General features: G+C 38.8%; 11 protein-coding genes and 1 long non-coding RNA gene across 31 annotated transcripts in view; 4 read left to right on the top strand and 8 right to left on the bottom strand.

Annotated features, from left to right (window-relative positions):
* Window positions 1–6,160: 6,160 nt before the first annotated feature.
* On the bottom strand, window positions 6,161–98,633 carry GRV2 (DNAJ heat shock N-terminal domain-containing protein). 3 transcript variants are annotated; one of them, XM_088957197.1, is made up of 22 exons: window positions 97,322–98,633; window positions 91,681–91,914; window positions 91,388–91,475; window positions 91,044–91,252; window positions 70,132–70,233; window positions 70,000–70,062; window positions 67,583–69,826; window positions 43,867–44,229; window positions 43,592–43,732; window positions 42,589–42,981; window positions 41,985–42,479; window positions 36,383–36,606; window positions 35,933–36,277; window positions 29,107–29,401; window positions 28,292–28,738; window positions 27,875–28,214; window positions 27,457–27,800; window positions 26,908–27,375; window positions 26,674–26,798; window positions 22,532–22,655; window positions 8,284–8,352; window positions 6,161–6,680 (listed from the first exon to the last, which is right to left on the bottom strand). In XM_088957197.1, exons 1-22 carry the CDS (start codon window positions 97,778–97,780, stop codon window positions 6,471–6,473), a joined length of 7,782 nt encoding a protein of 2,593 aa, XP_088813323.1. In that variant the 5' UTR covers window positions 97,781–98,633; the 3' UTR covers window positions 6,161–6,470. The 3 variants fall into 3 exon arrangements, with proteins under 3 accessions (XP_088813323.1, XP_088813324.1, XP_088813325.1); XM_088957198.1 differs by having other exon boundaries at window positions 27,457–27,797; XM_088957199.1 differs by having other exon boundaries at window positions 97,335–97,542.
* A 7,213-nt stretch (window positions 98,634–105,846) lies between these two features.
* Window positions 105,847–118,282, bottom strand: ATXRCC1 (BRCT domain-containing DNA repair protein). Of its 7 annotated transcripts, none has more exons than XM_088957838.1 (9): window positions 118,157–118,282; window positions 115,356–115,422; window positions 115,036–115,241; window positions 114,715–114,903; window positions 110,964–111,075; window positions 108,965–109,050; window positions 108,563–108,676; window positions 108,303–108,389; window positions 105,847–106,295 (listed from the first exon to the last, which is right to left on the bottom strand). In XM_088957838.1, the coding sequence occupies exons 3-9, from the start codon at window positions 115,228–115,230 to the stop codon at window positions 105,957–105,959; spliced, it is 1,122 nt and encodes a 373-aa protein (XP_088813964.1). In that variant the 5' UTR covers window positions 115,231–115,241; window positions 115,356–115,422; window positions 118,157–118,282; the 3' UTR covers window positions 105,847–105,956. The 7 variants fall into 7 exon arrangements, with proteins under 7 accessions (XP_088813964.1, XP_088813962.1, XP_088813963.1 ...); XM_088957836.1 differs by having other exon boundaries at window positions 115,036–115,223; window positions 118,157–118,281; XM_088957837.1 differs by having other exon boundaries at window positions 108,563–108,673; window positions 115,036–115,223; window positions 118,157–118,281.
* On the top strand, window positions 106,174–106,876 carry LOC148842768 (uncharacterized). Its single transcript, XR_016103275.1, has 2 exons — window positions 106,174–106,346; window positions 106,436–106,876. It is a non-coding gene; the product is annotated as an uncharacterized LOC148842768 (long non-coding RNA).
* A 253-nt stretch (window positions 118,283–118,535) lies between the features above and the next one.
* Window positions 118,536–131,212, top strand: CENP-C (centromere protein C). Its single transcript, XM_088957841.1, is given in 12 exon segments — window positions 118,536–118,835; window positions 119,592–119,797; window positions 119,890–119,978; window positions 120,077–120,179; window positions 120,275–120,477; window positions 120,587–121,008; window positions 121,010–121,321; window positions 121,440–121,539; window positions 122,835–122,917; window positions 128,821–129,046; window positions 129,139–129,246; window positions 130,864–131,212. Coding segments are annotated over 12 exon segments (2,133 nt in total). The 5' UTR covers window positions 118,536–118,682; the 3' UTR covers window positions 130,992–131,212.
* Window positions 131,213–132,775: 1,563 nt separating this feature from the next.
* Window positions 132,776–136,182, bottom strand: LOC148842765 (uncharacterized). Its single transcript, XM_088957833.1, has 3 exons — window positions 134,992–136,182; window positions 134,324–134,742; window positions 132,776–133,326 (listed from the first exon to the last, which is right to left on the bottom strand). Exons 1-3 carry the CDS (start codon window positions 135,154–135,156, stop codon window positions 132,888–132,890), a joined length of 1,023 nt encoding a protein of 340 aa, XP_088813959.1. The 5' UTR covers window positions 135,157–136,182; the 3' UTR covers window positions 132,776–132,887.
* A 3,666-nt stretch (window positions 136,183–139,848) lies between these two features.
* LOC148842764 (polyadenylate-binding protein-interacting protein 6-like) lies at window positions 139,849–143,428 on the bottom strand. Of its 2 annotated transcripts, XM_088959346.1 has the most exons (4): window positions 143,073–143,355; window positions 141,584–141,658; window positions 140,990–141,471; window positions 139,849–140,239 (listed from the first exon to the last, which is right to left on the bottom strand). In XM_088959346.1, exons 3-4 carry the CDS (start codon window positions 141,431–141,433, stop codon window positions 140,081–140,083), a joined length of 603 nt encoding a protein of 200 aa, XP_088815472.1. In that variant the 5' UTR covers window positions 141,434–141,471; window positions 141,584–141,658; window positions 143,073–143,355; the 3' UTR covers window positions 139,849–140,080. The 2 variants fall into 2 exon arrangements, with proteins under 2 accessions (XP_088815472.1, XP_088815471.1); XM_088959345.1 differs by lacking the exon at window positions 141,584–141,658 and having other exon boundaries at window positions 143,073–143,428.
* A 235-nt stretch (window positions 143,429–143,663) lies between these two features.
* LOC148842763 (HXXXD-type acyl-transferase family protein) lies at window positions 143,664–145,167 on the bottom strand. Its single transcript, XM_088959344.1, has one exon. It carries the CDS (start codon window positions 145,151–145,153, stop codon window positions 143,750–143,752), a length of 1,404 nt encoding a protein of 467 aa, XP_088815470.1. The 5' UTR covers window positions 145,154–145,167; the 3' UTR covers window positions 143,664–143,749.
* A 2,998-nt stretch (window positions 145,168–148,165) lies between these two features.
* PPD5 (PsbP domain protein (Mog1/PsbP/DUF1795-like photosystem II reaction center PsbP family protein)) lies at window positions 148,166–153,035 on the top strand. The gene is made up of 11 exons (XM_088959666.1): window positions 148,166–148,365; window positions 148,433–148,599; window positions 148,789–148,909; window positions 150,337–150,386; window positions 151,167–151,234; window positions 151,321–151,419; window positions 151,752–151,811; window positions 151,987–152,046; window positions 152,131–152,185; window positions 152,547–152,596; window positions 152,686–153,035. Exons 1-11 carry the CDS (start codon window positions 148,283–148,285, stop codon window positions 152,782–152,784), a joined length of 912 nt encoding a protein of 303 aa, XP_088815792.1. The 5' UTR covers window positions 148,166–148,282; the 3' UTR covers window positions 152,785–153,035.
* Window positions 153,036–162,719: 9,684 nt separating this feature from the next.
* Window positions 162,720–164,188, top strand: LOC148842761 (F-box/kelch-repeat protein At1g80440-like). Its single transcript, XM_088958866.1, has one exon. The coding sequence runs from the start codon at window positions 163,024–163,026 to the stop codon at window positions 164,083–164,085; it is 1,062 nt and encodes a 353-aa protein (XP_088814992.1). The 5' UTR covers window positions 162,720–163,023; the 3' UTR covers window positions 164,086–164,188.
* Window positions 164,189–183,978: 19,790 nt separating this feature from the next.
* Window positions 183,979–190,750, bottom strand: LOC148842760 (uncharacterized). The gene is made up of 3 exons (XM_088958115.1): window positions 189,622–190,750; window positions 186,230–186,497; window positions 183,979–184,613 (listed from the first exon to the last, which is right to left on the bottom strand). The coding sequence occupies exons 1-3, from the start codon at window positions 189,931–189,933 to the stop codon at window positions 184,234–184,236; spliced, it is 960 nt and encodes a 319-aa protein (XP_088814241.1). The 5' UTR covers window positions 189,934–190,750; the 3' UTR covers window positions 183,979–184,233.
* Window positions 190,751–202,822: 12,072 nt separating this feature from the next.
* Window positions 202,823–219,173, bottom strand: LOC148842759 (uncharacterized). Of its 6 annotated transcripts, none has more exons than XR_016103323.1 (6): window positions 218,169–219,118; window positions 212,137–212,198; window positions 211,925–211,995; window positions 209,376–209,536; window positions 203,359–203,403; window positions 202,823–203,240 (listed from the first exon to the last, which is right to left on the bottom strand). XR_016103323.1 is itself a non-coding variant. In XM_088958121.1 (5 exons), the coding sequence occupies exons 1-4, from the start codon at window positions 218,450–218,452 to the stop codon at window positions 203,398–203,400; spliced, it is 423 nt and encodes a 140-aa protein (XP_088814247.1). In that variant the 5' UTR covers window positions 218,453–219,173; the 3' UTR covers window positions 202,823–203,240; window positions 203,359–203,397. The 6 variants fall into 6 exon arrangements, 4 of the variants coding, with proteins under 4 accessions (XP_088814247.1, XP_088814248.1, XP_088814249.1 ...); XR_016103324.1 differs by having other exon boundaries at window positions 209,376–209,531; XM_088958121.1 differs by lacking the exon at window positions 209,376–209,536 and having other exon boundaries at window positions 218,169–219,173.
* A 13,704-nt stretch (window positions 219,174–232,877) lies between these two features.
* LOC148842758 (syntaxin-32-like) overlaps window positions 232,878–243,175 on the bottom strand; it is a 10,948-nt gene continuing 650 nt past the window's right edge. For 2 of the 6 annotated variants that reach the window (XR_016103320.1, XR_016103321.1), the window contains 6 exons: window positions 242,892–243,175; window positions 236,229–236,479; window positions 235,938–236,113; window positions 235,450–235,647; window positions 233,434–233,585; window positions 232,878–233,325 (listed from right to left, as the gene is read on the bottom strand). The exon at window positions 242,892–243,175 is cut by the window's right edge. Coding sequence is in view for 3 of the 6 variants with exons in the window: in XM_088958116.1 (XP_088814242.1) it covers window positions 233,166–233,325; window positions 235,450–235,647; window positions 235,938–236,113; window positions 236,229–236,479; window positions 242,892–243,123 (1,017 nt within the window). In the remaining 3 variants the exon portion in view is untranslated. The remainder of the gene's footprint in view (window positions 233,326–233,433; window positions 233,586–235,449; window positions 235,648–235,937; window positions 236,114–236,228; window positions 236,480–242,891) is intronic. The other 4 variants (XM_088958116.1, XM_088958117.1, XR_016103322.1 and 1 more) reach the window with 3 other exon arrangements.

Genomic DNA, 243,175 nt, shown 5'->3' with positions numbered 1-243,175 from the left:
ATCCTATCATGCATTTGGAACATCTCCCCTACTTATTAGTTATTATTCACAGGAGATGTTTGATGTACATGTGAGACGCCCATTTGTGAGAAGCAGATCCCATCACCGATCCTGCGACACAAAACTCTGACAATGTCTTAAGGTATCATTTAGGTGTCAACCGTATTTGAAAATTTGATTTCAAATTCGATATTCTACATAATCGAATCAAATGAAATCCGATATCTTATTCATATCGAATAATTAATCATATTCAATTTGGCTATAGTCTTATCCGATTTGATATACATCCGAATTCGACCAGTTATCTAATTATTATACATAATATATAAAATATTTAAATGTCTTATATAATTTAAATATATAATAATTAAAATATATAAATAATTTATACATTTATATACTTTATATAAATAAAATACTTATTTTATATATTTATTAATTACATAAAATAATTAATTAGTTTAATTTGAATCGAATATTCGAATATTTAATCAAATTCGAATTCGAATATTAATTTTTAATATATGTTGGATATCGAATTAAATTTGAATATTAACTTTTTTTAATCGGATTCAAATTCGATCCACTTACACCCCTAGTGTCATGAGCCGTTTCGGGCTTTGCGGTTCTAAGTCTCGGATAATGGCTACAGCTTGGGCCTAGCCCAGGTTCTACGCTCTAAACATAATCCCATACCCATGCACAATATGGCTACAGCTTGGGCCTCTCCCTTCTTCTTCTTCTCCTTCTTTACCTTACACACCCAATCCCCTCCAATTTGACTGATCTGGTTTGCCACTACTATCTTCTGCCCGATGGCAATCGGTCAGACGGTGCCATCCCTCTACTCAACCAGTCCTCCCTCCCATCTTCAATGTTTCCCGGAATAACCTCAACGGCATCATTCCGGTCATACCCGCACTCTCCCGCTTCGGCATCTCCTCCTTTTATTGGAACCGACACCATCATCCCCGGGGGCCGCAATGGCGTTTGGACAGAAAACATCATCCCAAAAGCAGCATAAGCGAACCAACGTGAATCCCATAATGCAAGTGGCGGAGAGTGGGTGTTGTTCTATGCCGGGGAGCTATAGACTTACACTCAGAAGTCTCTCTCTCATGTTCTTTTTCTTCCATTCTCCATTATTTGACCCTCCTTTCACTCCTGCAATACCTATTGGACAGCCAAACTTGTCTCCTCTCTTTTTTTTTTTCCATGTCCCTAGAGCAGTTGATGAAGGCTTCCGTAGACGCAACAGAAACAGAGCAACTGCGGCAGTGCGGTTGGACTTAGGGCTGAGGCCGCTAAGTAGGGGGTGGAGAGAGAACAAGTGATGGAGAGAGAGAGAAAGGGCTTCTGCTTTTTGTCTGGATTTCTGGATTCCGTCTTGATCAAGAAGAAACGAGAGGGAGGGGGGGGGAGAGAGAGAGAACCTACAAAACAAAGAAACCCATACCTGAGAAGAGAGAAAGGGATGGATTTCACAGGCAAGCTACCTTTTTAAGAGGAATCAGCTTCAGCAATATTAAATTCCTGATTCACATAATATTTCATATAGTGATATAGCCATCTTGGGATTCATGGAAAACTGAAGGGTCCAGCAAATAGATCGAGCAGCAGCTTCTCCACCAAGAAGCTACAGTTTTATTGTTTATTATTGCTGGTGAGAGCAAGTGGATTTCAGCATATAAACCTGGCGAATACGGTGAGATCGAGGGTCATCATAGTTGTTTGGGAGACCTAACAAGGAATGCACATCAAGGGTCATCACAGGCAGATTTGCCGGTCTTTCATTCGAATCGTGAAGGCCCATGCTAACGAGAACCCCTATGTGAAGATCTATACGGGAAACCACTTACGGCTCCGGTTGCATAGTAACTGGAGAGGGAGATTCTGTAATAGTAATGATCGGCGGAGGCTCCGCCATCTCTTCAGCTATTTTCTACGTGGAAAGGAGGTGAAGAGTGAGAGATAAAGCGGTAGAGAGGAGAGAGAATTGATTTCAAAGAGATTTAATGAAAGGGCAAAATTGACATTTCAACCCTTTCATTAATATTTAACGATGGCATTTTTTTGAAAAATGGTATTGTTACTATACTTAATCAATTAGTTTAAACATAAGGATAATTTAAGAAATTTATCCTACTTAAAATCATAGGTCAAGACAAAACCTGGCCCAAGGTCCAAAACCAAGCCAGGTCCAAGCACGAGTTATAAGTTATAACTCTTATTATAGGTACTAGGACAACCTAGCCCCAAGCAATTGTGCAAGCAGTATCCTTTATTATTTATCATCAATGTTTTAGAAGCCTACATAGAAATGGAATCACTTTTTGGTGCAAGTTAGTGGATAAAATATAGGAAAAATAAATCCACCCATGATATTATAAATTGAATAATAAAAATATAGAAATAAATACAAAAGATATTTTTTTAAGAAAATTTATAAAAAAGATGGATATGCGTCTAAGTATATATTGATCATAATATTAAGGCTCAATTTGGAAATAGTGCAAATGTCAGTTTAGTGCATATATTCACAATAGTTCAATTTTACAAGTGTTTTGATAATAATGCATTTGTATAAAGAAAATGACAACAAACCAAATTCCAATGCATGTTTGAATTCAAAATGGAGATCGACTTCGGTACTCACACCGTTCGCACAACCTTTTACAACCGTGCATTGAATATATCTCCATATTTGTTTGATTTTTTCATGGATAGATATTCCCAATACAAGGCTGCAAGGGGTATCCTGAGCATGAAGCTGATTAGTGCATCCAAAAAATGGATGCACTTTTTTTTTTTATCAAAAACCCACAACTTTTTAAAAAGAATACAACATTGGATTGGATGGAATCTAATCCAGTCCAATTGACACCCCTACCTGAATACACCTCCAATCCTTGACACGACATGCCAAGACCATCAATAAGAGGGCTTTAGAATCAACAACATGCAACGGTATCTCCTTAAAGCAAAAACTTTTACATTTTCTTATGATTTTTTGCTTTTAGGGGATCTGGGCTCAACCAACATCCCTCCTTGATATAAATACACGCAAACGGTTCTATGACTAAGCTTTTTAAACCTTTTATTAGGGTCATGAAGTTGACACCATTTAGAAGGTGCAAGTGTGCAACATCAATTGTTTTTCTTATTGCCGGTTTCAAGAACACATCAAAACTACCCCGATTTAAAGATAGATTGTTTCTCCAAATAGAATCACAAAAGACATGTTATTGGTTGTGTATGTGCTTTCTTTATTGAATTTATATTCTTCATCTGACTATTTAATATCATATTCTACATATCACATAATTTTCACACTACAGAGTTTGTTTTTGTTCTAAAAAGCATTATTTTAATGGTTCGAAAAACATGTATCGTTTTTTAAACAGAATCAACTTGTTTTTGTCTTTCAAAACAGAGCTCAAGAACATGCCTTTTTTTTCCTGATGTGACAATTTCAAAGATAAATGAAAACAATATCATTCATGTTGTACACTCCCTTAATCTACTTTTTGATGATTGATTTATTCTAAATCAGACATTATAAAACACAAGGAAGCAAAGAAGCACATTGATCTGGCTATCTATTGAACCAGGTCAACTATATGGTTGCAAAGATATACATTAATATTTTTTTTCTCTCTTTCAGTAAAGAAAGATCTACATTGATCAAGACTACCCACACATGCTCATTCTGTTAACTATTCTATTGGTTGGTGGTTCTTCGATCATTTGAAAAAAGCCATTAGTCATGTATTTTGTTTGTTAGTTCAAAACCCATCTGCAGATATTTTTTAGCCTCAAAATTCACTCCTTGTGAAGGGGGAACCACCATATATGGGGAATAAAACCTATGAAAGGGGCATTCGAGTTCGGATCTGCTGATCACCATATGTTGCTGGACATGCACATCCTGCCGCACATCAAGAATATTAGTTGTACTTTGAAACACCAATATCCTGAAGTATAGCTGGATGCGCATGGCCAACAATATGTTATGGTCAGCAGATCCAACTCCATAAAAACCTTATCTCGCTCAGAAATAAAAGGTAAAATACTTAAAACTACCCCTAAGTTCTAAGAAATTGATTAAAACTTATCCTACCGTTTGAAAAATCCCTTAAAGTATTCCCAATTTTCTTGACAATTGGCATTGTCATTAAATATTAACAAAATATTGAAATATCAATTTTACCCTTCCATTAAGTAAAACTCCTATTTATCTTCCTCCACTTTTTTCATCCTCCTTTTACCACTGAACATAAGCTCCTCCCCTCGCTCTCTCTCTTCTTCTTCTTTTTCTTCTTCTTCTTCATCCATATCCTCTTTCTCCCTTTACCGTTTTTATAATATGCCTTTGTTCTTCTCTTCATCGTTACTTTATTCTAGCCTAACCTCCGTTTTTTCAGTTTAGCCTGGCACAACCTCAAAAAATGGGTATGTTTAAGAAAGGCTCCAACAGAAAAACTCTAATTCAAAAGCATATTACAGAAAGATAGAATTAAATCTTAATACCTAACTTTCATACCCAATTGCAAAGAGAGAAAGAGAGAGCAACGCAACTATCAATATCGAAAACTATAAAAGGTTAAACAAGTTAAAACATAAAAAAACAAAGACCTAGAAACAAAATTCCAACCAATATATCATTACGCTACTTGAATGTAGATATATAGCCACGACTATAATTTATAACCCAAATATATAGGACTATTTTGGATTGTACTACCCTATTTTTGTCTTATCCTTATTTCAACCAATTTACCTTTATAACCAACACCCATTAGTGATTTAAATCACGAAACAACTACCGTCAATTCTACAAAGCAATGTCCCCTCATCTTTGGGTCCAAAAGGCATCATATCTGAAATCTGAAGTGCTTTTGACGATGCCAACCAATTAATCAGTTGTACTTCAACAAAACCAAGTGTTTCTACTGTACAAGATGCAGTCTTTTGTGTATAAACCAGGATAGTCGGTGTTATACCTGTACTGTACCTAGACCAGGATTCTTGTCTCATCCAATTAGATTGGTTGCACTCTTGAAATCGACAGCTCTATCATAACTAAAATGAGGGAGCTATCAAAGTCTTTGATTCTTATTATCTATCTATCTATCTATGAACCAGTCTTAGATTCTTAGTAAGTTCCTACATTTTTCTCTTATCTCATCTATACGGCTGTTATTTACAAAGACTAGTAGTAATAATGCATTCTAAATGATCATCATTTCTGTGAATTTATCTCACTTAAATCTCTAAAACCTCTTTATTTAGTGGTGGTAAATGGGAATGGTGGGAGTATGTCAAATATTGGTTATCAGAGACACTCAATATACAGGTAAAGATGTTGAAAATTTTAACCCATTGGGTTTTATTTTGAAAACTTGTAGAACAATGCAGGGCAAAATGGACTACAACAAGAAAGTTTTAATCCAATTTTTAAAACTTATGGGTAGTATTTTACCCCTCAGATAACCTATACGGCTATACAGCAGAGCAGATCACCAACTCATAATAAACAAGTGAACTGCGAAAACATAAGCAAGAAAAACTTATCTAACGCGCAAGGACGGATACCAGTACCGTCTTCCGTAATAAGCAATTGGAGTTGACGAGGAAACTCCTCCCGGTGATAGAAAAAAACCTTTCTCACCTCTACACAGCTTAATTTAGATGGTTTGTTTCTCTAATCAACCTCGATGATATCTTGGATGTCTCAGATACGCTCGTACCAATAACTTTTCGACAAGATTGGAGAGTATATCATGTAAAACCTTGGAGTCTGTCTCTACGACCTTGCTAATACCGAGACACCTTGCCATATCCAAACCGTCGAGGAGAGCAAAAGCTTCTGAGTTCTGCCATTATATTGGTATTCTCCCCATGATGATTATAGAAGGCCCCTTGGAATCCCACCACCACCACCACCAGTGGGACCTGAGTTGCCCCTCTGAAAGCTACATCAACATTTAACTTCATGGAGCATGACTTCACATGTTCGATGTAGAGAATTTGTGAACCACGATAGCAAGCAAGCAAAGGAAAAGCATATACAAGCTAACTAATATATATTTAGAACTAACTTGATTATAGAGGCTTTCACCAGAAAAACTCGATGTGCATAAAATGAAGCCGTTCATGAGGAAAACTTGGCAGTCTCATTACTTCACCCAAAACCACCTCACTTATTTAGAGCAGTCGACGCATATAATACACAAAACCTTCACTTTACAAGAAATAAAAAAAACTCATTCTTTTGCTTTTCAAATTTCCATTCGAGGAGCCTATAAATGCCAAAGGGAAAGGTAAAAGAATATAAAAGATAGGGAAACAAAGAGAGAGCGATGGGCCAAAAAACAAAACCCTATCTGTACAGTATACTATACAAATGGTATAAAATGAGGCCGTGTAGCTACTCAGTTGTGGCAGAAGGCCTTCTTCATGCCCTTTTATTGTGGCAGCGGATCATGCTTGCCATTTGAGTCAGGTGTGATTGATGGAGGGAGTCTCGCAAGAGCTGGTTGAACCGGTGGGGCAGTAAGCGCATAGGTGAGTCTGGATGAGGAACTCTCAATGAAACCTGCAACTCCAGCCGCAGCAGATTGAGCATTGGAAGGAAGGAAAAGGTCATGCTTCTGGTCCTTGTATGCACTCCAAACCTGGGGAAAATAAAGATAGTCAGTGGCTGATATGTAGATTCCAACAGGAGAAACCTTGAAAACATTATGAGTTCCTTTTTCCTCTCCTGTCACAAGCAAAGTTTGCAGTCTACAGAGAGCCCAGTTATTTTGTAGGCTTTCTTGTGATTATGTGCAGAACTAAAGGACAAAAGAAAACATTAACAACTCTGACCCAGAGTGCTTTTTGGAGAAAAACGGAGCTATATCTAGATCTAAGTTTTTATTAATATTCAGATTCAAATTGAAACTTATCTATTAGCTTTATATCAGATTTGTATCAAACTTAGATTTCATCAAGACATTTTATAGCATTAATAAATTAAACTAAATGTGGTCAAAATAATATATACTATTAACAAAATGAACTGAAATGATACTGATATTGTACATTATGGACAGAATGAATTGAAATTAACTTTAATGAAACTTGAATTTATAACTCTGACTCATAGTAAAAAAATACAACATTTGAACCAAATCCACTCATTAGTAAAAAAAAATACAACATTTGAACCAAATTCACACACACACACACACACACACACACACATGCACACACACTGATAATGATCAAATCTGAAGTTGTTTATGATCAGATACGAACTGTCAGCTCTTGTTTAGTTTCATTGGTGTCTTTGATCTCCCTCTAGATAGACTTGTTATAGTTTGATCTCCCTATTCTAAATTTGCTTATAAATAATAAATTTGTAAAATACAATGAATAGTAATTCTCTAGTTTTTCTTTTGTTTTTTCTTCTTGAATCAACTTAGATTTGTTACTCACAAACAAAGATTACTAAAAGATGTATAATTTAAGTATATATAAGCATGTATGTTTAAATTGAATTGAATGAGATCATATAGAATTGGATAGGGATGGATCCATATTCGATCCAATTATAAATGGGATTGAATTTGGACAAATGGATACTAAATGCAGTTTTGCACCCCTAGGAAAACTATCTTTATAAATAATTCTGAATTTAAGAATCATATTTTTTTTTTTGATAAATAGATAAATCAGCCCATTCAAGCATTAACTATAATTCAGCAAAAGACCATAGATGCAAAAATATATAAAAACACAACTTTGATAAAGATGGGTTTAGACAGTATTAATTTCTTGATATTTAAGTACTTCACTTTGAGAGTGCAGCAGGATTTGCCACTTATATAGGTTCATTTCTTATTCAAAAGAAAAGAAATGTTTCCACCAATTAAAAAAATATCCGATTTAAACTACATTGCACAAGAAAGGATGAACATATAGAGCCCATCTGCAAACAAGGCACAAGCAAAAAGAAAAATAACCAAAAAGACCAGAATGTACCAAAGGGAAAGCAGAAGAAACCAGTAGCTGTAAAGGGGGTTTAGTGTGAAAACATTACTGAGTGCCAACAGGACCCAAAATATCATGTCCTAACAACTAACAATATCTTTCAAGTGAGACCATTCAAAATTTCTTATGACACACAGAACCCTTCCTATAAAATGAAATCAAGGACATGAACAGAGAACCCTTCAAATTGGGAAAAAAAGGGAAAATGACATATATAAAGAAATAAATACAGGCCAAACTTACATCAGAAGCATTTAATATATCGCGAACTTTAGTACAATGAGCCCCTTCTGTTGCAAATGCATGCAAGACCTGGAGCATGGATTCAAAAATTAAATAAGAGTTGTGATACAAACTAACAAGTCGAACTTTCAAAAGAAATGTACCTAAAACATGCTTGATCAGCATGGAATGCCATTTTAATGAATTTTACTAATAAGGAAAACCTAATGATGCACAATGTCATGCTGAAAATCATACATGCTACATGGTTTCTTGCAATTCTTTCCTTCATTTACTCCCCTTTTCGATCATTGTTTCTTGGAGAGATAATCATCTTTTCAACATACTGAAAATAGTCACCAAGTCAGGACCCATCTTGACCAAGTACAAGATGGTGTCGCACCACCACAATCGCCATTGCTTCGCATCACTAAAGCACGTATTAAGGCTTCAAAGAAACTTCATTGTTCATCTATAAACCTTGTTTACAAAATATGGGCCCATAAAAAAATTCATGATTCAAAGGGGTCAATACAATTTTTTCATTCCCAACAAAAAATTAGAAAAATTAGTGTTTCATGTGTCCTTTCACGAAGTTTATTTGGGGTTTCTTTTTTTGGATTATTTAGATCTAATTGGGTGGAGCCAAGAACACCAGGAGATATTTTTGCTCGTTGGCCAACTATGAGAGGAAACATCAAGGCAAAGATAGTTTGGAGCTGCATTCCTTTTGTCATATGCTGGGAAGCGTGTAAGGAAAGAGACAGAGGGACCTTGGAAAACAAGACTCATAAAAGGGAACAAACCACTCTTACTATGCGGAAAAAAAGGACAATGGACTGGATTCTTAGTCTTCCAGAATTTGAAGATGTATCAATGGAAGACCTTGGTGCTGGTTTGTTGGACTCTCCTTGAATTGGAGTAAGGCTGATGGTTTTGTGTCTGTTTTTTTATTCTTTGATGTATAATCTTCTTGAGTTATATGTAGAACTTTATATGGTGATTTCTCATCACCCTAGTTGATCTGTTGATGTACTCCTTTTCTTTCTTAATAAAATTTTCTTTTTATTTATTACCAAAAACAAGTTCGATTTTGACTGAAGTATAAATAATGAATTTGTAATATTTAAGTTGATGCAAGATTGAATAATGGTAAAAAACATCTAAATGTCAGGTAAACAATGTAGGAACTACTCAACAACTAAAGGAATACAGAAGGAAATTCGTCTAATGAACTCAAAGCCCCAAGAATAACTTATGGAACCAAAATAGTGATAATAGATAGGGATGGCAATAAGATGAATTAAATGTATAACCTGTCCCACCCTGACCCTACAAACACCTAAACCAGAGATGAGGTAGGATTGGCTTTAGAGTGGCTTCCTAGTTATGCTTGAATAAGTATCAGGTTTCAGTAACTCCAACCTGTCATGTTGTATCCATCATCATCATCAAGCCTTACCTCAACCATGTGGGTTCGGCTACAAGAAACCTGTTTCACCCTAAACATGAGCATGAAAAGACGAATAAGGATCTATGTTTGTGAGTGTGGCAAAAGTTTTAGTGCTGGCTGCCAACCTGGTGCAACCCTCCTTTGTCCAGTCTTGGGACCGGCTGTGTAAGACAATACCTTTAATTTTGAGGAAGGCAATACCATCTAATTCCATCTTTATGGATGTGCTTCTTTCTTATTTCCTATCAAGCCAAACATATCCTTTTTTTTGGTAAAAAAAGTGATTGAGAAAATTCTTAGGTCAAACAAAGAGGATGTGCATGAGCATACAAAACATTTTATGCAGCCTATGGAGGTTCTTTCAGGACAAGGATGATGGGAGGGCATAGAGGATGATAAAACAATATAATGAAGTTTTAACTATGGTGAGCTTACTTCGAGGGAAGCTCAAAACCTCTTACAGAAGAAGAAGAGAAGAATATAATTATCTTGATCAATGCCTGACTTATTCCTCCTCTCAGGGCTTTATCTAGGTAATACATCAGATCAGGGTTCAGTTATAATGGAATATTCCATTTTAACTAACAATCTGATGTGGCTCTTTGGTGTAGATGTGCTTCAGAGGTAGAATAATGTGACGCCTATCAGGCTCAGGTGGGTTGCTAGCTCAAGCATCAATGGGCCTGGTCTGCAGGGCTTGTGTGAGCTTGGTCTGGTTCCTATTGGCTCCTCCCCCCTTGAGATTAACCATGAAGGTTAAGATGAGGAAACTCCAGTGGCAACCCAATCCAAACTACTAAGGCCTCTTCAATCACCACCTTGACCTGTTTCACCCACCTGGAGCCAACGAGCTCGAGAAGTCTGGAGGCTACCATCTGCTGTGAAGTCAGGAAGAGTGGAATGACTGATGTCAGCATGGCCCAATTGCGTCTTCAAAAGTGAAAAATGAAAGATAGGGTGGAGCTTGGAGGAAGCTAGAAGCTATTTCTTCTAGCCGACTGAGTGTATCCTTTCTGTATTTGGAAAGGTCCAAAATATCTAGGGCTGAACTTCTGCAATGCTCATCATGCAACAGAGGCTTGTCTGTAAGTCTGTAAGCATAAGTAGACCAGGTCGCCCACTTGGAATTCAATTGAACAATGCTTCTTATTGTACCCAGCCTTCATTTGTTGTTGAGCCTGGAGCAAGTTAACCTTGAGTTCCTGCAAGATCTGATCTCTGTCAATGAGCAGCTCCTTAATTGAGGCTACAGCAGTGGAACCAGGTTCATAAGGAAGAATAGGTGGTGGTTCTTGCCTGTAGAGAGCCTGAAAGGTGTAATACCCATAGATATGCAAAATGTGGTATTATACCAAATGCTGGTCCAAAGGAGCCATTTCAACCATTAGTGAGGGCAATTAGAAGCAAAGCAACGTAGATAGGTTTCAAGGCACTACTTAAGCACCTTGTTCTAGCCGTTAGTCTGCGGATAGTAGCTGGTAGGATGCTTCAGCTTGGTGTCCTGGAGTCTGAAGTATTCCTGCCAGAAATGGCTCATGAAGATGGGATCCCGATTAGAAATGATAGAGCTAGGGGTCCCATGAAGTTTGGTTGTCTTGTATGAAAATTTCAGCAACTTGAGCAGCATTGAAGGGGTGACAAAGGGCAGAGAAATGGCCATACTTGCTCAAGCGGTCAACTATGACCATAATCACACGCTTATCAGAAAGAGGAGGTCCAGTAATAAAGTCCATAAAGACCTGCTCCCGAACTTGGTCTGAATTTGGAGTGGTTGCTGCAGACCAGATGGTTTTTTAGTAACATATTTATACTGCTGGCAAATGTGACATTGCAGCACAAACTGCCGCACTCCTTTCTTGAGTCCCTTCCAGCAGTAATGGGACGATAGCTGCTTGTAAGTCCACAGAACGCCAAAGTGACCACCGATAGGCATCTCATGATATAGCCAGAACCCAGGCATGAACACTGGTGTGGAAGGAATGACCAAGTGTCTCTTGTAGAATAGTATATCACCAATTACTATATAGCCTGTAGTGAGTGTAGGGTCCCTGCCCCAATTAGATCTAATCTGTTCAAGCTCAACACTTTGTCGGGCCTCAAGCCTGATTTGTTCCAGGAATTAGTAGTTGGGCTTGGACTGGCAATACTAGATAGTTCAGCCTGATTTGTTACCACAGCCTTGTTAAAGGCTCCTGGTTTATATTCAACATTGTAGTCGAAACCCAAGTTGGGCATCTTTCAGGATACACTGCTACAAAAGGAATCTTAGGCTTCGTTGATCCGTAAAGATAGTGAACTTCCGGCGCAACAAAATGGGCGCCACTTGAGAACTGCAAAAACCAGCACCATCAATTCCACTTGCATAGACTTAGCCTAGGCTTGGGGAGACAAGGCCTGGCTGAAAATAAGCTATGGGCCTCCCTTCCTGCATTAAGAATGCTCCTAGGCACATTCCAGAGGTGTTAGGACTCACACCAGGCCCATAGGCCACTCGCCTATCAGTCTATCACGTGCAACTTACCCACCATTAAGCAGGTCTACAATCGCAGGGCACATGCTGCACCTCCCCTGAAATGATTCCAGGCACATGATCCCAGGCATAGGGCAGAATATCCCATGTAATGACCTGAGCAGTGCACACGTAACTAACTGAGCTAACTATGAAAGCTCCCATCAGTTTGTAATAAGGGATATCAGAAAAAACCCTATTCAAACATCTCTCTTTTCAATTTTCTGGAGGTCAGTTCCCCTCGAAGGAACCCTGAGATAGGCAGTAACCTATCTGGTATCAGAGTGAAAGGTTTCATGGCAAACACCCAAGCCTCTGCGATGGAGACGGAGGTGAATCAAGTGGAAGCAGAGCTTCAGAATGTGAACACTAACCTGAAGGACATTAAAGAAGCCTTATCGGTGGTGTTGTCTAAAGGTCGATCAGATGTCCCAAGGCAGGAACAAGGATGGTGAACAGGAGGAATTGAGTGCCAATAACGACCGCCGACCTGAGGTGATAACCGGTAAGTCCATCAAAATTGTCTTCATAACTTTTATCGGCGATGATCCAATCTCTTGGATCTTTCAAGTGGAGCGGTGCTTTGATTACAATGAAGTACCTGGACCTGATAGGGTGCCTTTAGCCTCGATTCACTTTGAAGGGAAGGCAGTTCTGTGGTATCAGTGGTATCACCGCTCCCATCCCCGGGTGACTTGGACTGACTTGACTGATGCAGTCACAACTCAATTTGGTCCATCTGGGTTCATGGACTACAATGATACCTTGTCTACACTCGGGCTAACTGGGTCGGTGAGGAAGTACTAGGTGGAGTTTGAGCGCCTAGCTACTCGTGTCCAGGGGTGGCCGGAGAAGGCCTTAGTTGGCTGTTTTGTTGGGGGGTTGAAAGAGGAGATAAGGTTGGAAGTGAAGGCCATGTTACCAGTTATGGTGATGGCGACAACTGGGTTAGCCCAATTATAGGAAGAGAAGTTGAACCGAGTTAGGAGGCTAGGCCGGTCAGGTGGACCAATTAATAGGGACCCGAGCAGAGTTACTAAGCAGGATGGGATTCTGGAGTTCTGGGGAAGCCCAATATCAGCAACAACTTGGTTGGGCCTAACGTTCCATTTAAGAGATTTACGCGGGCCGAGATGTTGGCTAGAAGGGAGAAGGGGTTATGTTACAACTGTGAAGAAAAGTTTGGGCCTGGGCATCGTTGCAAGGCCCAACAAGCCTTTTTGTTGCAAACTGAAGGGCTTGACTTGGAGGAGGAAGGGGGTGGCCTGGAGATGGACCTAGTGCCTGTGAACAACTCTCCCCCAGAACCATGAGGCTCATGAGACTATTAGGAGGATGACATGTTGCCATTCTGATTGACAGTGGGAGTACCATGAATTTTATAACCCAATCCCTAGTTAAACAGCTAGGCTTGGTAGTGCAGCCCACTCCAGCCTTCATGGTGCACGTGGCTAATGGTAACCAACTGAAGTGTGACACCCAATTGACATTAAAGATTCACTCACCAATTCCTTGTTGACCTTCACTCATTGGAATAATGTGGGGCCGTTATTGTTTTGGGAGTGTAGTGATTGGAACAACTTGGGCAAGTATTGTGTGATTGGGACCGATTGACAATGGACTTTATGAAGGGAGTGTGATCCATATACAGGGCCATGTCGGTAGGGGATCGAGGGAGGAGAGCCTTTGCATCTGTCAGTAGACATATTTAGGATCTAGGAAAGCCCATTTTCATGCACCTAGGGACGGTAACAATCAACCCAACTTTGTCCCAGCCAAATAGACAATGGCCAGTATTGTGTGATTGGACCCTCTTGACAGTGTTGGCCGGCCAGAAATAAGAGGAAGAGAAGAGAAGAGAAGAGAAGAGAAGAAGAAGAGAAAAGAGAGGAGAGAAGAAAGAAGGTTTTGCAATGTAACAATACTCGCGGCACCAGTCTTCATTTTACTATATATAGGGTGGCAGAAATAACGAGGGAAAGGACCCTTGTGCTCTTGAGTACAATAACCAACATAACAGAAATAAAAAACGAAATAAAAAACACTTTAAATAGCCAAACAGGCCCTAACATCTGCAACTAAGTTATTTTAACACTATTCTAACACTCCCCCTCAAGTTGGAGCATAGATGTCAATCATGCCCAAATTGTCACACAAATCTTTGTGCCGCACATGATGGAGACCTTTAGTGAAGATATCTACAAGTTGTTCTTCCGAGCTGACATATGGTGTACACACTTCTCCACTTTCAAGTTTCTCTCTGATAAAATGCTTGTCCACTTCAATGTGTTTCGTCCTGTCATGCAGAACTGGATTAGCAGCAATATTGATGGCAGCTTTATTGTCACAGTAGAGTGACATAGGATTGCTTACTACGAAACCCAATTCACCTAACAGATTTGTTATCCACATGATTTCCGCAACCCCATGAGCCATCGCTCTATACTCTACTTCAGCACTAGATCTAGCCACCACACTTTGTTTTTTGCTTCTCCATGTGACAAGGTTTCCTCCTACAAAGGCACAATACCCACTGGTAGACTTTCGGTCATTGACTGCTCCTGCCCAATCTACATCAGTATATACTTCCACTTTTAAGTGACTGTGTTTTTGGAACAACAAACCAGCTCCAGGAAACTTCTTGAGGTATCTCAAGATCCTCTCTACAGCCTCAAAGTGAGTTGTCCTAGGGTTGTGCATGAATTGACTAAGGACACCCACTGCATAGGCAATATCAGGCATGGTCATAGACAAATACAAAAGTCTCCCCACGAGTCTCTGGAACATCTTTACATCTTTTAAAAACTCTCCATGACTGTCTCCCAGATGGTGATTAGGCTCAATAGGTGAATCAAATGGTTTTACCCCCAACTTGCCTGTATCTTCTAGTAGATCTAGTACATACTTCCGTTGGGAAATAAAGATGCCCTTGTGAGAGCGGGCAATTTCAATTCCAAGAAAGTATCGTAAGGGGCCTAGATCCTTCACCTCAAATTTAGTGGCTATGAATTTTTTTAGTCTCTGGATTTCAGCCTCCCAATCTCCTGTGATCACTATGTCATCCACATACACAATAAGAGCTGCAATTTTACCTTCACCTTTTTTCAAAACAGGGTATGATCTGACTGGCCTTGTTTGAATCCCATCTATTGGACTGCTAAATGGAACTTACTAAACCAAGCCCGAGGTGATTGTTTCAACCCATATAGGGATTTTTTTAACCTGCACACCTTTTGTTCACTGCCTTTGGCACAAAACCCTAGGGGTTGAGTCATGTACACTTCCTCTTCCAAGTCACCATTCAAGAAGGCATTCTTGATGTCCACTTGGTGAAGATCCCAGTCAAGATTTGCTGCCAAGGAAAGGGGAATCTGGATAGAGTTCATCTTGGCTACTAGAGCAAAAGTCTCTGCATAGTCCACTCCATATACCCTTTCACCCCACTGGTTCATCAGCTTTGTGTTTTACTATGAACACACCCTTGCACCCCACTGGTTCCTTCCCTTCAGGAAGATCTACCAACTCCCAAGTACCATTTTTGTGTAAGGCATCAATTTCTTCCTGCATTGCATCTGTCCATTCAGGTTTTGACAAAGCTTCTGCCACGGTCTTAGGAACGGGGACACTATCCACAGAAGAGAGAAAGGCACGGTACGAAGGTGAAACATGCTCATAGGACACAAAATTAGAGATAGGATGATTAGTGGTACAAGATCTAACACCCTTTCTCTTAGCAATAGGAATATTAAGATCATTGGTGACAGGGGAATCAACATTTAAAGGAGCAATGGGAGCAAGTGTACCTGACTGATGAGACTGATTTGCCTCGGGTGAATCCGATGATGTTGGTTGCATAGTGTCCGGCTCCACGGCTCTTGAACTCTGTTGGCTCTTATGGCGACGATGAAAAACCCAGAATGGAGGAGGATTGGGTAAAGGAGGTAGTTGAATTTGAGTCGTCGCCTGTTTCTCCTCATCCCTACTCTCCCCCTGAGGAGAAACCGAGAAAAACGGTTGACTCTCAAAGAATGAGACATCAATGGAAACATAGTACTTGCGGGCAATGGGATCATAGCAATGATACCCCTTTTGAGATGAAGGGTAACCAAGAAAAACACAAGGAATAGCCCGAGGGTCAAGTTTACCCGAGTAGGTGACAGGTTGTGGACAAAGCAACGACACCCAAAAAACGCATCGAAATGGTGGACAGCAGGGCTGTAGGGAACAAGAGCTGATGTGGGGCCTTATACTCTAGTAGCCGAGAGGGCATGCGATTGATGATATATGTTGCACACAATACTGCATCCATCCAAAACTGTTTTGGCACATTCATATGAATCAACAAGCCACGAGCAACTTTGAGAAGGTGGCAGTTTTTCCGTTCAGCCACACCATTTTGTTGGGGTGTCCTGGCACAAGAGCTTCGCTGAAGTGACCTACTCAAAGCAAAGAACTTCGTGAGATCACTATGGAAATATTCCTTTGCATTGTCCAACTCGAAGATATGGATTTCCGTTTGGAACTGAGTGAACACCATACATTGAAAATCTTTCACAATTTGTGGCACTTCATCTCGAGATCGCAGAGGGTAAACCCAAGTGTATCGAGAATAATCATCAATCAAAGTAACAAAATACTTATAGCCAGCCGCAGTAGGTAGAGTAACAGGGCCCCAAATATCAGAATAAACAATATGAAATGGAAATTCAGATCTTTTATTTCGTAAAGGTAAAGAACTTCTACAATGCTTACTCAACTGACAAGTTTGACACTGTAACTGACTCACTGACAATCGTCTTCCCCGAGATCAAATCCTGAAACACACAGGAAAACGGAAAAAAAGTGACTGAGCAGTTCAAAGAGTAAGACTGCTAATGGACAGCAAATTAATAGGTAATTTCGGAACGTCCAGTACATTAGGAAGAGTAAGGCCAAGTGGGAGAGGTATGGTGCCTCGGCCAGCTATGGTAGAGAAAGAACCATCAACCAATCTTACCTTATCTCTCCCAGAGAGAAGGTTATATGTCTGAAACAAATTTGACTTACCGGTCATGTGATTTGAGGCTCCGGAGTCAATAATCCAAGGAGAATCAGTAGTATGAGATGACACATGGAAGGTTGTGGCATTACCTGATGTAGACGCAAATGAGGTAGAAGGAGTAGGCCCAGAATCCATCTGGCGGAGAGTCCTACCATACAATTCCAAATGTTCACGGAAGGAGTTGATAATATCTTCCTTAGGGTCAGAACTGGGATGTCTCTCCTGAGTTACTGAAGGACTAGTCTCTGTCGATGCCATATTAGCTGAGTTATACCTTTTTTTATTCTGCTGGCCTGGTTTCTTGCCCTGATCAAGTGCTGATTTCTTACCCAAATCCTGTGCCCATTTAGGTTTTCCATGGAGATCCCAGCATGTATCTTTCGTGTGTCATGTCTTTTGGCAGTGAGTGCACCAATGCTTGCTTTTATCATCTGATTTTTTCTGAGTGTCACCCCTTTTAAAGCCACCTCCGACATTTGTATCTGAATTTCCCCGGACAGCTAGAGCAACTGACTCCCCTTCTACACCATTCATCACACTTCTTCTGCTTTCTTCTGACTGCACCAAGGCATACACCTCCTGGACTGATGGCAAGTCTTTACTACCCAAGATCTGTACCTTGATGGACTCATATGACGGATTCAGCCCTAGGAGGAAGGCAAACACTCGTTGCTGTGATACAAGTGACTTATAGGCCTTTGCATCTTCATCACACTTCCAATTCACATTCTGATAGTGATCAAGTTCTTTCCAAATTGATGTCAAATCAGAATAGTACATCGAGAGACTCCTCTCCCCTTGCTTGCAAGTAGAAGATTCAGCTAGTAGTTGATATATCTTGGCATAGTGTCTCTGCTCTGAATAGGTGGACTTCGCTTGTTCCCATATCTCACAAGCAGTTTCAGCCCACATAAAAGTCTTCCTTACTTGTGGCAGCATTGAAACCAAGAGCCAAGACATCACCATACTGTTCTCTTGGTTCCACCTATCATGCTCAATACTTCCATACTTCGGATCCTTTACTCTCCCATTGATGTATCCTATTCTCCCCCTAGCAGTGATGTAGAGTTTTATTCCCCTAGACCACTCAAGGTAATTCAGACCATCAAAGGGAATAACAGCCATGGGAAACCACTCCCCCACTCACTCCATTGTGACTCCCTGAGATCTCTGAAGTAGTAGAATTCTCAGTCGACATGGTCAAGCAGTTAATCAGTCCCAAACACCGGACTTAGGACCCCTCCTTAATCCACAAAACAATGCTCCACTCAGTTCACACCCACACACTTGGGTTTAACAACCAGGTTAAACACAAACTATACCAAATTCCGGACAAAACAGAGGTAATATTCGGCAGATTTCAGACCTGTATAGTTTTAACAGTCCCCACCTACCAGATTCCAAAATGTCTAACAACCACTAATCAGCAGGAGAGATCCTTCTTACTTATAGTCAACTCAAACCATTTAGAAGACAAGTCATCCTTGACCTACAGTTGTCTTAACACATGAACAGGATCACACGATCCAAGAAAATTGGGGTTACACAGGTTCGACAGCATTCAGCCGCCCCAAACTCATAGGGTTTTTACTCGGCACATGATCAAGGAGGGTAAATAAGAGAAAAACAGGGAGAACTGTACCAGTTGTAGCTATTTTGTAGTCCAGAATCAGATTTCTGTTCTGCCCAGGTTCTGGTAGTCTGTTCGACCTGTTCTCTGGGTTGATCGATCTGCTCTTGACAATAGGGTTGATCGATCTGCTCTCTTTAATCAGTATTCCAGTTCTGATACCATCTTGACGGTGTTGGCCGGCCAGAAATAAGAGGAAGAGAAGAGAAGAGAAGAGAAGAGAAGAAGAAGAGAAGAGAAGAGAGGAGAGAAGAAAGAAGGTTTTGCAATGTAACAGTACTCGTGGCGCCAGTCTTTATTTTACTATATATAGGGCGGCAGAAATAACAAGGGAAAAGACCCTTGTGCCCCTGAGTACAATAACCGACATAACAGAAATAAAAAACGAAATAAAAAACACTTTAATTAGCCAAACATGCCCTAACATCTGCAACTAAGTTATTTTAACACTATTCTAACAGGCCTGATTGACAATGGACTTTATGAAGGGAGTGTGATCCATATACAGGGCCATGTGGGTAGGGGATCGAGGGAGGAGAGCCTTTGCATCTGTCAGTAGACATATTTAGGATCTAGGACAGCCCATTTTCATGCACCTAGGGATGGTAACAATCAACCCAACTTTGTCCCAGGCAAATGGACAATGGCCAGTATTGTGTGATTGGGCCCGATTGACAATGGACTTTATGAAGGGAGTGTGATCCATATACAGGGCCATGTGGGTAGGGGATCGAGGGAGAAGAGCCTTTGCATTTGTCAGTAGACAGATTTGGGATCTAGGACAGCCCATTTTCATGCACCTAGAGACGGTAACAATCAACCCAACTTTGTCCCAGCCAAATGGACCCATGGAAGACCACCTGTATCACCCCCAACTAAGAGAGATACTCACTGAGTTTGCCTCAATATTCTAGGAGCCACCTGCTTTGCCACCTAGCTGAAACCAAGATCATCAAATTCCCCTCCTGCCAGGGACTTCCCCTACTAATGTGAGGCCATACTGTTATCCCCACTACCAAAAAATGAGATCGAGAAAATGGTCCAAGAATTACTCAACAAAAGGTTAATACAACCCAGTCACAGCCCGTTCTCTTCACCTGTGTTGTTGGTTAAAAAAGACATGGAACTTGGCGGTTCTGCATAGATTACCGGGCCATGAACCTTGTCACTATCAAGGACCGATTTCCCATTCCCGTCATTGACAAACTCTTGGATGAGCTGCGTTCAGCAAAGGTATTCTTCAAACTTGACTTACAGGTTGACTACCATCAAATCCAGGTCCATGAAGATGATGTGCATAAGACAACATTCCACACCCATGATGGGAATTATGAATTTCTAGTCATGCCGTTCAGGATGATGAATGCCCCTTCCACCTTTCAGGCCCTCATGAATGATGTTTTTAGGCCCTACTTATGTAAATTCATCTTGGTTTTCTTTGATGACATTCTTGTGTATAGCCCAGGGTGGGAACAACATTTGGCCCATTTGCAGATTGCCCTTCAAACTCTCAAGGCAAATTAGTTGTATGCCAAGGAAAGAAAATATGCCTTCGGATGAACTTGGATACAGTACTTAGGGCATGTTGTGAGGAACGGAAGTTTAGCAGACTGGCAGCAGACCCAGAAAATAGAGAAGCGATGATTCAATGGCCCTAGCCCAGATCTGTGAGAGACCTTAGGGGGTTCCTTGGGCTCACTGGTTACTACCGACGGTTTATTAGAGACTATGGAAGGATAGCAGGCTCTCTAACTCAATTGCTGAAAAAAGACTCATTCAGTTGGGGCTCGATAGCCCAACAGGCCTTTGAAAATCTCAAATCATCAGTATCCTCACCGCTCACCCTAACTCTACCAGATTTCACTAAGGAACTTGTCATTGAGTCTGACGCTTCCAATTTCAGGGTAGGGGCAGTGCTCATGCAAGAAGACAAGCCTCTAGCCTTCTTCAGCAAGGCCCTTTCGAGCTCCACTATGCCTAAATCAGCCTACAAGGAGTTATCGCTGTGGTGATATCTGTTCAACGGTGGAGGTCCTACCTCCTAGGGTGCCAATTCACTATCCGCACAAACCACCAAAGCCTTAAGTTCCTCTTGGAGCAGAAGATCCTCACAACAACACAACAGAAATGGGTGGCCAAACTTCTTGGGTTTGATTATCAGATCGAGTATAGGAGTGGTACTAGTAACAAGGTCGTAGACACCCTCTCTAGACAGTTTGAATGTGGGCCTATGTTGGTGTATCAGCCCATGTACTCACTAATCAAAGACATTAGGAAGGAAGCCTAGCAAAACTCCTAACTCCAATCCATTAAGGATAAATGGGTTCAAGACCCCAGTTCAGCTCCTAATTATTCGGCAATAGGTGGAGAATTATTCTACAAGGGCAAGTTTGTCCTGCCGACCCATTCCGCCGACAATCCACAACTCCTTGAACTATATTACTCCTCTTCCACAGGAGGCCACTTCGGCATCCTCCGCATATATCAGTGGTTGTATTCTCAGTTCTATTGGACCAGAATGAGAAAAAGTGTCCAGGAATTTGTGACCTCCTGTGATGTGTGTCAACGCCAAAAGTATGAGACTCAGATGCCAGCCGGGATACTACAGCCCCTCCCCATTCCAAACAAAGTGTGGGAGGACATCTCCCTAGACTTCATCTCTAGTTTACAGCCCCCCCCCCCCTGCCTTTCAACCAAACTTCCATGATTGCTAGAAGGTCTGTAAGCACAATCCACTACCTTTGGGGTTAGATTAACTTATTGGAACATAACTTGAATTTGACAAGGGTGACCTAGGTGGGATCCAACAATGAGCACCATTAAGACCTAGATATGGTTGCTCACAACCATTGTCTAGTTCAAGATTCAAGATGTCTTTATATCCTTCCATCTGTATAACCTATGAACTTGGAATAGGAAAAAGTTACATAGTATCAAACCCTATATCATAAATGTCTGGAAGGCATTGAATTTTAGGAGTAGGGGAGTGATAAGGAATAGTGAAGGAACACAATTGCTATATTCTCAGGACCAATTGGTGTGGTAGACTCCACAAGAGAAATAATGACAGTCCCTAACTGGCATAAGAAACACAAAATCATTTAACTCTACAAATGTTATCATTGAAGGAGATTCCATAGCAGTCACAAGATGGTTGGAGAGTAATCAGGAGGAAACATGGTACCATAGGCATATTGCCAGGGAGATAAGAAGCATGATGAGGCAGAAGAACACTAGCATTAATTGGGTACCTCGGGCTGCAAACAGCATAGCTGATGGGCTTGAAAAACAGAGGGCAGCAAGAGAAGATATGTTCTGGGGACTGGTAAATTGAGGGGTTATTGTAATTTTTAAATATTGGAGTGCCTACCGAGGCTATCCACCTATCTAAATTATGTACTCAATCTCAGCATTAATAAAAATTTCTCTTTTCTTGCTGATAAAAAAAAAATGTTCGGAAGATGTCATCTGCCTGAAAGTACTATTAAGTGCAAGGAAGATAATAACAATCAATCTCAGACTAATGACAAAACAACTCCTAGAAACCGAGAGATTTTAAAAGTAATTAATATAAATGTTGACTGTAAGTTGTAAATTGCATGTTAAAGTCAAACAAACAAGATATCAGGAATGTACCTCTATTGCCAACACACGCCCGATAGAAGCTTCAGATTCATTCCACTTCATTTCAGAGCAAAATCCATTCCTTCCTCCAGCCCTCCAATCAAGAAGGCCAAGAAGTACTTCAACAAGACCAACCCTACAACATTAAAATTATGTCATTCCACAACTGTTGACAATGAAAGAAATTTATTAATACTTAGCTTCAAGAGGGCCCATTTTGTTCAAATGGATACAGAGGCTCATCCACTCACCAACTCAATGAAGGATAATCTAGCTAGAGCTGGAGTTGGGTGGATTAAGATGTATTGGCAAATCTACCTCCCAAGGTAGCATTATTTCAACTCTTCGGTTTATGTATTATCTCAGAGAGGCTTCCACCAATCATCATCAGCTTTCACATATTACATTTAAGGCAATTTTTATGATGCTAAGGTAGGATACTGAACAGTCTTTAACCAATCAGAAGTTCATGTGAATTTCAATGAATACCACTTGATTGATTTCTTTTGAGAAGAGGTAAAGTAATAAATCCATTAAAAGGAATGATAATGGTTGATTGGTTATCAGTTTTTAAGATATCATACCTTTTCAGTGTCATAGTCGGACTCTATGTTTAATATAATACAATGAAATATAATATTAAATAATATTGGGAGTTGGCCGTTTAATCATTGAAGGTGATTCAAAGATTGTAGTGGGTTGGCTGAAAAAAGGTGAGGGGGTGATTTGGCAGCTTAGAAATGAGTTTAGGTGCTCCAAATGGTTCTCAAAAGATATGAATGTTCAAGTAAGATGGATAAGAAGATCTGCTAAGAGTTTGGCAGACAGTTTAGCTAAGCAAGGGGTTCAAAGACAACATATGTACTGGGCACAATTGTAATATAGTTGTGGGGCTAATTCTGTAATGGGTTTGCTTTCTTGTTGTACTTAATTCTTGTTAATCTTTAATGAAATTCTGATTTTCATGCTGCTGATAAAAAATAATATATTAAATAAGGCTTTTGTTATAATTTCTTCAGTACAATTGATTGCCTAATAGCAAATGACAATATAGACCCCAAGACCCCAATGAAGTCGGTAGGTGTCTTGACCAGCCAAGTTCATTACCTACCTAAACAAGAGTTCAGATCTGCTAGATCTATGGTGTGTCCATTATGGGTTATCTAATATAGATAAACCACATGTCTCCAATTCGTGTAGCCCAATTCGTGTAGCCTATTGCTTGTGTGCAACTGGTAGCAGGGGTGTTAAGCTCCCATTAACCCTATTATTAAAAAAAACTAAAATAATTTTGTTCTAACCCTAACTGCCTTTCCTTTTCACCTTCCATCTCTCTTCCTCCTCCTTTGAGCCCGGCAAAGAAACCATCACTTCATCTTCTTTTCTCACAATGCAGAGATCTCTCACATTCTCATACCACACAGCAAAACAGAACAACCCAGTCAACCACGTTTCTCTGCTTTGCTCTACTCCTTTATGTCTACTTTCTGCTCTTTCCTTCCACAGCAATGATCCAGTGTATTTCCTATCAGTGTTTAGAATCCCCAAAGCCACAGCTAGGAAGATGGAGAAAGTGATGAGAGACATTCTATAGGGCCAAGGTGAAAGGAGAAAGGACCACCTTGTTAAATGGGAGGTAGTGTGTAGAAGGCAAGACGAAGGGGTTTTGGCAAAGGTAATGTTGACATAAGGAATAAGGCATTGCTAGGGAAGTACTTGTGGAGGCTACCTATTGAGAAGGAGAAACTATGGTACAAAATGGTGGTAATCATTCACAGGCTGATGGACAATGGATTAGATGCTAATTTATCTTTAAGGGCAACTTCAACTTCCCCATGGAAGGCAATCAACGCCATCCTTGGTCCTTCCTAACTTTCTAAGCTATATCAGATGTTAACTCCAGCAATACAATCAAGTTTTGGGAAGATTTATGGGCTGGAGAACCCGTTTAAAAGATTGATTTCCCTCTTTGTTTTCACTGTACTCTTTCAAAAGGGAGCCAGTCTCCAAATTTCTTCTTCCCGCCCCAACTTCAAATGGGACTTGATTTTTTGAAGAGGTCTTTAAGATTCAGATATTCCCATCATAACTAACTTCTTGCAAATTCTTGAAGGGGTGTTCTTAGATCCTTCTAAGTCAGATGGTTATATTTGGACTCTCCATCCTTCTGGATCCTTCTCATGTTCCTCTTCTTTAAAATCTTGTGCTCTTCCCTGTCAGATAATTTGGTGTAAGCTTGTCCCTCCCAAAATAATGTTTTTTTTTGGGAGATTTTTCAGATGCCCTTCAGAATAAGAGATTAAACTAGTGTATATCTCTAAAATTGGTGGATTCTCTGCAAAACTGGAAGTGAGACTTGCTATCATTTACTAATCTCCTCTCCATTTGCTAATTGTATTTGGGTATTGTTCTTTCTTTGTTTGGGTGCAGCCATCCAGGTGAACACTCTCCTCTTAATATGAAGACCTTATTTTCCCTAACAACTTTCTCATGGTCAAAGAAGAGGGAAGGATTATGTGGAGGTGTACTAGAAAAACAATTATTTGGACTTTGTGCAAAGAAAGGAACGCAAGAATTTTCAAGGTATGGGAAAGAATCAAGGAAGCATTAATTGAGTGCATTATAGTTAAGAGTAGTTAATTGGGTAAAATCTTTGGAGGCTTTCTCACCTTTTTAACAGAGGACATAGTAAGGAATGAGGGGATAGTGGCTAGGTCTGCCTTTTAGAAGCCCATGGTCCAAAAGGAACAAATACCACCAAAGGAGGGATTCATAAAACTATTGATTTCTCTATTCTTGGGTTCCATTGGAGTTGGTGACTCCTTAAGAGCAGAGATTATGGCTGTGTTTTACAAACAGAACAATGTGCTAGTTAAATGAATTTGAGCAAGCTGCTCATTTATGCAGGGGATTCACATGTAGTAGTTGGCTGGCTGCTAAATAGTAAGAGAGCTTTGTGATCCTATAGGCATGAACTCGAGAAGAATAAATAGATGACTAGGAATTGTCAAGTGAAAACCAAATGGGTGCAAAGGTTGGCTTATTGCAAGGCTGATGCATTATAGGGATCAATTGTTTTGACCTCAATTGTAAAATGTAACTAAACTAAATTGGAGATAATGCCTCATTTCCCAAGGGTTTCTTGTAAATCTTGTATATTGCTGCTGTCAATAATAAAATTTTATTGTTACCTATAATAAAAAAACAACAATGACTTCTGCCGCATTACCCACTTCAATTTCTTTCCTTCCATCCTCCTCTTCTACTTACAGCATCTATTCAGTCCAAGTTGCAGTTTTTCTCTCTTCTCCATATCTCCAGAGTGCCAGCTTCTGTGCATCACTCTGCTGACTAGATTTCTCTATAGTTGATCCTCTGCTCTCTCTACATGTTACAGCCAAAATTTCAGTTGCTGGGAGCAATGGAAGGGATGTTATAGGTGTTGTGTTGATGGTGAAGAATGTTGGAAATCTGACCACTGCAGATTTGAAGGGGGAAGAAGGTCTTTGTCAGAGCTGATTTGAATGCTCCCTAGGATAATAACCAGAACGGTACCAGGATCCGGGTGGCTGTCCTGATGATCAAACATTTGATTGGAAATGGAGCTAAGGTTATTCTTTCTACCATTAGGTGAGTATGTTTTCTTTAACTGTTGTTTTTTTGGTTCTGTTTTGAGTTTTATGAATGGCTAATGAGTGACTAGTAGAATTTCTTTTCCTCAGTTTTTTGCATGCAATTGACCTTCCTGAAGTGAAAGAGGAAAAGTGGGGCGAGGTTAGAACAAAAATTGTTTAGTTTTTTTTTTTTTTTTTTCAAGGTTAATGGGTTATTGCCCCCACTACTGGTCCAACGTGAGCAATAATAAGTTACATGAGTTGGCAACATGTGCCATGTCCATATTGAGTAACCAGACACACCATAGAGGACCTAGCAGCCTGGGATTCCATAGGCAACAATAAATTGATGCTTTAACTATAAAATCTCACAGTGCTTGTGCATCACAATTTCAACCTTGCAAATGAGAAAAGAATAACTTGTTAGAAGCTAAAATAAATCTCAGCTGCTAAGGTAATTTATAGTTGTCAAAAGCACCTAGTCATTACTTCTGCATTGGTTAGGAAAAGATCTTTATGCATTGGAAAAAAGCTACTCACTTCAGTCCTTGTGCAACAAGTGCATCTCTAGCTCTATTTCCTGCAACAACGACACGTTTTAGTGTCTCAAGAGCTAGTATACTCCCTCCTTGCCACCCTATTGCCTTCATTAGCAATGGAACAACCTGAAAACAAGACCAAGATGTGAGTCAATACATGCACATTACCTGGGGAAAAGTAAAGATGATTGGAAAATTCCAAGGAGACAAATCAAATAACATGAGCCTGACTCACCTGAGGAGTCCCAACACTTGTTGCAGCCATAGCTTCCGCACAAGTTGTACTAGCCGCAAGTTGATGTAGAACACGCAAGCAACTAAGTCGCACACGTTCTTGTGGGGTTTGAGTACTAGGTGAAATTTGTCCATCCTCAGTTTCATAAATCTCATCCACTCTTTCACCATCCTTCGTCTCCCCAGAGGCCATCGTTTCTCGTCTTCCTTCATGGGCCATTGCAGCAACTAGTTTCGGTACATATCCAAGATACCCAACATGATCAGCAAGAGCAGGGTGTACTCGTAACAAAGACACTAATGCAGCTGAGAGAAGCAATGGTAGCTCAGACTCAACAGCTTGTACATCATAATGTGTAGCAGCAATGGACGAAACATATTGATCCAATAGGCCTTCTAGGAATCTCTTTGGATTTCGCAACGGAAACTTAGGATCTTTCAGGAACAGTCTTACATAAATCCCACCAACCTGTGTGACCATGGGTATTTGAATACAAAATAGTACAAAGCCATGTTTGACTATAATAATCACAGTAAATATAGATCAAACCTGTGGTTCATCTCTCATTTCCTGTTGCCCAGATGCTTGCTCAGGCACATCCCAATCAATAAGACGTCCTTTCATCTGCTCACGATAGAGGTCTGATGACATTGTAGAAATTTGTGCAGACAAAGAAGCTGCCATTGCTGGTGTCCAAACAAGTTCCGGTGTTTCAGTGGTTTGCTCAAGGGCAGTGACTACAGACTCACCAGGTCCATCCCTGATAGCAGAGACAAGACCATCTGGAAGAAATCTAGTTAGTGTTATAGCCACTCTAGGACCATGCATTGGTTGTCCAACAAGTTTTCCCAACAAGGATGCAGCTGCTGCTCTTTGTTGTAGAGGAATTTCTTCTGCACAGCACAGCACTTGTCAACAACATAATCATTTCATTTTATTAGTAGTAAAATGAGGTTCGAAATTGTACCTTGCAAAGGCAAAAGAAGCTCAAGAATGTAAACTACACCTCCATGCTTGGCAGCAGCCCAAGCAAGCTCAGCGGTGCCTGCCAATGCATAAAGAACATGTAGAGCCCCTTCCCGACAAGTGGGTGCACAATGCAGCATCTGTAATAAAGTTAGAAGATTTGTCCTATCTGCCACCATAGCCTCCAAGCATGGAGCATGGGCCGTCAAAAGTGAAAGCACACGGAGGCAAAGTTCAGAGATATTGCTTTCTGATGCATGAGAAAAACATTCAAAAAGAGGTACTAGCTGTTCTTTACTAGAAAATATTGAAGCCAGATTTGGGTTGCTTGTCAGTAAATTCTGCAATTAAAAACATAAAATGTCAATGCTCAAAATGAAGGAAGAAGGAAATACAGATGCACAAACCAGCAATATACCTGAAGAGAGGTCAATCCCATTTTAAGATTCTTCACCAGCTCAAGATCACTTTTCCTTGTTACTTCTATATCAGAGATCACTGAAGAACCATCATGAGTATGCTGTTCATTAACTGTATCATTAGGATGTTCAGATGAGACTGGGACTGAATCACTTGGATCAGACTTGTTCTGAACATCAAAATCTGCATCCCACTGATTGTGCACTAGACCTGATATAAATTCCAGGAGTGCAATACAGAAAGCTTCCGGTTCACTTATCTCAAAATCAGGTTGGTCATTGTATACCCTGAGGTAGACATTTCCAACATGAAGTTCCTCTGACAGTGCTTGATATCTAAAGGCATGTGACTCCTTCAAGTCATACGAGCCATCAGAACCTTGACTAGCACGCTGTTGATCCACAAATTTCAGTAGTTCCGCTCGGGTTGAAGAGTTCCAAATAATCTGCATTCAGAAATAATTTATAAATTGACCAACAACATTAGAGACTGCGTTAAGTAACCCATTTTATTATCCTCCGGTGTTAGGTAATGGCTACACAGCTCTATGCTCTACAGTTTGTATTTTATCCTTTTAATGTTTAATAATAATTATTATATTTCTAATATTTATTCATTCTTTCTGCTCAGTTTCTAATGTAAGATACATCTGTAACCAATAAATGAACTTACACCAATATCATTGTCAAAAGAAATGTAAGAAATTTCAAACTTCTATTTTCCTTTATTCCCATTTTATGTTAGGTTAAAGCTTCCATTCACTAGAAGTAATTCAAAAAGACTTGCAAACTTTAAACAAGGATCTGCATTTACCTCTGGGGATTCTATATTTGTGTTCAAACTAGTCAAAAGATCCTTGGGTAACTTGTCTTTCAACATATTGGCCAGCTTAGGAGTTAGCAAAGCTCTAATGGCATCTGCTGCACCCTTGTTATAGGGTGTTAGAATTTCATCATTACACAAACCACTGAGCTTTGACAGTGCTTGAGATGCTCGAACAGCATGCATATTTTTAGCAATTTGCACACTAGCACCAACACCATGTGCCTCTGCCATTTCAGCTTCCTCTGCAGTTGAGTCATATTGAAGCAACAATGGTAAAAGATACCTGGAAAAAAATTCAATCAATATTCCAGATATTACATAATTTAACCACAGTAAAATAAAAAGGATATAAGCTTTCACAATTAACTCCAATACCCGGACCAATAAGTTAAACCTCACTGGATAGAATGACTAGAAGTTCAGGACTGTTATCAGTCTTGAACCCTAATGAATCTCAGGATCGAAGATAAGCAGAAAGAAAGAGGAGAGAAGAGAAAGAGGAGAGAAGAGAAAGAGGGAGAAGAAGCGGTAGAACACAAGGGTTGAAAGGAGGAGCAGAAGCTTCATATTCTGCCTCCGCCACTTTAATTAATATTTATAGGTTATGCTCATTACATGGAAAGGACAGATCTGCCCTTAGTCTTTACATAACAAATAGAGTAAAACAAAGACTGAAATAAATAACAACTGAAACAACTAAATGACCAATAGCTAACCCTAGGCAGACTAGAATATCTTCTACCCTACGAACACAGTGGGACCGTAGCTGTGGAGCCCACTTCAGTGTTCTCTACACTCCCCCTCAAGTTGGGAATAAATGTTTATCATTCCCAACATGGATAGATCTGCCTTCTAGCTTCTTCCGTGATACAGCTTTAGTGAGGATATCTGCCAGTTGCATATTGGAGGTGATGTATGGGAGACATACTTCTTGTGATGAGACCCTCTCTCGTACAAAGTGTCGATCAACTTCAATATGTTTAGTCCTGTCATGCTGCACTGGGTTGTGTGCTATATTAATAGCCGCTTGATTATCACAATACAACATCAGGGGCTTCTCATACTCAACACCCAACTCCTCAAGTAGTGATCTCAGCCAAAGAATTTCAGCCACTCCATTAGCCATTGACCTATACTCAGCTTCAGCACTGGATCGAGAGACAACACTTTGTTTCTTACTCCGCCAAGAAACTAGGTTACCTCCCACAAAAGCACAATATCCAGAGGTAGACCTTCTGTCATCAACACTCCCAGCCCAATCGGCATCTGTATAGACTTCCACCTTCATGTGGTCATTGTTCTTGAACAGTATACCTCTACCCGGGCATCTCTTCAAATATGCTAGTATTCTTTCTGCTGCTAGAAGGTGTGTGGTTCTAGGAGAATGCATGTACTGACTGATAACACTAACGGCATAACTGATGTCTGGTTGGGTAAGGCATAGATATAAGAGCTTTCCCACTAACCGCTGGAACATAACTTTGTCTTCAAGCAGCTCCCCACTCTCTGCATTAATCCTGTGGTTCTGTTCAATAGGTGTATCTGCAGGTTTGACACCTAGCTTTCCAGTTTCAGCCAAGAGATCTAACACATATTTCCTCTGAGAGACAAAGATCCCCTGCTTAGATCTAGCAACCTCAATACCCAAAAAATACCGTAGTGTACCCAGATCTTTCACCTCAAACTCTTGATGAAGAAGCTGTTTGAGGGACTCAATCTCATGGTTGTCGTTTCCTGTGACCACAATATCATCAACATAAACTGCAAGTAGTGTCAGTGACGACTCCACCCTCTTGATGAATAATGTATGATCTGACTGGGCCTGTACATAACCGAACTTCCCAAGGGCTAGTCTGAATCTGTCGAACCAAGCTCTAGGTGACTGCTTCAAACCATACAAAGCCTTATTGAGCCGACAAACTTTCTTACCTACATCTGTATCATAGAATCCAGGAGGCAACTGCATGTAGACCTCTTCCTGCAAGTCCCCGTTCAGGAAAGCATTCTTAACATCCATTTGGTACAAAGGCCAAGTGTAGCTTGCTGCAAGAGATAATAGAACCCGAATGGTGGTCATCTTGGCTACCGGGGCAAATGTCTCCAAGTAATCTATACCATAAGTTTGAGTGAACCCCTTTGCAACTAGCCGAGCTTTGTACCTCTCAATGGAACCATCCGCATTATGCTTCACAGTAAATACCCACCTGCATCCAACTGGTTTCTTTCCTTTGGGCAAGTCAACTAGCTCCCAGGTATTATTTTTCAACAGGGCATCCATTTCAACTTGCATTGCACCTCTCCACTCCGAGACTGATAGGGCTTCTTGCACTGTTCTCGGAATAGGGACATCAGCAACAGAGGTGAGATAGGACCTGTAGGAGGGAGATAGGCGATCATAGGACAAAAACTGGGAGATGCAGTGGGCTGTAGATGTGGTGCAATGCCGTTTTCCTTTATGGAGGGCAATGGGAAGGTCAAGGTCATCTGCAGAGGGTGAGGTAGCAACAATGGAAGGAGTCTCTATGGGCCCTGGGACTGTAATATCTGGACTTGGAGCCGCAGAAGAGATTGTAGCTGGCTGGGACTGCTGATGACTAGGATCAATCTGCCTGCATCGCTAATGATAGACTCTCAACTCCCGATCCCTTTGACCACCCTCGCTACTACAACCCTCATCATCAACTGGAATAGGTAAGGGAACAGCCCCAAAGGTATTAACCCTGTCCTCACTGCACTCCTCCTCCCCCTGAAGAAAAAGACCCAAATCTCCACGCTCACTACTCTCCCCCTGAGGAGAGACCCGAGAATTGTAGGGTGTCTCCTCAAAGAAAGTGACATCCATGGATACAAACTTCTTCCCTGAGATAGGATCATAACAACAATAACCCTTTTGAGTTTGTGCATAACCAAGAAAGATGCATTTGGAGGCCTTGGGTTGAAACTTGGAGTGATTGGGACCAAGAAGCTGAACAAAACAGGTACAACCAAATGTCTTGAGGGGAATAATGAACAACTCCTCATTGGGGTATAGAAGGGAAAAATGAGGTTTCATATCAAGAACCCGAGAAGGAATCCGATTAATAAGATATACCGCCGTAAGGATAGCATCACCCCAGAAGCGAATAGGGACATTGGAGGTAAACATAGTACTTCTAGCCACCTCCAAGATGTGCCTATTCTTCCTCTCTGCAACCCCATTCTGCTGAGGTGTATGAGGACACGTGCTCTGGTGGATAACCCCATTATTAAGGAGGTACGATGCCAATGGCTTAGCAAAGTATTCCTTTGCATTATCAGATCTAAGTACTTTTATCCTGGCATCAAATTGTGTTAGGATCATTTGGTGGAAGTTTTGGGTCAGGACAGGCACCTCATCTCGTGATCGCATAAGATAAACCCATGAAAAACGGGTGTGGTCATCAACAAATAGCAAAAATTACCTGTACCCCCCCATAGAAGGAATGTGATATGGCCCCCAAACATCAGTATGCACAATATCAAAAGAACTATTACTCCTTTTATTACTCAATGAACAAGAGTTTCTACAATGTTTAGCCAACTCACAACTTTCACACTTCAACTGAGATGACTCAACAGACTCAAACAAAGTAGGAAACAGACTCTTCAAGGACCGAAAAGATAAATGACCCAATCGGTTATGCCACAACATAACCGGACTCATAACTTGAGAAACAAGTAACTTCTTATCCACTGACTCTTCCCGACGAGAACTCTCCCCGAGCAGATAGATCGCGTTCGTCTCACAGCCAGTCCCAATCACCTTCTTCGTCTCCATGTCCTAAAAAACACATCGGTCAGGAAAAAAAGTTACTGAGCAGTTCAAATGTTTGGTAATGCTACTGACGGAAAGGAGGTTAGTATCCAGTTTAGGAACATGCAAGACAGAGGACAAGGATATAGTATCTGACAGTTTGATGTCACCTTTGCCAGAAATAGGGACAAGAGAGCCATCAACTATACATACTTTATCCCTACCAGAAGATAAGTGATAAGTAGTAAACAGAGAGGGCAAGCTGGTCATATGGTCAGATGCACCTGAATCTATTACCCAACACGGTTCAGTAGTACCTGGAGCGGAGGCATGGTAGGCTGAGGCTCGAGTACCTGAGTGTGCAAAGGCCGATGTAGCTGGAGCTGATGATGACTGCGGTAACTGAGCTGAACTGCCAACTTCCTTCTCCAATTGTATTAGAGCTGCCCGAACTGCAGCTAAGGTCTCTAATGGTGTGCCTCTCGTGCCAGATGAGGATGCTGAATCAGTAGTCGTAGCCACATGAGCATTACTCCTTTTATTTCTCAACTTTGCCGGGACCAAATGTGGATGCAGCTTCCAACATGTTTCTTTTGTGTGTTTAGGTTTCTTGCAATGCTCACACACCACATCCCTTTTGTCTTCCTTCTTTCTGTCCCTCTCTGAATCACCCTCTGTTTTGGGTTTGACAACTACCAAGGTAGTGTAAGCGGCTGAGGTTGCATCATGACTTTCCTCCTAGTCTCTTCACTGTGCACTAAAGAGTATGCCTGAGAGAGGGTCACACTATCTCAGGTCAAGATCTGCTGCCTCACAATATCATATTCTGAATTCAGTCCTGCCAGAAACTCAAACACTCTGTTTGTCTCAATGTGCTTTCTATGTATCTGAGCATCTTTGGGACTCTCCCACTCAAGAGTCTCTAAGTGATCAATCTCATGCCACAGGGACTGCAAGTTAGAGAAATAGACCGACACCGGTTTCTCTCCTTGTTTAAGGGCATTCACCTCACATTTCAACTCATATGCTCTGGCAACATTAAGGGGTTAGGAGTAGGTCTCTTTCATCACATTCCATATCTCCTTGGCTGTCTTTGCCCATAAGTAATTTCGGATGATATGGGGCTGCATTGAATTACAGAGCCATGTCATAACCAAGTAGTTTTCTTGGACCCACTTGGTATACGTAGGGTCTCCCTTGGAAGGTTCTACTACATCTCCCAAGAGATACCCTACTTTGCCCCTTCCCCCAATAGCCATCATGGCTGATTGGGCCCATTCCAAGTAGTTTGATCCATCAAACTTTACGGTTGTAATCTATCTTTGCCCATAAGTAATTTCGGCTGATATGGGGCTGCATTGAATTACAGAGCCATGTCATAACCAAGTAGTTTTCTTGGACCCATTTGGTATACGTAGGGTCTCCCTTGGAAGGTTCTGCTACATCTCCCAAGAGATACCCTACTTTGCCCATTCCCCCAATAGCCATCATGGCTGATTGGGCCCATTCCAAGTAGTTTGATCCATCAAACTTTACGGTTGTAATCTGAAAACCTGTCTCAGAACCACCACCATAACTGTTGTTCCCAAAACTGCCTTCTGCCTGATTCTTAAGCTCCATTTCAGTCAAGAACCAGAAGTATCAAAGATTATGGTTACTACAGTCAAAACCAGCACTAGAAGTCCCAACAACAGTCACAAAATCAGTGGAGAACCAATCTGTACTCACGATAGATGTGCATGAAATATATATAAGACTGATCTGAAATCAATAACCACACACAACAGCAACAGTCCGAACTGTTTTCACCCCTTCAAAAGTGTTTGAAACCCCAAAAGAAGACTGAAACACAGTTTGAAGGGCAATCTAATATGCTGAAGCCAATTCGAGGTTTTAATCAGTCCTAAGAGCCTTACGGATAAAGTTTGTATTAGGGTTAATATGAAACCCTAAAACTGATCAATGTTGAGGAGAATTCTAGGGTTTGCCGTAGGAATAAGATCACAAGTTTCGGCCTAATACTAGGGTTTGCCGTAGGGATAGGACAAAACCCTAGAGAAACCCTAGAGAATAGAGAGATAAAACCCTAGAGTAGTTCGGCCACCCTTACTGGATAGGTCCAACCTATCTTTTCTGATGTTACTTCTCTCATAAAGTAAAAAACTTACAGTAGAATGCAGTTCGCTGCCTACCAAGGTTACCCGAACCCTAGCCTTCTCTGATTTTTCCTGATCACCAACTTGCTACAACTGTGATACTTCTTCAAACAGCTGCTAATCCTCTGGAGATCTCCAAGAACCAGTCAACGAACTCTGCTTTCTCAGTCTTCCAGCATTAGATGGTTCTCATGTGGTCGGCTGGACTAGACTCACATGAGAGAACCTGGCTCTGATACCAACTAGAAGTTCAGGACTGTTATCAGTCTTGAACCCTAATGAATCTCAGGATCGAAGATAAGCAGAAAGAAAGAGGAGAGAAGAGAAAGAGGGAGAAGAAGCAGTAGAACACAAGGGTTGAAAGGAGGAGCAGAAGCTTCATATTCTGCCGCCGCCACTTTAACTAATATTTATAGGTTATGCTCATTACATGGAAAGGACAGATCTGCCCTTAGTCTTTACATAACAAATAGAGTAAAACAAAGACTGAAATAAATAACAACTGAAACAACTAAATGACCAATAGCTAACCCTAGGCAGACTAGAATATCTTCTACCCTACGAACACAGTGGGACCATAGCTGTGGGGCCCACTTCAGTGTTCTCTACAGAATGGAATGGCAGAATAGGGTTCATGTGACCAACCCCATAAAGTTGGGACAAGTCTTAGATGATGGTGGCTCAGACCAACAATTTAAACTTGTTTACTCGTGTAGCACATAAGAAAGAGGATCTCTTTTTAGGGTAGGTCTCTATGGTGACTTCCCATCTTGACATTGTTATCTTGGCATAATTTTGACACCCTTTTATTGTGCTCCTCTTTCTTGTAATGGTTCTTTTGACCAACCGTAAATTATAATAGAGGAAAGCCAAACCAGAAAGGTACCATAGTACACCAGCTTTTAGTAACGCATCCTGCATTTCAGATGATACAGAAACATGTGCAGCAGTTTGAAGTGCAGCATCAACAGCTGCAGGCACAAGCTCTAGTTCAGTACAATGCACAATATCCTCAACCAATCCACCGAACTTGAGCATCTCAATTCTGGCACTCTCAAATTGACTTAAGACAGAAAATGTTTGCATCACATTTGTAACAATAATGGCAGATGGTTCAGTTGCAGGAGTAGTTGGCTGAACTACACACATGCAACGAGAAAGAAGAGTTGCAAGAAGAGGTACTCCACCATCTCTGACAAGCTCTTCACCATTCAGTGAAGAAGATGCACACCTGAAAAGCAGGGAAAACACAATATTAAGTGTGAGCCATCAAATTATCAGTCAAAAGATAGATTGAAGTTTGACAAACAGGAGGTATTGGTAATGAGCATTTTACGTCAGCCAAATGAGCTCTGAGGCAGCAACAAGAAGGGGTGCTCTATCTGAGGAGAGAAAATTGTTGTCATCCTGATCCACAGTTACAGCATTGAGCAACATTGGATAACCAGCATATTTGAAGGGTTCTAACACATCTCCATATCGCCTATACAATATGCATTGTCCTTTCAGTAAAAGCAATAGCCTCCAAAGTTGTGGACCTTGCAATCCTTGCATGCTAGCCTGAAAATGCAACATATATTATATTGTTATATTGTCAGCAAAACTTAGAAAAGAGAGATGAAGTAGAAAGCCAGATTTCCCTAAGTTGTACTGAAGTGTGTGAGAGAGAGAGAGAGTGTGTGTGTGTGTGTGGGTATCCATCCATTCATTAAGAAGCAAAAACAGGAGAATACAAGATATGGACAACCAGCTCCCACAGCACACACATTCAGTGTGTGTGTATGTCTGTGTATCCATCCATTCAGTAAGTGCAAATACGTACATATGTATGTATGTATGTATGTATGCATGCATGCATGTATGTATAAAAGGCCATTACCAAATGTTCTTGGGAGGGGTGGACTGGATATGGACATAGCCTTTGGCACATATACAAACACACATCTAGGTTAAGCATATGCACTTGCACACAACTAAGCCATGCCCCAACTATATGGGGTCAGCTACATGAATCATGTTCCAATATTTTTTTGAAGAGTAAAAAGAAAAATATTCATTGCTTAATACAACCATCAGCAGATGATGAGGCAGCACCCGGATCAAGAAAACTCAACACATGAAAAATACATCAGCATAAGAGAATGAGAGGTCTAATCTGTAAGTTGGATTCGGAAAAAGCCTATGATATGGTGGACTGGTCCCTCCTCTTATGTCTTTGCAGAAAATTGGCCTAAGAGCTAGATGGAGAAAGTGGATATTTGGCTGTGTGAAATCAGCACACTTCTCAATTCTGCTAAATGAAGTGGCAAAAGACATCTTACCCATTAAAAGAGGATTAAGGCAGGGAGATCCTCTCTCCCCTTTCTTGTTTACCTTGGTGGCTGATCAAGAAGGTCTGTTTAGAGGTTGGAGAATTTGTAGGGATGAGGTTGTAGTGACTCACTTGCAGTTTGCAGATGACATAACTATCTTTTGTGAAGATTGTGAAGAACCCAACTTGAGAAACTTGAAAGCTTTAGTAGATGACTTCCAACGGATCTCAAAGTTGATGGTCAATTAGAGTAAGAGTTATGTGGTAGGAATCAACTTTGAAGAGCATGTTGTCCGGTCCTCGGCAGATATACTAGGTTGTGAGGTGAATTCTTGGCCCCTAGAATATCTTGGTATGCCTTGGGGGAGGGGATCCGAAGTCTGAGAGCTTTTGGAAACCAATTGTAGAAAGATTCACCAAAAAACTACCCATGTGGAAGTTACATATCAATGGAGGGTAGAATCACTTTGATTAGGTCCACCCTAGCAAACTTGCCAACCTACTTCCTTTCCACCTTTAGGATCCCAACAAAGGTAGCTAGGTAGCTAGAGAAGATACTGAGGGGCTTTTTGTGGGAGCCAAGAGAGGAAAGAAAGACCACTTGGTAAAAAGGGAACAGGTTTGTAAACCAAGGAGCAAGGTGGTTAGGCATTGGAATGTATTGAAAAGAAATACAACACTTCTAGGCAAATGGCTGTGGAGATTTCCTCGCGAGGAAGAAAGACTTTGGCACAGGGTCATTGTAAGCATTCATCGTGTATCAGACAATGGTTGGGATGCAAAACTAGCTTCAAATACATCTTCAAGCTCCCCTGGAAAGCAATCACTGAGGTATTGCCTACTTTCCTTGATTTCATTCCTCTTGATGTTGGGAATGGGAATAAAGTTTTATTTTGGGAAGACCTTTTGCTCAGGGATCAGCCCCTTAAGCTACTTTTCCTGAAGGCTGAACCCGTTGCCATGTTAGGTTTGTCCTTAGAAAGTGGGGTAAATTGGGATCTTGGCTTCAAAAGAGGTGTGAGAGATACTGAGTGCAATTCCATCCTTCATCTACTTTCTCTATTGGAAAAGGTCTACTTGGATTGATCTGCCTCAGATAAAAGAATTTGGCATCCAACCCCTGATGGTCTGTTTACTTGTGCATCATTTTTTAACCAACTTACCAATACGGACTCTGTGGGAGTGACTTCTCCTGTGAAAGAAATCTGGTGCAAACCAATCCCTCCTAAAGTTCAAGCTCTTTGTTGGGAAGTATTTTTAAGGAAGGTAAACACCTGTGACGTGCTACAAAAAAGAAGGCCAAATAAGTGCCTCTCTCCCCATGTGTGCATCCTATGCAAGGCTTGTGGTGAAATCCTTCCTCACTTATTTGTATCCTGCTCTTTTATTTCTTATATTTGGGAATACTTCTGCTCTCTCTTTGGTTGCAAATAGGCTCCGCCACAGGGTGTAGTGAACTTGTTAGGCTCAAATTTCCTAAGGCAGCAAAAAAAGAGGGGAAAATGTATGTGGAAGGTGTAAGGGCAGCTAATGGTATGTTCCATATGGGAAGAAAGAAACCAAAGGATATTCAATGAGAAATTTAAGTCAAGGGAGAAAGTGATTGAAGTCACAAAGATCAGAACCACACATTGGGTAAAAACATTGGATCTCTTTAGAAACATATCTATAAACAACATACTAATGAATTGGAGAGAAGTGGCACAATCAGAAATGCATATAGAAAAGGCAAGGATAAATAGGAAACCACCGGGACCAAACATGCTGAAGCTGAACTTCGATGGCAGCTTCTTTGGCAATCCAGGGAGGGCTGGGATAGGGGGAATTATTCGGAATCATCAAGAAGTTGTGGCACTGTTATCTAGACCTTGGCTTTGAAGACTCAAAGCAGGCTGAAAGCAGGAAATTGAAGGGGATTCACTATTAGTTATAAATTAGGCAAAACAAATCGACTTAGCACCTTGGAAGTTTAGGTTCATTTTCAAAAAAATTGGCTCACTAGCAAGAAAATTCAGTTCCGGCTTTGATCGGGTCAAAAGGGAAGCAAATAGCATGGCAGATGCTCTAGCAACGCAGGGAGATGAAAGACCCACTTTATTTTGGGCAATTCTGTAATATGTTGTAAACTGAGTCATGAAAAGATGACTTGCATATTTTATCAAAAAAAAAAAAGATGACTTGCATTGTAGTTTCACTATAACTTTTAATTAATTAAAGGTTTTTATTTACTGATAAAAAAAAGAGTGAATGAGAGGGAAAACACTACATAGGTCTCTATAGAAACAATATTTTTTTTTGATAAATGAAGAATTTATTAGAAGAAGGAATCAAGAGAAACTATTACAGAAGATACTTGGAGAGGCATGAGCTGTGACTCTCCAACCCATCATACACTAAAAAGGATTACAACTGACCCAATTCAAATGTTCCCTCGTTGCCCCTTGCTTGGCTAAGCAATCAGCCATAGCATTGGCAGATCTCCCTACCGATTGTATTCTAACATACAAATTTCTTGTCAAGCATTTGAATCTTTAAGTTCATCTTTGAAGCACCAAACTGCAGTCTCTGGATTCTGTAACCACCCCACAACCACCTTAGAACCACCCTCTATTAGTAGCTGATCCACTCCTAGCTGTACAGTAAACTACCCTTGTAGTTCAGCTAATCATCTTCATCTCTATAGAAACGATTAATCCTCTTCCAAGACTTTTTGGAACCACAAACACACGAACAGATGCACGTAGCCCACATCTCATCAATATCATTAATTGTTTCCTTCAAACACTTCTTCCTGCCCATCTCCCTTCCATTTAGTGTCATATCCTTTGTTTAATTATGAGCCCTCACATAATTTCTCACTACTTCAACCCATGTCGTTTTTAGTCTGCCCCTAGAGCTCTTCTAGCCCCTTCAACTTGTAAAAAATCACTTCTCACCGGTGTTGTAGGTGGTCTTCTATGCATATGGACCAAACCATCTTAGTCTACTTTCCATCATTTTATCACCTATTGGAGCCACTCCTAGTCTCCTAGGTTCCTTTGAATAAGCTCAATTTAGATTCTGCCCTTTCTAGTTTTCCCACACATCCATGTTAACATGTGCAATTTTTACCCTCACTTTTTAGATAATACTGTTTCTTGACTGCCCAATACTCTATACTTCATGCAACATTACTGGCCTTACAATCATTATATATATTTTTAGCCCAAGTGGTATTTCCCTATAACATAAAATTCTGGGTCCATTTTGCCAATCTTGTTCTAACTATATGGGTGACATCCTCCTTGATATCTCCCTTGTTATGGATAACCATACCTGGTAATAAAAGAGGTCACATTGAATTATCCCATGGTCTCCAATCCTTAGTGTACCCTGATTTGTATTCCTAGTATTTCTAAATTTGCATTGCGTATATTCTGTTTTAGTTCTACTTATTTTAAAACCTCTTGTTTCTATGGTATTTATCCATAACCTAATTTTGAATCAGAATCTTTTAGTTTCATCAATTAATACCATATCATCAACAAACAACAAGCACCATGGGACCTCCTTATGAATATGTTCAGTTTTTTTTTTTCATTTTTGGTTTGTTAACAATAGACTTTATTGATTATGAAAAGGAATGTTATGTAAAATAACATATAGATCTTTGTTAGGCTGGAATTCTGGTTGATTCATCCATGCCCATTGAAAATAAATAAATAAATAAATAATGACAAAGTGGGTGTGTGTGTGTGTGTGTGTGTGTGAGAGAGAGAGAGAGAGAGACAATCTTATAAAAGAGACTTTATCAAACATCATCCAGTAAGATGACTTATAAAAATCTGGTATAGATATTACTTTTTGCAGATTTAGTTAATTATATCCAAAGTCCAAACAGACACAGGAGAACACAGTTACAATCATCACCTTTTAATGGCAACTTTTGCCCAAATCAATCTCTTAGGTAGAACAGAACAAGTGATAGACCAATGATAAAAACACAAAAATCTGGTATAGATATTACTTTTTGCAGATTTAGTTAATGATATCCAAAGTCCAAACAGACACAGGAGAACACAGTTACAACTTACAACCATCACCTTTTAATGGCAACTTTTTCCCAAATCAATCTCTTAGGTAGAACAGAACAAGTGATAGGTCAATGATAAAAACACAAAAAAGAATTCAATGATATGTCTGATCTTCTGAAAGAGATCAGACTGTTTTACAGGTCCTGTACCATCAGATATAGGATATTAGCCTCATAAATCAACCATTAACTTCCCAACTTTTCTAAATCTTTTTCACTTTGTTATGATTTTATATAAAAAAGAAAGAAGAATGATCATGAGGTTTAAAATTCATGCTTTAGCTTTTAAAACAATTATGAAAATAAAAACCTAACACCCTCAAAAAGGCATTTCATACATTTGTATTGCTACTTTTGAGGCTAAATGTCTAAAAAAGGGAGGGAACTAGAAGTCCATAATTTAAAGAAATTTGATAACAAAACATTTCTCACTTCAGTCTAGAACCATTAGCAACAATCCTGATTCCAGCTATAGTTTCTTAAAATTTATCACTTCAAAACTAATCCATACCTCACAAAAAAAAAAAATGCTTACAAGCAGGAGTTGACCAATACCTGCAAACGCTCATAAGCCTTCTGTACAGCAAGAAACTTCTCCCTCCCTTCAGGATTTTTGTCAGGATGGTACTTCATTGCAAGTTTCCTGTATTGTCGTTTAAGTTTTTCTTCATCAATGTTCTCAATCTTCTTGGATGCGTTAGAGATCACCTCTTCTGTCCCAGCAGGCTGTCTTCTATATGCATCCCCACCAGACACATCTTCCAGGGATATCTCTAGTATTTTGCAAGCCTCATCTTCAGAAAGATCCATGGGTCGTCGTGTCAACTCTTCACGCCACATTACCAACAAGGACTGTAAAAATTCTACATGTTCAACAATTGGCCAATTTGGAAATCTAATCTCATCACACAAGTTTCTAAGGTAATATCGGTGGCACCACATTTCATCTCTTAACTCTGGATATGTCACCGGTGGCATAGGAGCATAATCATATAAAGAATGGCAGTGCTGTGACAATTTCTGCGGAAAATCACCAAGATGCTGCAAAACCTGCAACAGCAAAAAACAAATGGCAATGTAAGTGCATTCTAGTTCTAGTTATAAAAGAACATGGAAACTAAATCCGCAATAAGTAGCTGGCATGGCTCATGTAAATTACCTGACGAATTAGATGTTCTGCACGCATTTTGTGTGTCCAGATAATCTCTGGAGTATCAGAATCAGAAACCATTGCTGCTGCAAATGCTGCTGGACCACTGCGCTCCAGCACATACAACAATGATTCAGGGAGAAGCCCGCCCAACACACTACGCTTTGCCAAAGGTAGTGAGGAGGAAACTGCTGCCTCTTCACCACCATGGAATGCTTGATGGACATGGGTCACAGAGAAGAGTTGTGCAATTGAAAGGAGATTAGATCCAGGATAGGCCAGAGCAAAATAAAATGCACCTGTGCTATATAGTCGCACCATAGCCTTTGGGTTCCTTGTAACAATGGCCTTCAGCAAAGCAGCAGCACCCTCAACAATACTTGGTTCCCCAGTAAGAATAACCTACATGATTTTGCAGTATGGAAATATGGATGGTCATCAGCAGCTGAAATGTACAAACTCCACCACAAATTGCCATGTAATTTCAATTTTCCCTATAGCTTTTAATCATGAAAACTTAACTAACAATTTTAAATTCAAGATAACCTAAGAAGATGTTGAAATAAACTCCTATACTCTTTATACACAACAAAATAAAATGACAATGGCATAAGTGAAATGCTGTCATCCACTTCACCCCAGTAAATCAAAAGATTTTACATTTTTTAAAAGGTGAAAGAATCTATAGTTATATAGTAAGTCCAATATAAGAATAAAAGAATGGGTAAACACCATATATCACCTAAGGACCTAAACTATTATTTGTGGCAGATTCCCCCCAAACTTTCACCTGTCAAAGAAATGGATGGAATATACATGCCTTGTCATATATTTCTAAAACCCTAAAATGCCCTCTTCTAGATTCAAAGGATGACTTTAATCTTTCCTACTAATATTATTGAAATTTTGGAAGCGAAAAAAATATTGATATTGTTAAAAAAATAATTTTAATCACAATCTTCTAACTAAAGATTTAGAACAAAAAAATGGAGTTGTGTGCAAAGGTTTCTACCTGTGCAACATGTGGAAGGCAACGCAGACTTGACAAAATCCTTTTTACTCTTGGTGTTGGGGTTACAATTTCTCCAGCATCATCTAGATCAGAATGTGCAGATACCATGCTATGTAATATGGACAATGCAGCTTCCCCTACCTGAATGCAAGATCCATCCCTTATAAGTAACTTCTTTACATGCATACATCCTTGCAATAAATATCTTCTAATGCATCTTAATATCAACCATGGGAATAAGTATAATCATTTTTATGAATATAATGAAACAATACCTGATTTGAAGTGAGAACAGGAACACGAATGGCCAGTGCCCAACGGAGTTCACGAATATCACGCAATCTCTTCCACTCAATCATCCCAGAAGCCCAGCACTTGGTTGTCCAGTCAATAGTCTTCTTTGACCAAAACCTTCTGATAGCATCCTTCTCCACTGGGCCAACTTGTTCACCATCCTTGTCAATGAACATCCATTCCTTGAGTGGTTCCATGAAAGCAGTTGCAGCTAGCAAATTCGATTGCAAAGGAATAGAGGTCCTCTCCGAAGCTTCATGAGAAACTGTCAGAAGATCTACAGCTAATACACACCCACCGACTAAGACACAAGCTTCTACATTTGACAAAACCTTCATTAACACCTGCAAGTACAAAAATGGACAGTGAAGATTTGCAAAACTGGAAGTGAGAAAGAAAACAAGATCATAAGCCAGGGTCCTCTGGCCTTTTGAACTTAATAAATAAAGAGACAAGCACCTAAAGAAAGATTCCTTCTATAAGCAAAAGAACATTAAAGTATAGAAACCTGACTGAAGGCTTCTCAAGGTGATGGTAATTGATAGAACAAGATGCAGGTCCACATTGAAGCCATAATGAATTTAAGGTGGACTCAAGAAGTACACAAATAAAGATTCCTTCTATAAGAAAAAGAAAGTCTTAAGTATAGAAATCCAACTGAAGGCTTCTCAAGGTGATGGTAATTGGTATAACAAGTGCAGGTCCACTGCTGTAGAACCATTAAAACCATAATGAACTTAAGGTGGACCCAACAAGCAAATCTAACTCTTCCACTCTTATAAATGGTATGCCAAAAGGATTTTATTTTTCAAAACTTCTAGGGGTTTAAAGAAGGGAGGCCCTCTATTCCCAATGCTATTCTTTCTTGTTATGGAGATATTGAGTAGAGTTTTGAGAAGGACAGATGAGGGAGGCTCTTTGTAAAGGTTTTGAGGTGGAAGACATGAAAGGGTTGTGTGTAGGATAGCTGCCCAACTCAAGCTCCTCTTTGAGGGTGGAGCTGCCTCCTGAAAAATGTGAAAGAGAAAACGAAGAATTGAGTCTCCATTTCCTTATTCTGTAAGTACAACTACTTCTCCTTTTATACTTGTTCATGATAATCGCTAATTACATCTTGTTATTGTTGAGTTTGGGCTGATTTTAAGTTATTGGGCCTTAGGCCCATTAGTTTATGTTATTTTAAATTGTGACTGTTCAGCTACTTAAAGTAGCCGCCCTACTAAGGGTCTTTTTGTAATGTTTAATTCTTTTATTTTAAGTATATAAATCAAGAGGGGTTGGCGGCCAAACCTATTCAATTTTGGCAACATCCCACTCTCTTTTCTTCCTCTCTCTCTTTCTCTCTTTTCATTCTTCTTTTCTTCACAAAGCATTCATCTAAATCAGTTATCAGCAATTTCTACTTGGTATCAGAGCAGGCCGAAGGTTTCTTGAGCTACTCTATCATGGAGCCCTAGATCGATCGACTACATGGTGATATGAGAGGCTGATCGAAGACCTCAAGTAAGCCCAATTTTTGGATTTTTTGGTGGATCTGTTTTGCCCTATAACTAGTCTAGGGTTTCCTATCAAATTCAGGAAGAACTAGAGAAAGGGGGAGAGTCTTGTTTTTGTAGGACTCTTCAATTTTGACCTAGAAAGTGGCACCCTAATTTTTTAGGGTTCCTTGGAGTTCTTTGAAGGGGGCAGTTGAAGTCCCACTTGTTTTGGAGGCCTCTGGAGGGAGCAGCTGCTTCTTCTCTCTCTTCTCCCGTCCCGCAAAAAGGGATTCCTTTGTCGGAGGACCATCTAGGGTTCTAGAAGGTGTGTGTGGTGCCTGACGGGAATTATTTCTTTTTTTTTTTCCTCATCTCAAAGTGATTTTCTAACCCGTTTTGGGGAATAATGGAGCGTCACGAGGTTGAAAATAAACTGGGAAGTGAAACGACACAAGGAGAGGAGGTGTCGGAGACCTTTTCAGGGCTAGGACCATCACTATAGTTAAGTTAGATGGTACAAACTATTTAGAATGGTCACAATCTGCAAAGGTGGCTATTGGTGCTCATGGGAACTTGGGGTATATCACTGGTGAGGAAGTGAAACCCGAGACTAACAACTCCCAGTGGGTACAGGAAAATTAAATGGTAATGACTTGGCTGTGCAAATCTATGCTGCCCCATATAAGTAAAATTTTTTTGTGGGCAAATACAACTAAGGAAATTTGGGATGGGGTTGCAGAAACCTACTCACAGAGTGAAAATGTTGATAGGGCTTATTAGTTGAGGAACCAGGTTATTGCTACTAGATAGGAAGATACACCTATTGCTACTAGAATAGAGTCTTTGAATTTCTTGTGGGTCTTAATCCCGAATATGACATTGCAAGGCAACATATCCTTTCTAGGGATAGTGTTTCTCTCAAGCATATGCCTTTGTATCAGGGGAAGAGAGTAGGAGGAATGTGATGATGTAGAATTCGGGTCTTGACCAATCAGCTATGGTCAGTACTGTGAAACCTAAACAGGGTGGAGACCGAGGTGCAATGAAATCAAGAAGGAAGACAAGAAGGATCTTATCTGTGACTACTGTAAGAAGCCTAAACACACGAGGGATACCTGCTGGAAGCTTCATCCTCACCTTGTGCCGAATAGACTCAAAAGCAAGAAGGGAAATGTTAACATGGCAGTCACTGATGACTTACCTGACCCTCCTACTACAGCTACTTTGGAGTCTGTTGCAGCTACTGCAGTGAGGGCCGAACTTGAGAGATATGGGCAATTACTAAATCAGCGAGATACAGTCAGCCCTAATCCGTTATTAGGTGGACAGCTAGGTACAGGTGGTTCTGGTGGTGGACATTCTACTTCCTTTGCTCATACAGGTAGTTCACATGCCACTGCAAACTATGTTTCTACTACAGGTAAGGAGGGACCTCCTTGGATTATAGATTATGGAGCCTCAGAACAAATGACCCATAGTTTACACTATTTTCTCTTCTTACCAACTCTGTTCTGGCAAAGACAGAGTTTCCATAGCCGATGAATCCCATGTTCCCATTGCTGGGAAGGGATCTGCCAAGATTTCTGATTCTGTTTCCCTCCCCTTTGTCCTTCATGTACCCAGATTGAGTATTAACTTATTATCTGTTAGTAGTTTAACTAAGAACTTGAATTGCTCAGTGATTTTTTCTCCTGGCCATTGTGTTTTGCAGGATCTGGTTTCAAAGAGGATGATTGGGAGTGGTCGTGAGGTGAATGGAATCTACCTTCTGGATGCGCTTCCTCATCATCAGAGTCATCATGTTAGCAGGGAATTTGAGTCAGAGTTTGTGGGTCAGGTTATACTTAGGCATAATTGTTTGGGACATTTGTCTTTTCCTTCTTTTTGTTTCTTGTTTCCGAAGCTATTTGAGTCCGTTAATTTGTCTAGCCTAGAGTGTGAAAGCTGACGGCTTGGAAAACATTGTAGACATTCATTTAAAGATAGTAATAAAAGGTGTTCATTTGCTTTTGATGTTATTCATATTGATGTGTGGGGACCATACCATGTTCCTTCTATGGGTGGCTACCGATACTTTCTTTTATTTGTGGATGATTTTTATCGGTATTCTTGGATTTACTTGATGAGATTCCGTGTTGAGGTACCGTCCTTGGTTCGATAGTTTCATCAGATGGTGCTAACACAGTTTGGGGTACGAGTGAAGGTGTTCATATCAGACAATGCCAAGGAATATTTTGAGAAGAACCTTACTTCGTATCTATTAGAGTATGGAGTAATTCATCAGAGCAGTTGTTCTTACAGTCCACAGCAAAATGGTGTAGCAGAAAGGAAGAATGGACACGTTGTTGAGATTGCAAGGAACATGATGATCACCTCTACTGTTCCAATCCGGTTTTGGGGTGATGCAGTTCTCACAACAGTCTTTTTGATTAATAGGGTGCCTTCTCGTGTTCTTAGATTTAGCACCCCATTCAGCCTTCTTTTTCTTGAGGGGGAGATGTTCCACATCCCTCTCAGGGTTTTTGGCTGTGTTTGCTTTGCTTATGTTCTTAGACCTCACCGCTCGAAGCTTGATCCAAAGGCGAAGAAGTGTGTTTTTCTTGGGTATGCAGAAAATCATAAAGGGTACTGTTGCTATGACCCTGTCTCTGGGAGTTGGTATGTTACTATGAATGTTACCTTTTTTGAGTCCACATCTTTTTTCCCAAAGGGTTCTTCTCAGGGGGAGTGTTTTGGGGAGGGAAGTGTGCAGTCTATTCCTCTTCCAGTTCCAGTCCCTGTGTCCACTCCTATGTCTGATCCTCCTACGTCACCTATCTTACCACCTCCCTTGCGTCTTGTTTCTCAGTGTTATGACAACACCTATGTCTTCACAGGAAGGTTGATTCCACTGTAGAAGAACCCACATCACTTCCTATCGACTCCTTCGAGACTCCAGATTCGGCTTACATGGACTCAGGTATTCCTCTTGATCCCTCTAATGTTTCAGTTCCTATTGATTATACTAATCCCATTACAAATGACCTGGACCTTCCTATTGCACCCAGAAAAGGGAAGAGAAGTGTATTGCTCATTGTATCTCACAAGAGAAGGTTTGGCCCATTCACCCATTGGTAGTTTAGAATTTTCCTACAGTTGCATCCGGGCCCACCCATCTTCTGTAAAGTCTGGTAATGTGTTCACATTAAAAGTCAAACCGACCAAACTAGCCTAACCCAACCCGAGTTGGTTGGTTTTTCAAAATCACTGGTCGGTTCCGATTTGTATGAAAAAAATAACCGACAACTCGGTTCGGTTTCGGTTTTCATGTATGAAAACAAAAGCCAAACCAAAACGAACTGATCCTATATTTTGAAGTAATTATTAATTAGTCCCTACCCTATATGTTAAATGTTGATATATTTTATGTTTTTTGTTTGAAATTTTAAAAAATAGTTATTTATGATAAAAACTAAAAACGTAAAACCAATACAAATATAATACAATGGTACAATATTTAATTCAGTTTTGTATAAATTTAAATATATATTGACAAAAAAAATCAGTTTTGCATAAAAAATTAATTGATTTAAATATATATTTTGGTTTTGCATAAAAACTAAAAAGAAATATACACTTAAATATAAATAGATGTTTAGAAATAGATATTTTAGTTTAAAATATATAAAAACCGATAAACCGACCCTTCATGTTTGGGTTGGTTTTGTTTCAGGGTCAGTCGGTTTCGGTTTAGTCAATGAGTAAACCGACTAGGTCAGGTCGGTTGAAAAAAATGACTCAAACCGACCCAACCCGACCCGTGAACACCCCTAGGTAAAGAGGGGCAAGGCTGGTGTGGAGGACCTACTGCCTTCTTCAACACAGAGATGTGGAAGATAGGGTGGAGTGGCGAAGTAGCTGGAAGATCCAAAGGTATGCCAATGGCCCAATGCAGTAGGATAGTGAAAGGCCCATAGTACTCAAGGGGAAGCTTGTGGCAAGACTAATGGGCAAGTGAAGCCTGCCTGTAGGGTCTTGGTTTCAGATAAATCTTGTCACCCACCTAAAATCCAATAGGCCTGTGTTTTTTTTCATACTTTGTGCTTATGCAAGATGTCTTTAGCTCCTTGAGAATGGTGCCCCTCCTAGGGAGGTATTCATCAACCATAGCATTAGCTAAAGATCCATGTTCATATGGTAAAATAGATGGAGGTTCTCTTCCATAGAGTGCCATGAAGGGTGCCATGCCCACTGAGACATGGAAAGAGAAATTGTACCAGAACTCAGCCCAAAGTAACCACTGCACCCATTGGTGTGGCCTCTCAACCACAAAGCAATGCAGGTAGATCTCAACACAGCAATTGACCACCTCAGTTTGACCATCGGTCTACAGATAGTAGTTAGTAGAGCTATGAAGCTTTGCTCCATGTGGCTTGAAGTACTCCTGCCAAAAATTACTAAAGAACATAGGGCCACGATCTGGAGACAATTGCTTAAGGAATACAATGAAGCCTTGTAACGACCTGTATAAAGGCTTCAGACACCATGGCTGTTGTATACAGGTGTGAAAGAGGAATAAAATGTCTGTACTTGGACAATTGATCAATGATGACCAAAAGAACAGACTTGCCCTTGAATGATGGCAATCCTGTGATGAAGTCCATCGAGACTTCATCCTAGACCTGTTTTGGTATCTTTAAAGGTTGCAATAACCCAGCTAGGGCTTGTGCCTCATACTTCTACTAATGACGCATATGACAAGAAGGGATAAAATCCCAAATAATGTGTTGCATGCCTACCCAGTAATAGTGAGCAGCCAAATGTTTGAAGGTTTTGAAGATACCTGAATGGCCACCCACAGGTGAACTATGAAAAAGAGTGAATAGCTCGTGCAATGAGCTAAAGATGCCGAGATAACCAGTCAATCTTTGTAAAATAGCATGGAATCTAAGACTAAAAATCTTGGAGTTGAACTCGGGCCTGAGCCCAATACTGTCTAATGCTCCTGAGAACTGGACCATTACGGGCCTCTTGCTTAAGCTTGTTGTCTAGGAGTGGTTAGCTAGGCCTGGAAACAGAGTTGGTCAAATTCAGGTATTTGAGATAGTGCATCGACCACCTTATTGGTGGGACCTGGTCTGTACTTAATGATATAGTTGTATCCCAAGAGTTTATAGGCCTATTTTTTGCATTTTGGATATGTGAAATTTTTGCTCCAGCAAATACAGATCATAAATTGGTGGCCAAACAAATAAGCCCACCACTTTTGCACTGCCAATACAACCGCCATTAATTCCTTTTCATAGGTTGATTTAGCTTGGGCTTGAGGTAATAGTGGTTTTCTGAAATAAGCTAGTTGTCATCCATCTTGCATAAGCACAACACCCACGCCACACCCGAACACGTCATACTCAAGAACAAATTGTTTAGAAAAGTTGGGGAGGCTCAGTGTGGGCAGGGTTGCAACCATCTTTTTGAGAGTGTCAAAGGCCAACTTGGCCCATCACCCATATCATCCACTGGAAAGCATCTTTACAGAGTAGTTGTGCAAGTGGTGCTGCCAATGCCAATATGCCCATACTTGGGGATAATGTGCTTGTATTACCTCATTAAACCCTGAAAACCCCGAAGACCTTTGATAGAGCTTGGTGTAGGCTACTTCATGATAAATTCGACCTTAGCGGAGTCAACCCAGACCTGTCCTGCCTCGGCCACATGGCCCAAATACTGAACTATTGTCTGGCCAAAGACACATTTTAATGCCTTAGCAAAAAGTTTGTTTCACCTCAACAAGTCCAAAGTGATAGTAAGATTTTGCATATGGGTATTCCAATTAGCACCATGCACTAATATATCATAAAAAAAATATGAGTATAAAAGGATGTAAGTGAGGGCGAAATACCTCATTCAATCTTAGAAACAACTGTAGCTGCTTGCAAGTCATCTAGCAACTCTGTCAATGAGAGGAATAGGAGACCGCCCCTTGACTATAATCTAATTTAGGGCCTAGTAATCAACATAGAAATGCTAGGTGCCATCTTTTTTCTGACTACTGGGACTGGAGCCAAATAGGGGATTGAGCTAGGTTGTATAACTTTTTCCCAGTAGCACCTTCACAATTTTTTCCATTTCTCCCAACTGATATCTGGGGTAGTGATAAGGCCACACATTTGATGGTGGTGTCTCAGGCATGATCTTTATTTGGTGGTCCATGGGCTTGGATGGAGGTAAGCCCACAACCATTGCTAACAGCGGGTTGGTGGGCTCTGGGCCTAGCCTTAAGAGAGATGGTTGTCACTCACTATGGCAGTCTTTAAGCAATGAGTTTAGCCCCTGGTGTGCAACTATTCCATCCAAGTGGTAATCATGCTCATTTAGTGAAAAATCCATGGTCAGCTGTGACCAATCACAACCAACCAGACCAAGCTGTTATAGCCATTGCATACCTAGTACGATGTCTGCCCAATGAACTCCAAGGGGTATAAATCAACCCTAAATACATGGCCTTGCAATTTGAGTTGAAGATCCTTGCAGATTCAGTCACACCCAATCTGGTTACCATTGGCAACATGCACGGAAAAATAGTGATACCATTGCATTGTGAAGCCCAATTTTTTGGCAATAACTTGGGTGAAGTTCACGGTACTGCTACTATCAATTAGCACAGATAGGGACCCACCCAACAAAGACCCCTTCACCCTCATTGTTTGGGATGAGACCAACCTGGTGAGGGTGTGCAATGAAATTTCCGAGGCCTCTGGTTTGTCCTGCTCTCCCTCATTACCAAGGGTGGTCAAAGGATCAGATAGGTCATTGTCTCGGTCATTCGTTTACAATAAAAGTATCTACTGGTACTTACATTTATGGCTCAGCCCGAACTTGTCTTCACAGTTATAGAAGACACTTCACTCTCTTTGAGCCTACATCTCGACCCAAGAGAGTCTTTTGAGTTCTCTTGACATGCTGCACTCTTTAATAAGGGAGGCAATCGGTTCAAGTTTGAGTTGCGATTGTGTGTTAGGCCCAGTTGGGACAGCCGATCAGACTGAAGGCCCTAGGTTACCTCTAGAACTCCCATCAAAGCTCACCTTTATTCTTTGTTGTGTTGGTGGAGACTATAGTTCCTACACAATAGGTTTTATGGATGTTGTAGCTACCACCACTCCCCAATTCCTAAATATGTCCTTGGCTGAGAAATCTTTAAACAAAGCCAAAGTTTTCAACCAGTGGAGAGTCATAATGGTTATTCTTTCTACAGTTTCCTCCTTGGATTTCCCCACTCCTTCAAAGATCATGTTGTTTCTTTCTTCCCAGACTGACCCGAGTATAGCTACTCTTGTGGCTCTCCAATATAAATCTACCACGCCTCTTTGGCTGCCTGAAAAGGCTTGGGTCAAAAAGGCTTACCACATCCAAGCAAGGTGTCCACCTACAACCAAAGAGAGAAGAGAACTAGGACCAAATAAAGTGCACAAAAGGACAAGATATTAATAAGTGTGTGATCACCTCACTAGAAACCCAAGCAAAGGCTACAAACATGGGGTGAAAGGCAAAAATTTGGCCTTTTTTCTTTGCAACACATCCAAAGTACTGATTTTTTGAAGAACCATCTCCCAACAAAAAGACTGAGGCCCCATTTGGTTCGCAGGAATAGGGGTCTGGAATCGGAATCAGAATGGGCTATTCCGATTCCAACTGTTTAGTTGAGAGGAATCGGAATCCCATTCCCATTCCTGCTGGAAAGGCATTCCCCCATTTGAGGGAATGGCCATTCCCTGCCTCTCCCTTGGGAATGAAATCCCATTCCTGTTGATTCTAATTCCCATCCCCATTCCTGTTTGAACCAAACGGACTATTGGAATGGGCCATTCCGATTCCAATTCCGAAGGATTTGAATTCCGATTCTGACTACGAACCAAACGGACCCTGACTTTTTGGAGATATAGGGATACACCATACCTCCTTTGATGGAAAAGTTCCTTGCAAGGTTATTTGACTAAAGGAGGACATTAAAGAAAGAGGAACAAGTGAAAACACCAGACGGGGAAAGGTTGCCAAATTTTACTATCCACATAAGACTGATCCAAAGGTCGACCCTAAAAGGGTAACTAGGTCATCCACCATTGCCATTTCCAACACCCTTAGTCCTCTCCTCAATCCCAAGTCCCAGGAAGTATTAATAAAAACCGAAAGAGATCACTTTTATTTTATTTTTTGATGATGAATAAAAAGTAGGGAACTTATCAGTAAGGGGATTCTTTTTTTTTTATCAATAACACTTTCATTAACTCATCAAAAGAAGATTTACAATAGGAAGACAAACACGCTTATCTTCCAACAGCAACAAGGAACCTCAAGAAAAGAAAAAAAAATAAAGAAAACACACTATAGTTACAGCTTAGTCCAAAAAAGTGAATCCCTTTCTGCCCCTTGTTTAGCTAAACCGTCCGCTAGGGAATTAGCCGATCTTTTAACCCAAAGTATCTTAACTTCCATCTCCCGCACCAGCCACTTGAATTTCCTCCTCTCAATATTGTACTTCCATAAGCCATTGTGATCTTTAATCAGCCACCCTATCACCACTTCTGAATCCCCTTCAATTAAAAGTTTATTGATGTTCAACTCCTTAGCTTTCTGTACTCCTTCCATAACTGCAAAGATCTCAGCTCTAAGGGAGTCACCCACTCCAATTGGGCCAGAGAACATAGCAGAAATGACCCCATTTTCATCCCTAAAAACACCCCCAATCCCCGATTGCCCTGGATTTCCCCTACTACACCCATCAAAGTTTAGTTTCACGAATCCACTAGGTGGAGGGGTCCAAACCACACTCATTACTGACTTAATCTGTGTGCAATTTGCAATTTCACCCCACTTCCTCAACATGTCATCCACAGTGTAATCTATGAAGAGCTCCAAAGATTTCAGCCACTGTACCGCCCTAATATGAATGATAGCCCTCAGATCTGCTGCTCCTCTCTGATCTTCTGAGAATATCCTGGAGTTTCTTTCTTCCCAAAGTGTCCAACATACTGCAGCCCTTAGTCCTCTCCACATTGTCCTGCACCTTTTTATACGCCACTTGAAAAGAGAAGGGGAAAAAAGGCCTTACAAATCTGATGGGGTATTCCAACTACATCCAAATAGGGACAAAGCCCATTCCCAAATTGACCTAGCAAAATGGCAAGACACCAATAGGTGAAAACCAGTCTCCCCATCTGCTTTACAAAGAACACACCACTGAGGTGACAAACAAGTATTGGGTCTCTTCTTTTGGAGTAGATCACCAGTATTGATTCTTTCCAGATAAGCTTCCCAACAAAAACTACCAACCCTAGGAGGTATTGCTCTGCACCAAACCTCATCAACAGGAAAAGGAGGGAAGGTAGGACCGGTGGACTGACTTAAGACTTTGACGAAAGAAGCAAAATAAAAAGTGTCGTTGGGAGAAGGTGTCCAAATTCTAGAATCCACCCTAGTGGGGTCTAAGACAACGTTATCAAGAATTGCAATAAGGCTCAAAATATTTTCAAAGTCTGAGCCCCTCAAATCCCTTCTTAGACCCAAGTTCCACCCAATCCCAGAAGTGGAAGAGGACAGGGTGGTAAAAGACAAGATTGGCTCATTTTTCATATCAAAAAGAGCAAACAAAGAAGGAAACTGATCCTTTAAAAGGGCACTCCCCACCCAGGTTTGTTCCCAAAATTTTATGGATTTACTGAAATTCAAATCATACCTGATATTAGGAGAGAAAACTGGTAGCAGGTCATGAATGGCTTTTCAAGGAGAATTGCTTGTGGTCCTAGCTCTGATTCCAGCGTCCCATCCATTATGCTCCAGCCCATGAATACTTGCCACTATTCTAACCCATAGCTTCTCCTTCTCCAAGGGGAATCTCCACAACCACTTTCCCAACAGAGTCATATTCCTTCTCCTAATATTCCCAAGCCCCAAACCACCACATGTCTTACTCCTACAAACTATCTCCCAACTAACTCTATGATCCCTCTTTTCCTCTCCCGGTTCCCACAAGAAATCTCTCATTAACTTCTCCAATCTATTAGCAACCTTCACTGGGATTTTAAACACCGACAGGAAAAAGATAGGTAAATTAGCAAGCGTGGCCTTAATAATAGTAATTCTCCCACCAAGAGAGAGGTAATTCTTTTTCCATGACACCAGCCTTTTTTCAAACCTTTCCACCACCGGGTTCCAAAAGCTCTCTCACATAGGATTATCACCTAAAGGCAACCCTAAGTAGTTCAAAGGCCACCCTGAGACTTCACACCCTAGCACTTCAGCACTCTCCCTAATCTCTCCCTCCTCCAAATTCACCCCCACAACACAACTCTTCCCAAGGTTAACCTTCAAGTTGGATATTTGCTCAAACAGTTGTATCACCGACTTCAAATTCCTGATAAAGCTCACATTACCGCCTTCATAAAACAGAATCGTGTCGTCAGCAAATTGCAAGTGAGTAAGGGGGTTTCCAACCTCTAATAAGCCCCCTAGAATCTGCTCTGTGAATTAGTTTCCCCAAAACCTTCGCAATTAGAATGAATAAGAAAGAAGAAAGGGGGTCTCCTTGTCTTATACCCCTATTAGGTGGAAAGAAATCTACCACTGTCCCATTCACTAGCACTAAGTAATGACAATTCCGAACACAACCCATAATCCACTTACACCACCTATCCCCGAACCCAAATTTAGTCAAAACTTTCCTCAAAAATTCCCAGTCCACCAAGTCAAAAGCCTTTTCCAAGTCCAACTTACAGACCACTCCCTTCTTCTTGTCCCTCTTAAAGTTCTCCACACTCTCATTAGAAATTAAAATCTGATCAGTAATTTGTCTTCCATTCACAAAAGCTCCTTGGTAGTGTGCAATGATATTTGGCAAAACCTTCTTCAGCCTCAAAGACAACACTTTTGCAATGATCTTATACAAGCTATTAACCAAGCTAATTGGCCTAAAATCCTTCAAGTGAGAAGTATCTTTCTTTTTTGGAATTAAGGCTATAAATGTAGAGTTCACACCCAGATTGACAATTCCACTCCTGAAAAACTCCTCAAACACCCGCAAAAGATCATCTTTCAAAATATCCCAACAGTCCTGATAAAAGGCCATTGTGAACCCATCCGGCCCTGGGGCTTTTGTTCTATCCATTGAGAATACAGCCTCCTTGATCTCTTCTAAACTAAAGCTTCTCTCCAACCCTTCTCCTATTCTCCACCCCTACATCTAGCCAATCCAATCCTTCTACCCACACCCTTCTACACACAGGCCTTCTTAGAATAGATTTGAAGTGCTCCACACAAGCCCCAGCAATCTCCTCTTGATGTACTATCCCAACTCCATTTACTACCGGTTTGGAGATCAGGTTCTTCCTTCTCCTGCCATCTGCTAGAGAGTGGAAAAACCTAGTGTTTCTGTCCCCCTCTTGCACCCATTTACATCGAGATTTTTGCCTCTAGCTAATTTCCTCCTTGTGCAGGCAGTCCTCTAACTGTCTTCTTAAACCTCTCCTGAGCTCATTGTCTTCCTCTCCAAGTTCTCCCCTTTCTTCTTTAGAGTCAAGGCTTTCAATCTTATCCAACAGATCTCCCTTTCTTTTTTCTATCCTCCCAAACTCCATCAGATTCCACTCCTTGACTTTTGCTTTCAAAAATTGAAGTTTCTTATGGAATTTCATCCCCTCCCGTTCCACCAATGGGTTACACTCATACCACCACTCCCTCACTTTGTTAGTAAACCCTGGGTGGAATAACCACATATTTTCAAATCTAAAGGGGGTAGGGCCTCCACGCCTTCTTTCCTCCTTGCATAACACTATGGGCCAATGATCGGAGGTCACCCTTGGAAGAGCTCTAGAAGCCAAGGTTCCCCAATGCTCTTCCCAATCCAGAGAGAACAGGAATCTATCCAATTTAGAGCAAATGGGTCTAGATTGAAGATTTGACCAAGTAAATGTCTTATGGGCTAGAGGGGTCTCTTTAAGGTCAAAGTCATCCACAAAGCTATTAAACTTCCTCATGCTTTTTGTCACCCTCTGGTTAACCTTATTGGATTCCTCCGAGAATCTAATCACATTGAAGTCCCCACCCATGCCCATGCACTAGGGCCCATCCCACAACCCTCTAACATCCGCCAATTCCTCCCACAACTCCTTTCTCTTTCTGTAGTCATTTGGTCCGCAAAAATTTGTGAGAACCCATGAAAAAACACCCTCATGCTGCTTAAACTTCACGAAAACCGAGTACTTTCCGATCAACTCCTCCAAGCCTTTAACCACATCCCTCTTCCACATTGTTACAATCTCCCCGGATGCACCCCAAGAGGGGGCAGCCACCCAACTAATCCCCCTGGCTTTCCAAACACTCCGTGCCCAATTGTTATTAAACTCCATTCTCTTAGACTCTTGCAACAACACAATGTTTGGGTCAAACCGTTTTATTACCTCTTTTATTGTCGCTCTCTTCCTTGCACTCCCAATTCCCCTTACATTCCATTTCTGAACCTGTATAAGAGCTCCATCCACCACTACTGCTTCACTCCCAGATCCTAACTCCCCTACCACTGTACACAGAACCCTTCTCCAGTTTGTCACTCCTCTATCGGCCACTAACACTCTTCTTTTCTTCCACTCATCCTTCCCTGCTCCTACCGATAATCTTCGAAGACTAGAAGTGCAAGCAACCACCACTTCAGTTAGAATGCCTTGCACTTCTACACTCCTAAGGGAACTAATTGAAACTGCCCCCTCCTGAGCTTTTTTACCCTGGTCTTTGGATTTTTGACCATTTCTCTTCACCCCCTCTTCTCTCTTCACTTCCAAGGCTACAAGAAAAGATTGTAGCACCTTCACAAAGTCCATCCACCCTTTCTGTAGCCTCCCTTCTGGTACACACAGCAATTGCTTTCCACTTGTTCCAAAAAACTCCACCACAGAGATAAATCATCCCTTTCTGTTTATTTTCAACTCTGTTACATATTTCTTACCTGGGACAGCCATTGAATTTGTCCATCCAATCACAAAGTTGATAGCCCCATCTATGAAATCTTTCAACCAGACGATGACCTCCTTTGACACCAACACAGTCGCCCTATTATTCTCTCTGATTTTCAATACGTCCTCACCTTTGATCCTTTCCTCTTCGAACTTGAAAGTCTTGGCTTCGATCAACACCTTTGACCTCCACCTTCCTACTACTCTGAACCTTCCCTCGTCCTCCATTCTCCCTCTTCTCAAGTTTATTCTTTTCCTTGATGAAAGGTCTTAATCATTTCGTCTCATCAGTAAGGGGATTCTCTCCAACCCAAACATCTTCCCAAAACAACACTTTGTTTCCTACACAAGCATCAAGTTTAAAGTAAGGATGGAAGGCAAAATAGCATGAATAGCTTTCCGGGGAGAACATCGAGAAGCCCTAGGGTCAACTCTCGCATCCCAACGATTATTTTCCAATCCATGTATGTTGCCAATCTCTCTGTGCCATAGTTTATCCCGTTCCAATACCCACCTCCATAACCATTTCCCCAATAATGCTATGTCTCTCATCCTGACATTCCATATCCCTAGGCCTCCTTCATCTCTACTTCTAGTAACTACCTCCCACTTCACTAGGTGATCCTAGAGTCTCTTGCTTCCCAAAGGAAGTCCCTCATAATCTTCTCTAACTTGTTTACCTCTTTCGCTAGTATCCTAAAGGTAGATAGGAAGTACACAGGTAAGTTAGCCAATGTTGATTTAATTAGAGTTATTCTACCTCTAAGTAGTTCCTATTCCAGTTTGCAAGTCTCTTTGTAAATCTCTCAATCACTAGATACCAAAAGCTCTTTGTATTTGGATTTCCTCTCAATGGTAGTCCTGGGTATTGTAATGGTCATTCCCCCACCTTACACCCCAAGAGTCTCGCTAGCATATCCACCTCTTCACCCCCTAAATTTCCCCTGCCACATAGCTCTTACCCCAATTTACTTTAAGGTTGGAAAGCCTCTCAAAATTATGCACTATCCTTTTAGGTTCAAAAGCTCTTTTGCTTTCCCCTCACAGAACAAAATAAATTCATCTACAAACTGTTGATGTGTAACCACCACTTCCTCCCTTCCATCTCTCCAGCCTCTAATCATGTTATTAGCAGCTGCCTTTACAATCATTTCACTTAGGACATCAGCTACCAAGGTAAAAAAGGAAGGGGGATAGAGGATCTCCTTGTTTACGACCCCTTTTAGTAGGAAAAAAAATCTCCTAGTTACTCCATTCACCAAAGTTGAGAAATGACATGAAGAAATACATCCCTTTATCCATTTACACAATCTCTATCCAAAACCCCTACGGTTAAGAATATCCATAAAAAAAAAACAATCTACCACGTCATAAGCCTTTTCTATATCCAATTTACAGACTAGCCCCTTTTGCTTCTCCATTCTTCTAAACTCTACACATTCATTAACAATTAGAATTTGATCCATTATTTGTCTCCCAAAAACAAAGGCCCCTTGATTTGGAGATATCATCGAGGGCAGGACATTCTTTATTCTTAGGGCGAACACCTTAGATATGATTTTATACATGCTTCCCACCAGACTTATAGGCCTAAAATCCTTTGGCTGAATTGCATCCACTTTTTTTGGTATCAAAGTATCAAAGCAATGAAAGTTGCATTTTCCCCTGAGTTAAATTTTCCCCCCTCAAACAATTCTTCAAAAACCTCCATCAAATCATCCCCAACCATCTCCAACAATCTTGATAGAATGTCATCATAAAACCATCCAGCCCCAGGGCTTTAGATCTCTCCATTGAAAAGACTGCATTTTTCACTTCCTATACCCCAAACTTCTTTAATGTTGGGTGCCCAACTATGGCTCCTCTTCAAGGGTAGAGCTACCTCCTGAAGAATGCAAAAGAGAAAAAAGGAAGAATTGAGTCTTTATTTCCTTATTCTATAAGTATAGATACTTCTCCTTTTATACTTGTTCATGACAATTGCTATTAAATCTTGTGACAACTTGTCAACATCATTGCCTTGGCCATTCAGTCTGTTAGGTTCAACTTACTTCAGTTGGCCTAACTTGATGGCGTGCCTTCTCCTTCTTCTAAAATATACTTGTTGCATGCATGCCCTTTGCTCATGCCTTCCCTTAATGTCATCCCTAACATTGTGTCACATCTCCAATATGATGATGACATAATTGTCATAGAAGAATATTGAGTACATGATCCGACAATTCAAGGAAATTATGAAGTTGGTGGAAAAGGTGCCAAGTTGAAGATCAACCTCAGTTTTGAAAGCATACATCTAGAATAAGAGTTGGACAAGAATCTTGCACCATAAGATCAAAACTTAACCTATTGAACATCAGGTTCACCTCTAGGTGGGAACCTAAGAGAAATTTGTCTATGGGAGGTGATTGTTGAGAGATTTTCCAAAAAAAAAATTGGCTGCATGGCAGAAGAATTACATCTCTATTGGTGGTAGAATCATCTCATTAAATTTGCTCTACTTGTATCTTCCCATCTATTTCCAGTAGGTGTTTAGGACACTTTGAGGGCCAAAAGCAATGCTCTTCTAGGGAAGGGTTGAGGTTCCCCAGGAAAACAAGGCATCATGGCATTTGATAATTAGAAGTATATATGACCTAAATCCAAATGGGTGGGACTTTTGAATCACTAGAGAGTAGAGATGTCTATCTAATTGCCCTCAAAAGGCAATCATGGTTATACTCAAGGTTCAAAGTATCGATACGATACGAGTTTTGCCAATATCGTATCAGCACTTAGAAACGGACCGTATCATTTTCTAAAGATACAATACAATACGCCCGATACAGGGCATATCGTATCGATACTTTGAACCATGGTTATACTCCACACTTTTTCACAACACATCAGGTATAACCCTTTATTATGGTTAAGTCAATCTCATAGTTGGATAAATTTTGTGTTTCCCGAGACTGGGAGGGACATTGGACTAATCTGGTAGGAAAAAATTTACCCAAAATCACCTCAGATCATTGGACGATATGTATCGGACAAGGAATAGAAGGAGAGGGGCCGAAGCCCTTTAGATTTGAGAACATGAGGCTTGTAGTCCCAAAGTTTGTGCAAAAAATTAAGGAGTGGTGAGAGGAAGGTGACCCTTAGGCTAAGTGGGAAGGGCTTAGATTCCATAGGAAGCTTAGGAACCTAAAAGTGAAAATTAAGGAGTGGAATCTTAATGTTTGGGAGATTAGAAGAGAGGAAGGCAATTTTGATAAGTAGAATTGAAGAGAAAATAAAAAGAAGTTAGGGTCGTTGGAACCAGGGGAAAAGGAAGAGAAATTTAATTTGAGAAAAAAGTTAGAAACTAAACTCCTAAGAGAAGAAATGATGAGGAAGCAGAAATCAAGAGTGTGTTGGATCAAGGAAGGGGACAGGAACACAATATTTTCACATGATGGTGAATGGAAGGAAAAAGAAGAATAAGATCGCAAAGGCCTTGGTGGATCATTTTAAATCAATTTTTAGGAGGCCTTCCTTAGGAAGATGGAAGCTAGAAGGTTTAGATTGGCCGGTTTTAGAAGATAACATGAGCAAGAACTTGGAGAGAGAATTTGAGGTGGATGAGGTGAAAGAAGCAATCTTTTTTTGTGGATTGATATAAAGCATCTACGCCCGATGGTATTTCTATGGCTTTCCACCAAGACCGTTACGAGTGGATAAAGAGTGATGTAACGTGAGTCTTTGAGGAATTCTATAACAGGGGGGTTGTTAGCAGGGGTGTAAATGCTACTTTTATTGTGTTGATCCCAAAGAAGTCTAGTGCTTGCCATCCCAAGGATTTCAGGCCAATTAGCTTGGTGACAAGTCAATACAAAATCCTAGCCAAGGTCCTCTCCTTTTGATTAAAAAAGGCCCACCCATCAATCATCTCTCCATTTCAAGGGGCTTTTATCCAAGATAGATAAATTTCAAACCAAATACTCATTGCCAATGATGTGAGGAAGAGTTCAAGAAATCTGGGAAGAAGAGCATTGTGTGCAAGATAGATCTAGAGAAAGCCTTTGATTTTGTGAATTGGGAGTTCTTGATTGAGGCGTTGAGAAAGTGCGGATTTGAAGTATGACAGCGTAGATGGATTAAAGGTTGTCTAAAATCCTACCACTTCTTAGTTTTAGTAAATGGTGTAGTCAAGGACTTCTTTGGTGCCCTAAGAGGAGTGAGACAAGGGGATCCATTATCCCCCTTCCTTTTCACAATTTTAGCAGAGGTGTTCAATAGATTAATTTCGAAGGCGGATGAAGTGGGTCTTTTAAAGGGGTAGAGAATAGGACAGGAGAGAGTGGTGGTAACTCACCTACAATTTGCGGATGGCATTATTATCTTTTGTGAGAATGGAGGTGAGTTAGATGCAAGAAGCCTAAAGATGCTGGTGAATCTATTTGAAAAAGTGACAAATCTAAAGGTGAACCTCAATAAGAGTGTGGTGGAAGGGATCAACTTAGTTCAAGAGGAGATCAATTTGTGGGCTGGGGGAACTAGGCTGCTTGAGGAGTGACTGGCCGCTAAAGTATCTAAGCCTTCCCCTTGGGGCAAACCCTAGAAATTTAGGGTTCTAAAATCCGGTAGTGGAAAGGTTTGAAAAGAAGTTGGCTAGGTGGAAGAGGAATTGCATTTCCTTGGGAGGTAGGGTTACTCTCATTAAGTCTACCTTAGCAAATCTTCTAGTGTATTACCTTTGGGTGTTCTGTATGCCACAAGCTATTGGAAGGAAACTAGAGAGAATAATGAGGTATTTCTTGTGGGAACCGAGTGATAAGAAGAAAGATCATTTAGTAAGATGGGAACTAGTGACTAAGAGGAAGGAGTTCGGAGGCTTGAGATTAGGAAGATTGAAGAAAGGAATGGGGCTTTACTAGGAAAATGATTATGGAGATTCCCATGCGAGACGGATAGGCTTTGGCACAAAATTGTGACTATCATACACGGGCTCTCAGAGAATGGTTGGGATGTTGGAGTATCTAGTAGGGCGTCTAACGCATCACCATGGAAAGTGATTCATAAATTGCTACCATTGCTGCTCAGTCATGTCAGCTTTGATCTCAATTCAGGTAACAAAATCAATTTTTGGGAAGATGTGTTGGTGGGTGACTCTCCTTTGAAGACATTGTTCCCCTCAATCTATGCCCTCTCCTCCCTTAAGGGCAAACTGGTTGCTGATTTCTTAATCTCTTCTCCCTCCTAGAGTCCTAGTCTGCTTTTACTTATAATTTGGGGCTTCGTAGAAATGTGAGGGATTCCGAGATGGGCTTGGTGTCTTCTCTTCTTCAGCTGCTTGATGGGGTGTTTCTTGATACTTCCAAACAAGACACTAGGCTCTGGACCCCTCACCCTTCCATAGCCTTCAGCTGTGCTTCTTTCTTTAAAACCCTGTCCAATCCTGCTCAACCTGGGGTACTGTTTCCAGTCCAAAATGTTTGGTGTCACCCTGTTCCCCCGAAAGTGGGCCCTTTTTGGTGGGAGGTCTACCATGGTGCAATTAACACCTGTGATCTGATGCAGAGGAAGAGAGGCCCGGCTGGTGCCTTTCACCTAATTGGTGCTGTTTGTGCGAGTCCAGTAGTGAAACTGCCTATCATATTTTTGTCTCCTGTCCTGTTGCTATCTGTATTTGGGACTGGTTTTTTTCTCTCTTTGGATGCAGGTGGGTTACCCCGATGAGCTAGGAAAGGCTGTTTGACTCCACTTTTAGATGGCCAAAGAGAAGAGGTAGAATGCTATGGAGATGCACATGGGCAGCAGTGTTTTGGGTGATATGGGAGGAGAGGAATCTGAGGATTTTTGAAGAAGGTGCAAGGAAGTGCTGATAGAAGGGATCATGATAAAGGTGACCTCGTGGGTAAAATATTTGGGATTATTCTCAGATTTTACTGTTGATGATATCCTCAGGAATTGGAGGACAGTAGCAGCTAAAAAGGTCTTAAGAAAGTGGGACCCCCTGATTCTGGTTTCCTCAAATTAAACTTTGATGGAAGTAGCTTTGGTAACCTGGGATTATCTGGAATTGGAGGGGTGATAAGAAATGACAAGGGGGTTGTGGTGGGGTTGTTCTCAGGCCCTATTGGAAGGGGAGACTCTATTACAGCTGAACAAAAGGCAACGGTTTTTGGGATTCAAAAAGCTATGGAGTTGGGAGTGAGAAAACAGGATGTGGAAGGCAATTCCAAAAGCAGTCTGAAAGGACTCTATGGCTCTTCAGAAATGAAATAAAGAAGTTTAAATGCCTATCCAAGGACATGCAATTATTAATTCAGTTGACTCCAAGAACAGCAGATGGCTTTGCAGATCAGCTGGCAAAACAAGGGGTTAACAGAGAACATTGTTTTTGGGCCCAGTTGTAAGGAAGGCTGGAAAGTTAAAAGTTGATAGTTGGCAAACTCTAAAGTCTAGTGGGGTAGCCAAGGCTACTCAATTTCTGTAATCTTTCTAAATTTTCTTAATGAAATGTCCATTATTGATTAAAAAAAAATTTGGGGTGATTCTCCTTGAGAAAAACTTGCCCCAAAATATATGCTTTCTTAGGCAATAAAAAGAAACATATTTCCAAGACAGTTTCTTTTGACAATAGGAGGTCCTTGGAATTTGAGTCTTAAAAGGAGATTGAGAAACTCTGAAGCTTTTGAAATTTTAAACATCCTAAATGGCCTAAAACATTTGTTTCATTGCTCCTTTGGGGAAAATGATGAGTACGGAAACTCCTAATCCTAGTTGGTATTTTCTCTTTGCCTCTTTTTTAGAACCCTCTACCAAACCAAGATTTCCTTCTTATCATTCCCTATAAAAGCCGTTTGGAAGAGTCCTTTTCCACCAAAGGCTAAAAGTCTTCTGCTCGGGGGCAACTCTTCAAATTATCAGCATGTGTAAGAGGTTGCAGCAAAAGTGGACAACCTGATGCTTATCCCCTCATGTGCCTTGTGTGCATCCTCTCTTAAGAGAGGGGAAAGAACAAACCACCTTTGGTTGATTTGTCTGATTGCTACTTGGGCATGAAACCACCTTTGCCTCCTTTTTGGGGCATCTTGGATACCTTCTGCAGACATACATGATCTTTTTTCTGCAAGTTTCATCTCTTCTAGTATAACACAAACACTTCAAAGCAAGAAAGAACCATTAACTTGATGTAAAGAAATCAGAAATTACTAAAAATGCTAAATCAAAATTTTACTATAAATAGTAAGATGAAAAAGTATAAATAGAACTTATGACACTTACTAGGAAAAGTGAATATCCAAGAGATGGAAATTTAACCCAAAAACCACCTCCATGGTTTTTCTTTGAAGCTCCTACATCAGTCTCCTTGGTTTAAACAAACTCGTTCTCAAGTTTTAAAATGATTTAGAATTATTAATTGGACCAATTCATAGGCTACAAGATTGGTTCAAAAAGTGATAAGGATGATAAATCAGCAAGCGAGTGTAGGTGGTCAGACCTCCAAAAGTCTGAACTGGTGGGGAAAGATGGTAGGAATAGTCGAGAGAGTCAATGAAAAGGGAGGGAGGGAAGGGAGAGAGAGAGAGAGAGAGAGAGAGAGAGAGAGAGACGCCTACAATGAATCCCTGATTGCTTTATATAATTTCTCTTTCTTTTCCAGATAGGAAATTGTTCTAGAATTTTCCATTTGTTAAGTAGTTACGCCATGCTAGCATAGGTGGCCAGCTATCAGCCACTATACCACATACTAAACTCATGAATCATGACTTGTCCTAAATTGCTGTTTCATGACCCCAGTTGGACTGGGCCAGTTCAGCTTTGACTCGGGACAGGTTAGACTGGGTCTATGGCCTTGTGCATGCCTATGCTCCTACAAGGAGAAATTCAGCTCTTTATCTTCAGATATCACCATCTCACTATGCCAAAACTGTTTTTTGATCCATGATGAACACTTCAGACAAATCAATGACTAACTCATCTTTAGTTTTGCTAAATCTTTTCATAGATCACATGGTGAACATCCTAAGAAACTTCCTTGGGAATTTGTTGAACATTTAAATTTGGCTTGGGAGCTTCTAAAATGGAGGCTGAGACGAAGATGGAGAAAAGTACTAATGCAGTAAGAAGATTTAGAAGACAGAAAACCAACCAAACAGTGCAAGCCTCAAAAGTTTTTGCCAGGTTAAAGTTGGGACTTAGGGGTATTTGGAGCAGGATTAAAGAAGAGAAAGAAAATAAGGAAAGTCTCTCAGACGAGAGGTGAGATCTCTGTTTTGGATAGCGGACGGGATGAGGATAAAGCTTGAGTTTAAGTTCGTTTTCAGAGGGTTGGGTGGGCCCAGGGTGTTTTTTCTTACGTGTTTTATGGCAAGGGTTGGTTGGTGTGGGGAGCTGCAGTTTTTTGTAGCTTTTGTTACTAATAGAGATTGGTAGAAAGGGTCTTTGAAATTTGTTTTTAAGGTGTTTTGTAGGGCTGTTTTTCTGTTTAACTGTTTAAGGGTTACTTTTGTTAGGGTGGGCCTGTCATATTTGGGTCTGTTCTTGTTGGGCGATTCCTTATCATGCTGTTGTATTCTATTTTCCCTTCCTTCATCTATAAAGTTTATTTTTATTTATCTTCAAAAAAAAGTGCATAAAAAATTCGCAGTTAACAAGGGGTAGTATTTTTATGAGTAACAGAGAAGATTTGAATGGTAAGATGATTTTCTTGTAATCTTTAAAGTCTGTTAAGAGGTGCTCTTTTCTGTTATTACCTGGTATGAGCTCAAATACGGTTAGACACAAGACGCTTTACGATTTCAGAGACAGTTATTGGACTAGGAAAGTCAGAACTGATAATAATACAAGGGACAAAACTAGTCAAATTTTACAGTTACAAATGCAAAAGAAAACTTCAAACTAGATGCTGGTTCATAAGGTTTATTTTATCATGGTGATTTTGACAAGATTTTTCCATGTTATACTGGTATTATTCAATAAGAGAGAGTTACTTGGATACCAAAGCAGAGTTCCAGTTTCTGTTGCATTTTGTACCCATGAAGGAATTTGAGATTTACTGAACATGGTACCAGAGAGAAGTGGGGAAAGTAGAAGCACTGGAGGATTTCATTTTTATATTCAAACCCATAAATCTGGTTAGTCAGTCCATTTTCCCATCCTTTAGTGGGTTGGCAATGGTTCCAAAGACCTTTTATTGTTCCCTGGCATGCCTCCCACAATAAAGCAAAGCAACGAACAAATTTGCAACCAGAAGATTCTTTTGGCATAAGTACCTTTAGAAGAAGTAACAAACGATGCCTCAAAGCTCGATCATTAGTCCTATCCAATAAAACTGTTATGTGAGCAGTACCATCAAAAGGGCCTATAGTTTTATAATGTTGCTCATATACAATTGTCATTGCCCTTGCACAGAGCTCTCTAACTGAAGAGCCTCCACCTCCTCCAAAACCATCTAATCTTCCCATATCACACCAATCATCAGATGCGCCTAATTCATCAGGAATAGCACCATCAACTGTAAGTCCTGTATCTGCATCACATAAAAAGCGATGATAGAGTGCTCTAAAGAAAGCAACTGGATCACGTAGGGGAAAATCCTGTGCCTTCCCACTACTGCCACTCTCAAGCAGCAGACGCAGATAATACTGACCCACACAAACTTCTTTGGATAAACTAGGATAGCTAACACAAAATTCAGTGTAGTTCCATGATATCTGAGGCACACTTTCTTGGCCTGTTAAAGCTTCAGTTGCTGCAACCCCAGGAACAATATCTTCAGTACGTTCCTTCTCAACATCTAATTTATGAACCTCTGCTTGCAAAGCCTCTCTCAGTTCTTGCCTGGTACGCTCATTCCATATCAAATCAGCACGATTGTGATCTAGACTAAAAGCTCGCCAAAATTCAGGCCAATTACAAAGCAGCCTGCCGGATCCCACTGGCGTATTCTCCACAACAACTTGAGCAGGAGCAGGGAGGCACGCGTTTAGGGAGCCAACCATATTGCCATCAGGGTCAACTGAATCTGAAACACTTGAATCCAGTGCCTGAGAAAAATTAGTTAGTGACGCATCTGTGGAAGCAAGGTTATTTTGTGGAATGCCAATAGCAGAAGATTCACTTGGCAAATTTCCTCCCACAACAGAGAAATGAAATGGTGGAACCTGTCCTGAATTTAAATCTTGAGATGTTTGGTAGTTGTCTTGTGCTCTAAAAGCACCAACACCCATCTGCTTGGGAGAGTCAGCAACTTCAACATTATTAGCATAAGCTACAGCATGCTCCTGAGATGTTACACTACGCACCATCCGACCTTTCCTCTGCTGAAGTATACGCCTCTGTCTTCTTCTAGTCAAAGGTGCTTCTTGATTGAGAAGGCCTTGTGCGTCTTCAGATAAAACCCCATCAATCCGAGTGTGTAAATAAGCAACAAGCCCAGGAGGAAGAACCCTTGATAATAAATCAAGAGCAGGTTGATATGAATCTGCCCAAAGTGCTACAAGCTGACGACTAACTTCACGACGCTCCCCAGGAGGAAGAAAAAAAGCATGCAGCAAGTGCCTCAACAGGGCACCATCACGCAATGCTGCATCACGCATGGACTCTGCTGCAATTGCATCTTCTTCTGCAATTGTACGCATAATCACAGCTACAGTTTCTCTTACACTTTCAGCAGGATGTCCAAATAATGCAAACAAGCGACGCCGCAAACCAGCCACTTGGCGCAATAATTCAACAAAAGTTGTATATTGTGTAGTTTCGCCATGAGGCTCACAAAGCATAGCCTCAAGAACCTCCACAACAGACATTGACAGTAAAGGTGATACTGACATAGGCTTCAATCGGTTGACAAGAATCGTGACATAATTTTGGTGTGCAAACAGTACAGACTTGGTGTGCATGAAAGTAGCATGTGTCTCTCCTTTTGAGTCCAACATATTTGTATCCCCAGGACCACCGCCAATAAGTACAGCCGCAAGTCCTGCAGCTTCAGCTGCAACACCCTCTGAACCATTTCTCAGTAGACCCATTATTCTCCCAACTGCAGCAGGAAATGACATGACATGTGAAGCTGCACTTCTTGATGACAATAATCGGCGTAAACATGCAATGAAGCCTATAATTGTTGCAGCTGCCTTAGGTGAAGGTGCTGGCGGAGGAGGTGACTCTGGAGGGAGATTTGGTGTTGCTGGAAGCATTGTGATTAGGGCCATCAAAGTCACTTCTGGTACTTCTATGTTAGGAGGCACTCCACTATATGGAATACATGCATTGAATTCTCTTATTCTACGCCATAGCTTAGCTCTTGACCCAGGAATAGAACCGCCTTCAGCAACAGCATCTTTGGCTGCAGCAGCTAGATATTTCAGATGCATGGATGCAGTTTCCGTATCAGCAAAAGACCGTTGAAGCCCAATAGAAATTTGTTGAAGCTGCAAATAGACTCTTCCACAAGGAGGATCAATGCGATGACCAGGCATGGTCAATCTTGGCAGCACAGGGACTGGGCATTGACCCTGCAAAAATAAACCCAGTAACAAACCACTTGTCAATGGAATAAAACCCATGACAGAAACTAATACTAGTGATTCAAAAATAGATAATATGACAAATTATCACTTCAAGGATTAAACGCTATCTCATAAGAAATAAGCCCAACCAATATTGAAATGAGATCACATCTACCTACTTCTGTTTGCAAAACATCCCGAACTGCAGCAAGTAAACTATCACGAGAAGTGCTGGCATAAACCTGAAACATAAGGCATAGCCATTAGATAGTTCCTCCTGATACAAATCAAGCTAAGCTACTGATTCTTACATGAATAGGACAGCCATCATTGAATTCAATTGCAAACATCTGTGGCTCCTCAGCAAATCGAACAAGGGAGCTTACTGCCGATAATGGGCGAACAATGACAGCCTGCAATCATAAACAGAGATTCTTAACTGGAATACTCAATAAAACTCCTTTTTATGTATTTCTTCAGCTCTGGTACATCGAATACTAGGAGAATGATGTATTATTAAAAGTAATGCTTTGTATTATAATTTTAAGTTCATATACTTAATTGGATGGCTTATAAATATAAGCTCTTCTGTGGGCAAGCCACAGATGTGGATCTTATGACCATGGACCAAAATGTTGAGAAAGAATAAACATGAGTTTTCGAAAAAAAAAAAAAAACAGAATGATGTAATAAAACCAAACTATAAGTCACCTAGATCACGTTAAGTGCAGAAAAAATAAGTTTGGTGCTCTGGCTATTTTTTTGGATAAGAAAGGTATTTGGGTAGGTTGGGATAATAAAACTGCTTTGGAAAGGGCCAATGAATATGGGCACATTTTTAGAAGATATTTTTTCCTTAAAAGTAATTTTCAATAGAAACTTATTGTTTAGTGAATAATGAATTCATGTCAAATAAATTCACATGCAAAGGGGCTTCAGAAGGAAGGTATACCCCTGATACCCTACACTTCTTTATTTATAACAGTGAAAATTTTATTAATTAAATAATAAAAGAATGACATACAAGCAATGGTGTGCCAAGCACCCCAAAAATGGTCTAGTTCCTACAAGCACCCCTCTGGTTTCTGTTTACCCATTCTCTTGCTAATCCATCCGCCACACTATTGGAAGATCTTGCAACCCAATTTCAAATTGTCCTTAAGTGTGCAGCCAACTAAATAGTCACTCTCATTATGCAACATCATCATCTAAGCCTTGCCCCAACTATATGGAGTTGACTACATAAATCCTGTTTCACCGTTCCATTCTGTTTAGTGACATATTTGTTACCATAGTCGTCAATGCATTGCCTAGGCGACTAGGTGCCCTTGGTTGGGAGCCTCACCAAAACGCCTTGATTTATAGCAACTAGTCACCATCTAGGCGACTAGGCACCTGCCTAGGCGACAAAAAGGACAAGGCAGGCACCTTACATAATATCATTTATATTGCTGCATCTTATTCTAGACATTGTTGATGAAGAGTTAGGGGAACGTTGGAAATGTCACAGGCAAAGGGAGAAGTCTGGTGTCCCTTTGGCAGCCTTGAACTGGTGCTCAGGTCCAATTCAGTTCTCTCAAGAGAATGTTTCCAGATTTGGGTTTTTTCTTCTTTTTGTATTCTGTTTTGGGGTGGTTGGGGTGATAAGTTATTCAGTGGTTTATTGTATTGGGCTTTGTGTGCCTAGCCTCTCCTTAGTTTGGATGGTGGTGCTGCCTTAGCACCCCTTCAGGTTGTATTTGTTTTTTCTTTTTTAATATATTTTCGTTTTTATCTTCAAAAAATTTAATGTGTTAATACATTTTATTATATGCTATATATATTATTTATACTTTGTTTTAATGTTTTACTACTGATATTTAAAAAACCAGAGGGTTTTGAGGAGAGAAAAAAGAAAGAAAGAAAGAATATAAGTATAAAGAGGTTCTTTTTTTTTCTACTCTCTCTCTCTAATTAAATACAACAGAAATTCCATCCTTGTTTTTTCTGTTTTACTTTCCATATTGAATATTTATCATATAAAGTTAATAACCTTCTTTAGCTGCTAATTGATATGAAATTGCTCTATTAAATACTTATTATAGTAGTATTATTTTCAATTGTTAGTGTCGACTATTTAGGGGTATTTCTGTCTTTGTGCTTATGTTTAGGTTGCTGATGTGTAAGATTATGTTAGATCTAATGTCCCTAACTTAAGTAGGGGCACATGTGACTTTTCCACAATATATTAGTAATACAAAACAAATCTGGCCGAATGGGAGAGTGGACTTTTCTCTCATTCGAAGCAGACCTTTTCCTCCATTTATTCTCTTCTCTTCTCCTTTCCCTCTCTTTCTCTCTTTCTCTCTTCTTTCTTTCCTTAGACTGTTATCAGCCTAACAGGCAGGCTGAATCCTAATATGGTATCAGAGCCAAACTAAGCAAATCGGATCTGCCCAGAATTATGTTCTCTACACACCCAGTCTAGGGTTTTCTCTTGCTTTCTTCGCCATCAGTGGGAGATAAGGAAAAGGGCTGAAAAGGAGTGATCACCCTCTTCACTTGAAGGTTTCTATGGCTCCAATTGTGCTGGTTATGGCTGGTTGCTGTGGTTTCTAAGAAGCCCTCCCCTAATCGATGAAGAGAAGAGGGCTGATTCGTATGGTGCAGTGGGTGCCTTGTGTGGTGTGATTCTTGGGTGATTAGGTAAGAGGTTCTATGCAATTTTTTTTTTTTTTGGTGTGAATCGAATGATAAGTCTGTTTCAGACTGTATGGTGGGATTTTAGATTGTAGTGTGCTAGGGTTTGTGCATTTTTCAGTATGATTCGAAGGGGGAGTGGTCCTCAAATAGTGTGGTGAAGTTTCAGGTAGTCGTGAGGTAGGATTTGTGGTGTAAAGAGTGTAGTTTACAGCAATAGTAAGTGTTGAAACCAGTATGTTCAGTGTGTAGTGTGGTCTAGTGTGCAGTGTGCCGAATTCAGCAATGGGAGACAACAGTGATAGAAAGACTAGTGTGATGGTCCCTACTGACTACCTGAATGTTCAAATGACCTCCATTAAACTGAATGGAGAAAATTATACGCATTGGGCTAAATCTGTAGAGGTCTTTCTTAAGGCAAAGAAGAAGGTGAAACACACAAGGGAAGAAAAACCCTCCACCGGTTTCTTGAGTATGATGATTAGGAACAAGAAGATGCACAGATTATCACATGGCTATGGAACAGTATGGAACCCAAGATTAGTGTAAATTTCATGTTTCTTGATACTGCCAAAGAAGTGTGGAACCATGCTAAGAAGTTGTATTCGGGTCAAGACAATACAACCAGGGTATATCAGTTGTATCAGGAATACTTTAATCTACAACAGGGTAATCAGAGTCTTGAGGAGTACTATGAGAAACATTCGTAATGAATTGATGTGACTCGATTTTTGGTGGGGTTGAATTTGAGTATGAACCAGTGCGAGCTCAGATACTAGGAGGGCAAGCTCTCCCTTCCTTAGAAGAGGTGTTTGCTCGACTTAGGAGGATTTCCATTGGATCTATCGAAAACCCCAGTGTTTCCGATAGATCAGCCTTTGCAGTATCGAGAGGTCGTGGTGTTAGAGGTGGAGCTCAGGGAGCTCAGCCTGGCCGTAGTGGTAGCAGTGGACTGGCATATGGCCGAAGTGGTGGTAGTGGACCTACATATAACCGTGGTGGTGGTTGTACTGGAGGTCGAGATTCAGGGGGAGCCCGTGGTAGAGGTCGTAGTTCAGGTCCGAGGAGGTATACACACTGTGGTATGGATGGACATACCATTAATTATTGCTATGACTTGCATGGTCCACCCTCAACTTGGGCCAATCATGACGTGACTAGTGACAGTAGCTTCAGACAAGAAAGTCATTCAACTGATCAGATACCTCCTACATCCACAGATGTTACCGGGAAAGAGATGATGTGTTTCCCGTGATGAGTATGAGAGGTTTGTTCAAGCCACATCTCAACAGAACACGGCCACTCTCGCACACTCAGGTATGGCTTGTTTGGCATCCACACCCAATCCCTAAATTATTGATTCTGGAATCTCCGATCACATGACTAGAACTCCAAGTGTGTTTTCTTCCCTCACTCATTGCCCAACATCACAATCGGGTACCCTTGCTAATGATTCCACATCCTCCATTTGTGGTGTTGGTAATGTTAACATGGACCCTGTACCCTTATCCTCAGTTTTGTATGTCCTTAAATTTCCTTTTAATCTTATGTCAGTTAGTAAGTTGACTAAGTCTCTTAATTGTTCTATTACCTTTTACCCTTCTTCGTGTGTTTTTCAGGATCTCAAGACGGGTATGAAGATTGGTGGAGGGCATGAAGTTGGTGGATTGTATTATCTTGATGGTGATGGAAGTACGTCAACAGCTCTCCAATCATCTCTTTTTCCTCTCCAGTGGCACTGTCGATTTGGTCATCATTCACTGAAAGTTTTGAAGTCTTAGGTTCCTTCGTTGAGTCATCTTTCTGTTTTGGATTGTGATTCGTGCCAGTTGGGGAAACATCATCGTGTTCCCTTTAGTCCTAGAGTTGATAACCATATGTCGAGTCCTTTTTCTTTTGTTCATTTAGATGTTTGGGGTCCTTATAAAGTAATGTCATACAATGGATATAAATATTTTGTCATTTTTGTTTATGATTATTCAATGATGATGTGGCTCTATTTAATGAAAGAAATGAGTGAATTGTTTACCATTTCCCAAAAAATTTCTGCTGAGATTCACAACCAATTTGGTGTTCACATTAAATTTTTTTGTTTCGATAATGGTCATGAATATTTCTCTTCATCATTTCAAGAATACCTAGACCAACGTGGCATTATCCATCAAACTTCATGTACCTACACCCCACAACGAAATGGGGTGGCTGAGAGAAAGAATCGTCATCTTTTAGAAACAGCTCGATCCCTCATGCATCACATGAATGTCCCCAAACCCTTTTGGAGTGATGCAGTGCTTACTCCTTGCTTCTTGATTAACCGGATGCCCATGTCTATCTTTGATGGTCTTCTCCATTCACCACATTTTTCTTAACTTGTCTCTGTTTCCTCTTTCTCCTCGGGTTTTTTGGTGTGTCTGCTCCGTTCATAATCTGGGGCCAGAAAGGGACGAGTTAGATGCACAATCTATTAAGTGCATCTTCCTTGGCTATTCCTGGACTCAAAAAGGGTATAAGTGTTATCATCCTAGCTCTCAACGTTCCTTTGTGTGTGTTGATGTTACCTTCTTTGAGTCTACTCCATTTTTCTTGGGGTCTGGTAATGTTTCTTCCTCTTCATCACCTCCTCCCCTTCCTCTTCCAGTTGTGGATTCTATTCATCTTCTTCCAGCTGTGACCAAGTCCTTGCCTACGGTGCCACCACCTATTGAACGACCACCTATTTATCACATGTATACACATCGCCCACATGTACCGGCTCCTCCTCCAGCTCCATCATCGTTGACAGATCCGGTAGTTGTTCCCACACCAGCCCCAACCCCAGTATCTAATCTTGATCTTCCCATTGCCTTGAGGAAAGGTAAATGCAGTTGTACCTTCATCCTATTTCTAATTATGTCTCTCTCACTCATCTTTCTTCTTCCCATCGCCAGTTTATCTCCTTGTTATCCCCAAGGATGTCCAGGAAGACCTTGCTTCTCCAAGATGGTGTCGTGCGATGGAAGAAGAACTCTCAGCTTTAGCTCATAATCATACATGGGAACTCACAAAAGAGCACCAACCCCTCCTCCAATTCAGCCCTCGTCGACAGATCCTGTGGTTGCATCTTCTCCCTCGGGACCTTGGTCTTCCTATTGCCCTTGGAATGGTAAACGCACTTGTACTTCTCATCCTATTTCACATTATGTTTCAGCTACTCACCTTTCTGGAATGGTAAGCCCTTACCTCCCCAGGGTGGCAGCAAGCAATGGAAGAGAAACTATCTACTTTACAAAACAATCACACATGGGAACTCACTACTCTTCCTCTTGGTAAGCATGTTGTTGGGTGTAAGTGGGTCTACACAGTGAAGTATCTTCCAGATGGCAATGTGGAACGATTGAAGGCCAGGGGCTATTCTCAACTGTATGGTGTGGACTATATGGAGATATTTTCTCCTATGGCTAAAATTGGTTCAGTTTGAGTGTTGATTTCATTAGCTTCTATGTATGATTGGCCTCTTTTGCAACTTGACATAAAAATGCCTTCTTGCATGGTGATCTCATTGAGGAGGTGTATATGGAGCAACCACCAGGGTTTGTTGCTCAGGGGGAGAATGGTAAGGTTTGTAGACTCAAAAAGGCAATTTATGGACTGAAACAATCTCCATGTGCTTGGTTTGGCAGGTTCAGTGAAGTAGTGAAAAACCTTGGGATGAAACAATGTCAAATAGACTATTTTGTGTTTAGCAATGACTCAAAAGATGGGAAAAATTTGCTAGTGGTGTATGTGGATGATATTGTCATAACTAGGATTGACAAGCTGAAGAAATTCCTACAGGACCACTTCAATGCGAAAGATTTGGGTAAGCTGAAGTACTTCCTAGGAATAGAAGTTGCAAGGTCAAGACATAGAATTAACTTATGTCAAAGAAAATATGTTCTTGACCTACTTGAAGAAACAGGATTGTTAGGTGCTAAACCAGTAGAGACTTCTACGGAACTGAATGTCAAGTTGAGTGTTGACGCAGGTGAAGAGTTTGATGATCCTAGAAGATATAGGAGGTTGGTGGGAAAGTTGAATTATCTGACTATTACCCGCCAGATATATCATTTGTTGTGAGTATGATGAGGGCGGATTTGGCCCTCCAATGACATTGTGACACATGGCATCCCAAAACAGTTGGACGACACCCAGACGCCACCTAGGCGATGATTTGGAGACCTAGATTGTAGTTCGTCTTCGCCCCGACCTGGCGACCTGCCTTTACCGCCAACCTAGCAAATTCGACAACAATTTAGGCCGACTAAGAGCACCTCGTCACTAGCCGATGTGACCTCGACGCGAGGAGCTACCTCCCTCGAGGGCTCGTAGACCTGACTGAGGTCCAAGAGGCGACCTACGAGTTGTGCTCGCTGACAAATTTGATATGCATATCCCGACACTCCCAAGTTTCTCGGAAGTTGGCCCACGTACCGAGTATTCCGAAGGATAGCCAATGTGCGTGGCGATTACCTCCAGGGATCTCGGACTGGTTAGCCGACCTCCCGGAAATCTCGGATGCGATGCGTGAAGCCCACGACAAACAAAGCCTATAGAAAGGCACCAACCCCAATGACACGAAAAGGTACGTGCGGTTACTTACATTCAAGCTCTCTAGCATTCAAGCTTTAGCTCGCAACTACAGCAAGAATACTAACTTAAGCATCAGAGCGACCTCACCGGGTCATCTACCCCGGTCTCTCTAAACCTTGTTTTGCAGTTTGATCCTGCTCGCCACGTCAGCAACGTCCAGGCAACCTTCCAACTAGGAGCTTCCAGATCACGCATCATCAATTGGCGCCATCTATGGAAAATGCTACAAGAAGCCAAGTTCTCACCTTCTAAAAGGCTAAGTCCTCATCTTCTAGAAAACTAAAGATCTCACCTTTTAGAAATTAAAGTTTTCACTTTCTAATTTCCATTTTTATCAACTCAAAGGCACTTTTGAGCAGCATCAACACCCAGAACGAATATCGATTAATGGGGAGCAAAAACATCTATGATGAACCTGGAGAACTTCCCTGTGACAATCAGACAAGTTCAGGCCGAACTCAGCATCCCTAGTGCCCTAGATAAATACCCCGCCACCGCATGTAAATGCCCCTATCCCCACGGTAGAGCCATCAGCAATTCCCGTCCGGATCGAAGCGCGGCAGTTCCATGAGATGAAGCATGAATTTCCAGATATGAGCATGGGAGCAGCTCGATGTATTCATGTCAATGCAAAATAGGCAGTAGCAGAATGACCTTAACAACCAGCAGTTTGGCGACAGGCACCTCAGAGTAAGGTTGTCCCCACAGGTCGAGCCAATCATGGTTCCCACAAGAAGTTGATGGCCAACAGACTAAGCAGCTCTACCGACTTTATCTCAGCCTGGATAAGCCTCACCAATCCTCTTCGCGAGGTCTCCCCTATAGATTGAACCCTTCGCGTCTCCCGCAAGAGTTAGAAGCCTACGAACTATGCGAACGCCCTTGCGGGTTGAGCCCCTCAAGGCTCCCGAGCAAGTTGGCGACCTACAGTTAGTAGAGCTGCCCCCGGAGGTCGAGCTCCCTGTGGCTTCTCATAGGAGTGGACGACCAGCGTCATTACGAGGCTGATGCAGCGCAGCCGTGGCCCCGAACTTCCGACTCACACCAACAACATTATGCCCTTGCAAGGGGGGGGAAAACATGTATGTCTTGGTCTCGCAAGCTCTCATCCAGAAAGATAATCCCACGGGATGACGTAGAAGTAGCCATATGAGAAGTTACTATAGAATGACCACCCACTTAGGCGAAAAGCTCAGGCCGCACGTTGGCTAAATAAAAATAAGGAGAGTGGACCGCGAGTCGCTCCCAGAACTTAAGGGTTAAAGTGCGATAAAAGACCTCGACACCACATGAGATCCAGTCGCTTCTTCGGCATGGGCAAGACCAAGGATAAGGAGAGAGGACTATAAGTCACTCCTTAAACCAAAGGGCTATGGTGTCGAGATGACAAAAGACCTTGGCACAATACAAAACCCAGTCGCCTCTTCGACATGTGCAGATAAGTCCTAGTCACCTCTTCGGCAAAGGCGTGCTAAGACCTAGTCGCCTCTTCAGCATGGGCAAAATCAAGGATAAGGACTGTGGACCGCGAGTTGCTCCCAAAGCCTAAGGGCTAAGGTGTCGAGCTAATAAAAGACCTCGACACCACATAAGACCCAGTCGCCTCTTTTGCATGGGAAAAATAAAAAGCAGTTCGCATTCAGCACGAGAAAGAGAACAAAGGAAAGACTAGTTCACTTTCAACACCATGACAGACGCAAACTTAGTTGATCTCTTCACAATAGACCTTCACCTCAGTTTCAGGCTCCGCATCGAACTCGCTAGTTACTCTTTTGAGAACCAGCTCGAAGGACGTTGCGTCAAAGTCTACCTAGGTGGAGCGACCTGATAAAGCAGTCACATAGAACCCCTTCTTGAGGATAGCATGATAAACTTCGCTCTTGAGGTAATGGTCAGATTGCAGAACCCCTTGACGATTCCATTCCTAATAAGGTAGATGTCCTCGGGGTACCTGCTCCACCTCTCCTCGAGCGAATGAATTCGCTCTCGTGCCCTGATAATCAAGACGGCGAGGTCCTGCGTAAGGCTGCAAACACTTGGACTCTTCCGACCTGAGAAGCAAATTGGACCGACGCTTATGACTACGAGCTTATCGAATCAGTCATTCCGAGCCAAAAGGAGCAATCTACTCCCTTCGCCGAGCTATTTTCAACTCGGGAGTGGGGGCAATTGATGGGGGCGGATTTGGCCTTCCAATGACATTGTGACACATGGCATCCCGAAACAGCTGGACGACACCCAGACACCACCTAGGCGATGATTTGGAGTCTCAAATCGTAGTTCGTCTTCGCCCCAACCTGGCGACCTGCCTTTACTGCCAACCTAGCGACTTCAACAACAACTTAGGTCGGCTAGGAGCACCATGTCTAGGGCCGACCTGTAGCACCTCGTCACTGGCCGATGTGACCTCGACGCAAGCAATGACCTCCCTCGAGGGCTTGTCGACCTGACTAAGGTCCAAGAGGTGACCTGCGAGTTGTGCTCGCCAACAAATTCGGTATGCATATCCCGACACTCCCAATTTTCTCAGAAGTTGGCCCACGTACCGAGTATTCCGGAGGATGGCCAACGTGCGTGGCAGTTACCTCCGGGGATCTCAGACCGGTTAGCCAACCTCTCGGAAATCTCGGATGCGGTGCGTGAAGCCCATGCCAAACAAAGCCTATATAAAGGCACCAACCCCAATGACACAAAAAGGTACACGCGATTACTTACATTCAAGCTCTCTACTGTTCAAGCTTTAGCTCGCAACCCAGCAAGAATACTAACTTAAGCATTGGAGCGACCTCACCGAGTCATCCACCCCGGTCTCTTTGGTCCCTGTTTTGCAGTTTGATCCAGCTCACCACGTGAGCAACGTCCAGGCAACCTTCCAGCTAGGAGCTTCCAGATCGCGCATCATCATATGGTGAGTCAGTTTATGCAAGATCCTCGGATTCCTCATTGGAAGGCAGTTCTAAGGATTGGTAGGTACCTGAAGGGTGCTCCAGGTCGTGGTTTGCTATACGAAAGTGGATGGACTCTTGAGGTAGTGGGGTATACAAATGTTGATTGGGTTGGTTCTGTATCAGACAGGAGATCAACTACAGGGTATTGTACCTTCCTTGGTGGCAATCTTGTAACTTGGAAGAGATGGGGTTCTCAGTTGACAAACCCATGAGGCTATACTGTGATAACCAAGCAGTTGTTCACATCTCTTCCAATCCAGTCTTCCATGAGAGAACCAAGCATATTGAGGTCGATTGTCACTTTGTAAGAGAGAAAGTGATCAATGGAGTGATAACCACATCTCATGTGAGCTCAGGAAATCAGTGGGTAGATCTCTTTACAAAGGGATTGTCTCGGGGCAGAGTAGATTATATTTGTGGCAAGTTGGGACTATATGACATATAGTCTCCAGCTTGAGGGGGAGTGTTAGAGTTCACAGGACAGAGGTATTTTGGTCATTTGGGTGTATCTATTTGAGAGTGAAAGGTCTGTTTAATTCAAGTTTAAGTTGTGTGTCCCATCACTTATGAGGGACAATATGGTCTTTCTTGTAACTAAGATTATTGGAGATAAATACAAGTGGGTCGACTAGAGAGGACTGATTTCCTCTACTGGTCGAACCCTTCTTCTTCTTCTTCTTCTTCTTCTTCTTCTTCTTCTTCTTCTTTCTAGGACTGAATAAGGTTTTCACATAAAAGATGAGAAAATACAAAAAAAATAGTGATTTAAAAGGTGCACCTAAGGCGTACCTAAGCGCATAGGCAAGGCACATTTTAGAGTAGGTGCAGCACTTTCAAAAGGTGCACACCTGGTGTGCCTAGGTGTGCGCCTGATACGCCTTGTGCCTTGTAGGCGTGTGCCTTTTGAAAATTGTACGCCTTTTTGTTTTTTTTGAACCTAGCAGCTAGGTTGGGGGCTTTTTGCTAATGTTGTTCATTCATTCATCTTAATAAAATATCTTCTTAAAAGGCAATTAAATTTATAAAAGCATTATTTTTGTGTGAAAAATAAGAATTTAAGACCTTAACATGGACTTGTTTGGGCTTGCCTCAAGGGGCATGGCACAAAGGCGACTCATAGAATTAGGAATGTAATATGTTTTACATCACATTAGCTATTCGAAGTAATGTAATTGAAGAAAAAAAGAGATTGTGAGCTTCATATGCTTGAAAATGTTTTATGTGTTTGATTTTATTTTTAAATTTTCATTTGAATACGCTTTACATGTTATGTTTAAGAATTTAGATAATAGGTTTTTTAAAACATTAATTCTAAAATTTAAATTTATATTTCATAATATTTTTTAGATTTTTTTTTTGTTTTTTTTTATTTTCTGACTTTTTTAGCAATTTTTTGTATTTTTGCACCTTGCTTCAAAAAGGTGTGTGCCTCGCCTTGCGCTTTTAAAACACTAACAAAAAAAGCCCTTGCAACACAAGCTATTATAAAAAACATTGAAAACTCAACAATACTCCCCCTCAAATTGGCTCTATATATCAATCATGCCCAACTTGTCACATAACTCATTGTACCACAAACTTGGAAGACCCTCTTTGAGAATATCAGCAAGTTGTTGCTTCGAACTAACATATGGAACATAGATTTCAACCTTTTCAATCTTCTCCCTTATAAAATGCTTGTCAACTTCAATATGTTTGGTTCGATCATGGAGGACAAGGTTGATAGCGATATTTATGGCTGCCTTTTTATCACAATATAGGGACATGGGGTTCACAACATTAAACATAAGTTCTCCCAGCAAGTTCTTTATCCAAAGTACTTCAGCAAACACCATGGGCCATGGCCCTATACTTGGCCTCAACACCCGATCTTGCCACAACATTTTGCTTTTTACTCCTCCATGTCACCAAGTTTCCTCCCATAAACGTATAATATCCACTAGTGGATTTTCTATCATCCATAGTCATTGCTCAATTAGCATTAGTATAAACCTCTACTTTTAAATGATTATGCTTCCTAAACAACAACCCTGCTCCTAGATACTACTTCAAGTACTTAAAAACCCTTTGTGCAACCTCTAGGTGAGGAACCTTGGGACAATGCATAAAATGACTTCCCACTGCATAAGCAAGGTTAGGTCGTGTCATAGAAAAATAAAGTAGCCTTCCTATTAACCTTTGAAACTGCTTTGCATCCTTCAATTGTTCTCTATCACAATCTCCCAACTTACAATTAACATCAATGGGGGTATCAGTCGGCTTTACCCTTAGTTTACTAGTGTCTTGTGGAAGATCCAGGATGTATTTCCTTTGAGACACAAAGATACCCTTTTATGACCAAACAACTTCAAACCCTAGGAAATACCAAAGGGATCCTAGATCTTTGACTCCAAATTGAGAGGCCAAAAAATCCTTTAAAATATCCAATTACCTATGATAATAATACCATCTAGACATCTACATAAACTATCAATATTGCAACCTTTCCTTGACTCCTCTTAACAAAGAGGGTGTGATTAGATCGGCGCTGCTTAAACGAATAAACCCTACTTGCTGAACTGTCATGTGGCACTGCTCTAGGCCACACAAGACTTCTTCAGTTTACACACCTCTTCACTACTCTTGGCACAAAAACCCGATGGCTAAATCATATACACCTCCTCTTCCACGTCATCATTCACGAATACATTCTTAATGTCAAGTTTATGCAACACCCAATCCAAATTGACCATTAGTGACTAAAAAAACCTAAAATGGAGTTCATCTTTGCTATTGACGCAAATGTTTCAGCATAATACGAGTCATAAAGCAGGATATACCCCTTTTCCACCAGCCTTGCTTTGTACCTTTTCACTATCCCATTTGCCTGGTGTTTAACTAAAAACACCCATTTACAACCCTACTAGGTCTTTCCCTTCTAGAAGATCCATCAACTCCCAAGCGTTGTTCTTATAGAGGGCATTAATATCTTCATAGCATCTATCCACTCAGGATAGTTTAAGGCCTTTGCGACATTTTTGGGTATAGGAATACTATCAACAATGATAAAAAGGCACGGTAAGAGGGAGATGCATGCTCATAGGACAGATAGAGAGTAATGGGATGTTTGGTAGTGCATGACCTAACATTCTTTTTATGGGCAATAGGAATGTCAAGGTCATTTACACCATTATCAATAGAAATAGAAGTTGGATGAACCAATAGGAATAAGTGTAACTAATTGGGGTAGACTTACCTCCTAGGAATCTGATGATACTGATTGCACAATACCCAATAGCTCCACATCCGTGGAACATTGTTGGTCTCTACAGTGCTTATGTAGGAAGACACAAAAAGGAGCAAGATCTAAAATTGAAGGAAGTTGGACATGCTTCTCGTCCACTCTACTACTCTCTCCCCAAGGAGAAGCGAGGTAGAAAGGTTGCAACTCAAAAAATGAGACATCCATGGAGACATAATTTTTCCGAGAAACAAGGTTAAAGCAACAATAGCCTTTTTGAGTAGAGGGATACCACAAGAAAATACATGGAATGGACTTGGGGTTCAACTTACCACGGGAAGGGGACAAATCATGAACAAAACACAACAACCAAAGATCTCAAAGGAATGGAGAACAAAGGCGATTGAGGAAACAAGAGCTGATGAGGGACCTTATAGTCAAGCATCCCAAATGGCATACGACTAATCAAATAAATGACGGTGAGCACAACATCCATCCAAAACCTCTTAGGAATGTTCATATGCAACAGTATCCCACAAGCAACTTCAAGAAGATGTTGACTTTTCTGTTTAGCAACACTATTTTGTACTCTTTTTCGTTATCTGACCGAAATATTTGAATTTCTACATGGAATTGAATGAACACCATTTGCTAAAAATCTTTCACAATTCTGGAACTTCTTCCCTAGTACGCATACGGAAGATCAAATATAGTGAGAATATCATCAATCAAACTGATAAAATATCTAATAGCCACCCTTAGATGGTGTAGTAATAGGCCCCCAAACATTAGAATGCACAATATGGAAAGGAAAATAGTATTTTTTTTATTACTTGAAGAAAACAATGTTCTACAATGCTTGCTTAATTAACACGTTTGACATTGAAAATTTGACACTGAAAGAGACTTAAACAAGCATGAATAAATAATTTAATAACTCAAAAGACATGTGACCTAAACAATTATGCCATAAGAAAACTTGATTCTTATTAGACTGACTCAACTGACTACTCAATTCTGATACTGATGTCTTGAAACCAGCTTCATTCTCAAGAAGATAAAGTCCATCTACCATGCTTCCTCTAGCAACCGTTATCCCGAAGGTGAGATCCTAAAACACGCAAGAATGAGGGAAGGTTACACTGCAATTCAGGGATTGGGTAATAGTACTTATAAGGCCCTGTTCGTTTTTCGGTAAGTTATTTACCCGGGTAAATGCAGTTACTTGGGTAAGTTTTTCCTGGGAAACACTTACCTGGGTAAGTGCATTTACCCATTTTCTTTTATTTCTCATGTAAATAAGACGACGACTATTTTAGCCATAAAAATTCATTAATAAAAAGGGCATTTTTGTCCGATTCAAGTATTAGCAACTTTCCCCTAGGTGGGAACGTTATTTACCCACCTAAGAGATGGGATATCCAGGAAAATAAACTTTCCCAGGCCCCTACATAAATCTGAAAAAAGAAAATGGGATTCTTGGTCAATGGGAACCAAAATCCCATTGACCAACTTTCCCCCCTCTGAAAATCCGAAAAAAGAACGCCCCCTAAATAGCAAATTGAGAGAGGAAGTCATGGAACATGTAGTCCATTGGTGAGAACAATGCCATGGGGAAGGGATATTGCTCCTTGACCAGCAATGGAAGAGAGATCCATTTGCAAGTTTTACCTTACCCCTTCCAGATAGGCCATAGGAATGAAACAAATTGGACTTATTGGTCATGTGATTGGAAGCCCCATAATCAATAACCCATGGGGAGTCAGAAGCTAGTGTGGAAACATGGAAAGAAAAGGCACCAATACCTGATGTAGATGAAAATGAAGTAGAGGGAGTATTGGTTGCACTATCCATCTAACACAAGGCCCTACCATAAGTGTCTAGGTGATCACAAAATAGGTTATGAGCTCTTTGCGGTCTGAACTAGTATGATGCTCTGAGGTGCAGTAGTAGTACTGTTGGGCGAAGAATCATTGGTTGCTACATTTATTGCATCATACTTCGTTTGTCCTTGCACCTTGTTTGACTCCTGATTCTCAGTTGCCCACTTTGACTTCCCAATAAAATCCCAACCGGTCTTACATGTATGCTTGGAACACCCACAATGAGTACACCACAATTTGTCCTTGTCATCACCCTTCCTTATCACATTGTTACTAGCTTTCACAGCCAAAGCAACCTGCTGCTCCCCCCTCAATTGTAATTATCAAACTCCGTTTGCTTTCCTCATATTGTATTATGACATAGACCTCTTGGATTGATAGAAGATCACTACTCCCCAAAATTTGGGCCCTAAGGAATTCATACACTGAGATTCAGCCCTAACAAGAATGCAAAAAAACACTGCTGGGAGCATAGTTGTCAAGGCGTCACCTAGGCGACTAGGCAGCTCACCCAAACGCCTTGACATTTAGCAACTAGGTGCCCTTCTAGTCAACCAAGCGCCTACCTAGGCGACTAAGCACTAGGCGACAAAAATGACAAGGTGGGCACCTTTTATAATGTCATTTATATTGATGCATCTTATTAATGTATGTGTCACTACATTTTATTATATGCTATATATCAATTATACTTTGTTTTAATGTTTTACTATTGAAATTTAAAAGATCAAAGGGTTTTGAGGAGAGAAAAAGAAAAGAAAAGAAAGAGGAAAGAAAGAATAGAATAATAAAGTTCTTTTTTTTCTATTCTCTCTCTCTAATTAAATAAAACAGAAACTTCATCCTTGTTTTTTTCTATTTTACTTTCTATCTTGAATATTTATCATATAAAGTTAATAACCTTCTTTAGCTGCTAATTAATATGAATTTGCTCCATTAAATACGTATTATAGTAGTATTATTTTTTAAAATAATGAAATTAATACATGTAAAAGATTTTTATCTTTTAGATGTGATGATTTGCCACATTTTTAGAGGAAATTTAGTGTTCTTAATAAAGAGAATTGCTATTTTTTCAATTAACATACATGCTGAATGGTATATAAAACTAGGAAACTAGCCAAAAGTGCCGCAGGTAACCATGACATTTTGCAATTGAAACGCAATTTGGTACGAAGGTCAAACAATTCAGGTCAAATAATGCTGCAGAATACTTTGAAAGGTCCTTGAATCTGTTTATGGAGGTTGCTGGAATGGTTCATCAGTCATCTTGTGCTAGTACCCCCCAACAGAATGGGGTTGCTGAGCGCAAGAATAGACACCTATTGGAGACTGCTCGAGCCTTACTAATAATTCAACACAAAGTTCCAAAAAGCTATTGGTCTCAAGCAATCCTTACGGCATCATATTTGATAAATCGAATGCCATCCAAGGTATTGGGGATGAAAACTCCTTTCTCTGTTCTTTGCCCTCATCTTCCTGACTTTCCTCTTCCACCGAGAGTCTTTGGTTGTATATGCTTTATACATGTCAAGGATCCGAAGAAGACCAAATTGGACCCTAGGGCTACAAAGGGAATCTTTTTGGGGTACTCCCCTACTCAGAAGGGATACAAGTGTTATGATCCAATCACCAAGAAAAAATATGTCACAAAGGATGTGGTGTTATTTGAATCTCAATCCTATTTTCACTCTTCCCAGAATCCTTTTCAGGGGGAGACTAGTGGGATGGAAGAGGATTCTTCTGTTCCCCCATTCTTTGTACCTCTCTCGACCTCAGGCCTTCCATCTTCTCCTCCTGATCCACCTAGTTGTGGTATCTCGGGTGAATCTAGTGAGGCTCCCATTGTACCAGCTACTACTAGTGATGTTGCAAATATTACTGAAGACTCCAGCAGGCTGCAAAGAGATATCAGAATCACCTACAACAGAAGGAAGAAGGGTCCTCTAACTCATGACAGCGACCAATTGGATTCGGATCAACCTATCTCAGAAACTCAAGGTAATCCTATCAGTTCCTCTGACTTAGATCTTCCTATTGCCCTTCGTAAGTCTACTCGTTCTTGTACTATCAAATACCCCATTGCTGATTTTGTGTCTCACTCACAGTTGTCTCCTCGTTATTGTTCTTTTGTGTCTGCTCTATCTTCTATGCATGTTCCTACCAGGTATACTGAGGCAGTATCTGACCCAAAATGGAAAGAGGCTATGGATGAAGAAATGAAAGCCTTAATGAAAGCAAGGACTTGGGAATTAATGGATCTACCAGAAGGGAAAGGCACTGTTGGATGCAAGTGGGTGTTCACTGTGAAGCATAGGGAGGACGGGTCCAATAAGAGGTACAAGGCTAGACTGGTAGCAAAAGGGTTTACTCAAAAAGAAGGGAATGACTACAAAGAAACCTTTGCTCCGGTGGCAAAACTCAACACAATCCGAGTTCTATTATCATTAGCTGCAAATTTCTCATGGGAGCTACATCAGTTGGACGTGAAGAATGCTTTCTTGAATGGTGACCTGCATGAAGAGGTATTCATGGATCCTCCACCAGGTTACGTTTTTGGCAAGAAGGTATGTAGACTGAGAAAGGCCCTATACGACCTTAAGCAGTCCCCTCGAGCTTGGTTTGAGAAGCTATGTGGAGTCATGAAGAAAGGGGGTTACACTCAAAGTGGAGCAGATCATACCCTATTCATAAGGAAGAGAAATGGCAAACTTACAGCAGTTACAGGGGATGATCAGGAAGAGATTAAAAGACTAAACGAGTTTTTGGTTGCTGAATTTGAGATCAAAGCTCTGATACCATGTTTGCTGAAATAGGGTTGTCAAATGAGAGAAGAGGAAGAAGAAGAAGAAAAGAAATGAAATGGGCGGCAGAATGATGCTCAGCCAGTCCTAATCTATTATATATAAGGACATTACATAATGTTACATAAATGGACAAGAATGCCCCTGATTAGTGATGGGACACCTAGTCAAAATAAACACTAAATAAGATTAGGCCCAGTAACTAAGGCCCAATAACTAATGACTTAAGACCCAACAAAGATAAACATATAAACTAAGACAGTCGAACCAACACTATATATCAATTATACTTTGTTTTAATGTTTTACTATTGAAATTTAAAAGATCAAAGGGTTTTGAGGAGAGAAAAAGAAAAGGAAAGAAAGAGGAAAGAAAGAATAGAATAATAAAGTTCTTTTTTTCTATTCTCTCTCTCTAATTAAATAAAACAGAAACTTCATCCTTGTTTTTTTCTATTTTACTTTCTATCTTGAATATTTATCATATAAAGTTAATAACCTTCTTTAGCTGCTAATTAATATGAATTTGCTCCATTAAATACGTATTATAGTAGTATTATCTTTTAAAATAATGAAATTAATACATGTAAAAGATTTTTATCTTTTAGATGTGATGATTTGCCACATTTTTAGAGGAAATTTAGTGTTCTTAATAAAGAGAATTGCTATTTTTTCAATTAACATACATGCTGAATGGTATATAAAACTAGGAAACTAGCCAAAAGTCAGTTTTTTATATTATAAAACTTTTATTGCCTAGGCAACTAGGCGACTAGGCGCCCCAATGTCGCCCAGAATCACCTACACGCCTTGAAAACTATGGCTGGGAGACCAATTTCTTGTATGATTTTGCATCTTCATCATTTTTCCACTCAATTGTCTAGTAGTGATCTAACTCTTTCCAAACTGAGGTAGAGGCTGAATGGTAAGTAGACAAGCTACAAACACCCTGCTTACACGTAGAGGACTTAGCTTGCAACTGATAAATTTTTTAATAATGCCTTTGCTCAGAATATGTTCATTTAGCCTATTCCCATATCTCGGTTGCTATATTAACCCACATAAAGTTCTTTCTCACTTCAGGTTTCATAGCTACAAGGAGCCAGGATATCACCATACTGTAGGTCCCATCAATCATATTCAACAATCCCTGCCTTGGGTTCCTTTACTTTGCTGTTTTTGTAACCAGCCTTCCCTCTTGCTGTAACATACAATTTTATACCCTTAGACCATACCAAACAATTTAATTTATTCAACAGCGAGATTGGCATAGGAAAATTCATGTTGTCAACCCCAACACCAAATGTTCCCTGAGATGTTGTGACTCCAGAAGACACAAAATCGTCGATGCCATTAGAACAAATACCCAGATCATCAAAAAACAGTCTGATCACAAAAATAAGTCCAACACTTCACTTCCGGTCCTCACAAATAAAAGAGGGGGACCAAACACTGATTGCACTAGAGGGATTGCTGAAAAGTTACTGCACAGACTGGCCACACAGCCCAAAGTTCAAGTCTTACTCACCAGTCCCCAGGACACATACGGCAATGGAAAACAGCACACACCATGATCCTACAATCCATTATAATCACAGAAAACAAAGCACAGAACCCAAGAAACACTGCTCACAGCATCCGGCTATCACCAAATACCTTTTCTTGGCACCATGACCAAGGAAGAAATGGAAAAACATGAGACGCTGCTGGTCACTCCAGTCCAATGGAGAGAATCCTTTGGAAAGATGTGGCCCATTCAACTCCTCTTAAAGCTGTCACTAATCCAGTTTGGTCCCCTCCAGCTGGTGGGTTCACCAAATTGTAGTTTGATGGTAGCAGTGATGGAAACCCAGGGCCATCAGGTATTGGAGGAGTTTTCAGGGATGAGGGTGGAAGAATTATTGCCTTGTTTTCAGGCCCCATTGGAATTGGGGATTCCCTAAGAGCTGAACTCTTGGCAGTTTTGGAAGAGGTAAAGAGAGAAAGGAATTTGAATATAAAATATCTGATGGTGGAGGGTGATTCAATATTGGTTATTGGCTGGTTACAGAATGAAGAGATGGGATTCTGGAAATTTTTAAATGAAAAAAAAAAAGAAATTTAAGCAGCTGACTCAAGGCATGGAAATTAAGATTCAATGGATTAAGAGAAGTGCAAACTCCTTTGCTGACTCACTTGCCAAACAAGGGGTGGGAAGAGATGGTCTTTTTTGGGCATTGTTGTAATATGAGTATCATTCTCAGGGAGGGTGAAGAGATTTTACCCCTCCCTCCTTTCTTTTGTACTTTATGCTATCATTAATAAAATTCTGTTATTATCCAAAAAAAATCCTTTGTTTCACAATCCAAAAAAGGAAGAAAAAGGAGAGCAACACAATCGGGAAGTCTTCTACAGCCCAAGAAATTGCTCTGATGCCATATTAAAGAAAGTGCATGAGCTCCGATACCATATTATCCAGTAGAAACCAACATGAGAAGAGAGGAAAAGAGAGGAGAAGAGGAAGAGGAGAGAAGAGAGAAGTTTTGGGAGTCGAAAAATCTGGGCCAGTGGCACCCTCTTGGATATTTGTACCTAAGTGATAATTAAAAGGTGAGAAAATACAAAAAAAAAAAAAAAAAAAAAAAACATAGAACAGCACAAACCCAGTGTGTCAAGATCCCAAATTCAATAGTCAGAATTTGTTAAAGAAAGCATGGTTTTAAAACATCAAGGTAACAAGTCATTCAGTTCAGCCAATTCAGCTGTTACCAAAGGCCCCCAAAGCTAAGTGCAGCTGTCTATATATCAAACAACACCCACTGTAGCAAAATCCATCAGTTCAGAAATCAGTTATATGCAAACCAATCTAACAGCTCAACAGTGAAAAGAGTCACACACTGGCATAACAAATCAATAGTGCAACTCTGCTAAAAAGCAGGGAGTGTCATATGCACAAATAGGAGTTCTCAAGAACATGCTAACAAGATGGCAACATGTAAGTAATAAGTGGCTAAAGGTAATAGAACAATAGAAGGATTCAATAAATGGCAACAAATTTTGCAACCTCATTGCTCTGTTCATTTTCAGGAAACCAATTGCTTACCTCATAGTTCTCTGGTCGCCTTTCAACAAGTGAAGCCTTTGTAAGAATGAGTTGGCGGGATACAGCATCACCTTGCTCCCCGAGTCCACCTTTAGGCCCAATACCCAAACTCAACCCTAAAACATGTGCAGTTCCATGAGCGGAAGACCGCAACCTTGTCACAGACCATCCTCCACATGGAGTTTCTTCAGCCCCAACTGCTTCTTTGGCTGAACAACAAAGTTAAGTATTAAATAAGATGCGGTGCTATATCAATTTTTTTATCACTACAATGGTGGATCAAATTAAACATGACAATACATGCATATTGCAATACCCGTGAAATACAGTTGAAATTTATTTACCCCGTTTCTTAATATAATCTACCGCAGTGAGTGATTGAGAACTGTCCATGGATAATGACAAACCAACCGTGGATTTTGCAGTTTTGGTCTGCATTGAAAGTTCAAAAAATATAATAACTGATGCAGAGCACTACTAAAAACCAAGGAAAATTAGAAGGAAAAGTAGCAGGTAAAGCCAAACATTCCCACTGAAAACTAGAATGCACTTCAGTCATTTATGCAAACATCTATGTGTTCTATTTACATTGAAATTATAGATAGGTAGGAACTAAGGCAGAAGATTCCAATCATACCAAACTTGATATGATGGCAGTGTTTGTGGTTCCTGATGCAGCTTGAAATGCTTTGGATTTTCTTCCATAGAGAGGGCAAAGAACAAAACCTCCGTGTTCAACACTTTTCTTCCCATAAGCATCAGACAGAATAATAATGGCAGGGGAATCCATGTCTCTGAAATCCAGGCACCATCGAAGGTCTCCAGATTGCACTTCAAGAAGCTCAACTCCAACAGCAGTAACTTTTAGTTTCTGCACAAACAATGGTTAATAAATCTTAATACAAATGCATTTAATTTAGCAGCAAAAGTAAAGTCAAGGGCAAAAGTCAAATGGTTTATTCAAAACTCGGGCAGTATACAGACATATCTGATGCATATTTCACCAGGTAGGTAGGTTCTTATGTTAGATGGCATTAAATTCAGCCCAGAGAAAAGTTAATTATATTTCCAGAGATGGAAGATTGTTTTGGAGCTTCATCAGTCTAACTGTCATCATCTAAGCCTTGTCCCAACTATATAGAGTTGACAACATGAATCCTGTTCCGCCATTCCATCCTGTTGAGTACCGTATCCATTGTTAAATTGTGAGCCCTTAAATCATTTCTCACTACTTCAACCCATGTCCTTGTAAACCTGCCCCTAGCTCTTCTAGCCCCTTCAACTTGTAGTAGATCACTTCTTCTTACTGGTGCTGTAGATGGTCTATTCTGCATATGCCAAAAGCATCTCCACAAGTTTAGAAAGATTTTGAGTAACTTTAAGAGGTGCAGGGCCCATGTTTTGGGTAAAAGGTAAGTTGGGAATCAAAAGGGGAGAATTGAGAGAAGAATTAGAAGGCATGGCGGCTTACAGGCTTCATCGGAAGAATGCTTCCTCTGCTGGTTCGTCAGTGGATGATGCTTCTAACAATCAAATATATGGGTGTGGCTCGGGGATATGCAAAGATAAATCAAGTTCAAAGGAATTACTTCAAGATACACAGGGTGAGGTCACTTCCATTGCTCTGTTGCTTGAACCAGTTGAAGGTACTCAAGAACTGTGCCCTATTTCTATTTGCTTGGAGCTGAGACAGGAGAATGGGGGTTTTGTTCCTAGTTACCAGGAGGAAGCCTCAGAGAGGGAGTCGGGAGTAAGGGAGGTGAGTGAGGCTATGGTGGAGAAGGTGGAAGAAGTGGTGAACAACAAAACCAAGGATGGGGAGGAGGCAGGTGACAACAAAGAAGGAAGCGGCAATAGAAGTTAAGGACGAGAAGGGGATTGGTTTAGAATTCTTTAATCAAGACGTGTTGCATAGGAACAGCATCGATTATGTGGTATTTGAAATGATTGTTGGAAGACTAGGAGTGAACTTGGGTCATAGGGGGCCTAGGGGCAAGAGACGAGTTTGGCTGGAAGTGGTGAGGTTTTGGAGGCCCCAAAAAAGCCCAGAGTTTCGAGCAAGCTCAACATGGTTCATGTTACTAAGGTCTTCTCAAGGTTGAAAAATGGTCTGGTGAGAACTGGGCCAACCAATAAGATTTATAAAAAAGAGTTAAACTCAGATCTCTGAGTCTTGAGAACTCGTGCCTGGATTCTTCACTCTCATCTGAAGGGGCTGGAAAGATGACCCTTCCAGTGGATTCTCAAAGGATGGAGTTAAAAAGTGATCGTTTAGAGAAAGCAACTAGGGTTGATTCTGATTCGAAAGAGGTTTCTGTCAAAGTGATGCCAAGGGAAAAGGAAACAAAAAAAAAAGCATGGACTTGAAGACTCTAGTTGACAAAGAGGTGGAAATTGGCAAGTCTTTGAGCTTGTTTTTCTTAGGAGGAGAGAACTTTGATAGAAGAGCTTTTGAAGCGTTTGGGAGAAAAGAGGAAGGAAGAAAGGTTCCTGAAGTGTTAGGGATAGAAATTTGGGATGAGGAAGGAGGCCCAGATGAGTTTGGTGAGGTGGAAGATTGACCTGCACATAGTATCTGCCCTGCTGGAGTAGTCGTTGTTGTGCAAGAGTAATGTTATCTCTTGTTTTCTTTCCCTGTTTTTTTTTGTTGTTGGTGTTGTAGGTGGTTAGTAAAAGTCATTGGGTTTGGGGGTGTCGTCTTTTTCTTATAAGTCGCTTGGGGATGTCATCTTAACACCTGCTTTTAGTTTGTATTCAGTTTTATTCCTTTTTTAATAAATTTTTCTTGTTACTTATCCAAAAAAAATGCATCTTAGTCCCCTTTCCCTCATTTTATCATCTATTGGAGCTACTCCTAAGTTCCTTTGAATAAATTCATTTCTGATGATCTGATCCTATTCTTTCTAGTTTTCCCACTCAGCCATCTCAACATTTGCATTTCAACCACACTCACTTTTGGGACAAGTTGTTTCATGATTGTCCAACACTCTACTCCTTACAATATTACTGGCCTTGTAACAGTTTTATAAAATTTTCCTTTTAGCCAAAGTGGTAAGTCTCTTGTCACATAAGACTCCGGATGCACCTTTCCAATCTACCCATTTTGTTGTAGGGGTGTAAGTTGGGTTGCCCGGTTTGAAGATTTCCAGATTTCCAACTACTTTGGGCTCGGATTTCACCCAGGCACATTGAAGATTTAACAAACTCCCAACCCAAGTTGCACTCCTATCTAAATTCTACTTCAGACCTCTAACCTTGCAGGGAAGTTTCCATCAAAGGAGGTGTGGGGCAGCCCTGTACCTCCAAAAATTCAGACTTTTTGCTGGGAAGTGGTACTCCAAAAAATTAATACCTTGGATTTATTGCAAAAGAGAGAGGCCAAATATGTGCCCCCCCCCAGTGGTGAGCCTCTTTGATCCATCTTTTTGCAAGCAACCAAAGGTTCGTGGAAGGGTTATGTGGAGAGCCACAAGAGCAGCTGTGTAATGGTCAGTATGGCCGTATGGGAGGAAAGAAACAATAGGATCCTCAAAGGTGTATTTAGATCCAAGGAAGAGGCAGTGTAAGGAGTGACCATTAAGGTCATCCACTGGTTGAAATCTTATGGTCTGTTTAAGAACTTCTCAGCTGAAGACATTTAGAGAGATTGGGATGTTGTGGCAGCTAGAACTCCACCCAAAGCTGTGGTACAGAAAATTTGGTCCCCACCAACACAAGAAAGGGTAAAACTGAACTTTGATGGAAGCTCTATAGGTAATCTGGGCCCATCTGGAATAGGAGGTGGTTTTTTTTTTTTTATCAATAGCATCAATTTTATTAAATTGAAAAGAAAGTGGTAATTACAGACTGTTAAAACAGTTTAAGTTCATGAGAGATAAAAACTCTTATCTCTCCCCATGAAACCCCAAATCCCTTACAATTGTGCCCAAAACAATGAATCTCTCCCCACCCCTAGCTTAGGAATAGGAGGTGTTTTCAGAGATGATGAAGGTAAAATAATGACTCTTTATTCAGGTCCAGTAGGAATTGGAGACTCCTTAAGAGCAGAAATCTTGGCTGTACATCAAGGAGTAAGATTGGCCAAACAGTTGGGGCTACAGAAGATTGAGATAGAGGGGGACTCTGCATTGGTAATTGGATGGATCATGGATGCAATCAGGGCATCTGGGAATTTGGCAACATAGACAGCTGACAAGGGAAATTTTTAGCAAACAAGGGAGGTTGGTGTTTGCTTTAAGTGGGTAAGGAGATCAGCCCATGGTTTAGCGGATACCTTAGCAAAACAAGAGACCGTAAGGGAGAATTTGTACCGGGCAGTGCTGTAATGTATGATGTCTATTGGCTTAACCTCTTCTACTAGGCGTTGACTTCTATATTTCAGAATTCTCATTAATGAAGTTACCAATTCTGATCCAAAAAGAAAAAAAAAAATCCTCTTCAAACTCTCCCTTGTTATGGATTATCAAACTAGAGTAACAGAAGAGATCACACTCTTGGTCTCCAATCTTGAGTGTACCCTGATTTCTAGGACTGTTCACAAAGAGAACCAAACCAGCCCGACTCGATCTGATATGGTCGGTTTCCAAAGGCTGTTAGTCAGCTTCAGTTCATTAAAATGCACAACCCGATTAATCAGGTTGGTTACTTGGTTTCAGTTTATAAGTTTGCAAACCAAAAGTATCCCGACCCAACCAACCATATATATAGCCTAATATCTAGTGAAGTGGCATCTATCTAATATAGCCTAGTTGCTAGCCCACCAGAACCCAAAAGTTGAATTATCTCTCTCTTTCACGTTCCATTTCAGTAGTTTCCAATTTTTCCCTTCTTCCTTACTTCCTAGTTCCCAAAAAAGTTAAATGCATTAAAAGTTGTCTTTTCTCCTTTTCACAACTTTTGACACTGGAGAATTCTAAGTTCCCAATTCCCACAAAAGTTAGGATGCCTTAGAAGTTGTCTTTTTCTCCTTTTGAAAACTTTTGGTCAGTGATTTGTTCGAAACTGACCAAACCAACTCTTCATGTTTCAAGTTGATTTTCCTGCCTGGTCGATCAGTTTCAATTGGCAGAAACCTCAACCCAAGTAGGTCGGTTCAGTTGAAAAAATTGTGTGCAAACAAACCAAACTGACTCATGTGCAGCCCTACTGATTTCTACTCCTAGTATCATTAAACTTACATTGCATATATTCTGTTTTACTCTTATTTATGTAAAACCACTTGTTTCTGTGGCATTTGACCATAAATCTAATTTTGCATTTAATTCTTTGGTTTCATCATAAGTGAATATCATGCACCATGGGATCTCCTCATGAATATATTTAGTCAATTTATCCATAACTAGTGCAAATAAATAAGGGATAATTGTTGAGCCTTGGAGAAGTCCCATTGTAATTCCAAATTCCACACACACAAACATGTATATGTACAAACTATTAGATAAAATTTTGACAAAACATTGGCTTATTCAAAACCTTGCCTTTGATACAGTCTTGTTAACTTATGGCTATGAGTTATGATAAAATTAAGGAAAACGGAATGAAGTTTGACCATACCAAATAATCCAGGCAATCTTTTTGAAATATGAAACTGCCTTTGAAAAAAGAAGCAATACATGCTCAAATAAATCCTCTTTGCTTTCTATGATGTTCAAAAGAAAAATAAATACATTGAATCTTTAGGAAACCATGTACGCTTGCTTTCTCAAATCACAAAAGAAAAAAAAAATCTAATCAGGTCCTGGAAAGGGGGTAAATAAATTAGCTTAGATTAAAAAAATGGCTACCTCATGTCTATTGGTAACAAATCAAATTTAGTTTAGTTTCTCAACCGAAATAAAAGATCCAGCACAAAAGCTTTCAAATACATCACAATTTTATTGGATCAATTCTTTTAGATGAAGTAAGTTGCTAATCACAAATCAAAACTAATTTAATCTCCTACTGTCCCATACTTGGTAGAGAGTGGTCATTAACTAGTTGCAACAATTTATTAAAACCCTCTGGTTCTAAGGAATTCAGAAGGATAGACTGGCAGGGAGAGCAGAAAGGTGGATTGTATAATTCGAATGCCCTGATTTTTTTTTTCTTTTGTCTCTTATTTTCCCTATTATATTATAGACAAGTATAATGAATCCTTGTCCAGGAAAAGTAATAAAAGCATTTAAATCCAGGTGCATGGCAGTGCCAATAGAAACTTCGAGAAAAGTTGCGGGGAAACAAAGTGAATTATATAAGCTGGGATGAACAAAGGAACAGGATGGCTATTGAAAGTAACTTACAAAAGGAACCCACTCTGAAGTCTTTCGGCGAAGATGAAGCACCGGGAATTCTGCAACAGCACCAATTTTGCTCCATCTAATTCTGTACAATTCAGTCAATATACTTGCTCTAAACTTTGAAGAGAACTTAATAGCCTTGAATTTTCCACGACCATCAGTGCGGACACTGATTGTGAACTCTTGCGCATTTTCATCCCGTCCTAAGATTGGAGCTGCACCTTCATAGTCGCTGGCGACATCATATGAATTGGTAACGGAGAGCGTTGATGGATCCAAGGTGATTATTGCAATATTAGAGATACACAAAATTCGTTTATACCGCCCACGCCATGAGTGTTTCACCACCATATACCTCGCCAAGTACTCAAGTTCTTCGGCTGCAGGGGGAGCCGAAGAAGAGTCACTAGAAGAGGGCTGGTGGTCAGAAGCAGATGCAGCATGCCGGCTTACAAAATCCATCTGCGAAAGGAATTCAAGGGAATGAGTCCGACGAGCATTAGGACGGAAAAGGAACCACAATCCCAAGCCCGTCTGAGCCGCTGCCGGGCTTTGATGAGACTGATTCGCCCCCAGTGCTTCCCAACTTGGTGAATTCCTCCAACTTTGATCACTTACTGATACTCCGGATATTGAAACCTCTCTAAACAACTCAAATCTTTCATTGATGAGCCGATAAACCCTAGAAACTTCAGAAAGTACCTTGAATTCTTCGGAGCGCTGAAAGTAGAGAACGAGATGCCTCTAAATTTTACTTACCAGGACAAATTTCTCTGCAAATTCTCCCAAAATTCAATATGAAAAAACAAACGGATCCACAAAGTTTAAATCGACAAGCACAAGAATGATGAATTTCCTCCAAAACTTGACCCCTATATTATAACAAAGGCGAAATCTTTAGGGTTTTTTACAAGATTTCATTACAAATAAGCAACAAATTGCTATGAATTTCTCCTCCTAACCTAAGCCAAATCAAACACATAGGATCATCATTTAATGTTTCTCCATTTCCTTTTTTCTTCTAAATCTTCTTCCAACCGATAGCTTTCAATCACTGCCAACAGACTCGAATTCGATGAAATTCCGGATGGATTCCACACTAAAAGGAAACAAGCATAAAAGCAGTACAAAATGAAGCCTAGAATGTGAAAGAATTGAGGTGAAAGAGAAGGAAGAGAAACCGTGGCCAGCTAAGAGAGGGCCGGTCACCTTCGTTAAGACCACTCTGTCAACAGACTTTCGGGCTCGGCCATTAGGAATATAGAAGATTTCGCTAATATACGCCTGTTGGTCGATGAACCCGTCAGATCACGGAATCTTCGTTCGTGTGAGATATGTCTGTATTAATAAGCTTATTAATGGCTTAACAAACAAACATGAAACATGGGCCATGGCTAAGTGACCAGACCAATGTCCACATCGTCACATAGCCGACTCGAATTAAGGTGAATCAGGTGACCATGGACCGAGTTCGGATCAGCTATTAACAACGTCCCAGCCGATCATTGTAGCCATACATCGGGAACATATCCAATAATAACAACGGAGATATTCCTGATATGCGGCTACAATGGCTATTGGGACAGTATTGGGAGCGTTGTATTAGTAGCAGATCTTTATCCCCATGGACCGGATTGGGCGGCTGGCCAGGGACGGGTTTTAACTATGGCACATGGACCATGGGGGCAATACCAGCCTATCCGACTATCCGAGTGCTGGCTGAAGAGTTCTCTTTTCGTGGTTCATACGGGGTAAACCCGACCTGGCCCAGCCCACACCAATTTTCGGGTCATGACCATGATTTTATGTTAAGGTCAGGCCCCATTTGGGCTCGCATCAAGCCTATAAATTTCTGGGCCCGGTTTCAGCCCAACAATTAACGCCCGACTCATCCTACCGTGTTTATAAGGCATTTATAATATTTTATATTTATACACGTTATGGCATATGTTTTTTACATATTTTATATGCATTATAATATAAAACATTATACATATTAGATATAATATATTTAAAGGCATGGGCCTAATGCCCAATCAGGCAATCTGTACTGTTTTAATGTCATATTCATTGTTATATTATTGGTGTTTAAATTATTTCTTACTATTTTAATCCATTATCATTTTGGTATATTGCTTGCCCTTGTAATTCTTCCAACTTGTAAAAATCATTTCTTGTACATGATGGATTAAAAAAATATATAAAAAATACACAAAACTCGTAAAAATATTGGCATATCTCTAATGTCATACTCATCATATAAAACTAATAAGTGTGATAAATAATAATAATTTTTCATTAATGATGGAAATGAAATACAAATTCTAAAACTAACTCAAAAAATACAACTTTTTTTTTCATTCGAGCGATAAGCAGTTCAACCATCTAGATATACAAATGATATCAAAATTAAAATAGTATAATTTTAAAAATATATAAAATAGACAAATAATGAAAATATATATATTTTATAGAAACAAATTTGTGCATATGCCTAATAGCATACTTTCACTGTATTAAACAAAAACAAGTGTCATAAATATGAATTATTTGTATTTAACAAAGGGAATGAAATAGAAATTTTAACTCATCACGGAAATGAAACCATTTTTCTATACAGGTTAAAAGGGCCCAATCCATTATGTCATAATTAAATAATAAAGTTTTAAAACTATATATGAGTATAAAATATTTACTGATATAGAAAATTTGCAAAAAATATATGGACATATCTAAAATGCATATATGTTCATATAAAACAAAACAAAATGTGACAAACATAGTCAAATACAAATTATATAAATTTTAATTATTTTTTAAAATGTATACAAATAAAAATATATATTAAATAAATATAAGTATAATATATAATTGTCCATATCAGCATTGGACGGCGTTCAATAATTCAGATTAGCGTTTCAACATTTGACATACATCCAATTCGCCTTTCTATTTAATCAAATTACTCTATCATGGATTCACTTCCAATGCATTCGAGATGATATTGGGATGATAGGTGGGGTTTGCGTGACTGGTTCATCACAATCCTGCGGAAGGATACGCATAGATGACAAAGGACAGTGAACACAAAATCATATTTGCGGTGTAAAATTTGCTTGTACATCAAGTTCCCTTTCTACTTAACCTAATTCCTCTGACATGGATAAACTCCAACACTTCTAATGGGATATTAGGATGGTGATCAGGGTGAACTTGACCCAACCCTCACAATCCCATTGCAGGATACAAAAGGATGGTGGTGGGTGATGCATAGAAAATCATATCAATGGTGGAAATGTTTATGCAAATTTAGTTATGTTTCCATTTAATTTGATTCATCTGGCTTGGATTCACCTCCAATACTTAAGTGAGGATATCAAGATGACGAAGGGGGTTATTTGATCCGCTCGTCACAGTCTCATGGGGGATTCAAAGGGATGGCGGTGGGCAGCCTTACAAAATTACATCAGTAGTATAAAATTTGTGTACATCTAATTCCCCTTTACACTTAATTTGAATCCTCGTAAGTGGATTCAACTCCAACGTCTCAAAGAGCATATCGGTATGGTAATGGAGGTTTAATTGATCCATTCGTCACAATCCCATGGCCAGGGTTGTCAATGGTTCAGGTTCGACCCGATGGACCCATATTGATTAAATTAGTTCTAGTTCCAGTATTTTGTCCCAATGGGTCAGCTTCAGAAGCTAATTTATTGTCCTAATCATTATCGGGTTGGTAATAGGCCCACCCTTGTCCCAAACCGGTTAGGACCCGACCTGAGGCACATAGTAATTATATATTAAGTATATATAATATTTATAATAAATTAATAATTAATAGATTACATATGTTGTACTATTTAAGTAAGATATGTCCACATTGGTCATTTCGGCAGTGTTTCATTCAAAACCCTACCAAAATGATCAATGAGCTTTTCTTCTTCTCCATTGCAATAACGAAAGAAGGAAGGGGTTGTTGGCTGCAACTTCTGAGACTTGAACCGAGCAATGAGCAGTGAACTTGATCACCGGAAACTGAATATACCGTTCATCCATCCGTCTGACCTCTCTTGATGTCCATTCGTCTATTTTCTCTTGCCATCGCTTTCCTCTCTCCATTGGTCATGCTAGTTGATATCTTCATGTCTTCTTATTTTTCAAGGGTTTCGTCCATCGTCCATCAATTTCTCGCACGTTCGTTCGTTTGTTTCTTGTTGTCCTCTCATAGTTATTTTCTCCTTACATGTATGACCTTCTCTCGTCGTCCATCTACAAGACTACACAGGTGTTATCTTCATTTTTGTCCAATTATAATCGGGTCCATTGGGTTAGATTCAATTAAAAACCGATCGGTTTAGTTCTAGGGGTCTGGGTGGGTACCGGGTCCATGGTTTTTCTTGTCGGTTCAGAATCGGTTCTACCAAGTTTCGACCCATTGATAGCCATACCTATGGCATGATACATAGGGGCGATGAGAGACAACACTTGCAAGTTATAAAATCAGATCAACTGTGCAAAAGTTTATGTACATCTAGTTCCCTTTCCACTTAACCTGATCATTTAGCGTGGATTCACCTCCAATGTTTACGAGAGAATATTGGGATAATGAGGGGGATTTAGTTTACCCGTTTGTTACAATCTCATGGGGGAAACATAGGGTTGTCCATTGATGATGCTCATAGAAATCATATAAGTGGTGTAAAAATTTACGTTCATCTAGTTTATTGATGAGGGCGGATTTGGCCTTCTAGTCACATCGTGACATATGACATCTTGAAACAACTGGATGACACATGGACACCGCCTAAGTGATAGATCGTGGTTTATCTTCACTCCAACCTAGCACTTTCAACCACAACTTAGGTCGGCTAGGAGCACCTTGTCTAAGGCCGACCTTTAGCACCTCGTCACTGGCCGATGCAACTTCGACATGAGGAGGACCTCCCTCGAGGGCTTGCCGACTTGGCTGAGGTCCAGAGGTAACCTGCGAGTTGTGCTAGGTGACAAATTCAGTATGCATATCCCGTCACTCCCAAGTTCCTTAGAAGTTGGCCCACATACCAAGTATTCCGGAGGATGATCAACGTGCGTGGCGGTTACCTTCGGGGATCTTGGACTGGTTAGGCACGACCTCCTGGAAACCTCGGAAGGTGCATGAGGCCCACACCAAACAATGCCTATATAAAGGTACCAACCCCAATGACACAGGAGGGACACATGATTAAGTACATTCTAGCTCTCATACTTTATAATTTTTAGCTCACAATCTACTACAAGAGTACTAACTTAAGCATCAGATCAACCTTGTCGGGTTAGCCACCCCGGGTCTTCTGAAACTGTATCTTTGTAGGTCTCTTCGAAGAGTTACCTAACTCGACACCCGAGCAGCTCCTAATTCAATCCAGTCAGTTCGACATTCAAGCCTTTATCCAGCTCGACCTTTGAGTCATCAGATACTAGAAAGTAGTAAGAACAACAGGGTGCTACAAAGAAACCCTTCATCATTTACTTTTCCACTTAATTTGATATTTTGATTCATTTGGCATGAACTCACCTTCAATGATTCCAATAGGATATCAGGATGGTAAGGGGGTTTGTTTGGCCCGTTCGTTACAATTCCATTGTGGGATACGTAGGGACAGCGGTGTACGATGCTCACAAAATATGATAAGCGGTGTAAAAGTTTACGTATATCCAGTTTCATTTACAGTCAATCTAATTCATTTGGCATGAATTGACCTCTAATGCTTCCAAGAGTATATAGGGATCACATTTGGGCTTTACATGGCCTATTCATTACAGCTACGCAATGGGATAGGCATGGATGGTGGCGGACGACACTCACAAAATTAGATTAGTGGTTCGATGTACATCAAAGTCTCTTTTCCACTTAACCCGAGTCCTTTGACACGGATTCACCTCCAATGTTTCTAATAAGATATTGGGATGGTAAGTAGGGATGCAAATGGATCGGATTAGATTTGAATTAGGGTGTATTCGAATCCAATCCTGACATTGTTCATGTAGGAATTGATCTGATCTGAATATCTGATCGGATCTAATAGGACTCGATTTGAATTTGAATCCTATCGGTAAGTCGGAACTTTGGATCTAATATGATCAGACTTGTTTTCTTTAAAAATAATAAATTATTAAAAGAAAAAATAAATATAGTAATTTAAATAAAGTAAAAACATCTAATTCCCTTCTCACTTAATTTGATTCATCTACCATGGATTCACATCCAAAGCTTTTGAGAGGTTGTCAGGATGATGAGAGGGTTTACTTGACCGTTTGTTACAATCTCATGGTGGGATATGCTGGTATGGCAGTGGATGATGCTTACTAAATCATATAAATGGTGTAAAAACTTATGTACATCCACTTCCCTTTCTATTTAATTCGATTCCTCTAGCATAAATTCATCTCCAGTGCTTGCAAGAGGATATCAAGATGGGGGGTTTGCTTAACATGTTCGTCGCAATCCCATGGCGGGATATGTACGAACAACGTCATACGACACTCACAAAATTTGATCAATAGTGTAAAAATTAATGCGACCAATTTGTTAAATTAACAACGACATACGATGCTCTGGTAGGGATTTACCTTCATTTATTCTAAGAAGATATCAAAATGGTAAGTGATGTTTATGTGACCAATTCGTCACAACCCCGTGGTGGGGTACGTGCAAATGGTGGCGGACAGTGGTCACAATATCAACTTAGTGATGCAAAATTTGACATACATCTAGAGCCTTGTCCACTTAGGGCCTCTTCGTTTCCTCTTAACTCTTATCTTTTAAGAGAAATCTTTTAACTTTAAGAGAAAAATGGCTGTTTGTTTCTTTTTATCTCTTATCTCTTAAAGTGCAATCATACATATTTTTATTTTCCAATGATACATCCAAAAAGACAAACAAAAACTCTAATATGTAGGGTCAAAATAGATATTTGATAATTTTTAGAATTCATAATTCATAGTTCAGAACAACATTCTCTACATTCAGAATTAAGAGGAAATAAAAATTCACCATTACCGATATACCTTTTAATGTAATTATTGCACTTTTAAATGTCAAACTTTAGAGCAAATGAACAAGCCCTTAATCTGATTTTTCTAGCATAGACTCAGCTCCAATGCTTCATAAAGTATATCAGGATGGAAAATTTATGTACATCACCCCGTGGTGGGATACGTGCAAATGACAACAGACTATGTTTACAAAATTAGATCAATGGTGCAAAAATTTATGCACATCTAATTTCCTTCACTTAATCTTATTCATTTAGCATAAATTCACCTCCAAGAGAGTATATCGGGATGAAGAAGGGGGTTTAATTGACCCATCGTCACAATCTCAAAGGGGATACGTAAGGACGATGACGGACAATATTCACAAAATCAGATCAGTGGCGTAAAAATTTACGCACATCAATTTATCCTTTTACTTAATATATGATTCCTTTGACACGGATTCATCTTTAACGCTTCTAAAAAGATATAGTGACGATGAAAGGGCTTTTCTTGACCCGCTCGTTCCAATCCCATGTTGGAGTACACATATACGGCAGCGTACATTTGGAGGGTGCGCAGGATGGATTGACATCAATATTTACGAGGACGCCTGGATCCCAAGTCTCATTAGTTATAAGATTCAATCTCCAAGGCTCATAGAGACCACTATGTTCGAGATGGCAGATATAATTAATTCAAGGGCTCGGTCTTGGAAAGTTAGTTTGCTCAGGGCTTTATTTTTAGAGACTGAAGTGAAGGCTATATTAGAAATTCCTTGGAGCTAATACTCTAATAGTAGAAGTGAAGGATGGTAATTTCGCTATAAAATCAGCTTATCACTTGGTAGCTTCTGAAGTTGTATTAGATAGTTCATACTTCACGGTTCTGCTTCAATTTCTCCAACGGTTTGGGCGTCGTCAGAGTTGTGGAATAAAGTGTGGTCTTTGAATGCCACCCTGAGGGCTACTTTTTTTTATTTGGCGATGCTTACATAACTCAATCCCGCTTTGGAACATTTGAAGGAGAGACATGTAATAGACTCAGATTGTTGCCAAAGGTGCGGAAATCATCCAGAGTCTGTAAGACTTAACAATTCTCCCAATCTATCAATAAAACAAAAAAAAAAGGGAAGATTCTCAAGTAGGGAGATTACCTACACAATTTGACATATTTTTAGGACCCTTGGATTGGGTTAATGTTCAATCCAACAATCCATATCAGCGCTATATATACCCCACATGGAATTGGAGTTTTGCTCGGTACTTACCAAGTTTTGTCGATAGCGCTCAGGAAAGCAAAATAATGTCTATAGATACAGGCCCATGTAATCATGCAAGGCTCAATACATCGAAATCAATCATTTGTCATTACTCAGCATTCTGGAAAGCAAACGATGCTTGAAGGAAGATGATTTCTAATATATAAACTGCTACTTGCCAGAAATCGCCACGTTACTCTGAGATAAGAAAAATCTACGGTTAAAACAACAGAAGCAAGTACCTCAACCCAGAGTCCAGAGATTGTCATGGCTTTTACTCATACGGTTATAACCCTGCATGATGTCAATTTTCAGAAAGGCAATGATTTTTTGGGTGTAAATGAATCAATAAAAGAACATCTATCATTTACAAATTTTGGGAGCAATGGTTTTGAAAGCAAGGTCTATTTCTTCTTCTGTCATTTCTATTGTTTCATCACTGTCATATGTTTCATTCTTTGGCATTTCAGCCTTCCTATCAAAATCCTTGCCATGTTCTTCATTGGTCTTTGATTTTTTCTTCTTTACTTCAGAACAATCCTCCAAACTGTCATACTCTATCCTGTACATGCATTTGCAGGTCAGAGCCTGTTGATAAAGATCTTCCTTTGAGGCTGAGCTTGCACAGCTTCTGTCGAGCTTTGCTAACTCTTCGACCACGTGAGGGACAAAGTTCCATTGCTCAGTGACTTGCCGAATATCCTGCAAGCAACATTCATTGAGTACTAACTGAAAATGCAAAGACCATGCTTTGTAATATTCCTTGACAATTTATTTTCCATCAGATTATAGGTTTCTAAGCTTTTACTGCAGCAATTATTTGTGAAATTTTGTCACTGTAGGAAACAAGAAACTTGGAGAATTGCATGCATGAAGTTGGATCGGAACCTAACATTTGAGGGGTCAGAGTTGTTTAAAGTATCCATCTGATTTGGTTGATGTAGGACAGAAAGAGAGGCTGCACAAATCAGAACGGAAAGCCAATGGTCTAAATGTGGCTGAAGGGTAAATTCTAAGGAAAGACCAACAAAGAACTAAATTGACTGGAGAAAAGAAAACAATGCTGACAATGAAGTAGAAATATGGTTTATAGCCGAAAGAAAGTGGTATTCACAAGATTACAAAAACACAAGATTACAAATAAATCAGGAATAGTAATTTCTATATAATTGATTGGTAACTGAGTTTTTGGGTTTCACCTTTATCTGGGGCTTGCCAATTTCTCTTTGTACCTGCTTTTTCCTTTTGATTATTGATTAACTTTCAATGATCATGATAATAAGCTTTTTAGTCATTGATCAAAAACACAAACCACGGTAGGATATATGCTTTAAACAACCATTTTAAGAGTGCTTGCAAACGACTCTGGATCTGCTATAAGTTCAATGTTGTAAACATTGCAGCAAACATAGTATTTCGTTGTGTGGTGTAATCAGAACTTGTAGGTAGTTTATTTAGCAGATCTTTATTCCATATTCATTCTTGGACCATGGTGAGACTGGTATAGCTTAGTATCTGTGTGCTCCTAGTGTTGCTTTTGTTAATTAACCATTTTGGTGGATTCTCCTCAAATCTCACCAGGTATTGTGCCTGACACCAAGAACCAGGCTCCACCACCTTCACCTCTTGCCCTTGGCAACAAGAATCTTTTGTTTGCACCTTCTCTCCTGGTTCCTCCACTGGATACCAGTTTTCCTTGGCTGCCTCCACCATCAGATCAGGCTCATGTTTCTTTCCCCCCAGTCTCCTGTTTATCACTGTCAATCACCAGTGACATTAATCACAAAAGCAAAGATGTGAACACAAGTGCTGCTGCACGGTCAAAAGGCTCCTTTAGCAGATTGAAAGGGGGATAGAAGGCTGGAAGAGCCATCAGGGAAACCATTGACACTTTTAGATGGTTCCTTAGGTCTCATTTACTAGAAACACCAAAGTAATGACCGAGTGCAATAAAGGTAAACTACAAAGAGAGTTTCTTCTGGGATGGTCACAATGTTCTCTTCATCAATGTGTATCATCAGATAGGACAGAGAGAGAGATAGGAGGGTAACGGAGGCAATGAGTGAGATAGAAAGTTGAGGTGAACTCCTCCTCCTCCTCATCATTATACAGGAGTGGTTGAATGAGGGAGAGGGTCACATGAGGTTGGGACAACCATTGACATTGGGTTTGCTGCAAAATTTGTAGCATTGAGTTTATAGAACTGTACTCCTTGCAATGAGGTGACTAGCAGGCAATGAGACCCATCTGTGTATTGTTCACACAAAAAATATCATGTAGCTGAAAATCATAAAAGAGTGGCAAGACTAGGAATGATAAATTGGGAACAGGTGGATTATGAATGACTTGAATATCCCAAATATGTGACAAAATGAGGGAAAAATCATCTGAGATGCTTGATGCTTTGGCCACATGCCTAGACAGCTAATGACTGTACAAGTAAGGATAGACTTGCCGTAAGTAAAAGGCTCTAAAAAGGAGCAAGGGGGGAAGGCCAAAGAAGATGAGGACTATAAGAATTTTTCTAAGGACTTGCAATTTGACAGAAGACATGGCTTTTGTAGGGTACAGAATAGTATTTGTGTAATTGAGACTAAGTAGTTGGGATTAATGCTTGTCAACTTCTAGCTCAAAAAATGCAAATTTGTTTGTTTGTTTATTTAATTAAACCTTACAAGGAGCATATTACCTCTTTGAAAGAATACATACCTGCTTTTGCTTAAGAGCCTCTATAGTGTCTTCTAAACAGGTGATGATCCCTTCTGCAGCTATTTTCTTTATTTCAGAAGGCTCTGGCTGAACAGGACATGGACTACAATCAAGTTCATGGGGGGAAAACAACAAAAATATGCACAATACTGGAAATTCTCCAAAAGGAATTATTGTATATGCAATTAAGTAGGGGGCTTTCAATTATGATGAAGAAAAATACCACTTCATCAGAATATGAACAAGAGAAAACAACTCACTCTCTCTTCTTGACTCTCCAGCCATGAGATAGTTCTATTCAAATCACCTATTGCCCACTTTTTCAGTTTAGATGGAGAAAGGTGTTTTTCAACTGGACTGGAAGTTCCCGCCTGCTTTATTCAACATAAATAATGTATTTCAATAAGTAAACATAGAAAGTAGTGTGAAATATTAGATGAAATCAACTTCTTTCCCTATGGAAACACCCACTCTCCAGAAGGTTTTGCCCCAGTAGGTGTTCAAACACCTCAAGGAACACCTCCTCCCCCCCAAAGTTTAATTATATAGAGAGATATGGTTATTACTTATCAAAAAAGAAGATAGAAACGATGCTAAGAAAAAATGCCATAGTCAAGGAAAATGAAAGGTATAATGATATGATCAACATTGAGATTCAACACCTTCGAAGGTGCAGAAATACTAGTTTTTGGATGTGATCTTCTTTCAACTTTCTTGTGAGGTTTTCCAGGCGGGCTAGTTTCTTGATCTGCAAGAATCCATGGGTCTCAGAACATAAAAAAGGAAAAAGAAAAATCTCCTTAACACATACAATTTTTACGTTTTCTTAAGAACACTAGAAATCCAAAAATACTGTCAAAAAGTAACTCTATTATACTACTTCTTAGAACAGAATGAAAATTTCATTAAAATATGAGGGTGCATGTACGGGTAAATGAGGATTCACAAAGCAAGAGATAGACAGAAAAAAGGGAAATCTCCAAATAATATGCAAAACTAAAAGAATGACTTCCAAGTGAACAGAAATCACAGCCACATCTTTCTCAGCTACCAAACACACCACAAGGCAACAAAAAATTTTAAAAACTACTTGTTAACCTTGCTACTTCTATCCTCAAACCCTCTCTCCAAATCTTATATCCCCCACTTAACAAAACCTTCAACAACCAATAGCCCTTTTAATTGACCATAAAAACTTATTGCCCCAACATGATTACATCCTTGCTTCATTTTTTTGATCAATATTTTTTTTTTTGATAAATATACATCCATGCTTCATCCTTAATTCATAACACTACTACATTGTTTTTGATAGTAAAGGAAATTTCATTAAATGAAAAAGAAAATCAAGTTTGATGAAGAGCTTTCACCATATAGAACAAAAGATACAAGCACATCTCATTGCAAAATAAACAAATCCCCAAAACCAATATCCCTAATAAAAAATTACAAAAGATCCAAAGTTTTCCACAAACTTAACCTCCTTGAAATCAGGTGTGGAAGTGCCCAATAACACAACTACATTATCCCCAACACCCAAACCCCGTTAACTTCAAAATTGCAGGCTTCTAATTAACCAGAGACCATAATTGTTCTATCTTCAAGATGCTAACTTAAATTCTTCATTTTCTTCCAATTCCAATGAACTCTTCACTCCCTAAGAAGAATAATCCAAAACTCTTACTCATTTCAATTTCTTTATCAATTACTCCTTTTAATTCCATCTTTTTTTAATCAATCTGAACATACTGTACACCCTAAGAATACAAGTGGGGAATGCATGTTTATTTTATGTAGTGTTAATAGTGGACAGAAAAGATAACAAGTCCGCTTTATGTGGTCTTTCTGCATGTTTTGAAGCCTTTCATAGAAGTGAAATACCAAGGTTATACGGTAATAGATATGTTTTAGAAAAGTGATTTTGCTTAATTTGTAATGTCAATTTATATGTTCTAAGATGCATTTAAATTTGCCATACCTTAGTTACATTGGATGATTGGAATGACTTTTCATGTCTCAATTGTTATTGCTTTTGAATCCTAGGCATTCCAAGGATACCTTTTTATCTCAAAAAAGAAACTTGAAGGCTTGGACAACCACTGATTATTAATTATCTTATTGCTCTTTACCAATACAAAATATCATTTTTTTTTCAAGTCCAAGCATTATTAATCAATCTTGCCGAGTTTATTGTTTCCTTGTGGGCTGTCATCATTTTGTCAGTCTTCTTCTCTATAGACAAACATGTGATTGTTGGGAGCGGGGGGATGGGGGATGGGCAGAGGAGACAACTATCAGTAGGATCTCTGACAACATGGCAACAACCCCTGACTCCTGGGGCAGGGAACACATCTATTACCCTTTCTCTGTACTTCTGCAATCATTCCATGGTTTTGAATCACTCATATTATTTGACAAATGTTGCAATAAAATTCAGGTTTCCATCTCAAATTTTGGCAGATAGATCATAGAATTCAGTTCAAGCACCAGAAACTTTGAAGTAAAACCTCTCAATCCTTCATATAATCACCAATACCAGAGGAATAATAATGATTTCAACATGCTGGGTGGCAAAGAAGTAAGGACAAAAAATAAGGTATTTGCATTATGTGAAATAAAATCATCCATACTCCCAGTGGAAAGAATTAGAATTTATATTACCTTGGCTAATGTCATGGGAAATAGGTTGTTTCCGCCATGGTTTTCCAGCATGCATGAGGTAACTTTCAATAGGAACAAGCTTTTTCTGGTTGTAACAGTCTGATATCCATCCCTGGTGTAAGAAAACATTAAGTCATCGAGATTATTATCTAGTGGGATAACATTCTAAGGGTAAGGCCCAATACATTCAAACATGAAGCTGCAGCTATCACTGGTTCAAGGCAAGATTTCTCCATTTTCAACCTGACTAGCATTTCTTCTATGTTTGACAACAATGCAATTTCACAATTTATTTATAAAAAAGTTGCTATTCCACAATTCACATCAGGGTTATGAAGCCTAACCACTTATTAAAAAGCAAATGGGACTGGGTTACAGTTCACTGGTCTTACCACTGGCTCTACCTAGTCCTAGCATCATATTATGTCATAAATAAATTTATTCACTAAATATTGAAAATAATAAATATTAAGGCTAAAAACAACTATTTCTAACAATTTCCTTCTAATCATATATGTCAATATTATAAAATGGACAAAAGTGAACGGTTGAGGTGGAAGGGGATTCAAAAGTAGTTATTTCATGGGCAAATTCCAACAGGCGTACTCCTTGGACTCTTAAGCATGAGATAAGGGAAGTGGAAAAGATTGCAAAGATGCTGGATTTAAGTGGGTTAGAAGGAGTGCAAATGGGCTAGTTGACTCCCTTTCTAAACAAGGGGTTATGAGGCAGAAACTGTTCTGGACATCTATGTAATTTGGGTTTGAAAGTAAGGAATGACACTCCTGTCATGAAGTTGTATTAACCATTTCTATATTCTAATTTAATAAAATAAAATTTAGGGAAAATTCCCGATCAATACCCTATACTTTGGCTCGAGTGACAATTTGGTCCCCAAACTTTAAAATGCGACAATCCAGTACCCGAACTTTCAAAATGTGACAATCCAGTACCTGCCGTTAACTAGTCCGTTAATCATCCGTTAAGTGACATTTGAAAAGTAAAAAATGCCCTTCAAATGACATCTAATTCTCTTTATGAACCATCCAAATATTGACAAAAAACTCAACAGTCCCAAATCCTAGCCTCTTCTATTCAAAAAAGTTGGTGACTGTTTAGAAGAATCTAAAATTTGGAACTGTTCATTTTATTGTTAATGTTTGGATGCTTGATAAAGAGAATTAGATTGCATTCTTAGGGCATTTTTGACTTTTCAAATGTCACTTAACGGCTGATTAACGGACTGGTTAACAGCAAGTACTGGCTTGTCACATTTTGAAAGTTCAGGTACTGGATTGTCACATTTTGAAAGTTCGGATACTAGATTGTCGCATTTTAAAGTTTGGGGACCAAATTGTCACTTGAGCCAAAGTACAGGGTACTGATTGGGAAATTTCCCTAAAATTTATTTTTTGCTGATAAAAAAAAGGACAAAATTGAACAAAACTATTTTTTGATAGTTGAAGGCCATTACCCAATGTTGGTCTCAGCTATTTGGAGTCTCGGGAGGGGTGGACTGGATAGCATTTGATTGATAGCATGAATGTGTTGTGGCCGTGTGAACTCATTATTCAACATGTTGGGACACCCTGGTATTTCTAAGTTGTTGAAGTATGGTGGTGGATTCTAGAAGCAATCTCTGTTTCTTCAAATGTTAGTAGGTTGTTAGCATATCATTTGGGGTAGCAACATCAAGATGCACTCATTGGATAATTTGGATTTTTGTTTTAAAATAGCATGTCTATGTTTTAATAGAGAGTCACAAATAACTGTTGTAACCATGTGAACACATTGAAACCGAATCACCCAGGCAAGCATTCACTGGGTGATTTGGTCGACAGCAAGTTGTGTTTGATTAATAGCATGCTTGTGTTCTATCTCTCAATTCTGTTCTGTTAACTTGTGCAAATTCAAGGCAGATTAACACCCAACCTGCCACTATCTTGCCAATGTGTGGCACCAACCTTTCAATGTTCCAGCATTTGTTATCAAACAGGCTTCTACTCCTTTCTTTCCAAATGATTCAACAGACGGCAAAAGGAATGCAGCTTTCTACACTACTCTGACCTTCTTGCACCCTCTGATCCTCTGAACTCCCCCTACCTTCTTAAATGACTTGGGATCCCATAAAATCACTAAACCCCCATAGGCGTTCAACTCCAACCACTCTCCATTACTTGGACCCCAAATTTCATTTTTCAATCTCAAGTTCAAAAGTTTCCAGTTTTGTTTCCTTCAACAACACCACCTCTGGTTTAACCTTCCATAATGAATTCCTCACCACAGAACTTCTTCTTTCCTCCTTTGACCTCCTAACATTCCAAGTCAAGAGCTTCATCCCTGCCTTTAACTGTTTCCAGCCGCACCCAACCCCACCCAAGCATTTGACCCCTCAATCTCCCCTTCGAAAGCTTCTTCCTGAATTTCCACCTCGCCCCAAACCTCACCCCCTTCAGCCACTTTCTTCTTGTTTCATTCCTCTTTCCTGCTCTTCTTGAAGTGTTCAAATGCTTTTTGTGTGAAACCTCCACCCAAAAGAAAAGACCAAGAGATTTGCCCACTGCAACTTCCCTCTCCACTAGTTTGTTTATGTTGACACTTCCACTGTTAAAATTCCCAGTTTCTGAAGGTACATTACCCCCATTCGTTGCAGTGGCCTCCTCTCCCCCCTCTCAGCCTCCATAAGTTATGATTCTTAGGCAACTGATATTGAAGTTTAGAGAGAAGATAAAAAGATCATGGCATAGTTTTTTGAGAAGAAGAGCCAGCAGAGTTCCTATAGAGATAACATGGGTTTCAGAAGGGGGCCATATGACCAATGCAATAGCAATATACATAGAGCTCCAAATTTAAGCTTTAAATGTAGGCTGCCATACACCACCTACTCCTCAATTTTATAAACCATTCTTCTAAATACATCAATAAAATGTTTTGATCATTACCAATCAAAACAAAAGAAAAAATCCCATGCATGGAGCACCAGCAGAAGATTGTTAGACAAAAATCAACGCTGAATAGATAGAAATTATCAACAGGACTTCATGATATCATGAATATAGGCCTCACTTTTTTATAGTTCATTTGTTGAATTATATATCTGTCCATATTATCCAATGAATAATGCCCTTACCAGGACCCTAATCTGTCCTAGCTATCTGACAATTCAAAACATTACATTGATTGGTAGTATCTAAGGCTCAAGAAATATGAATAACTAACACATAAAACTGATGTCACTAATTGGAAAGCCAAACGGTACACATAAATAACTTCACCAATTGGAAGATTAGGGTCGTTGAGTTAATCACCTCTCCTTCTTTACTATGATTAAAACAAGAAGAGTTTGTGAGATGAAAGCATGAAGAAACAGATGCTTCCACCAATTTGGGTCGATTGGGTTTAGCTATAAGTCCCCATTAATGCATGATGGGACATCACAACAAATATATTCATTTACTGATGCTTAGCTCCATGAGATCCAATGCAACCATGTAAGGTAAATAAAAGGAAGAAAAAAGGGCCTAGAACAAAGTGAATCACTGCTATTTACTTGGCATTCTTGAACAAATTACTAGTAACGTAGAAGTCAGGTTATCATTAGCAAGCAAGGAAATAAGTTAGCCACCTAACAAATTTGGTTTGTCCACAATTTTAAGCCATCCATCTAAAATGAAGAAGGGAATTTTCAAATGCATATCACTCATAAATACTAAAGATTAAAACTTCAGACAAAAGTCAGAAGATAGAGAACCTTTGAAACAATTGTTCCACAATCCGCTTCAACTTGTCGAAATTTTGGGGTATTTAGAAATGCACACACAAGAAGAGTGCAAGTTGAGTTCCAATCAGGTTGATATTCTGCTCCCATCTCAAGTGCTTGTGACCGCAATACACTGCGCTCAGGATTAACAAAGCCTGACAACACAAAGACCACTCCTTCCTGCCAAATGAAACATTTAATTTAAGCACTGGCTACAAACTAATCTGGCATGCAAAATTCACATAAAGAAAAAAAAAGATGCTGATCCAGTGATAAAATCATTAGGTTTCAAAGTTCATTTTCCCTCTGTACCAGAAGTTTTGAGAAGTTCAAGGTGCCCAAGCTGGAAATGTCCTCATCTCCATTTTCAGACTTTTTGCTGGGTTCAGTTTCTTTGGAATGAACAGTGCCACTATGACATTTAACATGACTTGAAGCAAGCTTGGTCTTCTCACGCTTTACAGGTTTATGGCCACCATTACTAGGGCTTGGTTTTGCATCTGACATGACTTAAAATGCTTATTCAATACAGAATATTCTTCAATTAGACATAAAAATGAAGACAACAAACAAATTGTCCATGAAAGAAAAAAACATAATAGCTTCCAACAAAAAACAGCCCTTTGCTATACTTTGTTGCCTCTGATGCATATGGTAAATTTTCATGTATAGCCAATTGAGACTGTTTTCCAGCTTGGCCTGAAAATTCAACACCAGTGCAAAACTGAATAAGAGCAAACAAAGATCTATAATACCACAAAAGAATAACCAATAATAAAAGGAAGCATAGATTCAAATAGGAACCAGATTGATTCACCCTAAATGAAGGGGTTTACAGTATCAAGAATTAATAATTTTCTTTTGATCATTGTTATTGATCTAAAAAAATAAAACAGGAACCAAGGCCAAGTAGATTTGATGTTTATATATTTTTAAATATTAATATACTGTTGAATAAGATGATAGCAATGCACATGGAAGTTGGAACAAAGTGGAAGAAATCCTTTTTTAATTAACTTTTCTTTTCCCCATTACCAAATTTATTGGACTACTTTTTTCCTTTTCTATATTTTGATCAGCAAATATATTGTACCAAAGTAAAAGTGCAAGTGTTAAAAATGTAGATGCAAAAACTGAGACTTGAAATAAAAGGAATCTGGAGCTATTCAATGATCCCTTAGGTCCTCCATACAATATTTACAAGGAATATCCTCAATTTGGTAGTGCTCACAAGCTATAATACTTAAACACCTTTTGCATACACGTTTTCATATGATATCATCACGATATCAATACTGTACTATACTGCATACATACTTCTAGAGTCAACAAAAAAATGTAAATCATATACTGCACACAGATGCCTTGACAATTTATGAATTTGCTTCGTCAAAAATTTATGTAAATAATACTTAAATAAAGGTCACTGTAAAAACCTTGTAAATGTTTTAGGTTTTATTAGATTTTATGGTACATATTTAAGAAACTCAAGCTAAAAGCTAAACAATGATATACAATGGAGAATATTCATATCCGTATCCATTTCTAGAATTTTAAGAAATGTATGAGTCATATTCAAGTTTCCTCTGTTGGTATTTGTATTTGAGCATCTCTGATCATGATATTATCAACCAAAGAGTGGTCAATACAGAAACTAAATAGAACAAGAAGTTCACTTTGGATACAAAGATATCACTTCTCTAATTTGGTGCCACAGCCTCCATGTTCCACTAAATTTGTCTCTACCCTCATCCAACCTACTACAAATATATGGAACCACTTTTTCCTTTTTTTTGTGCTTCTTGGTGAAGCCAAACAACGTGGAATATTTATTAAAAATGATATGCCCATCATCGTCACTAAGAGCAAGAGTAATTTGGGCTTGCATGAGAGTGGTAGTGCTGTAAACTATTTGGAATAAAATAAACATGAGAATCTTTAATGACCAGAGTAAGAGGTGGGTCTCTTTATAAACCTCATGGTTAGCCTGTTAGAGTGGCTCATTGGATATTTGGGAGGATTTTAAAGAGGCTAAGATGGATGCCAGTTTGAGGGTTGACAAATTGTAGCTGGGTTTGCTCAATAAAAAAGCCATATAGCTCTAGGTCTGTGCTTGCTAGGTAATTGAGGACTTTCAAGAGTTACAATTCTATCAAGTCTTTTGGGACCAGTGGGGTGGGAAACTCCCTTGAGGTAGAGCTCCTTACCCTCCTACAAGGCCTAAGGTTGGGCCGTTGGGGTACTAATCTGGATGGAAAGGTTTGTGTAATTTCTAAATCACAGATGTACAATTCTGTTAAGCTTTTTGGGACTAATGGGAGAGGGAAACTCCCTTGAGGTTGAGCTCCTTACCCTCTTACAAGGCTTAAGGTTGGGGTACTAATCTGGATAGGCTGGTTTGTCTAGTTAAGGGGCAAACTAGTGGTAATTAGATGAGTATTATCATCTCAAATGGCCCTTGGAACCTCAGATTTTTGCTATGGGAAACAAAGACCTTGGCTTCACTCATGACCTGCTAGTTCAGATGGACCCCAAAGGTGGCCAATGCTTGCACATTTCCCTGGAAAGTCTGGGATCCAAAGGCATGAACAAATCAATGATGAAAGATATCCATGTACCACCGATGAAGTGCTGCCATACCCAAAGCAATACCATGCAATTTAAGGAGAAGATGCAACCGTCTTATTTTGAACATTGCATTCTTACAAAAAAAAAAATGATAATTGAATAATAGAGAAGAAATTCAATATTACTCTCCCGTTTGATGTCAAACGATCAACGGCAAGAATTTTGTGTAGGAATCCCGCCCACATGAAAAAAAGAAAAAGAAAACAGGACTTAGATGGGACCTCTGCTGACCAAATAAAATTGCGAAGGTAGATGAATGTTCTTGTTTCCCAAAATAGATGGGGACAAAGGAAGATGTAACAAAGAAAATGGGACAGCTCTCTAAACCTTTACTGAGCTGTCCTTTCTTTTTCAAGGCGAGATGTCGTGCTAGCTTAATCATTCAAAGAAAATAAGAGAATGACTACCCAATTCACAGAAATCACTAAAGACCATTCCTTTCACCATGCCTGTAACAATGGCAAACCCACACACAAAAGATTTTCGCCTCACAGTTTCCCTTCCCCAAAACGCATTGCACCTCCCCTTCCCACATTGCATGAAGTTACATAACCAGATTCCAACGTCCCACCACAAAGCAACAAAATTTGCGCTTTGTAGGCATCAGTTACTGATATCGAAAGGTTTCGTATTACCATGCACCATTCCATGCCGTTTGTTGAGCATGAATTGGGGTTCCACAAGTAACATGATTGAGATTTGTGACGACTGCAACAGTTTGTGCATTTCGAGTTATGGAAGACTTTGTTGCTTCTATGAGAACGCCAAGTTAAAAAGTAAAAATCACAAAGGAAAAAGAGAAGACCTCAGATTTGTGATATTTTCCCCTTCGTCAGTTCATGTTCATCGAGTACCCGCCGTTTGTTCGATGATGTGCTGACTGGTGACTGCAGGTGAGCTTAATACTTAATAGTGAGCCCTGGGTTTTCATTCAAAACGGGAAGACATGAATTTTATTTCAACTCCTTCATCATCTATTTTTAAAATCTCCCTTAAATTCCTTTTATTTCATAAAATTCTCGGAACAGATACTTGTATTACAAATTCACCCCTACAATGGAAGGACGAGTCAACGCTGGGTAAATCTCTAGGAATTAAAGGTCATCACGATTAACGGTGATGAATTCTCTGGGCTCTTAATATGATAGCTCAACATATATACTGAGTTTCTAGCCCTTTTTACTGGTTATTATAAGATGTCTCCCGCTCTTTTCCAATTTTCGAAACGAGGGAACTCTCTCTCTCTCTCTCTCTCTCTCTCTCTCTCTCTCTCTCATTAGGGTTATTCTTTGGTATCTCTGCAACTAAAAGGTCTGAAATCGACATGTAAGATGGCATCTAAACTTCAAAGTGCAGATCCGGTCGATCCTCTGGTTGGGCTGTCGACTATTTCTTTGTTTCCTCGAACATTTAAAGATTCGATGAAGGCGGTAGAATCAGAACAGCAGGATATGGAGAATATCCATAACTATCTTAAATCCATGGTGCCTTCACTTCTCTTTACTTAGTTTCTGCTTCATTTTTTTTACGTCTCAATTCTAGCTTGATTTAGGTTATTGGAGACAAATTGAATATTTGAACTTGATTTCGATATGGATGGGGTGGTTTGAATGTCCTTGGTTTCTAGACTTGAGATGGTTCCGTTGTTATAGCTGAGGTTTCACTTCGAGCAAACGAAGGTGCACTGGGCGTGCGTCGGATTATTTTCTTAGTTCTTACTCATAAAAGGGAAAAGTATGCATCATTTACATAGAATTAGCTCGTCAATTGTTAAAGATTTAATGATTCTATTTTAGAGTTAAATTTTGCATAAGTTTTGCTAATAAGTTTCAAAAAGCTATGTCTGTGAAGAACCATATGATTGATTGCAAAAAAAAAAAAAAAAGAAAAGAAAAAAAAGAAAAAAAGAAAATCCGCTCTAGATATTTTCCTAGATACTAGTGATTTTCCTGTTGAAAATATAGGCTTTTGGACATGGATGGTTTGAGACGTAAATATCTAAGGTTGTGATGGAAAATGCTGGGAATCAGCTTTTTAGCAAGTTTATCAACCAAAATAAGAAAAATGGAGAGAAAAAGAACGTTCCAGTTGTCACAAGGATATTGGCCAGCATATAGGGAGTATTTTGGAAAAAAAGGACCTTCAGACACGAGAAGAAATAATACATTGTAGAAGAAAATAATGCATGGTAAACCATTTTGGCATTATTTTTGAATTTCATATTTGTTGTATATTGGCAGACATTAAAAAACCCAAAGAAACTCCTAGAGCAGGCGAAGACCATTTTAAGCAACAGCTCTGAACCTCTGGATTCTGAGCTTCCATGCCATATTTCATCTGAACATGAAGATGGAGCTGCTGCTGCAAAGGGCAAGGGTCGTCCTCAAGAGCGAAGACTGGCCTTGGGACGTAAAAGGGCTCGGTTTTCTTTGAAGCCTAATGCAAGGTAAAAAAAAATAGTGAATTGATTTATTCATTGCTTTATTTGCCTTGGGAAACAGTTTATATGGAATAGATATTAATTATGTTATATGACAGTCAACCTACTTTGGATCTGGATTCAAGTATAGACTTTGATCAGTTGGAAGACCCAGAGGAATACTTTTTGGCCCATGAAAAGATTGAAAGTAACATCATCTCATTTACTTTTAAAATTTCTTTTCCAAAACCCTTATTGGATCCTTTGTCAACGTCTATTTCTTATTCTTTTGTAATCATTTCTTAGATGCCAAAAAAGAAATACAGAAACAGAGGGGTGATGTCTTGATAGATCCAAATCAGCAAAATCTTTCTACAACTGTGCGTTGTCGTCGACCTGGAATTCTAGGGTATCATTTCTATTTCTTACTTACATTTTCTTTCATATGCATATTGGTGTCTTATGGAGTTCCAACTGTGGATACCTTCTTTTTGTTATTTTCAGGAAAACAGTTAATTATAAACATCGTTATTCATCAATTTCTGTTGACAATGAAGAGATTTCTGTATCCTCACAAAAGGAATTTGAAATGGACAACCCAAGCCAATCTGATAATAGTCCTCACGAAGAAAAGAAAAACCAGGATGGGACATCAGAGGAAAAAGAAAGAGTTGGAGATGAAGTGGTAGATGTTATTCCTGAAGAAGGTTCAACCATGATCCTGAAGCTTATATTTTTCCTATCACATACTTGTCTTTTGAGTTTTGTTTGTTTCTATTTTTTTCCTGGTATCATTCTATGTTTATATTTTGTCAGGTTCAGTAGCTTTGGCAGAGAACAAAGTCAATAATCTTTTGGACGAATTGCTATCTACCAATTGTAATGATCTAGATGCAGATGGTACTGTAAGTTTATTGTGTGAGCGTTTGCAGATTAAGTCAATTGATTTGGACAAATTATCCTTCCCTAGCTTGGACAGTGTTCGAAGTAATGATGTTAAGGCAGCAGATGAATGGTCGTTGAGGCCGAGAAAAGCATTATCAGATATACATAACATAATAAGAAGGACAAGCACAGAGACATCTACAGAACATAAGCAAATGTCAGGAAGCCCAGTTTGCCCGAAGGTTTCGACAACCCTGCAAAGGAGCCCATTGACCTCATTATTTTTATTGAAGAGGCGTATGCCAGATATGGATCCACCGAATGACCCATTCTCTTCAGATGGTATTGATGCATCACCTGCCTCTCATTCTTCTCCGGTTAGAGGCATCAACAGGCAAATTCTCTCACCTCATGTTGGAACCAGTAATCCAGAACCAGAAAATCCTACTCCTGCAGAGGATGATGGGAAGGGATCGAGCCATTCTGGCAAGTTGCAGTCCAATGCTTGAAGAGGATATATCTGCAGGCAATGAAATGGATTCAGGAAAACTTGCAGCAGAAGATTTGGGTTCTCCATTTGACAAGCCTATCCATGAAACCTCTAGTGGATGTGATACCGATATGAACATTGGGTCAAATGGATCTCATGGTTGCTTGAAGGATGTGGTAGTTGTCTTTAGACTTTAGAGATCTTAGATGTCTTAACTTGCTGGTTCTTTCCTTTCATTTTATTTATTGTCTTGGTATTTGTGATACTATATTGTAATGTTTTGATGCAATGCAGGCAAAAGATGCACAAAAGCAAACTGTGACCCCTGAGCAGCTCAAGCTTGGGATAGAAAGTTTAAGTGTGGACCAACAGCATTGTAATGGTAATCAGTTAGGTGTGTTTGAGTTCTGCTTTTACTGTTCTTTCTGGGTGTGTTATACATGTTTCATGAAGTTCTTTATATATAAAGTAAAATCACATGCATTATATATATACAACATTCATTAAGAAGTCCTAACTGCTGAAAGAGGAAGTGGGCCAAAATTCAAAGAGATTCATATAAAGACTACAAGGTACTACAAATAAACTCCTGATTCTTGCAATCCCCTTTCCATATGATTGCTTAGAGCCCCTTTTATTGCTAAGGAATCAGCCAAAATGTTTGCACTCCTAGGTAGGGGTGAATTCAAGCCGAGCCAAGCTGAATATCTGGCTATTTGAGCTTAGTATGCCAAAAAACTATATGGCTTGAGCTTGAGCTCCATTCAAGCTAGAGATTTGATCAACTCAAAAGCTTGTAAGTTTGGGCTTGGCTTGGCTTGAACTTGACTATGAGCCAAGTTTCCTATAAAAATAAAAAACTATACATATAAAAAATACTTTCTTTTTCTTTTACATATAAAAAATTAAGAATTATAAAATCTAGTTATTATTACATATAAAAAAATAAAAATATTGCAAGGCAAGGCAAGGCATCCCTTGCCTTGTACATTACCACTTGTCTATATCTCTACCAGCCCCTCTTATTTAGTGTTTCTTGAATCTTGACCATGCAACATTCTGCTGAAGCATGGCTTATCTTACTGCTGCTGCATAGAACTTTGATTTCAATTTTACAGTTTAAGTGGTATGCTCTAGTTTGAATGGTACTCTTGAATCACATTTCCTCTATCCATCCAGTTCTATTTTGTAATAACTATCCCTCCTTGTGGCCCAACTAAGGGAATATGCATAAAAACACTTAGGATGTCATTTTTCTTTTTAATGGATATTGAAGATAATCAGATAATCTATATGTTTTGTTTACTTTATAACCAGTATCTGCTTTTTGTTTTTTGATAAGAAGTCTATAACGATTTATAATTGGCATGCTTTCCTTATTTATTGTGAATTAGGTTTAGATCTCTTCATCTGGAACATAAATTGAGTAAAAGAGTTGTAGGCCTTAATGGTTTGTCTCCAACTAAACCGAACTTTTGGTTTTGTTCCAGTCAAAACACATGCTTGCTGGTGATAACTAGTGTAGAGGTTTTTTCTTTCTTTATTTTTTCATGTTTTGTCTGTGTATGGACATTTTTATGCCTTTTATTATTACTTCACTTTATCTATTTGTTTGCCAGTAAGTTATTCATAACTATTAAAGCAACCCATTGTTTGTAGTCATGCATCTCTTTTTATTGTCTTTAGCAGATCAACCAGGCTCTACTCTAGGTGACCCGTGCTTAGAGGAGCAAACATCACAAAGGATAGATATTCCTTCTGAACAAAATGAGGTTAGCCATCTTCTTTATAATATTTTTCCTTGTAATGTATTTAAGTTTGGTGGTTTTGCATGTATGGTTTTCAAATCATTTTTGCCGATTAAATCTGTTCATGCATTTAGACTAATCAATGCTACTATAGTAAATGCTAGTGCAATTATGACTTATAACATAGCTCTGATTGGGAAAATGGCTTATAAATACTTTTTTTTTTCTGTAATGCTAGTCATGATTTAGAATCATTAGATATCTTAAACTTGAAAGAATTTATGGAACAGAAGCAATGAACTATTGATTAGTCCTTTTTCCTAGGCAAAATGCCAAAAGTCTCTCTGGTTAGATAGAAAAGAATTCTAAATTTATAGATACTGATAATCATATATATGCTAATAAAAACTACAATTGTGCAATAAATCATATACTTTATTAGAAAAGAACAAGGCTGCAGTAGTAAAGCTTCCTAAGTTTGGTAGATAATGTCAGTAGTCAGTAGCCCTTGACGAGGAGGAAAAAGGTAGGTTCAACTTCTCATTCTGATGTTTTTGTCTTGCTTGAAATCCTTTTAGGGTCCGTTTGGTTCGCAGTTGGAATTGGAATTTGAATCAAAATCCATTGGAATTGGAATGGTCTATTCCTCCCGCCTGTTTGGTTCAGGCAGGAATCAGAATCAGCTGGAATGGACTTTCCCTCAAATTGAGGATTGCCATCCCACCAACAATGGGAATGGGATTCTGGTTCCACCCAACCAAACAATTGAAATCTGAATGGACCATCCTGGTTCCGATTCCAGACCCCTATTCCTATGAACCAAATGGACCCTTATATATATATATATATATATATTTGAAAAAAGTTGAGCGTTGTACTAAATAAAAGGAGAATCTCCCTGTCCCCACAACAAGGAGCCGGAAGGGGGTTGTACAAAAAACTATATAAGATTCTATACAAAAAGAGGTCCCCAATCCAAATAGTCTCTTTATGGAATTCCTTTATACACTGCACTGCTACCCAAGAATGCAATCTGCCACATATAGATTTAAGAACAAATTCGTTTGTTGAAATGTATCCGTTGAATCTACAGTCATTCCTTTCTCTCCAAATAGTCTGAACCACCATCAGCGGAATCACTCCCCAAACAACCTTTTCTTTTCTGCTAAGTCCAGCCAACTGCCAACATCATAATAGATCCTCCCAGTTTGAGGAGGCTCAGCTGTACCTCAAAATATTTAACATTCTGCCCTAGATTCTCCAAGCAAGCCTGCAGTATAAAAATAAGTTATCCACTGATCTGGGGCACTCATTACACATAGAGTACAGGGGATTATCCACTGCTATACCCCTCTTCAACCGGTTATCAACTGTCAAGCATTTGTTAAGCATTGTTATCCACATAAGAAATGCCACCTATAGTGGTGCCACTGATTGCCAGACTCTTGAAACAGGAAAAATATCTGTGTTTTTTTATGAGTAGGAAAAATATCTGCACCAAGAATTAAACTGTTGCAGAAAGATTTAACCATAAACTAATTATAAAAAAAGATTTAACCATAAACTTGGTTAATAGGATTTTCCTAGGGCAAGAAAAAACCAAGGAAGCACTTGTTGAGGGCATTACCATTAAGATTCTACATTTGCCTAAAGCTTTGCAACTTTTCAAGGACTTTTCCTCAGTTGATTTAATTAGAAGTTGGAGTACTATTAGCCGTGTCCTCTTCCTCTTCTCCTATAGTTCAACAGAGTTGGTCCCGATCACCACAGTTCAGGGTGAAATTGAATTTTGATGGGAACTCTTAAGGTAATCCTATTCCTGGTCCGTCGGGAGTTGGGGGTGTTTTCAAAGATGAGGAAGGAAGAGTGTTGGCCCTATTCTTGGGCCCGATTGGGGTGGGAGACTCTTTAAGGGCAGAAGTCAAGGCCTTGCTTGAAGGCCTGAGATTGACAAAACAACGGGGAATGCAACAAGTGGAAGGAGACTCCAAGCTGGTAATAGGGTGGATGCAAGCTAGAAACCTGGGAGTGATCACTTAGACAGCCACTAAGAGAAATTGTGTGCTTAGAAATGGAGCTTCAAGTGCAATTTAGATGGGTAAGAACTAAGGTCAGAAAATGGAATGGCTGACACTTTAGATAAGCAAGGAGTTAATAGGGAGGCTTTGTTTTGGGCTTGTTTGTAAGGCTAATATTGTTTCGGCTTCTCCAACCATCCTTTGGTGGTGATATTTATACTCTTTATTTAATTTCATCAATGAAAGTTACAGTTTCTTATCAAAAAAGATTTAACCATAAACTTGCCTGATCTGTTCCAGCTCCAAACTCTTATTTCCATCTTATCTCTAGCAGACCTGAAACAATAAATCTTCTGAAGCCATCCCACTAACAGGTCCACCTCCCAATCATTGAAACTCCTGAACATAGGGCTCAAATAACCATACCCTCCATGGAACCTAAAAACATCAACAATCCATGCCTCCAAGGTTCAAATCGACACACCTGATACAAAAAAAACAATTTTTTTTTTTAATTTTTAACTTCAGATGTATTTAACTGTTAAACATGAGAATTTCTAGAAAAGCCTTATAAAAGGCATTTTGGTGGGCATCCGATACGATATGATATGCCTGATACGGGGTGTAAGGTATCAAAATTTTGAACCGTGCATGCCTCCTTGACACCTTGTTCAAGGTCAACTAATACAGCTGAGGAAACAACTTTCATAAGTGGCTGATCATAGCACCAGGGATTAGTCTAAAATTTTACCCTGTTCCTATTACACACCTCATATATGTTTCCCTTTATGAATTTAATATAAGAATTCCGAGTCCTCCAAAGAGCACATCCATATGGAGCAGTAACTTTCCCTGGATCCCAAGTTCTATCCCCTCACCCATACTTCAAATTAATGATTTGCCTCCACAAGCTTTCCCTCTCATTATATCTTCAAAATCACTTCCCTAAGAGTGCAATATTGAAAGGTTTTAAACTTCTAAAACCCAGACCTTCCCTAGATTTAGGGTGGAAGACTTTATTCCAGCTAACTAAATGAGATTTAAACTCCTTCTATCCAACCTTGCCACAAGAAATCTCTCATTCTTTTCTCCAACAAAGATGCCAAGCGAAAGGCAATAGGAGACAAAGACATCATATTAGTAGGAAGTGAACTCAAGACACTTCGATGAGAATCAACTTGTCAGCTTTAGATAAGTATTTAGCTTTCCATCTTGCAATTTTTTTTGTCAATCCTTTCAACAATAGGGCCTCAAGTTGATTTAGAGATGCATCTCTCCCCAAGAGGGAGTCCAAGGTATCTTGTTCGCAGATTCCCTGCCTTGCAACCAAAAATCTTAGCTAACTGAGGCACATTACACCCTTCCCCAACAGAAAGCAATTCACTCTTTAGCAAATTTGTCCTCGATCCTGAAATCACTTAAAACCATTTTGAAATAAAACTGAAATTATAGTTGCGCTTGAGAGAAGCCTTGCCAAAAAAGGTATCAACTGGAAACTATAATTATAAAGCTACCCCTCTTTCATTATCCACAAGCCATTAATGAATCCCCCTCCCACTGCTCTATTCACCATTCTACTAAGAACCTCAGTGACACATATAAGGAGAGGGGGCAATGGATCCCCCTGTGTAAGTCCTATTAAACAGAAAACACTTCCTTGAGCTGCGCCATTAATCAGCACCGAGAATCCAATTGAAGAAATACATACTTTCACCCAATTCCCCCACTCGGAGCTAAAGTTGAGTCTTTTCAACATGTGATCAACCAGTTGGCATGGTTATAAGCTTTCTTTCTGATCAGGAAAAAAATGGCTATAAGCTTTCTCAAAATCAATCTTTAGCACCACTCCCCCCTTCACTTCTCACCTTAAGTCATTAAGCTTATTTGCCACTAAAACCTCATCCAAAATTTGCCTCCCATGAATAAAAGCCCCAATTGTCTTTGAAATGTTTGATGATTGATCCCATCACCTTTTTCATTCTCCTTGACAACACTTTAGCAATTATTTAGTAAACACTACCAACTAAACTAATAGGCTTGAAGTCCTTTAATTCTATTGCTCCTTTTCTTTACAGAATAAGAGTAATGATAGTGGATTCAAGACTCCTTTGCAATGATCCATTAAAATGAAACTCTCTAAACACCCTCATCAAATCACTCTTCAAAAAATGCCAGCATTTCTTGTAAAAAGTCATTGTGAAACCATCAGTCCCTGGTGCATTGTCCCTTTTCATTCCCCAAATAGCACTCAAAACTTATTCCTCAATGAAGCACACTTCTAGCTTCTCAGAATTCTCATCTGATCCTGGATCCCCATCTTTCTGAGTAAAGATTAGCATAAGATTCAGTAATTACCTGTTCTTCCTTGATCTTCAACTTCCTCCCCACCCACCTCCTGTTTAAGCCACAAACGTCTCAATCTGTGTTCATTTTTTATTCTTGATAAGTTATTCTGTCATAGTCCAACTTTGTTTTAGCTCTTCTATGCCTGCCGTTTGCTAAACTGGAACCTTGTTCCTTTGCCTGTCTACCTTGGCTATTATATTAAGCAATTTTTCCTTAATAGCCTTGATACCCCAGTAAACATATTTCCTCTTCTTCAATATATCTTTCAAACCTGCCAACTGTCTCCCCAAAACATAACTGGCCGAATCTTCCACCTGACAACCCTCCCATCATTGTTGGAGCAAATCCAGAAAACCTTCCACCTTGAGTCAGCAATGTTCAAGCCTGAATGGAGAAGATTTCGCCAATTTCCATAGTCAAGCCAGTTGAAGAAAGGTTCCTCTTCCCACTCAGAGACGCAACAAATCTGTCAAGCCAGTTGAAGATAGGCTCCTCTTGATTATCCAACAAAGGTAAATCCACCATCCTCCAAATGGCTCATGAAATATGAGAAACTCCTCATTCCCCTGCTATGCCGAATGCCCCCTTTCTTCTCAAAAACCCTGTTAGATAACGCGACCTATCCTTCCCAAGTACATGATACCTCTTTGAGGTGTGAGGCAGTAATTGTTACTGCCTAATACAGACCTGGTCCTACTAAGCATATTTTCAAGGAATGGATTCACAATGGCATAAGTCTAAAGAAACTAGAAAGGAGGAAACTGCTGTATCTGGAGACTAGAGCAAGGAGAGGCAAGTTGATAATATGTTCAAGATAAATAAGAGAAGTTGTTTGACAGATGTGCCTAAGTTAGCTAATTGGGGTGAAAACCTGATAAACATATCTTCTGGTTAGAAGAGTGAGGAGGAGAAAAATCTGGTCAAAGAGAGGAAGATGATGTATCTGAAATTTGGACAGCAAGAAGAATCAAACTATGAAGTCTTCAAGATAGATAAGAGGATCACTCAAAATGCTGAAGGTCGTTTCTCATGAAAATGCATGTATATCTGCATCCTCATAGCCATTCCTGAAGCATCTTGTAATATGAGGTCATCCTTAAATTCAGCCTGCTATTGGACGAATTGCTGCCATAACCTTGAAGTTTAAAGAATAAGATTACTGCCTGTCTTAAATAAAATGAAATGAAATGAAACGTCCTTATCTCATACTTCCTGGATGAAACTCCGAGCTTTTACCTTTAACAAGCCTGAAAAAAATACTTCTTTAGCTGATTTCTTAAAGGATTAAATCTGATTTAGGAGGTTTTCCCTTTTTCTCTTCATTCTTTTGGAATTTTCAATTTTGCCTGCTCTAGTATAAAAATAACTTTCATTCCTTAATGTGCTAATATTCTGTTTTATGATTTTTATAGCTCTATGTACATCTTAGTGTTAGGAATTGCTTGCTCTTATACTGTTTATCAAAAACAAATGATTGCCCTTATATTTTTAATGAAATTATTTTGTGTTGCTGATAAAAAATTGCTTGCTCTTATACATGCTTGTTTTGACTGATTCTTATAGAAAGAAACATATGTGGTTCTCATTGAACAGACAAATCAGAATCTTTCTACCATGACACCAAATCAACTGAGCAAACCAAAATTGCCTCCAGGCAATAGAAGGAAAAGAAAGGGACAGATAGATCAGGAAACTTCTATGATATCATCAAATCAACAAAGCAAAGCACAAGCACCTCCAGGCAATACCAGAAAAAGGAAAGCACTCTCTCATAGGAACAGCCTTGCAGGTATTTATTCATGCATCAATTTACACAATGCATCATTTAAAACTATTGATGATTCTACTACAATAATGTGGACGTATATGGTGCATGTCCAGGGGCTGGGTCTTCATGGGAATCTGGGGTAAGGCGAAGCCACAGGATCAAGTTTAGACCTTTGGAGTATTGGAATGGTGAGAGGTTTTTATATGGGCGCATACATGGCAGTAAGTGTATTCTATACATTAAGATTTGCCTATTATCTACAGTTTTTTTTCTTCTTTTATTGCTAAGGATTATGATGAGTAGTTTATCTTGTTTTTTTGGTGTTCCCTTTATTCTAATTTTTTCCCTCCCCAGACCAGACCCCACATTGGCGGGAGCCTTGTGCACTGGGCTGCCTAAATTTTGTTTATATGGGGCCTCTTTAGCTCATGGACAAAAGTCCAGAAAATTCTCATTGCATGACATTACTTGCAATGGCTTTGGTTCGGTGCACTAGGTAGGTGACAAAGTGCCTTTGGTTCGGTGTCCTGCCTAAATGCCATGGCTTACATGAAAAAGTGTTTGTCTAAGCGACCAAGCAAGGCAACAAAAATCTCACAAGCCAGGCATTGGTATATTATTATTATTTTGTGTTTTAATATATATTTTTATCTATATATATTATTTATGCTTTGTTCAAGTTTTTTATCATTAAACATAAAAAAGATCTGACGGTTTCAAGAAGAGAAAAAGAATGAAAGAATATGAGGATAAAGACACTTTTTTGTCTTAAAAGATTTTTATTTGAATATAATTACGGCCTTAATAATTTTTGATAGGGAATTGCTCTATTAAATGCTTACTATGTTATAGTGAAGGTTCAAAGTATCAATACATCTGTGTATTGGCAGAGGTGTATTGGTACTTAAAAATATGTGCTTTTATATATATATATATTTGTTATTTTTTCAAAAGTTGGTTTTTATATACACTTTTACATGTATTTTTATTAAAAAAAGGGTTCTTGAAAACACCTGTAAACAGGTGTTTTGGAACCCAAAAGATATGATACGCCGTATATGGGGTGCAACGTATCGATACTTTGAACATTGGTTATAGTGTTGTCTGAAATATAAAAACTGATTGATTTAAGTGCTATTATTTTTTTGGATACCATGGTGTGCTGTGTTGGAAGAAAATTAGTGTTACTAGTAAAGAGCATTGCTATTTTTTATTAGGGTAAAATACAGATTACTACCCTGTACTTTGGGGGTACTGGTAATTACCCCCTGAACTTTCATTTGCGACAATGACCCCCTGAGCTTTCAGATTCTGACAAAAAAATCCCTCTTCGTTAAGCTGAGTGATGGAAGGAGTTAAATTACTAAAATACCCACTCAAGAAACTTCTATAAAATGGAAATTGCAATAAACCAGTAACAAATGGAAAGCGAAAAAACTTTAAAAATCCTTAGAAAAAAAAAGGTAGTTTGGGGATTTGAAAAGTTTGAACAGTCATATGAGAATCTTTTTCAAAGTTGATTGATGGAATATTACCGGAGGGGGTATTTGTCGGGATCTGAAAGTTAAGGGGGGTAGGGTAATTGCCACTACCGAAAGTAAGGGGTTGTAATCTGTAATTTTCCTTCTTTTAATTTATATGCATGCTGATTGGCATCAAATTTAGGGAACTACCAATTTAGTTTATTTTTTGGGTAAAATTTAATTGCCTAGGTGCTTAGGCAAGTAGATGACCAGATGCTGCACTCTGACCCAGAATTGCTTAGATTCCTTGACAACAATGCCCTGTTAATGCGATGATGAAAAAGGAATAGCAATTGGTTCTGTATATTTTTGCAGGCTTAGCGACCGTAATTGGATTGAAGTATGCATCTCCGGCAAAGGGTGACGGAAAGCCTACATTTAAAGTGAAGTCTTATGTTTCCGACGAATACAAAGAGCTCGTAGAACTGGCAGCTCTGCATTGAGAAATTCTTTGTTTGAACATGTATGTATGAATCACCTTTTCGTGATCATCTCTCGTACTGGTGCTTTTCACCAACGATTAGTAAATGTATGCGCTTATTCTTATGTATCTACTAGAAGTATGCATCCACGGGCTGGTGTTACAAGATGCCCATGTTCTACGGAAAGTGATTATACTCGGTTTCTTAATAAGTTAATAAAAAAGGAATTTGACTTGGGTAAATAGCAAAACTTTATTTTTTAAATTAAAAAATATATAAAATTCCAAGGGGTTTAGAAAGCAATACGAGAGAAAAAAGCTGATGTGGACAATGCATTTTAAGAATATAGAATAAATATTGTTGAATCTTCCAATTCCAATATATATATATATATATAATATTCCAAGTACCAAGTTATGCTTATTTGTTGGGTACGTTGAGCATCTCTCTCAGGAAAGTTCAAGGTAATGACATTTGGCTGTCATATCAAACTTTAAAGGAACCAGCACATAAGCACCAGTGGAATTGCCCAGTTTTTCTGCTATTCCTCCTGTATTGTATATACATGGCCTATACAGTTTTTCATTAGTTCTGTCCATTAATCCCCAATTTCTCATTAATCTTGCCCAGGTTGCCTTACCCATTAATCTTGATTGGTTTCCTCTTTTTTGTTTGTTAGTGTTAATTTCAATCTTTAACTCATTAATCTCCATTAATTTGCACTTTCATATCTTTACAATAAATCACAAAAAGAATAAAATGTTATCACTAGGGAGGAGGGATCAAATTAGAGGTGTAAATTGGGCAGTGTTTCCCTCCACTAGGATACTTTGGGTGTCGGTCCAGTACAGCCCATGGTTCGAGTCTGCACAGGTGGAAAAATTAAGATGGATTAAATTTCAAATCATTTCAATATGTTGTAACATAGTGGTGTGTTTTCCTTGTCAGACGGCCTGAGTTTGGGGTTTCAAGTCCATGAGCTGGCACAATATGACCAAACAGGCTGTTCTGCCCACAGCCTGTGTCCCGTGTTGTGTGCCGAGATAGGCCAACACACCGGGTTGTGGGCGGCACGGCCCTTTACACCTAGATTGAACTCAGGCCGTCTGACAGGGATTTGAAATTTAATCCATCTTAATTATTCCATCATTTCTATTTTGATAAGCAATTATTCCACCATTTCCAATGTTTAACAAGTGGATAAACCAAAAAGACATGATACGAGAAAACGAATCAGCTCATATAAAAAGTGGCAACCAATTACATGGCATTCATCAAAATTAATAAGAGGCTGACTTGTCAAAGTTCTTCAAATTCTTCCAGTATCTACTTTTACAGCATCATAGATTTATGGCAGAGTATCCCAGTTGCTCAAAATTCAAACTTCATATAGGCTATTAAAATATTTTCGTTTGTTCGTAGTTAATCAGTTAATTGTCATTTGAAATTTAGGAAGGTGCCAGCTAGTTTTCTGGTAAGGTCGGCTGGTTGGAGCAGAGTATCCCCAAAGTTTGATGCATAATACATCTCTCTTTCTCCTGTAAGATAGGAAGAAAATCAAGGGCTACACAGAACGGGGGGAGCGTTAATACCAAGGTCAAGATTGTCTAGCCAATCAACTGCATTGTTTGCTTCTCTAGATACATGAGCGTAAGAAACATTTAACCTAAATTTGAAAAGAAGACTATAACGTTCCTCTATTATCGTTTTGATGCATCATAGGGGATCTTCTACTCCTTTCAGGAACATTCATATTGAAATGAAAAAAAAAAAAAGAGTAAGAAAAATATAAATGGAATCACCGATGACAGGGAAAGAGAAAGGGGAAAGGGTTAAAGAATGAATTACATGGGATAGGCCTATGGACTATCAATTGAGTCAGTAAGATACATATAGTAACAAAATTAACCACCGTAGTCAACCTCCCAAGATGCGCTTGAGAGCAGCTCTTTGCTCAGAAGTTAATCTTGCTGGAAACTTCACTTCGAATTTAATCCTTAAATTGCCCTTATTCCCTGGCTCCTTGCTTATCGGCATTCCTTCCTTTGCAATCACAAGTTCGTATCCTGGGCTCACAATATCTGATACTGGGATACTCAGGTCTCGACCATCAAGTGTCACAAGGCTCATTACGGTCCCTGACAAAGCATCTGCTAGTGAAATCTTTTGGTTCACAATGAGATCATTGCTATCCCTCTTGTAGACATCATGGGGTTTCTCATCAATCACAAAGACAAGGTCTGCTGGGAGCTGGTTCACCTGTTCATTCCCTTTGTCTGGGAATGTGATCTTCGTTCCTTTCTTCCAGCCAGGCTTCACATCAATTGTTAAAATCTCTGATTCTGGAACTAGCCTTCTGTGTAGTGTGTTTTTTTTTTCCAAGGAGAGAAGTGTACATAAGATCAGCAAGACTAGAATAGTAGTATATTTAAAGTGAACAAAAGTGTATGAATCGTAAGTCATCATCATCTGCATTCTGAGAAAACCATAAATTTAATGGGTGTGGATCCATAAACCACTAAGATCTACATCCTGAGCAAGTTACAAATACATGAAATGAACCATGCCTCAAGTTTGGTTGGATCTTCATGTTATATTGAAAATTTTCATTCTGATATTACTAGGAAATTATTAAAGACATGGTTGGATATTCAGTCTTGTATTGTAATTGTAACATTATATTTATATGTGTATCTAAAACTTAAAAGTGTGAAAATGTGAATTGTGGTTACTCAAAGGGTAGTTCACAAGGCTTTTTTTGGGGGGACAAAACATGGTGAAATTTATAATCCTTCTTGGCTGGTAGATATTGCTGACAAGGAAGCCTCTGTACAATGTTGTTTTCTGTGATAATGAAATATTGGTTACCATAGAAACTTTTCCAACATTCCCAAAGGCTGAATATAGTAATTACCAGAATAAAAAAGGTTCAGAAACATAAATGAAATGGAAGCATATTGTCAAATGTTTTATTGGTTATGAGTTTAATTATGAAAATGACTGTGTCAGTTAAACTTAACCATTTCTGAAAGAAAGACAAATTCTAGGAAAAACTGTTTAACAATTTATAGCTCATAGAATGTCTTCCAAAGAACATACCATCCACAATATGAAAACCAACATCACATCATATTCCTACTGAAGTTAAAGCATCCAGAGTTATTATTGCATATAACTGTGCTTAATGTGCAAGGCAGATCACCAATCAATCACAAATCAACCAAATACAAATGTTGTAGCTAAGCAGGTGCTGTGTTTACCATTAATAAGGATGATTCCTATAATGAAAATCAATATGGAGAAAAAAAAAACATTCAACCATTAAAGAATTAAGGAAGAATTAACATATATACCCATTAGCATCGACAACATTTCTAGAGATCTTCATCTTCCTTGTTGACCCAGTGTAGAGCTCCTCAAGGGTACATGGTAGCTTGCTCTCAATTGGAGGGGGCTTCCGTGGTGCGCCGCCCCCATTAGCCGCTTCACCATATGTTCTGAAGGCATTATCACCTCCACCAAACCCCCCAAACATCCCTCCATCAGATTGGAACCTCGTAGACTTCCCATGCCCAGTTGATGCGAACCCAAAAGGGTTTCTCCCAAAGAATTCGGCAAAGATGTCCTCTGCATTTCGAGGATTGAACCTGAAATCATTTGAGCAACTTCCATTGTGAAATCCACCACTGCTGGAACCTGGAGGAGGCATGCCCTTTAATCCTTCTTCCCCATATTGATCATAGACTGATCTTTTCTGTGCGTCGCTCAAGACCTGAAACAGCAGAACACAATACATCGTTCAAGTTCTAAAATTCCCGGGAAAGGATGTTTCTGGGTGTTTTGACTTCAGCTATTTTTCCTTGTTTATTTAGAACAGAAATCTCAAATTCATAAATAGAGAAACCAAATCAAATTGACAGCAATTATACTGCACGACGTTAAGTTAGACAACAAGCATAATGAATCAATCAATCGAAAAACCTTACACAATTTTCATACTTTGTAAGGTTAGGAAACTCACTTCATAGGCTTCGGAGATCTTCTTGAACTGAGCTTCTGCTTCTTTTTTGCTGTTAGGATTCTTGTCCGGATGCCATTTCATAGCTAATCTCCTATAGGACTTCTTGAGATCGTCATCGGTTGCGTTCCTATTGACCTTCAAAATGTTGTAATAATCGACTCCCATCCCGAACAAGATGGGCAGATATTATATATCTTTTGTCAGAAGAAGACCTTCGCAATCTGCAGGAAATTCTATTCCAGTTTCCGAATTCCAATGACGTTATTATTCAAAAAGAGATCTTTAAGCACCGCCGTGAGCTCCCAGAACAAAACATCGATTTGGAGATTCTTCTGGACTAATGAATCGCACACTAGCAGAAACAGATTAAACACCAAAGAAATGCACAGGAAACGCAATATTTGCGCCACGGAAGCCCAAATCCCTGACTGCCCTGCCTAATTTCACCATGCACAACCCCAATCTCTGCAAATTTCTTCCGGAAACACATGAAACAACCACTGAAATTTCAGCGATTCCTTGAAGCAAAATAATGGAATCGTCCGAGGAACTCGTAAACCTCTCAAACACATACAACCACGCACCGAATTCTTGCACATTCACGAAGAACTGACGACGAAAAAACAAAATTTGGCATTCAAAGATTCCAAACTTTAGTGGAAGTCTTCCTCAAAAGATCCCCACCAGGCGCGTCAACTTTTTCTTCTTCCTCTTCTTCTTTATAGGAAGTCTTTGTAATGGTTTTGAGTTTCAAACAAAAACTACTCCTTTTCCCTTTATTTCTTACATTGACGACGTCAAAGAGAAGCTCTCGGACCAGCAAATCAGTCTCAGAGAAAACAAGCAGATTCAAAGAATGAAAGAACTACCGGAAAAGAGACCGACTGCAAATGAATCGAAAGTCGGACACCAACCATACCTCTCTCCTCTCCCTGTAATAAACGGAAGTGGGTGGTCGCTGGTCGGGGCAGGGACCAGTCAGGATCTGCTGCAGACGCAAAATTGTGCGAATCTTGCTACATGTCCAATCACGATTGAACACGTCAGTGTTACCTATATGGAACCCATTTATGATGTGGGCTCCATGAACACGTAAAACACGAGTTCACATCTCCGCCCCACAACGCCCCACAGCACATCCAGTTTCCGGTTGGCGTATGTGGGGCGAAGATGTGAACTCGTGTTTTACGTAACACTGGCTGAGTGGCTGGCGTATTCACAGGTTGTTTCACTTGTAATTGTTTGTCCAGTTTCCGGTTTCGGATCTACCATCATTTTCGCGGGAACATAGATTTGGGTGGTCCGGAACCGGATTAGAGGGACTGGGCATGGGTGATGGTCTCTGTGCCTCTGTCCTGTCCTCAGGATCGGGTTTAGCAACTCTAACTCAGTGACTCAGTGTCGGTGAGCCGCATCGGAACTAAAAAGAACGACTGATAGATAGAACTAGAAAAAAAAAATCCATTTGAAGCTGGGAACCTCAGAGCTTTTGTGCCTGGGATAGCCAAACACAAACAGTCCATTTCCAGCATAACACCCAGACCCAGCCAAACACTAAAATGTCTCTTGCCATTTTGAAGCCAAGAAGTGAAATTCAGCAATTTTTTAATTAGGGTAAATTGCTAAAACCTTATGAAGTTTTCGGTTGTTGGCTTACCAATGTTGGTAAGAAACAGGATTCAGTCAGAGCAAAGTCCATTCGAACAGCCATCATAGCCTTGCATTGGAAATATCTCCCCATGAAATAAAGCATAAAAGTGCAGAGATATACCCCATGCAAGGCTATAAAGGCTGTTCGAACAGTGTTTGAATGGACTTTGCTCAGGCTGAAGCCAATCTCTGTCCGTAAACCTCCCCAAAAGTTTACTAATTGCAATCACCTCCCCTGAAATTTCTGACATGGTGGTAAGTAAATTCTTTTGTTAGAATTTTCTAAAAAGAGGCATGAAAATGTCTAAAATATTCATGTAATTACTTTTGACCAAAGCATTTATTTTTCATTTTTCTTTTCATATGAATCGCTAGTCCAAATCCTTCCAATCTCGCATAAAAAAAATCCTTTCAATCTCTTTTTTGAAATTGATTTATCTTTCAAATTTGCCCTTCATATCAGTTACTAAAATGTAGAGCTGCACCTTTAAATTCTCTACTTTTTTTATTGTTAATAAAGTTTGTACTTTTTTTCTTGTAAAAAATAGCCTAAATAGTAGCGGTGGAAATTGGGTGGGTTGGGTTTGGTTTGGATTGAACTTCAACCCAACCCATCTAACCCACCAACCCATTAATGACCCAGTTGGATAAAGTTAAATGGATTGGGTTCAACCCAAATCCGCTTTGACCCAATCCAACTCAGTAACCTATTAATCTTAGAACAACATAGCTTATGTATTTTAAAGAAAAAACCAATTCCCTTATAACAAATAATATGGTCATGGCTTGATGGCAATAGCGGTTATTCTTTGCATAAGTGGTGAAGGTTCAAATCAAATTATATCAATATTATTTCTACAAGGAAAACAAAAAGCAAATTAAGCATATGGAACCATTTGACTATGTCTAGGTCTTGGGTTTGGATGATCCACTTAGGTTTAAACCGGTCAGGCCAACTTGACCATCTTAACCCAGGTTGTGTTGGTTTAGGTCAGATGGGCCCAAATTTGGTTGGGTTTCGGATCATATTGGGTTGAATTGACCCAGACCGATTCAAATCATTTGGATCCAAGTTGGTATGGATTTGGTTGGGTCGAGCCTGATTTGGGCCAGTACATGTCGACCATGGCCCGAATCGCCTGGGACCAGGATCGGACCGGTCAACATGAATTGGGGTCTATCCAGACTGGGTTGAACCGATTTGTGTTGATCTATACCTACCTGGATTGGTCCTAAATTGTTTGGATCTAGGTCAGACCAAGGGTTAGTTTCGGTTGAGTTGACCCAGGCTAAGCTGGCATGGGTTCATATTTGGAACCAAGCCACCCGACCCAAGACAGATCGAGATGGGTCGACCATGCAATCCAAACTAAAATCAAGTTTGTCTAGCCCAAACCGGTCCAAATCGAGTTGGGTTGGGATGCCTGAATGATCTAATCTAGAGTTGGATTTGGTTGGCCCAAATCAAGTTGGTCTAGAGTACTAGGTTGTTTGGGCTAGGTATGTTGGGGCATTTGTGCTAAAATCAAATTGGACCAAATTGGGCCATTTGACTTAATTAGGATTTATGTCAATCTGGGTGAACTATATTGGTTTGAGCCAAAACAATTTTTAGTCAATAATTAATAAAAAATAATGCATTAATTATAAATTATTTCACATAAATGAAGAAAATAAAAAAAAGGCTAAGGAATTCACAATTGTATCATTAATGGTTAACCCAATGGATATCCACAACCCAAGCTAACCCATTTAAATTGACCCAATGGGCCATCAACCTATTTCCAATCCGCTAAGTAAATGGGCGGATTGGGTGAATTCAAGATTCAAAGTATTGATACGTATCATGGCTTACCGATATGCCCCTTCAGGGGTTGTATTGGGTCAGACACTGGTTCAGAGGGTGGTCGGGCCTTAAACCAATCCCTCTGAACTGGTTATGATAAAAAATAAAACTTATAAAAAGTACCGATACACTACGGCATATCGACCTGCGTCGATACTTTGAACGTTAGGTGGGGTTCAATGGGTTGGGTGGGAAATCGCCACCCCTACTCAATAATAATTACATGCGTATTTTACATGAGATCTATCAAAATATTTAGAAGAGATGATTGTAATTACCAAATCAAAGGTTTTAACAACTATCAGAAATGTATAGAGGTAATTGACCTTTTTGAAATGGTGTAGATGTGCAGTAGAAATCAGAATTCTACAATAGGCTTCTCCGTAAATTATATGCAATGTGCGGTTAAGATTCTACCATCATTTGATTAGACTTGCTTGGAGGCCCACGGACACACCACCGCACTTAGCAACTATCAGAGACCCTAAATTATATGCAACGTGCGGTTAAGATTCCACCATCATTTGATTAGACATGTTTTGAGGCCCACGGACACACCACCGCACTTAGCAACTATCAGAGACCCTAAATTATATGCAATGTATGATGCCACAAACTATGTCCTCGCTCATGGTAATTTGTACTTTTATAGACAGACAAAAGATATACTATTTTAAGGGGTTTGTAGAAATAAGGGTTTAGAATTGGAATTGAAGTGGCCCGTTCTCATTCCAGCCAGTTGGTTGGGTGAAATTGGATTCCGATTCTCATGAATTCACATATGAGGAAACGATCAATTTAAGCTTTCAGCCTTCTCTCCTTAGAAATGAGAATCTCATTCAACCACCTCTCTCCAAAAAAACAGAAAAAAGTCATGTGACTAAAATTCCCCTCAAACCCTATTTCTCTTTACCCTACCCCACTCTCTTTGCATATCTTATAAGATCTGATTCGTATTCTTGTTTCAACCAAACAGGCTGTGGAATAGGCAACTCCGGTTGTAAGAGATTTCAATTTTGATTCCCATTCCGATTCTGACCAATGAATCAAATGGACCCATAGTATCATTATGAAGAATTTACAATTTTATTCATAAATAATTCCCTCAAAAACCGAGTTATCGAATATAACGGCATAACATATGGCAGACATGATTCAAAGAAGATTCTGAACCCCACAATTCAACATATCTAACCTATGGGATCTAAAATACTTGGATCGACTTCATTATTTAGGAATTAGGATTTCTTTTCCATTCAAATTCAATGAGAATGACTTTCTACCTACCTGACTCTAGATTTGTGAAGCCGAGAGAGAGTTGCAAAAAAGTTAACCACAAACTCACAAAGAGTCACCAAACAGATAAAAAGGGGGAAAATTACTTTCATTTGATAAAGTGCGATCAACATTAACGCAGAAGAAAAACTGCACAAGGGATTACCGATGAAGCAGAACTCTTGAAGACAAAAGAGAATGAACACATCAATGAAGAATTACACAACATGTACCATGACTGATATTTCCAATTTCACTCGAGGAAAGAACCCTCCCTAATCGCGTCTTACCACACAATCACAAACAGCAGAGGTCATGTCAAGAGGTAGATGGCAATGGACAAGATGATGACCCACTGGCTTCACCAGAAGTGTTCAGCCTTATAGACGGTTCTTGTTCATCTGGAGATTCAAATCCTGGCACGTCACCAATGTCTAAGCTGTCTGGAAGATGTTGAGATGCATCCGCTGGGTATACCTGTACACAGAGTAAAACAACTCAAACTAAGTAATAATATGATCAGAAAAATATCAACATTATGAACGGTCTACTGAACTATGCAAATGATTAAGAAAGAGACAACATAGGAGGTAGAATTTCCAATTGCATTATACAGTAGGCATGATATAGTGGTTATTTCAAATTAAAAGGCAGAGGAAGGTCTCCCTTAAAAGAGAAAATCCACCCATCATTATAGCTTAACTAGTCTCTTAGGCAAGTAATTTAATGAAAAAAAGTATGACCACTTGGCTCTAGTTAACATTTTGTTTTTGGGTAGAAGGGTTCTAGTTAACAGGATAATACACATTGTAATGATACACTAATTTACTGTCAAATCCGTCTGAAGTGTCAACTAAATAGAAACAGCATGCATGGGGTTATTATTTCTATAAAAATACTGCAATTACAATCTTCTTTTGAAAAAACTTTATATCATCATCAATTTTGATAGAAGGTGCCACAGATGCATCATATGACATGTCCTCCCAAACAAATCAATTTCCCACCAGAAAGAAATCAAAAGAAGGGGAAAATACTGAAAAGGAAAATGGAAAATAGCGACTATTACACTAATGGTTGAAGATATGAAGCATGAAGTTCAGAGAACAAGAACACAAAAGAAAAAAAAATGCTACATACTGATTTATGTTATAACTAATCAACTGCAATACTATCCCATTTAGCAAACTGAAACAAAATGGATAGTTTTAACATACAAATTAATACCTCAAGTTGGTGGAGCATATCAACTGAGGCTTCCAGGTCACCTGCATTTGCAGAGTATACATCAACTAGTGATTGATCTGACAAACTAGGGAACATGGTAGCAAGGTATGCTAGATCCATCTCAAAATTGTCATATGCATTGTGCTTTTCTGTTGCGTAACTAGGATTGCATGACAATGAATCATGAGAATTGTCATCCATGTGGCTTTTCTGAGTCAAATCCATCGAATTGAGTAGTTCTTCAATACCATGCACATTAAAATCAAGAGAAGCTTCGCCTGGGAGCTGGTTCTCTTCTGTTTCCTGTCCTTCAGAGGAATTTTTGGACCAGGCATCTGTATCAACAATCTTGGAACCACTACTTATCTCAAAAGCATTTTTATCAGCATCCTCTCTTTTGGAGAGTGGAACATATGATGCTGCATACGGATTTAAAGAAGACATTCCTGGCTTTATTATCTCAGATCATAGAAGAGACCTCACTGTCCACAAATAACACATATATAAAACATATGAACTTTGAGAAATAACACAAGTAGGGCCGGTTATGTTAATTTATTCTAAAAACACAGGTCTAAATACAAGTTGACATACCCATAAAAAATGTTATAGGTGTAGTTGAAGGTCTAATTGAAACCATGTTGACATAACCCCCAGTCATGTAAAGAACTAGAGACATGTAAAGCACATAAATTGTAAGAAACAAAGGAAAAGGTTAGTCATATTTAAGTACTTTTAGGAAAAGGAAACACAATTACTCATTTGAACTAGTGAAAAGGGGCAAACAACGCATTTGACCCTCAAACCTCTGTCTACATTGGATTAACAGAAACATAGAGATAATCAAAATTTCCTCCCTTCCAAAACTTTGTGAATTGATTAATGGTAAATATTGATTACAGATCTGCACATATCAAGCCTACAAAGGTGGTAATGAACATAATTGGATACTCCATCTCATTAGTTTATACACAATTTAATTCCTGTCCTTGGTATTATCCTTACCAAGAGTTCTTCCTATGTACTCAAGTGTACTATGATTTTGAAAATATTCTCTCTATCAATGTAAATCACATAGACATATATACATGTATATATAAATAAAGAAAAAATCTAATACGTCACATAGATCCCATAATTCAAATGACTCATGTCAATATGGGTTGGAACCACAAGTAGAATGCAATTTTTTAACTTAGGATTTCATCATCTCATCTTTCTGTGACAAGCCAACTATGAGGCCACAAGACGGATAGAAAAATCAGATTAATGTTCTAGTTTATAACAGGTAGTAATCCCAAGAACAACTAGGACAGGAACAGAGGAATCGACTTGTAATGTTCAAAATTTCACCACTCAAAAGATGAGAATTTCACGTCTGGCTAAGTTTTACGTGAACACATGAAAACGAACCAAAAAGGAAGCAAAAAAACTCTATATTTTACACACAGAAAGGTATCATAGAAGCAGGAGATATCTGGAACAAGATTTAAAATTTTCTGCAACAGTATGTTATTTGAAATGATAAATTGGACATAAACTATTACTAGATTGGGACATTAATAGGAAATAATGGCTTATCATAGGAAAACGATACATGGATTCAAGAAATGTGGCACTCAGAAAATTAATTATCTCGAACAATGAACTCTTGAATATTTCTTACTCCAACACAGAGCATGAAATAAGACAATTATTAAATAGTATTACCGCGGGAAGAAACAGAACAATATAAAAAATTATAATTTACGTCAGGTATATAAAGTTAAATGAAATCATGCAACTGGATTCCAATATATCCACCAAGCATCGATGCTTTTCATCTTTTCTCTGTATTACTCTGTGAAGAATACTAACACTTTCATATAACCAAACATATCAAAGAAAAATCCAAGATAAAATCCGCACACCAGGCAGACAGGCACTATGAAACTCAAAAGGATCAATGAGAAACATAATTGGACACCGAAGCCTCCAAGATCAGGATAAATCGCTCTCTCAATTAAACATTTGAAGAAGAATTGAAAACAACAAAGGCGAGAAATGATACAGAACAAGAGAAGGACATCCGATAAACGCCTACCTGTACTGGAGGACGAAAAGCAAAAGTCGATCACTCTGAAACCCTAACTCGAGATCGTTTCATCTCCAAACAACCGAGGATTCGTGGAACTTGGAAGAATTGTAGGAGTAGTATGCCGAATAACTCAGTTGGGAAGACGGTGCCAGAGATCACGCCATCAATGAAAGCTCGAAATAATTACGAGATTCAGAAGTTCAGAACGGAAGATGTGTCGGAGAAATGGGAAAAATAACGACGAAACGAAGGAATTTTTGATTGATTGACTATGCAGACATCAGAGCTTGATATTCGAAGTTGGTAGCGCTATATATATTAACGAAATTATAAAATTCGAACTTTACTCGACAATATCAACCCTATTCTTTTCAATATTGACTTGCGATATTTGGTTTCTAAGGGAATAACCTCGAGGGCATGCATGTCAATATGCCGTCCATTTCGAATGGGACCGTTTATTTGCTTGCTTAGTGATAATAACGTACATGCCTCTGCATCGCGGAAGCTCGCTGTATCCAACAATTCATGTTCGGTTAATTTGCTGATAAATCAATCTACGCCGTCCAATTAGGCTATTTGGTGGGCCAAAGCTAGCAAATCAATCAACAATCTAGATTCATGAACACAAATCGGTGATCGATCCGGCGCAACATGGGCCAAGGCCCATGGCCCAACAATCCTTATTCCACTTCAGGAGCTTCATCACCTGTGTCCATTCGAGATAAAAGCTCTCTGAACTTAGAAGTTGCAGATTCAGGCAAGCAAATGCACACCACCATTGATCCTCCGGGGGGCGAGTCGCCGTCCGGCAACAAAATACAAACCTGCGGCGTCGGAGTTAGGTCGATCGGACCGGCGTAAACCGGCTGGCCCCACCCGAAATCCGCAGACTCGTACATGGAGAACCTCGTCCATTGTGTGATCGTCAACTTCCCAGCGAACTCAAGCCTGCTCGGCCTGTCCACCTCGACGTAATCAATCACGGATCTTACGTAGTCCTCCGAGACACCAACTCTCGCCTCGCGGACTGACCGAGACGTGGCCGAGAGCTTCCCGCCCACGAGCTGTGAGACCGTGCTGGTCGCACAAGCTAAGCAGACCACATTGCCATAGAATCCATCCTTCAATGGTGGGTTTCTAAGTTTCTGGCGGGCATTCACCGAGAATGTCAGTCGGAGCTTGTAGTCCGACGGTGTCACGTTAAGGGCCTTTACCCATGATCTCCAGATGTGTGCTGCCATGGCGTCGAAAGTGGTACATGAGTGATGCTGATCATCAGGCTGCGCCAACTGTTTGATCTGAACCTGAAACTCTCGGTTGACCCTATAGCACTTCTGGACCGGTTTTACTTGCCAGAGAGTGGAGGTAAGGCTGGAGCCATCGTCCATCCTCATGAACTCAAGATGTGGGTACTTCACTAGGGGCGGGTCTCTCGGCCGAAAGAACTCCCTGTCCCAGCATGGCACGGGGCTTGTCACAAGGGCGCCCGCCCGGGCCGTCGCGGCCCAAGCACCGACGAATTGCATTGCGCCTAAGCCATCGCATAGACAATGGCACAGCCGTAGGCCAAGGCTGAACCCCCCGCAACTGAAACTCGTGACCTGAGCGATAACCAGCGGCATGTCGACCACCTTGTAAGCCTCTTCATCGGGGAATCTGTAGATCAGTGGAGACCAAGCAGGATTAGGGACTGAAAGGCCTCCTAGGTCAGTGATGGCCATTTCTGAGTGTGCTTCGACCATGAGCGCCCCTTGTTTGGGCCCAAAAAACACCTCCAGTTTCCCATGCTGGGTCTCCCTGAGCCGACCCGAAAATGGGTAGTAGGGCACCAGAACACTAGCCAGGGCGTCGTGTAATATCTTAACGACCAGCTTCCTTTGCGTGCTGCTCAAATTGTTTGATCGATAGAAATACAGAGTTGGGGTGAAGACACGAGCTCCGACCACATCGTCGAGGTTGGAGAGGTATAAGCAGTCGCCGGCGCCAGCAGGAATTGGACCGGCCGGCATGACTGGAGTGACGTGGTCTATGGTTATAGGGATGTCTATATGAGGGAACCGAAGCTCCTGAACCCATGTAGCCATGAAAGGGTGTGAAGGGAGGTTGTGTTTGGGTGGGACTTGTAGAGGATTTAGAGTTTAAGTAGACAAGGAAAAGTTCAAAGCTTCATATTTTTCTTTTGGTAAATGGCTAAATGCAAATTCATTTCTTCGGTGTGGACTATGGAGCAGTTGGAAATGGATTTACTCATGATGTGTGTTGACGAGTTTTCTGATTGAACTTATATTCCCATGTTGGGAGTCCAATCTTTGTGTGACTTTATTCTTTTATTCTTCATCTGTTTTGACTGATCCACAGAAGAATTGGTTGGGTGGATGTGGATTGAATTTGTATTGACGTATAACACATTGCAAGAGCGATTGTCCATCCTTTACAATCAAAAGCAGAGTTTTGAGACCTGGCCTGGCCAGATGGTTGGACCGTTCAACCCTTGAGGCCTTGACCCAGATCCAGTTACAAAGGAGTTATGAGCTTTTTATGATTATTATTGTTTTTTTTTTTCTGATCTTTTATTAGTTTTTCATTTTTATTGAACCAATCGAGCGGTCGACCAGGTCCAGGTTGATTGGACCGTTACACACTCAAACATCTATAGACGTACCACTTATCACTTTCCAAGTGTTTGTGAGCTTATCTAATTCTTTATTTCATTTGCACTGATGCAAAAATAAAAGAAATTACAAATTAAATTGCACCGTAAACAACTTGGCTACACAGGATTAAACGAATCTAAGCGCTATGCCAAAAGACTTTTAAGTATTAATCATCCATGCCTCCATGGTCTAAGCTAAGATACCCTTCTACTACCACACCGCTAAAATTAACTGAACCAAACCGCAAATTTCAATTCAGTTTGGTCTAGAGTCTAGGCTTATGTTTTGGATCGGTTTTTTTGAAATTTAAAAACCAAACCGTAAACCGAAATGTATTATAATATATAATATATAATAAAATAAATTATCAAAGCACTCCCTTATTCTAACCAAATTGATGCTTAAATAGCATATAAATTACAATGATTCAATGATTTTATGATAATTAAAAGAATATGTATTATTTATTCAATCGTATATATTGTTTGTGCTTTTTAATTGGGTTAAGGCTAATTGAATGGCCTAAGTCGTAGTAAAAACCACACCAAACCATAATAAAACAGTTTAGTTTAGTCCAAGAATTCGATTATTAATTATTGATTTCATTTGAGGCCTTTTTTTAAATTGTACCGAACCAAACCATGAACACCTCTATCGCCACCATTGAACTCACAAGGTATGTTTAGTAAGAAACTAGGAAAGCCCTACCAAGAAAATGACTTTAGGATGAAACTATTTTTATTTTTCAGTAGCTAGCTTCTTCAATGCAGCTGTGTCAATATAGGAATCAAAGCTGAAGCCCTCTCACACAGGATATTTTTCAGTCTATCCTCCCAACCAAAAACCGTTCCACATGATATGTTTCCACACATCTTATGGTGAGAGGTGCTTGTTAGAAGCAATTGGATCCCAATGCATCACAAGTCATTACTAGGAACATGACAAATTGCTAATTGCCAAGTCGATCAACTTCCCTATTTTATTTATTTATATCCATTTTTTGATAATTCTATTTATATCCATTTAAGCTGCATTTGGCATTCCTTATTGTAAGGACTTATTTCCTTTTTGGGGTTAAAATGCCCCTATGAACACTGAATTTTTAATTGTAAAATGGAAATAAGTCCTTAAAATAAGGAATGGCAAATGCAGACTTAATCTAAACTAGGAATGGCCACTGGTTGAGTTTGGGGGAAGACCATATTTGCCATCCTTGACCCCAATTTCAAAATAACTCCTTATCCTTGACCTTGACTCCGAATAGAGATAAAAATGAACCTCTGTCCCTCGTCCCTGATGGAGATAGGTTTCCCTTCAGGACCCAAATTCCCAAAATTTTTTTAGTATTTTTAATTAAAAAATTATTTTGAAAAAAGAATTTACTTGAAAAATGAAAAACTCATTAACCTAAATTACTTTAACACTTAGATAGTATATATCTATTTGAATTGAGATGAATATGAATCTATTTAATAATATTTTAAAATATTTAATATATACAATTTTAAAATTTAAAATATAAATAATATTTTAAAGGAAAATTGTCTAAAACTCACCATAATATTTTAAAGGTTAAAAACTCATGGTGAGTTTTAGACATTTTAAAAAGTTGTGAGTTGGGGACATCACTCCCCGTCATCACTAGAGCAAATGACTTGAACATGCCTTGGTGAGTCCGAATAGGCAATGGAGACAGGGAAAACTGCTATTTCTAAATTAATCATTTTATTTAGGGTAAAAGACATAACCATATCCTCAGTTTTCATTAATTGGCTTAAACATACCTTGAATTTTTTAAAAGGACTTAAAGATACCTTATGATTCTTTTGTCCTTCATTTTCTTTCAAATTTTCAAAAAGAAGCACAGAGATTATAAATCCGAATATGAAGAGATTTATTGATGAATCTCATGCAATTCAAATCAAATTTTGACTAAACAGTAGACATTGGCTATACAATCCCATTTAACTTATTGCATTTGGAATCGGAAAGCTCATATTGAGATTGTTTGATGAGTACCACCCAATTCAAGTCAAATTCTAACACCAATTTAAACCCTAATAGATTCCAACGTTGTTGATGGATGATTCCAACATCTAAAATGTGCTTTCTAACATAATCAGAAAGCTCTTACTTCTCAATTCTTTTCCAACTATAAATCATAAGATCTACAGCTGTTAAAACATTTGATTTCAAATTTTAAAATTTGTTTGAATAATGATTTTGGGTGTCTAGGTTTTTGCTTAAGAGAAAACTTTTGGTGCCTTCAAGTTGATTTTGCTTTGTCTAATAAAAAGATAGGCTTTCCCCAACAAATATTGGATAATGGATAGATGAAGAAATAAGTGCCATAGGGGGCAAAATGGAATTTTAAAAATTTTAAATGAATTCACGTTATGTTTCATATCTTTAAAGTCCTTTCGGAAAAACTGAGGGTATGTTTAAGTCTTTTATCCTTTTATTTATTATTTTATTATTAATTTTGGGTTGCGTTATTCAGCCAAATGAGTGACTCGATACTCGAGTGGATGAGCTAACACTGAGTAGAGGAGAGGAACAATGACGACAGCTCTTCTCCCTCCCTCTCTTTCTCTTTCCAAATTCAGTAACCCTTCGTCTCCAAATCTTCCAATCCTTTTCAGGTACTCTCTCTTGCTCTCTCTTTTACACACCTCTCTCATAAGTTTGACCTCTTTTCTTTTGGTTCAGAAACCAGACTAGACGCAAGCTTTATCAGAAGAAGTGCCTATTAGCAGAGAAAATCCCATTCGTTTCTTGTTCTTCTTCAATACCCACTTCGGGAAATGACTTTCGAAAAAGGGATTTAGTACTGTTTGGCTTTTCTTCTACCGTATTTATGATCTTTCCACCTTCAGGTAAGCTAAAATGACGGCCTTCTTACGTATCATTTCCACTTTTTAGCCAATAATTTTATCTTTCACGTAATATATGTTGATTGAAAAGAATGATTTTTACAAAAGCTTCACATTTATGGGTTAAGTCAGTTCCCCTTAATTTTTACAAAAGCTCGGAGATGTTCTAATATGTAGCTTTGGTTTCCCTAGTTCTGGTTGCTGCTGCTGAGCCGGAAGAAGAGTTAAAAATGTCCTTACTAATTGATGATATAAATGCTTATTCTTTTCTGTACCCAGTGGAGTTGCCATCAAAGAAGTTTGTCTTCAAATGGTAGGTCATGTCTTGAATTGAATTGGAATTTCATTCGAAAAGAACAATACTGCCTTGCTTAATTGGCAACACGAATCTCTTGTTGTTAGCTATTTCTTTTAAATTCACTTCTTTCTTTGCTTGTTTATCCTTTTCTGGGTTTGTGATTACAATTGTACTGGAAAAAAGGAAAGTAAAACAAAGCTGCACAAGTAAAACCACCTTCAACTAAACAAATTGGGACTTATGGGAACGTCTTTGGTTCTTGCCCAAACAAAATCTTTCATGGCTTCTACCATCCTAGTTGTATTGAGTCACTAGTAATTTATCATAAGAAATTAGTCGATAATAATTTGAAAATTTAGGGACCATTACTTGGTGCAATGGTAAAATCTTGGACTGGCAAGCATGAGAATGCGGGTTCAAGTCTGAAAGCAGACACTTGTGCAAAAAATTGGCAAAGGTTAGGACGGTATTCAGTCTACCCCTCCCAAGATCCCACATAGCTGGGACCAACATTGGGTAATGGCCTTTTTTAATAATTTCAGTATTTGATTTCAATACCATACCTTTATTGATGTTTAAACATTTCGGTCCGCTAGTTTGAATCAAAGATTAAACTGGATCTGCTCACCTCCAGAGACAAGTCCATACTGTTGGATGGCGTAACAAAACATTAACAGGGAAACCCAAAATAACACTTTGTATTGGTTGAACTAGGTTAACTAGATACACCAAGGATTTTTATGTAGAAGGTATTGAACACTGAATTTGAACTAAAATTATAGTGTTTGACATGAATTGGAGTATCTATGTACTGTTCATCAAGTGAAGACTATCAGTCCAATAAACTCAAAATTGCTACAAATTGTCTTCGTCCTTGATGACTCATGTTTGTGGTAGTTGTTTGGAATGATTATAGGTTGTCCTTCCTATTGAAATTCTATTTACTATTTTAGACTTGTTACAAGGTTTCTGGTGGATGGTATTTATGAAAACGTAATTCCTTCTAAAAAATCCATTTCTATGCATCTTGAATAAGGATTGCTTTCATGTCCATGATCTATTGGATGTTCAACGAAATAAATGACTTCAGGAATATATTTATTTGTGGTCTTATGGTTGGTTATATCATTTCCATGTGATCTTTCTTTAAGAACTTAACCTTTTTTTTTCAAACTGGTGGATCTGTAAAAGTTTAATTGGTACTACTGAGAAATCACCCTTTATTGATTTTTCTTTCAGAGTTTTCTTCTTTTCTTTCCTTTTTTTCTTTCTTTTTTCTTTTAAAGATTTTATGCAGATTACTAATTGGCTACGGCAGCTATAGCTTTTACAAGTCTATGCATGCTATTCATGTTGCTTTATTCATTTAGAAGCCAAAACTACTAGTTCTTTTATAGTTTCTTTAAACTTTCAAAACCTGATGACTTTCATCTGTTTTCAAGGGTGGAATCCAGAAAACCAGAACGCTATTCTTCAGCTGCCCCACTATCTCGTAAGTTTGATATATGTCTTGTTTTATTTACTATGGCTCATTGTTCTTTCTCAAGTGCAATAAATTTTCTCTAGGAATGTTTACACCATAAAACAATGGCACATTGTTTTATTTACTTTGCTCCCTACCTATTCCATACAGGGTAGCAGTTCTGTCTGTGCTAAGCTATATTTTCTATATGCTTCGAAGTGGTAGACATGCTAGATACTTCAATTTTAAGTAGTAATATCGTGCAATTTGTTTGATTTCCTGCCATTCCTGGATTAAGTATTTTTCAAGGCCAAAAGGGCTGATAAATGATAGGAAACATCTCCAGCATTAGCCCAAAAGATATAACTATATCAGTTGAAGTTTTGTGATGCTGATCCTTGGAAAAGTGGTTGACCATGGAATCCTCCTGATCAAGAACCCACTTACAAATTGGATTATAAATCTTTTTTTTCTCGATTGTTCCTCACATTCCTCCATTGTTCCAAAAAGGCACAATACATCAGTAAATTAAAGATCTTTGAATTGGATCATCCTTTTCGTAAAGTGACCAATTAGTTGAGACTAAATCATCTGTGCATGAGCGTGAACAGCATTGGCAGGAAAGAAAGTGCTTTCAAATCCTCCTACCCTGATGTGAACACTCATTCTTTCTGCTTGTATACTTCGGTTGCCATATATTTTGGGAATTAATCCACATTCCATTCTAAACTCCAAGTATTACCTGATAAAACGTTTAGGAGCACTAGATATTATAAAAGAAAATTTAACTTGGTTATTGATGTTGTACAGCTGATGCACGCCAACGTATAGTGTCCGAGCGGGTCGACATAAAAGATAACCTCATAATTTCTGTTTCGGTAACTTCTAGAAGACAATGCTTCAACAAGGCACAACTCTACTTGTTCTTTGTCAAGGTTGATGATTTTGATCTTCTTTGGTCCAGATAGGTCCTTCCAATTCACAGTTCTTAAAAATGAAGGATAAGAAGACATGGAGCGCAAAAGATGTTGCTGATTCTGTTTTAGCTGATAAGTCTGCTTTGGTACCTAATTTCCTGAAACCGTTACCTAATACAACCTATAGTTTGGAATTCAGATTTTTTTTATTTCTGATTTATCCAATGAATTGATATCTTTTGCTTTGCTATGAAAAATATGTGAAAATGGTTGGAATTCATTATTTGATTGATGAGATCCTCTGGTGGACTGAAGCACATGCTTCATCAGTTGGATCTAGATTTATGGGATGACCCCTATCATGGTCAGAAAGCTGACTGACTCAGTCTATTATAGGGTGCTTATCTAAATTGTTTTTCTTCCTTGAAGTTTATCACTCAACCTAGTAGTTTGAACTTGTGCCTATGCTACTCTGCAGCGTGTCACTTCCAGTCAGCGTCTGGCTGAGAGCTCTGTTCTTGATACACATTCTAGTGAAGTAAGTTTTCCCTATTATTCACATTTTCTTTTCAAGTGATTTTTAATGTTTTCCTGGAGAATCGTATTTCTTTAATGTGGAACATTCCCCCAAAATCATTACCGTAAGTCTTGTTTTACAGTTAATACACTAATACGAGAATGATTAGAACCCTTCATTGTTTTCATTTTAACAGATTGATGGTGAGCCCTATTGGTACTACGAATATCTAGTTCGCAAGTCACCCACAAAATCTGTTAGTGTTTTCTCCATGAATTTTAAAACTTTTTACTTTATGGAATGCTTTGTTGCTGTTGTTGATCCTTGTAGAAAAATGCAGGCTCAAGAATCAAATATTTATCGACACCATGTAGGTTCTACTGCTGAACGAGATGGTAGGACCTTATTCCCATACTTCCTACCTGAAATGTTTGTCAGATATCGCTTATCACATTTTATCAACTCAGCAAAAGACTTATCCCGACTAGTTTGGGTCTCTTGTCAAATCCTATTTAACTATTATACTCTGTCACCACATCTTTTGTTGTTGTCTTTTTTAACAGTCAAACCACTTTATGGATGTTGCTAGAAGTTATACAAAACCTTTTTTTTTGTACATATCCAATCTTTGTTGGTTTCTGTAAGGTCTATGTTTAGATGCTTCAAAGTCTTAGCTTCCATTACTTGTTATTGCTTCTTTCACACTAGATGCTTCTTGTTAATTGCAGTTCTTTCATTTTTAACCTTTGGCTGCAGGTTACTTGTACTCATTGAATGCTTCTACTCTTACCAAGCAGTGGAACTTTGTAAGTCTCTCTCTCTCTCTCTCTCACACACACACACACACACACATTTTCACATGTAAACAGTCTGTAAACTTTCCGTTAATGTACAGATGGGACCTTTCCTAGAAAAAACGGTGGCTTCTTTTCGACTTCTTCCTCCCACAGAGAGCTACGTACCTCCATATAAAGATCCATGGAGGTTTTGGTGACAAATAGTTTCAGGATTCTTGTTCAATTTCACTTATTTTTTTCTTTGCATTATATAAAATTCAGATTTCTTGACTGGAATCACTTCCATTTCTGGTGAAAATTTTTTTCCATTCCTTGGGAGCAACAAGACTGTATCAATTGTTGTATCAGCGGCTTCTTACTTAGCTTAGCATGCAAGAGATGGTCATAGGTCATTTTCAGTCAATCAGGATTAGTTACATAACTTGAGAAGAATTTTGCATTGATTGAATACACTGCTCCCCTCTCATCTTTTTCATTTTTTTATGCAAACTACTTGTTTATTTTTTATCTGTTTGTTGATCAAAATTTATTAAATATAAGGCAGGCAATGATAAGAGCCAGGACACAAGTCAACAACTAAGTCGTTCTAAGGGCATGGATTGGGATCGATAAGAATTGGACATGCAATTGAAAAGTGACTGGATAGAAAGCTTAGATGATGCAAGATGCTGTCGAAATAACTCTGCACTGAAACATAAATGAATCATTGACTAACAAGGTTTTATTCGCCCTGAATCTTGATGAACTAGGTGTAACCCATCCAAGGAGAGTAGATGATTTGTCTGAAGCTCCTTTCCCCTAGCCTTTCTCTCGCTCCCTGGATGTGTTACACTTGGGCTGCGTTTGGATTGACAGACAATAAGAGAGAAACTGAAACTTGAAGGAATGTACTTATGGTCTGTTTGGTTTGTCATTTGTGGGAATAGGGTCCCATTCCGATTCCAACTGTTTGGTTGGGTGGAATTGGAATCCTCATTCCTACTCCTGGTGGAATGGCATTCCCCCTATTTGAAAGAATGGGCCAAATGGCCATTCCCTCCGCCTCCCCTAGGAATGAAATTTCATTCCAGCCAAGTCTGATTCTCATTTAGATTCCAGTCTGAACCAATTCTGATTCTGATTCTAGGGGATATCGATTCTAATTCTGATGGTGAACCAAATAGGTTCTAAACTCTCTTATTTTCGGACAAACCAGGCATAGCCATCGTCCATTGGAACCAAGGGAGATCATGATTTGGGGCACATATCTAAGAGATAACAAGAAAATGTAACATTTATACTTATTATAAGATATTAATTTTATGAAATAATGTGTCTGGTGTATTATATAAGTAACCTAGCTTAAACCAAAGCTGAGCCCACCCAAGCCTGTGTGCCAAGCTCAAGAACGAACTGAACTAAGTTCATTTACAGCACCAACTTGAGGACGGGAGAGTATAGTGCTGTCAATAGGCCAGGTCTGATCCGGATCAGGGTAGATCTGGTCAACCGATAAGTAAACGTGTAGAACCAGTCCTGAAACAGTAATAACAGACCCATAACCAACCCAATTAATCAGGATTATCAGGCAATTGACAAATTATCCATTTGTTAAATTGATGCATTTTAATTAGCATGATAATATGATAATATTACAAAGCACACAATGAGCAATATAGGTATTAGAATGGGCAGCCAAGACCCAGAATCAGCCCGATAATAGTTTAGACATGTGATACAGACCCAAACCCAATATACTGGTTCCAGATCAAGCAAAAATCATTTACACCTTGAGAGTACGGTATCCAGTCGTGCATTAGGAATATCATCTGTATTTACATTTTATGTGGGGATATATTCCCTATGTTTTAGCGATGCATACAATTAGGGCTGTAATCGGATTGGATTTAGCAAAATCTGAATCCGATAACTTGCATTTGAATCCGGTTAGATTTGAATTCAAATCCTAATAGATTTGAATCAGATTTGGATTTAATTCGATTCCGCTTTAATTTTTTAAAATACAAAAAAAAATAAAAAGTTAATTATTTTTTATATAATAAATTAATGTAAATATAACATACTAAATTTAATATATATATATATATATATATATACATATATTCATATATAATAAATATATAAAATATATTTTTTATAATGTTAAATATATTATATAAAATTATATTAAAATCAATAAATATTATAATATAATTAGATTCGGATTTTAATCAAAGTGGATAGAGCCAAATTCATATACAATCCTGATTATTAATTGGATGTAGATTACAAAATCCGAATCCACTTCGATCAGGCCTTAGATTTTCTGGTTTCATTGGCAATTCTACATATAATTGAGTCAGATTAGTTCTGCTGGCTCTACCTGACCATTGACAGCCCTAGGGAGGCAAGTGAGCAACCATCCTAGGGACAATTGAATTGGCATAACACAGCAGCGACTAAACCTTACGCCGATTGATTGATAAGATCTCCTGCTGGTTGTAGCAAGATCGAATCTCACCGGGACCTGGGTTGGGAGGGTTTATGGGTTTGGGGCACCCGATAGCACTTGCTGAATATACCACACGGATCTCTTTCTTTTATAACTCAAAGCTTATTTCGCAACATGAAATGGCAAACATTTTAGGAATATGGATATCTGCTGGTCACCAGTTGCGTCTAAAGTCGACGTAGTATGGAACCCGTGTGTCTCAAGAAATGATTACCTATGGAGACATCACCAAAATGTGTAAAATAACTCTTAGACAGGGCTTCCAACAAGATAATTACTACCTTCCAACAGAATTGGACATGCAACATCCAATGTATCACCTTCAACAATAATCTTTAGTGACAGAATGAGCAAATTTCAAGACTTCCAACAAGGATGTGGCTTCTGCCTCCTCTTCTCTGAGTGCAGTGGGGATCGCTATGGATAAGCAGCAAAGTAAGTTCCCAATATGATCTCTATCCACCACACCGAGCCCCGTAGATATATGGTTGCCATTGAAGCGTCGACATTAACTTTCCACCATCCAGCAGGAGGAGGGCACCAGACGGTCTGGTTAGTTGATGAAAAGGAGAGAGTTGGTGGTCCCACAGGATCAACATTTGTGTGAAGCAACTCAGCCAATAAAGCATCATAGGCATCAATTCTAGCTATGATCTTTAGTGGGCTGGCTCTTATGCCATGGAAAGTTGATTCCTTTTGAGCGAGTCCGGATCTCCTGTTCATGTCTACCCAATACAGTTACGCATGAAGAATATCTCATCTTTGTACACAGTATTGTATATGCAGAGGTAGATATTTTCAATTCACAAGGGTAGTGTGTTGTGGGTAGACGTGGGCAGGTGATCCAGAGTCCTTTCGAGCTCCCTAAGAGGAACCAATAGCTACAATCTTCATGGAAAATGGCCCATCATTATAGTGTGATTCCATGTTTAATTATGGAGAAAAGTTAAGATGATAGAAGGTATAAATATCTATAAAATAAAAGATTATAAGCATTGAATTTTAGTGTTTTAAGTATTAAATAAAATAATAACGAATCAACTAACAATTATAAATATTTTAAATTTCATCTTCCAAAATGCAAAATTCTCAATTAATTCAAATGACCAATTTAGAAGGAAGGAAACGTGTGAAGAATCATTCATATAATTGGATAACAGATCTATGGTTATTCAATAGTTTAGAAGAAAGAAAAAAAATTTAGTTAATTTGATCTATGCAAAAAAAAAAATCAATAAAAAGAAAATAAATACAATAACAAAAAAAATGAGAAAAAACAAATTTTAGATGTTATATTTAAAATAATAAAAAATAAAAAACTTATTTGATATATCCAAGAGTAAAAGAAGCTAATAAAACTTGATTTTTCCTAGTGATTTTTCATTTTTACTCTTTTTATTTATTTGGTCCATAGAAAAGTTTCTTTCATATACACTTGAGGATTATTCCTTTTTACGCTTCACACCTTGAAACTTAAGGCTTACGTCTCATCCTAACAAAGACTTAAGCTTCACAAACTGATGTTACATGTCCTAGAACGACCATTTAAATGCCCAAACCACCTAGACATAAACATGCCTTTTTTTTTCATCATTACAATCCCACCAAAAGTCACTATCTAATAATAGACATTTTTCCTCTAATCGCATTCACACATTAATTCGTCCTACTCCTTGAGATAAATATTTCTAATCATATACAGACATAAATTCGTCCTATTCCTCTAATCAGATGTTAGACGGGAGACCATGTCAAACACCTCCAACTTTAATGTTTGAAAAAGCATTATCAAACACCACCTATATTTAGAATTAGGTATAAACAAAACAAGACTCAAATTTTGCAAAATTATGATTCAATTTACCAGATCAAAATAATATAGAATTCTTTTTATTCTTTGGTTAACAATGCTAACATAACTGTAATTTCAGCACCGTTAAAGACCAACCCTAAAATTAAATAGGAATGAATCTTATCAAAATAATAAAATAGTTAGACCCAAGAATTTAAGTTTTCTTTTTTTTTTTTTTTTTTTTTATATTGATCCTTGTTTGATACATGCATAGGATCGTTAAGTGAACAGTACAATATCACGCCAACAACTCTTTTCTTACAAAAATGATAATAAGAGGATTGGAAACCGCACTACCATTGGAACAATTCATCCAGCGCACCAACTGGACTACCCCTTAGTTGGCTAGCATCCAAGGTTGCAATTCAGGCAGGTTGGATCAGATTGGTCAAGGCTAACCAAGACCCCACCCTGTTCCTATGATCACTAGAGTTGGGTCTGTCACTTAATAGGGAGAATTTGGTTATCCATCGCCTCCCAATCATGTCCCTACCGGCTACAATGGTGCTTGTGATGTTATGGTGACAAATCCAATACATTGAATTTATAGTCCCCAAGGCTCAGTTTGGAAGGAGTAAAAATATAAATATGCAGAGTGCAAAACCATGTATTCTATATTATTTTGTATGTATTTATACTTTACATATTTGCATTTGTATTCCTTCCAAACTGAGTTCAAGCCACAGAAAAACCTTATCTATATCACCAATTGTGAACTTGATACATGGGCAAGTGGTGCGGCATCTTTCCCACTGCTTCAACTTTCAAGAGTCAAATGGATAATTTTAAAAAATGAAAAAAAAAGAGAAACAAATTAAATAAAGGTGGTCTGCGGTTGGTTGAGGGCCGACAAATCGGCCAGACCACCTCTAGTCCTATCAACCAACCATAACAAAGGAGATCACATCCCCACCCCACAAGGGGCTGCCCCACAACGCCCTATAGCACATTCCCGCCATTTATTGGGAACATTACCCGATGATAACATCATTAGGACTAGTATTATTATCGGGAGATATGGATACATAACAAACATCGAACCTCAGGCGCTCAGGCCTACTTAGAACTGCAACTCAAACTGAGACGGTTGGATTAGGGCCGGCCAGGCCACCTCAAATCCTATCATCCAACCATAACAAACTACTTTAAGTCAAAGTCATCCATCGGTGGGGATTGGTGTTATCATGCGAAAGACAAGGACCACTTTTGTTTTGTTTATTTTTTTCGTTTTCTAAATTATGCATTTGGCTCTTAAAATGGGTCATGAAAGTTGAGAGTGAAAAATAATTGATTTTGCTCCTATTCCAATTTTGGAAATTTGTAATAACGACTCACAAAAAGAAGTAAAAAAGGACTTTCAAAATCTGATAACTCAAATTCTCAATCCCGTTCTCTAAAAAGGAATTGTATAACTTCAAGAGGAAGCGATGGCATTTGGCTCAAGGTTATCTTTCAATTTTAACGTACTAATCTTTCCCTCCAAGCGAATTAGAAGTTGATTCAAACTGAGTTAAATATTTGGCTATTTGAGTTTAGTTTGGCAGAAAAACATCAGGTTCAAGTTTGAACTCGAGCTCAATTTGAATTAGAAATATAAACTCGAATTAGGCTCGACTTAAAAACTTGTATGTTCGAGTTCAGCTCGAATTGAACTCGATACTGAACCAAATTTTATATAAAAATTATTTATTATTATATATAAAAAGTTAAAAACATTATATATAATATAAACCCGATTAGGTCCTTGAATCTCATAAGCCGAACTTCATTAGACTTGAACTCAACTTAATTAGCAAATAAACTTATATATTTTGCTAAAGCTCAACTTGAAACTCGATTTAAACCAAACTGAATTGAGTTTTTCACAAACAAACTCAAATAGCTTATGAAAAACTAGGATAATGTCAACACCTACAAGCAAATATATTCTACAGTTTGCATGCTTAAATTGTCTTTCCAACTGTTCACCTTTTCCTTCATTCCTTTGTGAATTAAGTTGTGTTTGGGTTAAGTAGTTGGATGGTTCAGGTTGACAACTAGTTAACCACACAACCTACAAACTGCTTGGTGGTGAGGTCCACTCAATTCACATAGAATTGAAGGAAAAAGTGAACAGTTGGAATGACATTTAAGCATGCAAACTGTATAACTATAGAATATATTCGCTTGTAGGGACGTTAAATGATTTTTTTCATGAGTTAATTCCAGTTCATCTCGTGGAAAGCTCGATTTTGTTCGATTTAAATTGAGTTTTGAGTTGGGCTCAAATCAAATATATAAGTTCATTTGCTAATTAAGTCAAGCTTGAAGGGAATTCAGATTATCTCTAGTTTGGTTCATTTGCTAGTTCGGTTTGAATCCATACCTATTCGCTTAAAGGGAAGATTCATACGTTAAGATTGAAAGAAAACCTTGAGGCAAATGCCCTCTCTTTCTTTTGAAGTGATACAATTCCAGTCTAGAGATAATACTTGAGACAATGTTTGTTTGAGCCATAAATGGGAACCGGGATAAATTATACACCCCAGTAAAATTTTGCATGTATTCGGTAGAGGTGTTAATACACTTCATAAATGGGTGTAAAAAATCCACCCTCGTCATTATTTTTCTTGTCAATACTTTCCTCGAAAATTAGTGAAAAATTTACATTGATAAAATTGATGTAAAACTTCATCTCTTTAAAACTGGATGAAACTTTTTTCTCTCTCCATATGAAAATAGGGCTTAAGACTTCTGTCCTCTCATACTTTTCTTTTTGAAGAAATCCTTTCAAATCCAAGATAAGGGTTTCGACATCATGAAAAAGCAAACCATCAACAACCAAAAAACTAAAACCGGTGAGAACACAAGAAATCTTTGATTCTGACAGGAGAAAACAAACCGGCAAGAAAATGGACAACCATCGTCATCAGTGGTTGACTTTGAAATTCTAAGCAGAGAAAACTAAGGTGAAAACATGAACAACCGTCACCAACAGGGTCATCTCTTATATTATAAGCGGAGAAAACTAAAACCACTGAGAATATGAGCAATAATCATCATCAATGGTCGTCTCTCATAAATGCAACCGGAGGGAAGAGTTATTAGATTTTGAAATTCCTTTTTTCTTCTTTGTGTTGAGTCGTTTTTACAAATTTCCAGTATTGGATCAGCGTGTGAACGTATCACAATATATATTCCACTAGTATTTATCATGTTTTGGATAGCGTGGACGATTGAATTTTATAAATTCAGTGTTACACCCTCTTACTTACAACCCACATTTTTAATTTTAAAAATATTTGAAATAACTTTTTTAAATTTTATTAAATTTTAACAAATCATTTTGTAATTAAGACTTTTTTTATTTTTAATCATGATTAATTTGTATTATTTTTCCACTATTTATCTTATTTACAAAAAAATTATAATTTTTACAACAGCGCAAATCATCTCATATATTAGTGCAAGGTTTGGCTGCAGGCCGTGGAACTAATGATAAGGTTTTGTGCTAGTATTTAAATATATGGGGTCTACATCTTTTCACAGTAAAGCTCATGAATTTATTATCACCTATCATTGGTTCCACAGCCTCATGAATTAAGCTAATCTGAATTCCATATATTATATATGAGATATATAGAATCAAAATACAATGTGTGAATTGAACCAAACTAGAGCTGTAAAACACTTCGATGGTTTCTTTATGATTAAAAAACATTTGTACACGATTTGTTTTCAAACTAATAAAAGTACTTGATAAATCATTTATTGACAATTAAGCGCCATTAAGCACCACATCAACGGAATAACGAATAACCGTTCAACCGTTAGAGTTCAAATCAGTCTCCCACAAATCCTCACCATGTATTGGGAACATCGCCCGATGATAACACCATCATTTCTGTTATTATCATCGAGAGATGTTCTCAATACACGACGACAGGGGCGGAGCTAAGGGGGACCCAGGGGAGCCATGACCCCCCCTATGGTCCAAAAATTTGCACACTCAGTACAGTTTTTTTATGTAAGTTTGTTCCCTTTCCTCACTTTTCACCCAATGGTTGGCCTCCCTTATGGCCCATCCATAAGTTTTGGCCCCCCTCATAAAAAATTCCTGTCTCTGCCCCTACATGACGAGGATATGATGTGGTACGTTGTGGGGGACTGATTTGATCTCTAACAGTTGAGAAAAACGTTAAAATAAAGTTTTTCCGAACTATTGATGTACACATAAATCATGACCAACTTAGTAAATATTTATACATATTGATAAATATAATGAGAAAAATACTTATTTAACGATGAATCAAACATACGCAGAATAATCCTTTCATTTCTAACAATAATTGGATTATATCAACAGATTTGGAATCCTTCCATTTTAGGGGAAAGAAAATTTTCTTCCACCGTCAGTCATGTTGATAAAAGCCCAAACCCAACGTCGGGGTTGATCTATTGGACGGTTTGGACCAGTGTGGCCGAGGTCACGCCCAGCCCAAATTGTGAACCGGATAAAATGAGAAGTCCCAAACTCCCCCCAACCCAACTCAGCAGGAGATGAGGATGAACGATCATATCTCACCGTCTCATCCCCTCATCATCATCCAATATACGAACGGACGAACGGAAAGAACTGAACCTGTCTCATCAATGAATTGTCGCTTTTTGCCTTTCCAAAGTAAGTGTCCTGTCATTGTGTCAATTGACAATTGGACTTCTCTACACTTCTGCCCGAAACGCTGGGTTTCTCCACAGTTTGTACACAAGATCTCAAAGCTGACACCGACAGTAATAGAACATTCAAACTTCATCCATGAAGACCTTCCACGCACAGACACACTATCGAGGATTCGTCACGATTTGAAGACTTTGGACTATTTGTTTCCTTCGATAGGAATCTATCCACCTGATTGTGCGGATACTTTGGGTCTCGAAACCATCCATAATTCCCTGATTGAGATTCCTTACTTCCCCCTTTTTTTCTTTTTGCTTCATGAATCATGGGCCTACACAACAGGGGTAGCCCATCCCCTTTCCCTTAACCCTCCCAAGTGGCCCCAACCCCTGGGGGTGGTGGCAGCGGGAGTTAACACTTTTCAATTAAGTTAACACGTGTCTAGATACAAGGATGATTGGATCATCCAAGCTTTCGAATCGACAGGAACATGTTAGCTAGACTTGAGATCTTGGATTCGTGGTTCGTCAGTGTTGTCGTCTTTCGTCCCGGATTAAAAGGAAGTAAACAGAAAGAAATAATTGCCACGTGGACATCATATACTTACCACGTGGCAAATAAAAAGAAACCCTGATTACTTCATAATTAAGCCTTAAATAACGAAATATTTGAAGTAGTTAGTACCTGCCTGCCTGCTACTCACATGGCTGGCATCGTGGTGTTCCATCTTTCCATTAGAATATCACATCGACGGTTGGAACATTTTTATCTGGATTCGATAAAGTGAAATTTTCTTGGACTTAAAGATAAAAGCGGAAGCCGCATACTCGCACATGGGCGGGCCCCATTTTGGGCTACAAAAATAAGTAAAATACACAGACCTCCGCGTTGAAAATTAGCGCAACCCGACGGCCGAAATTACCCAGAAGAAATGGATTCCTTTTTGAAGTAAGAGATATTTATAGTATTTACCCTATCTAAGTTCGTTTCTATATTTAAATATGCTTTGACTTTAACTTTTTACAGAAATAAAATAAGGTTAATGGTTTATTTATCCTCGAGAGAAAAATAAGAAAAATAAAAAATAGAAAACCGTTAAAGGAATCGATTAACAACGGCGGACTGCCAGTCTCGCTCGTTCTTGTGGCCTTACAGTCTGTCTCTGTCATATATTACTCTGTGGTCTCCCACCGTCTCTAGCTTCCCACCGCCCTCTCTCCTCTTTATCTTTTAGAACCCAACGGCTTTTTAAAAGCTTCCCTGCACCCAATCACTCTCATCAATTTGTAAACTCGAGATACTCTCTCTCTCTCTGTCTCTCTGTTTCCTTATTAAAATTACAAACTGCTTCTCTTCCTCTCTTCTTCTCTTCTTACTACTCTGTTCTATTTCTCCGATTAAATCCTGGTTTACTTCCGTGTTTCTGTTATCTCAAGATGGATCTAATTCCATGTCTTCCTGATGAGATTGCCCGTGAATGCTTAATACGCGTTCCTTACAACCAGTTCTCCACTCTCTCGGCTGTCTCCAAAGGTTGGAAAGAAGAGGTGGAGTCGGTGCAGTTTCACCAGCAGAGGAAGGCCGGAGGGTTGAGCCGAGCCATCGTTGCCCTTACGCAAGCTGAACAGAACCGAGCGTCCCCTGCGCTAAAGTACCCTGCGACGCCTGCCTACCGGCTTACGCTTTTTGAACCTGCCACTGGCTCGTGGAGTAGCCTGCCGCCGGCCCCTGGGTTTCCCGACGGTTTGCCGTTGTTCTGCCAGTGCGCTGGGGTTGGACGGAATCTGGTGGTGATCGGCGGGTGGAACCCGACGACGTGGGAAGTATCTAAAGCGGTGTTCGTTTTCAATTTCATGTCCGGCAAATGGCGCCGTGGGGCTGACATGCCGGGGGGGTCTCGATCGTTCTTCGCCTGCGCGTCGGATTCTGATCGGAAGGTTTTCGTAGCTGGCGGGCATGATGACGAGAAGAACGCACTGAAGTCTGCAATGTCTTACGATCTCTCTAAGGACGAGTGGGCCCCGCTTCCCGACATGCAGAGACAGCGAGACGAGTGCAAAGGGATTTTCCACGCTGGCAAACTCCACGTCATCGGCGGGTATTCCACGGATATGCAGGGACGGTTTGAGCGGAGTGCGGAGGTTTTCGATGTTGCCACGTGGCAATGGAGCAAGGTCGAGGAGGACGTCCTGGACACAGGCTCGTGTCCGAGGACTTGCGTGGCTGGGACGGAGGGGAAGTTTTACAGGTGTAAGGCTGGTCACGTGGCAGTTCTAGAAGGCGCCACGTGGAGGTCAGTGGCCGAGTTACCGGCTGACATTCTCCTGTCACCGAATTTGCTGATATGGCAGGGAAATCTACTGGTGCTAGGGATGGCCAAGTACGGTGGGCCCTATGCAACTTACGTATTGGAATCGCCGAATTATACATGGAGAAAGGTGGAGACTCCGGAGGAATATTCCGGCCACGTTCAGGCCGGCTGTTGCTTGGAGATGTAATAATATTTATTCATCTAATAATCCTTCCTGTACAAAGAAACCAAAATTTGATGGTTGTAATTGAGTGAGATATGCACATACGTCAGTCCGAGTTTTTCAATTCCATGAATTTTTTTTATAGTTTTAATTTAACTTGAAGAAGACGGAAATAGTTTCATACTTTCATTTGAATGGGCTATTAATAGAAGAAAGCTATAACAATTCCCACGTTCTGAAATCAAAGACGAGAAAAAATTTTAGAAAGTCTGAAAAATCTAAATCGAATCCAGAAACGTCACAAGCGGGGAACAGGGGGTCGACGTCATCGGGAGAATTGAGTTTCTAGTTTATAATAGAAGGATTAATTTTAGAATTCAATGATTGTCAAAAACATATAAACAAATGACAATGGGAGCTTGTATCGAATGACCGGATTGTATAAAATCCAGAACTAATCCAGATCTTCTTAAGTTGAACTCTTCAACTAGTTCATTTGTTTATAGAAACTAGAACTAGTTGAAGAGTTCAGCTATGAACTAAGGATCTGGATTAATTCTGGGTTTAAACACTCCGGTCATTTAGATTAATTCTGGTTTCAAACAATCCGGTCATTTGGATTAACTCTGGGTTTAAACAATCCGGTCATTTGGATTAATTCTGATTTCTAGTTTCTATTTTCCGTTTTCTAGTAGTACTTGCATTGCATTATTTAAAAACGGAAAGTAGAAAGTAGAAAGCTTCGTCCTTGGGGTAAGAAGATTTTCATTGTTAGCTAAACGCAATAAGTCAAACCAGAGGGAGTTCTTGACTTCTGTTTATTTTCGAACTCTAAGGACACCAGCTGAGAATGTTACCCCATATACTGAGGAATCTGGATCAGATGTAGATCCAATGACTGACTGCCATCTGTTTTTTTTAAATTGTACGCTCTTTATTTCTCTCTCTAACCCCATCTTTATTCCCTAAACCCTAATCTTGAACAAAGCTATCTCTATTGGGAATAGCAAATTTGGATTTAATCCTCACACCATCCCCATAGCCCTTGTAGCCCTACATTAGCTTGTGTATGTTTTTAAGAGAGATTCCAAATAGGGGTAAGCAAAAAAAATTGAAAAACTGAATTTATTGAAAAAGTCGATCGAAATCGAATTGAAAATTTGTTAATTGAATCGGTTAGTTTAGTGTTAGTGTTTTTAAAAACCAAAAGTATCGGTTTGATTTTGATTAACCAATACAAAAAACTGATGGTTAATCAAACCGATCGGTGTACATATATTTTTATATACTTTATAAATTAATAAATATGTATTAATATATATAAAATATATTATAAAAATTTAAAAACTAACGAACGAACGAATCAAGCTGATCGAGCCGATCAACCGATTAATTGATAGATTTCGGTTACCGGTTTTTCAAACCAATACTATTAGTTTGATTACAAAAAATCCCTCACAATTAACCGAACTGTAATCACCCCTAATTCCAAATGCATGGCTCTAGTACTGTGTTAGAACGGATTTTGTGATGATGAAATCCAAATTGAACTTAGCTTGCCAATGACAATTCCCACTTTTTACCAAACTATTAGTTTTCATTTCTTAAAAGGTTAAATTTTGAGATTGCTTAAAAATGATTATTTATTTGGATAAATACTTAATTTGAGCCGAGACCACACCAATAAACACTAATTTACATTTGCAAAATAAGTCTAAAATAAATGCTTATTCTTGAAAAGCTCAAATTTTAAATACTTATTTCCTTTTTGACTTATCTTGATCCGTCATCCACTAGTATTCCACGGATTTTCCATGCTGGCAAATACTTAAGTCTGCAATATCTTGATCCGTCATGTCATTTTTTACATAAGCACTGCCAAACTTTGCCACATCTGAGAGTAATGGAGAAACAGTGAGCTTATAGGTAGGGGTGGATTCGAGTCGAGTCGAGCCGAATAGTACCAGGCTCGAGCTCGGCTCAAGACTTTTCTATAAGGCTCGAGCTCGAGCTCAAGTTCAGTTCGAGCCAGAACCTTGAGCTCGAGCTCAGCTCGAGTCAAAAGTTTATAAGCTCGAGCTCGGCTTGGCTCGTTTTATATTTTATAAAAATATTTATTATATATTTTATTATAAATATACTTTATAAAAATAAAAATCATATATAAAAAATTATTTTATATTTAAAAATTAAGAATTATAATCATTAATAATTATAATATTTTTATTATATATATATATATATATTATTTTCTATAATTTTATTATATATATTCGAGCCAGCTCGTGGGCCTCACGAGCCGAGCTCGAGTAGCTCGTGAAAAGCTCGTCTCGTTGGCACCCCTACTTATAGACACTAGATTTTGACAAACCCATATCTGCTACAAGCTACAACTTCCAACGAAATCTCTGGCTCATAGTTTTAAGAGAAGCCACATCTGCCCCCACAAATTGCGTCCCAAAAACCTTTCACACATCTTAATTGCATATTAAGCTCAGTTTGGAAGAAGTACAAATATAAAATTGTAGAGTGCAAAATCTTACATTTTCTATTATTTTGTATATATTTATACTGTTTATATTTGCATTTGTACTCCTTCCAGACTGAGCTTAGGAACATCCTTCGATGATAAATGATGGAGTGCAATCCGGTCGGTCTTAGCTGTCAACGAATTCGCCTCTGAGCTAGAGCGATGGGGAGCTTGAAATGGGAAAGATGAGAGAACTCCGGGGGGAACCCGGTGAGATAACTCCGAAGCTCAAGTTAGTAATCTTTCAAAGGCAAAGTGTAGACCAGATAGCGCAAAGTTCACCTACCTTGTTTGTTGGGGGTAGGGGGCCTTTTATAATCACTTCGTGCACTCGCTCCGAGGCCCTTGTCAGGTCGGGTATGATTACCCTTGTATCTGTCAACTCGGGCGTCGTCCTTTCTGCTAGGACAGAACTGTCACTGCCTTTTGTCGGAACCGTCTCTCTAATTGGAGATGGCGGTGTCAGGAGGCGGTGGCAGGTGGCCATTTGGAGAGCGGCCATCAAGCGTCAGATCCCAAGTCAGTCTGGTGCGCCGCCGTCGGGTACGGACTTCCACGGTGTCAGGCATAGTACGGTTTATTTGGTTTTGGTGCCCTGAGGGCGATGTGGTGGAGTGGTGAGCGAGGCGAAGTCTTGAGTTCGGAGGTATGTATAGGGCAGGTCAGTTCGGCGAGGTATATCCCGAACTGTTACACGGTAGGCCAGTTCGGCGAAGTGTCCCGAGCTGTTACAAGGCAGGCTAGTTCGGCGAGGTGTATCCCGAACTGTTAAAAAGGCAGGCAAGTTCGGCGAAGTATGTACCGAACTGTTACAAGGCGGGCCAGTTCGGCGAAGTATGTCCCGAACTGTTGCATGCATGCCAGTTCGGATTACTTTTCTGGTTTGGGGCCAAGGGTGAGTTCGGGCCCCTAGTAGGGAGTTCTGACCGCTGGTTTCTCCCCTCGGTGCTCACGCCTAAGGCTTGCTTTTGTGCCGAGCTGTTGCCTTTGCCACGTTCGCATAACGGTGAGGTCGGGACAAATCTTCCTTCATCAATTGCCCCCCACTCCTCGCACCAAGGGTCTTGCCCTGGTGCGGGGAGTTTTGCGAGGTGGTAGGTGGATTTGTCCCGTTCTTCGAATCTTGACTGCGCAAGTTGCTTTTGCCAGGGTTCTTCGGTTTTCTGGAGTGTCCGAGAAGGCGGGAGACGTGCCTACTGCTCATAAATGTTGATGGACGAGCAACGCACGTTTATTTTAAATTTCAAAAATTCATGCCGCTGGGACGAGACAACGGGTCATTCAATTTTGAAAAAAGTGCGCCACTGTCGTTCTGAAGGGACATGCGCTCACGGTTGTCAGTTGCAGGGAGACGTGTTGTGCGTTTGTCAGTTTCAGAAAGACGTGTGCCAATCACGTCTCGATCTCAGGGGACATGCGATCAGCGCGAATGCGGGCCGTCGGGTCGTCTTTGATCTGCACTGCTTGTTCTTGGTTACTGTAGCTATAAATAGTGGGGGACCCCAGTCAATTTGTCACTTCTGCGGTTTGCCTCTTGAGCTCGCGTCCAACTTTTCAGTTCGCGCCTAGGCTGTTTACTTAACCTTCAAGGTTTTTGGCTTGTTCCCGTCTCCGGAGCCTTCAAAACTTTCTTCCGGTGAGTACCTTCCTGAATCCACCTCTTTTCCTCGATGTCTAGCTTTGATAGCTCAGACGACTCTTCAAGTAGGACTGACGTAGGTTCTACAAACCGAGTCGTATCCCCCAACTACCTTAGTGATCCTGAGGTGGAACTCGAGGATGACTATGAACCCGTAGGCCGAGCCACTTCGGGCAGTTTGGCATCTACATCTCGCCGAGGTCGAATGCTAGACAGGTTTGGTCCCTCGACCATGACGCCCGAGGGGCTTCAATCTATACTTATGTCTTACAATCTGCCTGGGGGTATACATATTTCATTCCTTCGGGTAGCTTCCCTTGGGAACACTGTCCAGATGAGATCGTGATTTTTCGAGAGCAGCTCGCTGTGGGGTTGCGACTGCCTTTCCACCCCCTTCTCGTCGAGGTCATAAACCACTTCGGCGTCACCATTGGCCAGCTTCATCCGAACTCTATTCGGAACCTGGTGGGGACAGTTTCCCTCTTTTGTGAACAGAACTTCCCTTTAGACTTGGAGATATTCTCCTCTATCTTGATGCTCAAGAAGCAAGCGGGTTCTCTTCCTGGGGGAAGACGGGCGTATTACCTTTCTCCTCGCCCGGGCTTTAAGCTTCTGCACGATCTTCCTAATAAGGTCCCGGCGTGGAAGCGGGACTACTTCGGTGTGCGAAGTGCACAAGGATGGCCCTTTCAGACCGGGTGGGGTGAGGCCGTTCCTGATTCTGGTGTCACTCTCGACAAAGAGACGGTAAAGGGCCTCCGGAAATGCGCACAACAAGGTTTAAATTGCCATTAGTACTTAACGGAGGCCAAGCTTATTGCGGCCGACCTGAGTTCGGGTAGGTTTCTAGCTCAGGTTTCTTGTTTGCTCTGTTCCTTCATTTTTTTTTTTGATGTCGAACTCTTTTTTGCAGGTGTGATGGACGCAGAGAGGACTCGTGGGGGGCGCCTGTTCCAAGGTATGAAGAGGAGGAAGCGGGTCGCCAAGCGAACTCGTACCAAGCTGCCCCCGGAAGAGGAGCCTCAAGTTCCGGGTCACACATCGTAGGATCTGCCCAGGGAGCCCGAGGTGACTCCACTGAAGCATGAAGCTGTCGGGGCGCCTTACGCTGAGACCACTTATACGGGTGCTCCTGCATACTCCAGTGCTCCTGCTCACTCTGGGTTCTCTCATACACGGGCTGGGCCCTCGGGTTCGGGAGCTCAAGGGGAGTTCAGGAGCGTGTTGACGCTGAACTACGTTCTTCAGAAGAGTAGGGAGGCTACTTTCCCCGAGGAGACCGCGGCGTGGACCGATCTTCCCTTGAATCCGATCGCCTGCCGTGCCGTAACACATGCTATGGTGGTAAGTCAAATTTCGTTTGCCTTCATTTTTTATCCTTCTGGTTGTTGTCGCTTACTTGTTGTTTCTTTTGGTGGTGAATTCTTCTATTCACGCCTTAGCAGCCCAGGTGGAGAGGAGCTTGGGACAGGCGTGAGCTGCTGAGGTTGCCGCCCATGCTGCTGAAGAGGCTTTCCGTGCCGTCGAGGCGAATCCCCGAGCTGCTGAGGCGGCTGCTTATGCTGTCGAAGAAGCTGCTCGCGTCGCCATGGCCAGGCAGGCGATGTCTCAGCGTGATGCCGAGGCCATGGGGGTAGTCATCAAGCACATGGCAGACTTGAAGTTGGGCTTGCAGCATCAAGTTGAATATCTTCAGGAAGACATCAGGGAGAAAACGTAGATTTTTTCCCAAGGCATTGAAGACGCCAAGAAGAAGGCCGTTGAAGACTATATTGCCTCCCCGCGTTTTGACGATCTGATGGTGGATTCTTACAGAAGGGGGTTAAAGCTGAGCCGGTGGATGATCCGGAACACGTACCCTGACCTCGATGTTAGTGCCATATCCACTTCGCGTATAACTCAGGAGATGGCCAATGCTGTCGATGGCAAGCCGGACTCTGAAGGAGAGGCAGGGCCTTCGGGTGTTGTTGAAGTGCCTTATGATGGCGAAGAAGTAGCTCCGGGCATGTAAATTTTTTTTTTTTTGAAGTGCTTTCTGATGGCCAATGTACTCCTGTTTCTTGCAACGGAATAAACAAACTTTTGGCCTGTGTTCTTTTTCCCGAACTGATTCTTTGTCGAACTGATAATATGTCGCTTTCTTGTCCGGGTTATTGTACTTACGCGACCTGTTTCGGCGCTAAGGCTTTTGTGGCGAACTGATTTTTTGTCGACCTGATAATATGCCTGATTTTTCTTTGCTTGCTTACGCCAAGGTTCCTCTTGGCTCTGCATCATGGCCCTTAGACCCTTGTAGCGATTTTGTCCACTTCGCTTGGCGGTTTATAGGCAGTATCGCCTTAAGTTCACAATATTTCACGCTCGAGGTACTTGTTTGCCTTCTAAGGTTTCGAGCTCGTATGCCCCCCCGAGCGCTCTATTTACTTTATAGGGCTCTTCCCAGTTTGGTCCAAGTTTTCCCACACCGGGTTCGGGCACCATAATCTTACGAAGGACCAGGTCGCCGACTCAGAAGCTTCGTTGCTTTACTCTAGCATTGTAGTAGCGGGCTACCTGCTGCTGGTAGGCCGCTGTCCGAATGTGCGCGAGGTCCCTTACCTCGTCTAGTAGGTCAAGGTTGGTACGTAACTCATCTCCGTTAGTCCGATCGTCGTATGTTTCTAGTCGCAATGTTGGTACTTCGATTTCCGTCGGGATCGCTACTTCAGTGCCGTAGGTGAGGTTGAAGGGGGTTTCTCCCGTGGCAGTTTTTTCTGTAGTTCTGTGAGCACATAAAACGCTTGGTAGCTCTTCGGCTCACAATCCCTTAGCTCGATCTAAATGTGCTTTCAGTCCGCACAGGATGGCTCTATTCATAACTTCCGTCTGACCGTTTGCCTGCGGGTGCACGACTGATGTGAAGTTCTGTCAAATCCCCATGTTCTGGCACCACTCTTGGAACTTGATATCCTCGAACTGCTTGCCGTTGTCGGAGATTAGTACCCGAGGTAACCCGAAACAACATACTATGTTCTTCCAAAAGAAGTTCTGTATGTTTCGAGTCGTAACAATTGCCAAAGGTTCGACTTCTATCCACTTCGTGAAGTAATCTACTACAACAACTAGGAATTTTCTTCCACCTGTTGCTGGTGGGAATGGCCCCAGGAGGTTGATGCCCCATTGTGCAAAGGGCCACGGGCTGGCGAGGTATTTGAGGTCGGAAGCAGGCTGATGGAGGATATTGGCGTGCTTCTGACACTTGTCGCATTTTCTAACGAGTTCGACAGCTTCTGCCTTCATCGTTGGCCAGTAGTATCCTTGTCGAAGTGCTTTTTGGGCGAGTTCTTTGCCCCCCAGGTGTCCGCCGCATAGACCTTCATGAGTGTCGCGGAGTACGAGCTCGGCTTCGGCAAGTCGTAGGCAACGCAAGTAGGGGAGCGTGTAGGACTGTCGATACAACCGTTCGTCAATTATGACGTATTTGGCTGCCTGGAACTACACCCTCTTGGCCGCATTGCATTCTGCATGGAGGGTTCCGTCTAGCAAGAAGCTCGCGAGTGGGTCGATCCAGCTCGGCTCTGCTTCGAGGACGGGAGCGACCTCCTCTGCCCCACCGAGAATACTAGGCCGAGGTAAGTCCTCTATGTACACGGTTCTCATGTTGTTGTGGCTTGTGCTGGCTAACCGGGAAAGAGTGTCAGCCTTAGTATTCTCTGACCTCTGGATTTGCCTGATGAAGTGTGAATGGAAGTTGAGTAGGGCCTCTTTAACTTTCGGAAAATATGCGATCATGGAGAGCTCGCGTGCTTCGTACTCGCCCGTAACTTGGTTGACCACAAGTTGGGAATCGCTGCAGATGACTAAGTGCTTTGCTTTTACCTTTTGCACTAGGTTTAGCCCGGCTATCAGTGCTTCGTACTCTGCTTCGTTGTTGGATGCCGTGAATTCAAAGCGTAGTGCGTATTCCAATTTTGTGCCGCACGGGCCGCATAAGACTATTCCAGCCCCGCTGCCTTGCTGGTTCGAGGAACCATCCACGTGAAGGATCTAGGACTACTCATCCCAGTTTGCATTTCGCCTGACCAGGAGAGATGCCACACTGGTTGCTACTTTACGGGGTTCAGACTCTATTGGCTCGGGAGCTCCGGGTTCGCCCAAACTGGGGACCTCGGGCTCAACCTGTTGGGCTTTGTGGCTAAAAGTGCACTCGGCGATAAAATCTGCCAAAGCTTGGGCTTTAATTGCGGTCCGTGGTTTCTACTGGAGATCGTACTCGCTGAGTTCGATGGCCCATTTCGTCAGCCTACCGGAGACCTCGGGCTTCAGCAAGACTTGTCTTAGGAGTTTGTCGGTTAAGACGACGACGGTGTGAGCTTGGAAGTACGGGTGGAGTTTTCGAGCAGATATCACCAGTGCGTAGGCTATTTTTTCTATCTGCGGGTACCTCGTTTCTGCTCCCTGCAGAATTTTACTAACATAATAGACGGGCCGCTGGACCCAATCTACTTCCTTTACTAGTACCGAACTAACCACCTCGTCGCTCGACGAGAGGTACAGTTCTAAGACCTCGCCCTCCTCGGGTCTGGCTAAGGTTGGCACTGTGGCTATGTAGGTCTTTAGCTCGTCGAACGCGAGCTGGCAATCTCGGGTCCATTCGAACCCTTTGCCTTTAATTGCCATATAAAAAGGCAGGCAGCGGTCTGCCGACTTGGACATGAAGCGGCTCAGAGTGGCTATGTGGTCGTTTAGCCTTTGAACTTCTTTTACTTTCTGAGGTGGTCTCATATCAAGGATGGCCTTTATTTTATCCGGGTTGGCCTCAATACCGTGCCTGTTGACAATGTACCCTAGAAACTTACCCGAAGTGACACCAAAGACACACTTGTTTGGGTTTAGTCTCATTTTATACTGATGCAGAATTTGGAAAACAGAATCCAAGTCTTTTATTAATTCTTGGGAGAACTGTGTCTTGACGACCATGTCGTCTACACAACACTCGATTTTCGTGCCAATTAAAGGCCGAAAAAGTTTATTTACAAGTCTTTGAAAGGTTGCACCAGCATTCTTTAGCTCGAAGGGCATGCCCTTGTAACAGTACAAGCCGAACTCGGTAATGAAACTGGTTTTTTCTTGGTCGGACTGGTTCATCTTGATCTGGTTGTAGCCTGTGTAGGCTTCCAGGAAGCTTAGCAGCTCATGTCCCGAGGTCGCGTCCACTAGGCGATCAATTCGGGGCAGGGGGAAGCAGTCTTTTGGGCAAGCTCGGTTCAGGTCAGTGTAGTCGATGCACGTGCGCCACTTGCCGTTGGCTTTTTTCACCAGCACTGGTTGGCTACCCAGCTCGGGTAATGAACTTCCCTTATGAAGTCCGCTGCGAGAAGCTTTTCGACTTCTTCGTCGACTGCCCTCCGGCGCTCCGGGGCTAAGTTGCGTTTCTTCTGTTTAATGGGTCTGACTACAGGGTCAGTGTTAAGCTTGTGGGTTATAAGGCTAGGGTCAATACCAAGCATATATGCCACGGACCATGCAAAAATAACTAAATTTTGGAGTAAGAAACTCACCAGTTCAGTTCGCAAAGGCTCCTTGACGGAGGCACCGATCTGTAGTGTTCGCGCCGGATCTGTAGCCGAGGTCGGGACTACGACTGTTTCCTCAGTGGGTGAAGGTCGTTCCTTGCCCCACTCCGCAAGCCGCTCCAGTTCTAGGTCGTCCCTACCTTGGTTTTTCCCTTTAAGGCGGCAACATAGCATTTGCGGGACTCAAGTTGGTCACCCCGCGCTACCCCCACACCGAAGTCCGTTGGGAACTTCATTGCTAGATAATAGGTGGAAACCACAACACACAGAATATGCGTAATTGGTCGCCCTATTATGGCGTTGTATGGGGAGGGGGTCGTGACCACCAGAAAATCGTGGTTGAGTCTTACCGCGCATGGCCATGTGCCCACTTCCACAGGTACTGTTATCTTCCCCAGGGGCCTGACTTCCTCTCCACTAAAACCCACCAGAGGAGTGTGCATGGGTTTCAACTCGCTTTTCTGCAACTGCAATTGGTCAAACTCCGATTTAAATAGGATGTCCGCCGAACTGCCTGAGTCTACCAGTACGCGCTGGACTTCGAAGTCGCTGATCCTTAGCTTTATGACGAGCGCGTCGTCGTGGGGGTAGTGAGCACCTCGCGCGTCATCTTCCGTAAAAAAGATTGGTTCTTCTGTCTTTGGCCTCTTGGGAGTGTTCTACTCTTCTTGGGCTGCTTCGCGAACTGACGTCTGTGCTGCTGCCGAAGTGCATCCTACCACCACCAAACCGCCCACTATCACATGGATGGTTCCCCAGACTGGCCTCTCTTTTGGGGGAGGTCGCTGCAAGGCTTCGGCTGGTCTGCTGCTCGGCTCGGGGACATCATTCCCGTGTTCCCCTTGCCAACCCGCTTTATTACTATTGTCATACTGTACAAAATTTCTCAAGTATCCACGATGGATAAGTCTCTCTATCTCGTCGCAGAGATTATTACATTGCTCGGTGCTATGATCGTGATCTTTATGAAAACTACAATATAAATTTTTGTTTCTCTCGTTGGGGTTGCTTTTCAGGCGAGGTGGCCACTTTACATAAGGGGCGTCCTTGATCGCCATCAGGATCTCGGTCCGCCTCGTGTTCAACGGCGTGTAATCCGTCTGAACTGCTAAGGGAGCTCGGGACAACTGGCTTGGCTTCGCCTCTCAGTTCTGGCTTCTTCTGTCACCGGGGTTGGAGGGCTCGCCTTCTCTTTTTCTTTTTTCAACCCCGCCTTCGGCTCTTTGGTTGATCTCTTCCTCTGTTCTCATAAACTTGTCTGCGAGCTTGAGGAAGTCGGCTATGGTTGCGGGCTGGTTGGCCACCATGTGCCATTTGAATTCTTTGTGCATCACACCTCTTTTGGCCGCGACAAGCTGTACTGCGAGGTCTAAATGAGGGATCTGCAAGCATGCTTCATTGAACCGCTTGATGTAGCTCCGTATCGGTTCTCCCTCTCTTTGGACTACCCCGAAGATGCTTTCCTCGGTTTTGAGGCACCTTTTGCTGGTAACAAAGTGCGTAGTGAAGATCTGCACGAACTAGGCCCAACTTCTTATTGACCCGGAAGCTAGGTTCCGGTACCAGGTGCGGACCACCCCTCTGAAGGTGGTGGTGAAGGCCACGCACATGCATGACTCGCTGGCCCTAGCAAGGTGCATTTGCGACTGGAACGCGTCGACGTGGTCGTTGGGGTCAAAGGACCCATCATACTTGTTCAGAGATGGGAGTTTGAAGTCTCTAGGCAAGGGGACTGCCAGAAGTTCTGCTGAAAGGGGGGAAGGAACTAAGAGAATGTGGATGGTTTTTACCTCGCCCGAGCTCGTTTCTTCCTTGCCTCTGAGCTCGGGTAGCACACGGGTGGCAGCTCGGCGACTTCGCCGGTGCCTTCTTTGAGTGGGCCTGGTGCTGGCGCTGCTGGCCTCTGTGTTGCCGAGCTCGATGGGCCCAGAATGCTGGCCTGCTGCTAAGGCGTTGAAGCGGTTCTTCGTGAGTGGGAACTCGGGCTTGGAGTGTCGGGGTGACTTTGTGGGCGAGGTTCTTGACCCACCCGCGAGCTGCGAGGCGGGGGTGATCTTTCTTTGCTTTCAGCCCGGGGACGAGGCCTCACTATTAGGGGGGTTCTGTGGTCGGGAAGCCTCTCCTTGGTGAGGTCGTCTGCCTTGAGGGGAGGCCTTGATCGGCTTTGAAACAGGGTTCCGGGGGGGGGGGGGAGCAGTGGCTGTTTCAAGGGTAGCTGAGGGAACTGTTTTTGATAATGGTGTTTGGAGAGGTGGTGCAACACCTGGTGTTGCTGGAGTTGGTGCTACTGGAATTGCTGCATTTGGGCCTGCATTGCCCGCATGCATTGCATCAGATCATCTAATTGGTTTTGGCGGGCTGCTAGTGGGACAGCGGTTGGTTCAGTGGTGCCACCGCCTGTGGCACATTCAAACTTGGGATCCCATCCGCTAAAAGGGGGATGGTGAACTGCCCAATGCACACCGCCGGAACATGGAGTTGCTCTCCGGTAGTGGTTGTTTCTGTTCCACGTCCGGCACTACTGGAGGAGGCCATTTCGGTGTTGGAGTAGGTGTTGGAGTTTTTGAAAGAAGGGTAGGTAAGAGAGATTTAGAGGGAGGCTTTTAGAAGCGTTGCCACAGACATCGCCAATTGATGGAGCGCAATCTGGCCGGTCTTAGCTGTCAACGAATTCGCCTCTGAGCTGGAGCGACGGGGAGCCTGAAACGAGAAAGATGAGAGAACTCCGTGGGGAACCCGGTGAGATAACTCCGAAGCTCAAGTTAGTAATCTTTCAAAGGCAAAGTGTAGACCAGATAGCGCAAAGTTCACATACCTTGTTTGTTGGGGGTAGGGGGCCTTTTATAATCACTTCGCGCACTCGCTCCGAGGCCCTTGTCAGGTTGGGTATGATTACCCTTGCATCTGTCAACTCGGGCATCGTCCTTTCTGCTGGGACAGAACCGTCACTGCCTTTTGTTGGAACCGTTTCTCTAACTGGATATGGCGGTGCCAGGAGGCGGTGGCAGGTGGCTGTTTGGAGAGCGGCCGTCAAGCGTCAAATCCCGTCAGTCTTGAGCGCCGCCCTCGGGCACGGACTTCCTCAGTGTCAGGCACAGTACGGTTTATTTGGTTTTGGTGCCCTGAGGGCGATGTGGTGGAGTGGTGAGCGAGGCGAAGTCTTGAGTTCGGAGGTATGTATAGGGCAGGTCAGTTCGGCGAGGTATATCCCGAACTGTTACACGGTAGGCCAGTTCGGTGAAATGTCCTGAGCTGTTACAAGGCAGGCCAGTTCGGCGAGGTGTATCCCGAACTGTTAAGGCAGGCCAGTTTGGCAAAGTATGTACTTAACTGTTACAAGGCGGGCCAGTTCGGCGAAGTATGTCCCGAACTTTTGCATGCAGGCCAGTTCGGATTACTTTTCTAGTTTGGGGCCAAGGGTGAGTTCGGGCCCCTAGCAGGGAGTTCTGACCGCTGGTTTCTCCCCTCGATGCTCGCGCCTTAGGCTTGTTTTTATGCAAAACTGATGCCTTTGCCACGTGTCACATAACGGTGAGATCGGGCCAAATCTTCTTTCATCAATAAATATGGGAGATATTGTTAATGTACGTTGAGATGTGTATGTGGAGCATTTTTGGGACGCATTATGTGGGGGAAGTTGTGAACTCTTTAGGTTTCAAGATTTGAACTAGGCCCATTTCTAAGAAGAGTATTAGTAATAGACATATAGAGGTGATAAATTTTTTAAAAAATAAAATTAAAGATGTACACAATAGGAATAGTAAGGGATTCAGCTTACTTACTTGATTTGCGTCTTAGTTGATCAGAACAGGTATAAACAATCCCAACTTGAATATACATGTATTTATTTTATTGCAATTTTTGCTGCACAAGTTAAACATATTTGTTTGAAAACAATAAATAGTAATTTATTGATACATATTATAAATATGATAAAAATTAACATAAAATGTCGTCTTGATGTCTCGTTTTTTATATTAATTGAGTGGCACGTGCAAAATGCCGATGCATAAGAAGAGAGAAGAAGAGTATAATTATTTGGTTAAAATCAAAACAATTGAATCGATTAAATTGGTTTTTGGGTATGTTAGGGGGTGTTTACCTGTTCGGCAACATGGTTTTTGAAAACAAAAACAACTGCCATGTCTGCTAAAATTATATAATTTTGCTGATGCGTCACATGTTTTTGCTTTCAACAACAAAATCAATCATGTTATCGAACACCCTCTTACTTAATCTGTTTTGGTTTTTAGAATTGAAAATTTGATTAACTGAAAAATTAAGTTAATTAATCAAATTTCATTATAGAATAAAATTCAATTTTAACGAAAGACCAAACAAAAAAATTGGTTTTGGTTATTTTGGTTTTATTCTGTTTTAATTTATTTGATTCTATATTTTATGCCTGATAAACCGAATACTCACCCCAAACTGCATAACCAATTGCTTTCCTGAAAATGTTTCAGGAATGAACATTGGTCCTGTATGAAGAAATTAAGTGCCCATTTGGGAAGGTGGAAGTGCAGTGGCTTCTGATTTTCGAAGGTGAGCCCCACATGGATACTTTTGGAGGCTATTTTTGGTGAGAAAATCCAGAGCGCCCAAATCGGCTATTGGTCATTTTTGAAGGGATATATCTGCTTCAGACTGTTTCAATGGTTTTTATTTTTTTATTTTTTTGAGCACTTAATGCATAGTTTAGCAGAATCCTTCAGCTCAGCCCTTCCAAACAGGCCCTAAGATGGGATCGATGCAGCCACTCGAGTGGATAGTTGGACCATTTGATCCGAAAACTGGTCCTCAGAATGATTCCCTGTCTGATCCAATTTTAAAAACCTTGCCTTATTCGATTAGGCTGACATATTTCCTATTGATTTTTCTTCCATGGAAGTTCTGTGCATTTGAGGATTAGAGACTTCATCATCAAAATTCTGGCCATCAGAATGAGTTAGTGTTGACTTTATTATAAAATGAAGCCGTGTAAATTAAATGTGAAGAAAGCCACTGTGATAATTCTGCCTGGACTGGATGCAGATGGGAGATGTTGACTATTAAAGAAATTTTATTCCAATAGCAGAGCAGGAGTACTAGACTTTTTGCCTCAATTGTTTTCAATTCTCTTCTAATCTTCTTATGGAGGGTCAAGGAGTTGCATACTGATCGATCCTCTGTGTATTATATGCTTACATCAAACTGAATCAATTGATTTCATTTATTTGGTGGAGTCCAGTGCCAATGGGGAATTGGATTAGATGTAGCTTGGAGCATATTTCTTTCTTTACTACTCAATTAATCAATGTAAAATACTCTCCTTGAATCAGAGTCTCATTTGGTGATTACTGATTTGAAAGGAATCGACTCTTCTTAGAATAAAATAAATCTGTACATTTTGGACGATATACAATGTGGTTGTAAGTTTTCTTTTTATTTTGATAAATGTTAATTTTCTATATATCCCTAACTAGGGGAATATGGCAGCTCATGACAGTTGTTTTTGTTTCAAAAGAACAGAATCATACCTACTGGCAATTTGAGAAACACCCCTTAGTTGGGTGTTAGGTTTGCCTATAATACCAAAAAGACATATATCAGAAAAACTTGTAGCCAATCAATCCTAAGGATACAACTTGGGCCGGGTTTTCCCTAATCTAACCCGAAAAAGTTGGATTGGGTCGGATTGATGCTCGGGTTGGGGTTAGAGTTGAAATTTATGAACATAACTTTACTTCGGATTGGGTTAGGGTTAATCCATTGGACAACTCGAACCAAATTCTATAGTACATATCATATATAAATATATTATATATATGATATAACATATATTGATTTGTTTATATGCATGATAATTGTATAGCCCCCACCACATACTATCATTTATTTCTTTTAAGATAATCACTTCACTTTGTCCTAATTAGAAATACTAAAACCTTAATAACATATTTTATGTTTTTGAATATTTTATTCTTTATCTCCTCTTTGTTGTTTTACCACCCATAACTTGCTACCCATAAAAATTCTATTATAAGTCATAACTCATAATAAACTATAGTCATTTCAAACACTTTTTTTTTCTGAATTTTATACTTAAAGAACCAATAAGAACATCAACAAATAAATACTAATAAAATATAGGATTAATATATATAGTGAAAGTTGAATTAAGATATGAAATTAAGAAGTTTTACAAGATTATAAGGGATGGGAAGAAGGTTGGGTTGGGCCCAACCCGAAGTTGACTTTGGGTTGTATTGGGATTGAAGGAATTTAGTTAGGGTTGGGGTTAAAGTTGGGTAGATCGGGTTGGGTTAGGATTAGGGTTGGGGATTTAAAACTTAGGATTGGACTAGAGTTGGCTTCAACCCGACTTAACCCGGCCCAACTTGCAGCCCTAATCAACCAATATCATAAAAGAAGTGACCAATCCAATGGTATTCATCAAAATTCACAAGGTGCTTTAATTAGTTACTCTTGTTGGGAGTAAAGCTCAATTAGAAATATTATTAGTTTTTATTATTTCATTTTGCTTAACAAAGTTCGTGGATTGGATGAATCTACGCTAATTTCTATCATTATAAGTTTCTCTTTCTATTCTCTCTTATTGAATTATTTCTCTCTCTTTTGAAGTGACTTCTTACTTCTTAGTGAAAAAATATTGTCACATATTTAATTAAGGTCGGCTAGCTGTTAGGAAAGGTTAAGATTTTTCTCCTCGTCATTCTTTCTATTCTGCTCTCTTAGTTTTCTCTTCTTTGTCTAGTTTAATTTATTAATTCAAGATTGATCTTAGTTCACGTTTAGAATACTGCTGATATAGCATTTTTTTTTCTAATCATACATTAGCGATCACAATTACAACACTTGAACTTAAGCATTTTAAAAGTGTCAGTTGAAAACTTCTTTCTTCTCAAACACGAATTTCTTTGATTATCTTTTATTTTCTATCAAACCAAACACGGCACAAGGGTTCGATGTAGACTTTTTCCTTTTTGGAACTCTTGCATCATCATGTTGTTAACTCTTGAAAGGTCCATGCAGAGGGCACATGACCTGCTGCATCCGGGCAACAAAACGACACCATCCGTGTCTACTCTTTGGTAGCTGGGACCCTTGATGGCTGACCACAAATACATTGCTGGCCACGCACATCCAGCCGTGCATATATCAGGAATATGGATGATGTAAACAACAAATGATGTTCCAGATGTTTTGCGGGTGAACGTGGCTAGCAATGTATTGTGATCAGTAGATTAGGGATCCAAATGGATCAGATCATTTTAGTCCTATTTGGTTAAATTTGGATCATCCTGTTTGGAATTTTGGATCGGATTGGATAATGGGATCCAAACAGAAATTAGACCAGATTCGGATCCCCCTTATCTGATCCAATATATTATATATTTATAAATATGAATATATATAATACTTATATATGTTATTTATTTATAAATATATTTTTTATATTATATTTTTATAAACTTGTTATATTAATTATGCTTTATAAAAAACATGTATGTATATGATGAAAATAATTAAATAATACATGTATTTTTTTCTTTTACTTTATTTAAGTTAATATATTTTATTTTTCTTTCAATAATTTATTAATTTAAAAAAAAAACAAGTCGGATCTTCGGATCTGATCTGATCTGACATGAACATTGTCAGATTGGATTTGAATATGTAGTGGTTTGAATCCGATCCGATCCATTTGCATCCCTACGTGAACAGATCTGAACACCCCCTTGGTGACATTTGTTTGAAGCACTGAGCTTCTTGTTCTGAGTTTTTTTTTTTTTTTTGCATCACCTTCTTTTTTGGGAGAATGACAGTTCAGCCCACCACAGAATTCTTTGCCCCACTGTACAGGTGGGATGAATCCTGACCGTGGATTGATGCCAAAACCACAGTCAGGATGCAGTTTATAAGGGGGCTACTAGTAAACTATGGGGGCTGTAATTTCAGAATTCTGCAGTGGGTTGGCTGCAACTCCACTTCTTTTTTGGGCATCCTTAAAATTTTAAAAGACCATGGTTTGAATCCTTGATTTATTTCTAAAATCCATTGGCCATTGTAGATGGATGGAATATATTTCGTCTTCAAAGTTTAAGTTTTTCAGTTCGAATGGTAGCAAGAATAGTTTCATTTCAAGCTCGTCCTGGACAGAGAGATGAAGACGTTTTGAAACATTTCATTTTGGCACCCAAATAGGGATAAATGTAACAACAATCCTTCCAGATCATTTTGATATTTTTTCCATTTCCCTTGAGGCTCAGTTTGTTTGCAGTGTAAATTTCGTTTGAGTTGGTGAAAATTAGCAGGAACAACGATACACTGCAGATCTCGTACTCACAAGACAACACTTCATGCATGCATTCATAGGGACATATGATCTCCTACCCACAAGGCACTACATATGTGTATTGGAATATCTCCCTTGTCCTTCATGGAGAGATGTCCCCAATACATGGAAGTAGTGTTTTGTGAGTAGTGATATGAGATAAATTTGTGGGTCGGAGATGCAGAGTGATCAAATGGAAGTGCAAATCATAACTATAAATAAGTTGATGAAATACTGAATTAGGCTTATTTTGGAAGGAGTACAAACACAAATATTCAGAGCGCAAAACCTTGTTCTTTGTATTATTTAGTATACATTTGCACTGTATATATTTATAGTGTACATTTGAGTTTGGAAAGAGTACAAATACAAATATATACAGAATAAATACATAAAAATTCATACAAAATACAAAATTTTGCACTCTACATATTTGTATTTACACTCCTTCCAAACTGACCCAACTTAAACAGGCAAAGATTTAAAACTGTTTATTTTTTATCAACATTTAGATGATTGATAAAAAAAATTAAATGACACTGAAAAAGCATTTGTCTTTTGAAGTGCCACTTAACAGACTGGTTAATAATAATTACTGAATTGATACATTTTAAAAATTTGGATACTAAATTATCGGGTTTCAAAGTTCAGGAGGAACCAAAAAAGTGGCACTAGGCCTAAAGCACGTATTTATACACCGGCCAATGCCGGCCAATGAGGGATTTTAATAGACGACAGACGACCACTATACCATTCAGCGCGTATTTATTACTAGAATAGAATAGTGATCTATCCTATATTCCTATCTGGCTATCTCACTACTTGGGTCCAAGTCATCTTTTCAGTTTTTCCTTTGTTCTTTTATAAACGTCAAACCATTACACCGGCCAATGCCGCTGGGATGACAATATGATGGCAACATAGCATCCCACCCTTCCACAAATAAGGGAGATTGATTGTTGTAATAAATTTCTCACTTGCTCGCCTATCATCTTAGCACCCATGCTTGGAACCAACCACACAATTGAAAGAAGACAATGCAACACACACCAAGCCAAGTATTGCATGCCATTGTATCGAAGGCCTTTAGAATAAACCAGAAATTCCACCAGGCTGAAATGACTTGCCAATGTTGGCTGCATGACATGTGCACAAGACTTTCCAGGACGCTTGTAACGTAAATTACATACATTATATTGCCATGTGTTCATATCTGGAAATGGCAGGTTCGTATTTGTTTGTCTAAAATGACACCTGACCATCAGATGAGAAAGCTGATGCAAATGATGCCAGTAGGAATAAGCGATGCAATGGGCACGCTTCTTCATACATCCATGATCCAACCAAGAGGGTTTGAAAATGATTTCCAGGGTTTTCCACAACTTTAGTGTGGACACCACGAGGTGCAAATGTGCTTCCTACGAAGCCACCACCCTAAGGTAAGGTCCCAGAACCGGGAGGGGAGGGGGGCATAGACTTCTTACAAACAGGATACATGATACCGAGAGTTGCAAACTCTGGTTCGGTCGGTTTCGGAGGGATGTGCAACCCCACGTTGTTTTGTCCCTTGGAACGAACCAAAATAGAAAAAGAACAAGACAATAAGACGCGTTACAAGTTACAACAATGAAGATGTTCCCCAAGTGGGCTATTTCCTTCACCTGATTCTCTACAACTTTGCATCACAACGCCAGCAAACACTAAGACAACCTAGACATTTGTGGCTGGATTTCATAATCCCATGTAGATTGATCCATCCATCCATCCATGACACAACTGATACTCGTCAACATCTTAAGTGAACCGGAACCACAACCACCAAGGCACCAAATGAACAGCGCAGTGAGCTATCAAGTTCATCAACTAACAACATGCAAGAAGAAATTTTGCATAAGAAAAATTGTCTGGAATAATAATGTCACAAGACATTTTGGGCGTTGAGACAACCTATAATGTCAAATTGGATTCTTCCAGGAAAAACCAGAGCTGTACCATATCAAAGATTATTCCCCAACACCAGAGACTGCTGTTTATTTTGCTTCAACAAATGGAACGGGGGAATACATGAACACGATCATATCCAGGGAGAGGGGGCAGGGAGAGAGGGTCCTTACCGCACCGGCTGTTGATTGTAGTGGTTCTTCTCTTTCTTCTTTGCTGCAGCAAGTCTTGCACTCCTAGCAGCAGCCTCAACGGCAGCAGCTTTGGCAGCAGCATCCATCTCTTTACTTGACTTTTTCTTTTTCATAGATGCAACCTTCTTTATCCGTTCCTTCACATCAATGGAACTTGTCTCCTCTGCCTGTTCAGTGCCAGCAGTTTCATCTGGTGCATTGTCTGAGCCATTAAGTTGATCATGTGATTCTTTAGCTTCCTTTGAAGATTTGTCCTTCTTCTTCTTCTTCTTTGCACTTTTGCTCTCCCCGGTGGCATTCTCCTTTTTCTCTGAATACCCATTGAGCTCCTCTTCCTTCTTATCTTGTGCAGCACCTGCCAGTACAAGAAGAAAGATAACCACATGAAATGTCCGCTAGTTCTCATGTTGTGATAAGCAACATGTACCAGAACACAACATACAATTATCACTTCAATGACCTTTTACACAGGTACATGAGTAGAGGAGAACCAATTCGAACAAGTAACCGTGCAAAGTATGAGGGCACTTACTTTCACTGAGACAGCACATAGCATAGTGAATATAAAACTATCAATGGAAATAGTCTTAAATGAATCTGTCTCGTGTGACACCAGCAAGTACTAGCAGCAGGGAAAAATCTTTTTGTTTGTCAAAATGAACTTTTACTGCATCCAGAAGCCATATCACAAGACAATGAAAACTAACATTTTCACGTCATATCAACAAGTGGAATTTCAATCACACAGAATTAACACCTATCACCAATTTTGCAACATGATCACATGCGATTCACCTTGCAAGCATTATTTTCCCAATGATCTTGAAGAGACAAACCGACAACACAAAGAACATGGGAGAAACTTTGCAGTTAAAAAACCCAAGATACATTCACTAATATGGAAGCAAAGATGGTATGCATTTGCATTCACTGCAGAAACGTTCTTGAATACGTGTTTGAGAGAAAGAGAGAGGCTACTAAATTAAGAGTGTGCATGTGGATCTAATAAATAATGTTGATTTATATAGACCAATAAAGAATATTGCTTTATATATCTGGATCTAATAAATAATGTTGCAGATTATGATACAGCCATCTTATATTTAAGTAATCAATTAAGAATGTGCCATCATCATAATAGCAAATAAACACTGAAACAGTGCTATCGATATGGTTTGTCTATGACTCTGGCCTCTCTATCTATTCAATGTCATGACTACTAAACACCTAGGACTAATCAAACACAAAAACAATACGATCTAAATTTAAGATATTGATGTAATATCATAAACAAGTTAATATAGAATGCAAAGATCCAATAAAAATGATACAAAACATTTAATCTAAATTATTTTTATCTACCAAACATAAAAAAGGAAGGCTAGATGATAGAGAGATATGGCCTTTGTTTTCCAAAGAAAGAGCACAACCTTGACAATTTGATTAGCCCCTTATTTGTGGCAACTACATACCACCACACTACTGACTGAGAATTAGTAGAACTCCTCGGTTGTCTTCTTTAATTTTATACCTTCTTTTTTATACACCATCAGAAAACCATACAACATTACAAATACTTAGATCACATAAAAAGATAATAGCATAAACAATATTATTTTAATTAATTAGGAATATACATACGAAAAGGTTAACTTTATAATAATTTTGGGGTTGACTAGGTTGACTATTTACCCTAGTTGCTGCTTAATTAACCCACACGACCTATTGATTGACTAGGTTGACTATTTACCCTAGTTGCTGCTTAATTAACCCACACGACCTATTGATTGATTAGGTTGACTATTTACCCTAGTTGCTGCTTAATTAACCCACACGACCTATTGATTGACAAGTTAGTGGTCCAGTCATGCACTCAACTAACTATTCAAACGCTTTGATATAGCACTGCACCGAGCCAAAAAAAAGAAAATCCATATGTAGGCTATGTAATAATAGGCTAAAAAAGATTACCACGTGATTCCTCTGGGCCGGGTGTATCTTTCTTGGGTATACCCAGCTCAGCCAAAAGGGCATCAAGTTCTTCAAGCCCTTTTTTCTTCAGCTCCTTCTTTGATAGCTGCCTCTCTGCTTCCTTAGGTGCCACAGAAGCTTGAGAAGGCTTCTTCACCACCGTCTCAGCTTGCACCAAGACCTCAGGCTCATGGTCATGTTCTTCCTCATGTTCTTCTTCAACATCATCATCACCTAAATCAATACCATCTTCCTCACTTTCACTTTCCTGTAATATCATAAAGACACCCTTTCAACTTGCCTCCAAATTTTACAGGTCTTCTAACAGTATGGCATTATTGCAAAAAGCTGTATGAGAAATTTACAATTAATATAAGATCTGGTACCTACATCTAATGGTGTATATCGAATAATGCAATGCCAATCATGAGAGATCCAAATGCAACTAAGATGAACAGACCAATTATAGAATCCTACATCGACTATTACCCATTCCATGACATAATTAAATAGCAAAATAAAATTGTACCTTAAATTGTGTGTTCATATATAGCATTTTTAAGTAATAGCAATCAAACCAAAGCATGCAACAATTACAATGACTCAAATATGAACCAAAGCCTAACCCTAGATTTCTGATTTCATCCAGGCTCAAGAATGCCCATGTATGAAGCTGAATCCACAAAAAGGGAAACAATCATCTAGGAGACCATGGAAAAAAAAAACTTTAAATATGAAGACTAACCATCAAAATTAACTGTTTAAATGATGTACAAATTTGATGAAACAGAAACTATAATTTTGAATCCATATTGGATGAGCTGACAATGGTAATCCATTTGGAAGATTGGACTAATGTCTCGTTTGAATTGGGTACCACGACAAGTTGACACCAAACAATGAGCAATATTTTAGATGGTTACCATTGCTCTACGGAATGAACTATTAAAGCCATGTCTAGCTTTGTGTTCATGCAACAAAAATTCAAAACTTTATTTATTTGTTTATTTATTTATTGCTAAGAAACCAATTAAGATAGATAAATTAGGTTTCTATTATTTATTCATGTGTGCATCAATTATTCAATTTGATGAATGAAAGTGGTACTATGCAGTTATAATTTTCCTAAAACACCCTTAACCCACTATTGCTTTCCTATTTCAAATTATTACAATGATTTATCAATGAACTAATTATGAATTTTTCCGTATTTATCATTGAGTAATTGATCAACTCGCTCACAAACAGCAGCAAAATACACAACAAACCACGTAGGACTACAAGTTTAAGGTAATCAGGAGTCTGGCACACAAGGGCTCTCTGATATTCACAGTCAAATGAGAGACAATATAAATATCTCTTAGAACACAACTCTGTATGGATCCTATAGAACTGAAAATTCAGATAAACTAAGTTTTGTGTGAAACACCAAAAGTTTGGGATGAGTTTCTGAAATTTTGGCCAAACAACTTCACCTAATGTATCATGATCCATTGGAAGAATAAAATGTCACCAAACTAACATTTTTTAATTAACTGGTAAAACTCTAGTTATAAAAAGCTATTCAGTACAGTAAATACTTGCAACTTGCAAGAGAATTCAGCTTCTAAAATTTATTACTCTAATGTCATCAAAGTGAAATGCACATCATAGACTGCTTGGATTGATATCCATTAGAAAGGGTGAAAAACCATTCACCTTGATGAGAGCTAACCAATTGTAGAAAGCTGTTAAATAGTTCACTATTTTATTTTCTTATATAGGTGTCTAAGAGTGTTTTGGCACCAAATAAAGATATACAGCAGTTTTTTACATAGCTTTGTGCTAAAATACAGGAAATGAATAAAAGAAAATTGGTGACATTTGAAGACATAATAGATTCTAAGTGGTAGGAAAAACTAGTACTCCCTAGTGTCTGTGTCATCTACCTTCTAGGAATTTAGTAATTCAAATAAAAGAGGTTAATCTCCATGTAGAACTCCATAACAGTAGGTAACTTGTGAGCTTATGATTGTTCTACTTTTGCATTGCGGTTGGGAATACTTTCAGTATAATTTTGAACTTTTTTATGATTAACAAAGTATAATTACGGATTTTACCATTAATAAATTAGACAACTTGCAACACTTATTAGTTCCCCTCATTTATTTTTTATCAATAGTTCCCCTCATTTATGATTCATTAACCTCATTGAACAGTAAAACAACTATTATGTATATGTGTTGCATGAAGACTGCATTTACTAGGATCACATGCCAAATAAGCACAGGGACACAAATATCATCCCACAAATGTAGGAAAAAATAAATATGCATGATTGCACCATTGTTGCATGGATCTTCCTAAATAGATGGCATACCCATGACAGACATGCATCAGAGTCCAATAATCCTTTCTCAGTGACACTTCAACGTAACATTCCATTTTTATTTGACATAAATGAACAGATAATGTTCAAGATTACTATAATTTTTATATCAAATGTTGCTTAGTAACAAAGCCAACATTTTTTGCAGGCATACAATGTTAGAATTCAGAAAAAAAAAAGAACTATTTTCTTCTGCTTGATTAGAAAAGAAGTGAACTACTTTGATGATATATCATATATGAACTATTTTTGTGAGTCTATGTTTTCTCATCTTGCCAAGCCAGACTCTTGGACAAGCGTTGGATTCTGACTCCCATATCCTTGTAACTACAACATTAGTTTGCCCTAAATAAACACATTCAGTCTCTTGTCGTTTGGAGTCTTGGTATTTTGATACACTTAAATCACACTATGCATATCAGATCAGAGTAGGAAATGGTGAAATGCGTTAAAGATACGTATTCATTAGAAGTGAGTTCGTCCAGCACTTACAACTGACGTAATGCAAACAAGAAAACAGCCTTCTTCAGAGATATAATGCTCACATACATCAACTTTTTCCATCCATATCAGAAATATCAATATTGATTTCCGATCAGTATTGGATATCAAAATCATTTCTAGGAACAACATTTATAGAAGAATAAACAAGTAAACGTCCGTTTCTTCTCGTTCATTAACGAGTTGTTACAATGCAAACGTCTTTTACGTAGACAAGTTCATGGTCACCTTAACAGCATGCAAAACCACCACATAGATACGGTATAATTACTTGCATTAAAATATACATATCCAAATCAGATATCGGCATTGCATATTGCAAACAGACAAGAATTTGGAGATAAGGCTGAAGAAAAATCTTCACACGTTTTTGAGATCAAAGAGTGACTGTTTCAATAGAAAATGAATCAATAACATACCCCCATAACAAATCCATCACAACAGTATAACTGAATTAAACATCGCCCAAAATGCATATCTCTGGAAGGAAACAGAAAGGTAAAGAGTTGGTCGAACTACACACCTCAACGGGAGCTGAACTATCCTTACTTTGTCGTGGTTCTGTTGAACCCCAAGCACTAGGCGGAGCTGTTGTTGCATAGTAATCGTCATCATCATCAACATCGGCCCAGGATTTCACCGTCAGAGGTGCCGGCGTCCAGTAAACCTGGGGTTCAGGTTCCTTGGCCTGGTTTTTGGAAGATCCCTTGCTCTTCGACGACCCATGCTCCTTGTCAGATTTCTTCTTTCTTCTAAGGCTTTCGAGAGCAGCGAAAACGTTCGTATTGCTTATCCCCAAGGGCCCATCGTCCCTTCTGCTTCCACCTCCAACCATTTCTAGCCGGATCTCAAACAAGCCACAGTTGTGTTATTGTGTATTCGAGCAAAGGCCTCCGAAGACTAGAAGCAGTAGTTCTAATTGCCAGAGTGAAACAAAGATAACAAATCTCTAGCCTTGCAAATTAAGGATTCAAGACTAGGGTTACAGAGAAACGTCTAAACCAATTAGATTTTCCTACAGAAAATTAAGTTTTGGCGGATAAAGAAAAGAAAACAAAACTAGTATCTAGAAAGCGATGGTATGTGCAAAAAAAAGCAGAAAAGGGAAACAATTTTTTATATTATATAATTATAGAAAAAAATCTGTAGATCTCCTCTTCCTAATGAATGAATTACTTCCCGAAGATAAATAGGGCTCAACAGACTGGGGCAAAAAACACCTAAAAAGGACTCGGTAACCTTGTAACCTCACCACAATCGATGTCGCCAAAAAAAAATACCAGAGTTCTGATGAAGAAATTAGGGTTTCGAAACAAATGAATCAAAAGAAACCCAGAGAAAATTAGAGTTCCCGCCGGAGCTATCAAAGCCGGTAAAGACAGCTGGAGATTCAGAGGCCGTGATTTACAGATTACTAGCTACAGAATAGGGTTCTGAAAGGCTAGGGGGTTTCCGAGCGAAAATGGAGCCCTAGGATATGGAGTTAGGGTTTCCAGAGCGATAGTGTAGATGAGTTTTTTCCGTCTCTCAGAGGATTTCAGGACCTCTAGATAACGCAGGTAACGAACACGAGTGCCGTCCTTTTATACCAACAACAGACATGACGAAACCCTCTCCTTCCCTTTCCCTCTCGCCGAGGATAATTTTAAGGTGTTTTCACGTGTCACGATATCATACTACTTACGAACTTCCGAACTCTTCCATCATTAATCCAACGGCAAATAATTGATGATGCCTACAGCGTGGATCCCTGGGACCCACATGAAGGTATCCTTTGTCTTCTTAACTTCATCTGGCCCGTTCATACCAGTTTTAGTGTAAGGTGGGCCTGTGGAATGGTCGGTTGGTTCACAACCCAAGTCCACGTGTTTGAGTGCCGCTGTAAAGTCAGCTGATGGCGGTTACAGATACGTGGAATTTTAGGACACGTGGCTTGGAAGCAAAGAATTTGGAGACGCGTCCTCTGAAAGAGATCAAGCAGGGAATGCTGCCTACCGTCGGATCTGTTGACCAAACTACTTGGTGAAGTTAGTTTCACGAGTTTGATACGTGCCACGTGTCCTATCGTCAGGTATTTCTATCAAACATCATTGCAGCCGAGCTGCCTCGGGAGCACGCTTCAGACAAAGGTGGGCCCAGCAGTGCTTTTAAAGGAAAACTATGCCCTGGTACTTGGTAGTCCGCGTCGCGCTGGCTTTTTCTTTTTATATTCAAATAAAATCCTCTTCGCTTTTTTCTCTTTTTCCCTTTTCCGTAGAAGACCTGACTGAACAGTCAAAGGAAGGAGTTCAAATCTGCCCTCACAATATCTCACAGTACATCCCGCCGTGTATTGGGAATATATCTTAATGATAATACGAGGAATGATGTGGGACGTTGTGGGGGGGGGGGCTGATTCGATCTCCAAGGAGCATTACTATTCCTATTCCAATAGAACACTGCAGCCCCACATTGAGAATATCTCTTTGTCATTGAAGATATTTCCGATGTACGGGTGTAATAGTGATTGGGACGTTTTTGGTACTGTGGGTTGATAGCTGATCTAAAGTCCAAACGCATGCTGGACGGAGATGGTGATGGACCCTTGGCTTTGGTCAGGCATTAAACGGAATCGTTGACCCGGGCGATTCTCCTGAAAAACAGAAGGGAGAGAAGGAAAATAACATAAAACGAAACCGTTCGAGTTTCGACAACCAGGTGAGACCGGATCTGTTCCTCATACAGGGCGCCTCACACCGACCTTACACGCACATTCTACCCTCGTACTTATAAATTATCATTAATGGAAGATGTTCCCAATGCGATGGATGTGCCCATGTGTGAAGAGCAGATCCTTTTTCGGTTTAGACATGGTTCAACCAGTCGACTAATCATTGAAACCAGAAATATCTCGAAACTGCTTGGCTTATTTTAGCCGACCACCTAAAAAATAATATTGTAGGTCAGTATAAAAAAGAGAGTATAAATTGCAAAACCTTGTATTTTGTATATATTTGCACTGTATATATTTGATTTTATCAAGGTTTTAAAAACAGACCCAGAAATGGAACCGTTTTGGCCATCGATTTTTGGGTCAGTGGTTCAACCATTCGGGTCAAATGGTTCGAATGGTTTGAACACCTTACCCATTAGATTAGAATATTAGGGTAAGATGCATACTATATAAGAGAAAATAAGGGTTGAAACTTGAAAGAAAATTATCGATTAAACTGAAAGAGTTTAGAAGAAGAAGAAGAGGAGGAGGAGGAGGAGGACTTGTAGGCTTGCAGCGGCGACGACAAGCTACAGCGATGGTGTTCTCAGTCTCATCTCACCTTCTTGTGCAAGAAAGACAGATCTAAGATTTTTCAGTCTTATATATGAGATTTCTCAATCTCCAAGATTTCTAAGATCTGAGATTTCTTAGTCTCAGATATGAGTTTTCTCAATTTCAAAGATTTCTCAGATCTAAAATCTGAGTAGCAAACCATTCTCCGGGTCGAACGGTTTATCAGTCAAACCATCCGAGTCAACAGTTTGTTGACTAATTCAACGGTATTTGACCAAATGCCGAATTTGGGATAAAATGGAACCAATTGCCTAAATGGTTTTCGGTCCAAACAGTCCGACCGTCTAGGTCAACGAGAATTCAAAAGCATTGATATTTATATATTTTTCTAAATTAAGGCTCAATTTGGAAATAGTGAAAGTATAAGTATCTTCAATGTAAAACCTTGTATGTGGTATTTGCCAAATCGTTCCTCTACGATTTGAAGAATTTGCCCAAATTCCAAATTGATGACGACTGCTCTAGTTATCCTTTATAGGCATGGAATGTGCCGTTTCAATGTTTTAATTACTAATAGATATGGTCATGTCATAAGCTATGCTTTAGTATAGGACTTATGGGAATAATAAAGTATATTTATTTACTTTAATGTATTAACTGAAAAGGCACAAGAGATCTCTTTTAGGAAAAGTGTTTTCTAATATATATGCAAATAATAAGGAGATTCCCTGCATTACTTGCTTTTAGTTTATTTTACTGCCTTGCAGCTGATTTAATGGTGGAACCTCTCACTGGTTAGCCATTCATTCCCCTAATCCACACATCAGATTCCTACATTGTGTTGAAAATTTACTCCATTGAGGTCACTGATGTATGGTTTGATTTTATTTTAATTTAAGGACAATCCGGGTTTTAATGTTTTAACTCTAATCACGCTTATCAACAAAGGTGTATTTTATCAAGATTACCAAGAACAAGTGGAAATCTAATTAAACACTGCAATTGGCTAGCTCTATTGGTAAGGTCTTTGGCTGGTTGTAGTGCAACAGAAACGGGACCGATTCCCACCTTTGTTCTGTTGTTTAGTCCCATGAAACAGTATACAAAAAGAAGAAGAAAGAAAGAAAGAAGTCATTGTCAAAGTTTTTGGGCTATTTAGACTCAAATAACCAGTTTTTCCAAACAAACTTTGGTTGTTGGGGTCCCACAGCCTGCACGGTTTAGGTGCTTTTTATGCGTAATATGTTACCATGAGTGTAGGGTAAAAGAGTAATTGCATTCAATATTCTTTCCATATGACTGGATGGATTGACATGTCATGCGGAAGAAGTTAGTCTACAACTTCGGCTGTTTTGGCTCCAATGGCAAAAGTTTTCTCAATTTTCCCAACCAAGTAGGTTCTATCATCTCATAAACTATTTGAATAATCTACTACTGTTATTATATGCATAAAGAAAAAAAAAAGGTGTTGATGAGGGCAGATTTGGCCCTCTAATGACATCATGACAGATGGCATCTCGAAACAACTGGATGACATCCAGACATCACCTAGGCAATGACTTGCCCTAGCCAAAGTGATGGAATTCCATATCGTTATCCAACTTCACCATCGACCTGGCGACCTAGACCACAACTTAGGCCGGCTAACAGCACCTCGTCCAGGGCCAACATGTAGTACCTCGTCACAAGCCAAAGTGACATCGACGTGAGGAGAGACCTCCCTCGAGGGCTTGCTGGCTTGATTGAGGTCTAGGTGGCGACTTGTGACACATGCTCGCCGACCAATTCTGCATGCACAACTCGTCACTACCGGGTCTCTTAGAAATTGGCCCCCGTACCGAATGTTGTAGAGGAGACCGAGCAAAGCGCGAAGACTGGTCTATGTGTACAGCTGCCTCCGTGGACTTTGGACCGGTTGGGAACGACCTCCCTGAGATCTCGGACACGATGTGTGAAGCCCATGCCAAGAAACGCCTATATAAAGGCCTTACCTCCAACCTGACAAGGTAGAGAAAAAAGATGCACAATTTAGCTCTCGCAGCTCTCTCACATTTAGCTCTCGCAGCTCTCTCACATTTAGCTCTCTTAAAAAATCTCAGATTCGCTAACTTAAGCATCAGAGTGCCTACCCTAAGTAAAGCAACCCGAACACTCTGACACTGTCTCTTTATAGGTCGACTTGACGAACTAGCTAGCTTGGCATCCGAGCCACCTTCCAACAAGGAGCCGCCTAAAAACCCATCATTAGGTGTATTAACCAATGTTTTGAAAACCAGACCGGACTAGTCGGTTGAACCGATTGGACCATGACCTGGCCCTGGCCAGTCCAAATATACCCTCAAAATCAGTATGCTAAAAGAACCGAGAATAAATGGTCACCCGATTGGTTCAACTAAGTCCTGGTTTTGTATAACTTGCTTGTTTTTTTCATTTTCAGATTTAGTACAAAAAGACAAAAAATGTTAAATTGGGCCAAATAGGCCCTTAGGTCTAAATCCAATCGAATCCCAAATTCGAAAACCTCAAAACCATCGACTTATGATTGTTCAAAATGGTAAAACCTAACCTAATACCACCTAACTTGATCACCACCAATGCCCAATGCCTCCATTGCTCTTCTTCTTCTTCTTCTTCTTCTTCTTGCCGGTGGACTTTGTTCATTGCGCCCTCCTCTTAAACTTGTTCATGGGCTGGGGCTAGGCAGGACTTTGTTTATATATCAATATACATTCAGGCTTGAGCCTGGCCTAACCATCGAGCCTAGGTCTTGAGCCTGAGCTTGACCCTCATATAAAACCAAAAATTTGATAGCATATTTTATTTTTTATTCAATAAAAGAGTATTTTATTTATATTAAAAACTTTCAAAACTCAAAAATAATAAACATCTCACTATTACTTGAAAAAAAAAAAAGAGAAGAAGAACAAAGGAAAAAATATTGTATATATATATTTTTTATTAAATAAAATATATATTTTTATTATTTAGTATATAGTATCATGCTGGGCTCAGGCTTAGGCCGGGCTTTTTTGAGAAAGCCCGAGCTCGACCCAAAAAAAGTTGGGCCCAATGCTTTAGGCTCAAGCCCAAGCCTGTAAGTTTAAAATTATGACCAAGCCCAACTTATAACGAGTCGGGTTGGGCCATGCCATTGGGCTATCCGACCCATGAACAGGTCTTCCTTTCCTCCTCCTCCTCCTCCACCTTCTTCTTCTTCTTCTTCTTCTTCTTCCACTGATTTCTAAATTCCGAACTTACAACATTTATTTTTCTTTATTCATTATTGATTAACTAGTTTACAGTTTAGTTACACTTAAATTTTTAATTTATAATGCTTATTTTTTTTTTAATTATTGAACTTGATTATTTAATTACTCATGAAATTCCAACTTGATTTTTGCTTCAAGTTTGGAAATTGAACATTCGTTCGGGCTTTCACTTCAATCTACCAAGTGGAGTCTCCAACTAGTTGTTCAATCTTGCAGATTAACTTACCTAATTGTCTAAGCCCTTTCAAAAAAACTGAAAATTGAATTTGAATTTAGAATTGTGATTTGTGATACTGATAATGCAATACTAAAATAGCCGAAAAATAGAATCAGTTTTACTTTATCATGTATGCATTATAATTTTTGAATTGATATTCTTGAAATGCCTTTGTGAATTGCGATGGTAATTTTAGATTAATTTTCCTTCATATTCAATAATTTATATGAATTTTTATTTATTATATATATATATATATATATTTATTACATCAACACGGTTTGACCTCTGGTTCAACCCCCATCGGACATCTCACCCGTGAACCTCTACCTTTTTTCAGGTCAATGCCTGGTCCGATTCTCCGAACATTAGTATTAACTATTAAGGTGCTGGGTAATGATGATTGTTTTGGTTGTTGCATTTAAACAGCTTGCAATGTCAGCATTTTGCTATAAATGGGAAAAATTTATGTTTGTTGACGACTCTTTTATGCAGGAAAAAAAATACGTTGATGCATGAAAGAACAAAACCTTTATTTGGTTATCATTTTCTAATTGCAAAAAAAAATTTAATAAAAAGTACAACACTTTAAACGCCTAGCCAGCTTTTATCATCACTCATTTGGGAAGCATGTATTGCTGATTATGCTCAAATGCAACTGTGAAAAGAGAGCTGGGACAAGCTGTATATGTTGTGGCTGTATAAACGAATAGGAGAATGACGGTTCAGCTCATGGTCAAAATTTTTAGGCCAAAAGTACAGTTGGGGTGGATGCTAGCTTGGAATTGATATACAGAGTGTTTTTTTTTTTTTGACATTTTGAATGTTTATAGCTCTACAGTAGAAATTAAAAATCTATATTAGGCCTGTCCATATTTTTCCAAAATAACAATATGGAAATAATTATATTTATACTATTGAAAGAGGTACAAATACATAAGATTTTACACTCTACAAATTTATATTTATACTCTTTCCAAAAGATATAAATTTGCACAACAATCAAATGCAGCTTAAAGCTCAGTTTGAAATGAATATAAATATAAATATATACAAAATAATACAAAATATAAGATTTTACACTCTACATATTTATATTTATACTTCTTCCAATTTAAAAAGAGTACAAACATATATGTATAGTATGAAGACATACAAAATATAAGATTTTTGCACTTTACATATCTGTATTTGTATTCCTTCCAAACTAAGTCTCTGTTTGAAAGGCTCAAGAGTACAAAATACAAATACATACAGGGCATATATATATATACAAAATTGTACAAAATATAAGATTTTGTTCTCTGCACATTTGTATTTGCACTCCTTCCAAACTGAGATAAGGCCCGGTTTATTTACAGTACAATTTCCATTTGCACAAATGCACATTTCCCTTTACTTTTGGTTTACATTTTACCTTAATTTATTTGTTTGCAGTGCAGATGATAAAATCTGGAGTAAAAGTAAAATAAAATCCAAATTAAAACTGAAGCAAAATTTGCATTCTTCTAATTTGCACTCTCATAGATTTGTACTAATACAAATAGAATTGTATCACAACAAATGGATCCACACCAAATACAACTTTTCAAAGTGATTTGACACTAATATGGGACAAGATAAGAAAACAAAATCAGAAAATCCATTCCTCTTGAACAAAGATCATCCAAATAATTGGGTTTCCTTTGGAATGACCCTAGGAATGAAGCAAAGAAATATGGAAGACTAATTATTAGATGATACGACCCCCCCCCCCCCACCCCCACCCCCTCAAAAAAAATAAATAAATAAATAAAAGAAAATAAAAGAAAGAAAAGTAAAGAACTAATATATCTTCTCTGGATGCAATAGATGCAATCCAATGACTTGTTTGTTATTTGTCTAACAAAGAGCTTGTCATGGGGAGATGTTCACAAATCACGGAGGGAATTGGGATCACCTGCCAACAAATAACGTTTCAACACTCTCCTAACATGATCTGACATTGTACATCTTACCATGAGATTAGGACCCATCATGTATAAATATGTAGTGCCCAATCGATCATGTTGAAAAAGTGTTAAAACGTCTTTTGTTGGCAGATGATTCGGAGGGAATGGGTTGTGGGGCATGCTCTTTTGGGAGCCCATTCTGTCTCAACTTATATATATGGGCATGGTTGAACATTTGTTGAAATTTGAAGAGGCTCAGCAGGAGGGCTTGGGCTCAATGCAGGGTAAATCCTTCAATTAGTAAACCCAATTCCACCACTACAAAAAGTAGAACCCCGTTTGGATAAGTTTTTGCTTTTAATCTGTGGGTTGTGAAAAATAAAACTGAGACAAAAAGAGTTTCGGTCATTTGGTAAGAATTGTATTCAAAAACATTATGATCTCAAATCAAAAACACCTTTGAGCACAAATTCTGATGCTTATCCAAAACCAATTGGTGTTTTAGAATTAAATAAAAGGATCATAGTGATGCTTTATTGGGCATTCAAAGAAATTTTGCTTCAAGATCCGGACCCCCACCCTAAGGGTGTCAATTGACCAGTTTGGGATTGGACCCCATCTAGTCCAAAATCAATTTGGACAGATTAGATGGACTAATAAGATATATTAGATTGGATCAATCCGGTCTAAAATATTTATTAGATCAAATTGGACCTGATCCATCAATAATCAATTTATATTGAATTAGGTTGGATTAAGCCAATATTTAGAATATAGGTGTCAATGAACTGAGTTTGAGTTAAAACCAACCTAAATCAAAATGAATTTGAATAGATTGAAATAGATTAATCCAAAACATTTATTATAGACTCATATTAGACTGGATCGGATTGAACCAAATCCAGTCCAATTGATACCTCTGCCCCACCTCACCCCCCCCCCCCCAAGTTTCAAAGGAGAAGAATGTTTTGTTTATTTATTATGTTTATTGTACTTAAAGAAAACCTTGACTAATCCATCCAAAATGCAGCAATCAGGTGTCACTTTTCTCCGTAATTCTTTTTCCTTTAAATGCCCATTATCCATTTCTTTGTTCCTTGGTTATTATAATTTTCTAAAATGCTTTTAAACAAGTGGGTTGGACAAATAAGTATTAGACAAGATTGTTTTGATTCATCGCTGAATCTTCGACTTGGACTTGAGCTTAGATTATGGATTCTGAATCAGTCTTGAGTATTACAATATTATAGGGTCACAATTCCTATCAATTCATCCATTTAATAATGTATTTCCTTTTCTCTTTCTCTCTTGTTTATTGATTTATATCATACATAGTTAATCATTAATTCGATTGTTAAGCTAAGTATATTCTTTCTCTCAAATATCAAACATTATTTCCTTATCGAATGTCGCCTATTTTGACCTAGTGCCTAGTGCTTCACGGAGATATTTAATGGATAATGAAATTTTCATTGGTTACGTGTACGGCTAGGATAAGGCGGTTCAAGTGTAGGAGATCCAGAATTGGGATCGACACCACCCACAGCACAATTCAACCGTGTATTGGGAATATCTCTCGTATAGGAGATGTTCTTATTAATCTCATAATCTGAACTCTGAGATCTATGGTACTTTTAAGTGCCCGTGTAAAAGGGTTGAGACACAGCGACTTTTGATTTTCTGAGGTGGATCCTAAATGAACAGCATATAAGCTATGTTTAATGAACAATTTAACTAGTGTTTGGAACCGATGCCACTTCTTAAAAAAATGGCACCACATCAGTTTCATGCCTGAAATATGTTTTTTCAGACAATGCCTGATGTTTGGTTATATATTTTTCTGAAAAACGTTTTCTCAGATCATACCTTGAAAATCAGGTAAGGTGTGGTATGATTTTTTTTTTTTTTTTTACTGTTATAAGCAATAATATGTTAACATTATTTTTTATAAAAATGACATGCCAATGCAGTACTGATTTCTCAAAAAACACCTCTTAAGAAACAACATTAGTTCCAACCCGCTGTATAGAGAATCCTCAATTATTTTTAGTGTTGTATGCTTTAGTCTCTTTGCAAGGATCAAAGTATCGATATGCTCGATATTTATTATATCAGTAAACTTGATATCACCAAAATTATTGTTTTTTTTTTTTAATTTTAAATGCATGAGAAAGAAATGTCTTTTATTCCAAAGCTTTCAAAGCCACCAACGCTATTTGCATATTTCATGGCCACTGATACAGATTTAATATGTGTATCATATTAATATTTGGATCATTGCCTTTTGAGTAACTTATCCGAAATCCAGAGTATTTCAGAGAAACTTAACCAGCTTAACTGAATCATTATTTCAGCCCTCTCAAACGGGCCATAAGCCCAATCCTTCCCACATCACTCATGAGCAACGGCTGTTGAGAGAAATACATCAGGCCATTTTTGACCAAAACCATCTGGCCTCATGGAAGATATGAATTCACCTGACCAGTGAATGCAAACTGTTTTAATACCACTTTTGACTTTAGAGAAAAAATAAAATGAAAATTTTCGTTTAATGTTTTGGTTGGTCAGTTTGGAGGCAAGAAAATCAAGCATGGAAAGTGGTGTGGAGACTTATAAATTTGTGAACACTTCCAAAAAAAAAACATTCAAACCCAAACCAACAACATCCACGCATTGAATCCGTTCAATAGTGGTACTGGTAGGTATAAAAGTGAAAAAAGGGAGTGGATGCTTGGTGGGTGGAATTGATTTATCATTTTTTTTAAGGTAAAATATAACTATGAATTCATGGTTTTCAAAACCGGATCGGACTGGACAGTTGGATCAGAAAAACTAGGAACCGGTCACTTGACTGGTTCCGTTTTCTCCAAAATCATTGATTTTGGTCAGGTTTGCTGAACCGGCCGGTTAATCATTCAAACTGTTCAAATCATTCGAACAGCTTTGACCATTTTTCAAAATTTTTATTTATTTTTTTGTCAAAGCACTGACTGTTCGGGTCAAACAATTGGACCATTCGAATCGATAACCGAACCCCTGACCAGTTCAATTTTAAAAACCATAATAAAACTTGTATGAATATAAAACAATGGTCATAGACCAAACAAGCAATCACAAAAATATTGTATGAAAACTGACAAGTGATAACATATTAAAACCATTTTTGAAAAGGGATGATTTTTCTAGAAAACATACAACTGTTAAAACATTGTTGATTTGCGCATCATGGACATGTGATTGCTAATTTCTATGTCAGAACTTAATTTACCTCGAATATGTAAACAGACAATTTGCGGAAGCTTCCAGGCTCACATTTGTAGGGCATGTTTGGTTTGTTAGAATAAGGAGTCTATTAATCTATAAATGGAATTGGAATGGGCCATTCGTGTTTTTATTTCAGCCATTTGATTGGTTAAATGAAATTTCATTTTCCATTTTCTATTTTTGATGAAATGGCATTTTCCCATTTGAGAAATGGATCATTTTGATTTCCCTACGAATTTCATTATATCGGGGCCAAAAAAAAAAAGACAAGTAACTTAGGCCATGTTTGGTTTATAGACTTGGGTCTCATTTTCTTAATTCTTGCTCATTTTAAGTAAGAATGGACAAAAATGAATAACGCTTTGGTTACAAAATTCTTGTTCAGAGCCACATTCTTTTTAGAATGAAAAACCAGCCCCATAGTACAAAACTTGACTAGCTTGTAGCATGAAAAATAATCACGTCCCATCTTGCTCATTTCATTCTTTGAGGAAACTCTACCTAAAAAACTATTATCAACTTGTCATACATGTTTACTTTTGTGAAAGCACATTTATAAAAGTTCTTTTATGAAAGCTTTTTACAAAAGTACTTTTAAGAAGTACTTTTATGAAAGTAATTTTATGGAAATTCTTTTACGAAAGCACTTTTATAAAATCACTTTTATGAAGTATTTGTATAAAAGCACTTTTATGAAAGCACTTTTATGAAAGTACTTTTATTTACAAAAGTACTTTTATAAAAATATTTTGACAAAAGTACTTTTATGAAAGCAGTTTTACAAAAATACTTTTATAAAATCACTTTTACGAAAGCATAAAATCACTTTTAGGAAAGTATTTTTATAAGAGCACTCTTAGGAAAGTACTTTTATAAGAGCACTTTTAGGAAATTACTTTTATAAGAGCTCTTTTACAAAAGTACTTTTATAAAAACATTTTCACGAAAGTATTTTTATAAAATTACTTTTACGAAAGTACTTTTACAAAACATCTATGCCAATTGGTAAACATTGACTATTGGAGACTTAGGTTGGCGGTTTGTTAATACCAACATAATTTTTTTCTTTTTGAAGAATGAAAATGAACAACATAGGACACTTGTCAGTTTGAAAAGAAATCATTTTTAGGAAAAAAGCGTTTGGTTCATAGCAATATTTTCTCATTCTGCTTATTTTTACCCATTCTTTTCTATTTTAGAATTTCATCTTGAGTAAGAATGAGAAAGAATGAGAATTGAACCAAACATTGCCTTAAGAACCCCAAACTCAATTTTCTTTGCCCAATACCAACCCTTTTGAGAGTTGTGCACATGTTATGGAATGCAATGCCCAAACAAAACAAATAGATAATTCTGGATTCCAATTGCAAACCAAATGGACCCATCGTTCCTTACCGCAATGCATTTTGTAGGGTGTTAAGGCAAGGGAAAGGGCAATGCAGGCATGCGCCTTGCTTGCTTCGATTTAATGGGCTACAACTTGCTTATTTTCAAGATTTCATCGTTGTAATATTTGCTTGGATCTAGTGAGACTAAAGTTACAAATTTTGTATCAATTAGGAGTATAAATTATAATTACAAACGAGCAGATGCAAAATTTATATCTAGTTCAGATTTGCACCACAACCAAATGCAGCCTAAAAATTGTATGGAATGCAAAGAGGGGGGAAATGATTCATGCAAAATGAATTCAGACTAAAATAAAGTTGCCTCGTAAACATAACTGTTGTTATTGCCTTATTAGTTTTTATTTCTAGTGCAAATAAATGCCAAAGTTTCAAATATTTTATAGGTCAGATATATTTGCATTATATCCCATCTAGGTATGAAATACAAAAGGTCTTTGTATAATTTCCGGGAGGACCTCTATCAATCTTATCATGATTTTATGGATCTAATTAAGGTTCAAAAATCACAAGTTTGCAATGTACTATTGGCTTCTACTCAGAACTTAGAAAGGTTAAGTGTCATGCACGGTTCGTGACAAAGCAAAAGAGACTGTTCACTTAATATCTGCAGTTGCTGGGGCTGAAATTTGAAGAGGTAGCTGAACTCATAACTATGGCATGCCACGCAGAAGCAACCTAAGAGATCCAACACTGATGTCATCATCGGGCTTTAGTCTAAATTCGACTTGCTCAAATTGCTCTGGCTCCACAATTCCAATAGCCTAGCATGACTCTTCAACATAATCTGCAACAAAAAAAAGCATATTACTTAGCATATATGGAGCTTAGAAATATAAAAGTACAAAATATTGAAAGAAAGACTAAAAATAAAAGCTTTCAGAATCCGTTTGAGGACACTAAACCTCTGCTTGTTTAGGCTTTCACGGATATAGCAGGAGAAATTAAATCTGCAAATGAATATCTTACACAGTCAAAGACTTGTTCATGTGGAAATACCAAAAGATATGCTATTCTAATAAGATAGATGTTGGTAAGCAAGTTTCACCCAGACATAAAGGTGGGACCCATGAAAAAACATGTCCAACATTGCCATGTCAACTCCCCAATCAAAGTTGAAAGCATCAAATATGTATCACACTGTATTGTAAGATATAGGCTTCCAGGGTTAAATAATAATACAAGATGTGCATCAATGGTGATAACTTGCACTCATTACATCATGAGACAAATTCCAAGTTCCCACTTTGATTCCCTTCACACAATTTTAGAGCACCAAGGAGTTACATTCAACCAGCATTTTTTCATTCATGCATTTAAAACAATTATGTCCTACACCCCAGATGAATCTGAATTTCCAAAAGAACAGCCATAATAAGGTTTTGCTTTGTCTAGATCAAAAGTGGCCCTTACAACTAGCAGAAACACCAAAGTTTTATACCATCAGAAACAAGTAATCTCAACTATTAGTTGCATACAAGAAAATCTTGACTTCTTCAAAATCTTTTGTCCATATTTGTACAAATGATCATACTTTTTGTTTTTGCTTTCTCTTCCTTTCCTCTTTCAACAAGTTGGTTCTTTCTCATCACATAGATAATGACCCTAAAAACATTAAAATAGCAAAAAAACTATAAAATGATATTTCACATAAATATCATGCATGTTTTATATACTAATATATATATATAATATTTTTTTGTTTACGATTTTATTATACTATTTTATTCCAACTATATTGAATTTTTTTAACTTCATTTTATTATTTCATATATAAACTATTGTATACATAAAAATTCATATAAAATAAAATTTTAAGAGTTTTTAATTTTGTCTATTTTAATTTATTTTAAAATTTTCATTATTTTTTAAATTTTTATTAAAAAATATGCTTTTCATGGCCTGGCTTGGTCCAAGCCCGCCTAGGCATGGCTGACCTCTAAAGTATCCTAGAGGAAGCAAGCACAACCTAGCATGGCCCATGGGCCGACCCACCAAGCACAAGCGACGGGCAAAGTCGTGTCATGTTGGCCCTGCGCAACCTGATTTACACCTCTATGCAAGAAATCAACTAGACCACTAGAGGATCTTCCTTCTACACCCTGATCCCCCACAAGATTGTACAATAACAAGTCAACTACAAAACTAGCTACCCTTTGTACAAATTCAAATTTAATTGACCCACAAAGGTTAAGAAGAACTCTATATCTCCCATAATACAAATCTAGCTTCATGTCAATGGGAATCACCAAATGTGTTTGGCATAGCCATTGGTTTCATACACAACTCACTATACATATAATGACAATTAGTAATTGTCCCCATACACAACTCAATCTGATATGACTTGTCTGGAAGCACCAAAATAATTGGACCAATGAAAAGCTTTGATCATGTTTCGACAAATTCAACTTGCCATGGTTGTGATTTCTTCTAGAGGATAGTCTATAGGTTTCTAAGGCATTGCCCAACCTCAGACAAGGAGTTGAACGAGACAACAACCCTTTTATCCAAGGTTGAAATTACAAAACTGGGAGTTAAAGGAGATAGTAGCTCTCTAATCCAATCTCCAAGGTTGCTACCCAACCTCGGGTGTGCCAAGCAAAAGGATTTAAAAGTGGAAAATCGATGCTTCTCCTCTCTACTTTTTTAGATAACAGTTTGAAAGACAAATGAATAAAATTGAATCCATAAGGAGTTAGTTATAATAAATACCACCTAAATTCTACCTCTCTCCAGCACCATAAACACCAAAGATCAACAACAAGATCAAGAAAGTTGAGCCAAACATATTTGATATTAGAACCTTTGCTGAATTCAAACAACAAATATCCAAAATTGACTTGATAAGCTACAAGCTACAATGTCCTAATTTTTTAAGATGTTCAACAACCTTTGCTTATTAGGACTTTGATAAACATGAAATTTCACGCTTCTCAATTAATGTGGAATACAATAATTGGAATATTTTGTAATGGTTCTCTTAACAATTAAACATGAAGTTCAATGAACATATAATAAACTTAACTGTTAATACGTACGAGCATGTCAATGAACATGAAATAGACTTTTTAGATTAGAGTAGTGACCCAACTTACACCAATACAACTTCAATACATATTAATAAGAACATTCACAGTTAAAACATATTTAATATATCCAACGATTTCATATCAGAGCATGTAATAAACTTAACTATTAAATTGCAAATTTATTTGAGTTATTCACTTGATTAACTGGTCAAGGTTTGATTAACCATTTTTCTATTATTAAAATTTAAAATCATAAAAGACTTATAGCCTATAGGTATGTATTGCAATACCCTAATGACCCACTAATTATACATCAAATTTCATTGGAAGTCTCTGATTTAAGGATACATTTCGTTTATGGGAAAATTTTAGTGGGATGAGAACAGATGGAAAGGTATGAGAAAGGGAAAATGAGTGGAATTTTTCATGTTCCATTTTTTGGTTGCAAAAGGGAAAATAGTGGGAAAAATCAACCTTAGTTTAATAATTAATTAATACTAAATTATTAAATAAATAATTAATTATACTAGATTCATAACCCATAAATTATTAATTATTAACAACATATTAAAAAAATAATTTAATAAAACATTAATAAGTATCATAAAATAAAATATTAATGAAAAAATTAATCATTAAAATTTTAATAATTAAATAATTAGTAATTTAATTAAAATGTATTATACTAATTAATTTATCAATGAAAACTAATTTAATAATTTATGAATAAATAATATTCAAATGTTAAAGTTATTAATTAAGTCATGGGTATTTATAAAATATAATATTAATAATAACTTATAAACGAAAATAATGTAAAACGTTATTTAATTAAAATAATAAACTAACTACTTATGGATTTTAAATAATTACTATCTAATTAAAAATTTAATACTAAATAATTAAAATGTAATATGAACTTGTTAATAATTAATAAAAAATAGTTACCAATGAATTAGTTAAGAAATTAATGAATAAATAAATAAGGATCTTATTATTAATCTAATTAGTCAATCAATAAAAATAATTAAATAATAAAAATTTTAAATAATTAAATATAATTAATACTAAAAAAATATTATTAATTAATTCATAGTAAATATTAATAAAATAAATTTTAAAATATTAACTCTTAATGAATAACTAATTAGATAATTATGAATATTAGTTAATTATAAAATTATTTCATTAAAATATTAATAAATAATAATAATAATAATATAAAATAATAAAAATATTAGTAATTAATTAATTAAAAATTGCCACTAGGATTGATTTTCCCACTATTTTCTCTTCTGCAACCAAGCATTGGAACATGAATTTTCCACCAATTTTTCATTTACCATACCATCCCATTAAATCTTCACACAAAGGAAATGTAGCCTTAAATTAGAAACTTCCAATGAATATATGGTTGGTGGGCCATTAGGTTATTGCAATATATACCCATAAGTCTCTTATTATCTCAAGTTTTAATAATAGAAAAATGGTTGCTCAAACATTGATCAGTTAATCAAGTGAACAATTCGAATAAATTTGCAATTTGATACTTAAGTTTAATACATGCTCTGATATAAAATCATTGGATATATTGAAGTTGTTTTAGTTGTGACTACTCTTATTGATATGTATTGATATTGTGTTGATGTAAGTTGGGTCAATACTCCAATCTAAAAAGTCTATTTCATGTTTATTGATTTGTTCTTATTGATATGTATTAACATTTAAGTTTATTATATGCTGTTAATTGAACTTCATATTAAATTGTTAAGAGAACCATTACAAAATCTTTTAATTATTGTATTTCACATTAATTGAGAAGCATGAAAATTCTATCTTTATCAAAGTCATAATAAGAAAATATTGTTGAACATCTTAAAAAATTAGAACCTTGTAGCTAATAGCTCATCAAACCAATTTTGTATATTTATTGCTTGGATTCAACAAATGTTCTAGTATTAAATATGTTTGGCTTAACTTTCTTGATCTTGTTGTTGGAGATCTTTGGTGTTTATGGTATTGGAGAGAGATAGAGTTTAGGTGGTGTTCATTATAACCAACTCCTTGTAGCTTCAATTGTATTCATTTGTCTTTAAAGACTGCTCTCTAAAAAAGTAGAGAGGAGAAGCATCGATTTTCCACTTTTAAATCCTTTTGTTTAGCACACCCAAGGTTGGGCAGCAGCCTTGGAGATTGGATAAAAGAGTTGTTATCTCCTTTAACTCCCAGTTTTTAACTTCAACCTTGGATAAGAGAGCTATTATTTGCTTCAACTCTAGTTCGAGGTTGGGCAGCAACCTTAGAAACCTATAGATTATATTTGAGAAGAAATCACACCCATGGCCTATTGAATATATCGAAACATGATCGACAGTTTTTCATTGGTCCATGTGTTGGTACTTCCAAACATGTCATATCAGATTGAATTGTGTATGGAGACAATTACTAATTGTCATTGTATGCCCTTAAATGATTTCTCTATACTTAGACCCATGTCTTCTTTGCACATGACAAACCTTCTTATTCTACTTTTCCTCATTTTATTAACTATTGAAACTACTCCTAGATTCATTGAGAAAAGCTCATTTTTAACCTTGTATTTTCTAGTTTCCCTGTTATCCATCTCAATGTTTATATTACCACCACTTATTTTTGAACATGTTGTCTTGGCTTCCCAACGTTGCTTCATACAACATTGCTCATATTACAAAACTCCTTTTAATTGAAGTGGTATACTCTTATCATATAAGATTCCAAGGCACCCCTCTATCTTGTCCAACTTGTTCTTATATTTGTATATGCTATGTATGAATCTTGTATAAGCGACCATGCAATATATGCAATAAGGCAGTGTAAAGTATACAGTTTGGGTACCCAAGTTATGCCTGCCATACCAATGCCAAACTAAATACTTATACATATATTGCATGATAACTTATACATCACTCCGGATCTAGTGCATTTGAATAAATGATTTTTCTTCAAGTCCATTTCAAATGTTACCATGTAAAAAGTGATTAACCAGCAACCGTTTCTTCTTCTATACTTCTTTCTTCTTTCTTCTCTTTCCTATTTTACTTTTTGCTGTTAAAAATAGAAAGCATAAAAAAAGTCAGATAACCAGTTCTAACTCGACTTAGAACCTTTAAATTTCCCTCCATATTCTCCAAACCACCACCACTATCATCTATTTCAATGATTGTCTAGATTTCTAATCAGAAGTCCATTGTAGCTCAAACCAAATCCATGCTTCCTAGGGTAAGGAGACAATAGAGGAGTAATCAGGAGAGGTTGTCACCTACAAGAGATATACACATTAAGGACAAGAGAGTACAAGCAATGCAGAGGAGAAACTAGAGGAGACCAACAAGATTTGTGACATGGAATAGAAAAGTAGAGAAGAAACTTTGTGGTAACTCCCATCTTGTTGAAGCACTCTCCCCATTCCCACATATCTCCTTTTCAAAATGATTGTATTGAAACCTTTGCTATGAAAACCAGCAAACCTAGGACAAATTGTGATGGTATGCAGGAAAAAAAAATGTAAGCAACAAAGAAAGAAAAGCTTGTAAGTAAATGCTTGCATTATGTATGAGAAAGGATTTTCCTTTTCTGAAATCCTACATGAACTGCTGCGGCTTCAGTTCCGAAAGCACTAAATCTGGGCTCAAAGGAAAACCCCTTCTAGTTCAAAAGCACTAAATCTAGACTCTTTCTAGATGTAGTCTATAATTAAAACTTTTAAACATACAAAATGGTATGTTTTAACAGATTATACTACAAAAGAACTGTACATTTAAGATATTTAATTACATTTGACAAGAAATAAGTCTTGAGAAATGATATTTAACTTCAAAAACTAGATATAGAACTATGATATAAGCATGTACCATTCCACGATACAATGGCATCCTCCTAAACATATATATCAAATTGCATTGCCAATCACCAAAGCCAACAACAACAGCCATAGGAGGTTCAATAAACATTCTCCGTAACAAATAATCCACATCTTGAAATTAGAGATGGTATCCTCGAGGTCATCTCTGCACTAGAAACATATGGCGGACCATAACTCATCAATCCACGATCCACAAGCACCCACCCCAACCAACATTTTTAAACAGACAACACACACTCAAAAAAAAAAAAAAAACAAAAAACAAATAGAACGACCAATAATTTTTTCCAATTTTTAAACCCACTTTGATAGTTCAATTCTCTATAAATCCTTTGTTATAAATCATTACTTAGCAACTACTCTCACAGTATTAACAGTTTAGCTAAATACACCATTCATTCTTTATGGATTCAAATTTCTTAATAGTTTTAAACTTGAAAAAGAAATGTATCACCTAGATAGACATGTGAAGTTAGATGGCTAAGGAACCAAAAACTAATATAAATATTTTCTAACATGCATTTATAGTAGTTAATAACTTGCTAGATATTTGATGATTATCAAATTCCTATGGATGCGTGAGGAAAGAATTCAAGGATGGTTAAATGTAAAAAAAAAATGATTTTAAGTGTTGTTTTTTATTCTTAGACCATGGAGTGTCTGAAGCTTGGAAAAGATATAGATTGGATGCCTTGAACTGTTAAATTTTTTAGAGATAATTTTAGCTATCTATTAACAGCTTTTTTTTCTGATTGGCTTGGACTAGTTTGTAAACCTTCCAAAATACACATTGTTTTTTATGTTGTCTCTTGGTTGCACCTGGGAAAAACCACAAAGATTAGAGCATGGGTTAATCCCTGTAAGTATGGAAACCTTGATAGCAAAGTTTGATTAGTCTGGTAAGAAGATTGAATATGAATCTTTGAATTTGCAATTCACTTTCAAATCGAACTTGTCTTTGATTCTTCGTAAACTTCATATCTGACCTTTTAACACTAAAAACTAGGGATTGGGGTGTTTGGGACTTTAATGATAAAGGAATTATGTGGCACGAAATGGACCATTTGTTTCTTTCTGGGTGATGCAAACTTCACCTCTCGGCTTACCTCTTTGTTATATAGATATAGATTAGAAATAGTGGAGCCTCAGCAGAACAATACATGAATTTGGCTCAGATTTAGTATGATTTATGTGGTATCGAATCAATCCAAAGGAAAACCCTAATCAATGTCACGTGCAATCACATGTGAACGGTTTTAAGGAGAAAATGGCTCAGATTTAGTATGATTTATGTGGTATCAAATCAATCCAAAGGAAAACCCTAATCAATGTCACGTGCAATCACATGTGAACGGTTTTAAGGAGAAAATTGGGTTTAAAGAAGTTATAACAATCACCTACTAATGGAATGTGACAGTTTTGATACAATTACTCAATTGTTAGAATGTAAAGGCATTTTAAAGGATTTGGCAAACAATCGGATGTATAAGTCCATTTCCTAAAACTAAGGAATAATTTAAGCCCATTTGGTGGAACCGAAGCCTGTATTCTCTAGACATAGTGGTTGGCTAAATATCAGTTCTTTTAACATGAAAATTGAGTAATTAATAGTGATAAATATCTTAGTTGGTAATGTTCGGATCAGTTCTTTTCAAATAAAACCAAAATCCTTGTCGGGTCATGTGCCAAATCTTTTGAGAATCATATTCATGTGTGGGCCTACTATTTGTTTCTCTTCAACACTCATCTTAAGAGGAATCTTAAGACACTAGTCCTCTCTTGTTACTTGTTAGTTTGCAGTGCGATCCCATTTCCATGTTTGTAAACAAATTGACTATTGAGTGCAAATTCTGGTTTATTTTAGTTTTGAGTTTCAGGATGGGTTATATTGTTTGCAGTATGAATTAAGTAAAATAAAAGATGAAGCAAAGTAAAGACTAAGATAGAAGTAGACCAGATTGCACTCAAATGAAACTACAGTGAGAACAAATGGAGTGTCAAGAAAATGCAATATCAGCGTCCACCAATATTTTGACAATTTGCTGGAGTTCATCAGTCTTACACTCAAATCGATAATTGATACCACTTAAACTCGCCAAACCAAATGCAAAATCTTTATAATTAGTAGTTAGTACTTTTGTTCATTCACAGACGTCAATTGAGAATAACACGACCACTCAATGATTTTATACTAATTATGTTCTTTGTTTCAACTTTCAAACACACAAACACATTGATGAAATGCAAATGGCAAAGAACTGAAGAAGGAAGCTATGAAGACATGTCATCCTAGCAGCAACATACCCGAGAAAAAATAAGGGAAGAATAATGGTAGACTTCATTGTATATATACAAAGTCATAGTTTATGATGTTATGTACAACAAGGCAGTGCAAAACTGCAAATATAATTTTTTAAATGTTGGATGAGACTTGATCACTTGACGGTGTAGTGGCGATAAATGATATTATGTACAACAATCAATACAAAGATTATCTTAATCATCAGCCACCGGTTGGATGAGATATTGTTGAGGTACCTGAGCAACGCTGCTTGTGCCCCTCACACAGTCATAGTTTATGATGTTATGTACAACAAGGCAGTGCAAAACTGCAAATATAATTTTTTAAATGTTGGATGAGACTTGATCACTTGACGGTGTAGTGGCGATAAATGATATTATGTACAACAATCAATACAAAGATTATCTTAATCATCAGCCACCGGTTGGATGAGATATTGTTGAGGTACCTGAGCAACGCTGCTTGTGCCCCTCCACATTTGCTAGTGTGTCATCCATGTTCTCATCAATCCTGTCATGTTGAGTTCAAACAGAAGCAAGGTTAGATAATATTAGGGGTAATAGCATAAAAGGGCAACTTTTGGGGTTTAATATCTATTTAAAAAATGGGTTAACTTTTTAAAAATAATATCAATAAAGGGCAAAAACATTGTTCATTATCTTCTTCTTGCCAGTTGTTCATCAGAGTTGCCGCCCGCCACCATCTGCCACCACCCGCCTCCTCTGGCAACGTTGACGGAGGTGGCGGCATTGGTGTGCATCAATGATGATAACTTGCACTGAAACACTAAAACAATAGAGATCAATAATTTGCAGTCATTACCAAGAGACAAATTCTACATTCCCTCTTTGATTCCCTTCACACAATTTTAGAGCACCCAAGAGTTACATTCAATCAGCCTTTTTTTTCATTGGTGCAACTAAAACAATCTGGGCCACAGTAGGAAGGGTTTTGTCCTAATTTGTAAGACCAACTAGGACTAGAATAAGCCACAACTCTCCTAAAACACATATGTCCTACATTGTCATCAAATATATATAAAAAGGGAGACAAGTCAAATGTTCAAGAGTCCCTTAAGCCTCTGCAACCATGTCCAAGGGGTCCTTTGATGCTCACTATATATATAATGACAATTAATAATTGTCTCCATACACAATTCAGTCCAATATGACATCTAAAAACACCAACACAATTGGACCAATGAAAAGCTTTCATCATGTTTTGACATATTCAACAACCCATGGGTGTAGATTCTTCTACAAGATAGTGAATAGGTTTCTAAGGCTGCTGCCCAACCTCAAATTAGGAGTTGAACAATACAACAACCCTCTTATCCAATGTTAAAGTTATAAAACTGGGAATTAAAGGAGATAGTAGCTCTCTTATCCAATCTCCAAGGCTGTTGTCTAACCTTGGGTGTGCTAGACAAAATGATTTGAAAGTGGAAAATTGATACTTCTTCTTCTCTACGTTTTCACAGAACAGTTTTAAAGACAAATGAATACAATTGAAACCACATACAGTTACTTATAATGAGCACCGCTTTAACTCTATCTCTCTCCAACACCATAAACACCAAAGATCTCTAACAACAAAATCAAGAAAGTTAAATCAAACATATTTGATACTAGAAACTTTGCTGAATCCAAACAACAAATATCCAAAATTGACTTGATGAACTAATAACTACAAAATCTTAATTTTTTAATTTTGTAACGGCTCTCTTAACAATTTAATATCAAATTCAATGAACATAAAATAAACTTAACCGTTAATACATCTCAATAAAAACTTAACAATTTAATATCAAATTGCAAATTTATTCGAGTTGTTCACTTGATTAACTGGTCAAGGTTAACCATTTTTCTATTATTAAAATTTGAAATCATAAAAAACTTATATGCATGTATTGCAATACCCTAATGGTCCATTAACTATAGATGAAATTTCATTGGAAGTCTCTGAGTTAAAGCAACATTTCATTTGTGGGAAGATTTTAGTGGGATGGGAAACGATGGCATGGGATGGGAAAGGGAAAATAGGTGGATTTTTTCATGTTTCATTTTTTTGTTGCAAATGGGAAAATCAACCTTAGTTTAATAACTAATTAATACTAAATTATAATATAATATAATTAATTGATTAATACTAGATTCATAACCCATAAATTATTAATTATTTAATAACATATTAAAAATTAAATAATTATTTTATAACTAATAATTTAATTAAAATATATATTATACTAAATAATTTATAAATGAAAACTAATTTAATAATTAATGAATAAATAATCAAATATTCAAGTTATTAATTAAGTCATGGGTATTTATAAATTATAATATTAATAATAACTTATAAACAAAAAAAAATGTAAAATGTTATTTAACTAAAATAATAAACTAACTAATTATGGATTTTAAATAATTAATATCTAATTAAGAATTTAATACAGAATAGTAAAAATGTTAATATGAACAAGTTAATAAATAATTAAGGATTTATTATTAACCTAATTAGTCATTCAATAAAAATAATTAAATACTAAAAAAATTAATAATTAAATATAATTAATACTAAACATAATATTATTATTAATTCATAGTAAATATTAATAAAATAAATTTTAAAATATTAATTCTTAATGAATAACTAATTAGACAATTATGAATATTAACTAATAAAATTATTTCATTAAAACATTAATAATTAATAATTAATAATTAATAATTAATAATAATATAATATAATATAATAAAAATATTACTAATAAATTAATTAAAAATTGCTATTAGGATTGATTTTTCCACTATTTTCCCTTTTGCAACCAAGCAATGAAACATGAAATTTTCCACCCATTTTCCATTTTTCACACCATACCATCCTTTCCCATCCCACCAAAATCTTTACACAAATGAAATGCAACTTTAAATCAGAGACTTTCAATACATATCTACAAGTCTTTTATGATTTCAAATTTTAATAATAAAAAAATGATTAACACCTTAATCAAGTGAACAACTCGAATAAATTTGCAATTTGATAATTAAGTTCATTACATGCTTTAATATTAAATCGTTGACTATATTGAAGATGTTTAGCTATGGATGCTCTTATTGATATGTATTGAAGTTGTGTCGATGGAGGTTGGGGGTTACTACTCCAATCCAAAAAAATTTATTTCATGTTAACTAAGATTTTCTTATTGAGATGTATTAATAGTTAAATTTATTTCATGTTCACTGAACTTGATATTAATTTGTTAAAAGAACCATTATAAAATCTTTCAATTATTGTATTCTACATTAATTGAGAAACATAAACTTGCCAAAGCCCTGATAAGCAAAGGTTGTTGAACATCTTAAAAAATTAGGACCTTATATAGCTAATAGCTCATCAAGTCAATTTTGGATATTTGTTGTTTGGATTCAGCAAAGGTTCTAGTATCAAATATGTTTGACTCAACTTTCTTGATCTTGTTGTTAGAGATCTTTGGTGTTTATGGTGTTGGAGAGAGATAGAGTTCAGGTGGTGTTCATTATAACTAACTCCTTGGATAAGAGAACTGTTGTCTTGTTCAACTCATAGTTTGAGGTTGGGCAGCAGCTAGACCTGTTCATGGGCCGGGCCGGGCCAAGCTTTTACTGTATATTAACAAATTTTTTAAGGCCTGAGCCCGAGCCTGAGCCCGAACCAACCATCAGGCCTACAACTTGGGCCCAAGCCCGGTCCTCATAAAAAGCCCAAAGCCCGAGCCCGAAATTTAGCCTATCCTATTATTATTATTAATGTTGAAGCAACTGAATTGAGAGAGAGATTGAAATTATAAAGAAAAGAATAATATATATATTAAATTATAACTATATATTTTAATAAATATTATATTATTTATATATTTTATATAATATATAAAATACATATTATATACTTTATAAAATATATAATATTGAGTTGGGTCGGGCCGGGCTTTTTTGACAAATCCCAAGCCCGGCCCGAAACACAATTGGGCTTACTATGTTAAGCCCGAGGTCAGGCCCAAGGGCCTAATTATATGACCAAGCCCTGCCGGGGTGCGGGCCGGGCCGTCGGGCTACTCAACCCATGAACAAGTCTAGCAGCAACCTTAGAAACCTATAGAATATCCTCTAAAAGAAATCACACATGGCCTGTTTAATATGTCGAAACCTGATGAAAGCTTTTCATTGGTCCATGTGTTGGTGCTCCTTGTAAATGGTCTTCTTTGCACATAACAAACCTTCTTATTCTACTTTCCCTCATTTTATTACCTATTGAAACTAATATATTTTCTAGTTTTCCCACTTATCCATCTCAATGTTTACATTCCTGCCACTCATTTTTGAACATGTTGTCTTGGCTTCCCACTTACAATGATTTATCAATGAACTAATTATGAATTTTTTCGTATTTGAAATTGAGTAATTGATCAACTTCACTCACAAACAATAGGAAAGTTCACAACAAACCATGTAGGGCTACAAGTTTATGGTAATTAGGAGCCTGGCACACAAGGGCTCTCTGATATTCATAGCCAAATAAGAGACGATATAAATATCTCTTAGAACACAACTCCGTGGATCCTATAGAACTGAAAATTCAGATAAACTAAGTTTTGTGTGAAATGCCAAAAATTTGGGATGAGTTTCTGAAATTTTGGCCAAACAAATTCACTCAATGTATCATGATCCATTGGAAGAATAAAATGTCATCGAACTAACATTTTTTAATTAACTGCTAAAAATTCAAGTTATAAAAAGCTATTCAGTACAGTAAATACTTGCAACTTGCAACTTGCAAGAGAATTCAGCTTCTAAAATTTACAACTCTAATGTCATCAAAGTGAAATGCACATCATAGACTGCTTGGATTGATATCCATTAAAAAGGGTGAAAAACCACTCACCTTGATGAGAGCTAACCAATTTTAGAAAGCTGTTAAATAGTTCACTATTTTATTTTCTTATATAGGTGTCTAAGAGTGTTTTGCCACCAAATAAAGATACACAGCAATTTTTTTTACTTAGTTATTTTCTAAAATACAGGAAATGAGTAAAAGAAAATCGGTGATTTTTGAAGACATGATAGCTTCTATGTGGTAGGAAAAACTAGTACTCCCTAGTGTCTGTGTCATCTACCTTCAAGGATAGTAATTCAAATAAAAGAGGTTAATCTCCATGTAGAACTCCATAACAGTGGGCAACTTGTGAGCTTATGATTGTGCAACTTTACATTGCGGTTGGGAATATTTTCAATAAAATTCTGTACTTTTTATTATTAACAAAGTATAATTACGGACTTTACCCTTAATAAATTAGACAACTTGCAAAACTTATTAATTCCCCTCATTTATGATTCATTAACCTCATTGAACAGTAAAACAACTATTATGTATATGCATTGCATCAAGACTGCATTTGCTAGGATCACATGCCAAATAAGCACAGGAACACAAATATCATCCCACAAATGTAGGAAAAAACAAATATGCACGATTGCACCATTGTTGCATGGGTTTTCCAAAATAGATGGCATACCCATGACAGACATGCATCAGAGTCCAATAATCCTTTCTCAATGACACTTCAACATAACATTCCATTTTTATTTGAGATAAATGAACAGATAATGTCCAAGATTACTATAATTTTTTATATCAAATGTTGCTTAGTAACAAAGTCAACATTTTTTCCAAGCATACAATGTCAGAATTCAGAAAAAAAAAGAACTATTTTCTTCTACTTGATTAGTAAAGAAGTGAACTAATTTGATGATATCATATATGAACTATTTTCGTGAGTCTATGTTTTCTCATTTTGCCAAGCCAGACTCTTGGACAAGCGTTGAATTCTGACTCTAAACACATTCAGTCTCTTGTGGTTTAGAGTCTTGGTATTTTGATACACTTAAATCACACTATGCATATCGGATCAGAGTAGGAAATAGTGAAATGCGTTAAAGATAAGTATTCATTAGAAGTGGGTTCATCCAGCACTTACAAGTGACGTATGCGAACAAGAAAACAGCCTTCTTCAGAGATATAATGATAACAAACATCAATTTTTTCCATCCATATCAGAAATATCAATATTGAATTCAAATCAGTATTGGATATCAAAATCATTTCTAGGAACAACATTTATGGAAGAATAAACAAGTAAACGTCCGTTAACAGCATGAAAAACCACCACATAGATACGGGATAATTACTTGCATTAAAACATACATATCCAAATCAGATATTAGCATTGCATATTGTAAACAGACAAGAATTCGGAGACAAGGCTGAAGAAAAAATCTTGACATAAGGTTTTTGAGATCAAAGAGTGACTGTTTGAACAGAAAATGAATCAATAATGTACCCCCATAACAAATCCATCACAACAGTAAAACTGAATTAAACATCGCCCAAAAAGCATATCTCTGGAAGGAAACAGAAAGGTAAAGAGTTGATCGAACTACACACCTCAACGGGAGCTGAACTATCCTTTGTTGTGGTAGTGTTGAACCCCAAGCACTAGGCGGAGCTGTTGTTGCATAGTAATCGTCGTCATCATCATCAACATCGGCCCTAGATTTCACCGTCAGAGGCGCCGGCGTCCAGTAAACCTGGGGTTCAGGTTCCTTGGCCTGGTTTTTGGAAGATCCCTTCCTCTTCGACGACCCATGCTCCTTGTCAGATTTCTTCTTTCTCCTAAGGCTTTCGAGAGCAGCGAAAACGTTCGCATTGCTTATCCCCCAAGGGCCCATCGCCCATCCTGCTCCCACCTCCAACCATTTCTAGCCCCATCTCAAACAAGCCACAGTTGTGTTACTGTGTATTGGAGCAAAGGCCTCCGAAGACTAGAAGCAGCAGTTCTAATTGCCAGATTGAAACTAAGATAACAAATCTCTAGCCTTGCAAATTAAGGATTCGAGACTAGGGTTACAGAGAAACGTCTAAACCAATTAGATTTTCCTACAGAAAATAAATAGGGCTCAACAAACTGGGGCAAAAAACACCTAAGAAGGACTCGGTAACCTTGTTACCTCACCACACTCGGTGTCGCCAAAAAAAATAAAAGAAAAAAAAAACCAGAGTTCTGATGAAGAAATTAGGGTTTCGAAACAAATGAATCAAAAGAAACCGAGAGAAAATTAGAGTTCTCCCCGGAGCTACCAAAGCCGGTAAAGAAAGCTAGAGATTCAGAGGTCGTCTCTAAGAACGATAGTGTAGAAGAGTTTTTTTTTTTTTTTCCGAGCGAAAATGGAGCCCTAAATAGGATATGGAGTTAGGGTTTCCAGAGCGATAGTGTAGATGAGTTTTTTCCGTCTCTCAGAGGATTTCAGGCCCTCTGTATAACGCAGGTGACGAACACGAGTGCCGTCATTTTATACCAACAACAGACATGACGAAACCCTCTCCTTCCCTTTCCCTCTCGCGTCTCGCCGAGGATACTTTAATTTTAAGGTGTTTCCAACGTGTGACGATATCGTACTACTTACGAACTTCCGAACTCTTTTATCATTAATCCAACGGTAAATAATTAATGATGCCTACAACGGTAAATTACCAGTTTGTAATTTGAGTGCCGCTGTAAAATCTGCTGATGCTGATGGCGGTTACAGAATACAGATACGTGGAATTTGTGGACACATGGCTTGGGAAGCAAAGAATTTGGAGACGCGTCTCTAGCAAGGAATGCTGCCTACCGTCGTATCTGTTGACCAAACTACTCGGTAAAGTTTATTTCACGAGTTTGATACGTGAAACATGTCCTTTCGACAGGTACTTCTATCAAGCAACGTTGCAGCCGAGCTGCCTCGCGAGCACGCTTCAGACAAAGGTGGGTCCAACAGTGCTTTTAATGGAATTTTATTTTCTTACCTTTTCGTTCAAATCAAACATAGCCTTAATTTAGACATTAGAATTCCTCCTAATGCATTTACTTTGGAAATACTTAACAAAAATATTACATGTGTCGATGCTTTGAACCAAGCTTCAAAATATTAATACATATCAATATAATATATATGGCTATTTCATTGGCCTTAACCAATAAAAGAGGTCACATGAAAAAATGATGAGATATCATTTCCCACCACGTCCCATAGCACATTCCCGCCGTGTACCGGAAATATTTCCTAATGATAAATATAAAAATGATGAAATATCATTGGGAGATGTTCCCAATATACGACAGGTATGTGATGTGGGATTAGGGGTGGATTTGAACCGAGCCAAGTTGACGGAGTGCCAGCTCGTAACCAATCGGCGCCGGTTCCATCTTAGAGCGAAATCCCTATGCCAGAGGAATCCTTATGTTACCCGGCGTCGGATGATGGGCATCGAAGACTTGTTGAGTTATTTTACTTACTTTACAAGTTTGCTATTTGACACGTTATAAATACTTTTGTTTTAGGTTTTAAGAACAACAAGATTTTCTTTATCAACCTGTTGAAGTTATACGCTTAGTATTCTTCGTGAGTGAGATCGATCTCCCGACTGACATTCGAGCGGAAAGTTTGCTCGTACAATCATCTCTATTTGAGCACCTCACGCTGCGCTAGGTGGTATCAGAGCGGGAGTTCGCCCAATCAGATGGCCAGCCAAGATGGTAGCAATCGCAATCAACCTCGTGACGAAGATCAGGGGTTACAAGCTATTTGGAGAGCAATCGAAGAGCAATGGACAACCACTCGTAACATTGAGCAACAGTTGGCAGAGATCGCTGGACAACTACGAACTGTGTTGCGAGAGGATGGTCTAAGGAATGGGAATGATGAGCTAGAGTTCGGCGTTGCTCTAGTTAATCCCGGTGATGGTAGGACTAATAGGAATTGGCGATATCATGGAAATTTTAATCGACATCAGAATAATGGTGAGTTTAAACTAAAAGTGGATATCCCTACTTTTAGTGGAGATCTAGATATAAAAGGTCTTCTAGATTGGATTACCGAGGTAGATCGCTTCTTTGAGTACATGGAGATCCCAGAAGAAAGAAGGGTGAAACTAGTAGCTTTTCGATTGAAGGGAGGAGCATCTGTCTGGTGGGAACGAATGAGGGAAACTCGGATTAGAGAAGGAAGAGGTCCAGTTCGAACATGGAGACGCATGAAACAATTAATAAGAGGTAGGTTTTTGCCTCCTGATTACGAACAATACATGTTTGAATCGTATCAAAGATATGCGCAGGGAATGAGGAGTGTGAATGAGTACACCTTGGAGTTTCTGAGACTGGCCGAGAGAAGCCAATTGTCAGAAAGTGACAATCAACAAGCAGCTCGTTATTTGAGTGGTTTGAATCCCGTTATTCGAGACAATATTGGAGTCCATATGGTTATGAGTGTACAGGAAGCGAGGAACTTAACTTTGAAAGCTGAGTTGATGTCTCAAGAGAAGACTCGGGCTGATAATTATCGACGGTATAGCGAGAATGATAATAGGCAGGCCGCAGCTAATAAGGGCAAGCCAACTCAAGGGGTGCAACCCCCCAACTCGCCTAATGTAGTTAACACCAATAAGGCTGCAACGAGAGGAAGCCCTCGAGGTAACACTTTAAACCCTCCTAAAAACATTAACCCTTATGCAAGACCTGTCCCTTTTAAGTGTTTCAAGTGTCATGAGGTTGGACATATGTCTAGTGATTGTCCCAGGAGGAAAGCAGTTAATGTAGTAGAAAGGGAGGAGGAACAAGTTTGTGGTGATGAAGTGGATTGTGGGCCCGATGGAGAGGATGAACGAGATGTTTATGAACACGAAGAGTACACATGTGTTGTAAGGAAGCTTATGTTCTCTCAGAAAAATGGGGATGACACACAGCGACACAAGCTATTTCGCACCAAGTGTATGGTGCAAGGTCAACTGTTTGAATTGATTATTGATAGTGGCAGCCAAGAGAGCATTATTGGCAGAGGTGTGGTGAAGAAGCTGCAACTAATTCTTGAGAAACACCCGAACCCTTACACGATTGGTTGGATCAAGGAAGTTGGTGGCGTACGTGTGGATGAGCGCTGCAAGGTTCCATTTTCTATTGGTAAGTATACTGATGATGTTTAATGTGATATTGTGGATATGGATGCTTGCCATATTTTGTTTGGTAGGCCTTGGCAGTTTGATGTAGATGCTAAACACTTGGGTAGGAAGAACACATACCAGCTTGAGAAAGAGTGTGTACGCTATACATTGTTGCCTATGGCGGAAAAGAACCAAACCAAAGCTTCAAAAGTGGAGGGAAGGAACTTTCTTACCATAACGCATCACCACTCTGAGTTTGCAAGGGAGTGTAAAGATACCCACGAGGTCCACTTGTTGGTTATAAAAGGGGAGAGTGTGAGTGAGCCATTAGAAGTGAACACAATTCCAGTGGAAGTGCAAGGGTTGCTCGATGAGTTTCATGATGTAGTTCCTGACGACTTGCCTAATGGGCTACTACCCATGTGAGACATTCAGCACCACATTGATTTTGTCCCTGGTGCTAGCCTACCTAATCTACCACACTATAGGATAGTCCTAAGGAGAATGAGATCTTGTGGGAGAAGGTAGAGGAACTGTTGAAATAGGGGCACATTCAAGTTAGCATGAGTCCTTGTGCGGTGCCGGCATTATTGACACCGAAGAAAGATGGGAGTTGGAGGATGTGTGTTGACAACAGAGCAATCAGCAAAATCACTATTGGCTACAAGTTTCCCATTCCTAGATTGGATGACATGCTTGATCAACTTGATGGGGCTGTGGTCTTTACCAAGATTGACCTCAGAAGTGGTTATCATCAGATCAGAATCCGCCTTGGAGATGAATGGAAGACAACTTTCAAGACAAGGGATGGACTGTTTGATTGGTTAGTCATGCCTTTTGGACCAACCAACGCACTGAGAGTACCTTTATGAGACTGATGAATCAGGTATTACGTCCTTTCATTGGTAAATTTGTTGTAGTGTATTTTGATGATATTTTGATTTATAGTAAATCTGTTGATGAGCAGTACATGGCACATATCCGAGGGGTATTGAGTACATTGAGAGAAAATAAACTATATGATAATTTGAAAAAATGCACTTTTATGAGTGATATTTTATTGTTCTTAGGTTTCGTTGTAAGTAAGGATGAGATTAAAGTAGATGAGGAGAAAGTGCGAGTCATTAGAGAGTGGCCAACTCCAAAGAATGTGAGGCGTTTCCATGGGCTAGCAACTTTCTATAGGCGGTTTATTAGACACTTTTGTAGTATAGTAGCCCCTATTACTGAGTGTTTGAAGAAAGGTAAGTTCTAGTGGGGAGAGGAACAAGAGCAAAGTTTTGCTATAATAAAAGAAAAGTTATGTACCGCTTCTGTCTTAGCTCTGCCAAGCTTTGACAAGTTATTTGAGGTTGAGTGTGATGCTAGTGGAGTGGGCATAGGGGCTCTGTTATCACAAGAGAATAGGCAATTGCTTTCTTTAGTGAGAAGCTATGTGGGGCTAGAAAGAAGTGATTTACTTTGGTAAAGAGTTTTATGCTGTTGTGTGGGCATGGAAGACATGAGAACACTATTTGATTGCTAAAGAGTTTGTCCTTTACACCGATCATCAAGCCCTTAAGTATCTAAGTAATAAAAAACAATTGAGGAGTGATCTGCATGCTAGGTGGTCTGCTTTTGTTGATAAATTCCCATACAAGATTGTGTATAAGACAGGACATCAGAATACGGTGGCGGATGCCTTGAGTAGACGTGTGGCCCTGATTAAAACCCTTAGTGTTGAGATTGTGGGTTTTGAGTGTTTGAGAGATCTGTACGCTCAAGATGAAGGCTTCAAGCAGGTTTAGGAGAAATGCATGTCCAAACAACCAGTGGGTGACTTTTACGTGCATGATGGGTTTCTTATGAAGGGTGACCAATTGTGTATTCTTTGCACATCCCTTCGCGAGAAAGTCATTAGGGATTTGCATGGTGGTGGCTTAGTAGGACACCTTGGGAGGGACAAGACGATTGAGGCTGTCAAGGGGCGTTACTATTGGCTCAAGTTGAGGAGAGATGTGGCTACTATCGTGAGTAGGTGTTATATATGTCAGATAGTTAAGGGATAAGCTTAGAATACTGGTCTTTACACGTCTTTACCAGTTCCTACTGCTATTTGCGAAGATTTGTCGATGGATTTCGTGTTGAGTTTGCCAAAAACTCCACGAAACATGGACTCTGTGTCCGTGGTTGTTGACAGGTTTTCCAAGATGGCGCATTTCCTTCCGAATAAGAAGACCGCAGATGCAACAGCAACAACCAAACTATTCTTTAGGGAGGTTATCCGTTTGCATGGGGTGCCTAAGACCATTCGTCAGACAGAGATACGAGGTTCTTGAGTCACTTCTGGATGACTTTGTGGAGGCAATTTGACTCGTCGTTGAATTTCAGCAGTACAACTCATCCGCAAACTGATGGACAGACAAAAGTGGTGAATCGAACTCTAGGTAACCTGATCGTGTATTTGCAGAGAGAGGCTAAAGCAGTGGGACTTTGCTATAGCTCAAGCAAAGTTTGCCTACAACAATGCTGTTCATAGCTCTACAAGTAGATCACTCACCTAACCATGCCTTGGATTTGGTGAAGCTACCCAGGGTACCAGGTCTTAGTACTACAACTGAGCAATTGGCAGGTCAGATTCAGTCAGTATAAGAGGAAGTAAAGTAGAAACTTCAAAGGGCCAATGAGAAGAATAAAATTGCAACTGATAAGCATCGAAGGTACAAAGTGTTTGAAGTCGGTGATTTTAGTCATGATGTTCTTAAGGAATGAGCGCATACCTATTGAGAAACATAGCAAGCTAAAGCCTAGGAAGTATGGTCCGTACAAGATTATTAAGAAGATCAATGACAATCCTTACATAGTGGATTTGTCTAATTACATGGGTATTTCCAAAATGTTTAATGTTGCTGGTCTTCATCGTTATTTGCCTGAGGTGACGCTTGCATATCCTGATCATGACTCGAGGTCGAGTTCTTTCCAAGTGGAGGTGAATGATGGAGTGCCAGCTCGTAACCAACCGGCACCAGTTCCGTCCTAGAGAGGAATCCCTATGCCAGAGGAATCCTTATGTTACCCGACGTCGGATGATGGGCATCGAAGACTTGCTGAGTTATTTTACTTACTTTACAAGTTTGCTATTTGACACGTTATAAATACTTCTGTTTTAGGATTTAGGAACAACAAGATTTTCTTTATCAACTTTATTCTAGTGTTGAAGTTATACGCTTAGTATTCTTCGTGAGTGAGATCGGTCTCCCGACTGACATTCGAGCAGAAGGTTTGCTCGTACAATCATCTCTATTTGAGCACCTCACGCTGCGCCACGAGCTTAATAGCTATTCAAGCTCAGCTCGCCAAGGTAGTATTAGGCTTGAGCTCAATTTGAGATAGAACCTTGAGCTTGAGCTTGACTCGAGTCAAAAGCTCGTAAGTTTGTAGTCAACTTGAGAAAAATGTTTTATAAAAATTAAAAAGTATATATATATATATATTAAAAATTTTATTTGATATTTAAAAAATTAAGAATTATAATAATTACTGATTATTATATATATAAATAAAAATATTATATATAATATTTTCTATAATTTAATTATTATTATTATTATTATTGTTGTTGTTGTTGTTGTTGTTGTTGTTGTTGTTGTTGTATTTATGTATATATGTAGCTATTCGAGTCGGCTTGTGAGCCTTACGAGCTAAGCTTTTTTAGGCTCGAGCTTGGCTCGATTAATAAACAAGCCTATAATTTGGGCTCGAAGCCCGATTAAAACCAAGCTGAACCGAGCTCGAGTAACTCGTAAAAAGCTCGACTCGTGGCCACCCCTCTATGAGGGATATTGTGGGAAACTATCTTGTGGGGGACTGATTTCAACTTGCTTGAGATAGAAAGGAAATGATTAATCTGAAGAATACTTAAGCTAGGGAAAAGTTAGGGATTTGCCAAATTATTCCTCTACAAGGAAATTAAAAATATCCGATTTGAAAAATTTACACTGACCACGTGCTTTCAGACTAGGTACATTCAAATTTCAACAAGTTACCCCACCTGAGCCTGCCCAAATTACATTTGCACCCCTAAATATATAATATATTTATATAATTCCAAGTTGATGACAACTTCTCTAGTTATCCTTTTATAGGCATGGAATGTGCCATTCCAATGTTTTAATTTTATAATATTACTAATAGGGTATGGTCATGTCGTAAGCTATGCACTAGTATACGACTTATGGGAATAATAAAGTATATTTATTTACTTTAATGTATTAACTGAAAAAGCACAAAGGAAGATTCCTTGCACAACTTACTTTTAGTTTATTTTACTGCCATGCAGCTGATTTAATGGTGGAACCTCTGGTTGGTTGGCCATTCACTCTCCTAATCCACACATAAGATTCTCACATTGTGTTGGAAAATGGAAATTTACCCCATTGAGGTCACTAATCTATGGTTTGATTTTATTTTAATTTAAGGACATTCAGGGTTTTAATATTTCAATTCTAATCAAGCTTATCAACAAAGGTGTATTTTATCAAGGTTACCAAGAACAAGTGGGAATCTAATTAAACACTGCAATTGGCTAGCTATATTGGTAAGGTCTTTGGCTGGTTGTAGCGCAGCGAAGGTGGGAGCAAAGATGGGATCAGTTCCCACCTTCGCTCAGGTTCAGGTATTATGGGTATGAGAGATGGGCTGTCTTGTTGTTTAGCCCATGAAATAATATATAAAAGAGTAAAATACAAAAACCTCCCCTAAAGTTTTTGACAATCATAAAAACCTCCCCTTTAGTTTTATTTTAACAAACACCTCCCATAAACTTTTAACAAATTTGATAAAAACCTCCTTTCCAAACGGAAAACGTTAGATTGATTTTCAAATACCAATTATACCCTTTTTGTAAATTATCATATTTAAACTCGAAAAAGAAAACCTAAACCTCAAACTTGTTGAACGCCTCGACCTCTCCTTTTAGGAATCACATTCCCCACCTTTTCTAAACAATGCCTACATCCGTTTTTTCTCAACATCGTCCAACATTGTGCTAAGGTGTAAATCGAAAAGAATCTGGTTGTAAAAATTGCAAGTGTCATAACGAAGGAAACTACCGTCCAAAAACATTTGGGCTGAGTTGGCGGGAAGGCAACTAAGGAGCTTAGTTCCATTCTCGGTGAAGTAGAAGAGACAGCCAGTCAGGGAGATGTCAATGTGACATTGAGCTAGTATGGTATCGAGGGGGAGGGTGAGAAGAAGAATGAGAATTTGATGAAGAAAACCCATATATGAGATGTTGAAGCATTAGGATGAGCGAGAAAAATCATAAAAGATAACATGATAGATGCATGGATATCTCAATTGGTATGTTAATATTTTCATGGAACATATCTCTCTTATTCTTGAAGGATTTATTTTTTCTTGTTCCCCCTTTTTTTTTCTATTCCAAATGAAATTTTGTGATTGCATATAGCTGGTGAGGCAGGGATGGAGGGAAGGTGGGAAATTTTGGCTGTTGGGGTCCCACAGCCTACACGGTTTAGGAGCTTTTTTCTGCGTGATATGTTACCATGAATGTAGGGTAAAAGAGCAATTGCCTTCAATATTCTTTCAACGGGACTGGATGGATTGACATGTCATGCAGAAGAAGTTAGTCAACAGCCTAGGTTGTTTTCGCTCCCAACAGCCAAAGTTTTCTCAGTTTTTCCAACCAAGTAGATTCCCTCATCTCATAAACTATTTGAATCATCTACTATTGTTATTATATGCATAAAGAAAAAAAGGTGCATGTATTAACCAATGTTTTGAAAATTGGACCAATTGAACTGGTTGGACCATGACCCAGCCCCTGGCTAGTCCAGATATACCCCCAAAATCGGTATGTTAAAAAAATGGGGAATAACCGGTCACCCTGTTGGTTCAACTGGCAAACTGTAAAACTGGTCCCGGTTTTGTATAACCGGCTGGTTTTTTCATTTTCAAATTTAGTACACAAAGACAAAAAAATGTTCAATTGGGCCAAACAGTCCCTTAGGTCTAAATCCAATCGAATCCCAAATTTGAAAACCTCAAAACCATCGATCTCTCATTGTTCAAAATGGCAAAACCTAACCTAATACCACCTGACCTGACCACCCCAATGCCTCTAGCTTCGTCGACGCCATTACTGTCGCCACCAAGAGTCTCTCTCTCTCTCTCTCTCTTCTTCTTCTTCTTCTTCTTCTTCTTCTTCTTCTTCCCGTCGGTGGACTTTGTTAATTGCGCATGTCCCTCTCCTTCTAAATTCGCTGGCTAGTTCCTCTTAGACCTATTCATGGGGCAGGTAGGGTTGAGCTTTGTCTATGTATCAATAAAATACATTCAAGAATGAGCCCGAGCCCGACCTTCATAAAAAATTCGAAACTCGGTCCCGAGCTCGAGCCCAACCAGAAATTTGAAAATATATTTTTTTAATTTTTTATTCAATAAAAAAGTATTTTATTTATACTAAAAACCTTAAAAACTCAAAAATAATAAACATCTCACTATTACTTAAAAAAAGAGGAGAACAAAGAAAAAATTTTGTATATATATTTTTTATTATTTAATATGTAGTATCAAGGGCTCAAGCTTGAGTTAGGCTTTTTTGAGAAAGCCTGAGCCTGGCCCAAAAAAAAGTCGGGCCCAGTGCTTTAGGCCCGAGCCCAACCTTGTAGGCCTAAAATTATGACCAAACCCGACTTATAACAAGTCGGTTTGGGCCGGGCCATCGGGCTACTTGGCCCATGAACATGTCTTCCATTGATTTCTAAATTCCAAACCTGCAACATTTGTTTTTCTTTATTCATTATTGATTAGCTTGTTTATAGTTTAGTTACACTTAAATTTTAAAATTTTAATGTTTATTTTTTAATTATTAAACTTGATTATTTAATTACCAAGTGGAGTCTCCAACTAGTTGTTCAATCTACCAAGTTGAGTCTCCAACTAGTTGTTCAGTCTTGCAAGTTAGCTTACCTAATTGTCTTAAGCCCTTTCAAATAACTGAAAATTGAAATTGAATTTAGAATTGTGATTTGTGATACTGATAATGCAATACTATAATAGCTGGAAATTGAATTCAGTTTTACTTTATCATGTATGCATTATAATTTCTGAATTGATAGTCTTGAAATGCCTTATGTGAATTGTGATGGTAATTTTAGTTAAACTCTGAAAGTTTGAACTTTGAAGTGTTATTGACTTATTTCTATTATGGATTAATTTTCCTTCATATTCAATAATTTTTTTGAATTTTTATTTATTATATATTTATTTATTACATCAGCACGGTTCGACCTTTGGTTTAATCCCGGTTGGACCTCGGACCCATGAACCTCTGCCTTTATTGGGTTAATGCCTGGTCTGATTCTCTGAACATTGGTATTTACTATTAAGGTGCTAGGTAATGATGATTTTCTTGGTTGTTGCATTTAAACAGCTTGCAATGTCAGCATTTTACTATAAATGGGCAAAATTTATGTTTGTTGACGATTCTTTTATTTAGAAAAAAAATACATTAATGCATAAAAAAACAAAACCTTTATTTGGTTATCATGTTCTAATTGCAATAAAAATTTCAATAAAAAACAACACTTTATACGCCTAGCCAGCTTTTATTGACTCCATATCTCCTGCCCATGATAACTCTGTTCACTTCTACACAACACACTACCCTGTGAATTGGGAACATCTCTCCCTACATAATACTATGTAGGAGGAGGAGATGTTCTCCATTTGTGGCTGCAATGTTATGTGAGTGGATGTGGGCAGAGTTTGTGTGGGCAAGAGATCCAGACTCGCTTTTATCATCACTCAATTGGGAAGCATGTGTTGTTGATTATGCTCAAACGGAGAGTTGGGATTAGATGAATATGATGTGGTTGTGTAAACCAATAATAACATGGGATAAGTATGCTGTACTCCCCCCTTAGAAATTACAGCCACCTCCTGGTCTACTACTATCCCCCCTTATAAATCGCATCCTGCCCGTGGATTTGGCATCAATCCACGGTTAGAATTCAATCCACCCCTAGAAATCTTTCTGAATGGTTAAAACCCCTAAAAACAATCCACATCAGTCATAAAGTGCATATGCCCCAGAACCACTCTATCTCTCACTTTGCATGCATGGTTGGCATGGAGCATTATTATTAGTTATACAGCCATCGCATTCAATTGATCCGGTCTCATAAAAATAAAAAAAGCAATACAATGTCGAACACCACCCTATTTTTTTATCATGTTGGATTGTTGGCAAAGAACAATTAAAAAACAAATCTGATTCCTTTTCCACCCTGGACCTTTATAACATGTTCAATATTCTCTAAATATTATGCTGTTTAGATCCAAATTGCATTTAGCCTTAGCAAATATCTTCTACCCAATTTGAACGAGTTACATATTTGTATTTGTACTCTTTTCAAATTGAGCATAAGCAAACGTTCAGTAGTTTGTGCAGAAATATTGTCAAGAGACAATGACGGGGGGGGGGCGCATGGAAACTGAACGTCTGAACTCCATAATGAACAATTAATTTTTCTACTTTTAGGCTAGGTGTCATTTTGATCAAATAGATTAACTATAAAAGTGAATATTTGGTAGGAGGAAATGATTCCATTGGCTGAAATCTGTGGATATTTTTTATGACTTCCCATTTGATGACTTGTGGAGGAATTGGCTAGTAATATCTAACACTTCAACAAAAAAGGATAGAATTCTGCTAGAATGGATTCCGCCTTTGGAAGGTGTCATCAAGTTGAACTTTGATGGAAGTAGCCGAGGCAACCTCGGGCCTTCAGGTATAGGGGTATCCTGATAAATAAGGAAAGCAACATAATTTCCCTATTCTCAGGACCGGTGGGAGTGGGGGATTCCACAAGGGCAGAAATCGTTGCTGTAGTAGAAGGAATTTAGATCGCCAACCAGCTTGGAGTAGAGCATCTCCTAGTTGAAGGGGACTCTCAGGTGGTAATAAGGTGGCTCCTAAATTTGGATACCACCATTTGGGGCTACAAAGATTTCATCCAAAAAGTAAAGTGGTTAACTAGCAATATGAGAGTTGAGGTAAAATGGGTTAGTAGGTCTGCTAATTCTTTGGCTGATGCTATAGCCAAACATGGGGATTTCTAGGGAAGATCTTTTTAGTGCTTCTATGCAAGTTGCTATTAATTTGGAAATCTGTACTTAACTAGCCCGGAGTGGTTGCAACTCGTGCGTTTCCTTGGGGGCTTTGTACTATTGTCTATTGTTGATTAATAAAATTATTTTAATTATAAAAAAAAATCATTTAATGAATGATTGATTTTGATCAGGCATTTGGGAATTATGACATGGTATTTCTCATGTATTACTTACTAGCATCCATCCATTACTGTTATGTCAGAAATAAATTTGCACTGCAACCAAATGCAGCCTAAGGCCCAGTTTGAAAAGAATACAAAAATAGATATGTATAGTATAAATATATACAGAATACAAGATTTTTGCGCTGTACATATCTGTATTTCTATTCCTTACCAACTGAGTTTTGGTTTGAAAGGATTAAGAGTACAAATACAAATATGTACAAGGCAAATATATGCAAAATTGTACAAAATATGAGGTTTTGTTCTTTGCATATTTGTATTTGTACTCCTTCCAAACTGAAATAAGGCCCGATTTATTTACAGTACAATTTTCATTTGCACGAATGCACATTTCCCTTTATTTTTGGTTTAGATTTTACCTTAATTTATTTGTTTGCAGTGCAATGATAAAATCTAGAGTAAAAATAAAATAAAATCCAAAGCAAAACTGGAGCAGAATTTGCACTCTCATACATTCCTACTAATACAAATAGAATTGTATCACAACAAATGGATCCATACCAAATACAACTTTTCAAAGTGATTTGACACAAAATCAGAGAATCCATTCCTCTTGACAAAGATCATCCAAATAATTGGGTTTACGCCCCCCCCCCCAAAAAAAAAAGAAGAAAAAAAGAAAAGAAAAAGAAAGAAAGTGGTCAAATCTATTCGCTACAGCAATTAAAATTTGATCAATAATTTATCTTTTCCCTACAAAATACTTTGTTCACCAAACTAATGGGCCTAAACTCTCTCGAAGGACATGCACTACACGTATTTGAAACCAAGGCAATAAAAGTGGATTTCAACCCTAAATTTATAATGCCGTTGTAAAGCCATATGGACTTAGTGCTTCAGATCCATCTATAAAGATAATTGTTTTCTTTATTTCCTCCAATTCAAACCTCCTTTCAAGGCAATGTTTAACATTCTCCAAAATCCTTGTCGGGTCATGGGTCAAACCTTTTGACCACGAGTCACAAAAAAAATAATAATAATAATAGATTTTGTACTTTATAATTTAAATATAAATGGTGGCTAAATGGGATTGGTTAAGCCATTATAGCTTAGGTCCAGGGGTTAAAAGAGAAGAAGGATTACAATATTCTAACCTTGTCGGTGTAGAAAAAACCTCAAATCAGCTTGGCCCCACAAGGATTTTGCAAGTCCCGCCAAAATCCCTACTAAGAATTCATGTGTCAAGGGCGAATATAGGATATGTTACTTCTGACTAGGAGTTCGGTCTACGGATTTAGGCAAAAGTGTGGGCCTACTTGTTTCTTCTTAACTCTCGCCCCTTCTTACAACTTTAAAAGTAAGCTGAACCCTCCCCTCTTGTTACTTGTTAGTTTGCTGTGCGATCTCACTTCCATGTTTGTAAACAAATTGACTATTGAGTGCAAATTCTGGTTTATTTTAGTTTTGAGTTTCACCTTGGTTTAGTTTGTTTGCAGTATGGATCAAGTAAAATAAAAGTTTGCACTCAAATAAAATTACAATGAGAACAAATGGAGTGCCAAGAAAAAGCAATATCAACATCCACCAATATTTTAACAATTTGCTGGAGTTCATCAGTCTCACACTCAAATCGATAATTGATACATCTTAAAACTCTCCAAACCAAATGCATAATCTTTATAGTTAGTAATTAGTACTCTTGTTCATTCACAAACGTCAACCGAGAATAAGCACGCCCACTCAATGAATTTATATTAATTATTTAATTCTGCTCTCTGTTTCAACTTTCAAACACACAGATGCAATGCAAATGGCAAAGAACTGAAGAAGGAAGCTATGAAGACATGTCATCCTAGCAGCAACTTACCCAAGAAAATGTAAGGGAAGAATAATGGTAGACTTCTCATTGTATTTGTACATACACAGTCACAGTTTATGATGTTACGTACAACAAGGCAGAGCGAAACTGCAAATATAATTTTTGAAATGTTGGATGAGACTCGATCATTTGACTCTGTAAATTGGGCTAGTGGCTATAAAATGTCCAAACAAAAGAAATGGAAGGAAAAAGAAAAGAAAGATGCAATGAAGTAAGTAGCAGGCCCGTGGCCTTTGAAAAGGCACTTTCTTTCTATTTCTTCTTTTAGTTATTCTTGATATAATGCTATGCCACAAAAAATAGGAAAATCATTAGGAATACAATCAATACAAAGAATATTTTAATCATCAGCCACCGGTTGGATGAGATACTGTTGAGGTACTTGAGCAGCGCTCCTTGTGCCCCTTCCACATTTACCAGTGTGTCATCCATGTTCTCATCAATCCTGTCAGGTTGAATTCAAATAGAAGCAAAGTTAGATATCATTAATATGCTTGACTACAGATTATGAATCACAGATTCCATTCTATATTTTAATGCAAGAAAAGTTCACCATCAAATTACGCTTATGGGACATTTGCCAGTGTGTCATCCATGTTCTCATCAATCCTGTCTGATTTTTTTTTTTTTTTTCATCGACCTCTTTTTAGTTTTTGTTGACCATGCAGTGGAAGCAGTAATCTGAGGATTGAAATAATCCACCTGCTAATTTTGTATAGGATTTCTTAAGAATTAGAATGGATATTGAATGATCAGTCATTCAGACTGCCTGCATATTTATGTGAAAGAATAGAAAGTAATTTCTGTCTACAGACTAGAGATTGTTCAATCTGGTCATGAATATATTTGCTAAGCATATAAACAAATCATTCCGGGGCCATGGTTTAGTTGAATTGCTGGGCAAAACAGGGGGTGACGAGTTATATGTTTTTGGGAATGCAACGAGGATTTGTACTTAACACTGAAACCGAACCATCCTTTCACTCTTTGTTTACTTTATCTCTACCCAATGTAACAAAAATATAAAATTATTCTTCGTTGCTGATATATAAAATAAATAAAAAAAGCTAGTCAAATTGTCACTTAGGTATCAACTAGGCAACTCAGTAGGCGTTTTGGAGAAGTATGAAGCATCATCCAAGTGACTAACCAAGCAGGCAGTATAGATTTAATCATTTCAATAGAGGAAAATAAGTATTTATGTCCCTTTATCAAACACCAACTTTATAATTAATATGTAATTACATAATACTAATGCATAATCACAATACAAGAAATATCCATATTTTTTATAAATAAAAAAAATATACATAAATGTATATATATAAAATTTACAGTGGGCCCACTTTATTAAATGTATACAAAGTTACATGAGCTTATCAGAATAATCAATGGCAAAAGCCTAGGTCTGGGGACAATGGACCCAGAACATGGTTTAAAATCTTATAGTTTGCCATGTTGAAGCAAGTTGTTAAGGCAACACCTAGGCGACAAGGCACCCTTGGAAGTTGCCTCGCCTAATCACCAAACAGATTTTTACGTGGTGTACTGAAATACTTTTATCTTTTTGAGATTATATTTATAAAATAGACATAATTAAACTAAAATATTCATTTTGTGTTTATATACTATTTCTTTTTATTATTTTCTTATTTGTTAGGGTTTTATCAAATACAAACATTGCTAAATATTGTCTCAAATCCTCAAAGACTTCAAAACCTGAACCAACAAGGAAGAACTTAGAATTTTATCTAAACAATACTTCTTCTTCCACCTTTTATTTTCTTCTTTTCCTATAACAAAAATAGGGGTTCAGCCATGAAATTTTCTAAATTTTCTTTTCTTTCTTATTTTTCTTCTCATGAATATGTTGAGTTTCTATACTTTAACATGAAGTTTATGTATATCAAGGAAATACAGTTGCTAGTTGCTATTGGAACCTAGGGAGCTACCCTAGGATAATTTTTACTTTTAAAAAATCACCTAAGCAACTACCCCCCATCCCACCCACCCATTAGTTGGTCTTTCCTCGGGCCCTGTAGTTACAGATCAGGATACCAGAATTAATAAGCAATATTTCAGATTTGGGTGGGTGGGGGTTGTTAAATGATCCATAATACAATCTAGGCAGTTGGACAATTTGAGATGTTTGTAGCAGTCTAGCAGATGTGCACACATATTGAATGGAACCAACTTCAGAGATTGGATGGGCTAAAAATAAGCCAAACCAATGATTGCCAACCTGTAACTATATACATATTATTTGTGAAACAGAATGTGTAACTATATACATCTTATTGGATTCATTTATCTGGTGGGAAAGAGCTCTACTGCAACTTAAAGGAAACCTGGAAATGCATAGGTTGATTGTAATATATGCAGTCTCCTATGAAACCTATGGGACGCATGGTGCATCATGGTCCCAAACCATCTACAAGTCATAGAACATCTCAGCTGATAAAGTAAAGACATGAATAAATACACTGAAAGGAGCTACTAGTTTGGTTTACTTTTGAGCAATAAATACCGTAAGTAAGTTTGAGAGTAGAAACGTAGAATAATATAAAACCTGATTGCAAGCTCTCCTTGCTGAGAAACCATGGTAGCTAGTTGGGTGAAGATGTTGCTCAGTTCATGAATGGTTGACTCCACATTTTGAAGAGCTTCAGCTCTGCTCTGCATGTAACTGTCTTGTAATGGAACCAACTGCTGTTGATGTTGCTGATTCTGCTGTAGCAATGGTTGGGTCTCCCCATCTGCTTGCTTCCTAAGAATGAAAGGAATAGAACAATTTCAATATGCCAGGGCCACAGTTCAAGTTAAGAGCATCCAGTAAAACTGCCAGGCCCATGAATTCATCACAAGTTATAAAAACTGAACACAATTACCCAAAGCACTTGAGAGGAAAAACCTTTTAAATCCTCCCTAGTTCAGTAGAGCAGTTTCAATATGCCCAGGCCTCAATTCAAGTTAAGACCATCCAGTAAGTCAGTAACCTTTCTTTTCATGATTATGTCACCACTCACCAACATATTCAGTACTCGAAGATGTTTTTACCTGGGAAATAACTGGGATGAAGAAGCAGACCCATTGACCCATGGAGGTGGAGGGGTGGCTGAGGCACTAGCAGCTACCCTAGAAGCCAATGGACGCTGTCGAACAAAAGGATTAGTGGCATCCCTTGAAGCAGTGGAAGAAAACAATTGCCTTCTGTTCTCATGGACCTTCAAGTTCTGCAAAAATACAACATAAAATTGGTAAATAGGAAACTAAATGAAATAATTGAAGAAACCCATAGAGAGCAACCAGTCTGGTTAAGGTGACTATTTACAGCAATGTTCCACTTACCTCTGTCCTCAAGGTAAGGACTTCCTTGAACTCCTTTGTGGTGCTCATCAAGCGGTTCTTCAGGTTATCCACAACCGTGGTTGAGTGACTAGTAGTATCAGTTGAGATGTTCCCACTTTCATTTTGTGAATTGCATAGGAGCTGCAGGTCTACTACTGCTGAGTTGAGTGCAGTGATATCCTGCTTGATAACTGCTGTCAGCTCTTGAATCTCCACTGTTGGATCATCAAACACTGATGTTCTCTTTGCCACTGCAGGAACAGAGAAAAATATATATATTTCAACTTCTTGTGTTCAATAAAGAGTGAAACAAGTGGCCTTCTTTTTATCAATAACAAGCAGCAAAAAAATTGTGACCAAATAAATGTTCAGCAAAAGGAGAAGCAAGCAAATCTTCTGCATATGATTGTTTTTAGGGATACTTTAATTGGCTCCAGTGCATGAACATGAAAAACCACCACATCAACACACATACAGCATATATACAAGATGTTGTAGTGGTCGTTCCCAAGCAGAGGAAAAGGCAACTTGGATTATGACCATGTGTGTTGCTTAGCCTGGCTTGGAAATGATGACTACGTCTCTGCCCCCCACACCCCACACACACAAAAAAAAAGCCACCAGGTTACAAAGGGCCCAGCAGAAAGTTATTAATTTTATTTTAAAGAAAAAAATATAACCTTGACCAAATAAACAATCAATGAAGCAACCCAAAATATGATAAAATTGGATGTCTATGCGAAAAGGCACCATGGGAATCTACTTGAAGGACGGTAGATGACTGAAAGGATAGTCTCAGGTGAGCTAGGGGGAGTTGCCGGGGGAAGGCTTCTCAAATCTGAGATCTGAGACCAGAGAATAGAGCTGAGAGCAGGAAGAGAGTTAAGGCTTCAGACTGGAAGAGCTTACACAAGGCTAGGTTATGAACACATGGGAGGATCCTTCGGAGATTCCCTATTTTTATAGATTTCTTAAGGAAAGGAAGGAAGCTTTCCCACTTCAGGAAAGTTGTCACGAGAATGATATGAGTTTACTAGATCTGAGAAACCTGGGTCAGTTGAGGTTTCGCCACATGTCCAGGTAGTTACCTTGGTATTTGAGTTGCAGCTCTTTCCCAACGTACACATGTGAGCACAAGTGCAACAACTACTGCCCCTTCTGAGTTCTATGGTGAGTGTACAGGGGAAAGGTTTTACCTCAATAAGGCTCAAGTGTTAATTCATGTTTGTGACGAGCGATGTAAAACTATGATAAAATTGCAATGGGCATCCTCAAGACAGAAGTGCAACACTAGACTGTGATAGTCGTCCTGCTGCAATACAAATCCAAAGTGTGATAAGATATCACAGGGCTTTTGTCATGATAGAGAATGCGATAAGGTAGTGTGGTAGGGAAGAGTACATACATGTGATGGATGCGCTCAGAGCATCGAAGAAGAATTTAGTGATAGGTAACCAATCATCAAGAGGGAGGAGATTGTGATATCGCAACGTCAGAAAGTGATAAGGAGTTGTGATGCAATGTGCTATTACGAGGTTTCACTGCGATGAACAAAATCAATGAGATGGCTACACCATTGTTCTACGTCAACGTGTTATTATCTCATTGTGTTACTACCACTATGCAACAGCTGACCAAGTAGTCTTGTAGCATATGCCATTTGTCACAGGGGATGTGATGTCTAAATCCATGTACTTAAACATACCAGATTCCAGACGAACTTTCATATGGTGCAGTTCACATATGATTTTTGTTTTAACACACTTCAACTCCAATTTGACAAGGGCATAAAGGTTATTCTTTTAAGTGAGTATGGCAATACTTCTATATTGATACCCAATAAGCTTTAGATTGATCATATATAACATCCATTTTATTTCCTGATATCTGAATTTCCTTCTCTTTTTTTTTTTTTTGTAATAAGAATAAATCAAACTAAACATAGTACCACCCATATTCAAGTGTCTTAAGAAGTATAGGAGGCTAGGCTCCAAGAAAATACCAAGAAGCTCAACCCAAGGTTCATGCTTGAAAGTCTAAATTATAATGCCCATTCCTCACACCTTGAAATGCCTTGTGTGTGTCTTCTTTCCTTCTTTTTGTATTGACAGGAGTATGTAAAAGTAAAACTATTGGTTAGAGAAAAATTCTAACTGTTTAACGAATTTCCTAATAACAACATGTGCAGTTTACTAGAGTTGGCAAGATCATTAGTTAAATCTACAAATAGGAAAGCAAACAGCTAAAAGGTCCAAAACATCCATTATCATCTGGGTCCCTTTTGAGACTAGATTAGAAGCTGGTGAAATAAAGATCTTCAAGCATTCAAATGGAGCTTCCTGCCTTCCTCTGCATTTTCATGGCTTTAGTTGTACCACCTGGAAAAGAGTGTAATTATAAGATAAAACTTCTTATATGATTACGGTTTGGCTGGACTACATGTTGACCTACCTCAGTATTCTTGCTCGATGAGATCTCAATCATGAACCAGTCCACTGACACCCCTACACTGGAGCTAGATTGTTTACTCATAGTTTTGTACCAGATCATGGAGAAGGAGCCTATTTATGCAACCACAACTCTCAAAGTGGTTCAAGCTATGCAAGATATCAAATTTGCTGCTTTCTATAGTTTCAATTGTATCCATTAGAGACCTAATCCACACCCACATCTTGATTTCGAAGAATACTATTCCCCATAAGTTCAAATAAAACCAAATGAAACCACCTTCCGCCTAACACTTTCATATGTTTAGAAGAGCTAATTGAACCACCTTCTACAACCTCATTAACAGAGGCATAAAAAAGAGGAAGGAATCAAATGATTAAAGCACTACAAATTTATAATGGATTGTTTGTTTATTTATTTATTTTGTCTTTAATGGATAAAATTCTCTAATCATCACTGCATTGCATCTTCAAAATAACAAGGTATAGCATAAGAATTCCAAATTCCTTCTCTGACCACTTATTTATATTATTAAGACTACACCAATGAAAACATTTCCAGGATGTTAGGTTCTAAAACATATCAATAGCCATGCAACATGGCCTAATGCTGAGCTAGATTAGTGGCTGATAGTAACCTCCACAATATTATTTATAAATGGTATTAATAAAACTAGAATCATGGTGCCTGAAATAGATCAAAATTTATATCTTGAGACTTGAGTGGTCTTTGTACAAGCCTTGCAGTGTTTTAAAAGGCGCGCCTAGGCGCAGAAGCGAGGCACTTTCCAGGCTGAGCGCCTCGCCCAGGCCAAGGCGCACTAACCTTGAACAGGCGCTCGTCTTTGCCAAAACAACCAAAATAAAAAAAAAAAGAAGAAAGTTTGGAGGGAAGACTTCCTTCGTCCAAAAGTTAGCACTCCAGAAGACAAACCAGAGGAAGCTGAAGCTCATTCAAGCTCAAGTTCGTCCAGTCCAAGCCTGAGTGGAACAAAACTACAGTATCAGCCTATCAGGTATGTTATGTTTTTTTTTTTTTTGTTCTTCTTCCTGCGGCAGTTGGCAGTCCAGGCTGAAACAGGGGCTCCGCCCTATTTTTCTTCTTCTTCAGCCTCTTCTTCTTCTTCTTCATACAATACATGCATAAAAACAGGGGCTCCGGGCTCCGCCCCTGTTATTTTTTTCGTTTTTTCTCAGTAAAACAGGGCTCCGCCCTTCTTCTTCTTTCTTGCAGTCTTGTTTCTTGCACAAAAACAGGGGCTATGCCCCATTTGTTTTTCCAGTTTTTGTCATAAAAACAGGGGATCCGCCCCTTTTTTTTCATTTTTTCTCATTAAAGCAGGGGCTCTGCCCCATTGTTTTTAAGTTGTTATCATAAAAACAGGGGATCCACCCCATTTTTTTCAGTTTTTCTCATTGAATTGAAACAGTTTTTTATCATAAAAACATATTGATTATCTAATGTTGCATAGGACTATAGGTTGTGCTCATATGTCATATTCTTTAATTCTTTTATATTTATATTTTATATTTTTATATTGAATCATTGAATTTGAAATTTGAATGTGTTATACACTTGTACTGTTCTGTTAATAATATTTTTTCGTAGTCTAGTCTCCCTTTAATTATTTAATGCTGATTTCTTAATTCTGTACTTGTTGCATATTTTCCTGATAACCAATTGAATCATTGCTGATTGCAATATTGCATTTGCATATTCTATAATTCTTAATCATGCTGATTTCTTAATTCAGATTGATCATTGGTGATTGCATATTTGCATATTTTCCTGATTCATTAACTTCAGAATTCAGATTGCTGATAAGCTGATTACATTACCTCTAATGAGTAATGACTAATAATCTAAGTATCTAATTCTAACCAATTGAGCTAATAATTAAGTAATTAACTTTGTTTCTTGATATTTTCCTGATTTCTTAGAATTTCTACATGTTTTTGTTCTATTTTTTCTATTTTTTAGTTTTTCTTTATTTTGTGTGCCTTTTTTAAAAAGGTGTGCACCTCACCTTGCGCCTCAGGCGCAAAATGGCCCTTGTGCCTTGCCTGCGCCTTTCGCTTTTAAAACATTGAAGCCTTGCCTAGGCCTGAGGCACAGCATTTTGAAAAAGCATGCACCTGGTGCACCTTGCACTCCAGTCCGGAAATGTCAAATGTGCCTTTTCAAAATTTGCGCTTTTTGCCCTTTTTTATGCCTAGCAGTTGGGCCAGGTATGGATCTGACCAAGCCCCTTGAGGCAAGCCCAAACAAGCCCATGTTTAAGGTCTTAAATTATTAATCCCTACAAAAAATGATTTTATAATTTTAATTGTCTTTTAGAAATGTCTTTTATTAGGATGAATGTATAAAAAACATTAGCAAATAAGGGGTTCTCTATAATTCATCCTAAGAAAAGACATTTTTAAAAGACAATTTAAAATTATAAAATCATTTTTTGTAAGGATTAAGAATTTAAGACCCTAATATGGACTTATTCGGGCTTGCCTCAAGGGGCATGATACGAAGCAGTGTTTTAAAAGGCACGGGAGGCATATGCCTGGAGGTGCACCTCCAGGCGAGGTGCTCCCAAAATGCCTTGAGGCGTATGACAGAGGCGCTGACACCTCTTAGGTGTACGCCTCATGCACTTTTTTCATGAGGCATTCTACAGGCGTATGCCCCATGTGCCTCATATAAAAAGACTAAAAAAAGAAAAAAGGAAAAAAGAAAAAGAAAAAAAGGGGAAGGGAAGGGAAAGACAAAGAAAGAGAAAAAAAGAAAAAAAGAAAAGAAAAGGGAAGGGAAGAAAAGATACGGGGAAAGAAAGTGGTCTGCTCTAGTAAGACTCCTCTAGCTATGCATCTTAGTTTATTAAAAATAAAGAAAAAACAAGATCCCCCCTTACACTTCTTCTTCCTCCTGACCCCCCTCTTCTTAAGGAGGCTTATGCCACCTTGTGTTCGGGAGGCTTACACCTCTTACGTTCTAAACTATGCCTCAAGCCTCTAGGTAGTGGGAACACCTTGCGCCACGCCTCCACGTTTTAAAACATTGGTACAAAAGTGGCTCGTAACATGTTTAACATTACAATTATAAAAAAAAAAAAAAAGCTTAACATTACATTAGCTATTTGAAATAATATAATTGGTAAAAAATATAATTTGAAAAATTACATGCTTAAATTTGTTTTATATGTTATGTTTGATTTTAATTTTAAGTTTTCATTTTGAGTATGTTTTACATGTTATTTTATGTATTTTAATTTAATTTGAGATACTAGCTTCTTTAAAACATTTATTTTAAAATTTAAGTTTATATTTTAAATTAATATTATGTTTAATATTTTTTTTTGCATTTTTTTGTCTTGCTCCAAAAAGGCACATACTTCGCCTTGCACCTTGCAGCTCGGGCACTAAATGCCCCTTGCGCTTTTTTTGCACCTTGCATAGTTGCGCTTTTAAAACACTGCTTTGTACTTTACCTTTCTAGAGAGGATCTTCATCCACTAACTCAAATGGAACAACTTATAACTTATAGCTTGCAAGATATACTCTCTCCAAGTCACTTTGCAAAGCATTAAAGCATGCAACAGCAAAATGATTCACAAGCTGAGATGTAACAAAACCCACGCAACATAAACACCATAATCCGATGTCAAACATTCACCAGAAACTAAGTGCGCACAGTAATCCAGTGTTAAACGTTCACAAGAACAATAGTGTGAAAGCCATCCCTCCAGGGCCTCCACCTCTGGGAGTGCCCGAGAGGAAAACACAACAACAATAAATAAGGGGAAAAGGGAGCAAGGTGCATCTGGAATAACTCAATTTCAGTCAGAAAACCAACATGAGTGGCATAAACCATGCAAGAAGTCACAAGGATAAAATGTTGGTTCCTTCTTGAAAATAAGAGACGATTCCCAGGCTAATAAAAGCTTGCAGCTTATATGTCTTAGGTTCACTTTTGTGCTCGGTTCACTCATGTGGGGAAAAAACTCAAAATAACACGTCTAAGAAAATGAAACACATAAGATGCATTGATGCAATATATGTATCATTTTCAATTATCAAAAAAAAAAATATGTATCATTTTCCACAGTTAGTTGCCAGTTGATATATCAAGATTGTAAGATAAACATCAGAACCCACATTTTCCACAGCTATGTTTCAGTAAGAAAAGGAAGAATAATTGTAGCTGTTTTGGCAAATCTGTTCTTACATTTTGCAAGCTTCGAAAGCTTTTGTGATGTCTGATGGATCCCATATCCAATCTTTGAAGCCCTCTTGTTGAACTCCGACTGAATAGAGACCGCAGATCGCGATCCCTCTGGTTTCGAGCTACTACTCGGCACACTTGGCGCCGATGAAAACGACTTCTTTAGCCTCTCTGCAACAGTGAGAAACTCTTGCGTTCGATCCCTATACGACGACTGCGCGGATTTCACAGGCATTTTGAACTAAACCTTAAAATTTTGGTAAAATCCACCTTTAAACAAGATAATA

This window comes from Nelumbo lutea, chromosome 8 (assembly GCF_056320005.1).
Source record: "Nelumbo lutea isolate HS-2025 chromosome 8, American lotus-T2T, whole genome shotgun sequence".
In the NCBI taxonomy this organism is placed as follows: domain Eukaryota; kingdom Viridiplantae; phylum Streptophyta; class Magnoliopsida; order Proteales; family Nelumbonaceae; genus Nelumbo; species Nelumbo lutea.
Note: the sequence above shows the minus strand (reverse complement) of the source record. Positions and strands in the feature narration are given on the sequence as shown.

Bases quoted from the DNA above. Each gene is read 5' to 3' on its own strand.
- GRV2 (XM_088957197.1), bottom strand. From the start codon at position 97,780: ATGGATTTTGTAAGCCGGCATGCTGCATCTGCTTCTGACCACCAGCCC. The intron at 43,733-43,866 runs GTATTGTTTCAT...TCTTGCATTCAG, and splicing joins CTGTTCTCACTTCAAATCAG to GTAGGGGAAGCTGCATTGTC. The intron at 42,982-43,591 runs GTAGAAACCTTT...AAAATCATGTAG, and splicing joins GCCTTCCACATGTTGCACAG to GTTATTCTTACTGGGGAACC.
- ATXRCC1 (XM_088957834.1), bottom strand. From the start codon at position 117,536: ATGTGGGCGGGATTCCTACACAAAATTCTTGCCGTTGATCGTTTGACA. The intron at 111,076-114,714 runs GTTCTCTATCTT...TTCTTACACCAG, and splicing joins GTGGAACAATTGTTTCAAAG to GGATGGATATCAGACTGTTA. The intron at 106,296-108,302 runs GTATGTATTCTT...TGTTGCTTGCAG, and splicing joins AGGCTCTTAAGCAAAAGCAG to GATATTCGGCAAGTCACTGA.
- LOC148842765 (XM_088957833.1), bottom strand. From the start codon at position 135,156: ATGGGAGTCGATTATTACAACATTTTGAAGGTCAATAGGAACGCAACC. The intron at 134,743-134,991 runs GTGAGTTTCCTA...CTGCTGTTTCAG, and splicing joins AGATCTCCGAAGCCTATGAA to GTCTTGAGCGACGCACAGAA. The intron at 133,327-134,323 runs GTATATATGTTA...CACACTACACAG, and splicing joins AATGTTGTCGATGCTAATGG to AAGGCTAGTTCCAGAATCAG.
- LOC148842764 (XM_088959345.1), bottom strand. From the start codon at position 141,433: ATGTCTTCTTTAAATCCGTATGCAGCATCATATGTTCCACTCTCCAAA. The intron at 140,240-140,989 runs GTATTAATTTGT...CTCTGTGTACAG, and splicing joins ATATGCTCCACCAACTTGAG to GTATACCCAGCGGATGCATC.
- LOC148842763 (XM_088959344.1), bottom strand. From the start codon at position 145,153: ATGGCTACATGGGTTCAGGAGCTTCGGTTCCCTCATATAGACATCCCT.
- PPD5 (XM_088959666.1), top strand. From the start codon at position 148,283: ATGACGACAGCTCTTCTCCCTCCCTCTCTTTCTCTTTCCAAATTCAGT. The intron at 151,420-151,751 runs GTACCTAATTTC...GCTACTCTGCAG, and splicing joins TAGCTGATAAGTCTGCTTTG to CGTGTCACTTCCAGTCAGCG. The intron at 151,812-151,986 runs GTAAGTTTTCCC...TCATTTTAACAG, and splicing joins TTGATACACATTCTAGTGAA to ATTGATGGTGAGCCCTATTG.
- LOC148842761 (XM_088958866.1), top strand. From the start codon at position 163,024: ATGGATCTAATTCCATGTCTTCCTGATGAGATTGCCCGTGAATGCTTA.
- LOC148842760 (XM_088958115.1), bottom strand. From the start codon at position 189,933: ATGGTTGGAGGTGGAAGCAGAAGGGACGATGGGCCCTTGGGGATAAGC. The intron at 186,498-189,621 runs GTGTGTAGTTCG...ATGATATTACAG, and splicing joins ATAGTTCAGCTCCCGTTGAG to GAAAGTGAAAGTGAGGAAGA. The intron at 184,614-186,229 runs GTAATCTTTTTT...TTGTACTGGCAG, and splicing joins CGGCCCAGAGGAATCACGTG to GTGCTGCACAAGATAAGAAG.
- LOC148842759 (XM_088958120.1), bottom strand. From the start codon at position 218,452: ATGGGCCCTTGGGGGATAAGCAATGCGAACGTTTTCGCTGCTCTCGAA. The intron at 212,199-218,168 runs GTGTGTAGTTCG...TCAACATGACAG, and splicing joins ATAGTTCAGCTCCCGTTGAG to GATTGATGAGAACATGGATG. The intron at 203,241-211,924 runs GTACCTCAACAA...TTTTTGTTGCAG, and splicing joins GCACAAGCAGCGTTGCTCAG to ATTATGTTGAAGAGTCATGC.